Below are 250,178 nucleotides of genomic sequence, written 5' to 3'. Positions count from 1 at the left end.
ACCCCGATATATATATATATACACTGCACCCCGATATATATACACTGCACCCCGATATATATACACTGCACCCCGATGTATATAGTACAGTGTACCCCGATGTATATACATTGAACCCCGATGTGTATAGTACAGTGTATCCCGATATATATACACTGCACCCCGATGTATATAGTACAGTACAGTGAACCCCGATAAATATACACTTCACCCCAATGTATATAGTACAGCGTACCGCAATATATGTACACTGCACCCCAATATATATATACACTGCACCCCCATATATATATACACTGCACCCCAATATACATATATATACAGTGTACCCCGATATATATACACTGCTCCCAGATGTATATAGTACAGTACAGTGTACCCCGATATATATATACTTCACCCCGATGTATATAGTACAGTGTACCCCAATATATATTCACTGCACCCCAATATACATATATATATATATACAGTGTACCCCCATATATACACACTGCACCCCGATGTATATAGTACAGTGTACCCCAATATATATACACTGCACCCCAATATATATATACACTGCACCCCGATGTATATATACACTGCACCCCAATATATACACTGTACCCCGATATATATATATACCGTACCCCGATGTATATAGTACAGTGTACCCCAATATTTATACACTGCACCCCGATATATATACACTGCACCCCGATATATATATACACTGCATCCCGATGTATATAGTACAGTGTACCCCGATATATACACTGCACCCTGATGTTTATAGTATAGTACAGTGTACCCCGATAAATATACACTTCACCCCAATGTATATAGTACAGTGTACCCCAATATATATACACTGCACCCCAATATATATATATATATACATACACTGCACCCCGATGTATATATACACTGCACCCCAAAATACATATATATACAGTGCACCCCAACATATATATACTGCACCCCGGTATAAACACTGCACCCCAATATATATGCTGCACCCCAATATATATATATGCATATATACACTGCACCCCAATATATATATGCATATATACACTGCACCCCAATATATATATATATATATACACTGCACCCCGGTATATACATTATGCACCCCAATATATATACATATACACTGCACCCCGGTATATACATTATGCACCCCAGTATATATACATATACACTGCACCCCGGTATATACATTATGCACCCCAATATATATATATATATACACTGCACCCCGGTATATACATTATGCACCCCAATATATATATATATACACTGCACCCCGGTATATACATTATGCACCCCAATATATATACATATACACTGCACCCCGGTATATACATTATGCACCCCAGTATATATACATATACACTGCACCCCGGTATATACATTATGCACCCCAATATATATACAATGAAATGTCCACAGGAGGGCCCTTTTGAAGAAAAACCCTTTTACTCACTTTCGTATCCTTCTTCCTGGCCCCACAGCCCCTTCTTCTCCTTTTCCAGCCCACAGTAGAAGACGGAGCGGTGGGGCAGGGGAGAAGAAGCCGGAAGGTGAGTAAAGACTCATGGCAGATCTTCATATAGGGCCCGGGTATGGGCAGGCGTAGGCCCCTCGCAAGCCAAAGGCCCCGGGCGCTGCCTACATGAGCAGACCTGCTTATAAGTATTCAGCCCCTTTGCTGTGACCCTCATATTTACCTCTAAGGTTTTGGTCACGCATGTTTTGAATCTGTTTTTCTTCATTTCTGGAAGTTTGATCAGCTGTGAAAATGTAAACCCACCAGGAACGCACCAAGGAACCGCACCACCAACGTTCAACATCCAACCTTAGGGAACTGGAGAGGATCTGCAAGGAAGAGGCAGAGGACCCCAAATCCAGGGGTGAGAAGACTCCTGGCTGCACCAGCTGCAAAGCTGCTTCTACTCAACACTGAGCAAAGGGGCCGAATACTTATCACCGGGGGCTGAATACTCATCACCGGGGGCTGAATACTTATCACCGGGGGCTGAATACTTATCACCAGGGGCCGAATACTTCTCACCGGGGGCTGAATACTCATCAACGGGGGCTGAATACTTCTCACCGGGGGCTGAATACTTATCACCGGGTGCTGAATACTTATCACCGGGGGCTGAATACTTATCACCGGGGGCTGAATACTCATCACCGGGGGCTGAATACTTATCACCGGGGGCCGAATATTTATCACCAGGGGCCGAATACTTATCACCGGGGGCTGAATACTCATCAACGGGGGCTGAATACTCATCACCGGGGGCTGAATACTTATCACCGGGTGCTGAATACTTATCACCGGGGCTGAATACTTATCAGCGGGGCTGAATACTTATCACCGGGGGCTGAATATTTATCACCAGGGGCCGAATACTCATCACCGGGGGCTGAATACTTATCACCGGGGGCCGAATACTTATCACCGGGGGCTGAATACTTATCACCGGGGGCTGAATACTTATCACCGGGGGCTGAATACTTATCACCGGGGGCTGAATACTTATCACCAGGAGCTGAATACTTATCACAGGGGGCTGAATACTTATCACCGGGGGCTGAATACTTATCACCGGGGGCTGAATACTTATCACCGGGGGCTGAATACTTATCACCGGGGGCTGAATACTTATCACCGGGGGCTGAATACTTATCACCGGGGGCTGAATACTTATCACCGGGGGCTGAATACTTATCACCGGGGGCTGAATACTCATCACCGGGGGCTGAATACTTATCACCGGGGGCTGAATACTTATCACCGGGGGCTGAATACTTATCACCGGGGGCTGAATACTTATCACCGGGGACTGAATACTTATCACCGGGGACTGAATACTTATCACCAGGGGCTGAATACTTATCACCAGGGGCAGAATACTCATCACCGGGGCCTGAATACTCATCACCGGGGGCTGAATACTTATCACCGGGGGCTGAATACTTATCACCGGGGGCTGAATACTTATCACCGGGGGCTGAATACTTATCACCGGGGGCTGAATACTTATCACCGGGGGCTGAATACTTATCACCGGGGGCTGAATACTTATCACCGGGGGCTGAATACTTATCACCGGGGGCTGAATACTTATCACCGGGGGCTGAATACTCATCACCGGGGGCTGAATACTTATCACCGGGGGCTGAATACTTATCACCGGGGCTGAATACTTATCACCGGGGGCTGATACTTATCACCAGGGGCTGAATACTTATCACCAGGAGCTGAATACTTATCACTGGGGGCTGAATACTTATCACCGGGGGCTGAATACTCATCACCGGGGGCTGAATACTTATCACCGGGGGCTGAATACTTATCACCGGGGGCTGAATACTTATCACCGGGGGCTGAATACTTATCACCGGGGCTGAATACTTATCACCGGGGGCTGAATACTTATCACCGGGGGCTGAATACTTATCACCGGGGCTGAATACTTATCACCGGGGGCTGAATACTTATCACCGGGGGCTGAATACTTATCACCGGGGGCTGAATACTCATCACCTGGGGCTGAATACTCATCACCGGGGGCTGAATACTAATCACCAGGAGCTGAATACTTATCACCGGGGGCTGAATACTTATCTCCAGGGGCTGAATACTTATCTCCAGGGGCTGAATACTTATCACCGGGGGCTGAATACTTATCACCGGGGGCTGAACACTTATCACCGGGGGACGAACACTTATCACCGGGGGACGAATACTTATCACCGGGGGCTGAATACTTATCACCGGGGGGCTGAATACTTATCACCGGGGGACGAATACTTATCACCGTGGGCTGAATACTTATCACCGGGAGCTTAATACTCATCACCGGGGGCTGAATACTCATCACCGGGAGCTGAATACTTATCACTGGGGGCCGAATACTCATCACCGGGGGCTGAATACTTATCACCGGGAGCTGAATACTCATCACTGGGGGCTGAATACTTATCACCAGGGGCTGAATACTTATCACCGGGGGCTGAATACTTATCACCGGGGGCTGAATAATTATCACCGGGAGCTGAATACTCATCACCGGGGGCTGAATACTTATCACCAGGGGCTGAATACTTATCACCAGGGGCTGAATACTTATCACCGGGGGCTGAATACTTATCACCGGGGGCTGAATAATTATCACCGGGGGCTGTAATACTTATCTCCAGGGGCTGAATACTTATCACCGGGCGACGAATACTTATCACTGGGGGCTGAATACTCATCACCAGGGGCTGAATACTTATCACCAGGAGCTGAATACTTATCACCAGGGGCTGAATACTCATCACCGGGAGCTGAATACTTATCACCGGGGGCCGAATACTCATCACAGAGGGCTGAATACTTATCACCAGGGGCTGAATACTTATCACCGGGGGCTGAATACTTATCACCGGGGGCTGAATACTTATCACCGGGGGCTGAATACTCATCACCGGGGGCTGAATACTTATCACCGGGGGCTGAATACTTATCACCGGGGGCTGAATACTTATCACCGGGGGCTGAATACTTATCACCGGGGGCTCAGTACTATGTGGCCTCCACGTGCTCAGTGCTATGTGGTTTCCATGAGCTTGTATGACCTTCCTACAATACCTGGGTATACTCCTGATGAGCCTCAGTAGTGTGTGGGCTCCATGTCCCTGTATGATCTCCTCACAGACCTGTGTTACGGCATCAGACAACCCCTGGCTGTCTGTAGTGCAATGTGGTGTTGGTGAATGTGCTCTATTGGATTCAGGTCTGGGGAATAGTCAGGCCATTCCACAGTATCGCCAGTCATGCTGGAGGATGGTGAAGGTAGTAGAACATTGTCCGTGGCATCTCCAGACTTAGTGTGAACCTGCTCCCTTCTGTGAAGAGCACAGGGCGCCAAAGTCCAATCTGCCAATTTTGGTGTTCTCTGACAAATGGCAATCGTCCTGTTGGGCTTTAAGGACAACACCAACTTGTGGAAGTTGGGTCCTCATAACACCCTCATGCATATCTCCCAACTGTCCCGGATTCGGCGGGACAGTCCTGGTTTTTGGACTCCCCTGGCTGACCCTCTCTCTCCCGGTTTGTCCCGCTTCCTCCTCGTCCCATACATTAGATCTGCAGAGAGGCCCAAGCATCAAGGCGAAGAAGAGGCGGGATCAGCCCCTGCTACCTCCTCACATGATTTCTGAAGGAGTCATATGAGGAGGTAGTTACGCCCCTTCGGCTTCCCCTACACCCTCCTCCGAGCCAGTCAGAGCCTGGGAGAATAAGTGACTGCTGCGAGGAACAAGGTAAAGTGAGAAACAGAATTTTTTCACAGGAGGATCTGGGGGACAGAAGGAGGCTGGAAGGCAGGAGGCCACAGGAGGAGGGTGGAGGACAGGAGAAAGCTGGAGGACAGGAGATTACAAGAAAAGGAGGTTAGAGGACAGGGAGCCACAGGAAGCAGAGGTTAGAAGATAGTAGGCCACAGAAGGGGGCTGGAGGACAGAATGAAACAGGAGGAGGAGGCTGGAAGACAAGGGGCCACAGGAGGACCCTTGAGGACAGGAGGCCACAGGAGGAGGCTGGAGGACAGGAGGCTGGAGGACAGGAGGAAGATGGAGGACAGGAGGCCACAGAAGGAAGCTGCAGGACAGAGCGCTCCAGGAGGAGGCTGGAGGACAGGAGGCCACATGAAGAGGCTGGAGGACAGGATGCTGCAGGAGGAGACTGGAGGACAGGAGGCTGCAGGAGGAGACTGGAGGACAGGGGCTACAGGAGGAGGAGGCTGGAGAACAGCATGCCACAGGAAGAGGAGGATAAGGGACAGGATACCAAATTATAAGGAGGATAGAGGACAGGGAGCCACAGCATGAGGAGGATAGATAAGATGACAGGGGGCCACAGTATGGGGGATAATAGATGATAGGCAGGAACAGTATGAGGAGGAGGACAGGAGGAGACCACAGTATGAGGAGGCTTGAGGACAGGAGGCCACAGTACAAGAAGGATGGAGGACAGGAGGCCACACCAGGGGTGGGGGTAGGAGTAGAGATAGTATTAAGTATGTGATAAAATTAAAGAGGGGTTTTATATGTTGTCGAGTTGCATTAGGTGGTATTATATGGGGTGTTGGCCACAGTAAGGGGGCATTATAGTATGTGGGGACATTAAGGTCAATATTACACAATTTGGTTTAGAAAAAGGTAAGGGCCATTTTGTCCCTCTTTCTCTTGACAAAAGTTCTGCTCCTGGAGTCTGTTTCTGAGCAGACACAGGGATATTAGTGGCTGCTGGAGGTCATTCTGCAGGGCTCGGGCAGTGATCCTCCTGTTACTTCTTGCATCAAGGCAGAGGTAGTGGTCCTGCTGCGGGGTTGTTGCCCTCTATTTCTCCTGGTGTCTGCTCTGTGCTCTGGGCACTGTGCTGACAGCTAACCTTCTCTTCGCAGCTCGCATTGATGTGCCATCCTTGTACTTCTGTGGCTTGTACACACCACCTCACACTAACTCCAGGGGTGAGAGCCATGACAAAATGCAAAAGTTACCAAAACAACAGCCAAAGAGGATGAAAACAAAGAAATGGTCAGTGGTCACCACCTACAGAACCCTCCGTTATAGGGGTTATCTTGCTAATTGCCGATCATTTCTACCTGCTGTCTGTTCCATTTGCATAACAGAAAAAGAAATTGATTCACAATCAGTGTAGATTCATAGCGGGAACTGGAGTTACATTGTGATGTTTAAGTGTTGCCAACAATAATATTTACAGCACACACAAATATATCCAGAATATACAAATATATACCAGCAATGAATATACTCCACACATAAATCCATAACAGCAGTGAATAACCACACATAAGTATATAATATATCAGCTATAAACCTACTACACAGTATGGCTGCCATCGGATATAACTCGCTCTTCAGATGAGGGTGTCCTTCTCCCCCTGTGCCGGCCTGGTTTGTACTTGTTTTCTTCCTGGAGAAAAAATCATAATTGTTACTTCTCTCCGCCATGATTTATCACTGCAGAGTTGTCCACCACAGGTGACTTTGGTCTCTCGAGAACATCTCCACACTGCGTCCCTTAAAGATCACAGTCAGTAAAATGTCCCCTTAATAACAGCTTTTTAATTTTTTTTTAACTTTCCTTTTTATTAAGTTCATGACAGAATACAAACGAAACATATCATCAATCATCAACATTTGCCAATATTAAAAACAGCTTTGACCCACAGTGTTCTCTGTAATATGTACCCCTAAAAAACGATGTGCCCCCTTCTTATACAGAGAATACGCTATGACCCCTCAATACATTATAGTATATACTGCTGTATAGTCTCTTGAACACCAGCACCTCCTCCTTATTTTATTTACCACAGCACAGCACCTCTCATTAGTAACTTAGCCCAACACTCATCCTTAGTAATAGTCCAGCACCCCCATTTAGTAATTGTCTAGTAACCCCCTTAGTAATAACCTAAAACCCACCCTTAGTAATAGACCAGCAACGCCTTTAGTAATTGTCTAGAACCCCCTTAGTAATAACCTAACACCCACCCTTAGTAATAGTCCATCAACACCTTTAGTAATTGTCTAGTACACCCTTACTAATAATCTAACACATGCCCTTAGTAATAGTCCAGCATCCCCTTTAGTAATTGTCTAGTACCCCCCCTTACTAATAATCTAACACACACCCTTATTAATAGTCCCACATCCCCTTTAGTAATTGTCTAGTAATCCCCTAAGTAATAATCTAACACCCACCCTTAGTAATAGACCAGCAACGCCTTTAGTAATTGTCTAGAACCCCCTTAGTAATAACCTAACACCCACCCTTAGTAATAGTCCATCAACACCTTTAGTAATTGTCTAGTACACCCTTACTAATAATCTAACACATGCCCTTAGTAATAGTCCAGCATCCCCTTTAGTAATTGTCTAGTACAGAGGTCCCCAACCTTTTTTGCACCAGGGACCGGCTTTAAGCTAGACCAGTTTTCCATGGCCCGGTGGGGGTGGGGCTTTGGTCATATGGGGTGGGGTTATGGATTGGTGGAGCTTAGTGCATACTTATTATATAATTATGACATTTATAATGAGAATGTGATTCAACTTACCATAGGTTCAGAATGAGTGGGAGCACCAGGCTTGTTTCCCTGAATCAGTGGGAGCACTGGGCTTGTTTTCCTGCACCCACCCACCCCACCCCGTCCTGCATAATGTTCTCTGCCGGGAGCTGCGAGCTGGCAGAAAACATTATAAATCCACACAGAGCGAGCTCTGACCAGGCGCAGGGCCGCGGAGCTAGCTGTCAGCGCCGCCGCGGACCGGCTGATAAACTCCAACGGCCCGGTCCTGGTCCGTGGACCGGTGGTTGGGGACCTCTGGTCTAGTACCCCCCCTTACTAATAATCTAACACACACCCTTATTAATAGTCCCACATCCCCTTTAGTAATTGTCTAGTAACCCCCTAAGTAATAATCTAACACCCACCCTTAGTAACAGTCCAGCAACCATTTAGTAATTGTCTATTGACCCCCTTAGTAATAATTTAACACCCACCCTTAGTAATAGTCCAGCAACCCCTTTAGTAATTGTCTAGTACCTCCTTAGTAATAATCTAACACCCAACCTTATTAATAATCCAGCACCTCTTTAGTAATTGTCTAGTAACCTCCTTAGTAATAATCTAACACCCACCCTTAGTAATAGTCCAGCACCCCCTTTATTATCACGTATCTCTGCCGGCTGTGGGGACTACAGGTAATTGAGGAAACCCCACACCAACATGTCCTATGAAATAGTGAAGCAGAGACTGATCCTCTTCCTTCTGGGGTGCAGCATCCACCCTGAAAGCCCCCCAAACTCCTCCAATACCACCACTACCGCACTATACTATTACCGCACTATTACTGAGTTATTCTGAGGAGATGACATTACACTGATACCGCACGCTGACTGCTGGACACCACAGGGGCAGAGGGAAGAGATAGTCACCTATATGTGAGGGGAGCACTGGCTGCACCATGGTATATTCTGTTACATGATGTCAGTGCAGTATTGTTCTATAATTCTGTGAATATTATCAGCTCCTCCCAGTGTATATCACACCCGCCACTACTGTACAGTGTTTATATACGCTACATAGCTGTGGGGCAGGGCAATTCAGTGTACAGGTAGTGTTACTACCTGTATAATACAATGTATAGGTCATTTACAGTTCACTGCATTGTATGTCACATTACTAGAATACCGTACTGCATCTACACACTGCTGGGAAATGTAAACCTGCTATACTATGTTATATAACTAACCCTGGAAGACTTACTGTAAAAATCTGTATAAAAATTATAGTAGTTATATTCCTGTACATAGGGGGCAGTATTATAGTAGTTATATTCTTGTACATAGGGGCAGTATTATAGTAGTTATATTCTTGTACATAGGGGGCAGTATTATAGTAGTTATATTCTTGTACATAGGGGGCAGTATTATAGTAGTTATATTCTTGTACATAGGGGGCAGTATTATAGTAGTTATATTCTTGTACATAGGGGGCAGTATTATAGTAGTGATATTCTTGTACATAGGGGGCAGTATTATAGTAGTTATATTCTTGTACATAGGGGCAGTATTATAGCAGTTATATTCTTGTACAAAGGAGGCAGTATTATAGTAGTTATATTCTTGTACATAGGGAGCAGTATTATAGTAGTTATATTCCTGTACATAGGGGGCAGTATTATAGTAGTTATATTCTTGTACATAGGGGGCAGAATTATAGTAGTTATATTCCTGTACATAGGGGGCAGTATTATAGTAGTTATATTCCTGTACATAGGGGGCAGTATTATAGTAGTTATATTCTTGTACATAGGGAGCAGTATTATAGTAGTTATATTCCTGTACATAGGGGGCAGTATTATAGTAGTTATATTCCTGTACATAGGGGGCAGTATTATAGTAGTTATATTCTTGTACATAGGGGGCAGTATTATAGTAGTTATATTCCTGTACATAGGGGGCAGTATTATAGTAGTTATATTCTTGTACATAGGGGCAGTATTATAGTAGTTATATTCTTGTACATAGGGGCAGTATTATAGTAGTTATATTCTTGTACATAGGGGGCAGTATTATAGTAGTTATATTCTTGTACATAGGGGCAGTATTATAGTAGTTATATTCTTGTACATAGGGGGCAGTATTATAGTAGATATATTCTTGTACATAGGGGGCAGTATTATAGTAGATATATTCTTGTACATAGGGGGCAGTATTATAGTAGTTATATTCCTGTACATAAGGGGCAGTATTATAGTAGTTATATTTCTGTACATAGCGGCAGTATTATAGTAGTTATATTCTTGTACATAGGGGGCAGTATTATAGTAGTTATATTCCTGTACATAGGGGGCAGTATTATAGTAGATATATTCTTGTACATAGGGGGCAGTATTATAGTAGTTATATTCCTGTACATAGGGGGCAGTATTATAGTAGATATATTCTTGTACATAGGGGGCAGTATTATAGTAGTTATATTCCTGTACATAGGGGGCAGTATTATAGTAGATATATTCTTGTACATAGGGGGCAGTATTATAGTAGATATATTCTTGTACATAGGGGGCAGTATTATAGTAGATATATTCCTGTACATAGGGGGCAGTATTATAATAGATATATTCTTGTACATAGGGGGCATTATTATAGTAGTTATATTCTTGTACATAGGGGGCAGTATTATAGTAGTTATATTCCTGTACATAGGGGGCGGTATTATAGTAGTTATATTCCTGTACATAGGGGGGCAGTATTATAGTAGTTATATTCCTGTACATAGGGGGCAGTATTATAGTAGTTATATTCTTGTACATAGGGGGCAGTATTATAGTAGTTATATTCTTGTACATAGGGGGCAGTATTATAGCAGTTATATTCCTGTACATAGGAGGCAGTATTATAGTAGTTATATTCCTGTACATAGGGGCAGTATTATAGTAGTTATATTCCTGTACATAGGGGGCAGTATTATAGTAGTTATATTCTTGTACATATGGGGCAGTATTATAGTAGTTATATTCTTGTACATAGGGGGCAGTATTATAGCAGTTATATTCCTGTACATAGGAGGCAGTATTATAGTAGTTATATTCCTGTACATAGGGGCAGTATTATAGTAGTTATATTCCTGTACATAGGGGGCAGTATTATAGTAGTTATATTCTTGTACATAGGGGGCAGTATTATAGTAGTTATATTCCTGTACATAGGGGGCAGTATTATAGCAGTTATATTCCTGTACATAGGGAACAGTATTATAGTAGTTATATTCTTGTACATAGGGGGCAGTATTATAGTAATTATATTCCTGTACATAGGGGGCAGTATTATAGTAGTTATATTCTTGTACATATGGGGCAGTATTATAGTAGTTATATTCTTGTACATAGGGGGCAGTATTATAGTAGTTATATTCCTGTACATAGGGGGCAGTATTATAGTAGTTCTAATAACTTGGTTATTTATTTTCTTCTCTATCCTGAGTCATGTCATTACACTGTAACTTTTTGGAACAACTTCTGCGTCATTATCAGCAACTCTGACTGGAACTGATCTCGGAGACCAGGATTTTGGTATAAAGTAACGGATTGAAATGAAAACACCATAAATCTGGGTGTCTGGGGGAGGGTGACTCATCCTTACAGCTTGGGATCTATGTTTATGTTGCTCGTTGTAAAATATTGTCCTTCTATCAGTCGGTTTCATGTTCTGCTCTTATTACGTTTACAACTGGTACAGACGCAAGTCGTCGTGATTCACACGGTCACATGACCCCATCAGACGCCAGAACCATAATAAACACAAAAAACAGGTTCCACCGATTGTATATGTCTTCTAAGTGAGATGATGGAAATGGGAGTTAAGGAGTTGCTGGAGTATAACTGGTGGTGGATGATGAGTGGGATGATGACTACAACCTCAGCGCACCACAGGAATGTGCTATCACCAGATTCTGCATCCTCCCAGGGGCAACACCTGATGTGAACCCAAAATATGTTCTCCCCAAGCCAAGAACAGCTGTTACCGATATGAGGAGGCGGTAGCGTAGGCTCCGTGGAACCAAAACAGAGATCACATTGATGAAACGCATCGGAAATCATATGCAGCGGGAAACGTGAGCATCCACAGAGCAGCTCAAAATGTATGTTTTTGGTGTGATGGAATTGCACGTTAAGTAATTCTCCTAATTCTGGCCAAGAACTAGACAACAAAGTCATGGTCAGATGTGATAGAACCTGGAAAGGATGGAAGTATTTGTCAGGATTCCTAGTGGTCCATTGCTCCAGGTAGGTACGACAACCTTAGGTTTTCTAAAGGACTTCAAGACCCGAGCGGAAAAAGATGTATTTATAGGAGTGATACTGAAACATGTGGTTTGTGCGATTTGTCACATTGAAGAAGGTCACTGTCAGGGCTCAGGGTCAGTGAACCCCCTGGACCACCACGGACGATGACACAAGCCGACACTTGGGACCGGAATCTAAGTGACACCCGATCTTCACCAGAGCCAAACGCAAAGCAGGATGGTCTTGCTGTGGCAGGGTACCACCAGGTCGTTCCACAGGTGCGATTTGCCCACGGTGGCAATCAAGGTCGAGGTACAGGAACACCAGGCAAACTCAAAGTCAGGGACAGGCACGTGGTCAGGACAGGACGGCAATGATGTGGAAACTGGAACGGAGCAGGAGGTCAGGGCTGGCAGCGAAGGAGCAAGGTCAGGGGCAGGTCCGAGGTCACAACAGGAGAGGGGCATGGGTGCACATGCGATCCGATACGTGGACACGTGGCACACACAGCCTGGTTACCGACAATAAAGTTATTTTGTATCGTATAAATGTGTTCTCGGTGAAGTCTGAAGAGTGAACACCAAGCCTGGTGATGAGCAACTTCCAGAAGACTATGAAGACCTTAGATTGTGTCCATTTACGGCTACACAAAGCATCTATATGTGAGGAGCATTCAGTTCTACTATTGGGCTCTCCAAGAGCTCTCCAAAATCTTGTTAAATGCACAACGGGCGATGCGAAAAGATGTAAGAACGAACCCGAGAGAAACGATAGAAGACGAAGAGAAGAATTGATCCAACAAGTCCATGTGTGGAACATGTTCTTCAAGGGCATTTACTGACTGTACTCCTGGCCAATAGTACATTGACCTAGGAATCCTCCAGAAGGAAAGTCCACCACTGCTCGATGGGTAAAGTGGGGAAACCAAGCAATTTCTGCATCCCAAAGAGTCTGACACTTTTACATTTTGCAAAGAATTGTCTGTGTGTGTGGTCTGTGATGTAATAATACGGATGACATCCACAGTCATAGGACTTCTAGGTAGAGGTTTACAAGAATATGGAGATCCTCGTAACTGGGAAGTAGAATAGTAGAACACACAGACAAAGAGGGACATCCAGCTTATAGCTCCATGGTCTAGGCCAGTGATGGCGAACCTTTTAGCGACCGAGTGCCCAAACTGCAACCCAACCCCCCCCCCTATTTATCGCGAGGTGCCAACCAAAAATTAATGCAGTAACTTATTGCTCCCTGTTCTTCCACAACTTTTAATCATACTGGCCTCCTGATGACAGCAAAAAAGTAGAAAGATAAAACATTTGCATAATTTTAGCTTCTTTCCAGTGTCCCTCTGTACACAGAGAATCATGGGGCCAGCAGGAGGTCCTCCAAAGATAATTCGGCCATGTCTACTCATACTCCCTCTTCCTACAGTTCTAAGTCGAGAAGAAAGTATCAAAATATGTCTGAAAGCAGCATCTTTTAAGTTGCTTGGAACTGCAGGAAGATTCTTTGAGTCCTGTCTGGTGTGCAGTGGTGATGGCCTGGGTGCCCACAGAAAGGGTTCTGAGTGCCGCCTCTGGCACCCGTGCCATAGGTTCGCCACCACTGGTCTAGGCCATGCCTAGAGAAGAGATCAAATTGGGGGCTAAGAGGGGGATGCTGGTCCTCTCTTTGTCTGGTTTCAGTAGTTCATCCTGAGATGCATCTCCGGAAGGTTCCTCACAAACGGAAAAGTCTTATCTTCCTGCTGTGTCTTCTGTCCACCTCCATTGTTCATGCTCCTCCTGACCTTGGCTTAGCTCCTGACCTCTCTTGACTCTCTCCTTTCTGCTTGTCTTATGTGTGAGTTTTGGGTGCTGGCTCTCCCCATCCCACCGCCTGGAGAAAACTATAACTGTTCCCTATCATTCACATTTACACATTTAGGTACAAGTAGAGGGTCATCTTTATGTGATAATATGAATGAGCTAGGACAAGACACAAACATCATCATCATAGCACAAGGTTACATTACAGGTGTGCACAGGGTCGGCGCCAGCACTGGGCATATCTGGGCTTGTGCCGAGGCCCATAGCTGCTGGAGGACCCCACATAAGGCTTTACATAAGAAATCTGTGGGGGTGAAGGGGGCTGTATCTAATCAATCCATAGGGTATGAGTGAGGCTTATATAAAAAGGCCATGTCGGGATGTTTGGGATGATAAACTAGGGAATATTTTAGAGAACAGGAGACTATTTTAGTTTATGAATTTTGAATGCCGCCACATGAGTTCACTGCAAAGGGGCCCACTGAGGCTCTGTCACACAGGGGCCTAGTGACACCTGGAGCCAACCTTGGGTGTGCACATAGGATAGAGCAAGGGTAACCAAAATCCATGTATATACTGTACATATAGATGTATATACGTGCACTTCCAGTTAACATATACTGTACATACAATTCAGGCATTAGAAAGATACATAAACCCACATACAACCATCCATACAGTATATATACACATCCCAGCATACACTCACATATATGAGATACATCCATACAGTATATATACACATCCCAGCATACACTCACATATATGAGATACATCCATACAGTATATATACACATCCCAGCATACACTCACACATATGAGATACATCCATACAGTATATATACACATCCCAGCATACACTCACATATATGAGATACATCCATACAGTATATATACACATCCCAGCATACACTCACATATATGAGATACATCCATACAGTATATATACACATCCCAGCATACACTCACATATATGAGATACATCCATACAGTATATATACACATCCCAGCATACACTCACATATATGAGATACATCCATACAGTATATATACATCCCAGCATACACTCACATATATGAGATACATCCATACAGTATATATACACATCCCAGCATACACTCACATATATGAGATACATCCATACAGTATATATACACATCCCAGCATACACTCACATATATGAGATACATCCATACAGTATATATACACATCCCAGCATACACTCACATATATGAGATACATCCATACAGTATATATACACATCCCAGCATACACTCACATATATGAGATACATCCATACAGTATATATACACATCCCAGCATACACTCACATATATGAGATACATCCATACAGTATATATACATCCCAGCATACACTCACATATATGAGATACATCCATACAGTATATATACACATCCCAGCATATATGAGATACATCCATACAGTATATATATACATCCCAGCATATATGAGATACATCCCTGCATAAACAGATCCTAATCCCCTGACCCATACACATATACACCAGCCCCGACGCACTCCTGGCCTGTAGACTATATTGATCCCTGATGTAGAAGCTTCCTTGATGTTTTATGGGATGGTGGATGGATGGGCCCCTGTGGGGCCTCTGCCACTTTACAGAACTCCATCTGTAGCCAGCTGGACCGCGGCGCTGGTGAGAACCGCTCCGTCACACACTATACACTTAAAGGGACTGGCACAAAGCCCAGTGCAGAAGACTTGTAGATACTGGGCAGCCACCTGTTCCCTGCGGCCACGTGATGTCCTCTCCCCGTGTGCCACCCAGATCTTTGTTATGATTTCATGTGGTGGGAGGGGAATACGATACTCGTAACTAATCGCAGAATTCATGGATTCCATCATAAGTTGTTATCAGCTGCTCGCCCCTGCTGGGAAATTACTGGCAACATAGAGGGAAACCTCTCACTTGTGCTAAAAGGACGGATCAAACGAAAAAGGGGCGGAGCCTTCACCTGTAGCTGTGCCACGGGAGGTCCTACCTAGTCATTGACCTATGACACAAACTGTTATATGTTATGTTCCCTGGCTTGTATTTTGACACCACTCCTGATATTGGCCTGATGCGCAACTATGTATCAGCTGCCCCTGCCCTGACCTTAACCTAAGGGTCAGCTATGGAATAGCTCCCCCTGTCCTGAACTTACCTCGATGCTCAACTACCTTGGATCAGCTACCCCATGTCCTTACCTTAGCTTGATACTTCATTAGCATGGATCAGCTCCCCCATGTCCTGACCTTAGCCGGACGCTGAACTATCATGGATGAGTTTCCCATACCCTGACATTAGCCTGATGCACAACTGAGGATGAGCCCCTCTGCCTTACCTTAGCCTAATCCTCCACTACAATGGCGGAGCTCCCCCTTCTCTGACCTCACTTTGGCATTACCCACCCAGGACTGATGGCACATATACAGGGGACTACTTGTGAGCACCGTAAAGCCAAACCATCTCGGAGGCACAGTGGGTCCTGCTCTTTCCAGTGGGTCCTCCCTCACTTGGTTATGTACACTAGTGCACAGTATATAGGTATATGAGCTGATGACATATACAGGGCATGGAGCCTGTGTACTGTGGAGAGCTCGTGTATCACACCTGATAAGGTTCTCTGTAATCTTTTGTACATGTTTTATGTGTTATCTGCAGTCACCGCCTCTCACCTGCTGCTCACTTCCATCGATGTCACCGGTGGCTGCACAGAGATGATTAAGGGACCTGTAAGTGACAAATAACACACCTCTATGTTATATAGAGCCAACATATTGGGGCACATTTACTTACCTGGTCCGTTCGCGATCCAGCGGCGCATTCTCTGCGCTGGATTCGGGTCCGGCCGGGATTCATCAATGCAGTTCCTCCGCCGTCCACCAGGTGGCGCTGCTGCGCTGAAGTCCGCTGGAATGCCTCGAAATACACCGGCCTACCCAGGATGAAGGTGAGTGAAATTTTCGCGACACAATTTTTTTTTTAAATGCGGCGGTTTTTCCGAATACGTCGGGTTTTCGTTCGGCCACGCCCCCCGATTTCCGTCGCGCGCATGCCGGCGCCGATGCGCCAAATTCCGATCGCGTGCGCCAAAAACCCGGGGCAATTCAGGTACAATCGGCGCAAAACGGAAATATTCGGGTAACACGTCGGGAAAACGCGAATCGGTCCCTTAGTAAATGACCCCCATTGTGTAGGACACGGTGCTCATTATCTACCTGTGGGACAATCACACCTGAGGTCCTAGAAATACAATACATTGTTGTTATAGTGCACCTCCTCCTAGTCAGCACTAGTGTTAGGTATTGTCCCTGGAGAGATGTGTAATCAGGTTTCTGTGCAGGTTGTTGGTAGCAGCTGGACTGTCATATATGGATTCATATTCCAGGATTACATTACTGAAAGCATGTCCTCACACTGCTGTGCCCAGTGTCCTCTGCATTGAGCTGATTTATAGATCCTATCACCGGGGGCTGACTACTTCTCACCGGGGGCTGAATACTTATCACCAGGGGCTGAATACTCATCACCGGGGGCTGAATACTTATCACCGGGGGCTGAATACTTATAACCAGGGGCTGAATACTTATAACCAGGGGCTGAATACTTATCAACGGGGGCTGAATACTTATCACCGGGGGCTGAATACTTATCACCGGGGGCTGAATACTTATCACCGGGGGCTGAATACTTATAACCAGGGGCTGAATACTTATAACCATGGGCTGAATACTTATAACCAGGGGCTGAATACTTATCACCGGGGGCTGAATACTTATCACCGGGGGCTGAATACTTATCACCGGGGGCCGAATACTTATAACCAGGGGCTGAATACTTATCACCGGGGGCTGAATACTTATCACCGGGGGGTGAATACTTATCACCAGGGGCTGAATACTTATAACCAGGGGCTGAATACTTATCACCGGGGGCTGAATACTTATCACCGGGGGCTGAATACTTATCACCGGGGGCTGAATACTTATCACCGGGGGCTGAATACTTATAACCAGGGGCTGAATACTTATAACCATGGGCTGAATACTTATAACCAGGGGCTGAATACTTATCACCGGGGGCTGAATCCTTATCACCAGGGGCTGAATACTCATCACCGGGGGCTGAATACTTATCACCAGGGGCTGAATACTTATCACCGGGGGCTGAATACTTATCACCGGGGGCTGAATACTTATCACCGGGGGCTGAATACTTATCACCGGGGGGTGAATACTTATCACCAGGGGCTGAATACTTATAACCAGGGGCTGAATACTTATCACCGGGAGCTGAATACTTATAACCAGGGGCTGAATACTTATCACCGGGGGCTGAATACTTATCACCGGGGGCTGAATACTTATCACCGGGGGCTGAATACTTATCACCGGGGGCTGAATACTTATAACCAGGGGCTGAATACTTATAACCATGGGCTGAATACTTATAACCAGGGGCTGAATACTTATCACCGGGGGCTGAATCCTTATCACCAGGGGCTGAATACTCATCACCGGGGGCTGAATACTTATCACCAGGGGCTGAATACTTATCACCGGGGGCTGAATACTTATCACCGGGGGCTGAATACTTATCACCGGGGGGTGAATACTTATCACCAGGGGCTGAATACTTATAACCAGGGGCTGAATACTTATCACCGGGGGCTGAATACTTATCACCGGGGGCTGAATACTTATCACCGGGGGCTGAATACTTATAACCAGGGGCTGAATACTTATAAACATGGGCTGAATACTTATAACCAGGGGCTGAATACTTATCACCGGGGGCTGAATCCTTATCACCAGGGGCTGAATACTCATCACCGGGGGCTGAATACTTATCACCAGGGGCTGAATACTTATCACCGGGGGCTGAATACTTATAACCAGGGGCTGAATACTTATAACCATGGGCTGAATACTTATAACCAGGGGCTGAATACTTATCAACGGGGGCTGAATACTTATCACCGGGGGCTGAATACTTATCACCAGGGGCTGAATACTTATCACCGGGGGCTGAATACTTATCACCGGGGGCTGAATACTTATCACCAGGGGCTGAATACTTATCACCAGGGGCTGACTACTTCTCACCGGGGGCTGAATACCCATCACCGGGGGCTGAATACTTATCACCGGGGGCTGAATACTTATCCCCGGGGGCTGAATACTTATCACCAGGGGCTGACTACTTCTCACCGGGGGCTGAATACCCATCACCGGGGGCTGAATACTTATCACCGGGGGCTGAATCCTCATCACCGGGGGCTGAATACTTATCACCGGGGGCTGAATACTTATCACCGGGGGCTGAATACTCATCACCGGGGGCTGAATACTTATCACCGGGGGCTGAATACTTATAACCAGGGGCAGAATACTCATCACCGGGGGCTGAATACTTATAACCAGGGGCTGAATACTTATCAACGGGGGCTGAATACTTATCACCGGGGGCTGAATACTTATCACCAGGGCCTGAATACTTATCACCGGGGGCTGAATACTCATCACCGGGGGCTGAATACTTATCACCGGGGGCTGAATACTTATCACCAGGGGCTGACTACTTCTCACCGGGGGCTGAATACCCATCACCGGGGGCTGAATACTTATCACCGGGGGCTGAATACTTATCACTGGGGGCTGAATACTTATCACCAGGGGCTGAATACTTATCACCGGGGGCTGAATACTTATCACCGGGAGCTGACTACTTCTCACCGGGGGCTGAATACTCATCACCAGGGGCTGAATACTTCTCACCGGGGGCTGAATACTTATCACCAGGGGCTGAATACTTATCACCAGGGGCTGAATACTTATCACCGGGGGCTAAATACTTATCACCGGGAGCTGACTACTTCTCACCGGGGGCTGAATACTCATCACCAGGGGCTGAATACTTATCACCGGGGGCTGAATACTCATCACCGGGGGCTGAATACTTATCACCGGGGGCTGAATACTTATAACCAGGGGCTGAATACTTATCAACGGGGGCTGAATACTTATAACCATGGGCTGAATACTTATAACCAGGGGCTGAATACTTATCAACGGGGGCTGAATACTTATCACCGGGGGCTGAATACTTATCACCAGGGGCTGAATACTTATCACCGGGGGCTGAATACTTATCACCGGGGGCTGAATACTCATCACCGGGGGCTGAATACTTATCACCGGGGGCTGAATACTTATCACCGGGGGCTGACTACTTCTCACCGGGGGCTGAATACCCATCACCGGGGGCTGAATACTTATCACCGGGGGCTGAATACTTATCACCGGGAGCTGACTACTTCTCACCGGGGGCTGAATACTCATCACCAGGGGCTGAATACTTCTCACCGGGGGCTGAATACTCATCACCAGGGGCTGAATACTTATCACCAGGGGCTGAATACTTATCACCGGGGGCTGAATACTTATCACCGGGAGCTGACTACTTCTCACCGGGGGCTGAATACTCATCACCGGGGGCTGAATACTTATCACCGGGGGCTGAATACTCATCACCGGAGGCTGAATACTCATCACCAGGGGCTGAATACTTATCACCGGGGGCTGAATACTTATCACCGGGGGCTGACTACTTCTCACCGGGGGCTGAATACTCATCACCGGGGGCTGAATACTCATCACCGGGGGCTGAATACTTATCACCAGGGGCTGATACTTATCACCAGGGGCTGAATACTTATCACCAGGAGCTAAATACTTATCACCAGGGGCTGAATACTTATCACCAGGGGCTGAATACTTATCACCAGGAGCTGAATACTTATCACCAGGGGCTGAATACTTATCACCGGGGGACGAATACTTATCACCAGGAGCTGAATACTTATCACCGGGGGCTGAATACTTATCACCGGGGGCTGAATACTTATCACCAGGGGCTGAATACTTATCACCGGGGGACGAATACTTATCACCAGGGGCTGAATACTCATCACCGGGGGCTGAATACTCATCACCGGGGGCTGAATACTTATCACCGGGGGCTGAATACTTATCACCGGGAGCTGAATACTCATCACCAGGGGCTGAATACTTATCACCGGGGGCTGAATACTTATCACCGGGGGACGAATACTCATCACCAGGGGCTGAATACTTATCACCGGGGGCTGAATACTTATCACCGGGGGACGAATACTTATCACCGGGGGCTGAATACTTATCACCGGGGGCTGAATACTTATCACCGGGGGCTGAATACTCATCACCAGGGGCTGAATACTTATCACCGGGGGCTGAATACTTATCACCGGGGGCTGAATACTTCTCACCGGGGGCTGCATACTTATCACCAGGGGCTGCATACTTATCACCAGGGGCTGAATACTTATCACCAGGGGCTGAATACTTATCACCAGGGGCTGAATACTTATCACCAGGGGCTGAATACTTATCACCGGGGGACGAATACTTATCACCAGGGGCTGAATACTTATCACCAGGGGCTGAATACTTATCACCGGGGGACGAATACTTATCACCAGGGGCTGAATACTTATCACCGGGGGCTGAATACTTATCACCGGGGGCTGAATACTTATCACCGTGGGACGAATACTTATCACCGGGGGCTGAATACTTATCACCGGGGGCTGAATACTTATCACCGGGGGCTGAATACTTATCACCGGGGGCTGAATACTTATCACCGGGGGCTGAATACTCATCACCGGGAGCTGAGTACTTATCACCGGGGGCTGAATACTTATCACCGGGGGCTGAATACTCATCACCAGGGGCTGAATACTTCTCACCGGGGGCTGAATACTTCTCACCGGGAACTGAATACTTATCACCGGGGGCTGAATACTTATCACCGGGGGCTGAATACTCATCACCAGGGGCTGAATACTTCTCACCGGGGGCTGAATACTTATCACCGGGGGATGAATACTTATCACCGGGGGCTGAATACTCATCACCAGGGGCTGAATACTTCTCACCGGGGGCTGAATACTTATCACCAGGGGCTGAATACTTATCACCAGGGGCTGAATACTCATCACCAGGGGCTGAATACTTATCACCAGGGGCTGAATACTCATCACTAGGGGCTGAATACTTATCACCGGGGGACGAATACTTATCACCGGGGGCTGAATATTCATCACCGGGGACTGAATACTCATCACCAGGGGCTGAATACTTATCACCGGGGGCTGAATACTTATCACCAGGGCCTGAATATTTATCACCGGGGGCTGAATACTTATCACCGGGAGCTGAATACTCATCACCGGGAGCTGAATACTTATCACCGGGGACTGAATACTTATCACCGGGAGCTGAATACTCATCACCAGGGGCTGAATACTTATCACCGGGGGCTGAATACTTATCACCGGGGGCTGCATACTTATCACCGGGGGCTGAATACTTATCACCGGGAGCCGAATACTTATCACCGGGGGCCGAATACTTATCACCGGGGGCTGAATACTTCTCACCGGGGGCTGAATACTTATCACCAGGGGCTGAATACTTATCACCAGGGGCTGAATACTCATCACCAGGGGCTGAATACTTATCACCAGGGGCTGAATACTCATCACTAGGGGCTGAATACTTATCACCGGGGGACGAATACTTATCACCGGGGGCTGAATACTCATCACCGGGGACTGAATACTCATCACCAGGGGCTGAATACTTATCACCGGGGGCTGAATACTTATCACCAGGGCCTGAATATTTATCACCGGGGGCTGAATACTTATCACCGGGAGCTGAATACTCATCACCGGGAGCTGAATACTTATCACCGGGGACTGAATACTTATCACCGGGAGCTGAATACTCATCACCAGGGGCTGAATACTTATCACCGGGGGCTGAATACTTATCACCGGGGGCTGAATACTTATCACCGGGGGCTGCATACTTATCACCGGGGGCTGAATACTTATCACCGGGAGCCGAATACTTATCACCGGGGGCCGAATACTTATCACCGGGGGCTGAATACTTATCACCGGGGGCTGAATACTTATCACCGGGGGCTGAATACTTATCACCGGGGGCTGAATACTTATCACCGGGGGCTGAATACTTATCACCGGGGGCTGAATACTTATCACCGGGGGCTGAATACTTATCACCGGGGGCTGACTACTTCTCACCGGGGGCTGAATACCCATCACCGGGGGCTGAATACTTATCACCGGGGGCTGAATACTTATCACCGGGAGCTGACTACTCATCACCGGGGGCTGAATACTCATCACCAGGGGCTGAATACTTCTCACCGGGGGCTGAATACTCATCACCAGGGGCTGAATACTTATCACCAGGGGCTGAATACTTATCACCGGGAGCTGAATACTTATCACCGGGAGCTGACTACTTCTCACCGGGGGCTGAATACTCATCACCGGGGGCTGAATACTTATCACCGGGGGCTGAATACTCATCACCGGGGGCTGAATACTTATCACCGGAGGCTGAATACTCATCACCAGGGGCTGAATACTTATCACCGGGGGCTGAATACTTATCACCGGGGGCTGACTACTTCTCACCGGGGGCTGAATACTCATCACCGGGGGCTGAATACTTATCACCGGGGGCTGAATACTTATCACCAGGGGCTGATACTTATCACCAGGGGCTGAATACTTATCACCAGGAGCTAAATACTTATCACCAGGGGCTGAATACTTATCACCAGGAGCTGAATACTTATCACCAGGGGCTGAATACTTATCACCGGGGGACGAATACTTATCACCAGGAGCTGAATACTTATCACCGGGGGCTGAATACTTATCACCGGGGGCTGAATACTTATCACCAGGGGCTGAATACTTATCACCGGGGGACGAATACTTATCACCAGGGGCTGAATACTTATCACCAGGAGCTGAATACTTATCACCAGGGGCTGAATACTTATCACCAGGGGCTGAATACTTATCACCGGGAGCTGAATACTTATCACCGTGGGGCCGAATACTTATCACCAGGGGCTGAATACTTATCACCAGGGGCTGAATACTCATCACCGGGGGCTGAATACTTATCACCGGGGGCTGAATACTTATCACCGGGGGACGAATACTTATCACCGGGGGCTGAATACTTATCACCGGGGGCTGAATACTTATCACCGGGGGCTGAATACTCATCACCAGGGGCTGAATACTTATCACCGGGGGCTGAATACTTATCACCGGGGGCTGAATACTTATCACCGGGGGCTGAATACTTCTCACCGGGGGCTGCATACTTATCACCAGGGGCTGCATACTTATCACCAGGGGCTGAATACTTATCACCAGGGGCTGAATACTTATCACCAGGGGCTGAATACTTATCACCGGGGCTGAATACTTATCACCGGGGGACGAATACTTATCACCAGGGGCTGAATACTTATCACCAGGGGCTGAATACTTATCACCGGGGGACGAATACTTATCACCAGGGGCTGAATACTTATCACCTGGGGCTGAATACTTATCACCGGGGGCTGAATACTTATCACCGGGGGACGAATACTTATCACCGGGGGCTGAATACTTATCACCGGGGGCTGAATACTTATCACCGGGGGCTGAATACTTATCACCGGGGGCTGAATACTCATCACCGGGGGCTGAACACTTCTCACCGGGGGCTGAATACTTATCACCAGGGGCTGAATACTTATCACCGGGGGCTGAATACTCATCACCGGGGGCTGAACACTTATCACCGGGGGCTGAATACTTATCACCGGGGGCTGAATACTTATCACCGGGAGCTGAATACTTATCACCAGGGGCTGAATACTCATCACCGGGAGCTGAGTACTTATCACCGGGGGCTGAATACTTATCACCGGGGACTGAATACTTATCACCAGGGGCTGAATACTCATCACCAGGGGCTGAATACTTCTCACCGGGAACTGAATACTTATCACCGGGGGCTGAATACTTATCACCGGGGGCTGAATACTCATCACCAGGGGCTGAATACTTCTCACCGGGGGCTGAATACTTCTCACCGGGAACTGAATACTTATCACCGGGGGCTGAATACTTATCACCGGGGGCTGAATACTCATCACCAGGGGCTGAATACTTCTCACCGGGGGCTGAATACTTATCACCGGGGGATGAATACTTATCACCGGGGGCTGAATACTCATCACCAGGGGCTGAATACTTCTCACCGGGGGCTGAATACTTATCACCAGGGGCTGAATACTTATCACCAGGGGCTGAATACTCATCACCAGGGGCTGAATACTTATCACCAGGGGCTGAATACTCATCACTAGGAGCTGAATACTTATCACCGGGGGACGAATACTTATCACCGGGGGCTGAATACTCATCACCGGGGACTGAATACTCATCACCAGGGGCTGAATACTTATCACCGGGGGCTGAATACTTATCACCAGGGCCTGAATACTTATCACCGGGGGCTGAATACTTATCACCGGGAGCTGAATACTCATCACCGGGGACTGAATACTTATCACCGGGAGCTGAATACTCATCACCAGGGGCTGAATACTTATCACCGGGGGCTGAATACTTATCACCGGGGGCTGCATACTTATCACCGGGGGCTGAATACTTATCACCGGGAGCCGAATACTTATCACCAGGGGCTGAATACTTATCACCGGGGGCTGCATACTCATCACCGGGGGCCGAATACTTATCACCGGGGGCCGAATACTTATCACCGGGGGCCGAATACTTATCACCGGGGGCTGAATACTTATCACCGGGGGCTGAATACTTATCACCGGGGGCTGAATACTTATCACCGGGGGCTGAATACTTATCACCGGGGGCTGAATACTTATCACCGGGGGCTGAATACTTATCACCGGGGGCTGAATACTTATCACCGGGGGCTGAATACTCATCACCAGGGGCTGAATACTTATCACCGGGAGCTGAATACTTATCACCGGGGGCTGAATACTTATCACCGGGGGCTGATACTTATCACCGGGGGCTGAATACTTATCACCGGGGACTGAATACTTATCACCGGGGGCTGAATACTTGCACTTAAAGGCGTCATATACTTTTGCCCTGTGCACAGTGCTGCCCCCTCCTGGTAATTATGTGAAGTGCAGGGGCAGTGGGAGAAGCTTCATGACAAGTTCTGCTCTTTGCCTTCTAAGAACCTTCCTAGAGCTGCAGGTATATATATATATTCATTATCGTTTGGCGCCCCCTGCTGCTCACTTTCTATAAACCTCTGCAAATTGTAGGTTGTTTCTTCTGGAATGGGGGATATGGATGTTCTATAGCAGTGGTTTTCAACTTGTGGGTCGTGACCCCAGTAGGGGTCGAACGAGCAAAACACAGGGGTCGCCTAAAGCCTTCGGAGCCACGATTTTATTGTGTTTTTACTGCAAATCGCATGGTTTGGGGTCACCGCAACATGAGTAATTGTATTGCGGGGTCACAGCATTACAAAGGTTGAGGACCACTGTTCTATAGGGTAATATACGTCTCAGCCCCCGGATTGCATTGTTTCTGTAAGCGTAATGTTAACGCGACGCATTCAGGCCGAGCTCTTCCTCCACTACCTTTGATTTACGGTTCAAGACGCATAACAAACGCTACAATATAAAGTCCCTATAGGTGGGATCCCTCATAGTATCAAGCCTTGTACTGTGCTCCATACACTGTATAATACTTCACACTTTATACCATAATATGATGCACTCCCCGTGTGGCCCCTCCAAAGCCTTTTTTGGAGTATAATTACAAAGTATACAAGTTATGAACAGGACGGTCCCTATATGATGCCAGTGCTTCCATATTGTGCCACTAGATGGCGACACCACTCCACCTTGTGGCAGATATGAGGCGACTACACGGCCTCCTCCTCCTCTGCTGCTGCCAGGACTGAGACAAGTTTCTTATATAAAGTAAGATCCTGACTCTTCATGACAATGGGGGGGGGGGGGACTGACGAGACAAAGCGCTGGCTGTCCCCACACCCTCCCTGATGAGTCTAGCCCCAACCTTGTGGATTTATTGTGAAATGTGTCTTGTGATCTAGAGGATAAAAGATTTATTACCCGCAGCAGCCACAAGGGGGAGCCTCACACACACACAGGTCTCAGGAATTGCACGGGAGCTCCCCCTAGTGGCGGAGGCAGGGGGGGCACAAGTTTAATATCCATGGGACAGAGGGATCACGTTTTAGGTTATATTATATATTATATTATATTATATATTAGGGAGCGATGTAGAATCCATTCATTTGCCAGGCATGACTTTGCTCTTATGCTATCATTTAGGTACAAAATTGTTACAATTCCTGGTTTTACGATGTACGAATGGAGTGTTTTTGTGCCAAAAAATTGTGGCAAAATCAAGAGTTGCAGTTAATAGATCGGCCTTAGGCGCTGTTATATATCTGGGGATAAATGAGAAAAACGAGAGTGAAAGTGTCCTGCTAGTTCTACATATAGGCACAAAAACACCAATAAAAAGACACAAGTGTAATATCTATCTATTTATATATATATATATATATCCCAGCTCTATCTCTCCTCTTTCCAGGTGTGAACTCAAACTTTCTACTACCTGAGGCAAGCTGCAGCACGGCGCCCCCCGCACACCCATCTACTGGTAATATATTGGGTTCAGCGAGCTCTGCATGCCATGTCTAACACCCAAGCACCGTGCCGCGATTCTTCGTACGCCAGATATCCTGCATGTGTCGCTTCCCCGCTCAGGTCCGCAGGAGTTCACCTTCTTCTTCCCACAATTGTGCGACACAATTTGAAAGTCAAATCCCGCCCTCAGTCAGAAGCTGCGTCACAATCCAATCGCGTGCGACACAAATACCTGTCAAAGCTGCGCGACGAAAGAGCGTTCCGCGACCCTTAGTGAATGAGCCCCAATGTCTCATACCAATCTATCTATGTATCTCTCATGTATCTGTCCCTGGTGGTGGAGGCAGGAGATGTACATGTAGTATCTGTCTCTCTTATCTATTGCTCTCAGATATGTATCATATATATAGTGACCTCAGGGGACGCTGTATCTGTGTTCTCTGTCACCGCTAGTGTAATATTTGTAATAATTGTACTGGTCCGTTCTACTTCTAATACTTACATATGGAGATTACACCGGCGGATTGTATGGATGTGATTCTGCACCCTCTGAGGGGGTCACATACTTTTACACCAGTCCTCCATCATAATGTAGTGCCCCTGTGTATGTTATCAGGAGTCTTCTCCGGGGAATAACATCTCGTCCTATAAGTTTCCTATAATCGCAGATCCTGGAAATGTAAATATTGCAGAAGATTTTCCCAGAACTTCTCCTTGTGGGTTCGGGTCTGCATTGTCATGTGTAAACAGTAAATAAGGGAGTAATTAGTGGAGTTAATTGCGGTGTAAATGGCGGCGAAGGCTTTAAGGTCACATTTGCCTAATGAGTGTGTGCGGAGCGGCTGGTGACATTTGTAGGTTTGTCGCCCTTCTCCCCGGTGGAGGTGACATCCTGCCCTCATTAGCGCTAATGACATGTGCTGATCCGTCTTCTGGGCCGCACTGTCCATCACCAGGTGACTGCCCGACTCATACATTTTAATGGACGGATCCCTGAAGGTGGAAGACCTGGAAGACGCCATGAACATATGTGATGAATGGAGAGACACTGGGAAGAAGACTACAACTCCTAACATCTTCAAGCACTGGTGACTATTCCTCTATAGTGCACACACTACAACTCCCAGCAGAAACATATGTGATGAATGGAGAGACACTGGGTGGTGGTCATGGCGGGAAGAAGACTACAACTCCTAACATCTTCAAGCACTGGTGACTATTCCTCTATAGTGCACACACTACAACTCCCAGCAGAAACATATGTGATGAATGGAGAGACACTGGGAAGAAGACTACAACTCCTAACATCTTCATCCAGTGATGACTATTCCTCTATAATACACACACTACAACTCCCAGCAGAAACATATGTGATGAGTGGAGAGACATTGGGTGGCGGTCATGGCGGGAAGAAGACTACAACTCCTAACATCTTCAAGCACTGGTGACTATTCCTCTATAGTGCACACACTACAACTCCCAGCAGAAACATATGTGATGAATGGAGAGACACTGGGAAGAAGACTACAACTCCTAACATCTTCATCCAGTGATGACTATTCCTCTATAGTACACACACTACAACTCCCAGCAGAAACATATGTGATGAGTGGAGAGACACTGGGTAGTAGTCATGGCGGGAAGAAGACTACAACTCCTAACATCTTCAAGCACTGGTGACTATTCCTCTATAGTGCACACACTACAACTCCCAGCAGAAACATATGTGATGAATGGAGAGACACTGGGTAGTAGTCATGGCGGGAAGAAGACTACAACTCCTAACATCTTCAAGCACTGGTGACTATTCCTCTATAGTGCACACACTAGCACTCCCAGCAGAAACATATGTGATGAATGGAGAGACACTGGGAAGAAGACTACAACTCCTAACATCTTCATCCAGTGGTGACTATTCCTCTATAGTGCACACACTACAACTCCCAGCAGAAACATATGTGATGAATGGAGAGACACTGGGAAGAAGACTACAACTCCTAACATCTTCATCCAGTGGTGACTATTCCTCTATAGTGCACACACTACAACTCCCAGCAGAAACATATGTGATGAATGGAGAGACACTGGGAAGAAGACTACAACTCCTAACATCTTCATCCAGTGGTGACTATTCCTCTATAGTGCACACACTACAACTCCCAGCAGAAACATATGTGATGAATGGAGAGACACTGGGTGGCGGTCATGGCGGGAAGAAGACTACAACTCCTAACATCTTCAAGCACTGCTGACTATTCCTCTATAGTGCACACACTACAACTCCCAGCAGAAACATATGTGATGAATGGAGAGACACTGGGAAGAAGACTACAACTCCTAACATCTTCATCCAGTGATGACTATTCCTCTATAATACACACACTACAACTCCCAGCAGAAACATATGTGATGAGTGGAGAGACATTGGGTAGCGGTCATGGCGGGAAGAAGACTACAACTCCTAACATCTTCAAGCACTGGTGACTATTCCTCTATAGTGCACACACTACAACTCCCAGCAGAAACATATGTGATGAATGGAGAGACACTGGGAAGAAGACTACAACTCCTAACATCTTCATCCAGTGATGACTATTCCTCTATAGTGCACACACTACAACTCCCAGCAGAAACATATGTGATGAGTGGAGAGACACTGGGTAGTAGTCATGGCGGGAAGAAGACTACAACTCCTAACATCTTCAAGCACTGGTGACTATTCCTCTATAGTGCACACACTACAACTCCCAGCAGAAACATATGTGATGAATGGAGAGACACTGGGAAGAAGACTACAACTCCTAACATCTTCAAGCACTGGTGACTATTCCTCTATAGTGCACACACTACCACTCCCAGCAGAAACATATGTGATGAATGGAGAGACACTGGGAAGAAGACTACAACTCCTAACATCTTCATCCAGTGGTGACTATTCCTCTATAGTGCACACACTACAACTCCCAGCAGAAACATATGTGATGAGTGGAGAGACACTGGGTAGTAGTCATGACGGGAAGAAGACTACAACTCCTAACATCTTCATCCAGTGGTGACTATTCCTCTATAGTGCACACACTACAACTCCCAGCAGAAACATATGTGATGAATGGAGAGACACTGGGAAGAAGACTACAACTCCTAACATCTTCATCCAGTGATGACTATTCCTCTATAGTGCACACACTACAACTCCCAGCAGAAACATATGTGATGAGTGGAGAGACACTGGGTAGTAGTCATGGCGGGAAGAAGACTACAACTCCTAACATCTTCATCCAGTGATGACTATTCCTCTATAGTGCACACACTACAACTCCCAGCAGAAACATATGTGATGAATAGAGAGACACTGGGTGGCGGTCATGGCGGGAAGAAGACTACAACTCCTAACATCTTCATCCAGTGGTGACTATTCCTCTATAGTACACACACTACAACTCCCAGCAGAAACATATGTGATGAGTGGAGAGACACTGGGTGGTGGTCATGGCAGGAAGAAGACTACAACTCCTAACATCTTCATCCAGTGGTGACTATTCCTCTATAGTATAAACACTACAACTCCCAGCAGAAACATATGTGATGAGTGGAGAGACACTGGGTGGTGGTCATGGCAGGAAGAAGACTACAACTCCTAACATCTTCATCCAGTGGTGGCTATTCCTCTATAGTGCACACACTACAACTCCCAGCAGAAACATATGTGATGAATGGAGAGACACTGGGAAGAAGACTACAACTCCTAACATCTTCATCCAGTGGTGACTATTCCTCTATAATACACACACTACAACTCCCAGCAGAAACATATGTGATGAGTGGAGAGACACTGGGTGGTGGTCATGGCGGGAAGAAGACTACAACTCCTAACATCTTCATCCAGTGGTGACTATTCCTCTATAGTGCACACACTACAACTCCCAGCAGAAACATATGTGATGAGTGGAGAGACACTGGGTGGTGGTCATGGCAGGAAGAAGACTACAACTCCTAACATCTTCATCCAGTGATGACTATTCCTCTATAGTACAAACACTACAACTCCCAGCAGAAACATATGTGATGAGTGGAGAGACACTGGGTGGTGGTCATGGCAGGAAGAAGACTACAACTCCTAACATCTTCATCCAGTGGTGGCTATTCCTCTATAGTGCACACACTACAACTCCCAGCAGAAACATATGTGATGAATGGAGAGACACTGGGAAGAAGACTACAACTCCTAACATCTTCATCCAGTGGTGACTATTCCTCTATAATACACACACTACAACTCCCAGCAGAAACATATGTGATGAGTGGAGAGACACTGGGTGGTGGTCATGGCGGGAAGAAGACTACAACTCCTAACATCTTCATCCAGTGGTGACTATTCCTCTATAGTGCACACACTACAACTCCCAGCAGAAACATATGTGATGAGTGGAGAGACACTGGGTGGTGGTCATGGCAGGAAGAAGACTACAACTCCTAACATCTTCATCCAGTGATGACTATTCCTCTATAGTACAAACACTACAACTCCCAGCAGAAACATATGTGATGAGTGGAGAGACACTGGGTGGTGGTCATGGCAGGAAGAAGACTACAACTCCTAACATCTTCATCCAGTGGTGGCTATTCCTCTATAGTGCACACACTACAACTCCCAGCAGAAACATATGTGATGAATGGAGAGACACTGGGAAGAAGACTACAACTCCTAACATCTTCATCCAGTGGTGACTATTCCTCTATAATACACACACTACAACTCCCAGCAGAAACATATGTGATGAGTGGAGAGACACTGGGTGGTGGTCATGGCGGGAAGAAGACTACAACTCCTAACATCTTCAAGCACTGGTGACTATTCCTCTATAGTACACACACTACAACTCCCAGCAGAAACATATGTGATAAATAGAAGCACAATGGGTGGTGGTCATGGCAGGAAGAAGACTACAACTCCTAACATCTTGAGCCAGTGGTGTAGTACAGACACTACAACTCCCAGCTGAAACTGACGGTGGCTTTCCCAACATGGGGAGACTCAAGCTCGGCAAATGTTGCAATCTCTAATACACCTTGGAGAACCCCCCCCCCCCCCCTTCTCCGAGGAGTCATCTATAATTTTGGGGCTGCCCCTCCTGTGGTCATGGAGGATCTGTAGATGCAGGAACTTAACTCCGTCCATAAAATATCACTGAATGATGTGGATTTATTACAATACAAACAAAAGGATTGTGTTTAATCTACATATAATAGTATAATACACAAGGTTATAATGTACAGGACTCGCGTTATACGGCATTAACCCTTAAATATCCTGAGGCTGGAGCCCTGGATGCAGTGAGTGGCATCTGCCTGACCTTTACATCCTCGGTATTAGAAGGTCGCTCTATTGATTTCCCACCAGGTCGATTCTTTACCTTCTTACATCTTTATTACGGTTTCAGCGCGTTGTGACGTTGTTGGATAATTTGCGCGCACTTTTTGCATTTTCATGGGACTCTCCCCACGTTTGGCACTGCGGTTGTGCCTCTGATCTAGCAAATGCAAAGTTTTATAAACTCGCATTTGTAGAGCTCAATATCCTTCCCTTAATGAAAAAATGGAGGGCTAAGGTTAAAGTGTGGTCACCATTAAACCTTTCTTATGCTGCACGATTAAGTCTTATAAAAATGGTATTCCTTCCACAGGCTCTGTATGTATTCAGGAATTCCCTGGTTAAGCTTACAAATCAGATATTTAAAGTGATGGATAAAATATGCAGAGAGTTCTTTTGGGGAGGAAAAACAGCCAGGATTGGGAGGAAATATTTGAAATGCCCTAAAAAGAAGGGTCAAAAAAGGTCAAAGTGACAGATACATCTTTATATTGTTGGGAAAAAGTGAAGGAGTTAGTCGGGGCAAATGGCTGCCTAGAGTTTTCTCCAATTTGGGACAACATGATTATAAAGGGGGAGAAAATTTTAGGATATAAAGATTGGGGCAATAAAGGGTTGAGGTTTATCTCGCAGCTATATAGAGAGGGAATCTTTAAATCCTTTGAAGTACCGTATTTTCCGGACTATAAGGCGCACATAAAAGCCTTGGATTTCCTTGGAAATCCAAAGTGCGCATTATAGTCCGGTGCGCCCTATATGAGGACAGCGGACATAGGTCCCCGCTACCGGAGACAGCAGATCTCCAGCGGGAACCGCAGACCACGCGGCACGAACAACTTCTGCCGCGTCGGTCTGCAGTTCCCGCTGGAGATCTGCTGTCTCCGTTAGCGGGGACCTATGTAGGTATGGTCCGCTGCCCTCCTCCACCTCCCCCTCACCTTCCCCGCGTCGCCGCGTCTCGTCGGGTCGCGTCTTCGGGTCGCGTTGCGTCTCTTCTCGTCGGGTCTCCGCCACGCCCCCGGACCCTGCGCCTTATAGTCCGATGCGCCTTATACATGGAATTATTACATATATAAGGCGCATCGGACTGATGCGCCTTATATTCCGGTGCGCCTAATGGCCCGGAAAATACGGTACTGGCTAAAGAATTTAACCTGGGTGTTGGAGATATCTTTAAATATATAAAATTGAGATCGATTTGTAGGAGTTAGAGTATTTACTGTTTGGGAAGTCAGGGAAACACGTGTTTTATGGGTGTTTTGAGTAAAAGGACTTTGTCTAGTATATATGACACAATAATACATAAAATCACTCAAAAGGTACAGTTTAGATGTATACAAAAATGGAATGAGGATTTTGGGCAGCACGAGGATGGAGAGGAAGTTTGGAAGTATGTGATGCAGACTCCAGCTTTTGTATCCAATAATGGATCTCACAGAATTTCTCCGTTTTTTTATAATGCACAGATTACATAGGACACCAGAGTGGAGGTTTAGGATAGGATATAGGGCAGATGATAAATGCATAAAATGTATATTAGAAAAAGCTGACTGGGCTCATGTGTTCTGGAGGTGCCCAAAGCTCTTTAGGTATTGGGAAGAAGTGTTTAATACTATAAATGGAATATTTAATGCTACAATGGTTGTGGATCCATGGGTGGGGGTTCTGGGGTATGTTAAAAATTTTCAAATGTACAAAGAGGAGAAAAGGATAATCTCTCAGATGCTCTTTTTGGCGAGGAGGAGTATATTATGTTTTTGGATTTCTGAAAAACCTCTAACATTAGTTTTTTTGGAAAAATCAGGTGCATTTAGTAGCCCTATTGGAAATAATATGGTATAGTGCCCAGGGTAAAGTAAATATACATGAAAAAAAGATGGGGGAAGTGGCTAAAATATATGGAGGATTAATCTCCCTAACGAATATACAGCTAAGCTGAAAATATTTATGCAGTTACTTTTTTTTTTTTGTTTTTTTGTTTGTTCTTTTTGTTTTTTGTGCCTCTACCTACTCCAGGGTTGGGTGGGAAGGGAGGGGGGATTAGGAGAAGGGGTATACTAATTGTAATTTGTGTAGATATTATGTGGAAATTCATGTAAGAATCTGAAAACTTTGTATTTTTTTCTTTTAACGAAAAATTCTGTAATGGTATGAATTATTAAAATATTCCTTTTCAATAAAAAAAAAATAAATAAAAAAATAAACTCGCACAAAGTTATCACAATTTTATTCCAAGGAAATCGTATAAATTTCATAGAACTGGGGTTGTGTCCTCACACTGCTGTGCTAGTAGCTCTGCTCTGTGCATGAAGATGCTCCAAGCCCCTCCCCTTGCTGTAGTTTTCAACCGCAATCCTAATAAAGCTTTAACTCCGAGCCGAAGAAAGCAATTGGGTAGCAGTTGCAGTGAGCACAGAGCACAGCAGTGTAAGGACACACCCACACTTCCACAATCCTGAAAGATACATTCATATATCACAGTCCTGCTGCTACGAACAACCTACACAAAGGTCTGATTACACATCTCTCCAGGTACAATACCTAACACTGGCTGCAGAGAGCTAAGAGCACAGCAGTGTGAGGTCTGATTACACATCTCTCCAGGTACAATACCTAACACTGGCTGCAGAGAGCTAAGAGCACAGCAGTGTGAGGTCTGATTACACATCTCTCCAGGTACAATACCTAACACTGGCTGCAGAGAGCTAAGAGCACAGCAGTGTGAGGGCACACCCCAGTGAACTTCCTGGAATAATAATCCATAATCCATAACTAAGCAGTATGATTGCACATCTCTTCAGGAACAAGTCACACCAGCTTATACACTTGAAAGAGTCACCATATTTAAAAAAAAAAAGACATTCATTCAAAAGAGACACCTGCAGGAGGACGTAGAGAGACCTGCAGGAGGACGTAGAGAGTCCTGCAGGAGGACGTACAGAGACCTGCAGGAGGTCGTAGAGACACCTGCAGGAGGACGTACAGAGACCTGCAGGAGGACGTACAGAGACCTGCAGGAGGATGTAGAGACACCTGCAGGAGGACGTAGAGACACCTGCAGGAGGACGTAGAGAAACCTGCAGGAGGACATACAGAGACCTACAGGAGGACGTAGAGACACCTGCAGGAGGACGTAGAGACACCTGCAGGAGGACGTAGAGACACCTGCAGGAGGACGTAGAGAGACCTGCAGGAGGACGTAGAGACACCTGCAGGAGGACGTAGAGACACCTGCAGGAGGACGTAGAGAGACCTGCAGGAGGACGTAGAGAAACCTGCAGGAGGACGTACAGAGACCTGCAGGAGGACGTAGAGAAACCTGCAGGAGGACGTACAGAGACCTGCAGGAGGACGTAGAGAGACCTGCAGGAGGACGTACAGAGACCTGCAGGAGGACGTAGAGACACCTGCAGGAGGACGTAGAGAGACCTGCAGGAGGACGTACAGAGACCTGCAGGAGGACGTACAGAGACCTGCAGGAGGATGTAGAGACACCTGCAGGAGGACGTAGAGAGACCTGCAGGAGGACGTAGAGACACCTGCAGGAGGACGTAGAGAAACCTGCAGGAGGACATACAGAGACCTGCAGGAGGACGTAGAAAGACCTGCAGGAGGATGTAGAGAAACCTGCAGCAGGACGTAGAGACACCTGCAGGAGGACATACAGAGACCTGCAGGAGGACGTAGAAAGACCTGCAGGAGGACGTAGAGAAACCTGCAGGAGGACGTAGAGAGACCTACAGGAGGACTTAGAGAGACCTACAGGAGGACGTAGAGAGACCTGCAGCAGGACGTAGAGACACCTGCAGGAGGACGTAGAGAGACCTACAGGAGGACTTAGAGAGACCTGCAGGAGGACGTAGAGAGACCTGCAGGAGGACGTAGAGAGACCTGCAGCAGGACGTAGAGACACCTGCAGGAGGACTTAGAGAGACCTGCAGCAGGACGTAGAGACACCTGCAGGAGGATGTAAAGAGACCTACAGGAGGACGTAGAGAGCCGAATGCCAAAGAATAGCCTGCAGGAGGATGTAGAAAGAGCTGAAGGAGGTTGCAGAGAAACCCATAGTTGACCATGGAGAAACCTGCAGGAAAACACGGAGGCCAAAGAGAAGCCTGCAAGAAGATGTAGAGGGACTTGAAGAAGGCCGCAGAGAAATCCATAGGGGGCCTAAGAGAAATCCATAGGAGGCCACAGAGAAACCTTTGGGAGGCCACAGAGAGACCTGCAGGAGGCTGCAGAGAAGCCCCCTGGAAGCCGCAGCAAATAACATGAGAGAAACCTGCAGGAAGTCCAGAGAGACCTAGAGGCCACAGAGAGAGCTTCAGGAGGTCACAGAGAGACCTGCAGGAGGCCACAGAGAAACCTGCAGTAGGTTGCAGAGAAACCTGCAGGAGGACAAAGAGAGACATGCAGGAGGCCACAGAAAAACCTGCAGGAGGCAGCAGAGAGACCTGCAGGAGGCAGCAGAGAGACCTGCAGGAGGTTGCAGAGAGACCTGCAGGAGGTTGCAGAGAGACCTGCAGGAGGCAGCAGAGAGACCTGCAGGAGGTTGCAGAGAGACATGCAGGAGGCCAAAGAGAGACCTGCAGGAGGCCAAAGAGAGACCTGCAGGAGGCCACAATAAATAACATGTGATTTTGGATGTTATACAGAGGAACAATCTGCTAACTTTTCTACAGCATACTTGCACCATGTGACGGTGGCCTTAGGGTTTGCATTGCCTTTTTCACGTCCTTAGAGGTACTTCTCATAGAGCAGGATCCTCCATACATGGCGGTAATTGTACAAGTTACGCAGCCCCTTCCCCCTCCTTCCCTTTCTTAGCCTCAATGATGTAGACACAATTAGGAAAGATTTATCAAGACGTTTCTTTCTAATGAGCCTCCTGTGGTGCCGGGGCCTAAATATTGTGCAGATATTTAGCTGTTTCGCGCTCCTCTCTATGTATAATTGATAGTCATCAGAGTGGCGCGGCGGGGCACCGGTGACATTTACACTGGCGTCTTGTACTGGCAGCGGGATCCGCAGTCGGGGAGATTCTGCAGCTTGTTTGCATGTTAATGACTCCGCAGTCATTATGAGCGAGATCTGCAATCCTTCCCGATTACTTCCTGACATTGTCGACTTTACAGAAAAAGAACTTAAAAAAAAAATGTAAAAAAAAATTGTATAGAACGAAAATTAAAACAATAATCTTGAAATTCGTTTTTTTTCGAATTTATTTTATTTTATGTGTTAATTATAATAATAATACAAATAATATTAATTGGAGAATAATTTAAAAAATGTAAGATTTTTTAAAAATATATTGAAAGAAAATTATTGTTACTTTTTTTATGTTTAATTCAAGGAAAATCATACGAAAAATATATAATGTGCTCTTTAATGACTAATCTATCACCAGGTGAAGGATTGTGCACCCAGTACACTGACATACTGATGTGCTCCCCCTCTGGTAGGATCTGCTGTGCTTTTAGCTTTTTATGCCCTTGTTTTTTTTAGAAAAAAAGGCTTTGAAAATTACGCAAATGAGCTCTATTAACTCCTATGGAGCCTGGAGCCCCTCGGGCTCATTTGCATAATTTTAAAAGCCTTTTTTTTCCCTTAAAAACGACGGCATAAGAAGCGAAAGGAAGAGCAGATCCTGTCAGAGCGGTCGCGCACCAGTATGTCAGTGTGCTGGGTTTACTATCCTTGATCTAGTGATAGATATCCTTTAATTACTGTATATTCCGGCGTATAAGACGACCTGGTGTATAAGACGACCCCCCTACTTTCCTGTTTAAAATATAGAGTTTAAGATATATTCGCCGTATAAGACCACCCCTTTTCCAACGCATACAAAACACCGGTAAAAATTTAAAAAAAAACAGATTTGAATTTAACATGGTCCGTTTTTTAATTTAAATTCTTATGACATGCAGGTATATAGCAGGAAAACTGTCGCTCATAAACATAAGGCATACAACAACAACATTACCGTCGTCCATTTTACTGTAAATGTTACCATACTGTACCTTACATTTGTATTTTATTAAATATTCCATTCCATGCCGGGAAAAAAATTCCAAATGCAATGAAAATGGTGAAAAAACGCATTTGCGACGTTTTCTTGTGGGCTTGGATATTACGTCTTTCACTGAGCGCCCCAAATGACAGGTCTACTTTATTCTTTGGGTCGGTACGATTAAGGGGATACCAAATTTATAAAGGTTTTATAATGTTTTCATACATTTACAAAACTTATTTTTTTGATTTTGCCAAATTCTGGTGCTAATAACTTTTTTATACTTTGGTGTACGGAGCTGTGGGTGGTGTCATTTTATGCGAAATTTGATAATATTTTCAATTATATCATTTTTAGGACTGTACAACCTTTTGATCACTTTTTATAGATTTTTTTATATTTTTCAAAATGGCAAAAAAGTGCCATTTTCGAATTTTGGGCGCTATTTTCCGTTACGGAGTTAAACGTATTGAAAAACCGTTATCATATTTTGATAGATCGGGCATTTTTGGACGCGTCGATACCTGATGTGTTTATGATTTCTACTGTTTATTTATATTTATGTCAGTTCTAGGGAAAGGGGGGTGATTTGAAATTTTAGGTTTCTTTATTATAATTTTTTTTTTTTTAACTTTTTTTATTTTTATTTATACTTTAACCCTAGGTAGTCTGATCGATCCTATCATATACTGTCATACTACAGTATGGCAGTATATGGGGATTTTCCTCCTCATTCATTAAAATGTGCTATCAGCACATTGTAATGAAGGGGTTAAAACGAAATAGCCTCGGGTCTTCGGAAGACCCCAGGCTACCATGGAGACGGATCCATGCGCCGCTATCTTTTTGAGGCTGCCGGCAGCCAACGCTGTGAAAACACCCGCGATCGGTGCTAGCAATATGCAGCAAAGACTTACCGGCTATGGAGAGGGCTCAGCCCGTGAGCCCTCTCCATGCAGTGCGACCCGACCGCCGCCGTGAATACACAGCGGGCGGTCGGGATTACCGGCGTATAAGACGACCCCAGAGAAGACAGAAGATTTTTCTGTCTTCAAAAGTCGTCTTATACTCCGGAATATACGGTATTTGAAATCTTTTTTTGCAAATTGATACCAAAATAAATTATTAGAGCAGGTTCCTTATTTTGAGTTGGAGATTTTGTTACCTTATGTGGGGGATATGCTGGTGATAGTGGTTTGCACTGGCATTGGGGCACATTATCAGGCCTTGTGCCCCAGGTTTATGGACAGTGACAGTAGCTAGACGCCTCCCATAGGGGGCGTGAGCAGTGTCAGTGCAACATCAGTACTGAATGGGGCTCATTTACTAAGGGTCGGAATCACGCACTTTCGTCAGGTTTCCCGAATATTTCCGATTTGCGCCGAATTGCTGTGGGATTTTGGCGCACACAATCGGATTGTGGCGCATAGGCGCCGGCTTTCACGCGACAGAAATCGCGGGGAAATTTGTGTCGCAAGAATAGAACTCACATATAGCAGGTGAACTCTGGCGGACCTCGGCGCACCAGCGACACCTGGTTGATATTGGGCGCACGACCTTAGTGAATCCCGGCAAGCTCCGGATCAACGTCGGACAACGCATGACAGGACTGGGTGCGGAGCCATTGACCTGCTATGAATATGGGAAAACAGATGAATTTTTTGTTTTGAAAACTAAATGCTCATTATGCAGAATCGTCGATTCCAGGGGAAAATCTAGCGTGCGGAATACATTAGCGAGAAGCTATTTATTTATTCCTTCCTGAAGGCTCAGGAGTGGTGGTGGGGGGGAATAATCTACCGTCATGGGGCACATTCTGGGACTAGTACATGTTCCCCATCCAGCGACAACGTATCATGTGATAGATATCGCCACCTCTAGCCTTAATCTTAAACTCTGGCCAAAATGTCTTATTGTTTCCCCACAAATCAATAGTTCTCGTCATGTAGAACAACTTTGCCTATTACTTTCGTTACCGATGTCCAGCAGTTTCTTTCCGTCCTCCTCAGTTTAGCCTGTGATTCTTATCTCCTCTTTCTGTCGTGATTATATTTATAAATCCGTATTTACACTAAAGATACAAAATGGTTTCACAGAGGGAGGGGCTGCTGCTCCCTGCTCACTTTGGAGGGAGGAGGGGGGAGGTCATGTGATGCTTTGTGTGTGTAGCAATCAGGAGATTTGTGTCTGTGCAGATCTGTGGATGCAGCAGTCCCCTGAAAAGAATAGTGGTGAAGAAGGGCTACCCTGCTCCCCATCAGTCCCTCCATCCCAGTCTGTGATTCTTCAGAATTTTCTCTGTCTCTCTCTGCACCTCAAGCTGTATCATACACTCCTCTGCAGCAACCCTTCCCCACCTTATGCTCGCCTATAACACTATCTACACAGCAGGGAAGCTGTTCACCCTCAGTGCTTACACAGCACAGACTATACACTTCATGTAACTATTTCACTGCTGGTTTCTACTACTTATTTCATTCTCCATACTCCTCTGGCTAGTCACTGTATAGATCCTGTATAATAATAATAATTGCTTTATTTATATAGCGCACACTGTATACACTGTACACACTTATTAAAGTCACTATATAGATCCTGTATTATAATAATTCCTTTATTTATATAGCGCACACAGATTACACAGCGCTGCAGAGAGCTTGCCAAATTGGTCCATACACACTATGCAGAGATCAGGGGTTCTACCTGTAGAAATCTCAATGGATTTGCTGTTACATTACTTCACAAGCATAAACAAAGTATCATGGGAAGTGAGGGGAGCTTGTAATTGGCTCAGCTTTAGAGCAAAGACAGGAAGAGGTTTGACTCCACCCACTGCACTGCTGCTGAGAAATATTTGTGAGAAGAAGCTTCAGAACAGAAAAATAATACAACTCTGGAAAGAAAATGGCGAACAGCACAATAAGGGCAACATTCTGATTCTAATTTGAAAGGGGGAATCACATATGACAATTTGGTCAAAATCATTTACAAATCGGAGTTACACTTTAAGTGCATCGTAGAGACATGTCCAAAAGTCAACAATCCAAACCATGACGTACACTACCCAGAAGTTGCCTGTAACAGTCTTTTTCAATGGCAGTAGGGGAAGTACTATAACGCCCTCCTGTGGCAAGACCCATAATACCTGCAATCATTGCAGCAAATATAATTTTGCAGCCTGAGACATTTTAGTATTTGTTGGGTATGCTTAGCACAGAATTGAATGCAGTATTATGCATATGTTTTGGCCACGCAATGCATGCTGGGTTCTTTTTTTACAGTTCCCTCTATACAATAGACCTCCTGCACAGATAAACTGGGCTCAGATGTGTAATTTCCGGAAACAATTGTCTAAATGATTTTGCATTGTGCTGCTGCAGAACCAATCCATTAGCCATCTGTTTCAAGTTAAGCTCTTCCCAGCAACTGGAGAGCGGCCTCCATCCAGCAGCATTCCAGGCATGAGGGCGGAATCGCTCCCAGAATCCTCTGCGCCGGACGTCTCCACAACCACATACTACATCTCCTCCGTACATGAATAGGCGTTTCTTCATATGTCCATGCATCTTACTAGGGCGGACTACTGCTCCCAGCGCTAAACATAATCACAAATATAGAAGATTGACTGCGAAACCTCCAAGACTTCTCTTGTGCTGCACCAATTTCCTGTACTGCACATTAAAGGGGTTGTGCAGTAAAATATCACATATCTACCTTAGATCTATTGAATTTCTATTTGTTTTTATATCTTATATTTCACATCTTTTTATCTCATGTCTATTCTATTTGTCTATCCATCTCCTTTCCATATCAAAAACCAGACGTCAGATTTTGGTCTGGAATTTGATGCAGAAAATTCAGCAGTGTGGAAATGTCCCATCATTATTTTCCTATGAGTGCTTATTTTGGGTGGTCTTCCCGTAGTTTATCTCACAGTATTTTAGGCTTTTCTTTCATTGTCTGGTAAGCCATAAAATTAACTGCAACTGGCAGAACACATTCTCCTTCATAATGAAGGAATTTTTACTGTAAATATTTTTCAAACATTTTTATTATGTTTTAATTTTATCCATCGTTCCATCCAGAAAGAGAAAACAAGTATAAAGTGGCACCATACGTGTGAAAAGACCGCAGGGGGGGACCTCAGGAACCGACTGTCCTCCTCCAGCCACAAAAACAGGAGGTTACAGCAATACATAAATTATTTAAGTGAAGTAAAGATTTCTATTCAATATTTCCACTTATCCCTCATTTTGTATCTATTTCATATCTATCTATATAATGGAAGCACTCCAGAAGAAAATACCACAAAAGTGGATTTATTCCCAGTGCATCCATCTCATGTCTATCTATACATCTATTATCTCAGTTTAGTTTGTCTATCAATAAATCTAAATATTTCTTATCTAATTTCTCTTTTATTTATCTAATGTTTGTCTATGTATCTAAATATCTCATATCTATAGAATATCTTTCTCATATGTTTCTCATCTATCTCATATATATATCTATTTAACTCTTAACCCTATCTATCTATCTATCTATCTATCTCATATCTATCTATCTATCTATCTATCTATCTATCTCCTATCTATCTATCTATCTCCTATCTATCTATCTATCTATCTCCTATCTATCTATCTATCTATCTATCTATCTCCTATCTATCTATCTATCTATCTATCTCCTATCTATCTATCTATCTATCTCCTATCTATCTATCTCCTATCTATCTATCTATCTATCTATCTATCTATCTATCTATCTATCTCCTATCTATCTATCTATCTATCTATCCATCTATCTATCTATCTATCTATCTCCTATCTATCTATCTATCTATCTATGTATCTATCTATCTATCTATCTATCTCCTATCTATCTATCTATCTATCTATCTATCTCCTATCTATCTATCTATCTATCTCCTATCTATCTATCTATCTCCTATCTATCTATCTATCTATCTATCTATCTATCTATCTATCTCCTATCTATCTATCTATCTATGTATCTATCTATCTATCTATCTATCTATCTATCTCCTATCTATCTATCTATCTATCTATCTATCTCCTATCTATCTATCTATCTATCTCCTATCTATCTCTCTCCTACCCATCTATCTATCTATCTCTCTCCTACCCATCTATCTATCTATCTATCTATCTATCTATCTATCTATCTATCTCCTATCTCATATCTATCTATCTCTCTCCTACCCATCTATCTATGTATCTCATATCTATCTATCTCCTATCTATCTATCTATCTATCTATCTCCTATCTATCTCCTATTATCTATCTTTCCATCTGTCTCCCATCTTCCATGTCTCATATCTGTCTATTTCATTTATATTTATATACCTAGAAAGAGTAAAATGGCAGCACTCCAGATGAAAAAATAAGTGGATTTATTCCCATGCATCTCATGACTTTCTATTTATCTATCTTTTATCCATCTCATGTTTGTCTATCTAAATATCTCTATCTATCATCATCATCTCGTATCTCCCGTAGTAAATGGGGCCCATTTATTAAGGGTCCGAATGCCGCATTTCCGTCGGGTTTTGCGTTTGTTTTTTTCGTTTTGCCCTGAATTGCCCTGGGTTTTTGGCGCACGCAATCGGATTGTGTCGCATCGGTGCCGGTTTGCATGCCACACAAATCGGGGGCCGTGGACGTCGGACAACCCGACAGATTCCCGCGGAATGTAAAAAGCAAATTGTGTTGCAAGATCAGCACTTACATGCACCAGGAAGAAGAAGGTGAACTCCGGCGAACCTCAGCGGGGGAAGCGACACATGCACGAATTTAGTGAATTGCAGCAGACCCGAATTCTCGTCGGACAATGCATGGCGGGGATCGCGACGGGACAGGTAAGTAAATGTGCCCCACTGGATGGTCACATCCTTCCATATATTTCGGTGCTGGCAGTGGAGCTTGTATGTGTCACCCAGGAATCTACTCATCTCTCATTATCCTGAATGATCCCTGGTTCCCTGCACTGGCAGATAGAGTGACACAGGAAGTTTCAGGAGATTAGAACATGTGTTGTGTCCACACGGATATTTATAGCTCGGCATCTCTTTGGAAATTCAATCAGGACAGATATATGATGGAAGGATCAACTTCCGTATTAGAGGCCTTGCACTATTTACATGCTCTCCGTGACCTTTTTCGGGAGTAGGAAGTTCCCATCAAAAGAATATAGGACATTTTATTTATGGAAGCTCAGCTCAGAATTCACAATGGGCTAAATCTGGGAAACTAGCAGAACACTGGAAGGATTTTATGTACGTCCACCTGCCTGCACCCTAGGGTGCGGGAATTCCAGAGGTAAACTTGCCATTGAATCATTTCAGGAAAATTTTTTGTAATTTTGACCTGTAATCCCATGCCACACCACTGGGTGCGCTGTTATTTTGAGGTTTGTGTTTCAAAATCCCATGGTGCCACCGAGTGGGGGTAAAAAGTTGTACAAAAATCCTTATTATTACAAAGAATGAAATTAAACCAACAATTAGATTCAATAAGCATCTGAATCTGGTCCTAATCCATCACAGGATCCCAAATCATATTAATGATTACAATTAAAGGGGTTGGAGGTTCTCAGTTCTGCCTCGTCCTAAAATGAGTTCTCTCTTTCTCTGGCGGAAGCTGATATACACACCAGATATTACACAGAGCCAGTGCACACAATGGTCTGGTGAAGCAGTGACGTCATGTGACACAGCCTCACAAAGGACACGGTCACATGCTCCTGTTGACCCAATCTGTACTCTGCCCAATTTTATGCCTGATTACGTCTCCATCACATGGTGGCCATGACTATGCCCAATGCCTGACGACATTCTTGCTTGGCCCTGTTGATCTGCACCAGTGTCTCATGGCCCTAAGCCAACCTTCATCTACATGGAAACCCCCACAAGAGGTAGTGACCTGGTGGTCTTCTTGAAGTCCAGATTAATGTATAAAGGGTTTAAACTAGGGAGATCGGCACCGATGTCTTGTGGCCCTAAGCCAACCTTCATCTACATGGAAACCCCCACAAGAGGTAGTGACCTGGTGGTCTTCTTGAAGTCCAGATTAATGTATAAAGGGTTTAAACTAGGGAGATCGGCACCGATGTCTTGTGGCCCTAAGCCAACCTTCATCTACATGGAAACCACCACAAGAGGTAGTGACCTGGTGGTCTTCTTGAAGTCCAGATTAATGTATAAAGGGTTTAAACTAGGGAGATCGGCACTCATGTCTTGTGGCCCTAAGCCAACCTTCATCTACATGGAAACCACTACAAGAGGTAGTGACCTGGTGGTCTTCTTCAAGTCCAGATTAATGTGTAGGGGTTAAAGGGTTTAAACCGGGGAGATAATTTAGACAATTTCCTCAGGAATGGCCAAAGTGGAAAGATGGGCATGTAGACCTTCCCAAGAGGTAACCTTCGGTGACTGCAACCTTCCAAGTTCCCATAAGTGAGAGTACAGCTATGGTACTCCATGATAGTATTGACAGCTAGAGAACCACCTAAACAATGACAACCATAATGCCCCAGAAATGGTAACAGCCCCTCTGCCCCCCCATAACTCCCATTTGGGTGACAAAGTGGAAGAAGGTCACTGTGGTTAAAGGAAGTCAACTCAGAATTTCTGAGATGGGGCTGTGACAGCTTTCATTTACACTATTACATCTGGTGAGTCGCTCCTCTCGTGGCGGTCACATATTTTGATTGACAGGAGGGATTATACCAGTTACAGGATCCTCTACTGGGGATTGAGATGAACGGGGGGAGGGGAGAAGTGAATTACATTCTGCAAAGTCAAAGCCTTATTACTGATATGGTGGGATGTATTTCTTGTATACTGTATGATCGCACCTCGCCTGTAGTCATACTATCATATATGTCTGTAAGTCTAGAGGGTATCAAGGGAACTTGAGGGGGATGAAAATGGTAAAATGGTAAAATGCAGGTAGATGTTGACCCAAACACTAACAATCAGGACTATTGGGGTCCCATTTGCCCATCTCAATGGGGTGGCAGGTGAAACAGCTGAACTGCTTGAGGTCAATGCACAACTATCTCTAGTTAACTCATCCCAACACTTACGGCTGATAATAAGCAAATGTTTATGACCAGGGGGCAAATATAGAAAGAAAATCCCATGGACTTGCCGATTGGGGGGAGGGGGGCACCATTGGCTTGAAAAGCCCAGTCGTAACTGTATCCAAAAACAGGAAGTGATCTCAACATGTAGATTGTGGATGTGACATCAGAGCCAATCAGGGGTCACGTATGAATGATCCATATAAGCGGGTGGCTCAGTGGTCATGTGCACAATGCTCTCAATGTCCTCATTTCTGGTCCAACAAGACTGGAAGCAGAAGAAACCAAGAATCGCTGATGGAACCTTCTGAAAAGTAAATCTGGAAGTTTTTTCCATTTCCTTGAAAATCCCTTTAAGAGTTTAAAGCAGCTTCACAGTTAGGGTCGTTTCATGTGATCCTGTGTGTTGTGAGAACAGTGTATCTTGGATCTATTTCCCACCAGACGTTCACCATCATAGTCATCCATGGTCCCTGCCTTCACGTGGGACTATGGCTCAACAGTAGGGCGGCACGGTGGCTTAGTGGTTAGCATTACAGCCTTGCAGCACTGGGGATCTGGGTTCAAGTCCAACGGTAAACATCTGCAAAGAGTTTGTATGTTCTCTCCGTGTTTCTGTGGGTTTCCTCTGGGTCCTCCGGTTTCCTCCCACACTCCAAAACATTGGGGACAGGGACCGATTTGCCAAACTCTGTACAGTGCTGTGTACTCTGTGTTTGCTATACATATAAAGGAATTAATTATAATAGTACAATGCAGGACAGTAGTGCGGTGGGGATCAGGGGCCACTAGCATCAGAGATGACTATGATGGTGATGATCCAGGTTCACCCGTATTCTTCTGTCTGAGACATATGGCTGATGCGTGGGCATAACACAGTTGTGTGCAATGTCCCTAATAGAATAAGAGACTCCCTATAATATCTCATATTAAAGGGGCAGTGCCTTTGAGAGTAAACATGGCAAATAAGTAATATCTTTGAGTACGCATCGTAGAGCTATGCTGCTCCGATAAATGCAGTTTAGAGAACTGGTTGGAGATAGTGAAGGTTTTCGCAGGGGCGCAGTGGGGAGGATTCACGGATCATTCCAGTCATGTTCGGAGGGTAAATAGCACTCGCTAAGTAGTCCCTATGAAACGCAGCATGCAGCAGCCAGGGGAGACCCCTCCTCGGGCAGCTCCGGATTAGCATTCTCCGGTACACACTGCGTTCCTGAGGGGTTATTTACTGATATTCTGCAGGTTTTTTTTTCTATTTTTTTTTTTCCACCTCATCTACACCGCTGCTTAAAATTCCTTCTCGGTTTGGCCTTTTAGTTGCTGTGAGCGATCTCCAGGCGAAATCTATCACTCCAGCGTGACACAGATACATCCAAAACTCTGCGTGCCGGGGACTGACATTTCTACATACGCCTAAAGGTGGGAAATCTACTGCTACTATAGAGATACTATAAAGAGGCGGCATATGCTGGGATTTATAGTTCTGCACTGAAGTGAGGGCTGGAGAGTCCATGTAATATATCCTTATAGCTTATAGTCATGTCAGACTTCTGCACATACCTGTGCATGTACCTGTGCGGATAAATAAAATATTATAGGCGCGGACTAATTAGCACAAGAGTGCTTCACCCACTGCCCTACACAAAGAAAACGCTCTCATTGACAACGTCCATTGTGTACCTCTTGGTGAGAGATCGGTGACTGCTACAGGTAGACCCTTCATTATACATCTGTGTCTCTGCTGAAAAATGTTGTGATTTTAAGTGACATAAAATCCTCTCACAGACAATAGCGGAGTCTATGGCTCACCTCTTGTTGAGAGATCATTGACTGCTACGACAGGTGAACAGTCACCAGATGGCCAAGAAAGTTTAAATGGGTTTTCCCACGAACAAAAGTTAGGCCCTATCCACAGGATAGGGCCTAACTTGCTGATCAGTGGGGATCTCAGTGCTGGGCCCCGTCAGACTTAAGGAGCAGACGGCCGCGCATGACCATTCTGCTTCATTAATCTCTATGGAGCTGAGGGAGATCGCCAAGCGCAGCCCTCGGACCCCTCATTTTCGCAATCTGTAGGGGTCTCAGCACTGAGACCCCCACTGATCAGCAAGTTAGGCCCTATTCCGTGGATAGGGGCTAACTTTTCTTCATGGGAAAACCCCTTTAAGAGTAGAATATAATTTTATCCACCAGTAACCAAAACAAGTTCCTACAGTTACGTTGCTCAGCATCCAAATACGGGTAGCACCTTCATTACACATCCTTGCCTCTATTGGAAAATTTTTTGAAGTTTTGAAGTTATGTAAAATCCTATCATAGACAACAGTGAAGCCTGTGGCCCACCTATATATCCTATATAGGAGAATGTTTCTGAAAAAGGAATGGAGAAGGGGCGCTCCTATAGTGCAGTATCCTTAGTACCGGTTTGGCAAGTGGGAGTAGTAGTGAAACTGCTCACCTGGTGGAGTTGTGCTGGCAGGCACAACTCTGTGTAATCGTATTGAATGGCCAAAAGAAGCCGTTGGCGTCCTCATGCAGCCTCGCTCCCGGTGTCGATCCTTACTCCTCTTGGGGATACACGACTCCGGATAGGTCATGGACAGTGGAACGCATCACTGATGTGCAGAGGGTGGAGCGATAGAATGGCGCTAAGACGCTATGATAAATGTTATTAAGTTTATTTGGTAATAATAATAAAACCAATGGGGAGAGATAAAACAACGCGTTTCGCGCTCGGACTGAGCGCTTCGTCAGGTTCCTATAGCGGTATTGCGTGCAGGATGTCTTTTATAGCCGCAGGCAAACTATAGTAATTTCCGGTTAAGGATGAAGTGATTTAAACATAAAATGAATGGCAATAAAATACCTATTAAAAACTAACAATATATATACAAATTACAAATTACCATCTAGAATATAAATAAATATATAAAAAATATATAAATAAGTCAAAAACATAATTATGAATCGAGAGGCTACATCCGGTACCGGACAGAAGGAGACAATGAGCATCCCAGGATAGATCGGTGAAGAGAACTACTCGGACTACAAGTACGGAGAGAAGTTTGAGTCAAAAGGGATTAAGAGGGAATATAGGGCTACGGAAGCCGATGCGGGTCAGAAAGGTGTTCATACGGCGCACGAAGGCCGGAGAGGGAAAAACAGAGGGACCAATGCCCACAAACTGACGTGTGAGTGGCGCTGTGGAAAGGTATGTGTTACAGGATCGTTTCGTTGACCTCATTGAGCCCTTTGGGGGACAACGTATTTAGTTTGAACATCCAGAATACTTCTCTCCTACAAAGAGTGGGGAAACGGTTGGGTGTTGTATTTGCAATGTGGTCAATGGGCATGATCGTAATGGGAAATGACTTGCCAGGATGGGAGAGGGCACAGTGTTTAGAAACCCCTTGTAGGAGAAAGTTGTTTTTGATATTCTCCCGATGTTTGTTTAATCGACTTCGTAGAGATTGAACTGTTCTGCCCACATATTGAAGGCTACATATTTTACATTCTATTAGATAGATGACATATTTACTCTGGCAGGACATATGGGTTTTTATTGAAAATTTCTCTTTAGTGTTGGTACATGAGAAAGTAGAGCCTGTTTTGATAGATGTACAGCATAGACATCTTGGTTTTCCACACTTTTTTACAGAACCTTGGTCCCTTACGATTGTTGTAACTTTATGTTGTCTTATAATACTGGGGGCCAGGATATTCCTAATCGTGGCTGATTTCCTATATATTAACTTTGGATGCTCCGGGAGGCATTCTTTCAGAAGAGAGTCAACAACTTTAAGGAAATACGTGGGATTATACAGAAGCACTGGCACATCCTAAAAAATGACTCTCCTCTGAAAGAATACCTCCCGGAGCATCCAAAGTTAATATATAGGAAATCAGCCACGATTAGGAATATCCTGGCCCCCAGTATTATAAGACAACATAAAGTTACAACAATCGTAAGGGACCAAGGTTCTGTAAAAAAGTGTGGAAAACCAAGATGTCTATGCTGTACATCTATCAAAACAGGCTCTACTTTCTCATGTACCAACACTAAAGAGAAATTTTCAATAAAAACCCATATGTCCTGCCAGAGTAAATATGTCATCTATCTAATAGAATGTAAAATATGTAGCCTTCAATATGTGGGCAGAACAGTTCAATCTCTACGAAGTCGATTAAACAAACATCGGGAGAATATCAAAAACAACTTTCTCCTACAAGGGGTTTCTAAACACTGTGCCCTCTCCCATCCTGGCAAGTCATTTCCCATTACGATCATGCCCATTGACCACATTGCAAATACAACACCCAACCGTTTCCCCACTCTTTGTAGGAGAGAAGTATTCTGGATGTTCAAACTAAATACGTTGTCCCCCAAAGGGCTCAATGAGGTCAACGAAACGATCCTGTAACACATACCTTTCCACAGCGCCACTCACACGTCAGTTTGTGGGCATTGGTCCCTCTGTTTTTCCCTCTCCGGCCTTCGTGCGCCGTATGAACACCTTTCTGACCCGCATCGGCTTCCGTAGCCCTATATTCCCTCTTAATCCCTTTTGACTCAAACTTCTCTCCGTACTTGTAGTCCGAGTAGTTCTCTTCACCGATCTATCCTGGGATGCTCATTGTCTCCTTCTGTCCGGTACCGGATGTAGCCTCTCGATTCATAATTATGTTTTTGACTTATTTATATATTTTTTATATATTTATTTATATTCTAGATGGTAATTTGTAATTTGTATATATATTGTTAGTTTTTAATAGGTATTTTATTGCCATTCATTTTATGTTTAAATCACTTCATCCTTAACCGGAAATTACTATAGTTTGCCTGCGGCTATAAAAGACATCCTGCACGCAATACCGCTATAGGAACCTGACGAAGCGCTCAGTCCGAGCGCGAAACGCGTTGTTTTATCTCTCCCCATTGGTTTTATTATTATTACCAAATAAACTTAATAACATTTATCATAGCGTCTTAGCGCCATTCTATCGCTCCACCCTCTGCACATCAGTGATGCGTTCCACTGTCCATGACCTATATAGGAGAATGTTGACTGCTAGACATGCCTCTACTGACAAACTTTGGGAGGGGGTGCATCATTGGGGTCAAAGAAGCAGGTTGGTGTTTTGGATGAATTGCCTAATATCTCGGCCGTTATGACCTCGATGTTAGGAGACGTTGGGAGCGGCGGTTACCTGATGGCGTGCATAAGCGGTGAACGGGCTCTAGATAACAAACAGCTCCTACATTCAGGTTCTCCACCATCCATATAAAGGTAGCACCTTCATTACACGTCCTCGTCTCTGTTGGAGAAAGTTGAGATTTTTCAGTTAATAGAAATGATCTCATAGACAAGAGTGGAGCCTGTGGCTGATTATAAACGCTCTACCCTCCCATGCCGTATGTCAAGGGTCTTAGTCCTGTAGTGGGGGGAATCCTGGTAGCCATGATCTACTCTGGGGATTACCTACAGCAATGACCCCCTCTTACACTGGTCAGGCACTTATAAGAATATCCCTTTGACCTGGATCATGACAATAGGTTGGGATTGATGGATCTGGTTTGATTTCCTCATTACTTTCCACGCGACACTCATAGGAAGGAAATGATTTGTATCCCAAACTAATATTTACAAGAGACGACCAAGATGCAACCGCAGCTAAAAAAAAAAAATAGTTAAATTTGACAATTTGTTGCAGAAAAAAAAAAAATCGTAAAAGACATAAATTTTGATGTGCCCTGTCAATGCAGACCCGTTACCATGGAAACACAAAGAAAATGAAGGAGTCGTTTAAATACAGAATTTTGTTATTTTGGTTCGGCTGAATTCTATCTTTTTGTGATTTCGCTTCTATGAACTCCCTGCTGATTTTTTTTTCCCCAGGTAAAAAAAAAAAAACAAGAAGAAGAAGCAAACAACGGAGCAAGAAGGAATAACCTGTACTAGTGCCTGAAAATATTCAAAAAAAAAACTGAACCAGGATGGCGGAAAAGCACCACCTATGCATGACTTTACTATTGTCCATCCACCATGGTAGCAGTGATAGTCCCACAGGTGTCCCAATTTGACTTATGGGCGGCAACCGATCTGCCATTGGTCACAACATTTCTAGTCCTCCAGAGTTTTGGGCTATCAAAAGGACCCAATTTATTGAATTACAATTACAATTGCAAAATATTGTGCCTTTTAATATATGTGAGTGCAACGAGATAAGGCCCCACTTACTGCCTACTTTTCTGAACTGTGGCACTTATACACAAAGTTCTGGTGTAATTTCTAAGAGGGGAATCTCCCTTTTAATATCACACAAGGATTGTGTTTCTAAGATGCAGTGATTGTATCTTTGGGCCTCTCTCAAACAACTGTAGTGTGAACATGGGTCTAAGCTGTCTATGCTGTTTGCATGCAGCTTAGGTCTGGTTCATCATTAGTTAACTTAGTGACTGACAGCTCCTCACACTACTCAAATGCTCTCTATGTTGTCCAGATCTCTGAGTTCTGATCACTATTGCTCTGAGAGCACATAAGAGTTCTGCCGATAGGTTCTTCTTAGTTTGCTCCATACCTCTCTTGTGACGTTGAACATTGTTTTGCCTGGTGTCCCGACTTTTGGCTCATGTTCAGACACTTCTTCTGTCTTTTGAGTTTGTACTTGTTTGCCCTCTTTGTTGTGACCTGGCTCTGGTGATCGTATCTGTTTGTACTGTCTTGTCTTTGTCTCCGTGTATAACACTTTGGTGCAGGAATAGATCGCCACCTGGTTAGTGTGTACAGTCTAGGGTGGTTTGAGTAAGTAGGTAGGACAAGTCTGCTAGGTTCATAGATAGGGCTCACTGTCTGTGTCTGTTTTTCTCTTCATATTCCCCCCTTACAGAATTTTAATTTTTATACTACACCCACTACTAACGGCGGATATTTCCTTGTCTGTGGGACTTATAAACCTAATCCTGTCAGCGGAAAGCAACATGGAGAAGGAGGATAGAGCTGCAGGGAAGAGGGAGCAGCCGGGTGCAATGTCCCACAAGCAGCTTCATGACCAAGAAGGACTAATGTAAGAAAAGGGCCATAGATAGGTGACAAAAATTGGATCTCATGAATCTGAAGGCAAAAGAGTCACAAGAAATTCTCAATGGAATTCAGGGCTTGGAGAGTGAAGATGTTATCAGAAGATACAACTTTGTTATATTTGATCAAATGTGGATTTTTGCTCATGGAAACAAATACGACCCAAAAATAGGCTATGACCCATTTTTTGGAGCATAAAATAATATAAGACCCTGCATTATTTTCGGAGAAATACAAGTGGTATTCTCATACTCAGTACGGACACTGTCCTCTTGAGAAGGGCGACCAGATTTCCACCAAAACGGCAGCTCAGGGGCCCCTGCAATCGGTGACCATGATCGCCACAAAAACTTGACGTGACCTTGTACCACACGTTACATTTTCTAGTCTAGCTGTTTTCTACAGACATATACGCTACTGTAGTCTTCTGTGTGACCTCAGATACATCCAACACTCACAGGTAAACAGCTGGGAAGCTGGAAGATACAAAGAGAACATTTGGCCTCTTTGTTTGTTAACAAATTCATTTATTTATTCCCCCAGGAGAATAAATGTAATCAATTTACATCCGATTATAACTCCTGAACCTCACTGATCCTCCGCCACTTCCCGGGTCTCAACTTCCAGTTTATTCCCGATACAGGAAATGAGACATCTCGGCCAATCACTGGCCAGTAACGACTCGGCCCAAGCCAATGATTGGCCAAGCAGATTTTTTGGCGTCTTCAGAAAACGAATGTGGGCAGAAGAAGAAACGTTGCAATGTCGATAACAGGGCATTGGACCTGAGATAATTGTCATTTTCTAATATTTAACACCCCATTCTTAACCACAAAAAAACAAAGACATTTTACTGACGAGATAATCAATAAATCAATAAGACATCAGTAAAGAAGGGTTAATCCATATATTTTGAAAACTATCCAAAATACTCTCCTCCCCTTCTTGTTTATGTTGCTGACATTTTATGTAATTGCCCTTTAAATTTATTGCAAAATGTAAAAGAAAACTGAAAGACCAACATGTAATTATTTAGTTTATCCACGGAGGCGCTATAGGTAAAATGAATATCTCCCAGCATACAACAGGAGCTCCCTGCAGGATAACAGCATGATCATAATAATAAATAATAATAATAATAATAAATAATAAATAATAATAAATAGTAATAATAATAAATAATAATTAATGATAAATAAAAATATAATAATAATAAATAATTATAATTAAAAAATAAAAATAATTATAATAATAAATAATAATAAATAAATAATAATTGATAATAAAAAATAATAATAAAAAATAATAACAATAAATAACAATAAATAATAATAATAAATAATAATAATAAATAATAATAAGCTTCTTGCTCAATACCCGATTGTATTTCCTTTAAGGAGCAAAATTGATATATTCATTCACAAAAAAATGGCTTTGTTTAACAGTTTCCATGGCAATTATAAATTGTGGTGCTTGATGGGAAGGGGGGTTGTTGCCATAGTTACAATCGGATTCTACGGACCGTCATCTGGTGCTAGCCACAGCCAATCCGGATGTAGCACCAATTCTGCAATATGTAGAAGTAGCGTTTCTCATCTTCAGCCTCATCATAATACCCAGTATGGGGGAAAAAAAAAAAGGAGATAGGTCTGTAGAGTAACGCGAAAAAACTGCTCCGGACAACTGACAATGGCTGCGCCCAAACATGGCGGACTGCGAAAATCCAAGCCGGAGACGGACGCAGCAGGAGCAGGTGAGAGAAAGAAATAATCCTGACCTCGCGTTATCGCCATTTATTTCCTTTTTATCTCGGAAATTTTTTTTTTTCTCCCCCGTATGGGCTTTCTTCTTCGTCTTCTTCGGGAACGCCATCGCCCTTTTCCGAAACAAAGGCATCATAATAAATGACAGCGTAGATTTCGCAAAGGGACGTTCCACTCAGATCAGACATAAAAAAAAAAAATTTTCTTTGTAGGCCTTTCAGATCGAATTTTACAAAACCGCCTGGGTAAAGCTTTCCAGCTGGGCTCTTATATAGTTTGATATTTTCTTCCATTCTTCCCGACGCGCCCCCCCCTCCTCCCCTTTCCTCTCTTCTTCTTCTTCTCTTTCCTTTCGGGTTCTTGAGTACTGTGACAATACAGAAAATCGATGTGTATTTAAAAGACATGAAGGGAACCATTGGACTCATCACCATCGCACTTCAAATCTCATTATTCGGAACATCTGAAGGAAGATATTTTCCAAAGGGGCCTCTATGATATTTAAATTGAAATTCTGATTCAGATCAAAGACGGGAGCGGAGAAATGGTGGCTGTTTGTTTCTTTCTTTTCCCATTTTTTTTTTTTCCTCTACTCTTTAGGGAGTAAAAAAATCGAATGGCAGAAACACTGAGATGGCAAACCCTGCAGGATGCTGCGCGAACTCCTCTGTTGTGCTCCATATTATCCGGGAGTTCCTGCTGCGTGACCCATTTTTTCCTCCGAAAATGTCGTGTGAGAAGAAAAGACCCGTTTTGAACGGTGAAAAAGATGATTCGGGAACTAAATATTTTTCTTTTTGTCCCTTTTTTGAACTTTTTTTTTCTTTCATCAGTAAGATTTGGGCAAAAGGAGCGTCGCGGCTTCTTTTTTGGAAGATGAATAGCTCAAAAGACGACTTTGGAGCATCTTATACCCAAAGCTTTAGATCCTTCAGTTCTTTGAAATTTCGGGAGCCTTTTTGATTCTTCGACATCAGTTCCAATTTTTTTTTCGGATTGTTTTATTTTCCGTGTTATAGGTTTGTGAGGGTAAAAAAATATATAAAGCAAAATAAAAACAAACCCAAATCCCGCTCCTGTAGAATTTTAATAGGCTCATCTTCGGCGATTGTCACATCCTTCAGTAAACCCATAGTCACAAATCTTTTAATCCACTGTGGATAATCCAGTCTACTTCTGTTCAACCTCGTACATTCAACATCAACAAAGACGCTTCGGCGGGACACCGGCATACATAATGAATTTATAACCTTGGGTTTTATGGGTGACCAGAAAGAGACATTTCAAGGTGGACTTTGATGGGCGGCAATGCTACAGGCTAATGTTCTCCTCTTCCAATGGGTCCTGACGAGGGAAAGGAAGACGGTGTCTGGTGGGTTTTTGAGCCGAAATCAAGACAAGTTCAAACTCAAATACTTTATCAAGGCCTTAAAAAATCAGTTTAAGATGAGAACTAAAGTGAGTCCAAGAAGAAGGTGTCATAATGAAGACATCACATGTAATTTTGTATTCCACCATGCTTTTGTACGAACGTAGAGATTATTGGTGAGATCTAGGCCCCCAAACTGGAGAAGACAGCAAAGCCAAAAAGGTTTTATTGCTTTTGGTTTTGAAAAAAGATTTTTTACAAAACCATCTTAGTCGAATTTCACGACCAGTCAACGATGACTTATTGGATTGTCCATGTGTTAGTCGAGGATCTTTCACCACCTGTAATTTTTTGCACTCTTTCATAGGTGTTGGTCATCTAATTTAGACATAGGGGATTTGTTTCAGCACCCATTATGCTAATTTGGTTCCCTACTGTCAAGTGGGCTGTTCTGAACTGGTGCAAAAGACTTATATGGCAAATGGGAGGCCCCTTCTGGGGAAGCACGCTGGCTCATTGATTAGCACTGCAGCTTTGCAGCGCTGGGGTCCTGTGTTCCCATCCAGGTCAACATCTGCAAAGAGTTTGTATGTTCTCTCCATGTTTGCGTGGGTTTCCCCTGGGTCCTCCGGTTTCCTCCCACACTCCAAAAACATACTGGTTGATCAGGGGGACAGGGATCGATTTGGCAAGTTCTGTGCAGCGCTGCGGAATCTGTAGGCACTATATAGATAATAATAATAATTATTATTTATTTATATAGCGCACACAGATTACACAGCGCTGCACAGAACTTGCCAAATCAGTCCCTGTCCCTAATGGGGCTCACAATCTAATCAACCTACCAGTATGTTTTGGAGTGTGGGAGGAAACCGGAGGACCCGGAGGAAACCCACGCAAACACGGAGAGAACATACAAACTCTTCGCAGATGTTGACCCTGGGACTTGAACCCACGTCCCGAGTGCTGCAAGGCTGTAATGCTAACCACTGAGCCACCGTGCTGCAAGGCTGCAATGCTAAACACTAAGCCACCGTGCTGCAAGGCTGCAATGCTAACCACTGAGCCACCGTGCCGCCCAATAAATAATGAATTATCATTATTATTATCATCTAGTTCATTCCAACTGTGCTAAAATCAGTGAAGGTCCTCATTATAGGACTAATGATGGACATATTGTACATTCAAAGAGTTCTGTCCTCCACAATATATTCACCTCAAGGGTCTTAGGCTGAAACAAGGGGTGACCTAGGCAATCATCACAGAATAAGGTGGAGCGCTCCTAGTTCACATACAAGATACAAAATGTGGGATAGTTGGGGGGTCAATAAGATGACATGACTGTTATTTAGAGATTTTTTAGTTCTTAGTGATTTGGGTTGGTTGCAGGCGTTCATAAATTCGTCTACCACCCTATGGTTCATGAATACAAAATAATACAAAAATACTGTCTGAATGTTGGAAAATAACTTGTATGACAAGTGAGGCGCCGGCACAGGGTGAAGGGCCCCATTTAGCAAGTCATCTTGTGTGTAGCAAGTGATGATAATTAACATTGACTGCAGAGCGAGGTGCCAGAGCCATAATAGGACCCAAGCGGCAACAATGTGCTGCCACCTCCAGGTAATCGGCCATCATTAGCATGTCATGAATTGTGCATTTTTTTTTCCTACCAACCCGGGGAAAAAAAAAATAATCCAGATGATGTTCCCTTATTAATATTCATAGGGCAATTCCGGGGAGGATTTTTTACAGGAATTGTTGTGTTTAATGTTCCAGGTTTCACGGGTTACAAACATTGTCTTGTTTCATCAATACAGGAAGGGGGCGCCCTACAAATAACTCCGGGAGCCATGTTTGTTTCCTTATTATTGATAGGATCCGTCTACCAGCTTCCATGCCCCTCATGCTCCCCACGTACTGCCAATTCCAAAAAAGCTCAAAAATAGGTAAATATTTCTAGGCCAAGTTCATATCTGCTTCGTAGATTCCATCAGATTCATGGAATAACAGCGAGACAAGTCCTGAGGACCCTGTTATAGTCAATAAGGTCTTTTTGCCTCTTTCGGGTTTACATTTTTCCAATTTCCCTGTTCCTATAATGGAGTAGAACGACAGAAGCCCCCAAAGCAGATGTGAGTATAGTCTTATATTTACTGCTCAACTATAAACCTTAGCAATAGTCCCTACACAGGTTATTGTACCATGAAATATTTCCATACAATAGGTGTCATAGTAAAAATACCGCCATCTAGCAATACTCCTGTACACTGTGCAAACGGTGGTCACATGACCATTAAATATCACACATAGAACACATTATACTGCCTTATCGTTCCAACAGAATACTGCCATAATACCACACATAGAACACATGATATTGCCTTATTGTTCCAACAGAATACTGCCATAATACCACACATAGAACACATGATACTGCCATAATACCACACATAGAACACATGATACTGCCATTACACTACACATAGAACACATGATACTGCCATTACACTACACATAAAACACATTATACTGCCATAACACTACACATAGAACACATGATACTGCCATAACACTATACATATAACGGATGATACTGCCTTATTGTTCCAACATAATACTGCCGTAACACTACACATAGAACACAATATTGTCTTATTGTTCCAAAATAATACCGCCATAACACTAAACATAGAATACATGATACTGCCTTATTGTTCCAACATAATATTGCCATAACACTACACATAAAACACATTATACTGCCTTATCGTTCAAACATAATACTGCCATAACACTACACATAGAACACATGATACTACCTTATTGTTCAAACATAATACCGCCATAACAGTACACATAGAACAGATGATATAGTCGTATTGTTCCAATATAATACTGCCATAACACTAAACATAGAGCACATGATACTGCCTTATTGTTCAAACATAAAACCGCCATAACACTACACATAGAACACATAATGCTGCCTTATCGTTCCAACATAATACTGCCATAACACTACACATAGAACACATAATATAGCATTACCGTTTCAAAATAATACCGCCATAACGCTACCTGACAATACTGCCTTATAGTGTTCACATACAGGCACTAAATAAACTTGCCATAAAGTACCCAAATAATACCGATATAAAGTCACATAATGCCATTGCCTCATAGTGCCAATAAAGCAATAACATACCCTCACAATAAAACCTTGCCATATAGTGCACAAATAATACTGTTATAAAGGTATGTAACAACATTGTCTTATTGTGCCAATAACATACTAACATATAAACAACCAATAACCTTGCCCTATTGTTCCCGAATAATACTCATAAATGTAGTTAATGAAATTTCAACATAATACTTCCATACAGTGACCTCATAAAGAATACAGCTATAAAGTCATCGCTCACCAAATAATATTGCTGTGTACCTGTACTTGTACTACACTGCCATTGTATGGTGTACAAATAATACTGCCATATGGAGACTGAATAAATTGCTAAAAATTGTGCTGGTGTCATAGATTTAGGGAATGTTGAAGCATTACACCGGGTAATGTTTGGAATTTAAATTGATATTTTTCTTCTTTTTTTATTTAGTTTTCTACTACTTTTACATCATTGCTGTCACATGCTAAACAACCGCTACAACTGTGGAGAAGAACGGGGAAAAGGCGGAAGTTAAAAGACAAAAGAAAAGAATTCAAACAGAAATATTTTTGGATTGGGGAGGTGTTAGCTTGAGGAAGAACGGAGAATGGCAATAAGACTGCCGAAGAAGGAAAGAAAAGGTCAGTAAGACTGCCGAAGAAGGAAAGAGAACGTCGGTAAGACTGCCGAAGAAGGAAAGAGAACAGCAGTAAGACTGCCGAAGGAGAGAGAACGTCAGTAAGACTGCCAAAGGAGAGAGAACGTTAGTAAGACTGCCGAAGAAGGAAAGAGAACAGCAATAAGACTGCCGAAGAAGGAAAGAGAACAGCAGTAAGACTGCCGAAGGAGAGAGAACGTCAGTAAGACTGCCAAAGGAGAGAGAACGTTAGTAAGACTGCCGAAGAAGGAAAGAGAACAGCAATAAGACTGCTGAAGAAGGAAAGAGAACGTCAGTAAGACTGCCAAAGGAGAGAGAACGTCAGTAAGACTGCCGAAGAAGGAAAGAGAACATCGGCAAGACTGCCGAAGGAGAGAGAACATCAGTAAGACTGCCGAAGGAGAGAGAACATCAGTAAGACTGCCGAAGGAGAGAGAACATCAGTAAGACTGCCGAAGAAGGACAGAGAATGTAAGTAAGACTACTGAAGAAGTACAGAGAATGTCATTAATATTGCCGAAAAAGGACAGAGAATATCAGTAAGAGGGCCAAAGAAAGATAGATAGCATCAGTAAGACTGCCGGGCAAGGATGGAGAGTGATAGTAAGACTGCCAAGCAAGGACGGTGAGCATCAGTAAAATTGCTACAGAAGAACGTCAATAAGACTGCCAAAGAAAACTAACGGAAAGCATCAGACTGCTGATAAAAAAACAAAAAGAAAGAATTCAAAATTTTAGGATCAAGGAGGTGTTGGCTTGAGGAATGGACAGAGAGCGTCAGTAAGACTGCCGGAGAAAAACAAAGAGCATCTGTAAGACTGTTGAAGGACAGAAAATGTCAGTAAGACTGCTGAAGAAGGACAGAGAGTGTCAGTAAGACTGCCGAAGAAGGAGGGAGAGTGTCAGTAAGACTGCCGAAGAAGGACGGAGAATGTCAGTAAGACTGACGAAGAAGGACGGAGAGTGTCAGTAAGACTGCTGAAGGACGGAGAGTGTCAGTAAGACTGACGAAGAAGGACGGAGAGCATCAGTAAGACTGCCGAAGAAGGACGGAGAGCATCAGTAAGACTGCCGAAGAAGGACGGAGAGCATCAGTAAGACTGCCGAAGAAGGACGGAGAGCATCAGTAAGACTGCCGAAGAAGGACGGAGAGTGTCAATAAGACTGCCGAAGAAGGACGGAGAGTGTCAGTAAAACTGCCGAAGAAGGACGGAGAGTGTCAGTAAGAATGCCGAAGAAGGACAGAGAGCATCAGTAAGACTGCTGAAGACGGACGGAGAGCATCAGTAAGACTGCTGATTTATGTGACACTTGGAAGTGGAAGTGACAAGCGATGGAGCAGGGAAACACTCGTCTGCAGGTAAAACGTTTTTTCTAGTATTTATGGTAACTGTAGAAATTGTAGCTGAACTGGGATGATGTAGGTAAACATGAATTATATCGCTTTTACAATTTATTGCACTCACCTTTTTTATAAACATAACAATCTCAACAAAAATTTCCCCAAAAATTCTTATCTCAGGGAGAATACAAGACTTGACTATAATAGTAATGCACAGGGTTCAGCTCCTTTTTCCTGGACCTTTGTCTTCTTCTCTCTCCGGCCTGGACCACCATGATGACTTATCCAGACTGTTGCAGAGTTTAAATCGGAAACAGATAAAACTAGAAACCCTTCTGGATTCATCTGGATCCTATATCAATGCAGAAATAAATACAAACTCTAGAATTTCATAGAATGTTGGAGGTAGCCAAAGATTGGCACCGACTACACAATCTCAGAGCTCCAAGCCATGGGAAGAGATCACAGTGTCAGGACCAGGTGTAGGGATACATTGTACCAGATCTCATCTGAGGGAGACAACAACCACAGAAAGTGCATTGTCCGTGTATAATGCCCTGTGCTGCAATTCACTAAGACCGTGCCCCCGATATCCTGCATGGGTCACTTCCCCGCTCAGGTCCCAGGAGTTCACCTTATTCTTCCTGGTGCATGTAAGTGCATAGTCCGTGTATAATGTGCTGTGCTGCAATTCACTAAGACCGTGCCCCCGATATCCTGCATGGGTCACTTCCCCGCTCAGGTCCCTGGAGTTCACCTTCTTCTTCCTGGTGCATGTAAGTGCATAGTCCGTGTATAATGTGCTGTGCTGCAATTCACTAAGACCGTGCCCCCGATATCCTGCATGGGTCACTTCCCCGCTCAGGTCCCTGGAGTTCACCTTCTTCTTCCTGGTGCATGTAAGTGCATTGTCCTTGTATAATGCGCTGTGCGGGGAGTCACTAAGATCGTGCGCCCGATATCCTGCATGTGTCACTTCCCCGCTCAGGTCCCAGGAGTTCACCTTCTTCTTCCTGGTGCATGTAAGTGCATTGTCCATGTATAATGCGCTGTGCGGGTAGTCACTAAGATCGTGCGCCCGATATCCTGCATGTGTCGCTTCCCCGCTCAGGTCCCCGGAGTTCACCTTCTTCTTCCTGGTGCATGTAAGTGCATTGTCCGTGTATAATGCGCTGTGCGGGGAGTCACTAATATCCTGCGCCTGATATCCTGCATGTGTCCCTTCCCCGCTCAGGTCCCCGGAGTTCACCTGCTTCTTTCTGGTGCATGTAAGTGCATTGTACATGTATAATGCGCTGTGCGGGGAGTAACTAATATCCTGCGCCTGATATCCTGCATGTGTCACTTCCCCGCTCAGGTCCCAGGAGTTCACCTTCTTCTTCCTGGTGCATGTAAGTGCATTGTCAATGTATAATGCGCTGTGCGGGTAGTCACTAATATCCTGCGCCTGATATCCTGCATGTGTCCCTTCCCCGCTCAGGTCCCCGGAGTTCACCTTCCTCTTCCCGGTGCATGTAAGTGCATTGTCTGGTATAATGTGCTGTGCGGGGAGTCACTAATATCCTGCGCCTGATATCCTGCATGTGTCCCTTCCCCGCTCAGGTCCCCGGAGTTCACCTTCTTCTTCCTGGTGCATGTAAGTGCATTGTCCTTGTATAATAAGATCGTGTGCCCGATATCCCCGGAGTGTGTCGCTTCCCCGCTCAGGTCCCCGGAGTTCACCTGCTTCTTCCTGGTGCATGTAAGTGCATTGTCTGGTATAATGCGCTGTGTGGGGAGTCACTAAGATCATGCGCCCGATATCCTGAATGTGTCACTTCCCGCTCAGGTCCCCGGAGTTCACCTTCCTCTTCCTGGTGCATGTAAGTGCTTGATCTTGCGACACAAAGTTACACCCCGCACTCAGTCAGAATCAGTTGGATCGTCCGACGGCACAACCCCCCTCCCCGATTTCTGTCGCATGAAAGCAGCGCAGCTGCGCCAAAATGCGATCACGCTCAACATAATCCCATGTTTAGTACCTGTCACAGCCGTGCAATCCCCGAAAACGTTAGAAAGTCCGACAAAAGTGCATCCGCGAAACCCTTAGTAAATAAGCCCCATTGATAACTGGGAGTTACCAATTGGAAGTATCTCTCTAAACACAGATCTGGCAATGACACCCACTTCTGACTACTGCAATAAGAACAGTTGACAATTTTTTACTAAACATTCAAGAGGAATTACAGAGAAACTGCCCAATGTAGAGCTAAAAGTCAGAAAGTTTTGGGAGGATTTCACAAAATTTTGTATTTTTAGGTTACCTTTAAAAAATATATACACAGCGGGTACGGAAAGTATTCAGACCCCTTTAAATTTTTCACTCTTTGTTTCATCGTAGCCAATTGATAAGATCAAAAAGTTATTTTTATTGCTAATTAATGTGCACTCTGCCCACATCTTGACAACCCCCCCCAGAAATGTATATACGGTATGTTAGCTAATTTAAACTGAAGTATCACACGGTCCTAAGTATTCAGCCCCTTTGCTGTGACACTCGTACTTAACTTACATGCTGTCCATTTCCTTTGGATCCTCCTTGAAATGGTTCTACTTCATTGGAGTCCAGATGTGTTTAATTAAACTGATTGGAATTAATTAGGAAAGGCAGAAACCTGTCTATATAAGGCCTCACAGCTCATAGTGCAGGTCAGAAGACACGAGAATCATCAGGTCTAAAGAACTGCCCAATGAGCTCAGAGGCAGAATTGTGGCAAGGCACACGGTTGCAAAAGAATTTCTGCAGCACTCAAGGTTCCTAAGAGCACAGTGGCTTCCATAATTCTTAAATGGAAGAAGTTTTGGATGACCACAGCTCTTTCTTGACCTGGCTTGACTAAGCAATTGTAAGAGGGAAGCCTTGAGAGCGGTAAGGAAGGCCACATACAGTGTGCAAAACACATGAAGAATCCCAGACTATAAGACATAAGATTCTCTGGTGACCACAGTGACAAATGGTGGAGGGGGGCAGCATCAGGCTATGGGGGAGGGACCGGACTACTGGTTGTAATGGAAGGAAAGATGAATGCGGCCAAGTACAGAGATATCCTGGATGAGAACCTTCCGACCGATTTGGCAAGCTTTGTGCTGCGCTGCGTATACTGTGTGCGCTATAAAAATTAAGGAATTATTATTATTATTATTACTACTATAACAAGACAATGACCCTAAGCACAAGCTAAAATACCACAGCAGAGGCTTCCGAACATCTCTGTGACCATTCCTGACCGGCCCAGCCAGAGCCCCGACCTAAACCTAAAGGAACATCTCTGGAGAGACTGGAAAATGGCCTTCACCAACATTCACCATCCAACTGGAGCGAACTGGAGAGTATCTGCAAGGAGGAGGCTGAGGATCCCCAAATCCAGGGGTGAGAATCTTATAGCATCTTCCCAATGAGACTCCTGGCTGCACCAGCTCCAAAGCTTCTACTCATAACTGTAAAAAGGGGCTGAATACTTATCACCGGGGTCTGATACTTATCACCAGGGGCTGAATACTCATCACCGGGGGCTGAAACTTATCACCGGGGTCTGATACTTATCACCGGGGGCTGAATACTTATCACCGGGGGCTGAATACTTATCACCGGGGGCTGAACACTTATCACCGGGGGCTGAACACTTATCACCGGGGGCTGAACACTTATCACCGGGGGCTGAATACTCATCACCGGGGGCTGAATACTCATCACCGGGGGCTGAATACTCATCACCGGGGGCTGAATACTTATCACCGGGGGCTGAATACTTATCACCGGGGGCTGAATACTCATCACCGGGGGCTGAATACTTATCACCGGGGGCTGAATACTCATCACCGGGGGCTGAATACTCATCACCGGGGGCTGAATACTCATCACCGGGAGCTGAATACTTATCACCGGGAGCTGAATTCTCATCACCGGGGGCTGAATACTTATCACCGGGGGCTGAATACTCATCACCGGGGGCTGAATACTTATCACCGGGGGCTGAATACTTATCACCGGGGGCTGAATACTTATCACCGGGGGCTGAATACTTATCACCGGGGGCTGAATACTTATCACCGGGGGCTGAATACTTATCACCGGGGGCCGAATACTTATCACCGGGGGCTGAATACTCATCACCGGGGGCTGAATACTTATCACCGGGGGCTGAATACTTATCACCGGGGGCTGAATACTTATCACCAGGGGCTGAATACTTATCACCGGGGGCTGAATACTTATCACCGGGGGCTGAATACTTATCACCGGGTGCTGAATACTTATCACCAGGAGCTGAATACTCATCACCAGGAGCTGAATACTCATCACCGGGGGCTGAATACTTATCACCGGGGGCTGATACTTATCACCGGGGGCTGAATACTTATCACCGGGGGCTGAATACTTATCACCAGGGGGCTGAATACTTATCACCAGGGGCTGAATACTTATCACCGGGGGCTGAATACTTATCACCAGGGGCTGAATACTTATCACCGGGGGCTGAATACTTATCACCAGGGGGCTGAATACTTATCACCGGGGGCTGAATACTTATCACCAGGGGGCTGAATACTTATCACCGGGGGCTGAATACTTATCACCGGGGGCTGAATACTTATCACCAGGGGCTGAATACTTATCACCGGGAGCTGAATACTTATCACCGGGGGCTGAATACTCATCACCGGGGGCTGAATACTTATCACCGGGGGCTGAATACTTATCACCAGGGGGCTGAATACTTATCACCAGGGGGCTGAATACTTATCACTGGTGGTGATGTCACGCGCGCTTGGTGCGCCGAAGCTGCTTCAGCTATAAAGATTAAAAATTGTTTAAACCGCTATGACACTAAGTAAGCTCCGGCACCAGCTCACCCTGACACCTACCAATTCAAGTGGTAGGTTTCCTTTAAATTTTTCTTGTTTAATAAATTTGCAAAAATATCGACATTAATGAGCAAAAAAAGATACTTTGCCTCCAATGAAACAAAGAGTGAAACTTTCTGTACTCACTGTATATATATACACTGTACCTATAAATAGGGTGGGAGTCCCACTGAAGCAGGATACATGTGTATATATCATACTTAGCCCAGAGCTAGAATAAGTTACATTTATCCCAATTTGCTCAGCCTCCTCGTAGACTCCTGCGGCGCTGCGCAGGACGAGTGTCACACAGGTCACGTTATAAAGGACTCGGAAATACTCAACTACTTGGAGGCTACGAGAGCATTATCAGAGCCGCCGCGCACAGATGGAAGCCATTGCTGAAGGGCTGCAGGGCTCTTGTTAAGTCTGAGCAGTCAAAGAAGTGAATAATGATTGAGGTGTGAGAACATATTCACCTTCATGTATCTGCGATTCATGTGCGCCGGGTAATTGTAGCAGGAGATGAAGCCGCCTGCCCTCAGCCTGGTTACATTATACATCCAGCTCCCCATTCCTTCTATACATTATATATATATACACACAATACATTACCATGATGATAAAATATGAAATCTTACACATTCTTACTCACTATTCTGCTGCTGGTGCAGTCACTGTGTGCATACATGACATTACTTATCCTGTACTGATCCGGAGTTACATCCTGTAAATCTTTTATTTTATATATAAAAATGAAAAACATTACAACAATAAACATAAATCAAGCCATAACTTCTGGCAAAACAAAACAATAAAAATAACAAAACAATAATACAAACTAAAAGAGTCTTACGAAAATCTCCTGGCCCAGCCACACACACACCACACAATCAGCATTATAAAACAAAACCTTCACCCAATCCCACCACCTAATATTTTTTTTTTTTTTTTTTTTAATATAAATTTTTTTTTCTTTTTTTTTTTTTCCATAAATAACTAAAGAATACACAGCAAAAAAAAACAAACAGGAAATAAAAACATTAAATATAACTAACTAAATCCCACTCCCGTCACCCTCCCACCCAGACACTGGTCTAACGTCCAAAGTTCGCGCTATATAGTCCAGACCAGTGCCCAGGATCATAAAGTCCAAGTCCCGTCCACCCCCCTCCCAACCTAACACCCTAACACCAACACCCCAAAAACCAACCAAGCTATATACACATTAACTATAACTACATAAATACACACTGTACACAAAATACAAACACATTAAACATATCAACATATAACAAACCAACCACATAAAGCCCAGGATCGGCGCCTGCAAGCCCTACATCACTATAACCTCAGATACAAAACAAAAATCTACAGTGTCAGCTTCAGCCCAACACCAGGAGCGGAGATGACAGACTAAGGGACACTAAAGGAGAACCCCCTCCAAAGGAGAGAGGCCCTCCCCGTGCCCAGCCTCTCATACTCCAGAGAGCGCACCTTCACCAGGTCACCCAGAATGTTCCTAACCACCTCATCCACCGGGAGGATTTTACGCTGCGTCGATACTAAACACCGTGCGTTCCACGTGTGGTACCTGACCACTAGACTGACTAAGAATAAAGTGCAGCGGTCCCGGTCACCCAGGCCTCTGAATGCTCCATAGGCCCACTCCGCATAGGAGAGACCGGCCAACCCGGGCCAATGGATGGAAGCGCCCACCCGGTTGTACACCTCTGTGTTAAAGGGGCACTGAAGCAGGAAGTGGTCCATGCTCTCCAGCAGGCCACCGCACTCCTCCCGGGGACAACCCCTTTCCTCAGAGCTCCTACACTTCAGATTGTCCCTCACACACAGCTTTCCATGGAAGCAGCGCCAAGTCAAGTCCCAAAACTTCAAGGGGATCCTGATGGAATTCAAAAGACCTAAACCCACCCCAAGATCCCGACTTGGGCAATCCCTGAGGGCCAGAGGCTTCTGGAAATGGGTCAACAGAACCCTTTTGTCAAGGACTTTCCTCGACATGGTCCTGATCTCCCACATTCCCAGACCCCACCGGCGAATCACCTTCAGAACCGGGGTAGCGTAAGCCGGAAGATGCCCATGTGGTGTACGGAGATCCTTCACTCACCCTCCTGTCTCCCATTCCTGGAAGAAAGGCCGAAACCATCCCCTGCAGGAGTATACCCACGGAGGAGCCCTCTCTTTCCAGAGGTTTGCGATATTGATCTTAAGAAAGGTATTCACTAGGAACACCACAGGGTTGACCATACACAACCCTCCTTGTCTCCTCGTGCGGTAAGTAACCTCCCTCTTGATTAGGTTCAGCCTATTCCCCCATAACAGCTGGAAGAACAGACTGTAGACCCGAGTCCAGAGGGGTTCTGGCAACATGCACACACTGCCCAGATATATCAGCAATGGGAGCAGGTAAGTTTTAATCAAGTTCACCCTTTCCCTGAGGGTCAAAGACCAACCCTTCCACTGGTCCACCTTCTGGGCGGCGATCTTAAGCCTGCCGTCCCAGTTTTGCATGGGGTAATCCCCCTGGCCAAATTCGATGCCGAGAACTTTGGCAGAGTCTTGGGGCCCTGGAAGAGTGTCCGGGAGATCAAACCCTGGATCCCCCTCTCCCAGCCAGAGACTCTCACACTTATCCCGGTTGATCTTGGACCCAGAAGCCTCTGAGTAGCGGTCAACCTCTGATATCACCCATTGCGCCTCCCCTCTCGAGGACACAAAAACGGTGACATCATCAGCATACGCTACCACCCTTAGAGTGGCTTCCGGTGCCGCCTGGTCCATCCCGACTCCCACCAACGGCCCACGATCAACCCTCCTAAGGAATGGGTCAATCGCGAACACGTATAGAAGTGGGCTCAGAGGACAACCCTGGCGAACACCAGACCCAACCTCAAAAGAGCGGCCAATCCAACCGTTCACAAGCGGGAAACTCTCTGCCCCTGCGTACAAAACCTTTAGCCAATTGACAAACTCCCCCGGCAGGCCATACCTCAGAAGGACAGACCAGAGGTACTCGTGGTCAACCCGATCAAACGCTTTTGCCTGATCCAAGGACAGCAAGTACCCCTTCCAGTTACCAGCCCTGCCCTGCTCCACTGCCTCTCGGACACAAAGCACAGCACTAAATGTACTGTGGCCTGGAACAGAGCAGTGCTGGGTCCCCGAAAGGAGCTGGGGCGCAAACTGCACCAGCCGATTAAACAGCACCTTTGCCAAAACCTTTCTGTCCGTATTGAGAAGCGCTATGGGACGCCAGTTCTCAATACGAGATCGGTCCTTACCCTTTGACAGGATGATCAGGGCTGACCTCCTCATTGACTTCGGCAGAGCGCCCGAGGAAAGACACTCATTGAATACCTCAGTCAAGAGGGGAACCAAGGCGTCCTTAAAGGTCTTATAAAACTCAGATGTTAAGCCATCCGGACCTGGCGATTTCTTGAGGGCGAGCCCTTCAATCGCCCGGCTGACTTCCTCTTCCCTGATCATCTCTGTCAAAACATCAAGAGAGGGGTCTACTCCTGGCTCAGGGACAGTTTCTGCCAGGAAAGCCGACATCACATCCCGATCTAGATCCTTCCTGCCCAAGAGGTGTGAGTAGAAGGATCTGACGACCTCCAGAATCCCTGATCTGGACCTTTTCAGGGATCCCGTACTGTCAACCAGTCCTGTGACAACTTTACCATTCACTGACATCTTGCAGTTTCTGTAAGGGTCGGGCGAGCGGTATTTCCCGTAATCCCTCTCAAAAACCAAAGATGCGTGTCTATCGTACTGACACCTCTTCAGCAAGGATTTCACTCTGGAGATGTCCTCACGACTACCTCCAGTCGAGACGAGATGCTCGAGTTTCCTCCTCAGGCCCTGATACAGGCGGTACCTGTCCAGGCTCCTGAGGCTCGAGAGCTGGCGGAAGAATCTCGCCACCCTTTTCTTGAGCATCTCCCACCACTCTGACTTACTGCTACAAAGGCCCAGCAATGGTACCTGGCCCTGAAGAAAGTCCTCAAAGGATTGTCTGATCTCCGCTTCTTCCAGGAGAGACGAATTGAGCTTCCAGTAGCCTCTTCCCATCCGGGGGGTCTCTGTAACATTCAGAGAAAACAAAATTAAACAGTGGTCGGAGAACTCCACCTCAACAACGGACACTGCTGAAGAGATGGCTTCCTCCTTTAAATAAAACCTGTCTATTCTAGACCTGCAGCTACCCCTATAATAGGTGAACCCCGTGTGACCTGGGGTGTGCCGGATGTGGACATCCACCAGGCGAGCCTCACTGGCTATGCTATTAAGAGCGACGCTATCATAAGTCAGCTTGTCTCTGGAACCTCCCCTATCCTGGGACCTCGTGACAGCATTGAAGTCCCCTCCAAAGACCACCTGCCGACTTGTAAAAAGGTAGGGCTTGATCCTCATAAAGAGACACTTCCTGTCCCACTTGGACTGGGGACCATAGATGTTAATTAGGCGAAGTTCTTGTCCCTTCATGAGGACATCCAGGATCAGGCACCTCCCCATTTCTAACTCAATAACTCGTCGGCATTCTACCGGTGCGGTAAATAGTACCGCCACTCCGCTATACGGCTCGGCCGCAAGAGACCAATAGGAAGGCCCGTGTCTCCATTCCCTCTTAGCTTTAAACACGGCCGCCAAATCTGGCAGCCTGGTCTCCTGCAAAAATAAAATGTCGGCTTCAACACGGCCGAGAAAATCAAAGGCCGCAAATCAAGCCGCATCAGACTTAATGCTGGCGACATTAATGGACGCCAGCGTCAACGGAGTGGGTGCCGCCATCATGAGTGATTGAGTTAGACGGCTTTTTTCTTACTACCTCCCTTCCCTCTACTCTCCTCTGAGGATGATCCCTTTTCCCTTTTCCCTTCAGAATTGGGGCAACTTCTTTTTAACGAAATTGAGGTGTCCATGTTATTACTGGCCCCCAAGGACCCACCCGGACCACCCTCTCCTTCGTCCTTGTCTCCTGACTCTGAGTCAGTCTCCCACTCTGAGGACCCGGCTTCCCCAGAGGATAGAGACTCGGCGCCCCCTGCAGGCTGCTCCGCCGCCACCTCCAGAACCCCACCCTCAGCCTCTCCTTCCGAGGAGGCGATCTCATCGAGGGTGAGGAACCGGTTGGAAAGCTCAACCAGAGGGGAGGAAGTTTTCCCTTCCTTAGGTACCTTAGATACGCCGCGTTTTTTCTTTTTCTGCTTGCGCTTATTTTCTAGCCAAATCCTGTTATCCTCATCCATACTCTCATAATGGGAGGACGTGGAGGACATGGCACCTTTCTCGCGCTCCATCCTCCTGACCTCCTCATCCAACTCATCATCCCTCAGGGCCTCAGTAGCATGACCAGCCTCTGAGGAAGGACCAAGGGTCACCCCAGCAACCTGAGGCTTCCCCAGTTCTCTCCCTTTTTGTCTGGCTTCAAGCCGCCTCAACTGAGAAGGCGACTTATTCTTGCTTTTCTTCACAGGCCCCTCAGCTCCTCCACCTCTGCTGGTACCTTCCCCAGCAGAAGCAACCTCATGGCTCTCCTCCACTGGGGTCACAACCGCATTGGCAAAGGAGCGAGGACAACGGCTGAAAGGGTGACCGAGCTCACCACACAGGTTACACCTAATGTCCTTACAGGATGCAGCGAGATGACCTAGCCCACCACACAAAGCGCACTTCTGCACTTGGCAGCTGGCGCTAAAGTGTGTGGGGTCACCGCACCTGTGACAGACCTTCGGCTGCCCCTGGTAGAAAATCAGGATTCTGTCCCGTCCAAGAAAGGCTGAAGAAGGAATGTGGGCGACTGTGCCGCCTGAACACTTCAACTTCATCATGAAGGTCCAGGCCCCAGACCAAATGCCAAATTCATCACGGTTTTTCTGAGGTACCTGTACAACCTCACCATAACGACTGAGCCAAGTCATGATGTCCATGCAAGAAAGTGACTCGTTACGGGTCAAAACGGTCACCTTCTTGACTGCATTTTGGCGAGACACTGCTTGCACAGCAAAGTCTCGCCATGCAGGCTCGTTCTTTGCCAGCTCATAATTCGACCAGAAGAGCTCTAAGCCCTCCGGCCGAACAAAGCTGACATCGAACTCCGGAGTACCATAAGGATGTATCAGGGCAAAGATGTCACTAGCCCTGAAGTTCATCTTCAGGAGGAGCTCCACCACCCTTGACCTGGGTGGGCATGCGTCACTGCCCCTCCAGCGAAGACGAACCACATTCCTACGGGAAGCTCCGGGCCCAGTTGTGGGTAAAGACCATACAGTCTCTCCCCCCCTTTTCTCTTGGAAGGCTGCCAGGCCATGTCTGTCTGTCCAGAAGGACAGATCAACATCTCTCCCCTCTACAGTGATTGACTTTTCCCCTCTCCTGAGAGCCTCCAGAAGACGCCTTTGCAAAACGCTGTTCCCAGAGCCAGGAGACAAGGAGTTAACCCCACTTGCCCCAGCGGTGACACTCGCATAGCTCCTTATAGGAGCGGCCACCACTGGGGGTGCAGAAGGTCCAGCACGCACAACAGGATCACCCCCCTCAGCACCATTCACCACTCCCACATTCACCACACTATGTGCATTACTGCCTCGCTTCCTTGCATCACTCACACCAGCTGGGCCAGGAGGACCTGGGGTTGCCTCGGCGTCACTGGGCACTGGGGGTAGAGCCACCTCCATAGCTGATACAGCCTGAGAAGAGGCAGCTCCAACCCCGATCTTACTTGTGCCCTCTGCCTCATTGGCATTAACCCCTTGTTGTCCAGCTTTTCTTTTAATGTTTGTCCACCGCTGCTCGCTGGATGAAAGAGGCCTCTTATCTTTATTGAGTCCGGACAGTTTCTTATTACCATCTCCTGGGTCTGATGCCCCAATGCAAAACAACATTTTTCCTTCGCTCTTTCCCGCAGGCTGCAAAGGACGCTTGGGAGGCGCCGCACCACAGGCCCCAGCAGCCCCATCACACTGCCGCTGCTCACCGGAGATAGATGCAGCCACAGCACTAGGGGCCACAGGAGCCACCGCCACTGCCCCTGGCACTGGGCCACCCCCCCCTCCCACTAGGGGGCAGCGCACAGTACCAGGACCTGCTGGATCGCCCTCACTGTCCGGCCTTTCGGCCGATGCCTTCCCTGCACCATCCTTGCTACTGCAAACAAGGCTGGTGCTCTGCGCCATGATGGAACGTGGCTTTGCAATCTCCCCGCACCCTGGCACCGAGTCCACTGCAGGACTCGTGCTGGGCTGGGCAACGGGGCCTACACGACAGGCTGGCACTGCTGCCCGCCCGGAGGGAACAGGGAGGGGACGAAACACCAGATTCACCTCCTGAGACGCCTTGGTCTTCTTGGGTCTCGTCTTCTTTCTCTTTAGGTCGTCATCTGGCATATCATCGCCGAAAGAAAAGTTCTGGAGGTGAACTGGGGACTCAAGCTGACGGATCTGAGCCATTAGCGCCCCTCCCTGGCCGCTGTCATCACTTTCCTCCTCCAGGTTGGCAGAGCCGCAGCCTGATGGTAATGGCGCTTGCTCTGCAGGCAGCCTGTCGTGCGAGGCCTGCTGGTGTTGGCGCAGGCCACCAGACGGACACGGCAGGTCTTCCTCATCCTCCTCATCATCGCCATCATCCGCCTGGATCTCAAGCCCCTTCTGCTTTCTCAGCTGCTCCAGGCGCATCTCCTCAAACCGGGCGTCGTTCTCCAGCTTTTCCCTGAACGGACCGCTGTGCTCGCAGATTAGATGACGCTTTTCCTGCAGAGCGGTGACCTCGGCTTTAAGTCTGTCAATGGTGGTAAGAAGATCAGACTTTTTCTTTCTCTGCGTAGCCACCCCCGCTAGGGCCAAGGTCTCCCTTATCTCCTCCTGGAGCCTCCTCAGCGCTTTTCCAGCTTCCTCGTACTCACGGAGGTGCTCAGCAATCCGGGAGCCATAGATGGTAGCAGACTCCCGGGCCTTTAGATGTCCCCATGCTTTTTCAACACCTCCGTGAGCACCCAGCTTTTCAGCTGAACCACCCAGCTTTCCCGCACAGTCACTCAGCTTTCCAGGAGGAGCACTTAGGCTGATGTTACTTGCCTTGATCTTCTGTGAACCGGAGACCTTGCGGCTTCCCTGGGTCTTGGGGGTGGCAGCCGAGGTCACATTGCTGCGTCCTTGGCTCCGGGCAGATCTTCTTACCCCCTCCGCTTTGGCCGGTATCTGGCTTCTCCTGCCCCCCGCCGGCCTGGTCCGGGAGGCAGAAGCCTGGGATTTTCCTGCAGGATTCATCCCACAGAACCCACTCCCTCCCTGGGGAGGAGAGAGCAGGCCTGGGTGGATCGGTCTTCCACCAGGTGGTGCAGGAGCTCAGCAGCACACAACCACACCCGTCAGTAGCTCACAGCAGAATGAGAATGCACGCACTATTCTGCTGGTGGTGCAGTCACTGTGTACATACATGGCATTACTTATCCTGTACTGATCCTGAGTTACATCCTGTATTATACTCCAGAGCTGCACTCACTATTCTGCTGCTGGTGCAGTCACTGTGTACATACATGACATTACTTATCCTGTACTGATCCTGAGTTACATCTTGTATTATACCCCAGAGCTGCACTCACTATTCTGCTGGTGCAGTCACTGTGTATATACATGACATTACTTATCCTGTACTGATCCTGAGTTACATCCTGTAAATCTTTTATTTTATATATAAAAATGAAAAACATTACAACAATAAACATAAATCAAGCCATAACTTCTGGCAAAACAAAACAATAATAATAATAACAAAACAATAATACAAAGTAAAAGAGACTTACAAAAATCTCCTGGCCCAGCCACACACACACCACACAATCAGCATTATAAAACAAAACCTTCACCCAATCCCACCACCTAATTTTTTTTTTTTTTTTTTTTTTATATAATTTTTTATAATAATTTTTTTTTTTTTTTTCTTTCCATAAATAACTAAAGAATACACAGCAAAAAAAAGACAAACAGGAAATAAAAACATTAAATATAACTAACTAAATCCCACGCCCATCACCCTCCCACCCAGACACTGGTCTAACGTCCAAAGTTCACGCTATATAGTCCAGACCAGTGCCCAGGATCATACTGTCCAAATCCCGTCCACCCCCCTCCCAACCTAACACCCTAACACCAACACCCCAAAACCAACCAAGCTGTATACACATTAACTATAACTACATAAATACACACTGTACACAAAATACAAACACATTAAACATATCAACATATAACAAACCAACCACATAAAGCCCAGGTTCGGCGCCTGCAAGCCCCTACATCTCTATAACCTCAGATACAAAACAAAAATCTACAGTGTCAGCATCAGCCGCAACACCAGGAGAGGAGATGACAGACTAAGGGACACTAAAGGAGAACCCCCTCCAAAGGAGAGAGGCCCTCCCCGTGCCCAGCCTCTCATACTCCAGAGAGCGCACCTTCACCAGGTCACCCAGAATGTTCCTAACCACCTCATCCACCGGGAGGATTTTACGCTGCGTCGATACTAAACACCGTGCGTTCCACGTGTGGTACCTGACCACTAGACTAACTAGGAATAACGTGCATCGGTCCCGGCCACCCAGGCCTCTGAATGCTGCATAGGCCCACTCCGCATAGGAGAGACCGGCCAACCCGGGCCAATGGATGGAAGCGCCCACCCGGTTGTACACCTCTGTGTTAAAGGGGCACTGAAGCAGGAAGTGGTCCATGCTCTCCAGCAGGCCACCGCACTCCTCCCGGGGACAACCCCTTTCCTCAGAGCTCCTACACTTCAGATTGTCCCTCACACACAGCTTTCCATGGAAGCAGCGCCAAGTCAAGTCCCAAAACTTCAAGGGGATCCTGATGGAATTCAAAAGACCTAAACCCACCCCAAGATCCCGACTTGGGCAATCCCTGAGGGCCAGAGGCTTCTGGAAATGGGTCAACAGAACCCTTTTGTCAAGGAGTTTCCTCGACATGGTCCTGATCTCCCACATTCCCAGACCCCACCGGCGAATCACCTTCAGAACCGGGGTAGCGTAAGCCGGAAGATGCCCATGTGGTGTACGGAGATCCTTCACTCGCCCTCCTGTCTCCCATTCCTGGAAGAAAGGCCGAAACCATCCCCTGCAGGAGTATACCCACGGAGGAGCCCTCTCTTTCCAGAGGTTTGCTACATTGATCTTAAGAAAGGTATTCACTAGGAACACCACAGGGTTGACCATACACAACCCTCCTTGTCTCCTCGTGCGGTAAGTAACCTCCCTCTTGATTAGGTTCAGCCTATTCCCCCACAACAGCTGGAAGAACAGACTGTACACCCGAGTCCAGAGGGGTTCTGGCAACATGCACACACTGCCCAGATATATCAGCAATGGGAGCAGGTAAGTTTTAATCAAGTTCACCCTTTCCCTGAGGGTCAAAGACCAACCCTTCCACTGGTCCACCCTCTGAGCGGCGATCTTAAGCCTGCCATCCCAGTTTTGCATGGGGTAATCCCCCTGGCCAAATTCGATGCCGAGAACTTTGGCAGAGTCTTGGGGCCCTGGAAGAGTGTCCGGGAGATCAAAGCCTGGATCCCCCTCTCCCAGCCAGAGACTCTCACACTTATCCCGGTTGATCTTGGACCCAGAAGCCTCTGAGTAGCGGTCAACCTCTGACATCACCCATTGCGCCTCCCCTCTCGAGGACACAAAAACGGTGACATCATCAGCGTACGCTACCACCCTTAGAGTGGCTTCCGGTGCCGCCTGGTCCATCCCGACTCCCACCAACGGCCCACGATCAACCCTCCTAAGGAATGGGTCAATCGCGAACACGTATAAAAGTGGGCTCAGAGGACAACCCTGGCGAACACCAGACCCGACCTCAAAAGAGCGGCCAATCCAACCGTTCACAAGCGGGAAACTCTCTGCCCCTGCATACAAAACTTTTAGCCAATTGACAAACTCCCCCGGCAGGCCATACCTCAGAAGGACAGACCAGAGGTACTCGTGGTCAACCCGATCAAACGCTTTTGCCTGATCCAAGGACAGCAAGTACCCCTTCCAGTTACCAGCCCTGCCCTGCTCCACTGCCTCCCGAACACAAAGCACAGCACTAAATGTACTGCGGCCTGGAACAGAGCAGTGCTGGGTCCCCGAAAGGAGCCGGGGCGCAAACTGCACCAGCCGATTAAACAGCACCTTTGCCAAAACCTTTCTGTCCGTATTGAGAAGCGCTATGGGACGCCAGTTCTCAATACGAGATCGGTCCTTACCCTTTGACAGAATGATCAGGGCAGACCTCCTCATTGACTTCGGCAGAGCGCCCGAGGAAAGACACTCATTGAATACCTCAGTCAAGAGGGGAACCAAGGCGTCCTTAAAGGTCTTATAGAACTCAGATGTTAAGCCATCCGGACCTGGCGATTTCTTGAGGGCGAGCCCTTCAATCGCCCGGCTGACTTCCTCTTCCCTGATCATCTCTGTCAAAACATCAAGAGAGGGGTCTACTCCTGGCTCAGGGACAGTTTCAGCCAGAAAAGCCGATATCACATCCCGATCTAGATCCTTCCTGCCCAAGAGGTGCGAGTAGAAGGATCTGACGACCTCCAGAATCCCTGATCTGGACCTTTTCAGGGATCCCGTACTGTCAACCAGTCCTGTGACAACTTTACCATTCACTGACATCTTGCAGTTTCTGTAAGGGTCGGGCGAGCGGTATTTCCCGTAATCCCTCTCAAAAACCAAAGATGCGTGTCTATCGTACTGACACCTCTTCAGCAAGGATTTCACTCTGGAGATGTCCTCACGACTACCTCCAGTCGAGACGAGATGCTCGAGTTTCCTCCTCAGGCCCTGATACAGGCGGTACCTGTCCAGGCTCCTGAGGCTCGAGAGCTGGCGGAAGAATCTCGCCACCCTTTTCTTGAGCATCTCCCACCACTCTGACTTACTGCTACAAAGGCCCAGCAATGGTACCTGGCTCTGAAGAAAGTCCTCAAAGGATTGTCTTATCTCCGCTTCTTCCAGGAGAGACGAATTGAGCTTCCAGTAGCCTCTTCCCATCCGGGGGGTCTCTGTAACATTCAGAGAAAACAAAATTAGACAGTGGTCGGAGAACTCCACCTCAACAACGGACACTGCTGAAGAAATGGCTTCCTCCTTTAAATAAAACCTGTCTATTCTAGACCTACAGCTACCCCTATAATAGGTGAACCCCGCGTGGCCTGGGGTGTGCCGGATGTGGACATCCACCAGGCGAGCCTCACTGGCTATGCTATTAAGAGCGACGCTATCATAAGTCAGCTTGTCTCTGGAACCTCCCCTATCCTGGGACCTCGTGACAGCATTGAAGTCCCCTCCAAAGACCACCTGCCGACTAGTAAAAAGGTAGGGCTTGATCCTCATAAAGAGACACTTCCTGTCCCACTTGGACTGGGGACCATAGATATTAATTAGGCGAAGTTCTTGTCCCTTCATGAGGACATCCAGGATCAGGCACCTCCCCATTTCTAACTCAATAACTCGTCGGCATTCTACCGGTGCGGTAAAGAGGACCGCCACTCCGCTATACGGCTCGGCCGCAAGAGACCAATAGGAAGGCCCGTGTCTCCATTCCCTCTTAGCTTTAAACACGGCCGCCAAATCTGGCAACCTGGTCTCCTGCAAAAATAAAATGTCGGCTTCAACACGGCCGAGAAAATCAAAGGCTGCAAATCTAGCCGCATCAGACTTAATGCTGGCGACATTAATGGACGCCAGCGTCAACGGAGTGGGTGCCGCCATCATGAGTGATTGAGTTAAACGGCTTTTTTCTTATTGCTTCCCCTCCCCCGACTCTCCTCTGACGATGATCCCCTTTCTTTTTTCCCATCAGATTGAGGGCAACTTCTTTTTAATGAAATTGTGGTGTCCATGTTATTATTGGACCCCAAGGACCCACCCGGACCACCCTCTCCTTCGTCCTTGTCTCCTGACTCTGAGTCAGTCTCCCACTCTGAGGACCCGGCTTCCCCAGAGGATAGAGACTCGGCGCCCCCTGCAGGCTGCTCCGCCGCCACCTCCAGAACCCCACCCTCAGCCTCTCCTTCCGAGGAGGCGATCTCATCGAGGGTGAGGAACCGGTTGGAAAGCTCAACCAGAGGGGAGGAAGTTTTCCCTTCCTTAGGTACCTTAGATAGGCCGCGTTTTTTCTTTTTCTGCTTGCGCTTATTTTCTAGCCAAATCCTGTTATCCTCATCCATACTCTCATAATGGGAGGACGTGGAGGACATGGCACCTTTCTCGCGCTCCATCCTCCTGACCTCCTCATCCAACTCATCATCCCTCAGGGCCTCAGTAGCATGACCAGCCTCTGAGGAAGGACCCAGGGTCACCCCAGCAACCTGAGGCTTCCCCAGTTCTCTCCCTTTTTGTCTGGCTTCAAGCCGCCTCAACTGAGAAGGTGACTTATTCTTGCTTTTCTTCACAGGCCCCTCAGCTCCTCCACCTCTGCTGGTACCTTCCCCAGCAGAAGCAACCACATGGCTCTCCTCCACTGGGGTCACAACCGCATTGGCAAAGGAGCGAGGACAACGGCTGAAAGGGTGACCGAGCTCACCACACAGGTTACACCTAATGTCCTTACAGGATGCAGCGAGATGACCTAGCCCACCACACAAAGCGCACTTCTGCACTTGGCAGCTGGCGCTAAAGTGTGTGGGGTCACCGCACCTGTGACAGACCTTCGGCTGCCCCTGGTAGAAAATCAGGATTCTGTCCCGTCCAAGAAAGGCTGAAGAAGGAATGTGGGCGACTGTGCCGCCTGAACACTTCAACTTCATCATGAAGGTCCAGGCCCCAGACCAAATGCCAAATTCATCGCGGTTTTTCTGAGGTACCTGTACAACCTCACCATAACGACTTAGCCAAGTCATGATGTCCATGCAAGAAAGTGACTCGTTACGGGTCAAAACGGTCACCCTCTTGACTGCATTTTGGCGAGACACTGCTTGCACAGCAAAGTCTCGCCATGCGGGCTCGTTCTTTGCCAGCTCATAATTCGACCAGAAGAGCTCTAAGCCCTCCGGCCGAACAAAGCTGACATCGAACTCCGGAGTACCATAAGGATGTATCAGGGCAAAGATGTCACTAGCCCTGAAGTTCATCTTCAGGAGGAGCTCCACCACCCTTGACCTGGGTGGGCATGCGTCACTGCCCCTCCAGCGAAGACGAACCACATTCCTACGGGAAGCTCCGGGCCCACTTGTGGGTAAAGACCATACAGTCTCTCCCCCCCTTTTCTCTTGGAAGGCTGCCAGGCCATGCCTGTCTGTCCAGAAGGACAGATCAACATCTCTCCCCTCTACAGTGATTGACTTTTCCCCTCTCCTGAGAGCCTCCAGAAGACGCCTTTGCAAAACGCTATTCCCAGAGTCAGGAGACAAGGAGTTAACCCCACTTGCCCCAGCAGTGACACTCGCATAGCTCCTTATGGGAGCGGCCACCACTGGGGGTGCAGATGGTCCAGCACGCACAACAGGATCACCCCCCTCAGCACCATTCACCACCCCCACATTCACCACACTATGTACAATACTGCCTCGCTTCCTTGCATCACTCACACCAGCTGGGCCAGGAGGACCTGGGGTTGCCTCGGCGTCACTGGGCACTGGGGGTAGAGCCACCTCCATAGCTGATACAGCCTGAGAAGAGGCAGCTCCAACCCCGATCTTAAAGGTGCCCTCTGCCTCATTGGCATTAACCCCTTGTTGTCCAGTAGTTTTTTTAATATTTCTGCTCTGCTGCTCGCTGGATGCAAGAGGCCACTTGCCCTTGCAGACTCCGGACAGTCTTTTTGTGCCCTCTCCAGGGTCTGATGATCCAATGCAAAACAACACTTTTCCTGCGCCTTTCTCTGCAGGCTGTTCGGGATGCTTGGGAGGCGCCGCACCACAAGCCCCAGCAGCCCCATCACACTGCCGCTGCTCACCGGAGCTAGATGCAGCCACAGTGCTAGGGGCCACAGGAGCCACCGCCACTGCCCCTGGCACCGGGCCACCCCCCCCTCCCACTAGGGGGCAGCGCACAGTACCAGGACCTGCCGGATCGCCCTCACTGTCCGGCCTTTCGGCCGATGCCTTCCCTGCACCATCCTTGCTACTACAAACAAGGCTGGTGCTCTGCGCCATGATGGAACGTGGCTTTGCACTCTCCCCGCACCCTGGCACCGAGTCCACTGCAGGATTCGTGCTGGGCTGGGTTACGGGGCCTACACGACAGGCTGACACTGCTGCCCGCCCGGAGGAAACAGGGAGGGGACGAAACACCAGATTCACCTCCTGAGACGCCTTGGTCTTCTTGGGTCTCGTCTTCTTCCTCTTTTGGTCGTCATCTGGCATATCATCGCCGAAGGAGAAGTTCTGGAGGTGAACTGGAGACTCAAGCTGGCGTATCTGAGCCATTAGCGCCCCCCCCTGGCCGCTGTCATCACTTTCCTCCTCCAGGTTGGCAGAGCCGCAGCCTGATGGTAATGGCGCTTGCTCCGCAGGCAGCCTGTCGTGTGAGGCCTGTTGGTGTTGGTGCAGGCCACCAGACGGACACGGCAGGTCTTCCTCATCCTCCTCATCATCGCTATCATCCGCCTGGATCTGAAGCCCCTTCAGTTTTCTTAACTGCTCCTGGCGCATGTCATCAAACCGGGCATCATTCTCCAACTTTTCACGGAACGGACCGCTGTGCTCGCGGATTAGATGTCGCTTCTCCTGCAGAGCGGTGACCTCGGCTTTTAGTCTGTCTATGGTGGTAAGTAGATCAGACTTTTTCTTTCTCTGCGTAGCCACCCCCGCTAGGGCCAAGGTCTCCCTTATCTCCTCCTGGAGCCTCCTCAGCGCTTTTCCAGCTTCCTCGTACTCACGGAGGTGCTCAGCAATCCGGGAGCCATAGATGGTAGCAGACTCCCGGGCCTTTAGATGTCCCCATGCTTTTTCAACACCTCCGTGAGCACCCAGCTTTTCAGCTGAACCACCCAGCTTTCCCGCACAGTCACTCAGCTTTCCAGGAGGAGCACTTAGGCTGATGTTACTTGCCTTGATCTTCTGTGAACCGGAGACCTTGCGGCTTCCCTGGGTCTTGGGGGTGGCAGCCGAGGTCACATTGCTGCGTCCTTGGCTCCGGGCAGATCTTCTTACCCCCTCCGCTTTGGCCGGTATCTGGCTTCTCCTGCCCCCCGCCGGCCTGGTCCGGGAGGCAGAAGCCTGGGATTTTCCTGCAGGATTCATCCCACAGAACCCACTCCCTCCCTGGGGAGGAGAGAGCAGGCCTGGGTGGATCGGTCTTCCACCAGGTGGTGCAGGAGCTCAGCAGCACACAACCACACCCGTCAGTAGCTCACAGCAGAATGAGAATGCACGCACTATTCTGCTGGTGGTGCAGTCACTGTGTACATACATGGCATTACTTATCCTGTACTGATCCTGAGTTACATCCTGTATTATACTCCAGAGCTGCACTCACTATTCTGCTGCTGGTGCAGTCACTGTGTACATACATGACATTACTTATCCTGTACTGATCCTGAGTTACATCTTGTATTATACCCCAGAGCTGCACTCACTATTCTGCTGGTGCAGTCACTGTGTATATACATGACATTACTTATCCTGTACTGATCCTGAGTTACATCCTGTATTATACTCCAGAGCTGCACTCACTATTCTGCTGCTGGCGCAGTCACTGTGTACATACATGACATTACTTATCCTGTACTGATCCTGAGTTACATCCTGTATTATACTTCAGAGCTGCACTCACTATTCTGCTGCTGGTGCAGTCACTGTGTACATACATGACATTACTTATCCTGTACTGATCCTGAGTTACATCTTGTATTATACCCCAGAGCTGCACTCACTATTCTGCTGGTGCAGTCACTGTGTATATACATGACATTACTTATCCTGTACTGATCCTGAGTTACATCCTGTATTATACTCCAGAGCTGCACTCACTATTCTGCTGCTGGTGCAGTCACTGTGTACATACATGACATTACTTATCCTCTACTGACCCTGAGTTACACCCTGTATTATACTCCAGAGCTGCACTCACTATTCTGCTGCTGGCGCAGTCACTGTGTACATACATGACATTACTTATCCTGTACTGATCTTGAGTTACATCCTGTATTATACTCCAGAGCTGCTCTCACTATGCTGCTGCTGGTGCAGTCACTGTGTACATACATGACATTACTTATCCTGTACTGATCCTGAGTTACATCCTGTATTATACTCCAGAGCTGCACTCACTATTCTGCTGCTGGTGCAGTCACTGTGTACATACATGACATTACTTATCCTGTACTGATCCTGAGTTATATCCTGTATTATACCCCAGAGCTGCTCTCACTATGCTGCTGCTGGTGCAGTCACTGTGTACATACATGACATTACTTATCCTGTACTGATCCTGAGTTACATCCTGTATTATACTCCAGAGCTGCACTCACTATTCTGCTGGTGGTGCAGTCACTGTGTACATACATGACATTACTTATCCTGTACTGATCCTGAGTTACATCCTGTATTATACTTCAGAGCTGCACTCACTATTCTGCTGCTGGTGCAGTCACTGTGTACATACATGACATTACTTATCCTGTACTGATCCTGAGTTACATCCTGTATTATACTCCAGAGCTGCACTCACTATTCTGCTGCTGGTGCAGTCACTGTGTATATACATGACATTACTTATCCTGTACTGATCGTGAGTTACATCCTGTATTATACTCCAGAGCTGCACTCACTATTCTGCTGCTGGTGCAGTCACTGTGTACATACATGACATTACTTATCCTGTACTGATCCTGAGTTACATCCTGTATTATACCCCAGAGCTGCACTCACCATTCTGCTGCTGGTGCAGTCACTGTGTACATACATGACATTACTTATCCTGTACTGATCCTGAGTTACATCCTGTATTATACTTCAGAGCTGCACTCACTATTCTGCTGCTGGTGCAGTCACTGTGTACATACATGACATTACTTATCCTGTACTGATCCTGAGTTACATCCTGTATTATACTCCAGAGCTGCACTCACTATTCTGCTGCTGGTGCAGTCACTGTGTACATACATGACATTACTTATCCTGTACTGATCCTGAGTTACATCCTGTATTATACTCCAGAGCTGCACTCACTATTCTGCTGCTGGTGCAGTCACTGTGTACATACATGACACTACTTATCCTGTACTGATCCTGAGTTATATCCTGTATTATACTCCAGAGCTGCACTCACTATTCTGCTGCTGGTGCAGTCACTGTGTACATACATGACACTACTTATCCTGTACTGATCCTGAGTTACATCCTGTATTATACTCCAGAGCTGCACTCACTATTCTGCTGCTGGTGCAGTCACTGTGTACATAGATGACATTACTTATCCTGTACTGATCCTGAGTTACATCCTGTATTATACCCCAGAGCTGCACTCACTATTCTGCTGCTGGTGCAGTCACTGTGTACATACATGACATTACTTATCCTGTACTGATCCTGAGTTACATCCTGTATTATACCCCAGAGCTGCACTCACTATTCTGCTGCTGGTGCAGTCACTGTGTACATACATGACACTACTTATCCTGTACTGATCCTGAGTTACATCCTGTATTATACTCCAGAGCTGCACTCACTATTCTGCTGCTGGTGCAGTCACTGTGTACATAGATGACATTACTTATCCTGTACTGATCCTGAGTTACATCCTGTATTATACCCCAGAGCTGCACTCACTATTCTGCTGCTGGTGCAGTCACTGTGTACATACATGACATTACTTATCCTGTACTGATCCTGAGTTACATCCTGTATTATACTCCAGAGCTGCACTCACTATTCTGCTGCTGGTGCAGTCACTGTGTACATAGATGACATTACTTATCCTGTACTGATCCTGAGTTACATCCTGTATTATACCCCAGAGCTGCACTCACTATTCTGCTGCTGGTGCAGTCACTGTGTACATACATGACATTACTTATCCTGTACTGATCCTGAGTTACATCCTGTATTATACCCCAGAGCTGCACTCACTATTCTGCTGCTGGTGCAGTCACTGTGTACATACATGACACTACTTATCCTGTACTGATCCTGAGTTACATCCTGTATTATACTCCAGAGCTGCACTCACTATTCTGCTGCTGGTGCAGTCACTGTGTACATAGATGACATTACTTATCCTGTACTGATCCTGAGTTACATCCTGTATTATACCCCAGAGCTGCACTCACTATTCTGCTGCTGGTGCAGTCACTGTGTACATACATGACATTACTTATCCTGTACTGATCCTGAGTTACATCCTGTATTATACCCCAGAGCTGCACTCACTATTCTGCTGCTGGTGCAGTCACTGTGTACATACATGACATTACTTATCCTGTACTGATCCTGAGTTACATCCTGTATTATACTCCAGAGCTGCACTCACTATTCTGCTGCTGGTGCAGTCACTGTGTACATACATGACACTACTTATCCTGTACTGATCCTGAGTTATATCCTGTATTATACCCCAGAGCTGCACTCACTATTCTGCTGCTGGTGCAGTCACTGTGTACATACATGACACTACTTATCCTGTACTGATCCTGAGTTATATCCTGCGCTCAGCTACTGGCCAGCTGAGGTGGTTGGTCACGCCCACCTGTCCCATATTATACAGAGCTGGGAATGGGGACGGGTGGGCATGGCCGGCCAGAAGCTGAGCACATTTCGGCTTCCATGCCCCTGTTTGTTTACATGGGGCACGGACCAGAGAGATGGCAGAGAGGTAAGTAAATGTTTACTTTTTTAAGCAGCCCCCTCCAGGCCACCAAGGTTTTGTTTTACAGTCTCAGACAAGCCCTTTAGGCACAAAACGTTAGGATATTTTTAATGCGACCTTATATTTTGTAAATTTTCACTACAACTCTTACTTTTCAGCAAGTGGCCAGTCCCTGATTTTCGTAACTGCTGGAGAAAACCTCTCAAAAGTTGTGTTTGTGGCCTGTAACCAAGGAAACGCATAGTTGTGAGTAGGATCTGCATACCCAGAAACAGATTTGTAGGCAAGGCGACTTAATTTGCATAGAAGCGTTAATATAATTGGTTACAATGTTGCTACTATCCAGTGTCTTATTTATCAGACCTTCGCATCCCCCCTTATATCCAGCGGCGTCAGGTTTGATCGGAGCAGCGCCTGGCAGGACGCTCTTCTGGGATTTGGCGGATGAATGGGCCTGAGCGTTCCTCTTTGGTTCTGCCTTTGTTGCGGCGCGTCTATACTTAGCGCCGCTGTGATCAGGCTTCAAACACCAGCGAACAAGTAGCCATTCAACAATAGGCAGATATGAGAAGTTATTAGTCTTTTATCTCGCCCTCGGGTGACCCGGCGAGTCCCATCAGATTAATCACTGAGGAGAGAAGCTATCAGTGCGGCCGCGCTAAGGTACATGGCGGGCGATGGCTCCCACCTATGACCGGGGCACATGAGCGAAGCAGAGAGGAATCTGCAGATGTCTCCTTTATTAAAGATTCCGCCATAGAATGGCCTCATTGTCTGCGTGTAAGAGCCACGTGTCACGGATCTGCCTGGCACAAGCCCAGACCAGAGGCAAAGCTACAACCTCAGGGGCTCCACACAGCTCGCCCCAGAGCCCGACCGGCATGGACCTTCTGTACCTACTCATATATATATATATATATATATATATATATATATATATATATATATATATACACAGCATTTCTGTAAGACATTTTGTCTAACATGGCTGCTTAGATACAGCAGGACAATTCTTCGTACAGTGGATGCCTCCAAAATGGCTCTATGTCCTGTAGATACCTTTATCTGCAACTTATACACAGCAGATGATCTCAATGTATGGTAGATACTGCTATAATGGCAGCTTAGATACAGCAGCTCGGCTCTATGTATGGTAGATACTGCTATAATGGCAGCTTAGATACAGCAGCTCGGCTCTATGTATGGTAGATACTGCTATAATGGCAGCTTAGATACAGCAGCTCGGCTCTATGTATGGTAGATACTGCTATAATGGCAGCTTAGATACAGCAGCTCGGCTCTATGTATGGTAGATACTGCTATAATGGCAGCTTAGATACAGCAGCGCAGCTCTATGTATGGCAGATACTGATATAATGGCAGATTAGATACAGCAGCTCAGCTCTATGTATGGCAGATACTGCTATAATGGCAGCTTAGATACAGCAGCTCAGCTCTATGTATGGTAGATACTGCTATAATGGCAGATTAGATACAGCAGCTCAGCTCTATGTATGGTAGATACTGCTATAATGGCAGCTTAGATACAGCAGATTAGCTCTAGGTATGGTAGATACTGCTATAATGGCAGCTTAGATACAGCAGCTCAGCTCTATGTATGGTAGATACTGCTATAATGGCAGCTTAGATACAGCAGATTAGCTCTAGGTATGGTAGATACTGCTATAATGGCAGCTTAGATACAGCAGCTCAGCTCTATGTATGGTAGATACTGCTATAATGGCAGCTTAGATACAGCAGATTAGCTCTATGTATGGTAGATACTGCTATAATGGCAGCTTAGATACAGCAGATTAGCTCTATGTATGGTAGATACTGCTATAATGGCAGATTAGATACAGCAGCTCAGCTCTAGGTATGGCAGATACTGCTATAATGGCAGCTTAGATACAGCAGCTCAGCTCTATGTATGGTAGATACTGCTATAATGGCAGCTTAGATACAGCAGATTAGCTCTATGTATGGTAGATACTGCTATAATGGCAGATTAGATACAGCAGCTCAGCTCTATGTATGGTAGATACTGCTATAATGGCAGATTAGATACAGCAGCTCAGCTCTATGTATGGCAGATACTACTATAATGACAGATTAGATACAGCAGCTCAGCTCTATGCATGGCAGATACTACTATAATGGCAGCTTAGATAGAGCAGCTCAGCTCTATGTATGGTAGATATTGCTATAATGGCAGCTTAGATACAGCAGCTCGGCTCTATGTATGGCAGATACTGCTATAATGGCAGCTTAGATACAGCAGCTCAGCTCTATGTATGGCAGATACTGCTATAATGGCAGCTTAGATACAGCAGCTCGGCTCTATGTATAGTAGATACTGCTATAATGGCAGCTTAGATGCAGCTGCTCATCTCTATGTACGGTGGATATGATGGACGCTTAGATACATCAGCTCATCTCTATGTACAGTGAATATGATGGATGCTTAGATACAGCAGCTCACCTCTATGTACGGTGGATATGATGGATGCTTAGATACAGCAGCTCATCTCTATGTACGGTGGATATGATGGATGCTTAGATACAGCAGCTCATCTCTATGTACAATGAATATGATGGATGCTTAGATACAGCAGCTCACCTCTATGTACGGTGGATATGATGGATGCTTAGATACAGCAGCTCACCTCTATGTACGGTGGATATGATGGACGCTTAGATACCGTAGCCATAGCTCCCAACCGTCCCGATTTTGACGGGACTTTCCCGTTTTTCGTACCTCTGCCCCGCGTCACGGGCAGCTATGAGATTGTCACGGATTTTCCCCCCAGGTCCCGCTGTGTCCCGGCGCTGTGTCCGCATAGTCAATACTTTGAAAGCCTGAACTCACAGTACAGAATGGCTTCTACAGACATCGGGCAGGGAATCCTTTTCAGAGAAGTGTCGGGCTTAGCGGAGAGCAGGGACCACGTCATCAGGTCAGATCACCATCTGTCCATATATGGTCACTGCATCTCCTAGGCTTCCCCAGAGCAGACATCGGGCAGGGAATCCTTTTCAGAGAAGCGTCGGCTTAGCTGAGAGAACAGGGACCACGTCATCAGCTCAGATCAGCATCTATCCATATATGGTCACTGCATCTCCTAGGGTTCCCCAGAGCAGACATCGGGCAGGGAATCCTTTTCAGAGAAGTGTCGGCTTAGCGGAGAGCAGGGACCACAGGGACCACGTCATCAGCTTCAGATCAGCATCTGTCCATATATGGTCACTGCATCTCCTAGGGTTCCCCAGAGCAGACATCGGCAGGGAATCCTATTCAGAGAAGTGTCGGCTTAGCAGAGAGCAGGGACCACGTCATCAGGTCAGATCACCATCTGTCCATATATGGTCACTGCATCTCCTAGGGTTCCCCAGAGCAGACATCGGGAGGGAATCCTTTTCAGAGAAGTGTCGGCTTAGCTGAGAGAGCAGGGACCACGTCATCAGCTTCAGATCAGCATCTGTCCATATATGGTCACTGCATCTCCTAGGGTTCCCCAGAGCAGACATCGGGGAGGGAATCCTTTTCAGAGAAGTGTCGGCTTAGCGGAGAGAGCAGGGACCACGTCATCAGCTTCAGATCAGCATCTGTCCATATATGGTCACTGCATCTCCTAGGGTTCCCCAGAGCAGACATCGGCAGGGAATCCTTTTCAGAGAAGTGTCGGCTTAGCGGAGAGCAGGGACCACGTCATCAGGTCAGATCAGTATCTGTCCATATATGGTCACTGCATCTCCTAGGGTTCCCCAGAGCAGACATCGGGCAGGGAATCCTTTTCAGAGAAGTGTCGGCTTAGCGGAGAGCAGGGACCACGTCATCAGGTCAGATCAGCATCTGTCCATATATGGTCACTGCATCTCCTAGGGTTCCCCAGAGCAGACATCGGGCAGGGAATCCTTTTCAGAGAAGTGTCGGCTTAGCGGAGAGCAGGGACCACGTCATCAGGTCAGATCAGTATCTGTCCATATATGGTCACTGCATCTCCTAGGGTTCCTCAGAGCAGACATTGGGCAGGGAATCCTTTTCAGAGAAGTGTCGGGCTTAGCGGAGAGCAGGGACCACGTCATCAGGTCAGATCAGCATCTGTCCATATATGGTCACTGCATCTCCTAGGGTTCCCCAGAGCAGACATCGGGCAGGGAATCCTTTTCAGAGAAGTGTCGGCTTAGCGGAGAGCAGGGACCACGTCATCAGGTCAGATCACCATCTCTCCATATATGGTCACTGCATCTCCTAGGGTTCCCCAGAGCAGACATCGGGCAGGGAATCCTTTTCAGAGAAGTGTCGGCTTAGCGGAGAGCAGGGACCACGTCATCAGGTCAGATCAGTATCTGTCCATATATGGTCACTGCATCTCCTAGGGTTCCTCAGAGCAGACATTGGGCAGGGAATCCTTTTCAGAGAAGTGTCGGGTTAGCGGAGAGCAGGGACCACGTCATCAGGCTCAGATCAGTATCTCTCCATATATGGTCTCCAGGGCTTCCCCAGACACAAGCTCTTTATTTAATTAAATTAAATAAAGTTTTGGCCAGGCTGTGAACCTGGGACCCTCTACACCATAGACAGGAGCTTAACTAACTGAGCTATAAGCCAAGTGATACAGAGCTGAGGATTTCTGGTAACTAAGAAGTGTTATCTGCCACTGTTACACTGTGACACAGACTAATGCACTGATATATAGAGAGGGATCTTCTCAGAGATTATTATTGTAATTATTGAGACTATTATTATTATTATTATAAATTTTATTATTTTTATTATTATGAAGATGATTATTAATAATAGTAAAAATAATAATAATCATCTCAATAATAATAATAATAATCTCCATAATAATAATAATAGTCTCAATATTTACAATAATAACCTCTGAGAAGATCCCTCCCTATATACCAAAGCATTAAATCTGTATCACAGTGTAACAGTAGTCATAGTTCTTAGTTACCAAAATTCTATACCTTGTTAATTGCTGAGATTATAGCTCAGTTGGTTGGGGCGCTGTGACATTATTGTACATGGACACTGCAGGTTCTGGGTTCAAATCCCAATGAGGATAATTTTTTTTTTATTGAGATGATTTTTATTATTATAATATGGCTAAAATTTGGGGCGTGGCCAGGGAGTGATTGGGGGTGTGGCTGAGGGGGATCGCTCTTTCCCTTTCACAAATGTTGGGAGGTATGACCGTAGCTCATCTCTATGTACGGTGGATATGATGGCAGCTCAGATACAGCAGCTCATCTCTATGTACGGTGGATATGATGGCAGCTTAGATACAGCTGCTTAGCTCTATGTATGATAGATACCTCCAAAAAGGCAGCTTAGATACAGCAGCTCATCTCTTTGTATGGTGGATACCTGTATAAGGATTAGATACAAGTTCTAACCAGTGAGAAGTGATTACGACCCAGTGATTGTGGTTCTGTATTGCTCCGCAGTCTCCTCCGTACAGGCAGCCGCTAAGAGATTCCTATAACATTTGCATTTTCCTCCACCTCCTCCCTTATGTTTTATATACAGACCTCGGTCTATACATGATCTCCTGACAGCGGACCCATCTACTGCTTTCTTTCAGAACCAGCGCCTCCCTTTTCCATAGGCTGTGTCTGGTACCAGCGCCTCCCTTTTCCATAGGCTGTGTCTGGTACCAGCGCCACCCTTTTCCATAGGCTGTGTCTGGTACCAGCGCCTCCCTTTTCCATAGGCTGTGTCTGGTACCAGCGCCTCCCTTTTCCAGAGGCTGCGTCTGGTACCAGCGCCTCCCTTTTCCATAGGCTGCGTCTGGTACCAGCGCCTCCCTTTTCCATAGGCTGCGTCTGGTACCAGCGCCTCCCTTTTCCATAGGCTGCGTCTGGTACCAGCGCCTCCCTTTTCCATAGGCTGTGTCTGGTACCAGCGCCTCCCTTTTCCATAGGCTGTGTCTGGTATCAGCACCACCCTTTTCCATAGGCTGTGTCTGGTACCAGCGCCTCCCTTTTCCATAGGCTGTGTCTGGTACCAGCGCCTCCCTTTTCCATAGGCTGTGTCTGGTACCAGCGCCTCCCTTTTCCAGATGCTGTGTCTGGTACCAGCGCCTCCCTTTTCCATAGGCTGTGTCTGGTACCAGCGCCTCCCTTTTCCATAGGCTGTGTCTGGTACCAGCGCCTCCCTTTTCCATAGGCTGTGTCTGGTACCAGCGCCTCCCTTTTCCATAGGCTGTGTCTGGTACCAGCGCCTCCCTTTTCCATAGGCTGTGTCTGGTACCAGCGCCTCCCTTTTCCAGATGCTGTGTCTGGTACCAGCGCCTCCCTTTTCCATAGGCTGTGTCTGGTACCAGCGCCTCCCTTTTCCATAGGCTGTGTCTGGTACCAGCGCCTCCCTTTTCCATAGGCTGTGTCTGGTACCAGCGCCTCCCTTTTCCAGAGGCTGCGTCTGGTACCAGCGCCTCCCTTTTCCATAGGCTGTGTCTGGTACCAGCGCCTCCCTTTTCCAGAGGCTGCGTCTGGTACCAGCGCCTCCCTTTTCCATAGGCTGTGTCTGGTACCAGCGCCTCCCTTTTCCATAGGCTGTGTCTGGTACCAGCGCCTCCCTTTTCCATAGGCTGTGTCTGGTACCAGCGCCTCCCTTTTCCATAGGCTGTGTCTGGTACCAGCGCCTCCCTTTTCCAGATGCTGTGTCTGGTACCAGCGCCTCCCTTTTCCAGATGCTGTGTCTGGTACCAGCGCCTCCCTTTTCCATAGGCTGTGTCTGGTACCAGCGCCTCCCTTTTCCAGATGCTGTGTCTGGTACCAGCGCCTCCCTTTTCCAGATGCTGTGTCTGGTACCAGCGCCTCCCTTTTCCATAGGCTGTGTCTGGTACCAGCGCCTCCCTTTTCCAGATGCTGTGTCTGGTACCAGCGCCTCCCTTTTCCATAGGCTGTGTCTGGTACCAGCGCCTCCCTTTTCCATAGGCTGTGTCTGGTACCAGCGCCTCCCTTTTCCATAGGCTGCGTCTGGTACCAGCGCCTCCCTTTTCCAGAGGCTGCGTCTGGTACCAGCGCCTCCCTTTTCCATAGGCTGCGTCTGGTACCAGCGCCTCCCTTTTCCATAGGCTGCGTCTGGTACCAGCGCCTCCCTTTTCCATAGGCTGCGTCTGGTACCAGCGCCTCCCTTTTCCATAGGCTGTGTCTGGTATCAGCGCCTCCCTTTTCCATAGGCTGTGTCTGGTACCAGCGCCTCCCTTTTCCATAGGCTGTGTCTGGTACCAGCGCCACCCTTTTCCATAGGCTGTGTCTGGTACCAGCGCCTCCCTTTTCCAGAGGCTGCGTCTGGTACCAGCGCCTCCCTTTTCCATAGGCTGCGTCTGGTACCAGCGCCTCCCTTTTCCATAGGCTGCGTCTGGTACCAGCGCCTCCCTTTTCCATAGGCTGCGTCTGGTACCAGCGCCTCCCTTTTCCATAGGCTGTGTCTGGTATCAGCGCCTCCCTTTTCCATAGGCTGCGTCTGGTACCAGCGCCTCCCTTTTCCATAGGCTGTGTCTGGTATCAGCGCCTCCCTTTTCCATAGGCTGTGTCTGGTACCAGCGCCTCCCTTTTCCATAGGCTGTGTCTGGTACCAGCGCCACCCTTTTCCATAGGCTGTGTCTGGTACCAGCGCCTCCCTTTTCCATAGGCTGTGTCTGGTACCAGCGCCTCCCTTTTCCAGAGGCTGCGTCTGGTACCAGCGCCTCCCTTTTCCATAGGCTGTGTCTGGTACCAGCGCCTCCCTTTTCCATAGGCTGCGTCTGGTACCAGCGCCTCCCTTTTCCATAGGCTGCGTCTGGTACCAGCGCCTCCCTTTTCCATAGGCTGCGTCTGGTACCAGCGCCTCCCTTTTCCATAGGCTGTGTCTGGTACCAGCGCCTCCCTTTTCCATAGGCTGTGTCTGGTACCAGCGCCTCCCTTTTCCATAGGCTGTGTCTGGTACCAGCGCCTCCCTTTTCCATAGGCTGTGTCTGGTACCAGCGCCTCCCTTTTCCATAGGCTGTGTCTGGTACCAGCGCCTCCCTTTTCCATAGGCTGTGTCTGGTACCAGCGCCTCCCTTTTCCAGAGGCTGCGTCTGGTACCAGCGCCTCCCTTTTCCATAGGCTGCGTCTGGTACCAGCGCCTCCCTTTTCCATAGGCTGCGTCTGGTACCAGCGCCTCCCTTTTCCATAGGCTGCGTCTGGTACCAGCGCCTCCCTTTTCCATAGGCTGTGTCTGGTATCAGCGCCTCCCTTTTCCATAGGCTGTGTCTGGTACCAGCGCCTCCCTTTTCCATAGGCTGTGTCTGGTACCAGCGCCTCCCTTTTCCAGAAGCTGTGTCTGGTACCAGCGCCTCCCTTTTCCAGATGCTGTGTCTGGTACCAGCGCCTCCCTTTTCCATAGGCTGTGTCTGGTACCAGCGCCTCCCTTTTCCAGATGCTGTGTCTGGTACCAGCGCCTCCCTTTTCCATAGGCTGTGTCTGGTACCAGCGCCTCCCTTTTCCATAGGCTGTGTCTGGTACCAGCGCCTCCCTTTTCCAGATGCTGTGTCTGGTACCAGCGCCTCCCTTTTCCATAGGCTGTGTCTGGTACCAGCGCCTCCCTTTTCCAGATGCTGTGTCTGGTACCAGCGCCTCCCTTTTCCATAGGCTGTGTCTGGTACCAGCGCCTCCCTTTTCCATAGGCTGTGTCTGGTACCAGCGCCTCCCTTTTCCATAGGCTGTGTCTGGTACCAGCGCCTCCCTTTTCCAGAGGCTGCGTCTGGTACCAGCGCCTCCCTTTTCCATAGGCTGCGTCTGGTACCAGCGCCTCCCTTTTCCATAGGCTGCGTCTGGTACCAGCGCCTCCCTTTTCCATAGGCTGCGTCTGGTACCAGCGCCTCCCTTTTCCATAGGCTGTGTCTGGTATCAGCGCCTCCCTTTTCCATAGGCTGTGTCTGGTACCAGCGCCTCCCTTTTCCATAGGCTGTGTCTGGTACCAGCGCCTCCCTTTTCCAGATGCTGTGTCTGGTACCAGCGCCTCCCTTTTCCAGATGCTGTGTCTGGTACCAGCGCCTCCCTTTTCCATAGGCTGTGTCTGGTACCAGCGCCTCCCTTTTCCAGATGCTGTGTCTGGTACCAGCGCCTCCCTTTTCCATAGGCTGTGTCTGGTACCAGCGCCTCCCTTTTCCATAGGCTGTGTCTGGTACCAGCGCCTCCCTTTTCCAGATGCTGTGTCTGGTACCAGCGCCTCCCTTTTCCAGATGCTGTGTCTGGTACCAGCGCCTCCCTTTTCCATAGGCTGTGTCTGGTACCAGCGCCTCCCTTTTCCAGATGCTGTGTCTGGTACCAGCGCCTCCCTTTTCCATAGGCTGTGTCTGGTACCAGCGCCTCCCTTTTCCATAGGCTGTGTCTGGTACCAGCGCCTCCCTTTTCCATAGGCTGAGTCTGGTACCAGCGCCTCCCTTTTCCATAGGCTGTGTCTGGTACCAGCGCCCCCCTTTTCCATAGGCTGTGTCTGGTACCAGCGCCTCCCTTTTCCATAGGCTGTGTCTGGTACCAGCGCCTCCCTTTTCCATAGGCTGTGTCTGGTACCAGCGCCTCCCTTTTCCATAGGCTGTGTCTGGTACCAGCGCCTCCCTTTTCCATAGGCTGTGTCTGGTACCAGCGCCTCCCTTTTGCATAGGCTGTGTCTGGTACCAGCGCCTCCCTTTTCCATAGGCTGCGTCTGGTACCAGCGCCTCCCTTTTCCATAGGCTGTGTCTGGTACCAGCGCCTCCCTTTTCCATAGGCTGCGTCTGGTACCAGCGCCTCCCTTTTCCATAGGCTGTGTCTGGTACCAGCGCCTCCCTTTTCCAGATGCTGTGTCTGGTACCAGCGCCTCCCTTTTCCATAGGCTGTGTCTGGTACCAGCGCCTCCCTTTTCCATAGGCTGTGTCTGGTACCAGCGCCTCCCTTTTCCAGATGCTGTGTCTGGTACCAGCGCCTCCCTTTTCCATAGGCTGTGTCTGGTACCAGCGCCTCCCTTTTCCAGATGCTGTGTCTGGTACCAGCGCCTCCCTTTTCCATAGGCTGTGTCTGGTACCAGCGCCTCCCTTTTCCATAGGCTGTGTCTGGTACCAGCGCCTCCCTTTTCCATAGGCTGTGTCTGGTACCAGCGCCTCCCTTTTCCAGAGGCTGCGTCTGGTACCAGCGCCTCCCTTTTCCATAGGCTGCGTCTGGTACCAGCGCCTCCCTTTTCCATAGGCTGCGTCTGGTACCAGCACCTCCCTTTTCCATAGGCTGCGTCTGGTACCAGCGCCTCCCTTTTCCATAGGCTGTGTCTGGTATCAGCGCCTCCCTTTTCCATAGGCTGTGTCTGGTACCAGCGCCTCCCTTTTCCATAGGCTGTGTCTGGTACCAGCGCCTCCCTTTTCCAGATGCTGTGTCTGGTACCAGCGCCTCCCTTTTCCAGATGCTGTGTCTGGTACCAGCGCCTCCCTTTTCCATAGGCTGTGTCTGGTACCAGCGCCTCCCTTTTCCAGATGCTGTGTCTGGTACCAGCGCCTCCCTTTTCCATAGGCTGTGTCTGGTACCAGCGCCTCCCTTTTCCATAGGCTGTGTCTGGTACCAGCGCCTCCCTTTTCCAGATGCTGTGTCTGGTACCAGCGCCTCCCTTTTCCAGATGCTGTGTCTGGTACCAGCGCCTCCCTTTTCCATAGGCTGTGTCTGGTACCAGCGCCTCCCTTTTCCAGATGCTGTGTCTGGTACCAGCGCCTCCCTTTTCCATAGGCTGTGTCTGGTACCAGCGCCTCCCTTTTCCATAGGCTGTGTCTGGTACCAGCGCCTCCCTTTTCCATAGGCTGAGTCTGGTACCAGCGCCTCCCTTTTCCATAGGCTGTGTCTGGTACCAGCGCCCCCCTTTTCCATAGGCTGTGTCTGGTACCAGCGCCTCCCTTTTCCATAGGCTGTGTCTGGTACCAGCGCCTCCCTTTTCCATAGGCTGTGTCTGGTACCAGCGCCTCCCTTTTCCATAGGCTGTGTCTGGTACCAGCGCCTCCCTTTTCCATAGGCTGTGTCTGGTACCAGCGCCTCCCTTTTGCATAGGCTGTGTCTGGTACCAGCGCCTCCCTTTTCCATAGGCTGTGTCTGGCATTTCATCCCAGACACTTTTTTGTTAATTAAAGAAGAACACATAATATTATTTTATGAGTCTACACGCAATATGATCAAACACTAAAACCCGAAATAGCGAGAGAAGAGACACTGGTAGAACGAGTCTGACGCGGTGCAGATCCAAGATCAGCATCTGAGACAAATAATCCTCATTAATGAAGTGATTCATCTCCTGCAACAACCCCGGGACACAAAACACAGGAGAGGAGGGAGGGGAATGGAAGAGTCGGCACAAGCCGTGATTCATGTCGGGGTTTACTAACCTCAGCGTTAGCGCCGACCCATCCGGCTATTTATGTTGGGTTCAGATACAGCGCCTTATTACGTGGGATGTCAGCAAGTGGTTCATCACTTCCACCCTGGGCGAGACAGGGAGGAGCGCTGACACTTCTTCCACGCAGGGCGGAGGAGAACCCGAAGGGTTTGTGGAACTGATTCTGGTTCTTAAGGTGTAATTAGAGGAGTTTAGTCCAGACGGCGGCTCCTGGGTCACTGCGCTGGCACAGCGGGCATTGTGATTGGCACTAGAGGACATTGGATCATGTTGTAGACACGGAGGGTAATTATAGGGGATGTCACTGTCTGCATGGTTGATATTTTTGGGGTTTTTATGGGAGTTATCTTACCCAAGTGCAAAAATACACTCCCCACCATAAACTTTCCTAGAGCGGGAAGACCCTGCAAGACATCACAGTAACAGAGAATAATCAGACCTGTGTGATGTCACATGACCGGGGATAGAATGAGCCGTGCACCTGTGTGACATCACATGACCAGGGATAGAATGAGCCGTGCACCTGTGTGATGTCACATGACCGGGGATAGAATGAGCCACCCACCTGTGTGATGTCACATGACCAGGGATAGAATGAGCCGTGCACCTGTGTGATGTCACATGACCGGGGATAGAATGAGCTGCGCACCTGTGTGATGTCACATGACCAGGGATAGAATGAGCCACGCACCTGTGTGATGTCACATGACCGGGGATAGAATGAGCCACCCACCTGTGTGATGTCACATGACCAGGGATAGAATGAGCCGTGCACCTGTGTGATGTCACATGACCGGGGATAGAATGAGCCGCGCACCTGTGTGACATCACATGACCAGGGATAGAATGAGCCGCGCACCTGTGTGATGTCACATGACCGGGGATAGAATGAGCCACCCACCTGTGTGATGTCACATGATCAGGGATAGAATGAGCCGTGCACCTGTGTGATGTCACATGACCAGGGATAGAATGAGCCGTGCACCTGTGTGATGTCACATGACCGGGGATAGAATGAGCCGCACACCTGTGTGACATCACATGACCAGGGATAGAATGAGCCGCGCACCTGTGTGACATCACATGACCAGGGATAGAATGAGCTGTGCACCTGTGTGATGTCACATGACCAGGGATAGAATGAGCCGTGCACCTGTGTGATGTCACATGACCGGGGATAGAATGAGCCGCACACCTGTGTGACATCACATGACCAGGGATAGAATGAGCCGCGCACCTGTGTGACATCACATGACCAGGGATAGAATGAGCCGTGCACCTGTGTGATGTCACATGACCAGGGATAGAATGAGCCGCGCACCTGTGTGACATCACATGACCAGGGATAGAATGAGCCGCGCACCTGTGTGACATCACATGACCGGGGATAGAATGAGCCACCCACCTGTGTGATGTCACATGACCAGGGATAGAATGAGCCGTGCACCTGTGTGATGTCACATGACCAGGGATAGAATGAGCCGCGCACCTGTGTGATGTCACATGACCGGGGATATACCGAGCCATGCACCTGTGTGACATCACATGACCAGGAATAGAATGAGCCGCGCACCTGTGTGACATCACATGACCAGGGATAGAATGAGCCGTGCACCTGTGTGACGTCACATGACCAGGGATAGAATGAGCTGTGCACCTGTGTGATGTCACATGACCGGGGATAGAATGAGCCGCGCACCTGTGTGATGTCACATGACCAGGGATAGAATGAGCCGCGCACCTGTGTGATGTCACATGACCAGGGATAGAATGAGCCGAGCACCTGTGTGATGTCACATGACCGGGGATAGAATGAGCCGCGCACCTGTGTGATGTCACATGACCGGGGATAGAATGAGCCGCGCACCTGTGTGATGTCACATGACCGGGGATATACCGAGCCATGCACCTGTGTGACATCACATGACCAGGAATAGAATGAGCCGCGCACCTGTGTGACATCACATGACCAGGGATAGAATGAGCCGTGCACCTGTGTGACGTCACATGACCAGGGATAGAATGAGCTGTGCACCTGTGTGATGTCACATGACCAGGGATAGAATGAGCCGTGCACCTGTGTGATGTCACATGACCAGGGACAGAATGAGCCGTGCACCTGTGTGATGTCACATGACCAGGGACAGAATGAGCTGTGCACCTGTGTGATGTCACATGACCGGGGATAGAATGAGCCGCGCACCTGTGTGATTTCACATGACCAGGGATAGAATGAGCCGCACACCTGTGTGATGTCACATGACCAGGGATAGAATGAGCCGAGCACCTGTGTGATGTCACATGACCGGGGATAGAATGAGCCGTGCACCTGTGTGATGTCACATGACCAGGGATATAATAAGCCGCGCACCTGTGTGATGTCACATGATCAGGGATATAACGAGCCTTGCACCTGTGTGACATCACATGACCAGGAATAAAATGAGCTGTGCACCTGTGTGACATAACATGACCAGGGATATAAGGAGTCGTGCACCTGTGTGACATCACTTGACCAGGCATATAAAGGGCTATGCACCTGTGTGACATCACATGACCAGGGATATAAGGAGCCGTGCACCTGTGTGACATCACATGACCAGGGATATAACTAGCCGTGTACCTTTGTGACATCACATGACCAGGGATATAACTAGCCGTGTACCTTTGTGACATCACATGACCAGGGATATAACTAGCCGTGCACCTGTGTGACAACACATGACCACGGATATAAAGGGCCATGCACCGGTGTGACATCACATGACCAGGGATATAACTAGCCGTGTACCTTTGTGACATCACATGACCAGGGATATAAAGGGCCATGCACCGGTGTAACCACATGACCATGAATCTTGACATCACATGAGTTTATCCACGGGAGTTAACAATGAAGCTTCCTACAGAATGACAGCAAGCAGAGATCTATGAAATCATGAGGAATTGATACAGAAAGTGTATTGGAAGATTGTGTAACTTATCATAACACAAACAATATCAATTATTTGGCCAACCCCTTGACACTCAAAAACCTATCGGCTCCGCCACCATATCATTCTCCATTCCCCAAGCTTAAAAAACGGACCAAAAACGCCACGTGTGGCATCACCCTTAGCTATAAGGATTAGATAATTACCTCCTCAGCTTCACTGTTACACCTGGACAGTATTCAGACCAGAGCGGATTGGGGGGGGGGGTCCAGTTTGTCACATCCCTGTACAAGCCGTCAGTAAGTTTTCATCCTGTAAACAGGAAATAAGTGATCCGTCAGACATCCGCACACATCGCCATCACTAATTAGCGCAATCACGCTGCACGCTTCATATACCGCCACACTGAATGCAGCAATCAACCTCATGAGGCTCCTACAGGAACACAACGGGGAAAGCTTTATTCCTCGGAGTGTGAATTTCCATCGAGAGGACGTTTAAAACAAAAGATGAACAATTCTAGAGAAGTGGTTGTAATGAAATATTGTGAGAGAGAAATTCACGCTGAACGATGCAAGGATTCATGAAAATGGCTCCGTGTATGAAGAAACAATAATTCCCTGCCGATCCTGGAGGATCTTTCTTATTCTGAAGTCTGGCACCTACCACGTGCAAGTGTTCTCTTCTGATGGGGATGTGAGGCCATTGTCCAGCTAATGGACCCATTATTAGGGTGCGGTCACACGGCGCGTTTAACGCATGCGTTTAAAAACGCATTGCAATAGCTGGAGAGTGATTTGCCTAATTAAACAGCTGGTAACACCTGTGTTTACAAAACGCAACAGTTAACGCATTGTTAACGCATGCGTTAACATCGCGGTTAACGCATGCGTTTTGTAAACACAACTGTTAAGAGGTGTTTAATTAGGCAAATCACTCTTCAGCTAATCCAATGCGTTTTTAAACGCATGCATTAAACGCGACGTGTGACCGCACCCTTAAAGGGAACCTGATTACCCCATTGATCTAGCAGCCCCCTCAGCCCAGGGATGAAATGTCCTTTCTAGAATTCCCTCTTTTATATTATATCTCACCCTTTTACCTATAAAAAAAAAAAACTTCTCTTGTGAGAATGAGCAGAAAAAGAGTCATATTTTACTTAAGATGAGTCAAGTTTAAGGGCGCGTTCACACGTTGCGTTTTGACCTGCGTTTTCATTGCGTTTGAACATATATACAACAGCTGAGGAGAGGTGATTTGCCTAATGACATCACTGTTAACATTTCCGTTTACAAAACGCATTGTAAACACGGTGTTAACGCATGCGTTAACAACGCGTTAACGCATGTGTTTTGTTACACACGTGCGTTAACATTGCGTTTACAAACGTTCACCTCTCATCAGCTGTTGTATATGCATTTCAAACGCAATGAAAACGCGACCAAAACGCAACGTGTGAACGCGCCCTAAAGGTAGACGCCCCTTAAATTGCCTCATATTTTTGGTGTTATGTCACAGATAAGGATCCCATCTTTTAGAACACATAAGACTTGTGGCTCTGTGATCTACAGAACCGGAAATACAGGCTGCTAACAACATAGTTGGGAATTTCCATAAATGACTGTATCTCTGGTTCTGTAGCTCACAAAACCACAAGCCTGATCTGATCTGAAAGATGTGATTATTGAATATCTTGAATATGACACCAGAAGTTTCTAGGTGCTATAGAACCAAAGATAGGGGCATCTGAAATTAAAATAATAATAAAAATAATCTTTATTTATACAGCGCCATCATATTCCGTAGCTTTACTTATCATAGGGGACAGATACAAATATAATATTACATTACAGAGTACAAACAGTCATATGGAACAATAGGAGGGAGGGCCCTGATCACAAGAGCTTACAGTCTATGAGGATGAGGGGGTGACACAAGAGCTTACAGTCTATGAGGATGAGGGGGTGACACAAGAGCTTACAGTCTATGAGGATGAGGGGGACACAAGAGCTTACAGTCTATGAGGATGAAGGGTGACACAAGAGCTTACAGTCTATAAGGAGGAGGGGGTGACACAAGAGCTTACAGTCTATGAGGATGAGGGGAGGACACAAGAGCTTACAGTCTATGAGGATGAGGGGGTGACACAAGAGCTTACAGTCTATGAGGATGAGGGGGTGACACAAGAGCTTACAGTCTATGAGGATGAGGGGAGGACACACGAGCTTACAGTCTATGAGGATGAGAGGGTGACCAATAGCTTACAGTCTATGAGGATGAGGGATGACACAAGAGCTTACAGTCTATGAGGATGAGGGATGACACAAGAGCTAACAGTCTATGAGGATGAGGGGGTGACACAGGAGCTTACAGTCTATGAGGATGAGGGGAGGACACAAGAGCTTACAGTCTATGAGGATGAGAGGGTGACCAATAGCTTACAGTCTATGAGGATGAGGGGGTGACACAAGAGCTTACAGTCTATGAGGATGAGGGGATGACACAAGAGCTTACAGTCTATGAGGATGAGGGATGACACAAGAGCTTACAGTCTATGAGGATGAGGGGGTGACACAGGAGCTTACCGTCTATGAGGATGATGGGGACACAAGAGCTTACAGTCTATGAGGATGAGGGAATGACACAAGAGCTTACAGTCTATGAGGATGAGGGATGACACAAGAGCTTACAGTCTATGAGGATGAGGGGATGACACAAGAGCTTACAGTCTATGAGGATGAGGGATGACACAAGAGCTTACAGTCTATGAGGATGAGGGGGTGACACAGGAGCTTACCGTCTATGAGGATGATGGGGACACAAGAGCTTACAGTTTATGAGTATGAGGGGATGACACAAGAGCTTACAGTCTATGAGGATGAGGGATGACACAAGAGCTTACAGTCTATGAGGATGAGGGGGTGACACAAGAGCTTACAGTCTATGAGGATGAGGGGAGGACACAAGAGCTTACAGTCTATGAGGATGAGAGGGTGACCAATAGCTTACAGTCTATGAGGATGAGGGATGACACAAGAGCTTACAGTCTATGAGGATGAGGGGGTGACACAAGAGCTTACAGTCTATGAGGATGAGGGGGTGACACAAGAGCTTACAGTCTATGAGGATGAGGGGGTGACACAAGATCTTACAGTCTATGAGGATGAGGGATGACACAAGAGCTAACAGTCTATGAGGATGAGGGGGTGACACAGGAGCTTACAGTCTATGAGGATGAGGGGAGGACACAAGAGCTTACAGTCTATGAGGATGAGAGGGTGACCAATAGCTTACAGTCTATGAGGATGAGGGGGTGACACAAGAGCTTACAGTCTATGAGGATGAGGGGATGACACAAGAGCTTACAGTCTATGAGGATGAGGGATGACACAAGAGCTTACAGTCTATGAGGATGAGGGGGTGACACAGGAGTTTACCGTCTATGAGGATGATGGGGACACAAGAGCTTACAGTCTATGAGGATGAGGGGATGACACAAGAGCTTACAGTCTATGAGGATGAGGGATGACACAAGAGCTTACAGTCTATGAGGATGAGGGGGTGACACAAGAGCTTACAGTCTATGAGGATGAGGGGATGACACAAGAGCTTACAGTCTATGAGGATGAGGGATGACACAAGAGCTTACAGTCTATGAGGATGAGGGGGTGACACAGGAGCTTACCGTCTATGAGGATGATGGGGACACAAGAGCTTACAGTCTATGAGGATGAGGGGATGACAAAAGAGCTTACAGTCTATGAGGATGAGGGATGACACAAGAGCTTACAGTCTATGAGGATGAGGGGGTGACACAGGAGCTTACCGTCTATGAGGATGATGGGGACACAAGAGCTTACAGTCTATGAGGATGAGGGGGTGACACAAGAGATTACAGTCTATGAGGAGGAGGGGGTGACACAAGAGCTTACAGTCTATGAGGATGAGGGGGAGACACAAGAGCTTACAGTCTATGAGGATGAGGGGGTGACACATGAGCTTACAGTCTATGAGGATGAGGGGGTGACACAAGAGCTTACAGTCTATGAGGATGAGGGGTGACACAAGAGCTTACAGTCTATGAGGATGAGGGGGTGACACAAGAGCTTACAGTCTATGAGGATGAGGAGGTAACACAAGAGCTTACAGTCTATGAGGATGAGGGGGTGACACAAGAGCTTACAGTCTATGAGGATGAGGGGGTGACACAGGAGCTTACAGTCTATGAGGATGAGGGGGTGACACAAGAGCTTACACTCTATGAGGATGAGGGGGTGACACAAGAGCTTACAGTCTATGAGGATGAGGGGGTGACACAAGAACTTACAGTCTATGAGGATGATGGGTACACAAGAGCTTACAGTCTATGAGGATGAGGGGGTGACACAAGAGATTACAGTCTATGAGGAGGAGGGGGTGACACAAGAGCTTACAGTCTATGAGGATGAGGGGGAGACACAAGAGCTTACAGTCTATGAGGATGAGGGGGTGACACAAGAGCTTACAGTCTATGAGGATGAGGGGGTGACACAAGAGCTTACAGTCTATGAGGATGAGGGGTGACACAAGAGCTTACAGTCTATGAGGATGAGGAGGTAACACAAGAGCTTACAGTCTATGAGGATGAGGGGGTGACACAAGAGCTTACAGACTATGAGGATGAGGGGGTGACATAAGAGCTTACAGTCTATGAGGATGAGAGGGTGACACAAGAGCTTACAGTCTATGAGGATGAGGGGGTGACACAAGAGCTTACAGTCTATGAGGATGAGGGGGACACAAGAGCTTACAGTCTATGAGGATGAGGAGGTAACACAAGAGCTTACAGTCTATGAGGATGAGGGGGTGACACAAGAGCTTACAGTCTATGAGGATGAGGGGGTGACACAAGAGCTTACAGTCTATGAGGATGAGGGGGTGACACAAGAGCTTGCAGTCTATTAGGATGAGGGGAGGACACAAGAGCTTACAGTCTATGAGGATGAGAGGGTGACCAATAGCTTACAGTCTATGAGGATGAGGGATGACACAAGAGCTTACAGTCTATGAGGATGAGGGGGTGACACAAGAGCTTACAGTCTATGAGGATGAGGGGGTGACACAAGAGCTTACAGTCTATGAGGATGAGGGGGTGACACAAGATCTTACAGTCTATGAGGATGAGGGATGACACAAGAGCTAACAGTCTATGAGGATGAGGGGGTGACACAGGAGCTTACAGTCTATGAGGATGAGGGGAGGACACAAGAGCTTACAGTCTATGAGGATGAGAGGGTGACCAATAGCTTACAGTCTATGAGGATGAGGGGGTGACACAAGAGCTTACAGTCTATGAGGATGAGGGGATGACACAAGAGCTTACAGTCTATGAGGATGAGGGATGACACAAGAGCTTACAGTCTATGAGGATGAGGGGGTGACACAGGAGTTTACCGTCTATGAGGATGATGGGGACACAAGAGCTTACAGTCTATGAGGATGAGGGGATGACACAAGAGCTTACAGTCTATGAGGATGAGGGATGACACAAGAGCTTACAGTCTATGAGGATGAGGGGGTGACACAAGAGCTTACAGTCTATGAGGATGAGGGGATGACACAAGAGCTTACAGTCTATGAGGATGAGGGATGACACAAGAGCTTACAGTCTATGAGGATGAGGGGGTGACACAGGAGCTTACCGTCTATGAGGATGATGGGGACACAAGAGCTTACAGTCTATGAGGATGAGGGGATGACAAAAGAGCTTACAGTCTATGAGGATGAGGGATGACACAAGAGCTTACAGTCTATGAGGATGAGGGGGTGACACAGGAGCTTACCGTCTATGAGGATGATGGGGACACAAGAGCTTACAGTCTATGAGGATGAGGGGGTGACACAAGAGATTACAGTCTATGAGGAGGAGGGGGTGACACAAGAGCTTACAGTCTATGAGGATGAGGGGGAGACACAAGAGCTTACAGTCTATGAGGATGAGGGGGTGACACATGAGCTTACAGTCTATGAGGATGAGGGGGTGACACAAGAGCTTACAGTCTATGAGGATGAGGGGTGACACAAGAGCTTACAGTCTATGAGGATGAGGGGGTGACACAAGAGCTTACAGTCTATGAGGATGAGGAGGTAACACAAGAGCTTACAGTCTATGAGGATGAGGGGGTGACACAAGAGCTTACAGTCTATGAGGATGAGGGGGTGACACAGGAGCTTACAGTCTATGAGGATGAGGGGGTGACACAAGAGCTTACACTCTATGAGGATGAGGGGGTGACACAAGAGCTTACAGTCTATGAGGATGAGGGGGTGACACAAGAACTTACAGTCTATGAGGATGATGGGTACACAAGAGCTTACAGTCTATGAGGATGAGGGGGTGACACAAGAGATTACAGTCTATGAGGAGGAGGGGGTGACACAAGAGCTTACAGTCTATGAGGATGAGGGGGAGACACAAGAGCTTACAGTCTATGAGGATGAGGGGGTGACACAAGAGCTTACAGTCTATGAGGATGAGGGGGTGACACAAGAGCTTACAGTCTATGAGGATGAGGGGTGACACAAGAGCTTACAGTCTATGAGGATGAGGAGGTAACACAAGAGCTTACAGTCTATGAGGATGAGGGGGTGACACAAGAGCTTACAGACTATGAGGATGAGGGGGTGACATAAGAGCTTACAGTCTATGAGGATGAGAGGGTGACACAAGAGCTTACAGTCTATGAGGATGAGGGGGTGACACAAGAGCTTACAGTCTATGAGGATGAGGGGGACACAAGAGCTTACAGTCTATGAGGATGAGGAGGTAACACAAGAGCTTACAGTCTATGAGGATGAGGGGGTGACACAAGAGCTTACAGTCTATGAGGATGAGGGGGTGACACAAGAGCTTACAGTCTATGAGGATGAGGGGGTGACACAAGAGCTTGCAGTCTATTAGGATGACGGGATGACACAAGAGCTTACAGTCTATGAGGATGAGGGGGTGACACAAGAGCTTACAGTCTATGAGGATGAGGGGGACACAAGAGCTTACACTCTATGAGGATTAGGGGGATACACAAGAGCTTACAGTCTATGAGGATGAGGGGGTGACACGAGAGCTTACAGTCTATGAGGATGAGGGGTTGACACAAGAGATTACAGTCTATGAGAATGAGGGGTTGACACAAGAGATTACAGTCTATGAGGATGATGGGTGACACAAGAGCTTACAGTCTATGAGGATGAGGGGTTGACACAAGAGCTTACAGTGTATGAGGATGAGGAGGTGACACAAGAGCTTACAGTCTATGAGGATGAGGGGAGGACAAAAGAGCTTACAGTCTATGAGGATGAGGGAGTGACACAAGAGCTTACAGTCTATGAGGATGAGGGGTTGACACAAGAGCTTACAGTCTATGAGGATGATGGGTGACACAAAAGCTTACAGTCTATGAGGATGAGGGGAGGACACAAGAGCTTACAGTCTATGAGGATGAGGGAGTGACACAAGAGCTTACAGTCTATGAGGATGAGGGGGTGACACAAGAGCTTACAGTCTATGAGGATGAGGGGGGGACACAAGAGCTTATAGTCTATGAGGATGAGGGAGTGACACAAGAGCTTACAGTCTATGAGGATGAGGGGTGACACAAGAGCTTACAGTCTATGAGGATGAGGGGTGACACAAGAGCTTACAGTCTATGAGGATAAGGGGTGACACAAGGGCTTACAGTCTATGAGGATGAGGGGGTGACACAAGAGCTTACAGTCTATAAGGATGAGGGAGTGACACAAGAGCTTACAGTCTATGAGGATGAGGGGGGTGACACAAGAGCTTACAGTCTATGAGGATAAGGGGTGACACAAGGGCTTACAGTCTATGAGGATGAGGGGGTGACACAAGAGCTTACAGTCTATGAGGATGAGGGAGTGACACAAGAGCTTACAGTCTATGAGGATGAGGGGTGACACAAGAGCTTACAGTCTATGAGGATAAGGGGGTGACACAAGAGCTTACAGTCTATGAGGATGAGGGGAGGACACAAGGGCTTACAGTCTATGAGGATGAGGGAGTGACACAAGAGCTTACAGTCTATGAGGATGAGGGGGGTGACACAAGAGCTTACAGTCTATGAGGATGAGGGGGTGACACAAGAGCTTACAGTCTATGAGGATGAGGGGTGACACAAGAGCTTACAGTCTATGAGGATGAGGGGTGACACAAGAGCTTACAGTCTATGAGGATGAGGGGGTGACACAAGAGCTTACAGTCTATGAGGATGAGGGGGTGACACAAGAGCTTACAGTCTATGAGGATGAGGGGGTGACATAAGAGCTTACAGTCTATGAGGATGAGGGGGTTACACAAGAGCTTACAGTGTATGAGGATGAGGGGGTGACACAAGAGCTTACAGTCTATGAGGATGAGGAGGTGACACAAGAGCTTACAGTGTATGAGGATGAGGGGGTGACACAAGAGATTACAGACTATGAGGATGAGGGGGTGACACAAGAGCTTACAGTCTATGAGGATGAGGGGGTGACACAAGAGCTTACAGTCTATGAGGATGAGGGGGTGACACAAGAGCTTACAGTCTATGAGGATGAGGGGGTGACATAAGAGCTTACAGTCTATGAGGATGAGGGGGTTACACAAGAGCTTACAGTGTATGAGGATGAGGGGGTGACACAAGAGCTTACAGTCTATGAGGATGAGGGGGTGACACATGAGCTTACAGTCTATGAGGATGAGGGGGTGACACAAGAGATTACAGTCTATGAGGATGAGGGGGGACACAAGAGCTAACAGTCTATGAGGAGGAGGGGGTGACACAAGAACTTACAGTCTATGAGGATGAGGGGGATACACAAGAGCTTACAGTCTATGAGGATGAGGGGGGACACAAGAGCTTACAGTCTATGAGGATGAGGGGGTGACACAAGAGCTTACAGTCTATGAGGATGAGGGGGTGACACATGAGCTTACAGTCTATGAGGATGAGGGGATGACACAAGAGCTTACAGTCTATGAGGATGAGGGAGATACACAAGAGCTTACAGTCTATGAGGATGAGGGGGTGACACAAGAGCTTACAGTCTATGAGGATGAGGGGTTGACACAAGAGATTACAGTCTATGAGGATGAGGGGGTGACATGAGCTTACAGTCTATGAGGATGAGGGGGTGACACAAGAGCTTACAGTCTATGAGAATGAGAGGGTGACACAAGAGCTTACAGTCTGAGGATGAGGGGGTGACACAAGAGCTTACAGACTATGAGGATGAGGGGGTGACATAAGAGCTTACAGTCTATGAGGATGAGGGGGTGACACAAGAGCTTACAGTCTATGAGGATGAGGGGGTGACACAAGAGCTTACAGTCTATGAGGATGAGGGGGACACAAGAGCTTACAGTCTATGAGGATGAGGAGGTAACACAAGAGCTTACAGTCTATGAGGATGAGGGGGTGACACAAGAGCTTACAGTCTATGAGGATGAGGGGGTGACACAAGAGCTTACAGTCTATGAGGATGAGGGGGTGACACAAGAGCTTGCAGTCTATTAGGATGACGGGATGACACAAGAGCTTACAGTCTATGAGGATGAGGGGGTGACACAAGAGCTTACAGTCTATGAGGATGAGGGGGACACAAGAGCTTACAGTCTATGAGGATGAAGGGTGACACAAGAGCTTACAGTCTATGAGGATGAGGGGGTGACACAAGAGCTTACAGTCTATGAGGATGAGGGGGTGACACAGGAGCTTACAGTCTATGAGGATGAGGGGGTGACACAAGAGCTTACACTCTATGAGGATTAGGGGGATACACAAGAGCTTACAGTCTATGAGGATGAGGGGGTGACACGAGAGCTAACAGTCTATGAGGATGAGGGGTTGACACAAGAGATTACAGTCTATGAGGATGAGGGGTTGACACAAGAGATTACAGTCTATGAGGATGATGGGTGACACAAGAGCTTACAGTCTATGAGGATGAGGGGTTGACACAAGAGATTACAGTCTATGAGGATGATGGGTGACACAAGAGCTTACAGTCTATGAGGATGAGGGGAGGACACAAGAGCTTACAGTCTATGAGGATGAGGGGGTGACAAAAGAGCTTACAGTCTATGAGGATGAGGGAGTGACACAAGAGCTTACAGTCTATGAGGATGAGGGGGTGACACAAGAGCTTACAGTCTATGAGGATGAGGGGGGGACACAAGAGCTTATAGTCTATGAGGATGAGGGAGTGACACAAGAGCTTACAGTCTATGAGGATGAGGGGTGACACAAGAGCTTACAGTCTATGAGGATGAGGGGTGACACAAGAGCTTACAGTCTATGAGGATAAGGGGTGACACAAGGGCTTACAGTCTATGAGGATGAGGGGGTGACACAAGAGCTTACAGTCTATAAGGATGAGGGAGTGACACAAGAGCTTACAGTCTATGAGGATGAGGGGGGTGACACAAGAGCTTACAGTCTATGAGGATGAGGGGGGTGACACAAGGGCTTACAGTCTATGAGGATGAGGGGGTGACACAAGAGCTTACAGTCTATGAGGATGAGGGAGTGACACAAGAGCTTACAGTCTATGAGGATGAGGGGTGACACAAGAGCTTACAGTCTATGAGGATAAGGGGGTGACACAAGAGCTTACAGTCTATGAGGATGAGGGGAGGACACAAGGGCTTACAGTCTATGAGGATGAGGGAGTGACACAAGAGCTTACAGTCTATGAGGATGAGGGGGGTGACACAAGAGCTTACAGTCTATGAGGATGAGGGGGTGACACAAGAGCTTACAGTCTATGAGGATGAGGGGTGACACAAGAGCTTACAGTCTATGAGGATGAGGGGTGACACAAGAGCTTACAGTCTATGAGGATGAGGGGGTGACACAAGAGCTTACAGTCTATGAGGATGAGGGGGTGACACAAGAGCTTACAGTCTATGAGGATGAGGGAGTGACACAAGAGCTTACAGTCTATGAGGATGAGGGGTGACACAAGAGCTTACAGTCTATGAGGATAAGGGGGTGACACAAGAGCTTACAGTCTATGAGGATGAGGGGAGGACACAAGGGCTTACAGTCTATGAGGATGAGGGAGTGACACAAGAGCTTACAGTCTATGAGGATGAGGGGTGACACAAGAGCTTACAGTCTATGAGGATGAGGGGGTGACACAAGAGCTTACAGTCTATGAGGATGAGGGGGTGACATAAGAGCTTACAGTCTATGAGGATGAGGGGGTTACACAAGAGCTTACAGTGTATGAGGATGAGGGGGTGACACAAGAGCTTACAGTCTATGAGGATGAGGGGGTGACACAAGAGCTTACAGTGTATGAGGATGAGGGGGTGACACAAGAGATTACAGACTATGAGGATGAGGGGGTGACACAAGAGCTTACAGTCTATGAGGATGAGGGGAGGACACAAGAGCTTACAGTCTATGAGGATGAGGGGGTGACACAAGAGCTTACAGTCTATGAGGATGAGGGGGTGACACAAGAGCTTACAGTCTATGAGGATGAGGGGGTGACATAAGAGCTTACAGTCTATGAGGATGAGGGGGTGACATAAGAGCTTACAGTCTATGAGGGTGAGGGGGTTACACAAGAGCTTACAGTGTATGAGGATGAGGGGGTGACACAAGAGCTTACAGTCTATGAGGATGAGGGGGTGACACATGAGCTTACAGTCTATGAGGATGAGGGGGTGACACAAGAGATTACAGTCTATGAGGATGAGGGGGGACACAAGAGCTAACAGTCTATGAGGAGGAGGGGGTGACACAAGAACTTACAGTCTATGAGGATGAGGGGGATACACAAGAGCTTACAGTCTATGAGGATGAGGGGGGACACAAGAGCTTACAGTCTATGAGGATGAGGGGGTGACACAAGAGCTTACAGTCTATGAGGATGAGGGGGTGACACATGAGCTTACAGTCTATGAGGATGAGGGGATGACACAAGAGCTTACAGTCTATGAGGATGAGGGAGATACACAAGAGCTTACAGTCTATGAGGATGAGGGGGTGACACAAGAGCTTACAGTCTATGAGGATGAGGGGTTGACACAAGAGATTACAGTCTATGAGGATGAGGGGGTGACATGAGCTTACAGTCTATGAGGATGAGGGGGTGACACAAGAGCTTACAGTCTATGAGGATGAGGGGGTGACACAAGAGCTTACAGTCTGAGGATGAGGGGGTGACACAAGAGCTTACAGACTATGAGGATGAGGGGGTGACATAAGAGCTTACCGTCTATGAGGATGAGGGGGTGACACAAGAGCTTACAGTCTATGAGGATGAGGGGGTGACACAAGAGCTTACAGTCTATGAGGATGAGGGGTGACACAAGAGCTTACAGTCTATGAGGATGAGGGGTGACACAAGAGCTTACAGTCTATGAGGATGAGGGGGTGACACAAGAGCTTACAGTCTATGAGGATGAGGGGGTGACACAAGAGCTTACAGTCTATGAGGATGAGGGGTGACATAAGAGCTTACAGTCTATGAGGATGAGGGGGTTACACAAGAGCTTACAGTGTATGAGGATGAGGGGGTGACACAAGAGCTTACAGTCTATGAGGATGAGGGGGTGACACAAGAGCTTACAGTGTATGAGGATGAGGGGGTGACACAAGAGATTACAGACTATGAGGATGAGGGGGTGACACAAGAGCTTACAGTCTATGAGGATGAGGGGGTGACACAAGAGCTTACAGTGTATGAGGATGAGGGGGTGACACAAGAGCTTACAATCAAATTTTGCTCCCCTGCAGCTTCTAAACTTGACTCATCTTAGGCAAAACTCACTCTGCTCTGCTCAATGTCACTGAGATTTTCATAAGCGGCAATGCGAGAAAGGACATTTCATTCCCTACCTGAGGGATCAGGAAGATTAAGGGCGCATTCACACAATGCGTTGCGTCACGCTGTGCGTTGCATTTATGACGTATTCCACCGGCTTCAGCCTTGATGAGGTTACATTGCGTTTCCACTGCATCTGCTAAAACGCAATGTAACCTCAGCATGTGATCCGGGCTGAAGCCAGAGGATTGTGTCAAAAACGCAACGCACAACGCGATGTAACGCATCATGTGAATGCGCCCTAAAGGGGTAAAATCTGATGACAGGATCCTTATGAGGCTGTGGTCACATGTGGGGTTTTGAACGCGTTTTTGGCCCATTTTAATCAATGTAATTGGTAAAACATGTCAAAAAATTGATGTGTTTTTTGACGGACTGCTTAAAAGCGGACCAAAAATGGGTTCAAAACACCAAGTGTGACCGCGGCCTAAGTCATGGGCTGATGTGTACAGCAGTAATACATTATAGATGAGAATATTGCTCCCCTGCAGACCTCCGCCTCTCGTCTTTCTATATACCACCATATAACCAAGGTGAATGCCTGGTGAGCGGCTCCACCTTGTATCTGTGACCTACAAAAGGCTTATTTTAGTCGCGAGTGTTGACGGAGGGTCCTTGTGCGCAGCGTGTAGCTACCGACATCTGTAAACAAGCTGCAGAGACACTTTGCAGCTAAGCAGGTGCCTCCGAGCCGGTCACTATTGGGAACCTTTATGTACTAGGATGGAATTCAGTGAATTTGGTACCACCATGGATGAAGATATTGGGGCTCATTTACTTACCCGGTCCTGTCGCGATCCTGCGGCGTGTTCTCCGGCGAGGATTCGGGTCTTCCGGCGATTCACTAAGGTCATGCGTCCAACTTCCTGCAAGTATCGAAGCTGCGCCGAGGTCCGTCGGAGTTCACCATCTTCTCCCTGGTGCATGTGAGTGCTTGATTTTGCGACACAATTCCTTTTTTAAATGCCGTGGTTTTTCCGATGGCCACGCCCCCCATTTCTGTCGCGCGAAAGCAGGTGCCTTTGCGCCGAAATCCTATCACGTGCGCCAAAATCCCGGTGGAATTGGGCGCAAAACTGAAAAAGTCGGGTAACCCAACGAAAGTGCGGCCACGGAGCCCTAAGTAAATGAGCCCCATTATCATAAGCTCATTATAACATTACATTAGACAGGGTATACATACAAGGACAGGGCAGCGATCTGAAGCTTAAAGGGGTTGGCCATCTCTTCCATTGGACATGTCTATATGTGTATACGTACCTGAGCCCCGGAGATCTTCAGCCTTTCCCGGGTGTCACCGCGCTGCCCTCTGCATATATACACTACTTCCTGTTTCTCACTCATTTGGGGAGATTTATCATAAGAGGTAAAACTGTTCAAGTTGCCCATTAAAAACCAATCAGAGCTCAGCTTTAATTTTATAAACAGCTGTGGGAAAATGAAAGCTGAGCTCTGATTGGTTGCCATGGGCAAGTAGAATAGTTCTGCTCTAAGAGACTTATGATAAATGTCCCCCACAGTCTTCTACGTTCTTTCTACTGCTTGCACATGTGCCTACAACTCATTCATTCTGCCCTGAAGGGGGCGCTCCGGTGCTCAGTCGAACCGTGCACCACATTTATTGTGCAAAGTCCGACAGAAGTGTGTTGAACGCTCCATGTTAAAGGTGCACCAAAAAGATTGGTGCACTCTGTCGGAGCAGTGCAGAGGGTATCAGAAATCCTGAAGTTGCCGCACCCTTCACCTGTAAGAGGTGGGGGAGCAGGATGAGTCATAATCCCTACTATTTATCTGAGCACAGACATGTAAACAAAAGTAAAGTAAGTATCAGGGATGATGAATCCATTGATAAACATTCAGGGATTATTATTAAGGCACATGAGCAATTTATGTAAAAGACTGGCCAACCCCTTTAAAAGAAATCTACCATCAACATCCATGAATATACCAGGATAATTTCTCATATATCCAGGCACCATGACTGTTGTAATCTGTTATCCTTCCTTCTAAAATCATCAACTTTAAAAATTATGCCAATGAGGGAATGTAACCATAGCCCCTCCGTGTTGTAGCTTCACGGCTGTTACACTATGCAGGAGCACTAGCCTCTTCTCAGTGTATGCTGAAACGTCCTCTGCTGCTGTGAAATTACAGAGGGAGTGGTGAAGTACTGAGGGAGCAGGTGGAGACAGTGTAACGGTATATGAAGCCAGATTACAGAGGATCCTTGGTAACACCTCCCAGAGCACTTCTGGCTCATCAACATCATTTTGAAAGTCGATTTTTAGAAAGAAGGAGGCCATGAATAACAAATATAAGACAATTACCACAGTCATAGTGCCTGGATTTATGAATAAGTCTCCCTGGTTTATCATGATGGATTCTGGCGATAGATAACCGGCTTGTCTGTTTTATTGAGTAGCACTCAAGAAGATATAATAATATATGGATATATACCTCAGACAACATGCCACTAGTGTGTTTTGTTCTCCCCACAGTACTCTAAGCCGATCACATATCTCCCCACTCCTCCTCCTTTCCTTCCCCTCTCACAGCAGGCAATCTCAGAGTAAAGCTGCGGCTACATCCCCCTCCTCCCCCTTCGACCTACTATTACCCTAGACAAGTTTTTGAAGATATTTGTGAACATTTGAAGACAGGGAATGGAGTAGGGACTGCTGGGAGATGACACTACTTCCCCCTTATAACATATATTACTACTGATAAGTTATAAACACTATAAAGCTACACGATCAGTCCATATTCCCTGTAGATCTCCTTCGGCAGTTCCCTTCTGGAATAGTTTTGGACGTGACCTTTATTTTGTGGATATGACCTAAAAGGCCACATAGCTTTCTAATAGCAGCTGCGGAGCGAAATTTACAAGGCGAGATGCGCTCCTTTATGAACTATCTGTAACACAACCCCGCACAAGCCGGTGCCACCTCCTGCCACTTGATGTCACAAGCTTGTTTGGCAACAGGATATAGAGAGGCGTGCCATTCACACTGTGTGTCCCCTATGTGACACCGTCGTTAGGAATAGAAGGGTTAATATTATGTATTGATAAGGACTACAAGTCTCAGCACACCCTCCCCAATATTGCTAGTTTACAGGATCAATGCACAGATTCCCTCTACATTTTCCCTGCTAAGGCCGTGGTGTTTTGAACCCGTTTTTGGTCCGTTTTTAAGCAGTCCGTTAAAAAACTCATCAGTTTTTGACCGGTTTTACCAATTATCTTAATTAAAACGGGTCCAAAACGGATGATTTTTCCAAAAAAAGCATGCTTTTTGTTAACGTACTGCTTAAAAACGGGTTCAATACGCCACGTGTGTCGCCGGCCTTAGGCTGCTGCTTTGTCACACCCACATCCTTTAGGGCGCGTTCACACGTTGCACTTTGTTTGCGTTTTCATTGTGGTTTAAAAAAAAAATATTACAACAGCTGAAGAGAGGCGATTTTACATTAGTGTTAACATTAGAGTTTACAAAACGCATTGTAAATGCAATGTTAACACACACGTTAACACATGTGTTTTGTTAAGGCATGCGTTAACATATGTAAATAGTAATGTAATTAGGCAAATCACCTCTCCTCAGCTGCTGTAATGAGGTTTAAAACGCTATGAAAACGCAACCAAAGCGCAACGTGTGAACGCGCCCTTACACTGCAGCTCGATTCCTGTTGACTTGGTTACAAGTGATATTCTCCCGTACTAGAAAGTTAGATTACGGTACTTAATGGGGTCTTCTAGTGTCATGTTCTGTCCTCCTTTCCCAGCAGCATCTTGTAACATTCATGGTATTTCACGTATGCTGGACTCCTCCACTACTCATACAGCGACCCCCAACCACCCAAGTGTTAAGCCATCAGCAACAACTGGGTCACTAGCGCTAGTTGTTAAATAAACTTGTAACTAGATACAGTTATCTTGTCATGTGGATGGTATAAAATGTATATAATGCCTTCCCTCTACTGTAGATAGATGCAAGTGCCAACTCAGGGACCACAACTGATATTAAAGGGAACCTGTCAGCAGGTGTGACCATGCAGACTACACTATTATGTGTAGTCCCTGGAGAGATGTGTAATCAGACCTTTGTGTATGTTAGTAGCAGCAGGACTGTGATATATGGGTTTATATTTCAGGATGGTATTCCGATTTGGCCATGGAGAGATGTGTAATCATACCTTTGCGTAGGTTGTTAGTAGCAGCAGAACTGTGATATATGGATTTATAGTACAGAACTGTAACTACTGGAGGTGCTCACATTGCTGTGATCTCTGCGCTCTAAAAATTGTGTTAGGTATTGTTAGAATTAGGCCTTTGTGTGTGCTATTAGCAGAAGCGGGACTGTGAAATATGGATTTATATTTCAGAATTGTAGAAATGGAGAAGTGTCCTCACACTGCTGTGCTCTGAGCAGGAAGTGTTAGGACTTGCCCATTGAAAATCTAATCAGACATTCATGTATTTTGTTAGTAGCAGCAGGTCTGGGAAATATGGATTTAGATTCCAGGATTGGGGGTGGGTCCACACACTGCTGTGTCCTGTGCTCTCTGCAGCTAGTGTTAAGTATTGAACCTGGAGAAATGTGTAATCATATCTTTGCATGTGCAACACCCCTGCAAATGCATAGGCAGGCTGGTAGTTGTGACTAGCGCCCTCTCCAGGCCAGGAGCTGTTAGGGAGATTGATCACCTCTCTAGGAAGTTTCTAGAATCTGGGTAATAGTGTAATTACTGCCTAGCAAGGCAACAGTTAACTGGTGTATGTAATTATCCAATAAGGTTTCTGTTATGCAAGCTTGAAGGTGATTGGAGAGGTTCTACCACCTGACCAGGGGGAGTATATAAACCCCTGCTGGGCGGAAGCACATGGTCTAAGACAGTGGTGGCGAACCTATGGCACGGGTGCCAGAGGTGGCACTCGCAGCCCCTCTCTGTGGGCACCCAGGCCATCACCCAGCACACAGGTCACCATTCAGGACTCCTCCTACAGTCACAGGCAGCACAGAATGTGCCATGTTCAGCACTATTTTAAAGTGACTTGAAGTACAGGAGTGGACAGAGCTGAATTATCATTGAAGCGCCTTCTCAGGGCCTGTGATTCATCCTGTTAAGGGGACCTTAGAGGGAAGCTACAATAATAATCCAAAGTTCTCCATCTTGCTACTGTGCTGCTGTCTTCAGGGCGCCAATAAGTTTGAAAATATGTGGCTTTCGGTTGTAGTTTGGGCACTCAGTCTCTAAAAGGTTCGCCATCACTGGTCTAAGATCTCAGGTTCAGTCCTGAGCACATGGTTAGTCTTAGTCTGTCAGCCTGCAGAGTCAAGCCACAGTGAGGAGCCCACCTTCAGTGCTGCCACAGCCACTAATCCCAGGAACTTCTAGTGCATCAGGCCAACTGTCTGGCACACAGGGCAAGTCCAGAGACTTATGCCCAGAACTGCAGTTTCCACCACTTGGACTCCGTTCCATCTGCACCAGCCCACGGTGCATCTAGTATCAGGCTGCGTGCACCTTTCCAGTGGGCCAGCTCTCCATGACCTTTCCATCTTTAGGAATCTGCTGTTAATCGTTTGGCCGTTGCCTGCTGTTCAATAAAGAACTGTAAGTTAATTTGCACAACGTTGCCTCCGTCTGATCCCTGGATATGGTCGTCTACCACCACGAGCTCCCCATTCATCACCCAGGGACTTATATTACAGACACTCAGGGGTTGTCCCAGGGAGAAACCACTGCATCAGCCTCTCTCTCCATATTTCTTGCACACACCACCTGCTGGAGAGCTGCCAGGCTGTAGGACAGCCTTCCGGTCCCCATACCAAGCATCGTGACACTAGCGTGCCTAGGCCGCAACCGCCAGCCACTGCCGCTAGGCCCTGGTGGGGGATGTTGCACATGTGTTGTAAGTAGCAGCATGACTGTGGAATATGGATTGGTATTCCAGGATTGGGGCGAGTGTCCTCACACTGCTGTGCTCTTGGCTCTCAGCACTAAACTCTAAACACTTTCCTATGCTGTAAGTGACTGCTGTAGTTTAAGGGAAAGTTTTTTTTAAAAAAAAATGTTTATTGGCTGGGCAACCATTTTAATATACACGAGGGGAAATGTTGTCATCAGAGTGTCTCAGTAGTGCAGCCTCAGGCTAGGAACCTGCAACATTCAAGTGATCTTGTGTCAGCCTAGAAAATAAGGCAGCATTCACACAGATATGGGCAGAAACTGGAGTTGGGCTGTGTATCAGGTACTGAAAAAAGTTTTGGAATCTAGTGATTGCATAACATTAAAATTGACATTCTGCGTAGACATCTAGCCCTGAGCGTGCTGGCGGGGCCCAGCAGGGCTAGAGGGCCTGGGGTCTAGTACACAGGCTGGTGACACTGGACTCCCAGTCTCTGCAGAACAGATCTGGAATGCAGCCTGCGCTGTAAGATTCTGGGGGAGATCATCACAAAAAAAAAGAAAAATATACTTTTGAAGCTGTTTCTCTGTCACAGCACAAACTTCCTGAGCTGAATCCTATTTATTTTTAGTATGGAGCAGATCTGGATGTTCCAGCTAACAGGGAAGTGCCGGAGCGCAGGGTAAAGCCCAATCTATAGGTTCACCATATCCCAAAGATTACATGACCCCCTCCCCCCCAACCTACAGAATGTTCTCGGATGTTATCGGAATATTCATATCACTGTCAGGTGTCTGTGGATGTACAAGGCTGACTGCAGTACAGGCTCCTCTATTACTTTCATATCTATCTACTTACCTTACTGTATTTCTATCTACAGTCAAAAAAATTGCAGCATTCCAAGATACAAACCAAAACTACGCACTGCTATCGACAACACAAACATTTCAGCTGCTGAGTTCTAGATATGTATAGAAATACATATACAGGCAATCCCCTACTTAAGGACGCCCGACTTACAGACGACCCCTAGTTAAAGGCGGACCCCTCTGCTCTCTGGATACATTATTATAGTCTCCAGCTGCAATGATCAGCTGTAAGGTGTCTGTAATGAAGCTTTATGGATAATCCTTGGTCCCAGTACAACAAAAAAATTTTGAAACTCCAATTGTCACTGGGGCAAAAAAAATTTTTTTGTCTGGAACTACAATTATAAAATATACAGTTTCGACTTACATACAAATTCAACTTAGGTTCCATAGGTTTGTACTTATCTTGTATGTAACTGCCTGTATATCATCAAATCTATCTCATACCTAGAAAAGTCATATCTATCCATCTCATACGAGCACGGCCATATTGGCTTATTTCACCAGGTTATTTATCAGTTATGCCCCTTTCACGTTGTGCGGACGCATACAAATTTGTTTGCCCCCGTATCGTACACAGGAAAAAGATAGTGCATGCTCCATCTTTACCTGTCTGCTGTACATCGCTATGTAGAGGAGAAGGGTGAGCAGCGATCATCCCTCCGCCTCTCCAGCGCGCGAATGTATGCTCACCGGGGCTACAGTGGGACGAGCATACGTCCATGTAAAAGAGGCCTTAGTCTGTATTTGTACTCCATGATTTGCAAAGGGCTGGAGAATATGATGGCACCAAATAAAAAATATAGAGAGATAGATAATGATCATATTCATCTATACCAGTGGTGGCGAACCTATGGCACGGGTGCCAGAAGTGGCACATCTGTGCCATCATCCCAACGCAGAGTTTGCCAGACAGGACTCAAGGCCTCCTGCAGTCCCAGGCAGCCCAGAACCCTAGAACAAAGCTACAATGATAATCCAAACTTAAAGGAAACCTACCACCACAAATCTACCTATAAAGGTAGATCGGGTGGTAGGTGGATCAATGGGACGTGAGGATAGCCCTTTTAAGGGCTAATCCTCGCGTCCCAGCACTTTTTTGGAAACTTTTATTACCCTAATATGTAAATTTTTTTATGCGGCTACTGGGGCGTGGAGTAGCCGCATCTGAGGTTACACGAGGCGGCTACTCCACGCCCCGGTAGCCACTTTACCCCTCCTACTCACCATCTTCGGCGCACAGCTGCTCGTAGCTGCGCGCCCTCGTCCGACAATGCTGCCGTCTGCGCATGCGCAGAACAGCAGGCCCGCGCCTGCGCGGTCACTGCTCCGAAGCCGAGGCTGCACAGGAGCGGGCCTGCTGTTCTGCGCATGCACAGACGGCAGGATCGTCGGACGAGGGCGCGCAGCTACGAGCAACTGCGCGCCGAAGATGGTGAGTAGGAGGGGTAAAGTGGCTACCGGGGGGGGGGGGGGGGGGGGCGGTATGGGGGAGTAGCCGCCTCGTGTAACCTCAGATGCGGCTACTCCACACCCCAGTAGCTGCATAAAAAAATTTACATATTAGGGTAATAAAAGTTTCCAAAAAAGGGCTATCCTCACGTCCCATTGATCCACCTACCACCCGATCTACCTTTATAGGTAGATTTCTGGTGGTAGGTGCCCTTTAATCTCCTTATTTGTACTCTATTGGGGGTCCTCAGCTGCCTATACAATATATGTAACAGAGCAGGGAGTAAGTTATTGTTTTAATTGACGAATCGGCACTTTGCGAAAAAAAATATGTGGGTTTCGGTTGTAGTTTGGGCACTCGGCATCTAAAAGGTTTGCCATCACTGATCTATACCATCTATCTCATATGCTATATATCTATATATTTTCTATGTATCTATCTACTCCAATGAAGATGCAGCATTCCAAAATATATTCCAATTCTATCTCATATCCTTCTACTATCCATCTATTTATCTGAATCTGCCTTCCACGATTCAAACCAAATCTCTATCTATCACATAGATTGTGAGCTCATACGACCAGGGACCATATTGTTTTATTTCACTACTTATTAGTCAGTTATTTCTTAGTCTGTATATGTACTCCATGCTTGGTAAAGGGCTGCAGAATACGATGGCACCATATAAAGAGTATGATCATTATCTAGCCTATTCTATATCTATCTCTATATATTCTTCTATATCATCTCATATTCTAGATCTATATAGTCCTCTATACCATCTATCTATCTGATATGCTATCTACCGGTATATATTATCTATCTAGGTAGGTATCTGTCTATCTAATATCCATGTATGTATCTAAGCAACTTTTTACAATCTCTCTCATATCTACAATATCTCATACATACCTATCTAATATCCATGTAAATATCTATGCAACTATCACATATCTACAGTATCTTATATCGATTTACTATCCATGTATCTATCTGCACAATGACAATAAAATTAATAGAACAGACAGTTACCAGGATGGTTAGAAATGAGTGAACATATACATTTTCCTAGGTGGTATTTGTGGACAGATACTCTTGTTACAAAGTATAAGCCAGTTCACACCTTATGTATTTCATCAGTTTCTGCAGCAGTTATGTTGAGTTTGGGAGTGGAGGGATATATACCTGTCTCATGTCTGCCACCTCTCCTGCTTTTGTCTCGTTAAATTCCCAAGTATGGAATAAATACCGTATTTTTCGGACTATAAGACGCACAAATAATCCTTTGATTTTCTCAGAATTCAAAGGTGCGCCTTATAGTCCAGTGCGCCTTATATATGAACCCTACTTACAGACAACAGCTGCCTTGAACTGTGCACAGGTCTGCCACCTGCTGGTCATTCATCCTTATAATCCGGTGCGCCTTATATATAAACCTAGATGTTTTAGCAGGCATTTATTGATGGTGCTCCTTATAATCCGGTGCACCTTATAACCCAGTGCGCCTTATATACGAACCTAGACATTTTAGCAGGCATTTAAAGATGGTGCGCCTTATAGTCTGAAAAATGCTGTATTTGAGCAGGTTCTTTCTTGTACTTCATCAATGAGGATATTTATTGTTTTCTTAAAGGGGTCAGGTGGGGGTCTCACCTCTGGAAGAACAGAGGTCTCCCGACAGCAAAAGTAGCGCTGAAACTATCCAAGTCTTCAGCAGTCTATTGACTTTAATAGAAAGCGCACCTATACTCAGATACTTTTGATATATCCTGTGGATAACTCATAATAAATAGGAAACCCCCTTTGTTTAAACCAGGGGTTACAAATGAAAGCATCATCCTGCTGGACAGTATTGAGGTCCACATAACGTATAACGACAATCCCTTTGTCCTAGAGATTCCTACATATTTGCATTGTGTTCCTAATCTCCCTCCATCTATCTGTGGTGGTTACATGATCGGGAGGGTTCAGATCTGGGAGGCATTCAGGCTATGCAGAAAGAATGATCGCCCATCCCATGGTGTTATTATAACCAGAGCTAATGAACAATGATTACTACAGGGGATAATTGGATGAAATCTGTCTTATAAGCCCCTGAGTATTGCTCTTCTGTACTGTGCCCTATTAAAGGGGTTGTCCGACTGTTTTCAAAATTCAGCCGCCGGGCTGGGGAGGGATTTTTCAAAAAACAAAGCTGTACTCACAACCTTCCTCGCCCCCAGTGTCCCGCGCCCCCATCTCTGTGGCCTGTGTCCCTGTTCATTTACGCGGGCAGGAAAGCCGCACCAAGGTTAGCTTCTGGCCATGCCCACCCATCCTTATATCTGAGCCCATGATACAGTGCTGGGAATGGGGACAGGTGGGCGTGCCGGCCACTGAACTCAGCGCAGCTTTCGTGCCCCTGTACACAAACAGGGACACTGGCCGGAGAGAGGCGGTGGGACATAAGAAGAGGCGAGTACAGCTTCACCGGCAGAATTTTGAAAACAATTTCACAAACTATTTAAAGGGGTTACACCGGAGAACAGGGATCCCCTTCAGTGTTGTGGAGTCGATAAGCCTAACTTCTCATTTCAGCTCCGCCAAAATTGTCACCAACTCCGATGCCACAGTCCTGTTTTCCTGGTCACTCTAGCAGTGCTGAGGTAAATGGAGGCATACCTTCCCAGTGCCTTCTTCATCTGATCTTTAGCATAGGAGCTTCACTACTGAGCATGTACATAAAGTGCAGCCACATTCATCTCAAATAAAAGCCTAGAAGAGAAGGCACAACTAGCAGCCAACGAGCTAAATGCAGACTCTAAACCCTTGCGCTCCTGCTGACAGAGCCCAATAAGCTCTTCAGAGTCCTGATGGAAGAGTTCATTGGAGCAGGTCCGCACTGTTCCCAGGTTCTCTCCTGGAGCTTCGCTCTGTGTCCTGACTTTGTAAATGCACTGGTGCCGCACCCAGAGCAGAACCGCTGCAAGAGCAGGAGAGAACCCAAGAGTGGTAAGTACAGCTGTACTGTATTGTTCCAGGGTCCTCTCCTGCTGCAGCTCTGCTACGGCTCCTGATGCCAGTGCATAAAACCAGCACAGGACACAGAGCAGAGCAGCACATGGGGGAGAGAAGACGCTGCAGTTGCAGGGAGGAGAAGATCGGCTAGAAATCGGATCAGGAATAGAACAAACATGTAATGTAAAGGAAATTTCATAATTTTTATAATTTATTATATATTTGTGGAGTTGGTCAATTTTATCATAACGTCAACTCCACAGCCCTCATTAATGGGTGGAGCGGCAGATCAAGCCTGCACCCTGCCAATACATTCAAATACTCTGTTTCTCCAAAAATAAGACCAACCCTGGCAATAAGCCCTAGCATGATTTTTCAGCCTTTTCATAGTAGCCCTGCTCCCAAAATAAGCCGTAGTTATGAGTTCTGAACTATGGAAACACAATTCTGGATTCTGCTGTCATTTTAAATCTCCACCTAAACTTTGCACAAGAATTGCCTTACTATGTGCCGCCAGAGATATGCCCTGTTCAATTTACAGACGAGTGAGCGATTTTTATATGCTCCCACCCCCATTTGTAAAGTTATATGTGGATCTGTGCCCATTGCACCCAGAAAAACAATACTTATGTTATTGAAGGGGAGATTCCCCTCTTTAAAATGACACTAGAACTGTGTTTCTAGGTGGCATTGTACAGAAGTTTTTTCTTTGTGAAATGGAGAGAAGAAGGGAAGAGGGAGCTGACAGATACAATGTGCTACAAGCATCTACATGGACAAGCTCATGTATGAGTACTATAGATGGACATGAAAACTAAGGCCAATGCAAAAAAAGTCACTGTTGGTTGCAACAGCAAGATGCTTCTAAAAGCTCTTTAAGCCTCTCATTCACTAACCCCCTCTTCCACTCTGCCGGATATGGTATCCTGTAGACAATGCAGAGGCTGACTTCATGAAGATTCAGTGCTGGGTGTGTGCAAAAACAAAAATCTGACATCTAAGGCTGAGTTCACATCTGCATCACAGGCTCGGCTGCAGATTCCGTCACACACGATCCTATGAGTCATGTGATGAATCCGCCACCGTGTCTGATGTTAATGGAAACCAGAACACAGATGTGATTGGCTGACTTTATGCATGCAAAATATTTATGGCAACAAGAGAAGCCTCTCCATGGGCAGGGTCGCTTCTATAGAGCAATCCCACAACAACAACATCACAATTTATAAATCTCAATTCACACAGCTTTTGAGATTCTTTTATGGCCCTTTCCTCGGCTACTTTTCAGCCTGTAAAACATAATGGCTACTTGTATTCCTGCTGGAGGAGGAATGCCCTTATCACAAATATTAGGGGCACACAGCAAACGTTTGTCATCGGCAGCAGCGTCCGGGCACAGGATATGTCATGTATCATGTGCGGACAGTAAGCCGGGTTTATTGTGCTGGTAATGCCCTGGTATGCGGCAGCGATGTGAGCACATCTCCAGATGTTCACAATGAATTGCTCTGTCATGTCAGATGGAAAGGATCTGCGCTCAGCACCTGCTTCCCTACTAAAGCCGCTCTAAGAAGAAGGATCAACAGGCACGGCAAGTGTGGGGCGCGGATTCTGCTTCTTACAGTATTTTATTCCTACAGGAGTGCACGGAGGGGGTGGCAAATTTACTGGGCATATTACAATCACTCTTATCTACTGATGTGTTAAGATAAAACATAATGGGGCACATTTATTTACCCGGGCCGTAGGGAGTTCCCGAAAGTGCATTGTCCGACGACAATGCACTGTGCCGCGATTCAATAAGATCATGTGCCCAATTTCCTGAATGTGTCGCTTCCCCGATCAGGTCCGCCGGAGTTCACCATCTTCCTCCCGGTGTATGTTAGTGCTTGGTATTGCGGCACAATTTTTAAGTTAAATCCCGCGGTTTGTCCGAATCAGTTGGTTCGTCTGAAGGCCTGCCTCCCGATTGCGGCAAAATCCAATCGCCTGCTAAATACCTGTCCCAGCGGCGCGATCCCCGAAAACGTTGGAAAACCCCACAGCTATGCGATCCGCTGACCCTTAGTAAATAAGCCCCACTATTCGACTCTGCTTATTGTATGTGATTGGTGAGATGAATCCATAGGATGGCCCATTAATATTAATTATTGGCCAATCTCCCAGATAATAAGTATTTCTGTTATACCCTGACAACAAGATAGGGGAAAACAAGTTAATCTGTGAAGGATCCGACTGGGACACCATCTCTCCAGAGAATGCGGCATCTTATCTCAAGTACTCAATGAATAGGAGTGCTAAAGATACCCCAGCAGTCGAACCCTCACCAATCAGCTCGTTATCCCCTTGTCCAGTGGATAAGGGATAACTAGCACATTTAGTAAAACCCAATTAATCTACTTCTCAAAGTTGGCAACTTGAGTGCAAACCATAAAAAGCAGATGTTTGATTGCTACAAGTCCTAACAGATGTGCGTCTCGCCGCCAAGGTGAATCAATGGAGTGATGTAGCATTGTGTAGGGAAGGGGTGTTTTTTATCACCCTGTCGACTACACTGGATACTTACTTCATTATTGGCACAACAAATACAATTAAGCTGAAATGGTCTAAAGACTTTAGGGAAGTTCCCGGGTCAGACTGCCCTGACCACGTACCCTATTACTGGCTCTTCGATGTTTGTTCTTCACTATACGGTACTTGTCCATTCATCTGGGCCGACATTCCAAGCCCTTTATATTCCCATAAAAGTAGGCGCAATATGATCTTTGTTCTTTAATCCTGTTTGATGTTGGCAATGGGCATGATAAGAATATTTATTGTACTGATAACATGAACACGTGTTCCCAACCCTGTCCTTAAGTACCCACAGCTGCATCCAAGGTGAAGTATTCACTGTATCAATAGCTGAAGTTTCAAGATATAGTCCTAAAGTGAATGTCCGTCATTGGACCCAACTTTAGATTGAGTCCATAGATGGTTGTCTTAGTTCTACATCTTTATAACACCTAAAGCTCAGTTTGATATTAAATCCAAATTTCCTACTATAGAACTTATTGATAAACTTTTGCTGTCTGCAGCCATTTCATGCAGCTCAGGAGTTTAATGCATACATTGGGGCAGATTTATCAAGTGTCTGAAAGTCAGAATATTTCCAGTTGCCCACAGCAACCAATCACAGCTCAGATTTCATTTTACCAGTGCTCATGAATATTTTAAAGGGGAGCTGTGATTGGTTGCCATGGGCAACTGGAAATATTCTGACTTTCAGACACTTGATAAATCTGCCCCATTGTGTTTTATCTATGAACAGTAAACATTGAGCTCCTGGGCTCCCTCCAGTGGTGGTTGCAGGGAAACACAATTTTAGCAGTTAAAGAGAACCTACCACCATGATTCTACCTATAAAGGTAGATCGGGTGGTAGGTGGATGTAAGGGACGCGAGGATAGCTCTTTTTAGAGCTAATCCTCACGTCCCCGCTAACTTTTGGTACACTTTATTAAACTAATATGTAAATTTCGTTATGCGGCTACTGGGGCATGGAGTAGCCGGGCACGAGGCTACACAGCGCGGCTACTCCACGCCCCAGTACTCCTCCTACCCTGTTGCGTGCGGCGCGCAGCTGCTCGTAGCTGCGCGCCCTCGTCTGACAAGCCGGCTACTGCGCATGCGCAGTGGCTCCGGCCTCGGAGCTGGGGCTGCTCAGCCGCCGGCCTGCGTCGTGGAGGACGAGGGCGCGCAGCTATGAGGAGCTGCGCGCCGCCTGCAACAGGGTAGGAGGAGTAATGTGGCTACTGGGGCGTGGAGTAGCCGCGCTGTGTAGCCTCGTGCCCAGCTACTCCATGCCCCAGTAGCCGCATAACGAAATTTACATATTAGTTCAATAAAGTGTACCAAAAGTTAGCGGGGACGTGAGGATTAGCTCTAAAAAGAGCTATCCTCACGTCCCTTACATCCACCTACCACCCGATCTACCTTTATAGGTAGAATCGTGGTGGTAGGTTCCCTTTAAAGGGCTTGCACAATAATACCCTAAACATATACCCTAGGTAATAGTGTCTGACTGAGAGAATGGGGGACTGAAAGTCCCTGCAATCTTTCCCCCTTAAAAGACTTCTGGGACAATGCTCCTGTAAGCCATGCCAAAAGTGACAGAGATAAAAGAAGAGCAGGAAGACAATGCACACCTGTGCTTCACTTGCTATGGGGTAGCTTAGGGGAATTTCAGGTCCCTCTTTTCTCCAGCTCACAGTGGATAGGTATTAATTCTCTATAACCCCTTAAACTTTGACTATGCAGGGGATTTGCATCTGTGTATAGGAAAGTCAGAGCTCTAACTAATATAAAGCAGTTCTAGTCAAATTCATCAGAGGAGAAAACTCAATAGCGAGTCTCCTAATATTAAATAGGACAAGCTATGGTTCACCTTGATGACACGTCTTTGATGGTAATTTACAGGTTGAGAAAACATGGCTGCCTTCTTCCTTAAAACATCTCCACACCTCTCCATGGGTTTTGCCAGATGTTGGCGCTGAGCTCTATTACAACACACAACCTGTGGAAAGGCATTATAACTGCATGCCCAAGACCTACAGACATACTGCCCAGTAGCTTATCCGACATAAATAGTAAGCATGATGTCACAAAACATATTTCATCTGTTCCTACTTTTCGCCTCCAATTGTCTTGGCTTTACCTGAAGTAAAGATTTCCATCTAAAACCACTTTAGACAGATTTGCATTTCCTATGAAGAGTTCCCGGTGAGGTTTGGCATAGCTTGTAACAGCTTTAAGACTTGACTTCCTGCACGATTGCCACCCTGCATTGTTGGGCTGGTGCCCTGATGATGTAACCCGACAAATCCTGCCAAGGCCGGAGCTTGCGGCATCAAGGCGGCTGCACAAGAGAGAAAGAGAGAGTCATGTACAAAAACTTCTCAGAAATCTGTCTTATTTACCTTGGATGTAACCTCTAATCATGTTGTAGACAGAAACTGTATCTAGTCCTTTCTGTGGTTTTTGAGGGGGTTGTATTGGTATGGAACGAAATAGGAAGTAACTAGTAGATAAGCTGTTCTTTGCCTATGAGAGTGCTGATAAGTTGGCTCTTCTGGTTCTGTATTTATCCCACACTTATGCATAGTGTAAAATATGTTATTCCATCGAGAAAAAATATGAAATATACAAACCTATACTTCTCCATAGTAACCATAGGGACACCTTGGCATCACATGAGTCTATGAGACATTATGGATGTGTTACGTTAACATCTTTCCTGGCAACTCTCTCATTCTGAGTGCCATACGGTTTAGGTACAGTTCAAAAGTTGGACTGTCACCAAGTACAGCTAAACTGAACATACCACGTAACGTAAATATGGACAATTGTGTTAGGCCAAATTCGCTACCGTGAAACTTCTCCAAGTTGACTCCAAAACAGGGTACATCACATTTGATACAAGGAATGCATGTAAAATGCATGTAAAATGAAGAACACCATAGTATTTTGCAATTGACCCTCTGAAATGCAAACTATGAAGGTCAATGGATGGGTTTGCAGGTAAACCTACGACTTAGCCAAAGCAAAACTTAAGATTTAGAAGCAGGTTTTACAGTGGTTGGACCAGTTTGCATCTTGTGGTCTTGATTACTCTAATCTACCATGTTAACAGGTCTAGGCCAGGCAATAGTACATCTTGTTTGATAATGGGATTGCGACCAGCAGCTCGTTTGTCTAGGGATACGATCCTTGCTTTGCATATGCAACCAGCGTCTCGTTTGTCTAGGGATTTGATCCTTGCTTTGCGAATGCAACCAGCGTCTCGATTGTCGAGGGGTAGGATTCTCACTTTGCGAATGCAACCAGCAGCTCGTTTGTCTAAGGGTATGATTCTCACTTTGCGAATGCAACTAGCGGCTCGTTTGTCTAGGGGTAGGATTCTCACTTTGCGAATGCAACCAGCGGCTCGTTTGTCTAGGGGTATGATTCTCACTTTGCGAATGCAACCAGCGGCTCGTTTGTCTAGGGGTATGATTCTCACTTTGCGAATGCAACCAGCGGCTCGTTTGTCTAGGGGTATGATTCTCACTTTGCGAATGCAACCAGCGGCTTATTTGTCTAGGGGTATGGTTCTCACTTTGCGAATGCAACCAGCGGCTCGTTTGTCTAGGGGTATGATTCTCACTTTGCGAATGCAACCAGCGGCTCGTTTGTCTAGGGGTATGATTCTCACTTTGCGAGTGCGACCAGCGGCTTATTTGTCCAGGGGTGTGCTTCTTGCTTTGGGAATGCAACCAGCTTGTACTGTAGCTGCTCATCTTACCAGAACTACAAAATAACTATAATGTACAAAGTGACTATACAATCAATCTCATTATGATATTGTATTACGCAGGTCTGGCGAGGTATCGTTTACAGTGCGAAAAAAATAGGGAAAATGTTAAAATACAGAGAACAATGCAAAAATGGCATGATAAAAAATAACCCTACATTCCTCACAGGATAAAGGAGAAACATAATACCTTAACAAAAGGCAATTATAAGTATAACAGTTACCAGTGACTGGCATTATTAGGCAAGATCTGCGTACAAGCCTCTTAAATATTCAGTGACATCTTCAGATTGAATTACCCATGGCCTTTCCCTCTGAACTGGTCTGTTAGGCAATCCCCTACTGGTTTAGGGAATGTGAGATGTCAAAGAGTAACCTAATTTGTATGATGTGAAAGTGCAAATCCTCAAGACATGGGTAGTCAGATAATGGAGAACTACAACTCCCAGCATGTTATGACACTGGTCTCTTGCTGGAGGATAGATGTTAATGGATGACCTTAATGATAGGCATTACTATATGGTCACACTCTTAAAGGAAATGCAAATGCCCCAGGTAGTTGGGCCAAAATTTTGTACAAAGATTTATATACACTGTTTTGAGTTTGTGTTGCAATTTTGTGCAGAATGTGGCAAAATGTATGTACGTGTAACGCCGGAGGCCTTTGATTGGCAAGGAAGACAGACTAGATTGCGTTGGGGGGGGGGGGGGGGAGTTTGGGTTCCCCTTTAACATATAGCAGATACCCGCTGTGTTTTGGAGAGGACAAAATCTAGACTTGGTCTTAACTTGATTTGCCAGAAAATAACAGAACTTGGCCCATTTTGGTGCATACAGTAGCAACCTAGGCCACTCCTTCCATGAAAGCTACCATGAGGCTCAGGACTCTTAATATATATATCTGGTAACATGAGTGCCCTCGGTGTAAGCATTGTAAGCCTGCCACATTTCTTGGTCCAGACTGGGGTAAAAAAGTGCTACCTGACGCATGCTATAAGTACCGTAAAAGCTGTGATAAATTCATCCCCCACTTTCTTAAAGGGGTTGGCCACAAATAAAGTTTACCAGAATAAGTACAATCCCTTAATAGGGTCATTCCCATTGCAAATTTTTCAATTCTACCAGGAGCCGCCTGGTAGATCACATGACCTTCTGGCAGCTACTTTCAGAACTTCCAATGGTGTCTCATATACTGCAGCACTACCAGCGAGTCAGGCTTCCAATAGCCAACTTGCACGTCTACTTTCTAAGCTTCACTACTGTGACACTAGTTGGCGGGGCATGCAGATCTCCTTTGTGTCCAGAGAGGGGTAGGTTAGTGCTTGGCCTCCGCATTGGGCGGTGTGGTGCACTAAAATATGGTCCAAAAATACCCCACTGGCAGAAAGCCAAAGCTACACACGTGGGTGAGCCTCATATTCCTCCGGGTGTAATCCGCATGTCCATGGGTCATCCATTTTTTTGAAGATTGGCGATAAAACAATAAAAATCCCAAAAGTCTTGTAAATAAATTGTCCCAGCCCCTTGAAGGATAACATGATCATTACCTAACAATTGATCAGCAAATACGGACCATGTATGCTCCGTAATTTGACTTCTCTATAGGCTTCTATGGGAAGGCACGAGCCGGTAACACAGGAATTAATACCACCTGCGGCCTCCACGCAGATCTGTAAAAAACACGTCCATGTGGTCATCGAAATGTCTGCGCGTCGGCCACAAAAAAATATGACATGGACGAATGAGATCTTAGAGTGGATCCCGCAAAAAGAAATGACAACCTCTCCGATCACAAGTAACGTAATAATCCAAAGAGGGGTCAGAGTGACCGGAGCGGGTCCTGAGAGCCACGAAACTAGAACCAGGAGCCGGAGAGGTACTGGAATTCTAGAAACACCCTGTCTGTTGCCCAATCATGGCCATGATTAGTAGCGAGGGACAGATTACCAGATTGGCCAATATGTCGTGGCATCACGTGGCGAAACAAAAACAACGGGTCCGCTCATATCTAAGCAGGAATCCTAGAAACACCCTGTCTGTTGCCCATAATTGAGCACGTTCTGAAAAAAAAAATCGTTCCCTAAATTTCCAGGATTTATTGGGATCGGACCTCGAATCGCTAAATTGAGTTCAGCGATTTCAGGTTCGGTCAGGGAAATCCTGTTTTACGGATTGAACTCGCTCGTGGGCAAATGGAACTGATTCTGAGGTAAAAAAAAAAAAAAAAAAATCACCTCAAAATCTCAAAGTACGTCCTGTGAAGACACCCACAAAAATATCCTCCCTCAGTGAGTGTGAGCCGGGCGTGCAGTTCGCTATGTGACAGGAGCGCGGGCGGTAATGGTGACCGTGTTGATGGAGGAGTGTGTGTGTGCGCGCGCGCGCGCGCCGTGGCGGGAAGACGGGGCGCGCTCCCGGCCTACTACGTCCGCGTGCGCGCACTCTCACCTCGCCCCCGCTTCACTCCCCCCTCCTTCGCTCTCCTCCTCCCGCAGTGACGCACGGACGCGGGGGGCGCGCACGTCCTGGCTGCTCACTCTCGCTGCCTCACACACAGCGCACTCACCCACAGGAGCTCGCCGGGGCATGGCGGCCGGCCCGCAGCGTCAGCTTTGTTTTCGCCTCGCTCTCCCTCGGGCTCCGCCGCCGCCGCTGCTGGGAGCTTGATGGGCGGCGCTGGAGCGGAGGGCCCGGCGCGCTATCCCGGGAGGAGAGCCGGCTCGTTTCCAGGGAGGTGAGTGCGACGGGAGCCGAGGGGGGTCATCCTGCTGGGAGGAAACTTCGCAGGCGAGCGCTGGAGGCCGCGGAGTGTGGAGGCCCGAGATCCCCGGCCTCTAGTGTGTGTGCTGCCGCCTCAGTGCTACCTCTCTGCCCGGGCCTCCTCCAACATCCCTGTGATTTCTCTCCTGACCCTATTCACATCATGCGTTTTCTTGGATCTGGTCCTCTGCAGTTACCCTGTAAATCGCAACCTGATTCGTTTACTTTTAAGTGATAATTGCACAGATTATTTGTAATTCTCTCAGTTTTGATGTTTTTGTGGCTTTTTGTTTACGCAGTTTAGTCCTTATCTGCAGGAGTTTTCACAGTTTCTTAGAAAATTTTCTTAAAACTGTAATAATTTTCATCACGTGACCCCGCGGCGCCCTGGTTCTGCTCCCAGCCTTGTGCTGTGGCCCGCCAGTCACCTCTCCATCCGGGTGTGTGGATTGTTTACATGGCTGACAACTGTAATAGTGGAGAATCCCTTTAAATGACGCCTTTAATGGTGGTTTCTAGTTATAGTACTGCAACTCCCAGCAGTTCCGGTGCAGTTTATCCTGTGATCGCCATTAACCCTGCATAAGCAATGATGAGGTCATGTGATGTCATCGGGTGACAACCTGCTGGGTGCATTTAAAGGGGATGTCTATCAGTAGATCATAAGTTGTGGTGCTGGTTATGTTTATATTGTGAGGGGATTGGATCGTTTGGTTCCACTGGACTGATTATGATGATGGATGTCACCGCCGCCGAGTGTCTTGTGGTTCTGCTCTGTTATTCCTCCTGGAAGCGTCTAGTAAATTGATGAGTTGATACCTTCCCATAGTCGGAGGCTGTAGCCCTAAACGCTCTGACACTAGTATAGACATTTCTTCAGTTCAGCTCTTCCAGGAGGTGTAGCAGGGGAACGTGCGACACAGACTTTTAAAAAAAATTGCCTATTTAAGTGTATTTATGACAAGTTGATAACAAGAAGTGCAGCAACTTTGTTATTCCGATCATCTAGATAATTCAGACACTGATTTGTGGAAATCCCCTTTAATACTTCATTCCCCCCATAATAAATCTTTATATTCCTCAGCACTTTACATGTTGACATGTGACTCTGTTCCTATAATACTTGTCTATCGAGAATACAGTGCACGCACAATATATTTTCGGAGCATTTTGGAAAATCTCGTTGGGCGCATGTTACATAAAATTGGACACCCCTTTCCGGAGCGCACCCCGCAGCTCTAGTGGTGATTCTGTTTCCGTTCTCTGTGACCTCACATAACCGGTGATTGGGTCTGTGGTCACGTGCACAATGTGTGTGATGTCATGTATTAGAGGCCGCGGGCTACTACCGGTACTGTGGGGGCAGCCCGGAAGGGTATGTGTGATTTGTGTATGTAGTAATAGAGGAGGAGGTGCTCTTGAGTTTTGGCATCTTCCCGGCATAGTGTACGACTAGTGTTCGCCTGGGACATCGTGGATCATCTATAAATCAGTGTAACCTCTTCTCTCGGTGATTGCGGTGTGAATTGTGACGGAGAGAAGATCCATTATAAGGAACTGCAGGATTTTGGCTTGAAACGATGGCGAGATGTTTACGATCAAGTTCCATATTCTAGAGTATTTTTATATGTAATGAATAAGTATTTGCCCCCCCCCCAAATATGCTGCGGTTTCTCATTTATTTTTACTCTATTTCTTTGTGAAAGTGACATTTTGGGTGTTTTATTTTTATCTAATTTTTCGGAACTGCGTTCATCTATTTTGGATAATGTATCCCCTTAGGGTTTGTTTTGCAGTCAATGAGGCTCGATCACGGTTTAGTCCTGGACGTGAAAGCTGGAAACGTCCCTTCGCATCTGAATGATGACACATACTGTTATCATGCTCTCTCCCAAAGCAAGAAAATATTTTAACAATCTGCAGAATTTTTTTAGGGTTCCCTTTTGGGAAAAAGTGATGATCATGAATCCTATAATACAAGGCAGTTGGAAGTACAGAAGATTGAATAGATTTACCATATATACTCGAGTATAAGCCTAGTTTTTCAGCACAAAAAAATGTGCTGAAAACCCAAACTCGGCTTATACTCGAGTAAAAAAAAAATCAACTCCTCTTTCTGGCTTCCCCCGCTGCTGGCTATATACTGGGGCAGGGGGCTGGCTATATACTGGGGGATATGGGCTGGCAGGCTATATACTGGGGGGGCAGGTGCTGGCTATATACTATTGGGCAGGGGGGGCTACTGGGGAGGCTGTGACCAATGCATTTCCCACCCTCGGCTTATACTCGAGTCAATATGTTTTCCCAGGTTTTTGTGGTAAAATTAGGGGCCTCGGCTTATACTGGAGTATATCCGGTAGATATATATATATTTTTTTATGTATGTTAAATCCTAGCGTATGAAATCTCTTCATGTAGGTATTAAAGGGATGTTAGTATAGGGGTTGGGGGATTAATCGGTGTGCGAGAGCTCGGTCTATGTCTCTTGAGTGAATGAAGCGGCTGGACATACATACCTGATGCTCAGGGGATGATTATAGAGGAGATGTGACCTGCCACTCCAGTCATGTATGGGTACAAGGGACCCCTATTCTTAAGGGGGGATGTTTACAGCTGTTGGACTAGCAGAGTACAACACTCTATTTCTGTACATATGTGACTCATTGGTACGTGGGATTAGTTTGGTGATCAGGGTCCAACCACTGGAACCCCCACAATAAGCACAGTACAGCTTCTCCTGGCAGTCCCCCAAAGGATATATAGACTGTGTGTGTATGTATATGGTACACGCAGAGGCAGTCCCTGGTTTACATACAAGATGGGTTCTTTAGGTTTATTCTTAAAGGGGTTTTCCCAAGAACAAAAGTTAGGCCGTATCCACGGGATAAGGCCTAACTTGCTGATCAGTGGGGGTCTCAGTGATGAGAATCCCCCACAGATCACGAAAATGAGGGGTCCCAAGTACCTCCATCGGACCCCTCATCACTCTGTCAGACTATTGGAGCAGACGCCGGCAAGACTGTTCTCTTCCATTAATCTCTAAGGAGCTGACAGAAATTGCCGAGCACCGCGGAAACCCCTTTTAAGTTAAATTTGTATGTCGGCACAGCGTTACATTTTGTCCCTGTGACAATTGGATTTTAAAAGTTTAGGGCAGTCATGGGAACAAGGATCATCAATAGAACTTCATTACAGCTGATCATTGCAGCATGGCACTAAAGTAAAGCACCCAAAGTGTTTCACCACAGGTCACAGTGGGCGGAGAGGTCCATCTGTAATTAGTGTCGGTGCCCCCTTGACTAGTGGGGACAGGTGACTCCCATTCTAGTGATCTTTGGGGATACCAGTGGTTTATCTACCTAGTATAGCGCTCTGCAGCCGCCAGAGATTTTGCAGAGGAAGAATGGAGATGCTTTCTTATGGGTGCAAAAGACCCCAATTCTAATGACTGCTAAAGGTCCCAACTAATCAGTACAGTATCGCCCTACCTTGTGTGGATACTCTGAAATCCCTTTAAGCAATCTTTGATGGGAGTGAAGTGAGTAATTTATCCCTCTTAAAGACGCAGAACGCACCTATAGCGACATGAATGAGCACCGCGGCTGGCGTTCCTCTCTTTGACGTGCCTGGCTCGGTGTTGGCCGGCTCTGTGTGTGTACATTGTGCTATGATTCATGTAGATAGCGGCGGATTAGATCAAGCTCAGGTTTTTATGTCATCACATATTTTGTTAGGAGAAATGTTTACGACTCCTTGTTATCTGCGTCTCTTTCATCTCCAGCCGCTCCAGTTCAAAGTACTGGATCTTTTTATGAGTCGGCGAGAACAGCACGTCGCTTGTTATGTGACTATACCAGTGACCGGCCACAAATTAGCTGGAGATGAAAGGGGCCTCGGCTGTCCGGCTTAGAAGCAGTGCAAGTGATTAAATCCCCAGGCGAAGGTTTCGACTCCAGGGCTTCAGGAGTGGGAGCGGCCATATTGTACCCAGGAGGACTTTACTATCTGAGCACTACTTTTTGGGATATAGTCTTTGGAAGTCAGCTATCAATAATGTACTGCCAAGTTCAGCATCCATTGATAATTCTTAGTGTAAACTTCTGGAGAAAATTGCAAGGTGTGTAAGGTTATTGGTGGAATTTGTCCACACACGGTGGTAATTTTTAATTCTTGTCCCCTTTGTTTTATTTGGGGGCTGTGCAATGCTTAATTTGACCTTTTGGATGCACATTAAGGAAATTTAGCATTTGCTCCGAAAAATTAGATTATAATTAAAATTTCCAACAGCTGGACCCATTATGATGAGGCCACAGTGAATTGACCTCCCCTCCTAGAACTTGAGTCCAAAAATTTGGTTCCCTTAAAAGGTTTATCCGTCCCATGGATGCCACCTCCTAATGAGTGGGTTACTCCCCTTTGTCTATTGAGAAGACATGCAATCACAGCTTAGTGAATAGCCGTGCACGAGCTCTCGCAGGTTGTTTTGTACGGTGCCCGCTCGTGACTTGGTGCAGCAGGAGGCAGCGGTATTTATAATTGGCAGGTAGTGTTGGCTTTAGCTGCGAGTGTCTGACCCCCAGAGTGAATGGACTATAAATGTGTATCTCTGCTGTTATGTGGTTATGGAAACTATATAAGGGGTGAGAAGGCTGCTGCGGCCATCTATACTAAGGTAGGGATATGTCATAGAGGAGGGCTTCAATGTTAGGTCTTTATTTTCTAAATGTGGATTAATTGATTCTATCGGGGCATATTTTCGGCAAATTCTAGTTGAGATGGTATCATCTACAATGTTCTGTTCCTCTTGTTGTTCTTCCTAGAAATGTATTCCTTCTCATTGGGATTTGTCCTCCAGTCTCGTACCAGCTTTACTGATCGGATAGTGTTTGTAGACCCCTCAAATTGGCAACACCCAGTTGTCAGTTTATTCATGCATTTGTTACCCCTGAATTGTTGTGACAGGGGGATCACAATTGTTTAGCAAACCAGACATGCTAACATTTAGCATTGTAGTATTCTATTATATTATGTTTTATTCTATTATAATGTTTGTATTATTCTGACCTCATTGACTTTGCACTCACATCGTTTTCTTGTCTTGCAGGAGGCAAATGTTTATAAGGGACCTTCGTCTCAAAATGAACAGATATTGAATCCGTACGTAAATCCTGATTCTGTAATCCACTACCGTCAAGATGAGTGTCCAGGGGAAAGGTTTCCCTTTGGATCTAGGGGGAAGCTTTACTGAGGACGCACCAAGACCACCGGTCCCCGGAGAGGAGGGAGAGCTAGTGACATCGGATCCCAGGCCGTTCAGCCACAGCTACTACTCCGCGAAAAGCGATGGGATCAGAAACGAGACTTCAACGGCGACACCAAGACGGCCTGACCTCGACCTGGGCTACGAACCTGAGGGCAGCGCTTCTCCGACGCCGCCGTACTTAAAGTGGGCTGAGTCGTTGCACTCTCTGCTCGATGATCAGGATGGGATTAAGTTGTTCAGAACTTTTCTGCAGCAGGAAAATTGTGCAGATTTGCTCGATTTCTGGTTCGCCTGCAGCGGTTTCCGAAAGCTGGAGCCTAGTGACTCTAAAGTGGAAAAAAGGCTCAAACTGGCCAAAGCAATCTACAAAAAATACATTCTGGACAATAACGGCATTGTTTCCCGGCAGATCAAACCAGCAACTAAAAGTTTTATTAAGGATTGTGTTTTGAGGCAGCAAATCGAGCCGGACATGTTTGACCAGGCCCAAATGGAGATACAGTCCATGATGGAAGACAATACTTACCCTGTGTTTCTAAAATCTGATATCTATTTAGAATACACTACAGTGGGAGGGGAAAGCCCTAATGTCTACAGTGACCATAGCTCGGGCTCTGGGACGGGGAAGGGGCCACCTGGATATTTACCGACTCTTAACGAAGACGAGGAATGGAAGTGTGACCAAGCGGTGGACGACGACTGTGATAGCGAATCGGTTTCCTCTAACAGACTCAACCAGAAACTTATCTTAGAAGCTGCATCGCATTGTACCGCACCAGCAAGGAGGAGGAGTGACGGGAGAGAGTTCAGGTATGACCGAAATATAATGCTTCATATTTACTATCTGATGGTATCCCATAAGATTTTATTTTGTTGACCTAATGATGAGACGCAGAAGCACTTGTGGTGGATATGTCTTCTGCATTACAGTTTTTATGGTGGAGTTTTGGTGCAGTTTTGGGAGAATTGTTTTGAGTCAAATCTAGAAATGCATTCAGCAGGATGTAGACTTTCAGCTTTTTAAATTTGGATCTTGTCCTGCTTTTCCCTTAGAAGACTCACTAGGTCTGTGTGTATTTTCCAGGTTTTGCACAATAGACAGATCCCCTATAGGCGAATACCTGGGGATTATGGTCTTCATTAATGATGGTGGACTGGTTGCACCTCAGTAGTCCCGAGCCTGAAGGTCCCCATAACAGATATTCTCCCATATAGGCTTTCGGGAAGAGCTGTAAGTCATTCCTGAAGTCCTTCCTATGGGGTCGTCAGTGGACATTTGGTCTTCCCGTGAGCAACCAGACACTTATCCCATGCACACAGGATAGGCAATTCATGCCTTGTGGTAAAACCCCCTTTAAGCGGGCAGTCTTACTGCGTGCAACTTGAAGGAAATCTACTATCAAAATCCATCATAAACCAGGTCCTTACTCCAATATCCAGGCACCATGACTGTGGTAATCTTCTTATGAGTTATCTTCTTTCCAAAATCCACTTTTAGACTTCTATAGGGCTCTTGGGGTGTTAGGAGAGCCCATCTCTCTTGAGAGATACTGTCTCGCCCTGCTCCCTCAGAACTTTCCACCTCCTTTAATCTCAACCCACACAGGGAGGGAAGTGCTTCTGCACAGTGTAACGGCCTATGAAGTTGCACTGTGGAGTGGCCTTCATGCTCATCATAATAATTATAAAAGTTGATTTTAGAATGAAAGAGAATATGGATAACAAATATAAGCAGATTACCACAGTCACGGTGCCTGGATCTATGAGTAATGTCTCTGGTTTATCATGATGGATTCTGATGGCAGATTTCCTTTAATGTTGAAGTGCTACAATGTGCGGTGTGACCCATGGGGTGCAGATATTGAGCCCTTCGGGGGCAGTTTTGCATTTTTTCCTGGTCTCTGGTCTGAAGCTGCTGCCTTCTGTCTGTCCGTATGAGACGTGCAGCTGCAGGATTGTGGGGTCTTCGTAGATGACGGTGTTCTTCCGGGTCCATCACTATGCATTGCTTGCAGCGGCGGAGCATTCCTCTGGTGACAAGATGAGTTTTTTTTCCCTTCTATCCCTCAAAGCCAGAATCCTTTGTCAGAAAAATCACAGCGACAAAACGCGCGGCGGCCGTGTAACAAGACTGAGCAGGTGCACGATTCAATCCCCGGCCTTTATTATTCCCTGTCTGCAATAGATTATTAATGATAAAAATGGAGCGCATCCGCCTGCAGCCTACGGGGAGCCTCCCATTGTTCAGCTCTCTCTTTATTTCTCCCCGGCCGCTCAGCTTAAAGGGACGGAGATTTGCATTTCACAGTAAAATCTTCACTGTCGCCGTGTAGATCCCTTTTTATGGCTGGTTTCCGTGGCCAGAGGGCAGCACGATGTAGAATTGATGATTTATTTATTTTTTTTGTTCAGTGCAGCAAAAAACTGCTGCAAGGTCTGAATTGAGCCATTACTAAGTGAAATGATTAGGTCTACCAGACGTTGTTAGACCTAACAGTGATGCAAGTTTCTTGCACTGATACACTGTAACAAACTACAAGCACATGAAATATACAAAGGACCACAGTATAGAAGTGAACCCAGAGCTTATTTTACAATCGTATAGCAAGGCCATGACATCACTTCATGATAGAAGAGGGTCCGACCTCTGCCAACCCCCCGCTGTCCTAAGGATGAAGGGGCCGCAGCCCTGATTTAGCTCTGCATACCTTCCAGTGTTTTCCCTGCACAGCGGTGGCCTGGCTATAAGCTAAGCTGCAGGTCCTTGCACAGCGAGAGGCTGGGGTGCAGCTGTGCAGAGCTTCACCTCCTTCATTCCTAGGACCTTGGGGGCTCCATCAGTCATATAGAAGATTTTCCTAGTGGGAGCATTTTTATAAAATGGATAGAAAACCCCATATCCCCCCTCGGAGGAAATTCTGGGTCACGTTAGCATCTTTGTGGTTCCATCAGATGGGGAGTGATTGTCATTGCACCTCGATGACCTCGCCCTGTGTCCTTTATTCAGTCGTGACCGCGGAGGCAAAGCGAGGGGATCATGAGCACTTCTGGTCCGATGTGACCTGAAATGACAGTGGAACCGACACGCAAAATGTTGTGTGGGAACTGTGTGAACATCCTTTCAGAGGGAACCTGTCACCTCAAAACCCCCAGACTAAACACCTAATGGTACCTTGTAGATAACTGGAATTTAATCAGGCGGATTCGTCCCAAAAAATAAAAGCGCTTTATTCCCTCTGTTTTTTCTTTCCGATTCGGTCAAGTAGATGGGAGAGCTGGTAGAATTAGTCAACGTCTTCCCTTATCCATGGGGTCAGACTGCTAGGACCCCCTGAGATCTGTTCTTGTGATCTGTGGGGGATCTGCACCCTCCTCACTGATCACCTTGTTATCATGTGGATTGGGGATAAGTGTAAAAACTGTGGACAGTCCCTTTATTTACCAGGGAGCAATAGATTAGGGTGCACTGTGCTCCCCGCCTGCGGCATCTAGTTCTGGCCGTACACCCCGGTGGTTGTCGTGTAGCTGGGAAGCCGGACAGTCGCTGCGGTTTGTTATGCTTGTACGGATTGAGTACATCTGCGGGGCTGACGCCAGCGGCCCCGCCGGCCGCGCATGTTTACTTTCATAAGCCGCGGACCATAGAAGTTTATGATCGGCGTGACCTCATCACACATCAAAGGCTGGGGAACATATATGAAGGCTTTATGCCACGCAGGACGGATGTGAGAATGTGTGCATTCATTGCCATGGAGACGGGTTTTGCTGATGTAAGCTGCACTCCGGATTTTTTTTTTTTTCTTTATTCCTACTCACTTACAAGACGCGACTTCAAAGTCTTCCCCCGGTGATTCAGAATTTCCAGCGAATTTTTTTTTTTTTTTTCTGCAGTAAAAACGTTTGATGCTCTGGAAATACTGTTCTCGTTTTACACAAATACGGGCGAATCAGCTGACCTTTACAAAAAAAAAAATTTTTTTTTTGGAAAGTTGATCCCTCCAGAAGTGACAGCTTGCTCATTTTTCAGTCTTAACATGAAATAACGGAACAGAGTTTTGCTATTTAATGTATTTATAGCAGATTTTTTTTTTTTTCTGAGCACTGGATGCCGTGCGGTCACTGCCGGAGAGGATGCCTTTGATTTTTTTTTTTTTTTTTTTCACAGAGCTCTTTTCATTCAGCTTCAGAAGTCTCAGAGCTGATGACATGTTTACATATAGCCCGCCCCCCCCCCCCCCTCCGCCTATGGTGATTTGGTGCCCAGGATTCTCATTATAGCCCCTGAGAACAAGGAAACCGTCCGCCAGTAATTTCTCTTTCAAGCTGAGACTGTCAGACTGATTTTTTTTGTTTTTTTGCCGTCTTAAGTTTGCGTTAAAGTTTGGAAACCCCACCATGAAATGAAGGGGGTTGGATTAAGGGGTCTAATTCAGACGCTTCATGTATAATTCAGTGTGGAAAGTAGCAGGAAAGAGCAGCCGTTGTTCTGGAGGATGCGGAATGTTGACGCGTTACATTGATGTATCCATTACTTTGGTGCAATTCTACTTTTCACCTCTGGGTGTGCTGTAGGAAGATTGAACACTTTCTACTTCCCTACGGATAATCGGATAAATTATTAGCAGCTGCACATCCTTGTAGGGAAAAAGTGTGTCCCCTAGAAATCCTTTTATCACTTTTGGGCTAAAAGAGAAACTGATGGCGGTTCTCCCCCCCGAGAAATTTCGCTCCTTTAATTTTTCCCAACCCATGTTTTGAGAACATGATACAGATTTTCCTCCTTTTCTGTTACATTTTTGGCTGTGAGCTAGAGCAGTGGGACTTGACACTCTTTGCCCTATTACAGTGAGATAGTGGGGGGCTCCTGCAGCCAGTCGTCTTGCACCACACATAGACAAGTAAGGAAGATGGTAATCTGGCTTAATTAGGACGCAGATTTGTACTTGTCCGATCCTCATTTCTGTTGAAATCTAAGGAGAATTGAGGAAGGGGTTAGTTGACCAATTTTTTTTTTGTGTTATCAGGACCTTGCTGGAAAACCCCATGGGGGCACAGAACAAAGTTGCTTTCCTCACTCGGGCCTCTAGTTCCTCATAGAGGCAGGACTGGTTATGTCACTGTGGCCACAATATCGGGACTGGAATATTCCTTGTAGTCTAATCTGGGGATAAAAAACATACCAGGATGTTGATTGGGTAACATAATTTATGTATGGGTTGGATTGTCTTCTCCGTAGAAGCAGAGGAAGTTGATATCTGGTGCCCATGAGTCCGAGTGGCCTGGCCACATCTTCCATGGTCACCGGTTCCTGTAATACTAATGTATTGTATTGTGTGCCTGTAGGTATGTGGGGTATGTGGCCCCGATGCTTTGTCTTCCGTGTGTCTGTGGTTGCGGTGGGTCTGCGGCTCGCTGCCTCCCACCAGCCTCCTCCGCTCAGGTTTCATTACATGCAATGAGGCACAAAGCGCATTTCACTTCTTCAGCCACTTTGTGTAAATGTATCTTCTGAGTGGGCCGCTCTCCGGCTCGGGGGCTGGGGGGTAGAGCCGCTTGCGTAAACCGTTTATAGTCATACTGGATCCATTTGTAAATTCCTCCCCTCCAGCTGAGCTGACAGGAAAGAAAAGCGTGGCCAGAAAGAGGGAGAGAGAGTGAGAGGGGCCCGCTAACATAGGGGGCAGAGAGAGGGGGGGCCCCTCTAACATAGGGGGCAGAGAGAGGGGGGGCCCCTCTAACATAGGGGGCAGAGAGAGGGGGGGCCCCTCTAACATAGGGGGCAGAGAGAGGGGGGGCCCCTCTAACATAGGGGGCAGAGAGGGGAGGGGGGGGCCTCTCTAACATAGGGGGCAGAGAGGGGAGGGGGGGGGCCCCTCTAACATAGGGGGCAGAGAGGGGAGGGGGGGGGCCCCTCTAACATAGGGGGCAGAGAGGGGAGGGGGGGGCCCCTCTAACATAGGGGGCAGAGAGGGGAGGGGGGGGCCCCTCTAACATAGGGGGCAGAGAGGGGAGGGGGGGGCCCCTCTAACATAGGGGGCAGAGAGGGGAGGGGGGGGCCCCTCTAACATAGGGGGCAGAGAGGGGAGGGGGGGGCCCCTCTAACATACATGGCCCCGAATATTACAGGGGAAATCATTACCACAGTACCAGTCCCCAGGTGTCCCCTGCGTCAGGATGAGCCCACCAGGTATAGTTACTGGGAGCACTGGCCGCTAATTAATCCGTAGAAGGGTTATCCATAGTTATACCAACTTGGCTTCTTCCTTCAAAGAACAGCACCACCCCCGTCCACAGGTTGTGTGTGACATTGCAGCTTCGTTCAGTTTCATTTTGTTGTCTGCAGGATTGCAGTTCAGAGTCATCTGATGTACAGGGGCGTAAGTTCAGGGGATTCGGGGTCATCTGGGCTTTCCCTAATGATCATAAATGGCCTCGGTCACCCCTGAAGAAGTGACGGCACTGTCATCGGTGGTCGGCAGAGTAGCAAGACCGGCTGTTGTCTAGGATTAGAAAGCTCGGCACAGCGCCATATCTGTCCGCAGGTTAAGTGCGGTACTGCAGCTTGGTTTTGTTTTCTTGGCCTTGGAGCAAGGTTGTAACATGTTTCAGGGGTGACTTTCCCAAATAAGGACTATCCTGACCCTCGATATGGTCATGTGACTGCTATGAATACTGTTAGTCACATGACCTCATTGGTGGCTAGATGAGCGCGCAGCCAAGTGGGACTGAGCACACTGTGGGACTTTTTTTAGTAGTTTTTTTTTTTTTCTTTTTGTGGTTGGAGTTCTTTAAATGAGCTTTTTATGATCCAGCGTAGCTTCGGGCAGCCGCAGCGTTTCCTCCTGGCGCTGGTTTAGTACATTACGCAACGCGAGGCTCATTGACCTCATAGGATGAGACAGACGCCGGATAACGCCTCCCATCCTCCTCTGTTCTCATGCAAGTCGCTGCGCGCCACCAGGCGCACATTATACAACCGGAATGAGAATCCACAGTCATAAAATATTCCAGATGTGTTCGCGGGTCAGAGGTCGCAAACTTGTAAATGAGAACAAGGTGGAAGATTATTCATACGGAGATGGAAGGGAAGGAACTTTCCCTAAGTCCGCGCTACGTGTGGATGTTCAGCGCGGGTGTTTAGGATCGAAATGACAGAGCCGCAGTGAGGACTGACACGGTCTTTGTAGTAGGAGGAACCAAGGAGTGGGGTGAACGCTTATGTGGGACACATTTAGGGGTTGCACAGCCCCCATTGACACCACTTGCGTGCTATGGCCTCGATTTATTCCAACATCTGTGCTGCACCTGCGTCCCATTAAAGGAGTTTCCCATGAAAGGCATTTATGCTATATCCACAGGATATCCCATAAATGTCTGATGGGCGCAGGTCCCACCTCCAGGACCTACCTCAAAAACCAGATCTAGCGGCTTCAAATTTTATCCTGTGTGAAATTCTGACCAGTTTAAGGATCCCGAATGACTGCTGTAACTATAGATGGTCAGGTTTTGGTTGTCAGTGGGTCGGACATTGACTATGTAGAGGGGCCGTCCTCTTCCTTCTGGAGGAGAGCTCATTTGCATACATAGTCCCAGAGAACATTGCCTTTAAGACTCCATACACACAGCACGTTGCATGCAGACCGGTTTTTCCGCACGCCCCGTGTTCATCAATCACATCCCAAATATTTGTCCTGCTCTGTGATCAAAGGGCTCATTGTGGCGGTGACTCTTCTATCGGTTACGTGGGATCGGAAACTTCCGTGACGAAAATACAAAAGTATGGACAATGAGATATTGATAGGAAGCGCAGATCTGCTCCCTTCTGTGTAGTGTTATATGGGACAGCAAGCTGTGGTTAAGACTGTCCCTTTTAGGGCATGCTGGGAGTTGTAGTATTCTTGCAGCTGGGGAGTCATAGGTAAATTGTACAGCACTGCAGCCAGTGCTATGTATTGTCCACAGCAGGTCTGTAATACATTGATGTTTATATTCCAGGACAGAAGCAGCGGGGACGTGTCCTCACACTGCTGCGCTCTCCCACAGTCAGTGTTTGGTATTAGCCCTGGAGAGCTGTGGAATCAGACCTTTGTGTTCGCTGCAGGACCATGGGAATATGGATATATTTTTGAGGATTATAGCTTCTACAAGTGCACAGGAGGGTTGTCCTCACACTGCTTTGCTCTCTGCATTAGGTTTGAGTATTATCCCTGGAGAGCTGTGTGATCAGACCTTTGTGTATGTTATTAGTAGCAGTAGGCCTGTGATATATGGATTTACACTCCGGTATTGTATTACTTAGGGTGTGTTCTATCCACAGCCGGAGTTGGCTATTGGCCCTGTAGAGATTTGTAATAATAGGGGTGTAGTTGCCCCACTGGGGTGTTTGCCCTCACACTGCTATTTTCTTAGCTCCCTGCATTAAGCTGCACCACAGCCCTCCATTTCTACTCTGAGTGACTGCTGTAGCACTGAAGGGTTGGGTAAATTGCTTTTTGGGTGCCCCTAGTCCTATCAGAATTTATCTGTTGTATCAATCAGGCCCCTCTGTGTGCGATTAGGGGAGGGGCTTATGTCTGCAGGATCAGACTATTAGGGCCTTTATTTGTAGTCTGTTGCTGTGGAGACACAGAGCTGCTCTAGAGTACAGCATGTGCTGCACCTCACTTCTTTTAATCCAAAAAGTATAAAACCTGGTTAAAAAAAGAGTTCCCCTCATAATGTGACAACCGAGCACCCAGGAACCCTAAAATTAAAGGTTTGCTAGTTGATTTAATCCAGTCCTCCAGTAAACTCAATTAAGAAAACCTATAAGGGACTTGTTCAGATGAGACTTTTTTATGTGATTAAATTAGTATTTCTGTCTTTGTCTCCCCTCAGGCCGGGGACGTGGAGGGAGCCTGTTAACCCTTACTATGTCAACACTGGGTATGCAATGGCACCGGCCACCAGCGCCAACGACAGCGAGCAGCAGAGTATGTCAAGTGACGCGGACACCATGTCTCTGACGGACAGCAGTGTGTAAGTACTAGCACCTACCTTCACCTACTTACCCACTAAAGACTCCTGGAAAGCCCCAATGAGGATGGAGGCAGGATGGGGGGGGGGTATATTTACCCTACTGCAGCTCCTGGTCCTTACACTGGAAATTTCCCACGAACAAAAGTTAGGCCTTGTCCACGGGATAGGGTCTAACGTGCTGATCAGTGGGGGGTGTCCGTGATGAGACCCCCACAGATCACGAATCTCTATGGAGCTGACGGTGAGCGCAGCGCTGGGCAATTTCCATCAGCCACATAGAGATTAATGAAGAGGAACGGGCATGCCAGCGTCTGCTCCATTACTCTGACGGCACGACGAGGGGTCTGATGGAGGTAGGTGGAACCCCATCGGACCCCTCATTTTCGTCATCTGTGGGGGTCTAATCACTGAGACCCCCATTGATCAGTAAGTTGGGCCCTATCCCATGGATAGGGCCCAACTTGTGTCTGTGGGAAATTTTTTCCCTTTAATATTTTTGAGCCCAGATGGGGTCACAGGACCCGTTACAGCGTGAGCTGTGTCCTGGGACCAGGCAACAACAAATAAAGTTATGTACCGTGGTCCGAGGAGGCAACTCCCTGTAGACCAACCCAGGCACGGAAACCCGAAGTACTGGAGCATTGTGGGATATGGTGATGGATAAACCCCCCGATTCCTGGAAATCGGAAACGTGCATGATAAACCAGTGACATTACTCATAGATCCAGGCACCGTGACTGTGGTATCTTATTTTATTTGTTATCCATGGCCTCCTCCCTTCTATAATCAACTTTTGAAATTATTCTGATGAGCCTGAAAGACTCTAGGGGGGTTTTAACAGAGCCCCCTCTACTGTGTGAGATTACATCTGGCAGCAAGAATTGAGACAGTGTAATAGCATGTGAAGCTAAAGTATAGAGGGGCTCTGGTAACACCCCATTGAGCCCTTTAGGTTCATTAGCGGAATTTTTGAAAGTTGATTTTAGAAGGAAAGAGGCCATGTATAAGAAATCTAATAAGATCACCACAGTCACGTTGCCTATGAGTAAGTTTCCTGGGTTTATCACAATGGATCTTGGTGGTAGATTTCCTTTTTAATTTTGTTTGTATTTGTCAATTATTAAGCACTGATCTTCCTGCCCCCGCATTTCATGTGCCCTGATGCCTTGTCTCCTCTGTATTACAGCGATGGGGTTCCTCCATATAGATTACGGAAGCACCATCGCCGGGAAATGCAAGAAAGTGCCAAAGCCAATGGACGTGTGCCACTACCTCACATTCCAGTAAGTGCAGGGGGGATATATTTTTTAAGGGGGCGGTCACCGGTATGTGATCAGTCCTCTTGCACATGATGCTATGTGGGGGGAGTAGATGTCTGACCCGTGTATAGAGCCCATCAGGGAAGCATCTCCTCCGCACATGAAGGCTGCGGTTTCGGGTTTGGACCTCTAGACATGCTGTGTACACATCTTGTAAGGCGCCAGTCAGGGCAGATGAGCAGCAGATGATGAATCCTTCCCTTATGTTCCCACATTTGTCATGTTTCATGCATTAGCCCCATGTTTCCAGCAGAGGAAGTGATCATAAATACACGAGGCCGACTCCGGGTAATTGACACTGACGGGCTCGGCCCTCTCCTTGTCCCTGATTAAAGTCATGTAAATGAGAATTCCATCGCCTTTCCCAAAAATGTTTAGGAAAAAAACCTTTCCGTGACCGCACCCGGAGATTAATCGACTGTCATGAACCGAAGTCGGAAACATTTCCGGGATATTCATTAACTGGTCATTTGCATAATTTGCCCCGCCCACTGTCGCTTTTTGACATTTGATCCAAAGCTGATTAAACAACTGGACCCTGTGTGGCGTATTCACAACTGGGGGTCGCGGGGGCTGACTGCTAGACGTGTCTGGAGTTATGACTGTAAATATGATTTACTTTGGAGAGTGTAATATTCCTTTAATCCGCTTTGATTGCAATATCAAACACGGCCACTATTCTATGTATGGTGCTCGGCGCTCATCCAGACACTGCAGCCTCTTCAGGCAGCTGATCACCGGGGTGCTGGTGTTTGGCCCCCTCCCGGTTTACATATTTATAATCTATAGGATCCCCATCCATATGGCTTTTGTTACACATATGGATTTGATAGAGAGGGGTCCTCCACGCAGGAGAGCTCCATACGTGGTTACACGGCATTATCATAGTCATTCTTCACTTCCTGATTACTTCATGACTTGCAGTGCAGAGGTGGAGTTCAGCTGCCACCGAAATCTGCTTCACGTCCACCACGTGTGCTCCCAGACTATGCGGGAAGGTGGCACACGAGCGCACAAGAGCTCCATGGCGCCCCCTGCACATACACAGAGAAGTCGCAGGGGTTCCACGGTCTAATATCACCGATCTATAGAAATACAGACGTTTCTGCCGTGAGTCTGATACATGTGAATAGGCCCCCACCATCGAGGAGCTACAACTTTTGGAAATGGTTGCAAATCAGAAGTGACTGTAAAATTTTTCTTTTGCCTCCTAATTAAAGGGGTTCTCCATTTATAGCATTTAGGCCCAATCCTCAGGCTAGTGCCTAACTTGCTGTTAAGGGGGGTCTTGGGGGGGGGGGGGGTCTAAGTGATGGGACCTTCACGGATTATGAGAACAGGGATCTGTTTTACCTCCAGCGTACTTCAAGATGGGTAGAGCAGCCGGTCAGGCGTGTGTTGGTTGGCTACTCTAGTCATCTCTATGGCGCTGACAAAGATTGCTGAGTACGGCGCTCAGTATTTCTTGCAGAGACATAGAGATGAATGGAGCAGCCGGCGACTGGCTGCTCCGGTCAACTCCAGCGCAACAGGGGTACATTCCTGAAGTTTGTGGGGGTCCCTTGACTGAGACCACACTAATCAGAAAGTTGGGGCCTATTTTGCAATGCTGGAGCACCCCTTCAAGTAGCAATAAACCATTGAGAACGTGGATCCCCTGTGCTGAGGACTTGCGTCTCCATACACCAGGGGGTGCAAGGGCATCTGATTTTGGGATCTCTGGCGGTCACACTACATTGCACCTCTACCCATCATGGAGCTTAATCCCATAATCTAAATGTGAAGCCTTATTATTGCCGAGCCATTTATTGTACCGTGTTGTTGTCTCCCCAGCGTACGTATCACATGCCAAAGGATATTCACGTCGATCCTGAAAAATTTGCTGCTGAGCTGATCAGTCGCCTGGAGGGAGTCCTGAGAGACCGCGAGGCGGAACAGAAGCTGGAGGAGCGACTGAAACGCGTGCGAGCTGTGAGTGTCCCGCATGCTATAAAGCCACCACACAGTATACAGTATACACTCCAGTAGGTGTTAGCTGCTCCATCTTCATAAGATCCGTTGTCATAGTCAGAACACGGCCGGTTCATTGCTCTCGCAGCCAGATAGCCTGGCATTTAACACTGCAGCTCATATATTATTAGGATGCCAGCGCTCCCTTCCCTGCTCACACACAGGAGGTAGGTACAACGTTATGTAATCAGCCCCTCCGTAACAAGGAGGAAGGATGTGTTACAAGTCTGCCACCTAGTGGCCAACAGCATTCCAGCAGCTTACATTATTCCATCATATTGAAGGGGGAAAAGTAAAGCTTAAAGGTAATGGAAAAAAGCACAGTTTCTGACTTTGTATAATGGCTTTGCCTCATATTGCAGCACAGACCTATCTTAATGGGTCTAAGCTTCATCTAGGCCATACAACCAATGTAAGGGTTGTCACGGGTTACACTTGGTCTCTATCTGCAGTAGGCCGGATCACTTATTGTAAGAACCGGGGACCTGTGAGCCCATCATGTGGATGTACTACTGATGTGCATGGTCATTGTTGCTCCATTCGTTTGTATTTTGTGCGCAGTCCCATAGAAGTGAAGTATTGGCCATGCACACTAGTGCACCATCTCCGGGAATCACAGGATTTGGTTGTTCTGTAATTGGGGGATTAGTGCATATTTTGGGAAAACCAATTTAAGGTAGTCATTTCCATTTCTTGTAACAACGTGCCGGGTTAAGTAACTCTATTCCATTTTCTAACCCACCGTAGGAAGAAGAAGGGGACGATGCTGACGTCTCCTCAGCACCTTCAATGGTTAGCCACAAATTGCCTTCAAGCCAGCCTGTGCATCATTTCGGTTCTCGATATTCCGAGATGGGCAACGTCGGGATGCAGATCAGAGATGCCCATGAGGAAAATCCAGAATCCATTCTCGATGAACACGTGCAACGCGTCATGAAAACCCCAGGATGCCAATCTCCGGGCCCTGGTCGCCATTCCCCAAAGCCACGCTCACCAGATGGTCACTTAAGCAAAGGCCTTCCCGGGTCTGTGGGTACAATGCAGTCTGGGCACAGCAAGCACTCGGCCAAGTCTGGCTCCAAATTGGAAGCGCCCAACTTGTATCACCACAAGCATGTCTACCACCACGTGCACCACCACAGCGGCGTGAAACCCAAGGACCAGATAGAGGCCGAGGCCACGCAGAGAGTGCAAAGCAACTTCTCATGGAATGTAGACCCTCATAACTATGCAACCAAATCCCGGAATTATGCAGCGAGCATGGGAATGGCCCCCAATCCTATGGATTCTTTAGCCTACAGGTAAGCTCCGTGATATCTCATGATGGCAAAATGTTTCCTTCTTTTCTGCATCTCTAGGACATCTTGGTATGCAAGAAAAAGAAAGCAAAAAAGGAAGGAAAGCGCAAATATTGTGTAGGATTTTCAGGTTGTTGGATTATTCTTCAGACGTGAAGGAGGGTCCCTCCTTCACTTTTGAAGAATAATCCAAAATGGTGAAGTTTTTGCCGCTTTTTTCATTACAAATCTCCTCTTTTCTTCCAGTGGTAAGGTCAGCATGCTGGCCAAGAGAAATGCAAAGAAAGTGGATTTTGGAAAGCTTGAAAGTGCCGCGCACGAGATGCCTGTGGTCCCCGATGACATGGAGAGACACCAGAAGATAATGCAGTGGATAGCGGAGGGGGAGAAGGAGATCAGCAGACACAAGAAAACCGTCCATAGGTCAGTGACCGCCTGCTGTATCAGATAGGGGGACATGACATCTAATGGGGAACTTCTGTGCCCTTTGTATGCTCCAGGTTTACTCTCCACTCACATCCAGAGCTGCAGATACTGAGTTTTTTTTTTTTTGCAGATTTCACCCCCTGGTAGTGTATAATTTGCAAAGAGTTAATAAAATCATTCCATGCATGAAGGATTGTGCATGCAGCTTTGGATGTGATTGGAGTCGCTGATAATGTATCTACAGCAACTAAAGCTACACCTTTAAAGTAGATGTAACTGGTAACGCGATTGGCCGGAATTTTTGGTCGAATTCTCACTTTGTGGCGTCCTGAGATATAACTTTATCACTTCTTCCCGCAGCTCATCAGGTGCCAAGAAGCAGTCCGCTCATGATGTGCCTAGACCACTCTCCATAGAACGGCCGGGTGCAGTCCATCCCTGGGTCAGCGCTCAGCTACGCAACGTGGTGCAGCCCTCTCACCCCTTTGTCCAAGACCCTACAATGCCGCCCAATCCCGCCCCCAATCCACTGACACAGCTGGAAGAGGCCCGGCGGAGGCTGGAGGAGGAGGAGAGGAAAGCTGGGAAAATGCAAATGAAGCAGAGGTAAGCAGCCGCGTACTGCTCCATCCTACTACTAAGAGAGTCCATACTTGCAGCCCTTCCCTTCATCTTGAAGGTTTTCTTTGTTTAATGCATTTGGGGCACAAGCAGGGGCCAATGTGACCTCATTGCCTTTAGTGCACCGTACTTTACCTATCCTACACCCAGTATCTGGCTCTCCTGCAGCGCCTCCTTAGGGGAAGTTGAGTGTTCATTGAAGTCATTGATCTGTCTATACAATTTATAGATCCCCTTTCCACAAGAGGTGATAACTGGCTGATCGGGGGGCGGGCGTGGACTGCTACTGATCTCAAGAACCAAACCCCCACAGTCTGGTGAATGGGGGTCTTGTTTTCTTACAATGGGGTGGAGCGGTAGGAGGAGCAAGCATCCATTCATCCAGCTCAGTTTAATCTGAGGGATCAGTCTCAGGGGGTCCCCAACAATCAGCTATTTTTGCCCTCTAATGCTTTAAGACTGCCGAGGGTTCAACTTTTAGGATTGTATCCCCAGAACTGCTCCACAGCCTTCTATCATCTACTCGTAGTTGCATACTTCTATAAGCTGATTCACAGCACAGAGAGAGAGAGAGTGCTGTGGGGCACAGCAGTGTGAGGACATGGAGATGCTACAATCCCGGAATAGAAATACATATGTATCACAGTCCTGCTGCTACTAACAACATACACAAAAGTCTGTTTACACATCTCTCCAGGGACAATACCAAACACTGACTGCACAGAGCACAGCAGTGTGAGGACCCGCCTCCAGCGCCCATAGAGAAGATACAATCCTGTAATATAAATCCACCGTTGTAGTGTCACGGGAGCTTTAGAGGTCTGTGGCTGTAGGGCATCTTCTAATCTGTGGGGGTTGTTCTCTAGGTATGTGCAGGAGGTTATCCAGCGGGGGCGCTCCACTGTCAGGCCGGCGTGTATCCCACTGCTGTATGTGGTGCCAGCGGTCTCGGACATGGACCTTTCGGAGTCGCAGTATGTGCCACCCTTCTTTCCGTGTGCAGTGATGTAGTCCTTAGCGGCCCCCTATATGTGCGTCATCGTCTCGGCTTCTTGTTGCCCCCTTTCTCCTGAACCTTTGCTGTGAATTAGTCGTCCGCCCCCCCTCCCCCCCCCCGCCCTCATAGATGTGATTTGTGCTGCACATGTCATATATTGCTAGTGAGTGAAATGATGGGAGTTATACCCCATCCTTTGACCGCAGCAGCAGGACTGTGAAATATGGGTTTATATTGGAGGATCTGAGTGCCCTGGGAATGTGTCCTCACACTGATGTGCTCTGAGCTCTCTGCAGCCAGTGTTAGGTATTGTAGCAGCCGCTCTGTGGGTTTATATTCCAGGAATCCTTACACTGCTGTGCTCTGTGCAGCCAGTGTTGGTTACAGAGCATGCATCCCTCCCCTTTAAGAACGCATTGACACCAATCATATGAGGGATACGTTGCGATCCTCCGGTCTTCTGTTTCCTCCCAGCACAAACAGAGATGAAACTGGAGCAGTAATCTAAACAGCGGGCCACGGGGTGCCCGGCCCCCATCACCCCTGCAGCCAGTGGAGCGCGGTCACCAGGCAACACAAGAGAAACAATAGCAAATAATGGAACATTCCTCCCTCGCAGGACGTACGCAGCCTTCCGAAAAATCATGTTCTGACTGCGGCATCATTAGTCAGGCTCTCGTTGTTGCCGAATGTTAAATCGGGTTAAAGTGGAAAAATTAATGGGCCTAAAAAACACTTTCTCTACCCCTAATGCGCAGGGTCTGGTCATACTGATCCACACAGTGCAGGACCCCTTATGTCTGCAAGCGTTTCAGAGACACAGGAAGGGTCCCAGACATTAATAATTAAAGGGATTTTCTGGGCTAACAATATTGATGTCCTATCTTATAAGTCTCCCATATCAGACTAACTGGGGTGCAACATCTGTCACCAATGTGCTATTCATAATGGAAATGGAGGCAGACAGCGCCACTCTGTTTAGTGGATGAACAGAGGCACTGCAACTTAGATACTGTTCATATGAATGGAATCTAATCTGCAGTAACCTGGTCTGACCACTACGCAGAGAATGGCGCTGTTTACTACCGGTAATATTGTCTGTCTGCTGATCTGTGGGGGACCAAGCAATTCGGCACATGTATACACATTGGCAATTAACCCTTTCACTCCTTTATTCCCGCATCAGGGTCAAGCCACAAAAGAAAGACGGAAAAAGCTCCGGACCCGGTGATATTGTGGTAGCCTACTACTTTTGTGGAGAACCCATTCCCTACAGGACCATGGTGAAAGGTCGGGTGGTGACCCTGGGACATTTCAAGGAGCTGCTTACGAAGAAAGGAAACTACAGGTAAAGGTTTCGTACTTAAAGATGTTGACGTCTGCTCCTTGGGATTAGACCTTCCATATCTAATTAGATCAGTGATCCTCAAACAGGACTCCTGTGCTTGGGTCAAGTGTCAGCCCCTCTCCGTTTTAGAGATTGATGCCTGTTCTGAGGATAAACTGTTAAAATTCATGGACAAACCCTTAAAATAAAGTTAGTAAATAAGTGATATGGTTTGTGTAATGAAAAGTTTTGCAATTTTCTAATATACTTTTCATTCTTGATCATGATCTCTGCTTGCTGTCCGTCTATAGGAAGCTTCCAGTGGACATAAATCTTTCTGTGGTCATGTGATGTCACACAGGTGCATGTTGTATCTGAGTAATCAGAGCTGTGTAATATAAGTACCTGTCACATGACCAGGGACCTAACGAGCTGTGCACCTGTTTGACATCACATGACCAGGGATAGATAACGAGTTGTGCACCTGTGACCTCACATGACCATGGAATAGATAACGTGTAGTGCACCTGTGGGACATCACATGACCGGGGATTTAACGAGCCGTGCACCTGTGGGACATCACGTGACCAGGGATAGAGAACAAGCCATGCATCGGTGTGACATCAAATGACCAGGGACAGATAACGAGTCTCACATGACCAGGCATAGATAACGAGTTGTGCACTTGTGACATCACATGACCATGGAATAGATAACGTGTAGTGCACCTGTGGGACATCACATGACCGGGGATATTACGAGCCGTGCACCTGTGGGACATCACATGACCGGGGATATTACGAGCCGTGCACCTGTGGGACATCACATGACCGGGGATATTACGAGCCGTGCACCTGTGGGACATCACATGACCGGGGATATAACGAGCCGTGCATCTGTGTGACATCACATGACCGGGGATATTACAAGCCGTGCACCTGTGTGACATCACATGACCGGGGATATAACGAGCCGTGCATCTGTGTGACATCACATGACCGGGGATATTACGAGCCGTGCACCTGTGGGACATCACATGACCGGGGATATTACGAGCCGTGCATCTGTGTGACATCACATGACCGGGGATAGATAACGAGGCTTGGTAGTAACAATGAAACTTCCTACGGAATAACAGCAAGCAGAGATTTAGACAACGCGAGGAATATATTGGAAAATTACAGGAATTATTTGCTGCTGGTGGAATCCTACCTGACAATAACCGCTCCCTCCGTCTCCTGCTCCAGGTATTACTTTAAGAAAGTAAGTGACGAGTTTGATTGTGGCGTGGTGTTCGAGGAAGTGCGTGATGAAGACTCCATCTTACCCATCTATGAAGAAAAAATCATTGGGAAAGTGGAAAAAATTGACTAAAAGTCTTCAGAAGGGGAAAAAGAGGGAGAGTGCGGAGAAGTGGGCGGAGCAAAGCCTGGATTATAATCTATGCTGGAAAGGACGACCTCACTGCGGCCCCTCCACCCCCGCCTCATACCTAGTGGTACCTGGTCCTACACAATCATTGCTGTACAGGAGTCTCCCGACTACAAGCCGAGGTGCTATGTAACCGGCAGAGGTGCAGCCCCCGCCTGGGGGAGGGGAGGGGTGTATGTAGCCGTGTACAGGTGGTGATGAAAGCTGCAGGTTTTTGATACCTTGAAATGAAGGGGAAGGTAATCTCCGACGTCACAGTGCTCTTACGTCCATCCACACAGCGTGCGGAGGTCATCAGTCATTAGTAACACTACAACATTTACCACTTTTTTTTTTTTTTTTTTTTTTGCTGTTTTTTTTATTTACAGTTTTATTCATTTCCACCATTAACCCACCCACATTTTTTTTTATTTCCTGAAAAAACTAAAAAATCCAAGATTTTCAAAAATTGAAATTTTCAATCCCCCCGCAATATTTTTTTTTTTTTTTAAAAAACCTAACATTTATTTAAAATTTTTTCCAATTTTTTTTCCCCCCCTAAACCTAAAAACATACAATTTGCCCCCGCCACCATGTTTAACCATTTTTTTTTCTTTTTTCCTGCTTTTGGAATTTCCAAACTCAACCATAGTTTTACTATTTCGCTTACTTGTTACATTTTAGATTTTTAAATTTGGCCCTTTTCAACAACATTTCTGTGGATTTTTTTTTTTGTTAAAATTTCAATAACATTTTTTTTTACACTGTAACATTTCTGATATTGTCCCAATAATATATTTGAACATTTGCCATCGTCAACATTTTTTTCCAATATTTTATTTTTTGTCATTTCTTACATTTTCCGTCATTTTTTAAAGGGAACCTGTCAGAAAAAATTTGTCCCAGTAAACCACTCGCAGTTTGTTGTTAAGCATCTTAACACCTTCCAGATCACGTCTCTTTCGTGGCCGAGTGTGGAGGCATCGTCCAGGAAATCAACTTTGAAGTGAGATGTAATTTGGTTATATAAAGTCATGGAGGCGGAGACTAACACTGAAGTCAAGCTCTCCCTGCCTCGGTCCACCCTTTCTGTTATAACTGGCATCGTGCACTGGACTTCTGGAGAGCTGATTGCTGACGTCGCTGGATGCAAAGACATCAATTACAGTGCAGGAGGCAATCTGACATGAAGAGAGCTGGACTTCAGCGCTGTGATTTCCGCCTTCATGACTTTATACAACCAATTTGCATCTCACTTCAAAGTAAATTTTCCCGTTGATGGCACCAACACTGCACCATTTCCGGAAACATGTTATGGAAGGTGCACGCCCAATTAATAACATACTTGTAAGGGTTTATTAGGTTAATTTCTGCTGACGGGTTCCCTTTAAGTCTAGATTTTTTTTTTGGCTCTGCAGTCTCGGTTCCCATCTTAGTCGGTTCCATGACGCAGAGCCTCCATGAGAAAAGCGCTGGTACATATGATGTATGATTGATTATTTCTGGCTATTTTGAAGAACCGTCTTTTAAAAAGATGAGGACTATTTTTTGGGGGTCTTTTTGGAAAAAAAAATGCAAATCTAAGTTATCTCTATGGAACACTATGTATTCCCAAATTATTATTATTATTATTATTTTTGTTTTATTAAAGTGATCTATTTATGTCAAAAGCCTTAAGTCTCTATATTGGTGTAAAAAAAACAAAAAAACATTTTTACCGATTTATCGTGTGTCCCTGTAGTCCCGCCCCCCTCATAACAGACTAGCAAAGTGTTAGTTTTTAGTTAGGCTTTACATTAGGCCTGGCCTAAATGTGGATACGTTATATAGTGGTCTATATATTTAAAGCTTGTTATGTAACTGGGATCGCCATGAAGTTTTTTGGCTGGGGAGCGCCCTCAAGAAGAATCCAACTGTTTGACTTGAGCATTTAAGAAAACAAAACGCTACATTTTGAGTTTCCTTTTCTCCAATCACAACCAAAGCTGCATCCACATCCTGTATTAGTACGCCTTAATTGCCAAACAATTTTTCCAAATTGTTGTTTTTTTCCCCTACAATTTACAGATGTTTCATAGTTTTTTGTTTTTTTTTCTTTCCACCGATTGGCCCCTCCTCTTGTGATCTGTGTAATTTTTGTATTAAGAAGTGGCTGGTATTTAAAAAAAATAAATAAATAAATATATATATATATATATATTTTTTTTTTTTTATTTATACAAAATATTTCACTATAGTTGGAGGTTTTTTTTTGTCCCCCCCCCCTTACAAATTGTGCCAAATTTTTACAAGTTTTTTTTAATGTACAATTTTTAACTGTAATGTGTTTTTTTTTTTTTTTTTTTTTTTTTTTTGTTTTCCCATTTTGAACCCTGGGAATTACAACAATAAAAAACAAACAAAAAAAAAACCCTGTTATGTTGCATAGGAGCGGGTGTTGGGGACCACTTTTGGGTACTGTAGTAAATTTTTTAAAACTACACCTTGAAATGTAAGGCTTATTTCCATTCACATTTAATATTGGTTTATGTTTAGTGGCTAACTTATATATTGGGCGTTCAGAAATTTTTATTTTTATTTTTTTTAAATTTTTTGACTGCCAGTTCATTTCAGTACATTGTACCAAACTTTGGCTTAGTCGTAGGAAATTTTTGGATTTTTTTTTTTTTTTTTAAATACAGGAAAGTGTTGCTGAGATGTTGTGTGGCTTTAAAGGGAACCTGTCAGCAGGAATGACACTGTGCAGCACTGAAAAATAGTGGGAGGTATTGGGCCACTACACAATGCAGACATCGCACAGCAGTGTGAGCAGTAAACTTGGAGAAGCTACAGTCCTATAACCTAAACCTTGAGGGGCGTGAGGTTCTTTAGGCAGAAACAATTTGATTCAAAATTATAGCTGTAATATCCCGCAGGGGGAGGGGCTATGGAATAGTAATTTGCAGAGAACACAGAGCACAGCAGTGTGAGGAATATAACCCCATATTTCACAGCTTTTGCTACTATTACTAAAAACATACACAAATTACACATCTATCCAGGAACAATACAGAACACTGGCTGCAGAGAGTACAGAAGTGTGAGGCTGCTCCCCCAGTGCTACAGTCCTGGAATTATATACTCGAGTATAAGCCTAGTTTTTCAGCACAAAAAATTCGGCTTATACTCGAGAAAAAAAATAGGTTTTACCAGGTTTTTGTGTTAAAATTAGGGGTCTTGGCTTATACTCGGGTCAGCTTATACGGTAAATCCATATATCACAGTCCTGCTGCTACTAACACACTCAGGTCTGATTACACATCTCTCTAGGGACAATACATAACACTGGCAGCAGTCTCCATGGTCACACCTGCTGACAGTTTCCCTTTTAAAGACAACAATGAAAATAATGTTGTCTCCCGATTTAAAGGGGCAACTTCTGACCATACAAGAGTATTAAAATAATGGTGCTTTAATGTAAACGGGATGTGTCCTGGGTGTTTTTTTGTTTTTTTTTTGCAAGTTATTGACCGCGGCCTTATTTGTATCGGTGCCACAGATGTAGAGTATTTTTCAGAGAAGGTTCTTGTAAAGTTTTGTTCATTAAATACCCTTGTGAATTGAAACTATTTTGTGTATATTATGTTTTCTAATATATAGTATAATATATTGCATGTTTTTTTTTGTTTTTTTTTCTTTGTAAATTGCCACTGCTCTATATATCGGGAGGGGAGGGGTCGGAGGTTTCGGTCACAAACCATAGAGTAGAATTATTTTTACAGGATAATTTATCCCTCCGATGTGTCTTGTACATAAAGAAGCAAAATAAAAACTTTTACAAACAGAATTTTTTTTTTTTTTATTACATGAACTGATGTGTGGATATTGTAAGAATTTAAATTTTATTTTATATTTTTCTTCATGGGCTAATTTTTTTTAATTTTTTTTTTCCTAATTTTTGGGAATATGTTTCCAGTATTTATTTCTTAAGTCAATTTTCTGTCTTAACTGAAATTGTACATAATTTTTTTTTTTTTTTATTCGATTTTAAGTGGTTACTAACTTTTTAACAAACTGAATAAATCTGTAGTAGAAATTTTGTGCGGGAAAAATGTGTAATATATCTCATCAGGGAGAAGTGATTATTTCGCTGCTTATCACCCTCAATTCCTAATCTGCATTACATTGTGAAATTTCTCCTGAAATCCATCTTGCAACAAGATAGATATTCATTCGGGTGTTAGAAGTCTATGTAGAGGGGAGGCGGAGCAGTGAGTCACAGCAGCTAGGGAGTCATAGAGGTTGTGGGTGGAGACCTAGCTGCTGTGACTATAAAGAGGGGAGGGGGTAGTGAGTCACTGAAGCTAGGAAGTCATAGAGATTGTGGGTGGAGACCTAGCTGCTGTGACTATAAAGAGGGGAGGGGGTGGTGAGTCACTGAAGCTAGGTCTCCACCCACAACCTCTATGACTTCCTAGCTGCTGTGACTCACTGCCCCCTCCCCTCTACATAGACTTCTAATACCCTAGTGAACATCTATGTAGAGGGGAGGGGGAGCAGTGAGTCACAGCAGCTAGGTCTCCACCCACAACCTCTGACTTCCTAGCTGCTGTGACTGGCTGCTCCCCTCCCCTCTTCATAGACTTTCACACTGGAATAGTTTTCCTTCGAGTAGTCTCGGGTGTATATACCGATTCCGGTTGTCTGAAATATTCATTTTCTAAGTATCACAAAGTTTGTTAAAAAGTGAGGTACGCTGTAAATCGTTGGGTTGTCAAAACAGGTATAAAATTGATAAAACTATTCAAAAGATTATAAAAATGCTAAAAAAAAATGCGCTCCTTACAGATCCTCGGGTTTTTAAAAAAAATTTTTTAAAAAAATTTTGTAAACAAATTACTGCTTTGCCCACTTCAAGATTCACTTTTTTTGTGGGGTAGAATTTTTTTTCCACATTTTTATACACAAATTAGTTTAAAACAGTCTGTGTGGCTGTTTTTTTTGTACTTGTTCATACTATTTTTGCTTTCTTTTATCCATACATTAGAATTCATAAACCAGATTTAAAGCCAAAGTATCTTATTTTAGCCACATCATTTTAAAATTTTTCTTGGTACTTGTGCTCTGTCTGTGGGGGAAATATCTATTCTACACGTGTATCTGAGTGTTACTCGTTTCGTCTACTTATAGATGTCTGTCACAGAGTGCCTTTACATGTACTTACTCGATAAAACTTCAACCTAATGCTTTTTATCCAGGGGATGTGGATAAAAAAAATTTTTATTCATGTTTTTCACTTTTTCTATAAAAAAAATTCCCTTTTGTAAATATGTACATTGTGTTTAGCAGAAAAAAATTAATTGAAAAAAAAAAATAAGTTTTCAAAAACACAGCAGCTTCTATGACCACACCTGTCAGTGATCCAAACCCCACAGATTATGTATTGTAAATTTTTTTTTTTAAAGGTACTTTGAGATCAATAAAATAATAAGCTGTCATATGCACCCGTGCTTGTTGTTGTTTTTTTTTTTTTTTTACTTTATGCAATTTAATTAAATTGTACTGGTATTTTTTGAAAAAAAGCTTCATATTTTGTTTTTAAATTTGAACTAAAAAAATAGCATTATTTTTTAAATTTTGCGGAATTTTCTTAAATCGGCAAAAGATAGATAATCATTGAGCGCCTACTAACTGAATCCATTTTCTTTTAAAAATTTTCGAGAACCGAAGGGGGGAAAAAAAAAATTGCACTAAAAAAAAATTCAGATTAGTGTCTGATAAATCGTTTACAATATGTGGTTTAATTTACACCTTAAAGGGAACCTACCACCACGATTCTACCTATAAAGGTAGATCGGGTGGTAGGTGGATGTAAGGGACGTGACGAGAGCTCTTTTTAGAGCTAATCCTCACGTCCCCGCTAACTTTTAATAAACTTTATTCCCCTAACATGTAAATTTCATTATGCGGCTACTGGGGCGTGGAGTAGCCGGGCACGAGGCTACACAGCGCGGCTACTCCACGCCCCAGTAGCCACGTTACTCCTCCTACCCTGTGTGTTCAGCTCGCGGCATCCGACAAGCCGGAGTTCTGCGCATGCGCAGTAGCTCCGGCCTCGGAGCTGTGGCTGCTCAGCTGCGTTCTCCTCGTAGCTGCGCGCCGAACACACAGGGTAGGAGGAGTAATGTGGCTACCGGGGCGTGGAGTAGCCGCGCTGTGTAGCCTCGTGCCCGGCTACTCCACGCCCCAGTAGCCGCATAACTAAATTTACATGTTAGGGGAATAAAGTTTATTAAAAGTTAGCGGGGACGTGAGGATTAGCTCTAAAAAGAGCTCTCCTCACGTCCCTTACATCCACCTACCACCCGATCTACCTTTATAGGTAGAATCGTGGTGGTAGGTGCCCTTTAAACATCAAAATCGTATTGGCAAATTAGACCACTCCCATGTCCTGATGGGAGGCGGCCCCTCTTGGCGATGGGAGGCGGCCCCTCTTGGCGATGGGAGGCGGCCCCTCTTGGCGATGGGAGGCGGCCCCTCTTGGCGATGGGAGGCGGCCCCTCTTGGCGATGGGAGGCGGCCCCTCTTGGCGATGGGAGGCGGCCCCTCTTGGCGATGGGAGGCGGCCCCTCTTGGCGATGGGAGGCGGCCCCTCTTGGCGATGGGAGGCGGCCCCTCTTGGCGATGGGAGGCGGCCCCTCTTGGCGATGGGAGGCGGCCCCTCTTGGCGATGGGAGGCGGCCCCTCTTGGCGATGGGAGGCGGCCCCTCTTGGCGATGGGAGGCGGCCCCTCTTGGCGATGGGAGGCGGCCCCTCTTGGCGATGGTTCTGATTATAGCAGCGTGTGTCCCTTTCAGAAATGTCTGATGTGATAACCCAGATAATTTATTAATTTTGCCAAGGTTTTTGTTTCCCCCACTTTTTGAAAGAAAAAAAAAAAAAAAAAATATATATATATATATATATATATATATAAATTTTGGATAGTATTTTGTTTTTCCTATCAGTCATCCACAAATAAATCTTAGTATTGTAAAAACGTTTTATTGTTTAGGATTTCTATAAATCGGTAAACATATTGAGAACTTGTTTGCAGAAGGTTTCTCCATTTGTAATATCCTCAGGATATGCCATAAATGCCTGAAGGATGTGGGTCCTGGCACTGGAACTCGGGAACGGGGTCTCCCAAATCCTACTCCCTCTCGTAGCTGTTGTGGTTTGTCTGGCCACGTATGCGCAGCTCCTCTCCATTCACATCTAGGGGAGTTCATGAGTGATCAGCGCAGGTTCTGACAGTAGACCCCCCTCCCCCCCCGATCCATTGGTTATTTACAGTATTTCCATAGAATATGCTATAAATGTCCCAAAGTTGGGTCCAGATTCTGGGACTTGCACCTATCTTGAGAACAAGACTCCCCTAATCCTTCCTCTCTTGTAACTTATGTAACAGGGTTGGAGGCCGCGCATGCGCAACTCCCTCCGTTCATGTCTACGGGTGTTTGAGTGATCGGTGCAGGTTCTAGTGAGATCCTATCTTGAGTAGAGGGGTCTACCATCCCCCCATCCATCCTAGCCTAGAAAAGAGGTCTTTAAGCCCCCATTTCCTCTCACGTAGCTGTTGTGACTTGACTGGTGAGTGCGCATGCACAACTCCCTCCATTCCCATATATGGGGGTTCGTAAGTGATCTCTGCAGGTTCTAGAGTTTGGACCCCCATCTATCAGTTATTTCTCATATATGCAATAAATGAAAGCTGTAGGTCCAACCTTTAGGACTTGCATCTCTAGAAAAGAGATCTTCAAGCCCCCATTTCCTCTCACGTCGCTGTTGTGACTTGATTGGTGACTGCGCATGCGCAACTCCATTCCCATATATGGGGATTAATGAGTGATCACTGCAGGTTCTAGAGTTTGGACCCCCATCTATCACGCATCTCGAGAATAGAGGTCTCCCATTCCCGCTCGTAGCTGTTGTGACTTGATTGGTGACTGTACATGCGCAGCTCCCTCCATTCCCATCTATGAGGGTTCATTAGTGATCGCTGCAGATTCTAGAGTCTGGACCCCCATCTATCAGTTATTTCTCACATATGCAATAAATGAAAACTGTAGGTCCAACCTCTAGGACTTGCATCTCAAGGTCTCCCATTCCCCCTCCGATCTGTTGTGACTTGATTGGTGACCGTACATGCGCAGCTCCCTCCATTCACACCTATGGGAGTTCATGAGCGATTGGCGCACATTCTAGCACTGGGACCCCCCTCCCCCATTGGATATTTATGGCATAACCTGTGGATGTCGCACATGGAACCCCCCTTTAAAATAAGTTACTTTGTCTCTTCTAATGTCACATGACTACAGTTCATCTTTCTTGTCGGGGTCGACGTCTTCCACTTTAATATCCTTTTGTCTCTCGGCTTCCAAAGCTTCAATGATCTGTACAAAAAACAGATTTAAAATAAAACAATAATTTTTTTTTTAGGTTTTTTTTTTTTTTTTTTTTTTTTTTTTTTTTTAAAACCTAATTTTATACACTAATAATAAAGCAATGAGTGAACCTTCTCCTCCTCGTCCTGGGGTAAGACTCCTCCGCTGTCGATGAATTTGGAGAACAGATCCACCGTCCTGTTCTTGGTGTACTCAATCATCTACAACGAGAATAAAAAAAAAAAAAAATTATAACGGCGCTTAAAATTTACATAATTTACATGAAAATGTGCAGGTGCTGATCAAAATGCTGATTTCTGGAGAACAAGTTTTATGTTCCATATTTTGATGTTACTGTTATTCCTGATCAATCAGTCTATAAGGAAAGTTCTACATAAAATCTGGAAAAAAAAATCAATTTTTTTTTTTTTTTTTGGAGTATTCAGCAGCTGAAACATTTAGCAGGTACATAACAAAAAGGTCCAGATGATTTTTTTTTTTTCTTGTACAATCTTCTCACCTTACGTTCTGGTCCGGCAGGGAAGAATCTCAGGTTTGGGAAACCTCGGACTCTCAACCCATCGATTTCATTTTCTGTGGCGTCTATTTTAGCGATGACGACATTTTCATGGTCCTTGTATTTTTCTGCCAACTCCTCCCAGATGGGTTCTAGCTCCTTACAGTGAGAACACCAAGGCGCATCTACAACAGAAGGTAACCAAGGTCCTGTATTATACTCCAGAGCTGCACTCACTATTCTGCTGCTGGTGCAGTCACTGTGTACATACATGACATTACTTATCCTGTACTGATCCTGAGTTACATCCTGTATTATACTCCAGAGCTGCACTCACTATTCTGCTGCTGGTGCAGTCACTGTGTACATACATGACATTACTTATCCTGTACTGATCCTGAGTTACATCCTGTATTATACCCCAGAGCTGCACTCACTATTCTGCTGCTGGTGCAGTCACTGTGTACATACATGACATTACTTATCCTGTACTGATCCTGAGTTACATCCTGTATTATACTCCAGAGCTGCACTCACTATTCTGCTGCTGGTGCAGTCACTGTACATACATGACATTACTTATCCAGTACTGATCCTGAGTTACATCCTGTATTATACCCCAGAGCTGCACTCACTATTCTGCTGCTGGTGCAGTCACTGTGTACATACATGGCATTACTTATCCTGTACTGATCCTGAGTTACATCCTGTATTATACCCCAGAGCTGCACTCACTATTCTGCTGCTGGTGCAGTCACTGTGTACATACATGACATTACTTATCCTGTACTGATCCTGAGTTACATCCTGTATTATACTCCAGAGCTGCACTCACTATTCTGCTGCTGGTGCCGTCACTGTGTACATACATGACATTACTTATCCTGTACTGATCCTGAGTTACATCCTGTATTATACTCCAGAGCTGCACTCACTATTCTGCTGCTGGTGCAGTCACTGTGTACATACATGACATTACTTATCCTGTACTGATCCTGACTTACATCCTGTATTATACTCCAGAGCTGCACTCACTATTCTGCTGCTGCTGGTGCAGTCACTGTGTACATACATGACATTACTTATCCTGTACTGATCCTGACTTACATCCTGTATTATACTCCACAGCTGCACTCACTATTCTGCTGCTGGTGCAGTCACTGTGTACATACATGACATTACTTATCCTGTACTGATCCTGACTTACATCCTGTATTATACTCCACAGCTGCACTCACTATTCTGCTGCTGGTGCAGTCACTGTGTACATACATGACATTACTTATCCTGTACTGATCCTGAGTTACATCCTGTATTATACCCCAGAGCTGCACTCACTATTCTGCTGCTGGTGCAGTCACTGTGTACATACATGACATTACTTATCCTGTACTGATCCTGAGTTACATCCTGTATTATACTCCACAGCTGCACTCACTATTCTGCTGCTGGTGCAGTCACTGTGTACATACATGACATTACTTATCCTGTACTGATCCTGAGTTACATCCAGTATTATACCCCAGAGCAGCACTCACTATTCTGCTGCTGGTGCAGTCACTGTGTACATACATGACATTACTTATCCTGTACTGATCCTGAGTTACATCATGTATTATACCCCAGAGCTGCACTCACTATTCTACTGCTGGTGCAGTCACTGTGTACATACATGACATTACTTATCCTGTACTGATCCTGAGTTACATCCTGTATTATACACCAGAGCTGCACTCACTATTCTGCTGGTGCAGTCACTGTGTACATACATGACATTACTTATCCTGTACTGATCCTGAGTTACATCCTGTATTATACTCCAGAGCTGCACTCACTATTCTGCTGCTGGTGCAGTCACTGTGTACATACATGACATTACTTATCCTCTACTGATCCTGAGTTACATCCTGTATTATACTCCAGAGCTGCACTCACTATTCTGCTGCTGGTGCAGTCACTGTGTACATACATGACATTACTTATCCTGTACTGATCCTGAGTTACATCCTGTATTATACTCCAGAGCTGCACTCAATATTCTGCTGCTGGTGCAGTCACTGTGTACATACATGACATTACTTATCCTGTACTGATCCTGAGTTACATCCTGTATTATACACCAGAGCTGCACTCACTATTCTGCTGCTGGTGCAGTCACTGTGTACATACATGACATTACTTATCCTGTACTGATCCTAAGTTACATCCTGTATTATACCCCAGAGCTGCACTCACTATTCTGCTGCTGGTGCAGTCACTGTGTACATACATGACCTTACTTATTATCCTGTACTGACCCCAAGTTAAAACCAGTGTTGTACTCCAGAGCTGCACTGACTATTCTGCTGCTGGTAAAGTCACTGTGTACATACATGACATTACTTATCCTGTACTGATCCTGAGTTACATCCTGTATTATACCCCAGAGCTGCACTCACTATTCTGCTGCTGGTGCAGTCACTGTGTACATACATGACAATACTTATCCTGTACTGATCCTCAGTTACATCCTGTATTATACTCCAGAGCTGTACTCACTATTCTGCTGCTGGTGCAGTCACTGTGTACATACATGACAATACTTATCCTGTACTGATCCTGAGTTATATCCTGTATTATACCCCAGAGCTGCACTCACTATTCTGCTGCTGGTGCAGTCACTGTGTACATACATGACATTACTTATCCTGTACTGATCCTGAGTTACATCCTGTATTATACTCCAGAGCTGCACTCACTATTCTGCTGCTGGTGCAGTCACTGTGTACATACATGACATTACTTATCCTGTAGTGATCCTGAGTTACATCCTGTATTATACCCCACAGCTGCACTCACTATTCTGCTGCTGGTGCAGTCACTGTGTACATACATGACATTACTTATCCTATACTGATCCTGAGTTACATCCTGTATTATACTCCAGAGCTGCACTCACTATTCTGCTGCTGGTGCAGTCACTGTGTACATACATGACATTACTTATCCTGTACTGATCCTGAGTTACATCCTGTATTATACTCCAGAGCTGCACTCACTATTCTGCTGCTGGTGCAGTCACTGTGTACATACATGACATTACTTATCCTGTACTGATCCTGACTTACATCCTGTATTATACTCCAGAGCTGCACTCACTATTCTGCTGCTGCTGGTGCAGTCACTGTGTACATACATGACATTACTTATCCTGTACTGATCCTGACTTACATCCTGTATTATACTCCACAGCTGCACTCACTATTCTGCTGCTGGTGCAGTCACTGTGTACATACATGACATTACTTATCCTGTACTGATCCTGACTTACATCCTGTATTATACTCCACAGCTGCACTCACTATTCTGCTGCTGGTGCAGTCACTGTGTACATACATGACATTACTTATCCTGTACTGATCCTGAGTTACATCCTGTATTATACTCCAGAGCTGCACTCACTATTCTGCTGCTGGTGCAGTCACTGTGTACATACATGACATTACTTATCCTGTACTGATCCTGAGTTACATCCTGTATTATACCCCAGAGCTGCACTCACTATTCTGCTGCTGGTGCAGTCACTGTGTACATACATGACATTACTTATCCTGTACTGATCCTGAGTTACATCCTGTATTATACTCCAGAGCTGCACTCACTATTCTGCTGCTGGTGCAGTCACTGTGTACATACATGACATTACTTATCCTGTACTGATCCTGAGTTACATCCTGTATTATACTCCAGAGCTGCACTCACTATTCTGCTGCTGGTGCAGTCACTGTGTACATACATGACATTACTTATCCTGTACTGATCCTCAGTTACATCCTGTATTATACTCCAGAGCTGCACTCACTATTCTGCTGCTGGTGCAGTCACTGTGTACATACATGACATTGCTTATCCTGTACTGATCCTGAGTTACATCCTGTATTATACTCCAGAGCTGCACTCACTATTCTGCTGCTGGTGCAGTCACTGTGTACATACATGACATTACTTATCCTGTACTGATCCTCAGTTACATCCTGTATTATACTCCAGAGCTGCACTCACTATTCTGCTGCTGGTGCAGTCACTGTGTACATACATGACATTACTTATCCTGTACTGATCCTGAGTTACATCCTGTATTATACTCCACAGCTGCACTCACTATTCTGCTGCTGGTGCAGTCACTGTGTACATACATGACATTACTTATCCTGTACTGATCCTGACTTACATCCTGTATTATACTCCAGAGCTGCACTCACTATTCTGCTGCTGGTGCAGTCACTGTGTACATACATGACATTACTTATCCTGTACTGATCCTGACTTACATCCTGTATTATACTCCAGAGCTGCACTCACTATTCTGCTGCTGGTGCAGTCACTGTGTACATACATGACATTACTTATCCTGTACTGATCCTGACTTACATCCTGTATTATACTCCAGAGCTGCACTCACTATTCTGCTGCTGCTGGTGCAGTCACTGTGTACATACATGACATTACTTATCCTGTACTGATCCTGACTTACATCCTGTATTATACTCCACAGCTGCACTCACTATTCTGCTGCTGGTGCAGTCACTGTGTACATACATGACATTACTTATCCTGTACTGATCCTGAGTTACATCCTGTATTATACTCCAGAGCTGCACTCACTATTCTGCTGCTGGTGCAGTCACTGTGTACATACATGACATTACTTATCCTGTACTGATCCTGACTTACATCCTGTATTATACTCCAGAGCTGCACTCACTATTCTGCTGCTGGTGCAGTCACTGTGTACATACATGACATTACTTATCCTGTACTGATCCTGACTTACATCCTGTATTATACTCCAGAGCTGCACTCACTATTCTGCTGCTGCTGGTGCAGTCACTGTGTACATACATGACATTACTTATCCTGTACTGATCCTGACTTACATCCTGTATTATACTCCACAGCTGCACTCACTATTCTGCTGCTGGTGCAGTCACTGTGTACATACATGACATTACTTATCCTGTACTGATCCTGAGTTACATCCTGTATTATACTCCAGAGCTGCACTCACTATTCTGCTGCTGCTGGTGCAGTCACTGTGTACATACATGACATTACTTATCCTGTACTGATCCTGACTTACATCCTGTATTATACTCCAGAGCTGCACTCACTATTCTGCTGCTGCTGGTGCAGTCACTGTGTACATACATGACATTACTTATCCTGTACTGATCCTGACTTACATCCTGTATTATACTCCACAGCTGCACTCACTATTCTGCTGCTGCTGGTGCAGTCACTGTGTACATACATGACATTACTTATCCTGTACTGATCCTGACTTACATCCTGTATTATACTCCACAGCTGCACTCACTATTCTGCTGCTGGTGCAGTCACTGTGTACATACATGACATTACTTATCCTGTACTGATCCTGACTTACATCCTGTATTATACTCCACAGCTGCACTCACTATTCTGCTGCTGGTGCAGTCACTGTGTACATACATGACATTACTTATCCTGTACTGATCCTGACTTACATCCTGTATTATACTCCAGAGCTGCACTCACTATTCTGCTGCTGGTGCAGTCACTGTGTACATACATGACATTACTTATCCTGTACTGATCCTGAGTTACATCCTGTATTATACCCCAGAGCTGCACTCACTATTCTGCTGCTGGTGCAGTCACTGTGTACATACATGACATTACTTATCCTGTACTGATCCTGAGTTACATCCTGTATTATACTCCAGAGCTGCACTCACTATTCTGCTGCTGGTGCAGTCACTGTGTACATACATGACATTACTTATCCTGTACTGATCCTGAGTTACATCCTGTATTATACTCCACAGCTGCACTCACTATTCTGCTGCTGGTGCAGTCACTGTGTACATACATGACATTACTTATCCTGTACTGATCCTGAGTTACATCCTGTATTATACTCCAGAGCTGCACTCACTATTCTGCTGCTGGTGCAGTCACTGTGTACATACATGACATTACTTATCCTGTACTGATCGTGACTTACATCCTGTATTATACTCCAGAGCTGCACTCACTATTCTGCTGCTGGTGCAGTCACTGTGTACATACATGACATTACTTATCCTGTACTGATCCTGAGTTACATCCTGTATTATACTCCAGAGCTGCACTCACTATTCTGCTGCTGGTGCAGTCACTGTGTACATACATGACATTACTTATCCTGTACTGATCCTGACTTACATCCTGTATTATACTCCAGAGCTGCACTCACTATTCTGCTGCTGCTGGTGCAGTCACTGTGTACATACATGACATTACTTATCCTGTACTGATCCTGACTTACATCCTGTATTTTACTCCAGAGCTGCACTCACTATTCTGCTGCTGGTGCAGTCACTGTGTACATACATGACATTACTTATCCTGTACTGATCCTGAGTTACATCCTGTATTATACCCCAGAGCTGCACTCACTATTCTGCTGCTGGTGCAGTCACTGTGTACATGCATGACATTACTTATCCTGTACTGATCCTGAGTTACATCCTGTATTATACTCCAGAGCTGCACTCACTATTCTGCTGCTGGTGCAGTCACTGTGTACATACATGACATTACTTATCCTGTACTGATCCTGAGTTACATCCTGTATTATACTCCAGAGCTGCACTCACTATTCTGCTGCTGGTGCAGTCACTGTGTACATACATGACATTACTTATCCTGTACTGATCCTCAGTTACATCCTGTATTATACTCCAGAGCTGCACTCACTATTCTGCTGCTGGTGCAGTCACTGTGTACATACATGACATTACTTATCCTGTACTGATCCTGAGTTACATCCTGTATTATACTCCAGAGCTGCACTCACTATTCTGCTGCTGGTGCAGTCACTGTGTACATACATGACATTACTTATCCTGTACTGATCCTGAGTTACATCCTGTATTATACTCCAGAGCTGCACTCACTATTCTGCTGCTGGTGCAGTCACTGTGTACATACATGACATTACTTATCCTGTACTGATCCTCAGTTACATCCTGTATTATACTCCAGAGCTGCACTCACTATTCTGCTGCTGGTGCAGTCACTGTGTACATACATGACATTACTTATCCTGTACTGATCCTGACTTACATCCTGTATTATACTCCAGAGCTGCACTCACTATTCTGCTGCTGCTGGTGCAGTCACTGTGTACATACATGACATTACTTATCCTGTACTGATCCTGACTTACATCCTGTATTATACTCCAGAGCTGCACTCACTATTCTGCTGCTGCTGGTGCAGTCACTGTGTACATACATGACATTACTTATCCTGTACTGATCCTGACTTACATCCTGTATTATACTCCACAGCTGCACTCACTATTCTGCTGCTGGTGCAGTCACTGTGTACATACATGACATTACTTATCCTGTACTGATCCTGACTTACATCCTGTATTATACTCCAGAGCTGCACTCACTATTCTGCTGCTGGTGCAGTCACTGTGTACATACATGACATTACTTATCCTGTACTGATCCTGAGTTACATCCTGTATTATACCCCAGAGCTGCACTCACTATTCTGCTGCTGGTGCAGTCACTGTGTACATACATGACATTACTTATCCTGTACTGATCCCGAGTTACATCCTGTATTATACTCCACAGCTGCACTCACTATTCTGCTGCTGGTGCAGTCACTGTGTACATACATGACATTACTTATCCTGTACTGATCCTGAGTTACATCCTGTATTATACTCCACAGCTGCACTCACTATTCTGCTGCTGGTGCAGTCACTGTGTACATACATGACATTACTTATCCTGTACTGATCCTGAGTTACATCCTGTATTATACTCCAGAGCTGCACTCACTATTCTGCTGCTGGTGCAGTCACTGTGTACATACATGACATTACTTATCCTGTACTGATCGTGACTTACATCCTGTATTATACTCCAGAGCTGCACTCACTATTCTGCTGCTGGTGCAGTCACTGTGTACATACATGACATTACTTATCCTGTACTGATCCTGAGTTACATCCTGTATTATACTCCAGAGCTGCACTCACTATTCTGCTGCTGGTGCAGTCACTGTGTACATACATGACATTACTTATCCTGTACTGATCCTGACTTACATCCTGTATTATACTCCAGAGCTGCACTCACTATTCTGCTGCTGCTGGTGCAGTCACTGTGTACATACATGACATTACTTATCCTGTACTGATCCTGACTTACATCCTGTATTATACTCCAGAGCTGCACTCACTATTCTGCTGCTGGTGCAGTCACTGTGTACATACATGACATTACTTATCCTGTACTGATCCTGAGTTACATCCTGTATTATACCCCAGAGCTGCACTCACTATTCTGCTGCTGGTGCAGTCACTGTGTACATGCATGACATTACTTATCCTGTACTGATCCTGAGTTACATCCTGTATTATACTCCAGAGCTGCACTCACTATTCTGCTGCTGGTGCAGTCACTGTGTACATACATGACATTACTTATCCTGTACTGATCCTGAGTTACATCCTGTATTATACTCCAGAGCTGCACTCACTATTCTGCTGCTGGTGCAGTCACTGTGTACATACATGACATTACTTATCCTGTACTGATCCTGAGTTACATCCTGTATTATACTCCAGAGCTGCACTCACTATTCTGCTGCTGGTGCAGTCACTGTGTACATACATGACATTACTTATCCTGTACTGATCCTCAGTTACATCCTGTATTATACTCCAGAGCTGCACTCACTATTCTGCTGCTGGTGCAGTCACTGTGTACATACATGACATTACTTATCCTGTACTGATCCTGAGTTACATCCTGTATTATACTCCAGAGCTGCACTCACTATTCTGCTGCTGGTGCAGTCACTGTGTACATACATGACATTACTTATCCTGTACTGATCCTGAGTTACATCCTGTATTATACTCCAGAGCTGCACTCACTATTCCGCTAACTTCCATTGTACTTACAGAATTCTACAAATACATTCTTAGTCTCGTCATACGCAACTTCCTCAAAGTTTTTGCCCACGAGAACTTTCACAGGATTCTTATCCCAATCTTCTGGAATTTCTTGACTCTTCAGATTTTGCTAAATTTAAAACAAGAAACTTATCGTTAATAAAAAATTCATGTAATTCCAGATGTCAGTAATGTCAAATTTCCTGATTATTGTAACAATCTCCCTTACCTTTATTTTCCCATCCAGCACTCCCTGGGTAAATGCTTTCACTGTCTCGGTTGTTATCTTGTCAGCATTGAAGATGAACTTCTTCACCTGATCGATGTTGATGAATCGGATGGTGGGAATGTCTTCTTGTGTCAGTCCAAAGTATTCCAAGACGCCAGCATGAGGCCCGTCAGAATTAATGGACACAAATAGGACCTGTCCAACATGGGGAAAGGGGTTAAGAACTTCAGATTGGGCTACGTAGCTTTTGGCCCCTACTGGGCTCCACTTTTGTAGAGCCCATTATTGGTCAACTGTTCATCTGATCAGTGTCCTCCAGAGAGAGATAAAATATGATAGAGGAGAGGTCCAAAGTGGACCCAGGTGAGACCATGAGTGGTCAACTACATACCAGACCTGAGTCCTCCAGAGTAGAAGATATGATGGAGCAGAGGTCCCATGTGAGGAGACCATGAGTGGTCAAGTGCATACCAGACAAGAGTCCTCCAAGGCAGGAGCAAATATAATAGAGCAGTGGACCCAGGTTAGACCATGAGTGGTCAACTACATACCAGATCAGAGTCCTTCACAGCAGGAACTCATAGAGTATAGGTACCAGTTAAGGAGACCAACCCATAAGTGGTCAACTACATACCAGACCTGAGTCCTCCAGAGTAGAAGATATGATGGAGCAGAGGTCCCAGGTGAGGAGAACATGAGTGGTCAACTGCATACCAGACCAGAGTCATCCAGGACTGGAGCAGATATAATGGAGCACAGGTCCCACATGAGACCATGAATGGTCAACTGCATACCAGACCAGAGTCATCCAGGACTGGAGCAGATATAATGGAGCAGAGGTCCCACATGAGACCATGAATGGTCAACTGCATACCAGACCAGAGTCATCCAGGACAGGAGCAGATATAATGGAGCAGAGGTCCCACATCAGGAGACTATGAATGGTCAACTGCATACCAGACCGTAGTCATCCAGGACAGGAGCAGATATAATAGAGCAGAGGTCCCACGTGAAAAGACCATGAATGGTCAACTGCATACCAAACCAGAGTCCTTCAGAGCAGGAGCGGATATGATAGAGCAGTGGTCTCAAGTGAAGATCGCCCCAGTGTGAGGTCAATATGCCCTTATAGTGCCCCATTGTCCTTACATATAGCCATACCTTTCCTTTAAATTCTGGTGCTGCCTGGCGGAAGTTCTCCAGAAGCTGAAGTTGATCTTCCACAGTCTTATTAATGAACAGCAGTAAGTGGTTGGGAATCTTGGCCCCGAAGATTTTTTCCGAAGTCTGTACAGTGAGAATAAAATTGAAAATTTTTTTTTTAGCACAAATAGCTTTACCAACAAGGGCTTCTCCTTAGGATCAGCCACCAACCTCTGTACTGTAATACCAGACATGGCCACTACTAAAAACATGGCAATGTGGCTGGAGAAATGTAATGGGGAGGGAGAGATCTCATTCTTATAATCATCTGATCAGTGTTGGTCTTTCAACCCCACCGTTCTGACCCATCCTTATTTTCTTTGGACCAGAGAACCTCTATTATGAGAATTCATATATCTTAATATATTCACTGATCTAAAAGGGGGTTTTTAGATTTCGGCAATTTCCTTTCTCTAAGGGGTCATCAAAATATACACTGTGTACAGGGTGTTCCGCTGTAGGGACCCTCAGCGATCAGCTCATGTGTATAGGAGACCTTGTTAGCATTTGTATAAATTCCTTACAGCACTCCCGCAGGGGAAATGAGGTATTACACATTCTAATCGTAGCCAATTGACTATCAGTATAATGCATGGACACAAAAGGTCCTCCAGAGTGGGAGACGCTCTTGGTAGCCATGTTCTCCTCTGATAAGTGATGGATCTTTGGAATAATAGACTTACTAGATGATCACACAGGTCATACCTGATCGCTGTATTCGGTGACCACGTCCATGCTGTTGACCATGATGAACCGAAACAATTCATCCTTCTCAAATCCCAGATCTTCATCTCCATCGTATTCATATTTCTCTTCGGCCTGGCATAAAGGAAGAAAAGGAAGTCACCATTGAGTCAACATTCACGTGTGGTTGGGTGGTGTTTCCATCATGGTTCTGAAGACCCCCAAAAACTAAGGTTGTTGAGGATGAGGCTTGGATGATGGGACGTCACCATGATGTGTCTGATGGACTCGTTACACAATGATAAGCTCGTACACTCTTGAAGTAGACGACGCTGTCTTTGGTCACTGCAAATTTCTTGAATATTTCATCTTTGTGGGCAATAGCAAAGTTGAAGTCTTCGGTGTTGGAGGCGACGTCGTTGAATATGTTGATGTCAGCATCTTCAGGATCCTGGAGGATTATAAACAAAATCATAAAGAATTGAGGGGGGGGGGGGGTCGGGAGAATTGGGCCTATGAATAAGAAGAAGCAATGTCTAGGACTCCTACATCATCCGGTGGACTCAAAGGTCCACTAGAAGACAACCCAATTGGAAGATGAATAGGGTCCATTTCCTACGAGATTGATGGTCTTATCTAGTGGGTGGAACCCTAGTTTAGTCCTGCTCTTTGATCAGATAGTCAGATCTTCTGACTTGACCTTGCTCTACTTGTTGGAGGCTTCAGTACAAGTACACACTTGGAGGTATCATTAGTGAGAGTTTCCGAGGTGGAGTCCTCCAACAATGTCTGCAATGAAAGTTTATGGCTTGAAGATCTGATGGTGTTTCATGGAAGGTACCACCACCAGGAGTCATGAGGGACTAGAGGTGCACTGTGAAGCTTCTGGGCCCTAGTGCTTAGACTTATGTCTTTCTATATGGTGGTGGTGTGTAGGGGGGTCCCGGGAGAGGCGGGTCTTCTACCTCTAGGTTATGGAGTCATTGGACCAGATTTATCTTAAGTTGTTCTATTTTGCACCATGGGCCACATTTATCACTTTTGTGCGCCTAAGTGTAGTAGTTGCGCCTAAATTCGGGCGCACTGTTTTGCCAGAATTATCACAAGCTACAACCATCTGTGATAAGTATATTTTCTGCCTCTTATTAATCACTTTACTTTAACACAGTTTAGGCGCAATGTTAGATTCAGGCAGTTACATGTGATCCTGCTACAAGCTCCTCTCTGCTTCTCCCACAGCCCAGAATGAGAATAACACTCACAGCGGCACCCAGGTGTGTGACACCCAGCACCCAGTGACCTCCTCAGCAGGGGCTTCTCCTGGAGGGGATCCCCCAGTGCTGGTCTCCTGCTGCACCCCTGTAATTCTGCACAGTATCCCCCTCAGACACTGTGCAGAATTACATGGGGGACACTTGTTTGTAGTATCTGCAAAATTCTGCAAGCTTCTGCAAACTTGTGCAAACTTCTCTTCTCTCTTGCTGTGAGCTCAGGTTTTGCAGAATATTTTGTAAATAGAAGGTGATGAACTGTAAATAGAGTCTGCAGCTCCTGTCTGTAATGTATCTAATTGTATCTATTATATGTTCTAGTGTCTGCAGAGTATCTAATGTCTGTATTATATGTTCTAGTGTCTGCAGTGTATCTAATGTATCTATTATATGTTCTAGTGTCTGCAGTGTATCTAATGTATCTATTATATGTTCCAGTGTCTGCAGAGTATCTAATGTATCTATTATATGTTCCAGTGTCTGCAGTGTATCTAATGTATCTATTATATGTTCCAGTGTCTGCAGTGTATCTAATGTATCTATTATATGTTCCAGTGTCTGCAGAGTATCTAATGTATCTATTATATGTTCCAGTGTCTGCAGTGTATCTAATGTATCTATTATATGTTCCAGTGTCTGCAGTGTATCTAATGTATCTATTATATGTTCTAGTGTCTGCAGTGTATCTAATGTATCTATTATATGTTCCAGTGTCTGCAGAGTATCTAATGTATCTATTATATGTTCCAGTGTCTGCAGTGTATCTAATGTATCTATTATATGTTCCAGTGTCTGCAGTGTATCTAATGTATCTATTATATGTTCCAGTGTCTGCAGAGTATCTAATGTATCTATTATATGTTCCAGTGTCTGCAGAGTATCTAATGTATCTATTATATGTTCTAGTGTCTGCAGTGTATCTAATGTATCTATTATATGTTCCAGTGTCTGTAATGTATCTAATGGTATCTATTATATGTTCCAGTGTCTGCAGAGTATGTAATGTATCTATTATATGTTCTAGTGTCTGCAATGTATCTAATGTATCTATTATATGTTCTAGTGTCTGCAGTGTATCTAATGTATCTATTATATGTTCCAGTGTCTGCAGTGTATCTAATGTATCTATTATATGTTCCAGTGTCTGCAGAGTATCTAATGTATCTATTATATATTCCAGTGTCTGTAATGTATCTAATGTATCTATTATATGTTCTAGTGTCTGCAGTGTATCTAATGTATCTATTATATGTTCCAGTGTCTGCAGAGTATCTCATGTCTGTATTATATGTTCTAGTGTCTGCAGTGTATCTCATGTATCTATTATCTGTTCTAGTGTCTGCAGTGTATGTAATGTCTGTATTATATGTTCTAGTGTCTGCAGTGTATGTAATGTATCTATTATATGTTCCAGTGTCTGCAGTGTATGTAATGTATCTATTATATGTTCTAGTGTCTGCAGAGTATCTAATGTATCTATTATATGTTCTAGTGTCTGCAGTGTATCTAATGTATCTATTATATGTTCCAGTGTCTGCAGTGTATCTAATGTATCTATTATATGTTCCAGTGTCTGCAGAGTATGTAATGTATCTATTATATGTTCTAGTGTCTGCAATGTATCTAATTGTATCTATTATATGTTCTAGTGTCTGCAGTGTATCTAATGTATCTATTATATGTTCCAGTGTCTGCAGAGTATCTAATGTATCTATTATATGTTCCAGTGTCTGCAGAGTATCTAATGTATCTATTATATGTTCCAGTGTCTGCAGAGTATGTAATGTATCTATTATATGTTCCAGTGTCTGCAGAGTATGTAATGTATCTATTATATGTTCTAGTGTCTGCAGTGTATCTAATGTATCTATTATATGTTCCAGTGTCTGCAGTGTATCTAATGTATCTATTATATGTTCCAGTGTCTGCAGAGTATGTAATGTATCTATTATATGTTCTAGTGTCTGCAATGTATCTAATTGTATCTATTATATGTTCTAGTGTCTGCAGTGTATCTAATGTATCTATTATATGTACCAGTGTCTGCAGTGTATCTAATGTATCTATTATATGTACCAGTGTCTGCAGTGTATCTAATGTATCTATTATATGTACCAGTGTCTGCAGTGTATCTAATGTATCTATTATATGTTCCAGTGTCTGCAGAGTATCTAATGTATCTATTATATGTTCCAGTGTCTGTAATGTATCTAATGTATCTATTATATGTTCCAGTGTCTGCAGTGTATCTAATGTATCTATTATATGTTCCAGTGTCTGCAGAGTATCTAATGTATCTATTATATGTTCCAGTGTCTGTAATGTATCTAATGTATCTATTATATGTTCCAGTGTCTGCAGTGTATCTAATGTATCTATTATATGTTCCAGTGTCTGCAGAGTATGTAATGTATCTATTATATGTTCTAGTGTCTGCAGTGTATCTAATGTATCTATTATATGTTCCAGTGTCTGCAGTGTATCTAATGTATCTATTATATGTTCCAGTGTCTGCAGAGTATGTAATGTATCTATTATATGTTCTAGTGTCTGCAGTGTATCTAATGTATCTATTATATGTTCCAGTGTCTGCAGTGTATCTAATGTATCTATTATATGTTCCAGTGTCTGCAGAGTATGTAATGTATCTATTATATGTTCTAGTGTCTGCAATGTATCTAATTGTATCTATTATATGTTCTAGTGTCTGCAGTGTATCTAATGTATCTATTATATGTACCAGTGTCTGCAGTGTATCTAATGTATCTATTATATGTACCAGTGTCTGCAGTGTATCTAATGTATCTATTATATGTACCAGTGTCTGCAGTGTATCTAATGTATCTATTATATGTTCCAGTGTCTGCAGAGTATCTAATGTATCTATTATATGTTCCAGTGTCTGTAATGTATCTAATGTATCTATTATATGTTCCAGTGTCTGCAGTGTATCTAATGTATCTATTATATGTTCCAGTGTCTGCAGAGTATCTAATGTATCTATTATATGTTCCAGTGTCTGTAATGTATCTAATGTATCTATTATATGTTCCAGTGTCTGCAGTGTATCTAATGTATCTATTATATGTTCCAGTGTCTGCAGAGTATGTAATGTATCTATTATATGTTCTAGTGTCTGCAGTGTATCTAATGTATCTATTATATGTTCCAGTGTCTGCAGTGTATCTAATGTATCTATTATATGTTCCAGTGTCTGCAGAGTATCTAATGTATCTATTATATGTTCTAGTGTCTGCAGTGTATCTAATGTATCTATTATATGTTCCAGTGTCTGCAGTGTATCTAATGTATCTATTATATGTTCCAGTGTCTGCAGAGTATCTAATGTATCTATTATATGTTCTAGTGTCTGCAGAGTATCTAATGTATCTATTATATGTACTAGTGTCTGTAATGTATCTAATGTATCTATTATATGTTCTAGTGTCTGCAGTGTATCTCATGTATCTATTATATGTTCCAGTGTCTGCAGTGTATCTAATGTATCTATTATATGTACTAGTGTCTGCAGTGTATCTAATTGTATCTATTATATGTTCTAGTGTCTGCAGTGTATCTAATGTATCTATTATATGTACCAGTGTCTGCAATGTATCTAATGTATCTATTATATGTTCCAGTGTCTGCAATGTATCTAATGTATCTATTATATGTTCCAGTGTCTGCAGAGTATCTAATGTATCTATTATATGTTCTAGTGTCTGCAGTGTATCTAATGTATCTATTATATGTTCTAGTGTCTGCAGTGTATCTAATGTATCTATTATATGTTCTAGTGTCTGCAGTGTATCTAATGTATCTATTATATGTTCTAGTGTCTGCAGTGTATCTAATGTATCTATTATATGTACCAGTGTCTGCAATGTATCTAATGTATCTATTATATGTTCCAGTGTCTGCAGTGTATCTAATGTATCTATTATATGTTCCAGTGTCTGCAGAGTATCTAATGTATCTATTATATGTACAAGTGTCTGCAGTGTATCTAATGTATCTATTATATGTTCTAGTGTCTGCAGTGTATCTAATGTATCTATTATATGTTCTAGTGTCTGCAGTGTATCTAATGTATCTATTATATGTTCTAGTGTCTGCAGAGTATCTAATGTATCTATTATATGTTCTAGTGTCTGCAGTGTATCTAATGTATCTATTATATGTTCCAGTGTCTGCAGAGTATCTAATGTATCTATTATATGTTCTAGTGTCTGCAGTGTATCTAATGTATCTATTATATGTTCTAGTGTCTGCAGTGTATCTAATGTATCTATTATATGTCCCAGTGTCTGCAGTGTATCTAATGTATCTATTATATGTTCCAGTGTCTGTAATGTATCTAATGTATCTATTATATGTTCCAGTGTCTGCAGTGTATCTAATGTATCTATTATATGTTCCAGTGTCTGCAGAGTATGTAATGTATCTATTATATGTTCCAGTGTCTGCAGTGTATCTAATGTATCTATTATATGTTCTAGTGTCTGCAGAGTATCTAATGTATCTATTATATGTTCCAGTGTCTGCAGAGTATCTAATGTATCTATTATATGTTCCAGTGTCTGCAGTGTATCTAATGTATCTATTATATGTTCTAGTGTCTGCAGTGTATCTAATGTATCTATTATATGTTCCAGTGTCTGCAGTGTATCTAATGTATCTATTATATGTTCTAGTGTCTGCAGTGTATGTAATGTATCTATTATATGTTCTAGTGTCTGTAGTGTATCTAATGGTATCTATTATATGTTCCAGTGTCTGCAGTGTATCTAATGTATCTATTATATGTTCTAGTGTCTGCAGTGTATCTAATGTATCTATTATATGTACCAGTGTCTGCAATGTATCTAATGTATCTATTATATGTTCTAGTGTCTGTAGTGTATGTAATGTATCTATTATATGTTCTAGTGTCTGCAATGTATCTAATTGTATCTATTATATGTTCTAGTGTCTGCAGTGTATCTAATGTATCTATTATATGTACCAGTGTCTGCAATGTATCTAATGTATCTATTATATGTACCAGTGTCTGCAATGTATCTAATGTATCTATTATATGTTCCAGTGTCTGCAGAGTATCTAATGTATCTATTATATGTTCCAGTGTCTGTAATGTATCTAATGTATCTATTATATGTTCTAGTGTCTGCAGTGTATCTAATGTATCTATTATATGTTCCAGTGTCTGCAGAGTATCTAATGTATCTATTATATGTTCCAGTGTCTGCAGAGTATGTAATGTATCTATTATATGTTCCAGTGTCTGCAGAGTATCTAATGTATCTATTATATGTTCCAGTGTCTGCAGAGTATCTAATGTATCTATTATATGTTCCAGTGTCTGCAGAGTATCTAATGTATCTATTATATGTTCCAGTGTCTGCAGAGTATGTAATGTATCTATTATATGTTCTAGTGTCTGCAGTGTATGTAATGTATCTATTATATGTTCCAGTGTCTGCAGTGTATCTAATGTATCTATTATATGTTCCAGTGTCTGCAGTGTATCTAATGTATCTATTATATGTTCCAGTGTCTGCAGAGTATGTAATGTATCTATTATATGTTCTAGTGTCTGCAATGTATCTAATTGTATCTATTATATGTTCTAGTGTCTGCAGTGTATCTAATGTATCTATTATATGTTCCAGTGTCTGTAATGTATCTAATGTATCTATTATATGTTCCAGTGTCTGTAATGTATCTAATGTATCTATTATATGTTCTAGTGTCTGCAGTGTATCTAATGTATCTATTATATGTTCCAGTGTCTGTAATGTATCTAATGTATCTATTATATGTTCCAGTGTCTGCAGTGTATCTAATGTATCTATTATATGTTCCAGTGTCTGCAGAGTATCTAATGTATCTATTATATGTTCCAGTGTCTGCAGTGTATCTAATGTATCTATTATATGTTCTAGTGTCTGCAGAGTATCTAATGTATCTATTATATGTTCCAGTGTCTGCAGTGTATCTAATGTATCTATTATATGTTCCAGTGTCTGTAATGTATCTAATGTATCTATTATATGTTCCAGTGTCTGCAGTGTATCTAATGTATCTATTATATGTTCCAGTGTCTGTAATGTATCTAATGTATCTATTATATGTTCCAGTGTCTGCAGTGTATCTAATGTATCTATTATATGTTCCAGTGTCTGCAGAGTATCTAATGTATCTATTATATGTTCCAGTGTCTGGCTACTGCTGCTAGAAATGAGCTCTTCTGCAAAGGGGCTCAGTGCTTTCTTCTCAGATAACGCCACCTTCGAGCTGGAGTGTTTTTGCGCCCGTTTTTGCGCCTAAATGCAAAAGTCGCACGTGATGAATATCATTAGGCGCAGCAAAACATCTGGAATTGAACGATAGATGAGGGAAAGGTGGTTATTTTTGCTGCGCGGCTAATTTGACGTTTAATCGCAAAAATGGCGCAAAAACGGTGCGCCTAAACGAAAAGGCGCAAAAACAACAGAAAAAACAAGTGATAAATGTGGCCCCAAATTTCTCTAATGTCAAAATTTCCTTAGATAGATGTGATCCTTCTCTGCGGTTTTTTTTTGAGACTTTTTCATATATTTGCGACTTTTTGTAAAAAGTCTCAATGAAAAAAAGTTCTATAAATCATCTCCAGCTGGCGACATTCTGCTGCAACATCTAATCCTTTACCATTTAGGAACATTCTTCAGACTAATAGTTCTTTTTTGGGAGGATTTTATATAAAAATCAAAAAATGGATATAATTTTATGTTTTAATGATAATATTACTGTTACAGCTTTGGATATAGAGACGTCCTGTCCCTGTGTGTCCTGTACATGGTCACTGCTCCTCTATCACATACATTATAGGGAGAACTTGTGGGGCTCAGCCACGTGTCCTTACACTGTCTATCACTGACGCATCACTGTGTGCGTATAGTGGGCGATATGAAAGCAGGGGGAGGAGTCAACCTCGGCAAAAGATAGTGATTGGCTGTTGCCCTTATACTTGGCTGTTTCCCAATGAGGTCAGTGCCCTTATATGGAGACTGAAATAACTGGGGACCTCCCACCTGCGGGATGTGTTCAGGCAGGGGAGGGGTTAATGTGAACGACCCCGTATTATGATGGTTTATATTGTTAAGCATCATCATTGTTTTCTATTTAAAAGGATCAATTTAAAAAATATCTATTAAAAAAACATCAAGAACAGCCGCATGACTGACGCTCCTGATGCTCCTGACAAAATGTTTATGTAAAAATAAACAAGAAGTTACAAACACACAGGCAGATTTTTACCTATAAACCAAAAAACAAAACAGAAGAAAGTTGATTTATCAAATGTGTCTGATTATTTTTTTTTTTTGGTCATCTGCGCCTGCTCTAGTGAGGAGCTTTTTTGAGACTTTTTTGAGACATTTTTAAAAAGTCACATGTCGTAAATGAGGAAAAACATCTGGATTAATGAGTTAAATGAGGCAAAAGTGACTAAAATCCATGCGCCGCTAACTTTTGGAAAGTCTCAAAAAAAGCCAAAATAGTCTCAAAAAACACAACAAAAAGTCGCAAAAAAAGATGATAAATCAGGCCCATTATGGTTTACCTTAAAGAAACCAATCACTGCGTTTTCATGAGATTTGATAAACTCCTCAGCAGCTGATGCCGTCTCCACCACCACCGAGGCCGGAACCATCCTCCGCAACATCCATTTCACCAGACCTTCAGCGTCTCTCCTGCCTATAGGGGAAGGTTTATATAGAGATGTAATAGTAGAAGGATAAATGATCTATCTATCTCTATCAATATCATCTATCTTTCTTCTATCTATCTATCTCCTATCTATCTATCTCCTATCTATCTATCTATCTCCTATCTATCTATCTATCTATCTATCTATCTATCTATCTATCTGTCTATCTATCTATCTATCTATCTATCTATCTATCTATCTATCTATCTATCTATCTATCTATCTATCTATCTATCTCCTATCTATCTATCTATCTCATATCTATCTATCTATCTCATATCTATCTATCTATCTATCTATCTATCTATCTATCTATCTATCTCATATCTATCTATCTATCTCCTATCTATCTATCTATCTATCTGTCTATCTATCTATCTATCTATCCATCATCCATCTATCTATCTATCTATCTATCTATCTATCTATCTATCTATCTCATATCTATCTATCTATCTATCTCCTATCTATCTATCTATCTATCTATCTATCTATCTACCTCATATCTATCTATCTATCTATCTATCTATCTTCTATCTATCTATCTATCTATCTATCTATCTCATATCTATCTATCTATCTCATGTCTATCTATCTATCTATCTCATATCTATCTATCTATCTATCTATCTCATATCTATCTATCTATCTATCTATCTATCTATCTCCTATCTATCTATCTATCTCATATCTATCTATCTATCTATCTATCTATCTCCTATCTATCTATCTATCTATCTATCTATCTATCTATCTGTCTATCTCCTATCTATAATTCGGTTTATCCTGTTACCTCCATAATCGATGTGACCGGTTCTGTTTCCATTCAGGAAGAACTTGATGGTGGGATAACCATTGACGCCAAACTCGTCAGCGAGCTCTTTATCTTCGGTGGCGTCCACTTTGGCGAGTCGCGCCTCCGACGTCTTTTCCTTCAGGTCTCCTGCGGCCTGACTATATTTTGGGGCAAGTTCTTGACAATGGCCGCACCATGGGGCATCTGGGAAAAAATAAAAATGAAACACATTACTATCTCTGCTACTAACCGGAGATGAGAGTCTCCCCCTGGAGGAACATCTAGTGATGTATTTTGGTGTAAATAGTGTAGTACCGCTTTACCCCTGTGGTGGCGCTGTAGGCAAATTTAAGTAGAAATCTGATTGGTTGCTATTAGTATAATCTCCTGGAGGCCGTTGTGTTCCTTTAATCTGCTATAAATGAGAAGATAATTCCAGCAGGATCTTTCATTGCTGTTATGGATGATATTATGACTTGTAGAATAGTTGCGCAGTGTCGTATGTAACGTCCCTTTAAGTGCAGGTAATAATCGCTGGAGAGATAATGGGACTGGGAAATGTGCAGCTGGGACCTGAAGGCCGACTGTAACGTAACATCTGTCTCCTTCCCAGCGAGCGCAACGTATACATGTAGGGGAGAGGTCAGGTTTTATACCCTCATACATTGTAACAAACCATCAGCTGTGTGTAAGCAGGGTCAGAACTAGTCTTAAAGTTCTGCACTGCGGATCCGGTCAATATGACGTTACATATGGGTCTGCTATAGTTGCATGTGCAAATAATAAGAGGGGCTCTATAGGGGGGCATTGTACAATGTGGGGACAATAAGAGGGGCTCTATAGGGGGGGCTTTGTACCATGTTGTATTAGGTTGGGGACACTATAGGGGTTATTCAATTCTGTGGGGCAGTAAGGGGCCCCTTCCCATTTGCCATCCTCCAGTAGTGTAACATATGGTATGATACCACCATACTAGATTAATTAAAGGGCTTGTCCATATCCACATTTTTCCAAAAATGACCATGTTGTTACATGCAGCTCCTGCTGTGGAAGAAAGCAGTCAGGGTATTTAAACCCCTGGACATCCCCTTTAAATCCATTCATTCATTACACTGATACAGAGTAATAACCTCAGAGTCCTCTCCCAGGGTGTAATGTGCAGCTCATGGGGCCCCTGCACGGTGCCCCATCTATAATCCTGGGGTCTTCTCATTAGAGACACGATGCTGGGTATGACCGCCCCCCCCTGCACCCTCTACCTAAGGGGTATAACTGCCCCTCTGCACCCGCTACCTAAGGGGTCTGACTGCCCCCCTGAACCTGTTACCTAAGGGGTCTGACTGCCCCCCCTGCACCCGCTACCTCAGGGGTCTGACTGCCCCCCTGCACCCGCTACCTAAGGGGTCTGACTGCCCCCCCTGCACCCGCTACCTAACAGGACTATGATGACCAGAAGATGGGGCCACCAACAAACAAGCTTGCGTTTCCTTACAGAATTCCACCAGCAGATACTTGTAGGTCCTGAGGGCGTTGTCGAAGTTCTTCTTGTTGAGGACCAGGACGTTCTCCTCCTCCAGGATGTCCTCTGTCTTCTCCTCGCTGGAGGTCTCAGGAGATGTCTCGGTGGCGTTGGCGGATTCGTCGGCGTTCACCAGGAAGGCCAAGAGGAGGGCGAGGAGCAGGTGGGACCACCTCATGGTGAGTGCGGAGCGGGGATCAGTCTGTCCTGCCGGAAACTGAAAGAAGGAACCTATAAAGAGGGTCGGAGCAGATAAAGGGCCGGGGGTAGTGACGAGGACGCGGCCAGGACTCGTGGAGCGCTGCTACTGGTCTCTGCACCTTGTTTAAATATTGACTTCATCCCTATCAAACCCGAGGCCGGGGCTGCCAAATCTTGAAGGGCGACGGGGACTCAGCGCCCGCGATTAGACTCCCAGGATCAATACAATTACATCATAGTTTCCAAAAATTTCCCAAAAATCTTTTTTTTTTTATTTTAAATAATGTTCACATTTTTTCTAAGTAACATCACATGATGATACATTGTCACAATAAAGTAGTTGGTTGCAGTATTAGAAGACCCCCTGGTGCATCCCCTTGGAGCCCATCCACCGGTCGCTTTGGTTCCCCTCATATGGAATCGGGTTCCTGTTACTAACAGAACTGAGCCTCATTTTATAAGTTGACAATTTTTGGACGTAACTTATTCGTCTCGCTATTTGATTATTCATGTGATTCTGTCGCCCTCTGCTGGGCATTATGGGCACAGCAGTTAATTTTGGAATTTTTGGGACATTTTGTTAAAAACGAGACTCTGGTTAAAATTTTTTATATTTTTGTTTTTTAAAGAGAGGGTCATCAGGACATCTAGATATCTGGGGACCCCCGTTCTTAAAATAGGAGTGGATCCCAAATATGGAAATAACCCCTTTAAAAGGGAATTGGGCTGAGCTGCAATACCACACACAACCTGTAGACAAGTGGGGCACTGTTTAAAAAAAAAAATCAGAAAGCTCTGCAGCTAAAGGGAAGCAATTATAATAACATCATGTACTGATCCAGTCCCCTCTCACCACTGAATGTAATGGAGGATCCCTTTAAGAATTTATTAAAACTTTCTTCAGAGAATCCCTGAAGCTTTGTTACTCCTTCACCTTTAATTATAGGTAAACAGATTGACATTCATGTAATCATCTCCATAACGATTCAAGGACAGGAACAGCGGCCGCCCGACCCAGCCCTTCCATCATGTATTTGGCAAACAGACAAAAACGAATGTCCTACATATTGAAGCCGCATCCCAATGTGATCGGGACACTTCCGAAATTGTCCTGAAAGTGCTGTGTACTATAAAGACATGAAAATACTGAACACCATCCAGACTCATCATCTCCTCAACAATATGGAGACTGTAATATCTGAGAGAAATGGTGGAGTGCAGGTCACCATGAGCACAGACAGAACCATTATAATACTGCCCCCTATGTACAGGAATATAACTACTATAATACTGCCCCTATGTAGAAGAATATAACTACTATAATACTGCCCCCTATGTACAGGAATATAACTACTATAATACTGTCCCCTATGTACAGGAATATAACTACTATAATACTGCCCCCCATGTACAAGAATATAACTACTATAATACTGCCCCCTATGTACGGGAATATAACTACTATAATACTGCCCCCTATGTACAAGAATATAACTACTATAATACTGCCCCCTATGTACAAGAATATAACTACTATAATACTGCCCCCTATGTACAAGAATATAACTACTATAATACTGCCCCCTATGTACAAGAATATAACTACTATAATACTGCCCCCTATGTACAAGAATATAACTACTATAATACTGCCCCCTATGTACAGGAATATAACTACTATAATACTGCCCCCTATGTAGAAGAATATAACTACTATAATACTGCCCCTATGTACAGGAATATAACTACTATAATACTGCCCCCTATGTACAAGAATATAACTACTATAATACTGCCCCTTATGTACAGGGATATAACTACTATAATACTGTCCCCTATATACAAGAATATAACTACTATAATACTGCCTCCTATGTACAGGGATATAACTACTATAATACTGCCCCCTATGTACAAGAATATAACTACTATAATACTGCCCCCTATGTACAAGAATATAACTACTATAATACTGCCCCCTATGTACAAGAAAATAACTACTATAATACTGCCCCCTATGTACAGGAATATAACTACTATAATACTGCCCCCTATGTACAAGAATATAACTACTATAATACTGCCCCCTATGTACAAGAATATAACTACTATAATACTGCCCCCTATGTACAAGAATATAACTACTATAATACTGCCCCCTATGTACAAGAATATAACTACTATAATACTGCCCCTATGTACAAGAATATAACTACTATAATACTGCCCCCTATGTACAAGACTATAACTACTATAATACTGCCCCCTATGTACAGGAATATAACTACTATAATACTGCCCCCTATGTACAGGAATATAACTACTATAATACTGCCCCCTATGTACAGGAATATAACTACTATAATACTCCCCCTATGTACAAGAATATAACTACTATAATACTGCCCCCTATGTACAAGAATATAACTACTATAATACTGCCCCCTATGTACAAGAATATAACTACTATAATACTGCCCCCTATGTACAGGAATATAACTACTATAATACTGCCCCCTATGTACAGGAATATAACTACTATAATACTGCCCCCTATGTAGAAGAATATAACTACTATAATACTGCCCCTATGTACAGGAATATAACTACTATAATACTGCCCCCTATGTACAAGAATATAGCTACTATAATACTGCCCCCTATGTACAGGGATATAACTACTATAATACTGTCCCCTATATACAAGAATATAACTACTATAATACTGCCTCCTATGTACAGGGATATAACTACTATAATACTGCCCCCTATGTACAAGAATATAACTACTATAATACTGCCCCCTATGTACAAGAATATAACTACTATAATACTGCCCCCTATGTACAAGAATATAACTACTATAATACTGCCCCCTATGTACAGGAATATAACTACTATAATACTGCCTCCTATGTACAAGAATATAATTACTATAATACTGCCCCCTATGTACAAGAATATAACTACTATAATACTGCCCCCTATGTACAAGAATATAACTACTATAATACTGCCCCCTATGTACAAGAATATAACTACTATAATACTGCCCCCTATGTACAAGAATATAACTACTATAATACTGCCCCCTATGTAAAAGACTATAACTACTATAATACTGCCCCCTATGTACAGGAATATAACTACTATAATACTGCCCCCCCCCCTATGTACAGGGATATAACTGCTATAATACTGCCCCCTATGTACAGGAATATAACTACTATAATACTGCCCCCTATGTACAAGAATATAACTACTATAATACTGCCCCCCCCTATGTACAGGAATATAACTACTATAATACTGCCCCCTATGTACAGGAATATAACTACTATAATACTGCCCCCTATGTACAGGAATATAACTACTATAATACTGCCCCCTATGTACAGGAATGTAACTACTATAATACTGCCCCCTATGTACAGGAATATAACTACTATAATACTGCCTCCTATGTACAAGAATATAATTACTATAATACTGCCCCCTATGTACAAGAATATAACTACTATAATACTGCCCCCTATGTACAAGAATATAACTACTATAATACTGCCCCCTATGTACAAGACTATAACTACTATAATACTGCCCCCTATGTACAAGAATATAACTACTATAATACTGCCCCCTATGTACAGGAATATAACTACTATAATACTGCCCCCTATGTACAGGAATATAACTACTATAATACTGCCCCCTATGTACAAGAATATAACTACTATAATACTGCCTCCTATGTACAGGAATATAACTACTATAATACTGCCCCCTATGTACAGGAATATAGCTACTATAATACTGCCCCCTATGTACAAGAATATAACTGCTATAATACTACCCCCTATGTACAAGAATCTAACTACTATAATACTGCCCCCTATGTACAGGGATATAACTGCTATAATACTGCCCCCTATGTACAGGAATATAGCTACTATAATACTGCTCCCTATGTACAAGAATATAACTACTATAATACTGCCCCCTATGTACAAGAATATAACTACTATATTGCTGCCCCCTATGTACAAGAATATAACTACTATAATACTGCCCCTATGTACAGGGATATAACTACTATAATACTGCCCCCTATGTACAAGAATATAACTACTATAATACTGCCCCCTATGTACAGGGATATAACTACTATAATACTGCCCCCTATGTACAGGAATATAGCTACTATAATACTGCCCCCTATGTACAAGAATATAACTACTATAATACTGCCCCCTATGTACAAGAATATAACTACTATATTGCTGCCCCCTATGTACAAGAATATAACTACTATAATACTGCCCCTATGTACAGGGATATAACTACTATAATACTGCCCCCTATGTACAGGGATATAACTACTATAATACTGCCCCCTATGTACAGGAATATAACTACTATAATACTGCCCCCTATGTACAGGAATATAACTACTATAATACTGCCCCCTATGTACAGGAATATAACTACTATAATACTGCCTCCTATGTACAAGAATATAATTACTATAATACTGCCCCCTATGTACAAGAATATAACTACTATAATACTGCCCCCTATGTACAAGAATATAACTACTATAATACTGCCCCCTATGTACAAGACTATAACTACTATAATACTGCCCCCTATGTACAGGAATATAGCTACTATAATACTGCTCCCTATGTACAAGAATATAACTACTATAATACTGCCCCCTATGTACAAGAATATAACTACTATATTGCTGCCCCCTATGTACAAGAATATAACTACTATAATACTGCCCCTATGTACAGGGATATAACTACTATAATACTGCCCCCTATGTACAAGAATATAACTACTATAATACTGCCCCCTATGTACAGGGATATAACTACTATAATACTGCCCCCTATGTACAGGAATATAGCTACTATAATACTGCCCCCTATGTACAAGAATATAACTACTATAATACTGCCCCCTATGTACAGGGATATAACTACTATAATACTGCCCCCTATGTACAGGAATATAGCTACTATAATACTGCTCCCTATGTACAAGAATATAACTACTATAATACTGCCCCCTATGTACAAGAATATAACTACTATAATACTGCCCCCTATGTACAGGGATATAACTACTATAATACTGCCCCCTATGTACAGGAATATAGCTACTATAATACTGCTCCCTATGTACAAGAATATAACTACTATATTGCTGCCCCCTATGTACAAGAATATAACTACTATAATACTGCCCCTATGTACAGGGATATAACTACTATAATACTGCCCCCTATGTACAGGGATATAACTACTATAATACTGCCCCCTATGTACAGGAATATAACTACTATAATACTGCCCCCTATGTACAGGAATATAACTACTATAATACTGCCCCCTATGTACAGGAATATAACTACTATAATACTGCCTCCTATGTACAAGAATATAACTACTATAATACTGCCCCCTATGTACAGGAATATAACTACTATAATACTGCCCCCTATGTACAGGAATATAACTACTATAATACTGCCCCCTATGTACAAGAATATAACTACTATAATACTGCCTCCTATGTACAGGAATATAACTACTATAATACTGCCCCCTATGTACAGGAATATAGCTACTATAATACTGCCCCCTATGTACAAGAATATAACTGCTATAATACTACCCCCTATGTACAAGAATATAACTACTATAATACTGCCCCCTATGTACAGGAATATAACTACTATAATACTGCCCCCTATGTACAATTATATAACTACTATAATACCGCCCCCTATGTACAGGAATATAACTACTATAATACCGCCCCCTATGTACAGGAATATAACTACTATAATACTGCCCCCTATGTACAAGAATATAACTACTATAATACTGCCCCCTATGTACAGGAATATAACTACTATAATACTGCTCCCTATGTACAGGAATATAACTACTATAATACTGCTCCCTATGTACAGGAATATAACTACTATAATACTGCCCCCTATGTACAGGAATATAACTACTATAATACTGCCCCCCCCCTATGTACAGGGATATAACTGCTATAATACAGTAATGTTGTTATGTCTTCCCCCTATAACTGCGGCCTCTGGTTATATGATCTGTATGCAGGGAGTATAATGTAGACTATTTCAGGACACGGTGATGTGGGGTCCTTTCCTCTTCCGGGCAGGATACTGATCTTCTGATAGCACTGTAATGTATTGCATGTTTCTCGCTGGGGTCTGGGTTAGGCTCTAGCCATACACGTTCTCTCACCTCGTTGACCTTCATTAGGGAGGAGTCACCTCCATGTGATGTTAGGCAGGACATGGTGTGGTCCACCTGATCTGCTTGGTCTAGATTCTGGATGAGATCCTCCAGGACCCCTGGATCTTGCTCGTTACATCAGTGCAGGGCAATGGATTAGTTTGGAGACCTTTGTCTCGTCTCAATGATAGGAGCCAATGTGATCAGAGATATGACAAGAGAAAGGCATCATGGGGGATCATGGAAAAGACCAATGAACTGAACAGCAGAGAGACCACTGGGCAATGGAGGGGTCCAAGAGAAATTGGTAGGAGGAACAGAGAATGACCATGGGCAACGGACACGACCAAGCCGAGGGGCTGGCCTGGGGGGCAACGGACACGACCAGGCCGAGGGGCTGGCCTGGGGGGCAACGGACACGACCAGGCCGAGGGGCTGGCCTGGGGGGCAACGGACACGACCAGGCCGAGGGGCTGGCCTGGGGGGCAACGGACACGACCAAGCCGGAGGGGGGGCCTGTGGATTTTTCGCTCATCCCAATGAAGTGGCCTATGAGAGCTCATGAAATTTCAAGGAAACCTCAATAAAAACCCCATGGTTGTAACAATTAAACTCAGACAAACATGACTTTAAAGTTCCAAAACTGTATTTGTCAATGACCCCTTTAATTGTGCTCCTCCCCTTTGACAATCCCCCCCCAAAAAAAATTGTTAAAGATTTATCTTTTTTATTAAATACTGTCTTTACACGTTTGTATATTCTTCTTCTTCTCTTAGAAACTACAAGTTACTATAGAAAACAGATGTAGAAACCAGGATGCGCCTTGTACAATCATTAATATGCGGGATTAGCCCCTCCCCCCATGGGATTCGGATAGCTCCGCCCCCTATTCCTTCCATTCCTTCTTTATGACCAGGTTCCACTCCCAGCGCAGGTGGTTGCTTTTGTCATCATCTGTGAACCAGGATTTGATGTGGTATTGTCCCCGGACCATCATCCCTTTGGGGGCTTCTTCCGGAGGCGTTAGGAATTCGTAGGCCTCGGCGCGGGGTCCGTAACTGCCCACCATGTGCGTCTCCTTGTCCACTGTCCAGAAGAAGACATGAAGTTATACATAGTCTGAACAAACCCTAAACATGACCCTCTGGATTAGGGGGATACATTGTATCAATGTCTAAGGATCGGCAGGAATCTATTAGGAAAGTAACGGTCCTGTCTGCTACACAACTCTGCCCTCACATCCTGTATTATGGGGAGGGAGAGGGGGGGGACCATTATTATTCTCATCTATGATGATGACATTGGATACTCTGGACTATCCTGGTGCATAGACAGTAAGATGATCACAAACTGGAGAATCCCTTTAAGCAGTAGCTACATTAAAGTTCACCCGGCATGGACTACTAAACCCATCATCCACTTACCTGGAATTCCTTTCCTTACAGTGTTCTGTACATATCTCAACCCAGAAACTATATCCTTGTTTACCTAGAAATCAACAAGATACTGATTAGTCGTTCACTGGATTGAGATCCTCCTCCCCATGACAACACTCCCTGGCCTTTTTAAGCACAAATAGGTGACGTGACTGGCTGTAATCAGGATCGGGGTCCCTATGATAACACTGCCGGGACAAGGACAGGAAGTGTTGTCATAGGGACACACATAATGAAGTTCTTATGGGAATATTACACCGTGTAACTACTGATCACTTACCTTGAAAGTGATTTTAACCCTGTAGGTGACGCCCTCCTTCAGTACGAACGTCTGCTCCTTTAGTAGTGCTACGTTTCCTGACGATTATAGAAGAAAGTCGATATAAAGCCATGAACAAAATACAGGTTTTTATGGCGACAATTCTCAAATCTGGAAAGGATCATAATTCAGGCCTTACAGAAGGAGCAGGAGAACGTATGCAAGATATTTTTCCACTCCAACATCTGATAAGGGTTATAGTCCTGAAGCCATAACTGGGCTCATAACAGAGATCTGTAGTAATGCAATTACAACACTAGAGGTCACCAGAGTACAAACTGGTCTAATGCATCAGTCTGCTCTATGGCCACTAGATGGAATATGCAGAGGATTTGGAGCTATGTGTCAGGACAATTGAAATTCTGATTGCTTTAATGGCATATTAAAAGGGATCCTGTGACTGCAGACAGTAGCAGCAGGACTGTGATATACAGACTTTTATATTTTACTAACAACATACACAAATGTCTGATTACACATCTCTCCAGGGACAATACATCTCTGCAGACAGCACAGGTCACAGCAGTGTGGGAACACACCACAGAGACTACAATCCTAGTATATAAATCCATATATCACAGTCCTGCTGCTACTAACAATAACACACACACAAATGTCTGACTACACATCTCTCCAGGGACAATACAAAAACACTGGCTGTATAGAGCACATAACAGTACAATCATGGAATATATATCCATAGATCACAGTCCTGCTGCTACTAAACAGCATACACATCTCTCCAGGGACAATACCTAGCACTGGCTGCAGCCTATGTGATCCATCTGCTTGTAGTGGAAGCTTCCCCCATGTAAATTTGAGGGGAAGGGGCGATCACATGAAGACTCATGGAGGGAACACTAATGCCCCCACCTCTTCTAGCCTCCAGGGGTCATACTACAGGGTTCTGCTACAATGTACCCACATGATTCCATCAGCACATTACACATACTGTACTGTAACACTGCACCAAACCCAACCTTGTGGCAGTGTAGGTCAATCTGCTCCGATATACAATTGTCATTTTTTTCCCCCCAATAAGTCTTGGAAATTGCTCAAATTTACGAATAAACTATGGAAATAAAAGAATGTAGATGATATCACATTTCAGGTCAGACTCTTGTAGACATGATGGAGACTATTCCCCTCTCACAGCACACAGTCACAGCATTAAGAAACTGTGTGCTGTGAGAGGGAGGAGGTGCAGCTATAGTTTCTTAATGCTGTGACTGTGTTCTGTGAGAGGGAGGAGGTGCAGCTATAGTCTCACATTAAGAAACTATAGCTGCACCTCTCCCCTCTCACAGCACACAGTCACAGCATTAAGAAACTATAGCTGCACCTCTCCCCTCTCACAGCACACAGTCACAGCATTAAGAAACTATAGCTGCACCTCTCCCCTCTCACAGCACACAGTCTCAGCATTAAGAAACTATAGCTGCACCTCTCCCCTCTCACAGCACACAGTCTCAGCATTAAGAAACTACAGCTGCACCTCCTCCATCTCACAGCATGTAGTCTCAGCACTAAAACTATAGCTGCACCGCTCCCCTCTCACAGCACACAGTCTCAGCACTAAAACTATAGCTGCATTCCCTTCCTCCTCAGTAGGAGAAAAAGCATCTGCACCTCCTCCCTCTCACAGCTTGCAGTCTCAGGTTGTGTTCACACATTCAGTTTTTCAGATGCAGTTTTTGATGTTCAGCCTCTTCATGTTCTTTCTTTATTCCAGACAGGATTTGGGGGCTTCGGAAAACCCCTGAAGAAGCAGCACACATTCAGAACCTCCGCTATTACTAATGTCCTAATTATCCTTTGTATCCGCTATTTACCCTCCGTCTCCGCAGACACCTGCTCAGCATTTCAAAGTGAAGTGCTGATCATTAATTCATGTCCGGGGAGCGGCAGGCGCTGCGCAGTGTTCTGCGGACGCCCCATATTAATCTACTTCAACACCTTGTGAGGCGCAGCGCTGCCATTATCATGCAGGTCGCGTCTGCTCCTCATCCAGAGACACAACATCCCTGATCTGATAATATTAAAGCCGCCGAAAGACAAAAGCTTTAATGTTCTTAAATTAAAGCGACAGCCCCCATGGAGGAGCCACTGCCTGCACAGGATTGGAAAATCCCTTTAATTTCAGCTCAGGATCTCAGCCCTGTTCACACACGTTCAGCCTTCAATACAAAAGTCCCACATTCTCTGCACCGGCAAATCTCTAACAACTGGCATCCTGCAGCCACCACTAGGGGGAGCTGAGTAGGAGACCTATGGGTACAGGACGCTCTTACCTGTAAGGTCCATGGTGATGGGTCCTGGAGCTTCATCACACATCAGGGACATTTGCGTTACCTGCACGTTGGGGGCGTTGGGGTCTGGAAGGAAACAAAACTACAATTACCGACTGAACAATTCATCTCCCGCATCCGAGATCATCCCAAATTGTCCCTCCTCCAATCAGATCCTTCTACACTCCCAGGATCCGCAGCCAGATCCTTCCCTTTGTTCATTAACAAATCACCAGAAATATTCGTATCTTTGAGGCTCAGACACTTCACAAGGTTCACTCAGAGACAGTGTGGCTGTTAGATGGCGGTAAGGCATACTCCAGCCACATCCAAAGCTGCAAGAGTCACATCCAAACCAGCAGCATCATTCCCTATACTCCAGCTACATCCCAAGCTGCAAGGGTCCTATCCAAACCAGCAGCATCATTCCCTATACTCCAGCCACATCCCAAGCTGCAAGAGTCCTATCCAAACCCGCAGCATCATTCCCTACACTCCAGCTATATCCAAATCTGCACCACACAATCTACACTCCAGTTAAGTAAAAAGCTGCACCACCACATCCTATACTCCAGTCATATCCAAAGAGTCACATACAAACCAGCAGCATTGTTTCCTGTACTCTGGTTACACCCAAAGCGGTGTCAAACAACATATGCTCAAGTTACATAAAAAGCTGCAAAGTTACATCCTTTACCTTGGTCATATTCAAAGCTGCCCCATTATGTCCTGCAGATCGGTCGCATCCAAAGCTGCGTCTCACAACCTACACTCCAGTTATATACAAAGCTGCAACATCACATCCAACGCAGCGCCATCATTCCCTGTTACATAATAACATCTACTCCTGCCACATTATGACCTACACTACAATCCCATCTAAAGCTGCACCAAAGGTACTGTGGTCGCATCCAAAGCTGCATCATCTCATCTAGGTGGTGAGGTCACATCCGTAGTAACATAGTAACCTATTCTAATGCAATGATATCTAAAGCCACACAGTCACATCTGAAGCAGCATAAAAATTGCTATACTCCGATCACATCCAAAGCTGCATCATCATATATACTCCAGTTGCATGTAGAACTGCTGAAGTTTGTTGCATCCAGTCACCTGGACCTAGAACAACTATTCTCCTCTCATGCCCGAAGCTCCAAATCACTTTGCAATACTCTAGTCACAGCCAAAGCTTCAAAATGCAATTTTCTAATCCAATCACACCAAGAGCTGCATTCAGAATTCTGCAGGCTGCCACTAGGAATCAGCACTATACAATTATCCCTAGGCTCGCTCTCGCCTGCCTGAACCGGGGCTGAGCTGCTGCAGCCCCTCTTGTTACTATGTGCACAGCCCCCCCAGGGACTGAGAAGTGCTGCAGACATTAGTGCATCCAGGTCAGTGAGCGAACACTCAGCAGAATCTTCTATGAAGTGCATCAGGATGATAGAGACCTCCTGCACAATCCACAGGAGAGGGGGGGGGGGGGGATCTATTATTTATAATCAGGGGAGGGATGGAGACCAATTGGTAAAGATGATAAAAAATATGGATAAGTTCAGAGCACAGCAGTGTGAGGACACCTCACTACTAGAATCCTGGAATATAAATCCATATATCACTGTCCTGCAGCTACTAACAACATACACACAAAGGTCTGATTACACATCTCTCCAAGGACAATACCAAACAATGACTGTAGAGAGTACAGAGAACAGCAGTGTGAGGACACACCCCCCAGTTCTACAATCTGAGAATATAAATCACAGTCCTGCTGCTACTAACAACATTCACAAAGGTGTGATTACACATTTCTCCAGGGACAATACCAAACAATGGCTGCAAAGAGCACAGAGCACAGCAGTGTGAGCCCCCCCCCAGTTCTACAATCGGAGAATATAAATCACAGTCCTGCAGCTACTAACATACACAAAGGTCTGATTACACATCTCTCCAAGGATAATAGTCTGCAAGGTCATTGATACTGACAGCTTCAGGATCGTCTTATTGTCTCATTGCTTTGGCTACACTGATACACTGTAACAAACAGAAGACTGCTCAGCTTCCATACTGACAGCAAGCAGAGGTTTTGGCTAGGCAGAGAGTATGTTTGTACACTTTGCTCTATATCGATCCTTTCCTCTTAGTCCCAGGAGCCGGCGGCCCTCCGCCCGGACACGAGGCTCCGCAGTCATGGCTGCCAGTAATGGATCCGGTAATTGGATCAGGAAACAGTCAGCAGATTCCTAATGGTTTCTGGAGTCATCACACGATTTAGTAGACCTGGGCCGGTCCATCCATCCCCCGCGATACATGGGAGATATCAGCTTATCAGTGACGGGAAGTGACCCAACCTACTGTACAGAGATGTGATACTGTATCTAAGCTGCCATCATAGGGGTATCTACCATACATGGAGCAGAGCCGCTGTATCTAAGCTGCCATCATAGGGGTATCTACCATACATGGAGCTGAGCCGCTGTATCTAAGCTGCCATTAGAGGCATCCACCATACATGGAGCTGAGCCGCTGTATCTAAGCTGGCATTATAGAGACATCCACCATACATAGGGCTAAACTGCTGTATCTAAGCTGCCATCATAGGGGTATCTACCATACGTAGAGCTGAGCCGTTGTATCTAAGCTGCTAATAGAGAGGCATCCACCACACATGGAGCCAAGTCACTGTATCTAAGCTGCCATCATAGAGGCATCCACCATACATAGAGCTGAGCTGCTGTATCTAAGCTGCCATTATAGAGGCATCCACCATACATGAAGCTGAACCGCTGTATCTAAGCTGCCATTACTATACATAGAGATTAACTTGTGTATCCAAGCTGCAAATATAAGCTGCAAAACATATTGTGTTAGTAGCAGCAGGACTGTGAAATATAGACCTTATTGATTGTATCTTCTGCAAGTGCACTGGGCGCACGTCCTCACACTGCTGTGCTCTTAGGTCTCTGCATTGTGCTGCTATATAGCTCTCCACTCTGCTCAATGCAACTGCTGTTGTATTCACCCAGAGCATTGCTACAGCTTTTACTCAGAGCAGAGAGAGAGAGAGTCTGTGAAACAGCTGAATGCAAAGAGCACAGCGCACAGCAGTGTGAGGACACGACCCAGGAATCTAAATCCATAGATCTCAGTGCTCCCGCTGACAACATACACCAAGGTTATTTTTTTTTGGGAGGGGCGTCTCCTACAGTATGACATTTTTTGTTTCAATGCAGGTATCCAACTGTATCTAAGCCACGTAACACGAGTCAGAACACGCCATGATAGATTCGGCTGTGATAAATGGCGCGGTCATCCTCTCCTGACGGATACATAAGTGGCAGCAGCTCCCAGCTTGACGCTTCACCCCAGAGACCTCCTAATGAACTTTGCCCATCTGTGCCGCCGCTCATCACCGCCGCCCGAGGCGCAGCACTTGTTACTGTGCACCTGCTGCCACCAGGAGCAGATGGTGACCGCCACGTGACCGCAGCTGGTGCATCCAGGGGCTGAATTAAAGGGATTTTCCAGGGGGTTGGCATCTCTATCTTATTATAGATGGGGGAAGGAGAGGCAATAGATTCTGTGTAGGTGTCAGTCTACACTGTGGTTCCGGAATTCCATTCAGGAACCTTAGGATGAACGTGCTGCAACAACCTTTATATAAAGTCATTTCTAGGCTTTTATACACAAGGAGAATTCCATTCCGTCTGTCGGAATAACTGTCCCCGTCTGTCTGTGTCGGTCTACACTGTGGTACCGAAATTCCGTTCAGGAACCAGGAGGCTTAGGATGAACATGTGATGCAAACAAGTTTAATATGAAGTCATTTTTAGACTCCTGTAGGAGGTAAAGGATAGAGAGGACAGAGCAGGATAAATGCACCTTCTGCAGGTGTCAGACTTTCTGGAATTCAATTCAGGCACCAGGAGGCGCAGGATGAGCAGAGTTATACTAACGCAGTTGTGAGTTTAGTTTTTCCTGGTAGAACATGTATAAAGAGATCAGATGAATCCGCTTAAACCCCAGGAGAATACATTGTATCCTCTGCAGCGGTTACTGTGGTTCTGGAATGCTGATCAAGAACCAGGAGGATCAGGATGAGCAAGGCATTACGCATGCAATTATGAGATTCGTTTTTACTGGTATAACATGTATGAAGAGATCGGATGAATCCGGGGATGATACAGGAATCCTCTGCAGGTGCCAGTCTTTACTGTGGTTCTGGAATTTAGTTCAGAAACCAGGAGGCTCAGGATGAGCAGGGTAATAACTAATGGAACAGAAATATGGATCAGATGATATAAATCAATTGCTGTGCGGCAGGATAGGGGAAGACTTTATTGTGGTTCTGGAATTCCGTTCAGGTACCAGGTGGCCCTGGATGAGCAGTGCTGCACTAATGTAATTATGACCCTATAAAAGTAAAGCGAGGTGATAAGATGAATCCGTTAGGGCGCAGCAGGACAACGTAGTCCACCGCAGGAGCCTAGAGGATGATCTTTCAGTCTGACAGGTCAGCTTCAGGCGGCTGCAGGTAAGTGCAAAATCTATACAGATGCCAGAAGACTAAATCAATGCTGAAAGAGATCAGACAGGGATGCCCTGCAGACAATCTGATCCTGGGAAAGCTGGGTGACCAGCAATATCCATCCCCCAGAGCAGGGCCTGTGTAGAGAGAGAGGGGGGGGGGGGGGGGTTCTGCTATATAACCCCGCAGGTCACCCTACAGGCTATTACTGGTATTACAACCTCCCCGCCATCTCTGGCACAGACTCACCTACTGCGGCAGGTGGCTTCCCCAGCAGGGCCTGCTTGTATTTGATCAGACTCTCGTCATCCTTGTCCAGCTCCTGGATCTCCTGCAGGGACTTCTTCTCCGGGGCCTTGTAGTTGAGGTCGGTTTCGTCCACTAGGTCGTCTTCCGCAGGTTTGATGCAGTCTTTGTCAGCCATGATATCTACAACACAAGGGGTGAACAATGAGACACCGTCCCTTTAAATATCCATACATGAGCGGTGGGATACACCAGTAGCAGAACACTGAATGTAGCTTTGAACACTACTAGAATACAATGCATGCATTCTATTCTATGATAACACAGTATTCAGTCACATCAGGAGCTCCCCCTAGTGGTGGCCGCAGGTAGGAAAGCTTTAACCATGCAGACTGTGTTAGGTATTGTCCCTGGGGAGCTCAGCGATTATACAGTTGTAGGTGTTGTTAGTAGCAGCAGGACTGTAAAAAATGAATTTAGATTTCAGAATTGTAAATTCTTCATGTCCTCACACTGCTGAGCTCTTAGCTCTGTGCACGGAATTGCTCCACAGCCCCTCTCCTCTCCCCACCGTGAGAACTGTATATATTCATCCAGAAACCTGTTACAGCTTTTACACAGAAGGGAGGACTGTATGCAGAGAGCCCAGAGCACAGCAGTGTGAGGACATACACTGGTTACACAGTACAATGAGAAGGATCCAGGCAGAATTCTGTTCTCATTTAGGAAAAAAAAAAAAAAAAAGTGATTTTCTTTAACTAAATGCAGTTTTCGTCGTGGTGGACAAGTAATAAATCTGTACAATCCGATAATCGATGAGCGGCGCCGCCGTCCGCGAGATAAACATCGGATAACTGCAGACTGGAATCTATGGACAGGTCCGGATTGTCGTTACTAAAACCTAAAAGGGGATGATGGAAGGAACAGGAAAACTAATGAGGAAGTAATGGTGCTCAGCGAGACACCTGAGCACTGGGGGAGGGGCCAAGCACTTTACCAGGATAATACCGCCCTATAGTAGCACAATACTATAATAGGATAATACTGCACTATAGTAGGATAATACTGCACTATAGTAGGATAATACCACATAGTGGATATACATATGGCACTATACCAGAATGACACTGCACTATAGTAGGATAACACCGCACTATAGCAGCATAATACTATAATAGGATAATACTGCACTATACCAAGATAATACCACATAGTGGATATACATACCGCACTATACCAGCATAACACCGCACTATACCAGCATGACACCGCACTATAGTAACATAATACCGCACTATAGTAACATAATAGTGCGGTATTCCAGCATGACAACGCACTATTGTAGAATAATACCGCACTATAGTAGGATAATACCGCACTATAGTAGGATAATACCGCACTATAGTAGGATAATACCGCATGGTGGATATACATACCACACTATAAAAGCATGACACCGCACTATAGTAGGATAATACTGCACTATAGTAGGATAATACTACATAGTGGATATACATATGGCACTATACCAGAATGACACTGCACTATAGTAGGATAACACCGCACTATAGCAGCATAATACTATAATAGGATAATACTGCACTATACCAAGATAATACCACAGTGGATATACATACCGCACTATACCAGCATAACACCGCACTATACCAGCATGACACCGCACTATACCAGCATGACACCGCACTATAGTAACATAATACCGCACTATAGTAACATAATAGTGCGGTATTCCAGCATGACAACGCACTATTGTAGAATAATACCGCACTATAGTAGGATAATACCGCACTATAGTAGGATAATACCGCACTATAGTAGGATAATACCGCATGGTGGATATACATACCACACTATAAAAGCATGACACCGCACTATAGTAGGATAATACCGCACTATAGTAACATAATACCGCACTATAGTAACATAATACCGCACTATAGTAACATAATACCGCACTATAGTAACATAATACCGCACTATAGTAACATAATACCGCCCTATAGTAACATAATACCGCCCTATAGTAACATAATACCGCACTATAGTAACATAATACCGCACTATAGTAACATAATAGTGCGGTATTCCAGCATGACAACGCACTATTCCAGCATGACAACGCACTATTGTAGAATAATACCGCACTATAGTAGGATAATACCGCATGGTGGATATACATACCACACTATAAAAGCATGACACCGCACTATAGTAGGATAATACCGCACTATAGCAAGATAAATAGATTACACCTCTCTCCAGGGACCACACCTATCACTGGCAGAAAGCACAGAGAACAGCAGTGTTAGGACTCACCCCCTGTGCACTTGGAGAAGATACAGAGATGATAAAAATCCATAGAACACAGTCCTGCTGCTACTTACGACATACACAGTGATCTGATAACACATCTCCTCAGGCATAATGCTGCCTGCAGTCTCATGGTTGCACCTGCTGACGGTTTCCCTTTAAGAAAAACAAATATCCAGCCACTGCGGCCTCATTACATCGCTGCGACAGGCGCCAAACACGAGGGATCAAAAGGTTTTACTAGAAAGCGGTAACCGCCTGACGAGCCGCGCATACAAAGCAGCCGCCTCCGCCGCACACCGCCACATTATCACCGCCGAGGTGTCGGATCTGTGTCACACTATTATACGGCTATCGTATACATCACTGCCAGCCACCTATACGACGCAGCGCATAATATATACCACCACTGCCCAGAGATAAGAGAGAAGAGAGTGGAGATAACACACATGGAGCCAGAGCCGGGATACACGCAGGAAAAGGAGATTAGATACAGCGGGATGAAGGAGAAGAGCCGGGAAATTATCACCCAAATCTTATTATCGTCCCCAGAGTCATACTCCATCTAATAATCCGGAGATGAACTGCTGGGAAGGGGGAACTCAAGGGGCTCAACGTGATCATGGTGGTCTACAGATGGGAACCTGGCAGTGCCAGGGGGTACAGGAAAGCCTGGGGTGAGGGGAGATGACCAAAGTGCCAATACAGTATATACCCTGTACATAGCAGGGGAGGTTGTGTCTAGGGTCAGCCATAGTGCGGACATGGCGGGGCAGGTGTAGCGTCAGCCATGGGGCAGGTGTAGCGTCAGCCATGGGGCAGGTGTAGCGTCAGCCATGGGGCAGGTGTAGCGTCAGCCATGGTGCGGTCATGGCGAGGCAGGTGTAGGGTCAGCCATGGTGCGGTCACAGTGGGTTATGTGGGATAAGCATTAGGTTGGACATGATGGTGCATGTGAGGGTCAGCCATGGTGTGATCATGATGGTTTGCCTAGAGGCAATCCTTAGCATGGTCATGGAGGTGAATGTAGCATCAAAGCTTTGTGTGGTCACGAAGGTGTTTGTACGGTCAGCCATGGTGTCGTCAGGAGGTGGTTATGTGTAGGGTCATGAATTGGATGGTATCTGTAGGGTCAAGCCTTAACCTGACATATACCAACATGACCACACTAAGGCTTGACCCTACAGATGCCATCTTTATCATACTAATTCATGACCCTACACATGACGACCAGTATGTGGGGTCAGCTATGGTGGGGTCCTGATGGTGTGTGTACGGTCATGCCTCGGTACGGTTGTGATGGTGTAGGTTTAATGCTTTGGGTTGGTCTTGATGGTGTATGTAGGAGTCAATTCTTCGTTGGGTATGTGGGGTCAGCGATGGTGTGGTCATGGTGGGGATAAGTTGGTCAAGATGGTGTAGATAAGGTCAAACCCTAGAATGGTTATGTTTGAGTATGTAGGATAAACCCTTTGTAATATCAATGTGGTTTAGGGTGGTCACGATGGTGTATGTAGGCCCAGGGCTTAGGCTGGTCACGATGGTGTACGTAGGCCCAGGGCTTAGGCTGGTCATGATGGTGTACGTAGGCCCAGGTCTTAGGCTGGTCATGATGGTGTACGTAGGCCCAGGGCTTAGGCTGGTCATGATGGTGTACGTAGGCCCAGGGCTTAGGCTGGTCATGATGGTGTACGTAGGCCCAGGGCTTAGGCTGGTCATGATGGTGTACGTAGGCCCAGGGCTTAGGCTGGTCATGATGGTGTACGTAGGCCCAGGGCTTAGGCTGGTCATGATGGTGTACGTAGGCCCAGGGCTTAGGCTGGTCATGATGGTGTACGTAGGCCCAGGGCTTAGGCTGGTCATGATGGTGTACGTAGGCCCAGGGCTTAGGCTGGTCATGATGGTGTACGTAGGCCCAGGGCTTAGGCTGGTCATGATGGTGTACGTAGGCCCAGGGCTTAGGCTGGTCATGATGGTGTACGTAGGCCCAGGGCTTAGGCTGGTCATGATGGTGTACGTAGGCCCAGGGCTTAGGCTGGTCATGATGGTGTACGTAGGCCCAGGGCTTAGGCTGGTCATGATGGTGTACGTAGGCCCAGGGCTTAGGCTGGTCATGATGGTGTACGTAGGCCCAGGGCTTAGGCTGGTCATGATGGTGTACGTAGGCCCAGGGCTTAGGCTGGTCATGATGGTGTACGTAGGCCCAGGGCTTAGGCTGGTCATGATGGTGTATGTAGGCCCAGGGCTTAGGCTGGTCATGATGGTGTACGTAGGCCCAGGGCTTAGGCTGGTCATGATGGTGTATGTAGGCCCAGGGCTTAGGCTTGTCATGATGGTGTACGTAGGGTCGACTTTAGGTGTTGGTCATATGCATAGAAGTAGGTCAAGGCCATCATTTTGGATGATGCCACCGGCCCACAGTTCCGTCCAGGTTTACTGATGGTTTTATACCGGTCACCATCTCCCTGTCTGTGTGATATCTCCAGGGGGTATCCCAGGTCATGTACAGGGATGTTCTGCATCTGCCACAATGATGCCCCCTGTGCCAACGTTTCCCCTGAAAACAGGCATCACCATTCTCCGAGGACTTACCAGATCTATGGAACAGTTATACACACATTCTAGTCTATAGGGGGCGCAATACATCACATCTCATTAATGTAGATTATGTTAGGGTGAAGTTTGTGCGTGTATGTGTGTATGTATGTATGTGGGTGTGTATGCAAGTGGGTGGGTGTATATAGGTATGTATGTGTGCGATTGTATGTATGCATGCATGTGTGTGTGTGGGTGTATATATGTACGTGTGTATACATAGTCACAGGTTACACACAGACACTACAGACAAAATATTAGCCCATAAAATTTGCACATTTTTTGCCCGCCCCTTTAACCACCGTCTTCATGCATTGAACTTTATTCCGGGACTAGATCCGATTTTCTATTGTGACACTGAACCCTCACCCCCCAGAGACCTCAACGACAAAGCCAGTGTTAAATATGACATCATTGACTCAGGAGACAGACGGGGTGTGACCCTAATAAGGTCACATATAGGAAGCCTATAGACCAGATCCACCGTCAAAGATCATCTACCAAAATGTTAATATCCGGGGGTCCAAACCTTCTCCCTCCCGGGGGTTGCTTCTATTAGAAAAGATTCCAAACAGTTCTATCCACTCCCCACAATCTTACACTATACATTCATGGTATATAAAAGACAACATATAATAAAAGCACAAAAGGAGACAAAATATACCATATAATAAAAGACAAATAAAACTGATCACAGATTAACTATTAAAAATACAATTCAAGTAAAAAAAAATTAAAAAGATACAAATGCAATCTAAAGGGAAAATCCGACTCATTCTAACTATGTAAACAAAATAAAATGATAATAAAAAGAGCATAAAATACAATTTAACATAGATTGATGTATAACATAATAATAATAATAAATAATAATAATAATAAATAATGCTCCTCCGTGCAATAAAAATATGAGATTGAATAATAAAATATAGTATAGAACCGCAATTCAAGCTAAAAAAAGAAAATCATTAAAATATATAAAAATAAAAAATGATATCAAGACAAAATAAAAAAAAACTTTATTGTCCGCAGACGCCGCTCACCTCTGTAACAAACCGTCAGCCACATAAGTTCCAGGAGCTGCCCCCCAAATTCGCAGACGTCGACTCCCGACATTTCCCACTTGGTCCCAAACATTGTCCAAACCAGAGGAGAGAAAACCCCCCCAAAAACCTCAGTGTGTGTGCGGAGGAGAAGGATGATGGGAGTAGTCTTTCCCTCGGAGGAGAGTGAGTGGTCAGATTTTTTATTTTTTTTTCTCGTCTTAAAGAGCCATCAAAAGAAGACAAAGTGGAGAGGTCCCCTTCACAAATCTTCCGTGGGAGAGGAATACCTGAGCAGGGAAGACGTAATGGGAAGGAGATGGGATTGGCGGTGGCGGTGGCGGTGGGGAGTGCGATCCGCAGGCTCTGGGTCCTCCCCTCCCCTCATCATACACCCCCCCCCCCAGCAATCCCAGCTCCATCAATCCCTGCAACTGCAATGATCTCATCCCTGTCTGTGCAGCGCACGCACCAGAATACAAACAGCAGCTGCTGCGGCAGAGGACGACACAGCTGGGAGAGGAAGAGCCCAGCATCTCCAGGGCGTCAGCCGCACATCACGTCTGGACCATCAGAACCAGAACCACACAGAAACAAAAGGAAAGAGGACGCTATAGTTTATATTCTGTTGTATTGGATTTGATTGTTCCCAAATATATCCACCCCCCCCTCCCCAATTATAGCAGCGGAGGGGGGGGGGGGGGGTAGGTGATACATTTAGGAACAAGGAAACCACATTTTATAGGATATCAACTAAAAAAAAAAAAAAAAAAAATGTATAAAACTAAAAAAAATGTACAAAATGTATAAACCCAAGTCAAATAAAAAGGAAAAATTAAAGGGATAGGCTCCTGTCTTTATGTCTTTAAGGCAGAGGGTGGGGAGATTAAACCATTATAAAATATTTTCATAAATACACAAAATAACAGTTATCATATTAAAACATATGAACAATGTATAAAAAAAAAAAACAAAAACAAAAAAAGGAATGGGGCGCTCGCCCCTCACTCCATCAAGCCCAGGTCTGTCACATGTATAGGGCATAACCTATGTATAGGCACCTATGGAAAGGCTGAGTATGGACTTTCCTCCTGGGGGGGGGTGGAGCTTCTTCCACTTCCTTGTGGGCGGAGACCTATAAAGGCTCCACCTATGCGGAGTATTCTGTTACATTGTAACAAACTCTCAGGAAAGGGAAGCGTTTTGTCCCACTGATGGTTTCAGCTCTGGCATAGGACTCCCTGGACTGGATAGAACTGTAACAAACTCTCAGCTGTGAGATGTAATAAGTCCATATGGGAGAACATAATGTCTGGCAGGTCCGGTCTTATTTGCATCTAATGTCAGAATCCATCAAGATAATCCAGGGACATTACTCATAAATCCAGGCACCGGGACTGTAACATCTTCTTATAAGTGTTACCCATGGCCTCCTTTCTGAAATCATCTTTTATCATTATGCTAATGAGCCTAAATGGCTCTGTGAGCGTTACCAGAGACACTGAAGATTCATAGGCTGTTACAATGTGCAGAACATGTCTCACCCTTCCCCTTGACTATGTAAACCAACAGCAGTGGGAACAGCAGTGGGAGGGGAGACCTGCTCTGCTCAGTTTAACATCCTGTGAAGCTACAGCACAGAGGGGCTCTGGTAACACCCCCCAGAGCACCTCAGTCTCATAAATTATTGCATATAATTATAATAAGTTGATTTTAGAAGGAAGGAGGGCGTGGATAACACATTATACCACAGTCACTAGACCTGGTAGATTTCCTTTAAGTGTAACACCCCTTTAAGGACCCCCTTCTGCTCATGATTTGTCTGGTCCTGGGGGGGGGTTACACTTTCACTATTTGCAGACAAAGTGAATATTAATCCCAGTTATTAGTCAGCGCTGCCGCCCCGCAGCGCAAAATTATCATATTAAGCTGCGGGGGGTCCGATCACATATTTTCTAGGTCAGTGAAGTTCTGGATACAGAGACCTCGATACAGATCTCTGGACAGCGGTGAAATGGTTAAATCGTATAAGCGGCCGTCGGCTGAAAACACGTGTAATATATCAAAACAGCTCTCCACGAGAAGCCCCCCCCGCCGAGGACATGAAGGGTTGTCAGAGGGAGGCCAAGCATCCGATACTGGAGAGCGGAGATCAAAAGAGGCGGCTTAAAGGGACGGCACACAACATCTATTATTCAACATAGAAGATTAACCATTTCACATCTGAGCAGGACGCCCCATAGTAGTAGAGGGGTCCCTACACCTGGACAATCCCCTCTTCCCGAAGCGTGCACAGCTGGAAGCCACAGGTCCAGATTTTGCCAAGAAAAGCAACAAACGGCGCCCACTGCGGGATAGAAGTGGTATTACATTCTGCCCATTCCATTCTAATAGATAGAGTCCTCCAAAATGGGGGCCACTGTATTTATTTTGTTAGTAGCAGCAGGACTGTGATGTGTGGATTTATAGTAAAAGCTTTGTAGCTTCTCCAATTGCACAGGGGAAAGTGTCCTCACACTGCTGTGCTCTGAGCTCTCTGCAGCCAGTGTTAGGTAATCATACCTTTATGTATGAGGTTTGTAGCAGCAGGACTGTGATATGTGGATTTATAGTCCAGGAATGTAGCTTCTCCAATTGCACTGGGGAAAGTGTCCTCACACTGCTGTGCGCTGAGATCTCTGCAGCCAGTGTTGGATAATCATACCTTTATGTATAATGTTTGTAGCAGCAGGACTGTGACAAGTGGATTTATATTCCAGGAATGTAGATTTTCTGGTTGCACTGGGAAGGGGAGGGGATCCTCACACTTCTGTGCTCTGAGCTCTCTGCAGCTAGTTTAAGGTACCTACTCATAACCTTTATGTATGTTTGCAGCAACAGGACTGTGAAAAATGGATTAGAAGGATTGTAGCTTCTGTAATTGCATTGGTGGAGTTTCCTCACACTGCTGTGCTCTGAGCTCTCTGCAGCTTGTGTTAAGTATGTTTGTAGCAGCAGGACTGGGATATATGGATTTATATTCCAGGACTGTAGCTTCTCCAGTCGCACTAGGGGTGGGTCCTCACACTGCTGTGATCTGTTCTCTCTGCCTTGGTCTGTTCTTTGGTATGACTGCTGTAATAGACAACCAGTAGCCTGCAAATGGCTTTTACAGAAAGTGCTGTAGAGAAGTTAAATTCAGAGACCCAAGAACACAGCAGTGTGAGGAAACGCCTACAGAAGCCACACAAATCCATATGTCACAGTCCTGCTGCCAAGAACAATGTACACAACAGTATTATAACACATCTTTTGAGGGATACAACACTCCTGCAGAGAGTTAAGAGCACAGCAGTGTAAGGATATGTGAAATGTGAACTTGTTACAGCTACAATCCCGGAAAATAAATTCATATTTCACAATCCTGCTGCTACTCACATACACACATCATTCCAGAGACAATACCCAACACTGGGTGCTGAGAGCATAGAGCACAGCAGTGTGAGGATATCCCCCCCGAATTCTACAGTTCTGGAATATAAATCCATATATCACAGTCCTGCTGCTACTAACAACATACACATGTCTGATTACACAGATCTCAGTACCCAATGCAGACACTCAAAGCAGAAGGGATTTAGAGAGTCAAGTACAAAGCAGTGTGAGGACACAACCAGCGCACACATGAGTAGAGAATTAGCAGCTATTACATTGGATGGTGTAATATCAGTATATAAGGGACGTCTGTAGGATCAGATGAATGTTGGCTGCACAGGACTGATACATTGGAGCAGAAGCCCAGCGCTGGTAGTATCTCGAGCTGTGAATGGTGGGAAATCCTTCATTACACCTTATAAGGACATGAAGTTTAGCGGCTGAATTAAGAAGTTGGAAGTGATCCCGCCTCCTCCCCCCCAGTATAAAGTAACACAAAGCAATAAACAAGCAAAAGTAACAAAAACACAAAAATGTGAAGACATCACCTGAGGGCAAGAAACCGGAGACAAGTAGGTCAGAAAACAGGGCACGAAAAAAAAAAAACGGGTATCACAAGACGCTCACACGGGTAAGTGCCGCTCCCGGAACCGCAATCATCGGATCAACAAGTTACTACATCTTCACCATCCGAGAGTCTCATCTGCAGGATTTCCCTAAATACAGATTGATGTAAGTACAAGGTACACTGTGGGCGCGTCCTCACACTGCTGCGCTCTGGGCGCGTCCTCACACTGCTGCGCTCTGGGCGCGTCCTCACACTGCTGCGCTCTGGGCGCGTCCTCACACTGCTGCGCTCTGGGCTCTCTGCATTACAGTCCCTCCTCTCTGCTCTAAATATAAGCAGAAGCAGACTTGCTGTTAAATACTACGGTAGAGATGAACGGATGTGAAGCCGTAGGGAGGGCAGAGAACAGCAGGGTGAGGACTCCCCCTTTGCACTTGGAGAAGCTGCTATGCTGGAACACAAATTCACAGAGATAAGATTTCCTTCTCACGGTTTCCTAATCCTAAAATTTGGCAATTTTTGTCATATTTGTTAATTTTTTTTTTAGTGTCTCCAACTGCATGGAGAGCATGTCCTCACACTGCTGTGCGCTCTGCTTTAAACTGTTCCACAGGCCCCACTTTCTGCTTTGATTCTCGGTTGTTGTATTCAACCATAAGAATACAACTGCATTCACTTATTTGGGCTGTGGAGCAGTTTAATGCAGAGAGCGTAGAGCACAGCAGTGTGAGGATGCGCCCCAGTGCACATGGTGAAGGTACAAATCCTGAAATATGAATCCATATTTTACATTCCTTCTGACACGACCACCACACACACAAAAGGTATAATTTTACATATCTCTAGGGACAATACCTAACATAGCATTCAAAGAGCACAGCAGTGTGAGGACACACCCACAGTATTATATCCTGGAATATAAATCCATATATCACTGTCCTGCTGCTACTAACATACACAAAGGTCTGATTACACATCTCTCCAGGGAACAATACAGAAGACTGGCTGCAGAGAGCACAAAGCACAGCAGTGTGAGGACACATCCAGTGTTTTACAATCATGGAGTATAGATCCAAATTTCACAGTCCTGCTGCCACTAACAACATACACAGTAGTAGGATTACACATCTCTCCAGGGACAGTAGATAAGAGAGCATAGAGGGACAGTAGATAACACTGGCTGCAGAGTGCACAGAGCACAGCAGTGTGATGACACACCCACAGTGTTACAATCCTGCAGTATAAATTTTACAGTCCTGGTCCCATCAACATACACAGCACTACAACTACACATCCCTCCAGGGACAATACCTGCAGCACTGCACACACACACACCTGCTGACAGGTTCCCTTTACAACGATTTCTAGGATTAGGAATACAGGTTTCCCATGTTATAGTGTCAGTAGTATTATCCCGCAGACACTGCCTATAGCTGAGGCTTCTGCTGCTTTTATATTGGACAACCCCTTTAAGTGTATTAGTGGGAAGCCGCTAATGTCACGCGAGGTAATTGGGTAAAGCGAGTGCGGGGTCACGGTACATCATCCCCATAACGCGGCTCCCATTAGCTGCCATGATTCATGATGGCGGCTTCTCCGCTCAGAACCATTTGTTTTCCTAAAACATGTAAATCTGTGGAGTCAGAGCGCAGCGAGCAGATGCTGCGGAGCGCTGCCAAGTGGAGGCATCCGTCAGGAGCGCCGCAGCAGCTGTGTGCCGGCCAACATCACAGTGTCAATCATAGAATTAGCCAAAAACTTTTGGGGTTTTGCAACAGTGAGTGATCCTCCATCAGACACTATACAGACAGATACAAAGCTCCAAATCCCAAAGCATAGAATTAAGCGAGAACATTCTGGCTTCCTTCATCCACCACTAGGGGGAGCCAAGGATCTTAGGGTTGTATATATTGCAGACAACCTGTCAGTAGTGTTATGTATTTTCCCTGGAGAGATGAGTAATCACACCTTTGTGTATGTTGTTAGTAGCAGCAGGACTATGATATATGGATTTATATTACAGGATTGTACTGGGGGGGGGGGGGGGTGTCCTCACACTGCTGTGATCTGTGCTCTCTGCAACCAGTGTTATGTATTGTCCCTGGAGAGATGAGTAATCAGACCTTTGTGTATGTTGTTAGTAGCAGCAGGACTGTGATATATGGATTTATATTCCTGCATTGTACTGGGGGCGTGTCCTCACACTGCTGTGCTCTTCGCTCTCTGCAACCAGTGTTATGCATTGTCCCTGGAGAGATGTGTAATCAGACCTTTGTCTATGTTGTTAGTAGCAGCAGCAGGATTGTGATATACACATGTATTCTCCTGGAGTGCATCATTGGGGGGGTGTCCTCCAGGATAGTGGCATGTATGTCACTGCATTGGACGGTTTCACAACTATATAATGTTTTTGGTTAAAGATTACACATGTTTCTCAAATAGAATAAGCTGTGAAGCAAAGAGAAACAGCCGTGGGAGAAGTAACAATCCTGTAGAATATAAATCCCCATTCCACAGTCCTGCTGCTACTAACATACATTGCGGTATGATCATACAGCAATCCAGGGACAATTTTAACACTAGCTGCATAAAGCACAGAGCAGAGGACACACCCCCCCAGTACAATCCTGGAATATAAATCTGTATATCACAGCCCTGCTGCTACTAACATGCTATAATTATATAGCAATCCAGGGACAATTTTAACACTGGCTACAGAAAGCACAGAGCAGAGCGACTACAACCTCCCAGTACAATCCTGGAATATAAATCCATACATCACAGTCCTGCTGCTACTAACAACATACACAGTAGTACAATTATACATCTCTCCAGGGAAAATACTAAATACTGGCGATAGTCTCTCATCAGTCCTCCCTATAAACTCAATATTCAACAGCATGGCCTAGAGCTCCCCCTAGTGGTGGCTGGAAGACATTTAAATGTAATCATAACTTTGTCTATGCTGGGGGGGGGGGGGGGGATGTGCTCCTTCCATACTTTAGGACAACCAGAGTCTCTTCTGGTCCTACCGAGTCTCTTGGCACCGGAAATCACGGCGTTGTTAAATCAATGTAGACTCCAGGATTGCACTGCTGTGCTCTGAGCTCTCTGCAGAGCTGCACATACACTCAGAAACCCCTCCCAGTTGTCTATTAGAAGGAAATAAAGGATATATTGTTGCCCTGGCCCTATCCCTTTAAGAAGAGCGCTATTCCAGGGACTTTATTAGCTTTCCAAGGGTGTTGATTGTTTGGGTGGGGGGTGGGGGGCGGGGGATGGGATTAGAGGAGCCGTCCTCTCATTCCAGGTTTATTGTTGCGGAGCGTAGGAGTCACAAGAGGATCATCATCCTGATGAGGCGCAGCCGCTGGATGCCCACTTGACGCCGCGCCAAGAATCCCGCTATCCGTGAGGATAATGAGCGGAGACGTCTTATATTCCGAGGGAAAAAGATTTACAATGGAAAAAAAATTAAAAATTTTGAAACATTGTTCCCATGAATAATTAACTTGGAGGAATTGGACATATAAATAGCCGAGATTTGGGATGTAGGGGGCGCCGTGTTCTACCCGGAGAAGAGCATGTTCTGTGCCGGAATCTGATAGAGCGAGGTGATGCGACAATCCCCGCAGGACCCCGATCACGTAACAAGAAGGGGTTAAAGGGGGTCAGAGAGTTTTTATTTTTCCGGAGTAAAGTTGGTGAAATCTTCAACGCTTATTAGAGTTCCGAACCAGATATTGGGGCTCATTTACTTACCCGGTCCAGTCGCGATCCCGCGGGGCGTTGTCCGCCGCTGATTCGGGTCTGCCGGGATTCACCAAGCTCGTGCGCCCGATATCCAGCAGGTGTCGCTGCTGTGCCGAGGTCCTTATTCTTCCTGGTGAATGTAAGAGCATGATCTTGCGACAAATAGTTTTTTAAATTCCGCGGTTTTTCCGAATCCGTCGGGTTGTCTGACGGCCAAGGCCCCCCGATTTCTGTCGCGTGAAAGCCGGCGCGGATGCAGCACAATCCGATCGCATGCGCCAAAATCCCGGCACTATTTGGCGCAAAACGTAAATATTCGTGGAAACCCGACGAAAGCGCGCCATTCGGACCCTTAGTAAATGAGCCCCAGTGTTACAAAACTGCGATACCCAGCATGACCTGACAGCCTGAGAGTCATCAGGACCGAAACCGAGTCCCTCTCTCTCTCTGGAGGACCCAAAACATCCAGGTTTCCCATAGAGTTCAATATTCACAGTGTAATACCTCATGTATCCAGAGGAGGCACCGCAGGGAGACACTACACCCACCACTAGGGGCAGCGATCACAGATCCTCGTATCTTCTTATTGTAGAGCCATATACAGGGAGACATAAGAGACTCGGATACTGGTTATAATGTGCACATTCCCCAAATTATCATTTTAGGATTGTAAAATTCTCTGCCAAGGAGGCGATAATGGCCGCAGACACCGGATTATAGAGGAAGAATGAAAACAACGCGGGATCCATCCCTTAAAAGGAGTCGGGTGAAGCCTCCGAGGGGGGCGAGCCGGGAAAAAAAAAGGCTGATCTTCACATATGGAGACATGAAGAATATGTAGATGGCGTGGTGTGGCTTTTCCTGGATCAACAACAGTTAAATCCAAAATCTGTTCAGCTCCTCCTGCTCTATAACATGCTGCCTGCAGATAGGACACTGAGTAGAATCTGCTCAGCTCCTCCTGCTCTATAACATGCTGCCTGCAGATAGGACACTATATACAATCTGCTCAGCTCCTCCCGCTATATAACATGCTGCCTGCAGATAGGACACTATGTACAATCTGCTCAGCTTCTCCTGCTCTATAACATGCTGCCTGGAGAGAGGACACTATGTACAATGTGCTCAGCTCCTCCTGCTCTATAACATGCTGCCTGCAGATAGGACACTATGTGCAATCTGCTCAGCTCCTCCTGCTCCATAACATGCTGCCTGCAGATAGGACACTATGTACAGTCTGCTCAGCTCCTCCTGCACTATAACATGCTGCCTGCATATAGGGCACTATGTATAATCTGCTCAGCTCCTCCTGCTCTATATCATGCTGCCTGGAGAGAGGACACTATGTACAATGTGCTCAGCTCCTCCTGCTCTATAACATGCTGCCTGCAGATAGGACACTATGTGCAATGTGCTCAGCTCCTCCTGCTCTATTTCATGCTGCCTGCATATAGGGCACTATGTATAATCTGCTCAGCTCCTCCTGCTCTATATCATGCTGCCTGCTGATAGGACACTATGTACAATGTGCTCAGCTCCTCCTGCTCTATAACATGCTGCCTGCAGATAGGACACTATGTGCAATGTGCTCAGCTCCTCCTGCTCTATTTCATGCTGCCTGCATATAGGGCACTATGTATAATCTGCTCCGCTCCTCCTGCTCTATATCATGCTGCCTGCTGATAGGACACTATGTACAATCTGCTCAGCTCCTCCTGCTCTATAACATGCTGCCTGCAGATAGGACACTATGTGCAATGTGCTCAGCTCCTCCTGCTCTATAACATGCTGCCTGCTGATAGGACACTATGTACAATACAGTTACTACCAGTGTTCAGCTCTCTCCTTTGGCCACCAGGGGCGCTGTTGCCATCACCTCTTGTCTTGTCTCCCCTCCAGTAATGAAGTCTGGCAGCCCAGTATATTAATAAATGTAATAATAGAGCATCGAGTATAATGGATCCATTGTGCAGGACTCCGCCCCTTCCATCTTTTATATAAAGCCAAATGTAATAAAGGGCAGAGCTGCCATTTATAGCAATGACTGAATGAGGCGCCTGTGACATGTCATAGCCAGAAGGCACAGAGATACAGGAGTCATCCTCACCCTCTCAGTTCTTCCTTAAAAAAAAAAAAAAAAAAAAAAAAAGGGACGACAACAAAAGCTATAAAAGCAATGATTTATAATAAATCAGTAATAAGTAAACACCTGTTTGTCTCCATGGATACAGACTACAAAGACATCCTGTGTAGTCGGACCCTGATATTGTCTTAACCTACAAAACAAATGATACAATGTAACACATGACCTCATGACCTGACTACACCGGGTTTGTTTGTAGTCTGTAACCACAGAAACAAGATAAGTTTTATAACAAAAATAAATAAATAAAATAATTAGAAATAGAAAATAAACCCAAAATTCATCATCTTTTTAGATGGTTCCAGTGGTGCCACCAAGTCTTAAGTATCCAGAGAAGAAGCACAGGACTAACCTCACCACTTTCTCTAAACCCCATACCCATAAGGGTGATCAGTACTTTGTATTTTTTGGGGAGTGGGCAGGGTTTAGGCAGGACACACCCCCTTTTGGGCACTTATGTTCCTATCCAGTCAGATTAGAATAACCAACATCACGTTTATGCTACACGCGGCTGCCAATACGATCCCCAAGGCCTCTGGAGTCACCACCAGGAGCTGCCGGGGGCCCAGGTCTTCCAAAAATGCAGCCAAAATAGGACTTTTTTTTTTTCAAAAAGTTGTTTAAAAAAACTTTGTCAGCTGCAGCAGGGCTGAAAACTTTTTACATATGCAAATTAACTCGTTTTATTAAGTTTCAAAGAGGACAAGTCGTTTGTGTGAATCACCCGCACGCGGCGCACAAAACCTGTTACAACTCGATCCACAGCCGAATCCAAAAATATACAACAAGTCTGAACAGCGTCCGAGGATCCCGGGATCTACATTCTGGAATATCCGCCCAGCTCCTCCAATAGGGGGCGCTAATAACATTCAGATCCTTAATGTGTGGTAATAACTATCATAGGAACCAAACACTAGATTACAGCTCTATGTGCTATACAGGAGACTGCCTCTCTAGGCAACACATACTTGTTTGTTTTTTAAAGGAATCTTCTAGCCTAAAAATGACTCTTCTCTCTGTCTGGGGGAAAGGGGACACGTGGCTGCATGTACAAAAAGATCCACATCCAGGTATGTGCTATAGCAGAGACTGCCTCTAATCGATACACACACTTGTTTTAGGAATCTTTTCAAGCTTGTGGGCCATCTCTTGCCTAGGAATAATCAGTTTTTCTGTCCGGGTGATCACTCGTGTATATGTGACTACATGTACAAAATGATCCACATCATGCTCCATATGCTGTACAGGAGACTGCCTCTAATCAACACAGACTTGTTTTAGGAAGTTCCTTATATCTTTGCACTGAAGATTGCAGATCATTATCTGCTTAATAAGCGCTTCCCACCTTATCTGGGTAATCAGCACGTTCGGAGATACTACGTATAAAGTTTATCTACATTATAGTCTATGTGCTGTACAGGAGACTGCCTCTCTAGGCAACACACACTTGTTTGTTTTTTAAAGGAATCTTCTAGCGTAAAAACGACTCGTTTTTCTGTCTTGGGGAAAGGGGACACGTGGCTGCATGTACAAAATGATCCACATCCAGGTATGTGCTATAGCAGAGACTGCCTCTAATCGATACACACACTTGTTTTAGGAATCTCCTCAAGCTCGTGGGCCATATCTTATTTCTATGCACTGAAGATTGCAGCTCATTATCTGCTTAATAAGCACTTCCCGCCTTGTCTGGGTAATCACCACGTCTGGAGATACTATGTATAAAGTTATTCACATTATAGTCTATGTGCTGTACAGGAGACTGCCTCAGTGGACAACACACATCTAGGGAGGCAGCATGTTCTGCGTGTTGTGCATAATGGCCAAGAACCATTTGTCATCCCATCTTAATGGCAAACCCTTGTACATGTGTGTATCCACGCATATGTGCTATACAGGAGACTGCCCTTCCTGGGTAACACACACTTGTTGATTCTAGGAAGCTACTTATTTGAGTAGAATGAACTAGAATTTCCCCAAGGAGCCCCTTGTCTTTTGGTTTTTACAAGGAACCACTTGTTTTCTGGTCTTGGTGAGGCTACATTTACATAGATTATCTACAGAAAGCAGTCGCCCGGTGTTATACAGGAGACTGCCTCTCTAGGAGACACACACTTATTTGCTTAGAGACGTATCATATAATGCAGAGAATATTGTATTAACTTAAGAACCACTTGTCCTTCTGCCAGGGTGACCACCACATGAGCCCATGTGCACAATTATTCACACACAGCTCTGAGCGTGTTATACAGGAGACTGCCCTCCCTAGATGACACAGACACTTGTTAGTTTTAGGAAGCTCCTTATTACCATATTTTGGACCATAACTTCCCTAGAAGCCAAGGTGAGCACTATGGCGTATGTCTAGCTACATATCCAAGACTACCCACAAAGAGCTGTATGTGCTATACAGGAGACTGCCTCTCTAGATGACACACACTTGTTTTAGGAAGCTCCTCATTACATGGCGACTGTAGATCGGAACCAGTTTAGCAAGTCCTTCTCATCTGGTCCAGTTGACCCCATACATACCAGGTTATCCACATACAGCTGTGTGGGCTATACAGGAGACTGCCTCTATACACTGACATTCCAGTGACTCCAATAATAATATAATATGTGGATATAAAAAGGTAAAGGTTTAATTTCACAGATTTATTTTGTTTAGACTTTTCTTTTCTAGGCGATTGCCAACATCACCGCGATTATACGGATTTATATCTTACAAAACCGAGGGGTAAATCTGCACGTGTAAAGCCGCCAAATGGATGATTTACCGCTCCTGGGAGTTCTTGGGCTCCTGCCATACAGCGACGCATTTTTGTTTGAAATCCTGAATAGAGTCTTATAGCGCCATGTTTATGTATGCGAAACGGATCTGTTTTTGTCCTCGCTGCGCTTTCATTGGACGCATTTCTAAACTAATGCCTGTGCCAAAAATCTAATATGTTGGATATGAAACAAAAAATGTTAAAACACGTGGGACAGTCAATGTCATCTTACACATTCCACAAGTCAAGGTTCACAGTGATACAGCAAGGACAAAGATTCAGCAAGGATAGTGAGTGCAGCTCTGGAATATAATACAGGATGTAACTCAGGATCAGTACAGGATAAGTAATGTCATGTATGTACACAGTGACTGCACCAGCAGCAGAATAGTGAGTGCAGCTCTGGAGTATAATACAGGATGTAACTCAGGATCAGTACAGGATAAGTAATGTCATGTATGTACACAGTGACTGCACCACCAGCAGAATAGTGAGTGCAGCTCTGGGGTATAATACAGGATGTAACTCAGGATCAGTACAGGATAAGTAATGTCATGTATGTACACAGTGACTGCACCAGCAGCAGAATAGTGAGTGCAGCTCTGGGGTATAATACAGGATGTAACTCAGGATCAGTACAGGATAAGTAATGTCATGTATGTACACAGTGACTGCACCAGCAGCAGAATAGTGAGTGCAGCTCTGGGGTATAATACAGGATGTAACTCAGGATCAGTACAGGATAAGTAATGTCATGTATGTACACAGTGACTGCACCAGCAGCAGTATAGTGCGTGCAGCTCTGGAGTATAATACAGGATGTAACTCAGGATCAGTACAGGATAAGTAATGTCATGTATGTACACAGTGACTGCACCAGCAGCAGAATAGTGAGTGCAGCTCTGGGGTATAATACAGGATGTAACTCAGGATCAGTACAGGATAAGTAATGTCATGTATGTACACAGTGACTGCACCAGCAGCAGAATAGTGAGTGCAGCTCTGGGGTATAATACTGGATGTAACTCAGGATCAGTACAGGATAAGTAATGTCATGTATGTACACAGTGACTGCACCAGCAGCAGAATAGTGAGTGCTGCTCTGGGGTATAATACTGGATGTAACTCAGGATCAGTACAGGATAAGTAATGTCATGTATGTACACAGTGACTGCACCAGCAGCAGAATAGTGAGTGCAGCTCTGGAGTATAATACAGGATGTAACTCAGGATCAGTACAGGATAAGTAATGTCATGTATGTACACAGTGACTGCACCAGCAGCAGAATAGTGAGCAGCTCTGGAGTATAATACAGGATGTAACTCAGGATCAGTACAGGATAAGTAATGTCATGTATGTACACAGTGACTGCACCACCAGCAGAATAGTGAGTGCAGCTCTGGGGTATAATACAGGATGTAACTCAGGATCAGTACAGGATAAGTAATGTCATGTATGTACACAGTGACTGCACCAGCAGCAGAATAGTGAGTGCAGCTCTGGGGTATAATACAGGATGTAACTCAGGATCAGTACAGGATAAGTAATGTCATGTATGTACACAGTGACTGCACCAGCAGCAGAATAGTGAGTGCAGCTCTGGGGTATAATACAGGATGTAACTCAGGATCAGTACAGGATAAGTAATGTCATGTATGTACACAGTGACTGCACCAGCAGCAGTATAGTGCGTGCAGCTCTGGAGTATAATACAGGATGTAACTCAGGATCAGTACAGGATAAGTAATGTCATGTATGTACACAGTGACTGCACCAGCAGCAGAATAGTGAGTGCAGCTCTGGGGTATAATACAGGATGTAACTCAGGATCAGTACAGGATAAGTAATGTCATGTATGTACACAGTGACTGCACCAGCAGCAGAATAGTGAGTGCAGCTCTGGGGTATAATACTGGATGTAACTCAGGATCAGTACAGGATAAGTAATGTCATGTATGTACACAGTGACTGCACCAGCAGCAGAATAGTGAGTGCTGCTCTGGGGTATAATACTGGATGTAACTCAGGATCAGTACAGGATAAGTAATGTCATGTATGTACACAGTGACTGCACCAGCAGCAGAATAGTGAGTGCAGCTCTGGAGTATAATACAGGATGTAACTCAGGATCAGTACAGGATAAGTAATGTCATGTATGTACACAGTGACTGCACCAGCAGCAGAATAGTGAGTGCAGCTCTGGGGTATAATACTGGATGTAACTCAGGATCAGTACAGGATAAGTAATGTCATGTATGTACACAGTGACTGCACCAGCAGCAGAATAGTGAGTGCAGCTCTGGGGTATAATACATGATGTAACTCAGGATCAGTACAGGATAAGTAATGTCATGTATGTACACAGTGACTGCACCAGCAGCAGAATAGTGAGTGCAGCTCTGGGGTATAATACTGGATGTAACTCAGGATCAGTACAGGATAAGTAATGTCATGTATGTACACAGTGACTGCACCAGCAGCAGAATAGTGAGTGCTGCTCTGGGGTATAATACTGGATGTAACTCAGGATCAGTACAGGATAAGTAATGTCATGTATGTACACAGTGACTGCACCAGCAGCAGAATAGTGAGTGCAGCTCTGGGGTATAATACTGGATGTAACTCAGGATCAGTACAGGATAAGTAATGTCATGTATGTACACAGTGACTGCACCAGCAGCAGAATAGTGAGTGCAGCTCTGGGGTATAATACATGATGTAACTCAGGATCAGTACAGGATAAGTAATGTCATGTATGTACACAGTGACTGCACCAGCAGAAGAATAGTGAGTGCAGCTCTGGGGTATAATACATGATGTAACTCAGGATCAGTACAGGATAAGTAATGTCATGTATGTACACAGTGACTGCACCAGCAGCAGAATAGTGAGTGCAGCTCTGGAGTATAATACTGGATGTAACTCAGGATCAGTACAGGATAAGTAATGTCATGTATGCACACAGTGACTGCACCACCAGCAGAATAGTGAGTGCAGCTCTGGGGTATAATACAGGATGTAACTCAGGATCAGTACAGGATAAGTAATGTCATGTATGTACACAGTGACTGCACCAGCAGCAGAATAGTGAGTGCAGCTCTGGAGTATAATACAGGATGTAACTCAGGATCAGTACAGGATAAGTAATGTCATGTATGTACACAGTGACTGCACCAGCAGCAGAATAGTGAGTGCAGCTCTGGGGTATAATACAGGATGTAACTCAGGATCAGTACAGGATAAGTAATGTCATGTATGTACACAGTGACTGCACCAGCAGAAGAATAGTGAGTGCAGCTCTGGGGTATAATACAGGATGTAACTCAGGATCAGTACAGGATAAGTAATGTCATGTATGTACACAGTGACTGCACCAGCAGCAGAATAGTGAGTGCAGCTCTGGAGTATAATACAGGATGTAACTCAGGATCAGTACAGGATAAGTAATGTCATGTATGTACACAGTGACTGCACCAGCAGCAGAATAGTGAGTGCAGCTCTGGAGTATAATACAGGATGTAACTCAGGATCAGTACAGGATAAGTAATGTCATGTATGTACACAGTGACTGCACCAGCAGCAGAATAGTGAGTGCAGCTCTGGGGTATAATAGAGGATGTAATACAGGACCAGTACAGGATAAGTAATGTCATGTATGTACACAGTGACTGCACCAGCAGCAGAATAGTGAGTGCAGCTCTGGGGTATAATACAGGATGTAACTCAGGATCAGTACAGGATAAGTAATGCCATGTATGTACACAGTGACTGCACCAGCAGAATAGTGAGTGCAGCGCTGGTGTATAATACAGGATGTAACTCAGGATCAGTACAGGATAAGTAATGTCATGTATGTACACAGTGACTGCACCAGCAGCAGAATAGTGAGTGCAGCTCTGGGGTATAATACAGGATGTAACTCAGGATCAGTACAGGATAAGTAATGCCATGTATGTACACAGTGACTGCACCAGCAGAATAGTGAGTGCAGCGCTGGTGTATAATACAGGATGTAACTCAGGATCAGTACAGGATAAGTAATGTCATGTATGTACACAGTGACTGCACCAGCAGCAGAATAGTGAGTGCAGCTCTGGGGTATAATACAGGATGTAACTCAGGATCAGTACAGGATAAGTAATGTCATGTATGTACACAGTGACTGCACCAGCAGCAGAATAGTGAGTGCAGCTCTGGGGTATAATACAGGATGTAACTCAGGATCAGTACAGGATAAGTAATGTCATGTATGTACACAGTGACTGCACCAGCAGCAGAATAGTGAGTGCTGCTCTGGGGTATAATACAGGATGTAACTCAGGATCAGTACAGGATAAGTAATGTCATGTATGTACACAGTGACTGCACCAGCAGCAGAATAGTGAGTGCAGCTCTGGAGTATAATACAGGATGTAACTCAGGATCAGTACAGGATAAGTAATGTCATGTATGTACACAGTGACTGCACCAGCAGCAGAATAGTGAGTGCAGCTCTGGGGTATAATACAGGATATTGAATATGATGTATTAAAAGTAAGTATAGCAGAGTTTTTTATGCAAATTCCTTCTATATATAAACGTATCATCATAGAGGGGAACAAGACACCAAATCCTTATAGGGAGGAGAAGTCACAATACAAATGGAAGTAACAGATAATTTCTGATAAGGAAATCCCCATAATGGCAGGAGGGCTTTAAAGATAAGATGACAGCCCATCCATCAACATGGTGACAACAGATAGGTCATGGGGTGGGTGTCAGACCTAATGAGGAGGATAAAATGTGCTATGTCTGGAGGAGCTGAAGTGGTGGTTGAGCTGTAGTCATGTTCTCTAGGATAGGGGTGAGCAGAAAAGGTTCATAATTGGGGTGACTGACCCCATTGGCTACTGTATGGAGATAGGAGCTTGGACTGTCCATCAGCTCTGGTTACACCACGTAGAATTGGCGAGGAGACACTTTCTCCAGGTGTTTATGGCGTTGTCTGAGTCAGACGTTACCTGTACGAGTAGATGTTCCTCTTCCTCGAGATGAAAGGTGACTGGGGAGTGTCCCGCTGGTCACATTCCTTTCAACAAGTCAATAGACTTCCTCATAGTAAATGGGAGAAGACTGGAGACTACGAGGACAACCCCACCCAAGGAGTCACATGATACAGAGCAGAGGAACAGAAATGGCCGAGATTACAAAGCAACATATCTTGTCCCAACAGGGTCCTACACTGCTCCAAAACCAGTGATCTCTATAGAAGACACAAACGTGGTCTCCATTACCTTTCTTCTTGGGTCAAGATCTCCCAAGAAAAGTCATACTACATGACCAGCTTTCCAGAATATTCAGAGGACATGAAGAAATGCAAGGAAGAACATTGGTTGGTTTGAGAATATGGAGGACTATATTTGGCCATCAAGTGGCCACAACCGATAAGTCAACCCATCAGGGCTTGTAGGTCCCTACTCCTTATCTTTGGTGTCAGGAGATAAGATGGTCTAGTTTTCTAAGGCAACTCCAACTGAGACACTTTTGGGCACCAGGTTGTAGGACATGATTGATGCAGAACCAACCCATTGCTCATTAGCCTCATCTATGCTCATCTATGTGGGGGCTTTGGAGGTCCCTACTCCTTATCTTGGGTGTCTGGAGATAAGATGGCCTAGTTTTCTAAGGCAACCCCAATCGAGACACTTTTGGGCACCAGGTTGTAGGACATGATTGATGCATAGCCATTCCATTGCTCATTAGCCTCATCTATGTGGGGGCTTTGAAGGTCCCTCTTCATTACGTTGGGTGAAAGCAGAGAAGATGGTCTAATCATCAAGCTCATTGGGGGGGTATGTATGGACAGTGTCCATAGGTCTTGACCAATCATTCTGGTTTTGACATGGTGGCTCAATCCCATTCTCATGGATGAGAAACCCTGACCTACCACCAAGCTGAGTCATTAGGATGTAGCATATTAGAGCCCCCCGTTATTTTAACATTATGAGTTCTTATACCTTAGGGGTCAGCAAAAAATCATCTGCTTGAGAAACAGCACCACATCTGTCTCCAGGTAATAAGTGGTATTACAACTCATACTACAGAACCTGAAGACTACAGCATGGTTCTCCATCATAAAAAATTACATTCTTGTACACTTTCCGGGTGGTGCGCCATAGAGGGTTCAGTCTTCTTGACAGGTCTCCATCATACACACATCCTACTATTTACTCGCCTGACAAAACCCCCCAATAAACACCTAATAAACACCCCCCCCCCCTCCTTGCAGCCTAAAGTGGTCATCAGCGAGACCGGATACAGGGGACACCGGGACTGGAGGGAGGCAGTTCTGTGGGAACCCGTAGAGCAGGATTCCAGGACATCTCCTTGTGAATCTCTTACCAGCGTATGCAGACATGTCTCCCAGGAATGCACCGGCATCACCTCATACCCTACAGGCCCCGATCCCTACGTTCCTTCCCTAACATGGCTGATAAAAGGGGACAATAGCTTGTAATAAAAACACTACCAAAATGGAAATTACACCGACTGCACACTACAAGGAACAAGTCACTTGTCTTCTGCTGGAGGGTAACTATTACAAGTCAGTGCCCGATGTGGAGGAAGTCTCCTGTATAGCAGATGTCACTTCCTGTGTCATAGAGAGATGATTGGTTGCTTGACTTGATGATGAAACGGGGGAATGTACCAAGAAATAGGGAGTGGGGGGCTACAAGGCTGGTGCTATACCTGCACACATGAGCCGGGCAGAACCCCCCCCATTGCAAAACAAAGCAGAAGCCCCCTGCACAGTGCCACCCCAGCTCTACCAGCCTGCCCCCAAACATTATCAGCCCACCCAACACCACCTGAGCGTGCTAGTCTCAGCAGCCCCCCAGCACCGCCTGAGCGCGCCAGCCCACCCCCCCAGACACCGCCTGAGCGTGCTAGCCGCAGCAGCCCCCCACCACTGCCTGAGCGCACCAGCCGCAGCAGCCCCCCCCCAACGCCGCCTGAGCGCCAGCTGCAGCAAACCCCGCCCAAACCCCACCTGAGTGCGCCTCCGCAGCAGCCCCCCCCCCCCAACACCACCTGAGCACGCCAGCCACAGCAGCCCCTGACACAGCCTGAGCGCCAGCTGCAGCAAACCCCACACCTCCTGAGCGTGCCAACCGCAGCAGCTCCCCCCCTGACAGCGCCAACCACAATACTCCTATAATAGAGCCACTCTGCCTCCATAAAGGGGTCAACCACAGCACCCACAGAACCAACCTTACAAGCACACATGGAGTAAAAATTGTAAAGTGTTTGGAGGACTGGAAACTGTCAGCAAGATGCTGATGACTGATCTGACCGAATATCACAGAATAAAGCGCAGCAGATAATGGAAATAGTGTGCAGGTAACACAAGCGTCTCCGGGGCTCATCCTGCCTGCTGACAGCGTCCACTAAAAAGCAAAAACACAACAGATAATAAAGTGATCTCACACGTAGGATAAGGAATCTGCATGTGACCAGAATATTACACCACGGCTAGAAATCTGCTGACCCCATGAAGGTCCCCGAAGCCAGAACACGGAGGACCCTGCGCCAAATACATCTGGATTATTCCCAATCATTCATAATCAGCCAGCAGTAAAGAAGACAAATGATCCAAAACTATGCAAACAGGAGAGCCAAGTCATGTCCAGGGGAGGGGGGGGGGGGGCACTCAGCTTTCCACAGACCCAGAATATCATTAAATATAACAATCATGCAGTTACATGTTCATTTTCATAGCCATTTCCCTCGGTTTCGGTCTTTACTGCGGCTCTGGGATTCTATTCATCAACCTGAATCATCATTAGTGGATTCTATCCTCAGCAAGCAGTGCTAGATCAGGGGAGGACACACAGGGACCTCCTCAGGGTTTTAGGAAGTAACAGAGAGGATTATTCTTAATTTCTTTTGCAGATTCTCACACTTCCTGTTTACGCTGTGGTTTTTACTGTGTGAACCCGAACCCAGAGGCGCAGCAAGATATGATAAAATGTTACTGCCCGAAATCTTTGGGTGACCCCCAAGTTACAAAGAAACTAAACCATAGCGATGCGTTTGTTACAATGTATCAGTCTGTGCGATGCAGCTCACAGAAGAATCTATAGGCCAGATACAATTGTAGCAAACCCTCAGCTGTGAGAGGTATTAGGAGAGACTTGCTGACAACAAGCAGTGGCAGGCAAGCAAGCAGCGGCAGGAAGCCGACGCACGCACGCACGCAAGCAAGCAGCGGCAGGAAGCCGACGCACGCACGCAAGCAAGCAGCGGCAGGAAGCCGACGCACGCACGCAAGCAAGCAGCGGCAGGAAGCCCACGCACGCACGCAAGCAAGCAGCGGCAGGAAGCCCACGCACGCACGCAAGCAAGCAGCGGCAGGAAGCCGACGCACGCACGCAAGCAAGCAGCGGCAGGAAGCCGACGCACGCACGCAAGCAAGCAGCGGCAGGAAGCCGACGCACGCACGCAAGCAAGCAGCGGCAGGAAGCCGACGCACGCACGCAAGCAAGCAGCGGCAGGAAGCCGACGCACGCAAGCAAGCAGTGGCAGGAAACTGATGCACGTGGTTGCAGAACTTTTGGAATGAAGATTTGCTGCAGCAGAATCAGTGATCGGCTAATTTCCCTGATCAGCGATCACCAGTCAAGGGGTTACTAGGCAAAAAGGGGTTCCTTTTTAACACGGAGATTCCATAGAAACCCACAGCCTCTGTAAAAGCATGCACATGCAAATGAGCTGATTACATTCTGCATAAAATTTGCATGTCATTAAGATACCACTTTCTTTAGAAAGTTCCTCAAGAGGGAACTTCTTCACAGATTCCTTAAACGCTTTGCATACAGATCAGGGCGAGTCCCAACCCGTCTCCCCGCGCCGTACTTGACATCCTCGCTTGCCCAATGGGTTAATGATCGGCAAAACAACTCGCCAAACCCGAAACGCAAACTCCCAAAAAAATTTCCAGATGTTGTTGGGAGATGTCATTGGGTTGGGAGAAAAGGGGTCACCCAGCTTTCTAGGGCTCCAGAATACATTGACATTCCTCCCTCTTGATTTTGCTACATTGTGTCAGTCTTTACTGAAGCTCTGGAATTGTATTCGTAAAGCAGAAACATAAGGAAAAAAAAAAAGTGTTCAGAGCACAGTGATCAATGCTACAACAGGGGGGGTGTGTACGCCTTAAAGGGTCTCTTAAAGGGACGGAAAGTAAGCAGAGAATGGTATTAAGAGGGTTGTGTGACTACAGGGTCTAATACCCCCAAACCACGGGGTCTCCCCGCACAGCCCTGGTGGAACTACAAGTCCCAGTGTGACCATCATATATATAATACTACCAAACCACAATGTTTGACCGCGGAACCTGGTAGAACTACAAGTCCCAGCAATACACATAGTAGCAGTATGTGAATCCTGAGGGATGTGTAGGTGAGCGGATTCCACCCTATAGTGGTCACATGATACAACGCATACGGATAAGCACCGGCTATGTGCGTTGTAGTCCTGCGGGCACAGGAGGCGTCATGCTTGCGCGTTTGTGATATTTGCCCCACTTAGGGCACTTTGTAAAGACTTATTACAGCACAACAGGTTAATATTTTTGCCAAAATATCTACGTATCTTCACGACCTCCGGATGGCGCCGCTGTCAGGCGCAGGACCCCGAGAGGCAGGGAATTTGAATGAAGGGAGCGCAGTGTGAATGTAAAGCAGCACACGGCGTCCCCAGCACACGGCGGGCCCAGGGTCTTGTAAAATTTAGGATTTGAGCCCAATAAAAGAGAACTAGGTCACAATTTCCATGGAAAAGCCGGCAGAGACCCCCCTCCTCTGGGAAAGCCCCCCATCGTCTCAGTAACTCATGGCTACAGCCTGACTCAACCCCGAATAATCCAACTAGACTCAACGTGCAAAGTTCAAGCCGGCGTCTCGCCCCAACACACCCTCTGCCCCTGGAATTGCCCCCCTATACACGTAACAGACCCCACAACTGGGGGAAACGTGCCGCAACATTGTAACAATCCTACCTCTGCGAAAGTTCTAAGAGTCCCGGGCTGTGCTCAGGCTGCAGCTACACAGGGGGGGGAAGTGGTGAAGTTTGAGGCTCAGCTCTGGGGCGGCCAAGCCCTGTGCACTCCACAGCCAATGAGCGGGGGCCCTGCCCGGACTCTCTGCAAGGAGGTGTCACAATCAGGAAGTGACTGCAACAAAGCTCACATTCAAGCCAGCGAGGGGTTAAAAGGGGAGGGGGGGGTAATTAGGCTCCCTGTCCCTCGTTACTGAGCATGCTCCGTGCAACATGGGATTTCCATCTAAAATAAAAATACAAAATGTAAACAAAGCAAAATACAATATAACAAAACAAAAAATTCCAAAAAATTTCTCGCAACATCCTGGGTGATCATGTGACGCGAGTCCTGGCCAATGGTGGTGACTTATTTATTTCTAATTTCTTATTATTATATATTATATTATATATTATTATAATATTATTGTTATTTGTTATTTGTTCTGTATAATTGTTATTATTCTATCATTCACTCCGTGTGATTTTATCTTCTGTTTGAGTTTGTTTTATAGTCGTTTATTTTTGGGTTGTTTTATTATTTTTTCCTTATTTATGTATTTTTATATTATTTGTTGTCCTTTATATTTCTACTTTACTATATAAATATATACTTTTATACATATTTTATAGAAATGTACCTGTTCTTATGATCTGGGGCCTCCCCAATCCCCAAAACCTGTAATATTCCAGCTGGTGCAGAACTACAACCCCCAGCATCTCCCAGTATTCAGTACACGGACCTGGCGGATACTCGTTCCCGAGCCCCAAGTTCAGCAATGAGAAGGTGACACGCAATGATACAATATACACTAATATACTTTATCAGTCAGGATCTCTGCTTGCTGTCAGTGACTAAAAGTCCAAAACCTCACTGTGACCTTAACCTTTTCAGAGCTAAGTTTTTGTTACAGTTGCACCCAGATATCTGCATGGAGCGGATTCACATATTATACAACATGGGTCTCCAGGTCCCTGCACAGATAAGAGGTTCCCCTTTCTTCTTCCTCTTCTTACTACATAGTTTGTGCCCTGATGAAGTTAACCCATTGTGCATGTAATGAATAGAATATGAGGAAGACAGTAAAGACTGACACAGAAGGGATATTAGTAGTATCACATTTATAACCCAGGGCTGTTAACCCCTGTGAACCCAGAATATTAGTAGTTATATTCCTGTATATAGGGGGCAGTATTATAGTAGTTATATTCTTGTACATAGGGGCAGTATTATAGTAGTTATATTCTTGTACATAGAGGCAGTATTATAGTAGTTATATTCCTGTACATAGGGGGCAGTATTATAGTAGTTATATTCTTGTACATAGGGGGCAGTATTATAGTAGTTATATTCCTGTACATAGAGGTCAGTATTATAGTAGTTATATTCTTGTACATAGGGGGCAGTATTATAGTAGTTATATTCCTGTACATAAGGGGCCGTATTATAGTAGTTATATTCCTGTACATAGGAGGCAGTATTATAGTAGTTATATTCCTGTACATAGGGGGCAGTATTATAGTAGTTATATTCTTGTACATAGGGGGCAGTATTATAGTAGTTATATTCCTGTACATAGGGGGCAGTATTATAGTAGTTATATTCCTGTACATAGAGGTCAGTATTATAGTAGTTATATTCTTGTACATAGGGGGCCGTATTATAGTAGTTATATTCCTGTACATAGGAGGCAGTATTATAGTAGTAATATTCCTGTACATAGGGGGCAGTATTATAGTAGTTATATTCTTGTACATAGGGGGCAGTATTATAGTAGTTATATTCCTGTACATAGGGGGCAGTATTATAGTAGTTATATTCTTGTACATAGGGGGCGGTATTATAGTAGTTATATTCCTGTACATAGGGGGCGGTATTATAGTAGTTATATCCCTGTACATAGGGGGCAGTATTATAGTAGTTATATTCCTGTACATAGGGGGCAGTATTATAGTAGTTATATTCCTGTACATAGGGGGCAGTATTATAGTAGTTATATTCTTGTACATAGGGGGCAGTATTATTGTAGTTATATTCCTGTACATAGGGGGCAGTATTATAGTAGTTATATCCCTGTACATAGGGGGCAGTATTATAGTAGTTATATTCTTGTACATAGGGAGCAGTATTATAGTAGTTATATTCTTGTACATAGGGGCAGTATTATAATAGTTATATTCCTGTACATAGGGGGCAGTATTATAGTAGTTATATTCCTGTACATAGGGGGCAGTATTACAGTAGTTATATTCCTGTACATAGGGGGCAGTATTATAGTAGTTATAATCTTGTACATAGGGGGCAGTATTATAGTAGTTATATTCTTGTACATAGGGGGCAGTATTATAGTAGTTATAATCTTGTACATAGGGGGCAGTATTACAGTAGTTATATCCCTGTACATAGGGGGCAGTATTATAGTAGTTATATTCTTGTACATAGGGGGCAGTATTATAGTAGTTATATTCTTGTACATAGGGGGCAGTATTATAGTAGTTATATCCCTGTACATAGGGGGCAGTATTATAGTAGTTATATTCCTGTACATAGGGGGCAGTATTATAGTAGTTATATTCCTGTACATAGGGGGCAGTATTATAGTAGTTATATTCTTGTACATAGGGGGCAGTATTATAGTAGTTATATTCCTGTACATAGGGGGCAGTATTATAGTAGTTATATCCCTGTACATAGGGGGCAGTATTATAGTAGTTATATTCTTGTACATAGGGGCAGTATTATAATAGTTATATTCCTGTACATAGGGGGCAGTATTATAGTAGTTATATTCCTGTACATAGGGGGCAGTATTACAGTAGTTATATTCCTGTACATAGGGGGCAGTATTATAGTAGTTATAATCTTGTACATAGGGGGCAGTATTATAGTAGTTATATTCTTGTACATAGGGGGCAGTATTATAGTAGTTATAATCTTGTACATAGGGGGCAGTATTACAGTAGTTATATCCCTGTACATAGGGGGCAGTATTATAGTAGTTATATCCCTGTACATAGGGGGCAGTATTATAGTAGTTATATTCCTGTACATAGGGGGCAGTATTATAGTAGTTATATTGTCCCCTCTCTCTTGTTATTATGTGTCTTTGTTTCCTACTTGTATTGTTATCCCGTCTGTTTACCCAATTTCCTCTTAACTTTCCAAAACTACCGTAACGTGCATTGGTCTCTGGGCGCAGTCCGGGGGTTTATCGCTGTGATCTTCTGGCTCGGGGACATCCTGAGAGTTTACGGCTTGTTGGCTGCGCGATATTATTTGTTTCGTCTCCATGGTGACTCCATATTGACAGGACGGAACAAATTACTGAACAATCTTTAGGATTTGGTTTAGTGGACGTTGAACTGCAAAAATCTCAGAAAACTGTTATTGTAAGATAATCCATTTCACTTCTTGAGTAATTGTAATTCTAGTTACAATTGATTCCTCTTTAGAGCTGCAGTTTTGTTACTATTGGATTTATTCTAGCCTATTGTGGTGAATGCAGACCAGACTGATAAATATTGCCTGCACTGATACATTGTAACAAACTATTAACAAAGCAGAAAATTCAGTGTGTGTGGATCTGTACTGCCCCAGACTGCATGTGCGCTTAGGTCAGGGATGGGTTTTAGTAGCTGATACACTGTGACGAACCTTCAGCTGAATAAAGCTTTAAAGTAAATTACATAATAATATGGCGTAACCCCTGAAGTGGCGCACATGTTGCCCCCTCCGCACAGCTGGCAGCGGGCAGTGTTTTTATTGAATCAATTTAGCAAATAATGAGAAACATTCCTGTTTTCTTGTGCGGGAAGCAAAATTCTGGGCATTTGTGAGATTTGTCTGTTTTTGGGAGTTGGGACGGGAATGTGAACTTTGTATTTGGAGCAATGGAAATTGGTTTGCAGAGGGGAGGCCTTGGTACCAAATGCCCACAGGATACGGAAGTGTTGTCATAGGGACATAGGTAATGCAGCTAATTTTACTGCAAACATTAAGACTAGGCAGCTAGAGCACAGGCCAGGAAGTGTTGTCATAGGGACACAGACAGACGAGCTTTACCCACAGCAATAACCATGAGCTACCGGAACGCAGGGACAGGAAGTGTTGTCAGAGGGTTCACGGTAGAGAAGCTGTTCTCACAACGAGCCTCTGATACCTCTAATGCTCAGCTACCAGGGAGGGTTATCATAGGGATAATCTGGCTACATGAATAGAGATTTTGTCCCCCCTAAGACCCCCCTTCCCTTTATCATGGTACGTTTTCCTATGGACATTAAGCATCAGATGTAATTACACCCCGGCTATAATTGTTATATAATGAGTGGGGGGCTCCCATATGATTAGACTGTCGCTTCTCTATGATAATTGAATCCATCATGACTGGAGGGGGGTCAGTATGGAGCAGGTTACAGCTTCCCATTGATTGTGTCAGGTCCTCACTGGTTAGATGGACTGACCCCACGGGACCCCGGTCCTGATCTCTCTGCCACCGCATGCACATCATGTTATTATATAGGATTCCTACACATCAAATATATAATTATAATGTCATCTTCATACAAGAACCCGATTAGTGTTCTGCTTATACGGCTATTATAGTGGACATAGGGGCTGTCACCCAGCTTCTATAAGACCTGGTAATATAGAGAAAGCTTCATCCCCCTATTCTGCACAAGTTTGTGTGGGTGAGGTTTAAAGGGAATTTTGCATTACAATATAATTGTGTGTTATAATTTATCTTGCACCCTGTTTTTGTTCGGCTGTATTTGAAAAAAAAGTGACTTTTCGGTGCTGCTCACTCATCAGCTCTCAGCCCCCACCTTTGTGCTCTTGTACAGCTCCTCCCTCCTCCACTGATGTCATCTCACCAGGGTGTGACCTCTGTACCTGTGTGAGTGAAGGAGCATGGGGGAGTATTTGTACAGGAGCAGAAAGGTGGGGGCTGAGAGGTGAGGAGTGAGCAGCACAGACAAGTCACTTTTTTTAAATGCAGCTGAACCAATACAAACCTGGGACTACACAGATGATTCTGTCAGGGTGTAAGGTAAGTTATAACACACATATACACTCACCGGCCACTTTATTAGGTACACCATGCTAGTAACGGGTTGGACCCCCTTTTGCCTTCAGAACTGCCTCAATTCTTCGTGGCATAGATACAACAAGGTGCTGGAAGCTCCTCAGAGATTTTGCTCCATATTGACATGATGGCATCACACAGTTGCCGCAGATTTGTCGGCTGCACATCCATGATGCGAATCTCCCGTTCCACCACATCCCAAAGATGCTCTATTGGATTGAGATCTGGTGACTGTGGAGGCCATTTGTGTCCAGTGACCTCATTGTCATGTTCAAGAAACCAGTCTGAGATGATTCCAGCTTTATGACATGGCGCATTATCCTGCTGAAAGTAGCCATCAGATGTTACAGGGTACATTGTGCTCATAAAGGGATGGACATGGTCAGCAACAATACTCAGGTAGGCTGTGGCGTTGTACCAAGGGGCCCAAAGACACCATGACACCAGCACCACCAGCCTGACCCGCTGATACAAGGCAGGATGGATCCATGACACCACCACCACCACCAGCCTGACCCGCTGATACAAGGCAGGATGGATCCATGACACCACCACCACCAGCCTGACCCGCTGATACAAGGCAGGATGGATCCATGACACCACCACCACCAGCCTGAGCCGCTGATACAAGGCAGGATGGATCCATGACACCACCACCACCAGCCTGACCCGCCGATACAAGGCAGGATGGATCCATGACACCACCACCACCAGCCTGAGCCGCTGATACAAGGCAGGATGGATCCATGACACCACCACCACCAGCCTGAGCCGCTGATACAAGGCAGGATGGATCCATGACACCACCAGCACCAGCCTGAACCGCTGATACAAGGCAGGATGGATCCATGACACCACCACCACCAGCCTGACCCGCTGATACAAGGCAGGATGGATCCATGACACCACCACCACCAGCCTGACCCGCTGATACAAGGCAGGATGGACCCATGACACCACCACCACCAGCCTGACCCGCTGATACAAGGCAGGATGGATCCATGACACCACCACCACCAGCCTGACCCGCTGATACAAGGCAGGATGGATCCATGCTTTCATGTTGTTGACGCCAAATTCTGACCCTACCATCCGAATGTCGCAGCAGAAATCGAGACTCATCAGACCAGGCAACGTTTTTCCAATCTTCTACTGTCCAATTTCGATGAGCTTGTGCAAATTATAGCCTCAGTTTCCTGTTCTTAGCTGAAAGGAGTGGCACCCGGTGTGGTCTTCTGCTGCTGTAGCCCATCTGCCTCAAAGTTCAACGTACTGTGCGTTCAGAGATGCTCTTCTGCCTACCTTGGTTGTAACGGGTGGCGATTTCAGTCACTGTTGCCTTTCTATCAGCTGGAACCAGTCTGCCCATTCTCCTCTGACCTCTGGCATCAACAAGGCATTTCCGCCCACAGAACTGCCGCTCACTGGATGTTTTTTCTTTTTCGGACCATTCTCTGTAAACCCTAGAGATGGTTGTGCGTGAAAATCCCAGTAGATCAGCAGTTTCTGAAATACTCAGACCAGCCCTTCTGGCACCAACAACCATGCCACGTTCAAAGGCCTCAAATCACCTTTCTTCCCCATACTGATGCTCGGGAGAACTGCAGGAGATTGTCTTGACCATGTCTACATGCCTAAATGCACTGAGTTGCCGCCATGTGATTTGCTGATTAGAAATTAAGTGTTAACGAGCAGTTGGACAGGTGTACCTAATAAAGTGGCCGGTGAGTGTATATTGTAATGCAAATGCTCAGAAAAAGCCAAAGACATCTTTGCAATCCAGCTTGCAACCATTCTTTAGTGAAAATGAGGTTCCTGGTGACAGGTTCCCTTTCAGGCCTTGTTCACAAGATGTGAGTGAGCTGTGTTTTGAAACGTATTTCAAGCATGCAGGGCCCGGGGCCGGGGGCAGCAGGAACTAGAACCTGGGGAGCTGGGCTATGATGGGCAACTATGCCCTAGGTTTCACAGAAGCCTTTGGTTTTGTTGTAGGCCTGTTCCACATCCGTCCGGCCGGCAAAGTCAAACACCAGTGTAGGTGTCTATCTCAGTTATGTGGCAGGACTGTCATGGTTGCAGTAGGTCAGGGACAAGCAGAGGGCAGCAGAGACATTTAAAACAACCCCTGGTTTGGCCGGATTAAGTGATAATGAGCACCACTGGCTTGCAGGACCATCAACGTGGACCAGTGGTCAGTTTCACTGTGAAGAATCTCCTATGGAGCCAGCACGGCAGCAATCTGTGTGGTAACAGCACACAGACACGGAAATCACCAAGTGCTAGGGCTGAGACAATCTTGAATGTGAGACCCAGGGCTCTAGATAGACCCTATGGGGGTCATTTACTAAGGGCCCGATTCGCTTTTTCCCGACGTGTTACCCGAATATTTCCGATTTGCGCCGATTTCTCCTGAATTGCCCCGGGATTTTAGCGCACGCGGTCGGATTGTGGCACATCGGTGCCGGCGTGCATGTGGAGGAAATCAGGGGCGTGGCCGAACGAAAAACCGACGGATTCGGAAAAACCGCCGCATTTAAAAAACAAAAAGTGTGGCGGAGCTTGCCTTGCACTTACCTTCACTAGGAATAGGCCGGTGAACTTGAGTGCGTTCCGATGCTCTCCAGCGCAGCAGCGCCACCTGGTGGACGGCGGAGGAACTACCTTAATAAATCCCGGCTGGACCCGAATGCAGTGCAGAGAACGCACCGCTGGATCGCGAATGGGCCGGGTAAGTAAATCTGCCCCAATGGCAGAATCCTCCACAGAGAATGGGGCAGATTTACTTACCCGGCCCATTCGCGATCCAGCGGCGCATTCTCTGTGGAGGATTCGGGTCTTCTGGCGATTCACTAAGGTATCGCGCCCGATGTCCACCAGATGTCGCTGCTGCGCTGAAGTCCATCGGAGTTCACTGGAGATCACCAAGCCAGGCCGGGTGCAGGTAAGCACGTGTCAAGCGACACATTTTTAAAAAAAAATACAGCGTTTTTTCCGAATCCTTCGGGATTTCCGATGGTCATGCCCCCCCCCATTTCTGTGGCGTGCATGCCGGGGCCGATGCGCCACAATCCGTTCGTGTGCGCCAAAAACCTGGGGCAACTCGCGCGAAACGGTAATTTTCGGGAAACGCGACGACAAATAACGTTTCGGGCCCTTAGTAAATGACCCCCAATGATGTGGGATGCTGACAAATCTCTCTAAAATCATTTTGCTGAACTCTATCTGCGTCTGGAGGACGTATTCTTGGGGGCGTAGTCTGCAGTATTGCGGGTAATGTCTGCCCACCAGTGGACCACCAGCACACTGTTAGGCCAGTCTTAGTAAGACGTATAGCATTCTATTCATAGACTCAAATGAACCAACAAGCAGCAACTACCCTGTGTCATATAGCATCCCCCTCGTATACTGGGGAAGGGGTCGTAATTTGAGGAAGGGGTTTCCCACAGTTTGTACAAATGGAATATGTCAAAATTGGACAAAAAGAGATTCTCCCTCTGCTCCATGTGGTTATAGTTATAGAAAAGGCCGGGATCTCCCAAAATTCCTGAGTCATCTTGAAAGAGGTGAAAATCAAAAACAGAGGCTGAGATAATCTCAGGTTTTAGCTCCGATGTTCCAGAATCAGTGGAAAACGTCATTGTGAGATTTTTGAACATTTTCGTGTTATTGTTAATCGAAATGTGATTTACACCAAATGCTGCAGAAAAAAACCCCAATCACTCCTGAGCCCAAAAAGTTTAAACTTCCCCTGATAGGGGGACAAAGGAGCTTTGGAGAAATCTGTAGAAAACTTGTTCAATGGAAAAATTGACGATAATAATCCCAAATGTGATAAATTTACCCTGTGGCTTTAATCTATGGTTTGATGGGGTGCGGAGGGTGGGGGTGGGGGGTCCGTGGGGTCTTCAAATATCTTATACTTTAAGGAAGATCTGACTTCTCTCTTTATAGAGTAGGAGCAAGCTACTTCTTTTCTGGCCACTAGAGAAGCTAGTTACTTCCTGTCTGGCCATTAGAGAAGCTAGCTACTTCCTGTCTGGCCATTAGAAAAGCTAACTACTTCCTTCCTGACCAATAGAGAAGCTAACTACTTCCTGTCTGATCATTAGAGAAGCTAGCTACTTCCTTCCCCAATGATCTGACCACTAGAGAAGCTATCAACTACCTCCATCATGGATAATGTCATTACAGGAGAAGCTAACTACTTCATTCATCACAAATATGGTCATTGGAGAATAAGATAGCTACTTCCTTCATGCCCATAAGATAAGCTTGGTACTTTGTTTTAAAAGCTAATATGGTAATTAAAGGAGAGGCTAGCCACATCCTTCCTGGCCAGAGAAGATAGCTTTTACATTCATTACTAATGTGGTCATTAGGTGAGAAGCTAGCTACTTTCTTCATGACAGTAAGAGCAGCTAGATACTTCCTTCACAACCATAAAAGAAGCTAGATATTTCCTTCATGACACTAAGAGAAGCTAGTGTAACACCCCTGCCGATGCAAGGCAGAGGGGTTGTTGTGAATACGTCCCACCATGTAGCTTGCAGCCTGTGTAGGGTCTGATCAACCCCACAGCATGTCACTACATAACACAGGGGAACACTGCAGCGGTAGAGTCTGCCTGGTAAGGCAGGAGTTAAGTATTAAATGTGATGTAATCACATGTGTTCAAAACTTGTATCTGTGAGCTGAGATGTAATTGGAGAAGTAGCCACCACCTGACCAGTGGGAGTAATAAAACCCCTGGTCAAGAAAGTTCTAGAGTGCAGTGTGAGGAGAGAGTTCACTCTCAGATCAGAGTTAGCTGAGGAAGAGCTCAGTTCCAGTCTAGTTCAGACTGAGATCAGAAGAGTCAGTGCAGCCAGCACACCAGACCAGAGCAGGAGAGCTCAGCTCCCTGCCTGAGTGGAGTGAGTTAGTTAGTGAGAGGAAAGGGGTATCATCCTACCTTCAAGGGTGATACCTGAAGCCACCCAGGACAAGCTGAAGCATCCTACTAGGACACAGCTATCTCCCAGCCTGCCCTTCGCATCCAGGCTGATGATTCATCCTGTGGCTCCCTCCAACTGCATCTCCAGCATGCTACCATTTGTCAAGGCACGTTGCTACGGTTCCTGTCGGTTCCAATAAAGAACTGTAAGTTATTTTTGTTCAACGTTTGCCTCAGTCTGGTCCCTGCTACTACGGCTGTCACCATCACGGGCACCCTGTCCACCACACAGAGACTCATACTCTAGACACCAAAGGGTTGCCCCAGGGAGAACCGCTATAGCAGCCTCTCCCTCATCATTTCTTGCCAACACCACCTGCTGGAGACCTGCCAGGCTGTAGGACAGCCCTCCGGTTCCCCATACCAAGCCCCGTGACACTAGCATGCCTAGGCCGCAACCGCCAGCCACTAAGGTACTTCGGGCCCCGGCTGACTCCAGGCCCCGAGAAAAGGCTAGGCCCCGGTGGGGGATGTTGCACTAGCTACTTCCTTCAAGACACTAAGAGAAGCTAGATACTTCCTTCATGACAGTAAGAGAAGCTAGCTACTTCTTTCATGACACTTAGAGAAGCTAGCTACTTCCTTCATGTCACTAAGAGAAGCTAGCTACTTCCTTCATGTCACTAAGAGAAGCTAGCTACTTCCTTCATGTCACTAGGAGAAGCTAGCTACTTCCTTCATGTCACTAAGAGAAGCTAGCTACTTCCTTCATGACAGTAAGATAAGCTAGCTACTTCCTTCATGTCACTAAGAGAAGCTAGCTACTTCCTTCATGTCACTAAGAGAAGCTACCTACTTCCTTCATGACAGTAAGAGAAGCTAGCTACTTCCTTCATGACAGTAAGAGAAGCTAGCTACTTCCTTCATGACAGTAAGAGAAGCTAGCTACTTCCTTCATGACAGTAAGATAAGCTAGCTACTTTCTTCATGTCACTAAGATAAGCTAGCTACTTCCTTCATGTCACTAAGAGAAGCTAGCTACTTCCTTCATGTCACTAAGAGAAGCTACCTACTTCCTTCATGACAGTAAGAGAAGCTAGCTACTTCCTTCATGACAGTAAGAGAAGCTAGCTACTTCCTTCATGACAGTAAGAGAAGCTAGCTACTTCCTTCATGACACTAAGAGAAGCTACCTACTTCCTTCATGACAGTAAGAGAAGCAAGCTACTTCCTTCATGACAGTAAGAGAAGCTAGCTACTTCCTTCATGACAGTAAAATAAGCTAGCTACTTCCTTCATGTCACTAAGAGAAGCTAGCTACTTCCTTCATGTCACTAAGAGAAGCTAGATACTTATTTCATGACACTAAGAGAAGCTAGCTACTTCCTTCATGTCACTAAGATAAGCTAGCTACTTCTTCATGTCACTAAGAGAAGCTAGCTACTTCTTTCATGACACTAAGAGAAGCTACCTACTTCCTTCATGTCACTAAAATAAGCTAGCTACTTCCTTCATGTCACTAAGAGAAGCTAGCTACTTCCTTCATGTCACTAAGAGAAGCTAGCTACTTCTTCATGTCACTAAGAGAAGCTAGCTACTTCTTTCATGACACTAAGAGAAGCTACCTACTTCCTTCATGTCACTAAGATAAGCTAGCTACTTCCTTCATGTCACTAATAGAAGCTAGATACTTCCTTCATGTCACTAAGATAAGCTAGCTACTTCCTTCATGTCACTAATAGAAGCTAGATACTTCCTTCATGTCACTAAGAGAAGCTAGCTACTTCTATCATGAGAGTAAGAGAAGCTACCTACTTCCTTCATGACAGTAAGAGAAGCTAGCTACTTCTTTCATGACACTAAGAGAAGCTACCTACTTCCTTCATGACAGTAAGAGAAGCTAGCTACTTCCTTCATGACACTAAGAGAAGCTACCTACTTCCTTCATGACAGTAAGAGAAGCTAGCTACTTCCTTCATGACACTAAGAGAAGCTACCTACTTCCTTCATGACAGTAAGAGAAGCTAGCTACTTCCTTCATGACAGTAAGAGAAGCTACCTACTTCCTTCATGACAGTAAGAGAAGCTACCTACTTCTTTTATGACACTAAGAGAAGCTAGCTACTTCCTTCATGACAGTAAGAGATGCTAGCTACTTCCTTCATGACAGTAAGAGAAGCTAGCTACTTCCTTCATGACAGTAAGAGAAGCTAGCTACTTCTATCATGAGAGTAAGAGAAGCTACCTACTTCCTTCATGACAGTAAGAGAAGCTAGCTACTTCCTTCATGACACTAAGAGAAGCTAGCTACTTCCTTCATGACAGTAAGAGAAGCTAGCTACTTCCTTCATGACAGTAAGAGAAGCTAGCTACTTCTATCATGAGAGTAAGAGAAGCTACCTACTTCCTTCATGACAGTAAGAGAAGCTAGCTACTTCCTTCATGACACTAAGAGAAGCTAGCTACTTAATTTAAATCACTAATATGGCAATTAGAGGAGAAGCTAGCTACTTCCTTCCTCATCAGAATTGATGGCTAGTTCCATCATCATTGATCTAAGCATTAGAAGAGCTAGCTCCATCCTCCTTCACTAGTTTGGTCATTAGCGGAGACGCTAGCTACTTCCTCCTTCACTGATATGGCCATAAAATTAGAAGCTACTTTCTTCATTCCTGACCAGAGAAGCTAGCTATTGTCTTCGTTCCTTAATGTTCTGACCATTAGAGAGGCTAGCTACTTTAGCTTTCACTAATTGCTTCCTTTTTCAATGGTGCAATCATTAGATAAACTAGCGCCAAGAAAGCAGCTATTTCTGGTTCACTGATATATTAGTAGAGATAACTGGCTGCTTCCGCCATCACTGGTTAGAACATTGGAGAAGAAGCTAACCACTTCCTCACTCGATGATCTCACCAGTAAAGGAGATGTAAACTACCCAGTAGATCATTGTTTTGACCATTAGACACGCTAATTACTTACTTACACCTTTGCTGGTCTAAAGTTAGCTATTTGTACCTCCACTGGTGAGACATCAGAGGAGAAGCTAGTTACTTCCTTCCTCAATGACCTTTTAGAGAAGATAGTTACTTAATCTATCAGTAAAAATGTAAGTTGAGGAGCAGCTACTTCCTTCCTTCCACAATTATCTGACTACTAGGGTAGTTGGCTACTTCCTTCCTTACTTACTGACCATTGAATAAGCTAGCCACTTCCATCATCAATGATCTTATCAATTGAGAAGCTAGCTACTTTCTTCTTCTTCCTTCTTCACTAATAGATTAACTAAAGGAGACACTTCCTCCATTCCCAATATGGTAATTAGTGTAGAAGCAAGCTACTTCCTGACCATTAAAGAAGCTATCTACTTCCTCTGCTACTAATGTGGGCAATATGAGAGAACATCAGCACTTCCTTCCTCAATCATCTCTATATAGGAGAAGCTAGCTACTTCCTCCATCACCAATGTGGTCATTATAGGAGAAGCTAGCTACTTCCTTCATGCTCAGTAGAGAAGCTAGCTACTTCCTTCATGATCAGTAGAGAAGCTAGCTACTTCCTTCATGATCAGTAGAGAAGCTAGCTACTTCCTTCATGATCAGTAGAGAAGCTAGCTACTTCCTTCATGATCAGTAGAGAAGCTAGCTACTTCCTTCATGACCAGTAGAGAAGCTAGCTACTTCCTTCATAATCAGTAGAGAAGCTACCTACTTCCTTCATGATCAGTAGAGAAGCTAGCTACTTCTTTCATGATCTGTAAAGAAACTACCTAGTTCCTTCATGATTAGTAGAGAAGCTAGCTACTTCCTTCATGACCAGTAGAGAAGCTACCTACTTCCTTTATGATCAGTAGAGAAGCTACCTACCTCCTTCATGATCAGTAGAGAAGCTACCTACTTCCTTCGTGATCAGTAGAGAAGCTTCCTACCTCCTTCATGATCAGTAGAGAAGCTACCTACTTCCTTCGTGATCTGTAGAGAAACTACCTAGTTCCTTCATGATCAGTAGAGAAGCTAACTACTTCCTTCATGACCAGTAGAGAAGCTACCTACTTCCTTTATGATCAGTAGAGAAGCTACCTACCTCCTTCATGATCAGTAGAGAAGCTACCTACTTCCTTCGTGATCAGTAGAGAAGCTTCCTACTTCCTCTTAGTATTTTGGCCATTGAAGCCACTTCCTTCCTCCCTCCATTTTGAACTACAATTCCCAGCATTCCTTGTTGACAATAGAAATTTGATATTTCAGCCACTACTTGGGTAAATCAGACAATGTTCCAGACGGATTTGGGTGTTCAGGTGACACAATGAATAAATCAATGTATCCAGTAACAGTGGTACCTAAGAATAACACTGTACCCTACATTAAAGGGGATGTATTTTTCTAACCCAAGAGCACTCCATTGGCTTTATGGGACATGAGCCTTTGCTGATTGGCTGAGCCTGACCTCAGTTACCTGCACGCCCCGGGCTGAGGTAGGGGGGGGGGGATCTGCCAGGCTAATCTTTGTATTGACCATGACTGTATTTATAGACTGTAATTAGGTCATGTCTCTCTTTCTCTGTGCAATCTTTTTCTGCAGCGAGTGCGTCTAATACGTCTCGTCTTTCAAAATCATTTAACCTTTCCTTTCCTTCCTTAGCAAGAAAGTCGCATAAGAGGAATGGAAATCAAAGTGAGAGGAGAAGATCAGATCTGGTTCTGCCTTGGGTTAATGGAAACCTGATGCCATCTCATCACGTCCTCATATCATATATCAGCTCTATGTTCCTGATACAAAGCACCAAATCCTCTGCATAAGCACAGAATTACATGATACTCACTGCCACCACTAGAGGGAGCTAAGGAACCTACTGCATACAGTGGGACAGAAAAGTGAGCTCCCCCTAGTGGTGGCTTTCTTATAGATTTTGAAGCTATACCCCTTTCCATTAAGCCACATCAGGGAAGTAATTGCCTAAAACTAGACACAATGCATATTGATGTAGATGAGGCTTTGAATTTGCATGATTTATCTATTAGGGAACAGGGCTGGAAGTGTTGTCATAGGGGTTCTGGAGCAATGAAGAGGGAGCTGCTTTTGTCCTGGGTCTTGCATTGTCAGATTATACTATGATGAGGGAGGGGTGCTATACCCCTGATGTGTGCCGCCATGATACCTTATCCTGCGGAAATCTGGTCCTGGAGAGGGGGGTGTTGGTTAGATCTACTTTATGCTAAGCTATTAAAGGGTTAACAATGGACTGTATGTAGTACATGATGTCAGCTGCTTCTGTAGAAGAACATGAGGGTCCCTGGGGGTCCAGCAATGTGAATGTCTATACGCTCTGCATGATCCATCATTTCCTGGAATTATCTGTTCCTAGGAAAGCTGGGTGCCAATAATATACACAGCTAATTATCCAGAAGTGTGAGCAAATATACCACTCAGGAATGCAGGAAAGCTGGGTGACATGCCCCTGGTATTATATGGGCACTATAACCATGGAGGGTGTATACACTACTGCTGCCCAGGACTGGTACTATATGGCACAACCAATGCATTATGGTTTGTATTATTACATGGGCTCCACTACTTTCTATAGATGTCACCCACTGGAGATGCCCAGATGTTGTCCCCTGCCTCCTGCCCTGCAGGGTCCTGGTGTGACCACTAGATGGCAGAAGCTGCAGGGTCTTAGCCGTTCTACAATAATTGGATCATTTCTCATGACAGTAAAAACAGAGAAATCCTCATTATAATCCGGAATATTTATTCCTGAGCAGAACCGGCCTCTCCGTATAATAGATATCGAAAGCACAACCCCGACCCAGATAGGGGAAAGTCTTCCTATAGATGGCGCTGATAATACGGCAAAAAGACTCCATGTAACCCAAGTCTAAAAGTAGCTGCAGAATAGAACATGCAATACCAACAATGACCACCAGGTGTCCCTCACTTAAAAGGGGCCTCCAGTCATAGCAAGTTAACTGGCCTAACTGGATGGTCCCTGGGGGTCTCAGTGATGGAACCCCAATGGATCTTGAGAAGGAGGGTCCGTTGTGCATGTGCCGGCTTCTCCGTGCCATAGAGATGAATAGAGCAATTGACCCCATTCTCGAGATCTGTGGGGGTCCCATTACTAAGACCCCTACTGATAAGCAAGTTAGGCCCTATCCTGTGAGGTCCTAACTTGCTATGAATGAAGAACCCCTGTAAGGGAAACTTTCAGCAGGT

The 250,178-nt window shown here is 45.5% G+C and overlaps 3 protein-coding genes and 1 long non-coding RNA gene across 8 annotated transcripts; 1 reads left to right on the top strand and 3 right to left on the bottom strand.

Annotated features, from left to right (window-relative positions):
* Nucleotides 1-6,841: 6,841 nt before the first annotated feature.
* Nucleotides 6,842-134,859, bottom strand: LOC140074726 (uncharacterized). Of its 2 annotated transcripts, none has more exons than XR_011849258.1 (6): nt 134,711-134,859; nt 130,510-130,710; nt 101,918-102,023; nt 52,514-52,621; nt 16,876-16,930; nt 6,842-6,982 (listed from the first exon to the last, which is right to left on the bottom strand). It is a non-coding gene; the product is annotated as an uncharacterized lncRNA (long non-coding RNA). The 2 variants fall into 2 exon arrangements; XR_011849257.1 differs by lacking the exon at nt 134,711-134,859 and adding an exon at nt 134,379-134,494.
* On the top strand, nt 62,562-160,263 carry AXIN1 (axin 1). 3 transcript variants are annotated; one of them, XM_072119836.1, is made up of 11 exons: nt 134,653-134,878; nt 140,009-140,977; nt 149,045-149,185; nt 150,372-150,468; nt 152,338-152,475; nt 153,262-153,815; nt 154,059-154,235; nt 154,599-154,844; nt 155,726-155,833; nt 157,043-157,204; nt 158,431-160,263. In XM_072119836.1, exons 2-11 carry the CDS (start codon nt 140,100-140,102, stop codon nt 158,555-158,557), a joined length of 2,628 nt encoding a protein of 875 aa, XP_071975937.1. In that variant the 5' UTR covers nt 134,653-134,878; nt 140,009-140,099; the 3' UTR covers nt 158,558-160,263. The 3 variants fall into 3 exon arrangements, with proteins under 3 accessions (XP_071975936.1, XP_071975937.1, XP_071975935.1); XM_072119835.1 differs by lacking the exons at nt 134,653-134,878; nt 155,726-155,833 and adding an exon at nt 62,562-62,701; XM_072119834.1 differs by lacking the exon at nt 155,726-155,833.
* A 5,337-nt stretch (nt 160,264-165,600) lies between these two features.
* On the bottom strand, nt 165,601-190,196 carry PDIA2 (protein disulfide isomerase family A member 2). Its single transcript, XM_072119840.1, has 11 exons — nt 189,927-190,196; nt 188,432-188,638; nt 187,492-187,625; nt 178,931-179,068; nt 178,639-178,752; nt 177,892-178,017; nt 176,731-176,925; nt 176,511-176,631; nt 167,519-167,700; nt 167,130-167,219; nt 165,601-167,007 (listed from the first exon to the last, which is right to left on the bottom strand). The coding sequence occupies exons 1-11, from the start codon at nt 190,129-190,131 to the stop codon at nt 166,927-166,929; spliced, it is 1,593 nt and encodes a 530-aa protein (XP_071975941.1). The 5' UTR covers nt 190,132-190,196; the 3' UTR covers nt 165,601-166,926.
* Nucleotides 190,197-197,101: 6,905 nt separating this feature from the next.
* LOC140074721 (rho GDP-dissociation inhibitor 2-like) lies at nt 197,102-234,090 on the bottom strand. 2 transcript variants are annotated; one of them, XM_072119846.1, is made up of 6 exons: nt 211,222-211,563; nt 205,256-205,435; nt 200,482-200,565; nt 198,152-198,228; nt 197,860-197,923; nt 197,102-197,521 (listed from the first exon to the last, which is right to left on the bottom strand). In XM_072119846.1, the coding sequence occupies exons 1-6, from the start codon at nt 211,313-211,315 to the stop codon at nt 197,322-197,324; spliced, it is 699 nt and encodes a 232-aa protein (XP_071975947.1). In that variant the 5' UTR covers nt 211,316-211,563; the 3' UTR covers nt 197,102-197,321. The 2 variants fall into 2 exon arrangements, with proteins under 2 accessions (XP_071975947.1, XP_071975948.1); XM_072119847.1 differs by lacking the exon at nt 211,222-211,563 and adding an exon at nt 233,911-234,090 and having other exon boundaries at nt 197,104-197,521.
* Nucleotides 234,091-250,178: the final 16,088 nt, after the last annotated feature.

This window comes from Engystomops pustulosus, chromosome 8, assembly GCF_040894005.1.
Source record: "Engystomops pustulosus chromosome 8, aEngPut4.maternal, whole genome shotgun sequence".
In the NCBI taxonomy this organism is placed as follows: domain Eukaryota; kingdom Metazoa; phylum Chordata; class Amphibia; order Anura; family Leptodactylidae; genus Engystomops; species Engystomops pustulosus.
This window is presented reverse-complemented; position numbering and strand designations above follow the sequence as displayed.

Excerpts from the sequence above, each read along its gene's own strand:
- AXIN1 (XM_072119836.1), top strand. The coding sequence starts at position 140,100 with ATGAGTGTCCAGGGGAAAGGTTTCCCTTTGGATCTAGGGGGAAGCTTT. Across the intron at positions 149,186-150,371 it reads TCTCTGACGGACAGCAGTGT|CGATGGGGTTCCTCCATATA; the intron begins GTAAGTACTAGC and ends TCTGTATTACAG. Across the intron at positions 157,205-158,430 it reads ACGAAGAAAGGAAACTACAG|GTATTACTTTAAGAAAGTAA; the intron begins GTAAAGGTTTCG and ends CTCCTGCTCCAG.
- PDIA2 (XM_072119840.1), bottom strand. The coding sequence starts at position 190,131 with ATGAGGTGGTCCCACCTGCTCCTCGCCCTCCTCTTGGCCTTCCTGGTG. Across the intron at positions 188,639-189,926 it reads GTATCTGCTGGTGGAATTCT|ATGCCCCATGGTGCGGCCAT; the intron begins GTAAGGAAACGC and ends ATTTTTTCCCAG. Across the intron at positions 178,753-178,930 it reads GCGTCGTCTACTTCAAGAGT|GCCGAAGAGAAATATGAATA; the intron begins GTACGAGCTTAT and ends CCTTTATGCCAG.
- LOC140074721 (XM_072119846.1), bottom strand. The coding sequence starts at position 211,315 with ATGTTTGGGACCAAGTGGGAAATGTCGGGAGTCGACGTCTGCGAATTT. Across the intron at positions 205,436-211,221 it reads GCTGACGGTTTGTTACAGAG|ATATCATGGCTGACAAAGAC; the intron begins GTGAGCGGCGTC and ends CTTGTGTTGTAG. Across the intron at positions 198,229-200,481 it reads CATCACCATGGACCTTACAG|GAAACGTAGCACTACTAAAG; the intron begins GTAAGAGCGTCC and ends TATAATCGTCAG.